The 288,358-nt window shown below is 43.0% G+C and overlaps 6 protein-coding genes across 14 annotated transcripts; 3 read left to right on the plus strand and 3 right to left on the minus strand.

Annotated features, from left to right (window-relative positions):
- Positions 1–11,003: 11,003 nt before the first annotated feature.
- On the minus strand, positions 11,004–48,406 carry QPCT (glutaminyl-peptide cyclotransferase). 2 transcript variants are annotated; one of them, XM_074988540.1, is made up of 7 exons: positions 48,176–48,406; positions 24,872–25,018; positions 20,768–21,049; positions 18,844–19,020; positions 18,229–18,328; positions 16,091–16,207; positions 11,004–13,132 (listed from the first exon to the last, which is right to left on the minus strand). In XM_074988540.1, exons 2-7 carry the CDS (start codon positions 24,944–24,946, stop codon positions 12,987–12,989), a joined length of 897 nt encoding a protein of 298 aa, XP_074844641.1. In that variant the 5' UTR covers positions 24,947–25,018; positions 48,176–48,406; the 3' UTR covers positions 11,004–12,986. The 2 variants fall into 2 exon arrangements, with proteins under 2 accessions (XP_074844641.1, XP_074844642.1); XM_074988541.1 differs by lacking the exon at positions 48,176–48,406 and adding an exon at positions 29,658–29,807.
- Positions 48,407–48,636: 230 nt separating this feature from the next.
- PRKD3 (protein kinase D3) lies at positions 48,637–135,442 on the plus strand. Its single transcript, XM_074989664.1, has 19 exons — positions 48,637–48,761; positions 54,739–55,781; positions 97,943–98,081; positions 99,723–99,854; positions 100,870–101,027; positions 104,921–105,110; positions 107,861–107,938; positions 109,377–109,560; positions 112,597–112,720; positions 114,794–114,871; positions 118,228–118,504; positions 120,076–120,128; positions 121,532–121,604; positions 125,306–125,412; positions 126,058–126,219; positions 128,320–128,418; positions 130,748–131,015; positions 132,944–133,029; positions 135,143–135,442. The coding sequence occupies exons 2-19, from the start codon at positions 55,491–55,493 to the stop codon at positions 135,314–135,316; spliced, it is 2,673 nt and encodes an 890-aa protein (XP_074845765.1). The 5' UTR covers positions 48,637–48,761; positions 54,739–55,490; the 3' UTR covers positions 135,317–135,442.
- Positions 135,443–135,574: 132 nt separating this feature from the next.
- NDUFAF7 (NADH:ubiquinone oxidoreductase complex assembly factor 7) lies at positions 135,575–151,691 on the minus strand. Of its 5 annotated transcripts, none has more exons than XM_074989668.1 (10): positions 151,574–151,691; positions 150,547–150,719; positions 149,048–149,128; positions 147,787–147,897; positions 146,072–146,285; positions 145,449–145,507; positions 144,655–144,768; positions 141,601–141,744; positions 140,842–141,015; positions 135,575–140,556 (listed from the first exon to the last, which is right to left on the minus strand). In XM_074989668.1, the coding sequence occupies exons 1-10, from the start codon at positions 151,653–151,655 to the stop codon at positions 140,341–140,343; spliced, it is 1,368 nt and encodes a 455-aa protein (XP_074845769.1). In that variant the 5' UTR covers positions 151,656–151,691; the 3' UTR covers positions 135,575–140,340. The 5 variants fall into 5 exon arrangements, 4 of the variants coding, with proteins under 4 accessions (XP_074845769.1, XP_074845767.1, XP_074845766.1 ...); XM_074989666.1 differs by having other exon boundaries at positions 146,132–146,285; positions 151,454–151,683; XM_074989665.1 differs by having other exon boundaries at positions 151,454–151,682.
- A 200-nt stretch (positions 151,692–151,891) lies between these two features.
- On the plus strand, positions 151,892–176,979 carry CEBPZ (CCAAT enhancer binding protein zeta). Its single transcript, XM_074989663.1, has 16 exons — positions 151,892–152,047; positions 152,535–154,063; positions 155,510–155,741; positions 157,531–157,705; positions 158,379–158,467; positions 159,434–159,487; positions 162,321–162,423; positions 162,544–162,612; positions 168,172–168,238; positions 170,524–170,624; positions 171,533–171,593; positions 172,610–172,815; positions 173,870–173,953; positions 175,767–175,828; positions 175,922–176,003; positions 176,840–176,979. Exons 1-16 carry the CDS (start codon positions 151,907–151,909, stop codon positions 176,977–176,979), a joined length of 3,195 nt encoding a protein of 1,064 aa, XP_074845764.1. The 5' UTR covers positions 151,892–151,906.
- On the minus strand, positions 176,492–182,248 carry CEBPZOS (CEBPZ opposite strand). 3 transcript variants are annotated; one of them, XM_074989674.1, is made up of 5 exons: positions 182,132–182,221; positions 180,313–180,417; positions 178,011–178,055; positions 177,018–177,102; positions 176,492–176,940 (listed from the first exon to the last, which is right to left on the minus strand). In XM_074989674.1, the coding sequence occupies exons 2-4, from the start codon at positions 180,413–180,415 to the stop codon at positions 177,020–177,022; spliced, it is 231 nt and encodes a 76-aa protein (XP_074845775.1). In that variant the 5' UTR covers positions 180,416–180,417; positions 182,132–182,221; the 3' UTR covers positions 176,492–176,940; positions 177,018–177,019. The 3 variants fall into 3 exon arrangements, with proteins under 3 accessions (XP_074845775.1, XP_074845774.1, XP_074845773.1); XM_074989673.1 differs by lacking the exon at positions 182,132–182,221 and adding an exon at positions 182,226–182,248 and having other exon boundaries at positions 176,492–177,102; XM_074989672.1 differs by having other exon boundaries at positions 176,492–177,102.
- Positions 182,217–202,255, plus strand: SULT6B1 (sulfotransferase family 6B member 1). 2 transcript variants are annotated; one of them, XM_074989671.1, is made up of 8 exons: positions 182,217–182,236; positions 188,188–188,398; positions 196,437–196,549; positions 196,847–196,936; positions 197,956–198,082; positions 199,050–199,144; positions 199,447–199,603; positions 200,483–202,255. In XM_074989671.1, the coding sequence occupies exons 2-8, from the start codon at positions 188,197–188,199 to the stop codon at positions 200,611–200,613; spliced, it is 915 nt and encodes a 304-aa protein (XP_074845772.1). In that variant the 5' UTR covers positions 182,217–182,236; positions 188,188–188,196; the 3' UTR covers positions 200,614–202,255. The 2 variants fall into 2 exon arrangements, with proteins under 2 accessions (XP_074845772.1, XP_074845771.1); XM_074989670.1 differs by having other exon boundaries at positions 182,219–182,314.
- The last annotated feature ends 86,103 nt before the right edge of the window (positions 202,256–288,358 follow it).

A 288,358-nucleotide genomic window follows, 5' to 3' on the forward strand; every position in this document is an offset into this window, starting at 1 on the left:
AGGCGGCAGGTGGCAGCCAGTGGGATGCTGCAGACAAGTGGACAGCTAGTACTGCCCTGGTGATGTATCTGTGGGCTCTGGGTTCGGGACTGCCCCACAAAAGGTACACCCTGTAACTGTGTGTGGGGTAAAGGCCAAGAACCCCAGCAAGAGACTTGGTTCTATAGCATATGGGGATGGTATCTTGTTAAAGGGATTTGTCTCTCCTTTGCTTAGATATAGTGCATCTGTCACAGTAAACTTGGGGTAGGTTATTGTCATTAAATAGGCTGTTTCTATCTTAGACTCTGTGCTTGTGAGGGGTGGGAGAACTGCCTTACAGGCACCCAGCAAGTGAGGTGAGATTGTCCCAGGCCACTGGGTCGAGGCTTGAGCCGGTTGGTTGTATACTTAACAGGAAACCCCCTAGGAGCTGAACCCGGCCCTTCTGGCAGGCACCTGGCATTAATAGAAGAGTTATACTTGTAAATACATATATATAAGCACAGAGCTTTTGGGCCAAGGAAAGCCGTGGAAGACCTTGAATACAAAACAAGTATGTTTGTTATGTGATGGTGTGGGAGGAAGATATAGGGAGCCTACATAGATAGTCCCTGGAAAAATCATGGAGCAGGTCCTCAAGGAAATACATGTTTCAAATGCTTGGAAGAGAGGATGGTGATCAGGAGGAGTCAACATGAATTCACCAGTCAAATCATACCTGAACAACCCAATTGCCTTGTGTGATGATATAACTGGCTTTGCGGATATGGGGGAAAGGATGATGTATAGCTTTACTTTAGCAATGCTTGTAATACAATCTCCTACTGTATTCTTACCAGCAAATTAAAGAAATAAGGTGTAGACCAGCGTTTCCCAAAGTGTGGTCCACAGGTCAGTACTGGTCCTTGGAAAAAATACCTGTCCTTAGAAAATATACAAGCTATTGCTATGTACTGTTATTATTGTGAATAAATAATAGACAGTGAAAATGTATTCATTTTTCATTCTTTTTTACATGCATTTATATTTTTGGGCCACAAAAAAAGGTACTGCAAAAAACCAGATTCCAACTAATAAAGTTTGGGAAACTCAGTCTTAGGTGAAAGGACTATCATGCGGTTAGAAAGGTGACAGGATCATCAGGCTCAAGGGGTAGAAATCAATGTCTCGACGTCCAGTTGGCAGTCTGTATCAAATGAAGTGCCCCAGGGGTTGGTCATGGGTCTGGTTTTGTTCACGTTTTCATAACAATCTAGATGATGGCATGGATTTCACCCTCAGCAAGTTTGTGGATGACACTAAACTAGGGGAGAAGTAGATATGCTGGAGAGTAGGGGTAGGGGTAGGGTCAAGAGTGACCCACACAAAGAGGGCCAAAAAACTCTGCTGTTCAACAAGGATAAGAACTCTGTTGCACCTGGAATGGAAGACTCCTATACACTGCTACAGGCTAGAGATGGACTGGGTACACAGTAGTTCTGTACCAAAAGAACAGAACTACTGTACTGTACTGTACTGTACTGAACTTTTGGTAGTTTTGTACCAAGGGAAATCTGATGAGGTGCAACAAGAAATTGTGCAGTCTTGCACTTAGGACAAAAGAATCCCAAGTTGTGCTACAGGTTGTTGACCCACTGGCTAAGCACTAGATGGGAAGAAAAGGACCTAGGAATTATAGTAGGTAAGAATCTGGATGTGAGTCAACAGTGAGCCCTTGTGGCCAGGAAGGCTAATAGCATATTAGGGTGCATGAGGAGGAGCATTTCCAGCAGCTCTAGAGACATAATTACTCTCCTTTATTCAGCACGAGAGAGGCCATATGTGGAGTACTGCATCTACTTCTGGACCCCACCCCCCACCCACTACAGAATGGATGTGAATGCCTTGGAGACGGTCCAATGGAGGGCAGTGAAAATTATTTGGAGGCTGGAGCACATGACCTATGCGGAGAGGCTGAGGGATTTGGGCTTGTTAAATCTACAGAAGAGAAAACTGAGGAGGGGATTTGATAGCAGGCTTTAACGACATGAAGGAAGGATCCAAAGAGGATGGAGAGAGACTGTTCTTGGTTATGACAGATGGCAGAATGAGAAGCAATGGTCTCAGTTGCAGTCGCGGAGTTTAGGTTGGACATTAAGAAAAACTGTTTCACTAGGAGGGTGGGGAAGCATGTGTACAGGCTACCAAAGCACATGGTAGAATTTCCTTCCCTAGAGGTTTTTAAGCTCTAGCTTGACAAAGTCCTGGCTGAGATTATTTAGTTCGGGTTGGTCCTGCTTTGAGCAGAGGGCTGGACTTGGTGACCTCCTGAGGTCTCTTCGAGCCCCATGATTTTATGTATATCAGAATAAAACACCTTATCCCTTGCTTCAAAAAGACCCCAAACTGCTGGAGATGGAGAGGTGACATTACCCTGAATCATGGAAAGTGATTTCTGTTCATATTCTCCAGCATTCTTCATTTGAGTCTCAAGGTTCCCACATGCAACAAAATCCTAGAATTCCCTCGCTTATGTCAGTGAAAATTACTTAAGGTCACAGGAAGAAGAGCCTGTAGGGTTGATTAAAGTCATAGGCGTTATACAGGTTGAAACTCTCTAGAGTGGCACCCTTGGGACCTGACTAGCACTGAATGAGCGAATTTGCTGGACAACGAGAGATCAATATTGTTGGATAGCTGCAGTGTCCAATATGTTTGCCAGTCGCCACATGTGGCGAACAGGACACCGCGTTGTGACTCTTGAGCCTTTAAATACGGCTCCTCCTGAGGGCCGCTTGTGGAGAGTGCCATCTGCCTGCTCTGCTTATGTGCCCCACCACTTGGTGGGAGAAGCACATGGTTTGGCAGCCCCGGGCGGCGGCCTCAGCCACGACCCCCAGCAGCACCTCTGATAAGTCATGGGTGTTAAATTAGAATGGGGGTGGCTGGGTGAGCATGGCTTTTTGGGATGGGGAGGACATTTATTTAGAGGTCCAGGGAGAGGTGCTGGGGGAGCATGGCTCTGGGGGAAGGGGAGGGCGCTGTAGTGAATATGGGAGGATGACAACCACAAGTGTCTTTTGGAGCATAAGCTTTTGTGGGCAAAGACCTGCTTCATCAGATGCATGAGTGGGGCAGGGGATGGTTTCAGAGGGGTATTTAAAGAGCGGGGTCCCAGAAAAAGGGAGGGCCAGAGTTGACAAGGTCTATTCAGCGAGGTGGAAATGGCCCATTATCAACAGTAGGTATCAAAAGAGTTAAAAACAAGTCAGATCAGACAGTGGGATATGAGCCATTGTCAGAGTCTAATTGTTAGAGTCTGACAACGGCTTATATCCCCCTGTTTGATCTGACTTGTTTTTTCCTCTTTTGCTATCTACTATTGATACTGGGCCATTTCCACCTTGCTGAATGGACCCTGTCATCTCTGGCCCTCCCTTTTTCTGGGGTCCCATTCTTTAAATACCCCTCTGAAACCCCCCACCCTCCACTCATGCATCTGATGAAGTGGGTCTTTGCCCACGAAAGCTTATGCTCCAGAATAGCTGTTAGTCTATAACGTGCCACAAGACTTCTTGTTGTTCTCAAAGCTACAGACTAACATGGCTACCTCTCTGATACTAGCTACAAGTGTGGCAATCTTTGAATGCCTGTTGGATGCTGCTGGTTTAATAGTGTTATTAGCACTTCCACTGCTAACTGGGCTCTTAGAAGACATTTAGGGGGTAAATTAAAGCTAAATCAGAGCACAGAACACTGAGAGCCAGGGCTGGTGGCCATAAACAAGTGTTATGGGACCACAGGAAACTGGGCCACACCATGGTAAGTGGTCGCCCAGCTAACTAAAATCAAGATGGATTAAGAATGTTGCTGGATGAGGGAGTGCCAGATTAGAAAGGTTCAACCTGTAGCAAAGAAAACCTCTCTTCACTGGAGTGAACAGTGCTCGAGTGGGTATTTTCCAAAGCTAGTGGTGAAGTTATGAAACAGGGATGTTTTAATGAAGTAATACCATATCTTTACTCCCATTGAAATTCATCACAGTTCAGAGGTCCATCACAAAATGTATGCATCTGACAAAATGGGTCTTTGCCCAGGAAAGCTTATGCTCCAAAATATCTATTAGTTTATAAGGTGCCACAGGACTTCTTGTTGTTTTTGAAGATACAGACTAACACGGCTACCTCTCTGATACTTATCACAAAATTTATGCACACTTACAGCTCACTTCATCTCACAAACCATGACTTAGGAGGTGCACAGATTTCACGTTGGCGCTCTGCACAGGAGTGAATTTCACGATACGTGAGGCAGAGAATAAGTTTGGAATGAAGATAGTATCTTTAAAAATCAAACAGATACAATATTTGCTTAATAAAATGCTGGGCCTCAAATTGCATAGCAGTCATTCGGCATACTTCATAGGGTTTTTATAAGTGAAGCATTTATTCCTATTTCTTCCAGTCTGTGTAAGTTCCTTAAAATCAACCATGTGTTGAAAAGGAATATCATAGAGTGGGAGCACATAGCTGAGTACTCAGATGTTTTGGATTATGAGGCTTTCTCTGAAGAAAAACATATTTGTTTCCAGAACAACTGTCTAAGGAGCTAGGCTAACATACTCTGTTGTTAGCTATACCTATATAACTTGTATGGCTTGAGTCAGGGTCAGCAACCTGTGGCTCTGGAGCAGCATGAGGTTCTTTGAGGAGTCATTTGCAGCTCTAGATGCTGACTCCTTAGTGGTTCTGGATGCTGGTGGAATGACCCCACCCCTTGCACCCCCTTGGGGGTGGGTGCAAAATTTTGGCAGGGGGGGCGCAGCGCGATCAGCTTCCCCCTGCCTAGCCCCTGCTGCGCGGCACTGTTTAAACCCTTGGTCACTCTGTAGCTTGGGAAGTGCCAGCCTGGCAGTGGTGCTGCAGCCCTGGGAGTGGAGAACACTCCACAGGAGTTTGTGCAGGGGTAGCCTGGGGAAGATGGAGTGAAGACACTCGACGGGGCTCTCGCTGCCAGGCCCAGGTGCTGCGATGCATGGCAGAGTTGACAGGCTGGGACAGGCGGAGGCCAGGATAGTGAGGAGGTAGCTGGTTACCCCTGTTCAGAGCAGGGCTGTCAGAGTAGGGTGATGGTCACAACAGTGCTAGTGACCACGGTTGCCCTGGTGGGGCGGGGGGGGGCAGAGTTTCTGAGCCAGGGTGAGCAACAGCAGAAGAGCTCAGAGGAAGTTTGTTCCTCAGGCAGGTGAGGCCTGTGCCTGTTGTGTGTGCTCTTTTTTCACTTTGTCGCTTTGGCAAGCCCTGGCACAAATTAAGCACTGGTTGTTAGCAACGTTCCCACTAATCTCTTCCAGCTGTGAGCAGATTTTTGTCCACGTGCAGAATACACTTTTTTTTTCTGCACTCAAGCATGTGCAAATGAGCCCCACCAGTAGAAACTCAAATCTAGCTGTGGGCACTCTGCTAGTCAGCTGGGTAGCATTTGAACCTGTCTTGAGTAGTTGCACGAAAACACAGCTAATGGGTGTGCAAAGCGTGTGTTGGGGGGGTGTGCCACCTCAGGGGACATGACATTTCATAACGGGGCACAGTGGAATCAACCTCCTGCTGGTAACCTCTGCTGGCTCCCCTCCTCACCCTCGCCATTGCCAAGAGAGCGTGGGATAGAACTTACAGGAGCCTGCCGCTCACTTCCAGGGCATTGGACAGGCTGCGGGGAAGGGGCTGCTAATTGCAGGGACAAAAAAATGGGGCCTGACATAAAAAGTTTGCTCACCCCTGCTCTACTGTATGTTCCTAAATTGACCTCCTTTGGATACCAGTTAATTTCTGGTACTCATTGCCAATAGATAAGACTGATCTTAGAGCTCACTAGGACTCAGAATAGGGTTAAATATTTACATGGATCTCATTACAAATCATTGTGTGCACTGCTCTTAAAAAAGGGGTTACGGAAAGTACAGTTTGACGTTATTTATTAAGGACTGTCTCATATTTGCACACATTGCAGCTCTGGAAGTATTGATTTTATAACCAATTTTGAAAAAAATGGCTCTTCTCTCTATGTTGGTTGCAGATTCCTGGCCTGCGTGGATCTGAGAGACTGTGAATTCTTTGGACAGGCTTTTTTGTTTGTGGCTAGAGTTCCTAGCAGAATGGGGTTTTGGTGCAGAACTGGAGCTCCTATGCATTACTGCAGTACAAGTGAACTAACACACTTTCATCAGAGAAAGATATTTTGTGCAGTGACAATGTTTTTCCCTCTTTGTTACAACACTTACCATGTACGCTGTTTCAAAGGCTCCTATAGCAGCAGACATGGCATTCCTCCAGGAACCGAAGATTCAAGAATTGTCATAGTTGGATGTCTGACTGATAGCAGCAGCTCCATCCAAAAGAGAGGTTCAAGCATCAGTTTCACTAGTTGCAGATCAGCCTCGAGTTCATCATCCTTGCTATTTCCCACACTATTCACCTCACGATGCAGACTGAGATGGGGAAATACCAGATCTATTTCACAAAGGCCAACTCAGTTTGCAATCTGCTCTCAATTGGCTCCAGTCATTTGTCTTCCGGGACAATGGTAAGTGATGACCCCAGCTTTCTTCTATTAAATGTTATTTCTCCAGGTGTCTAACTGATTGGACCAGTGAGAGAGTGCTTTGCATTCTGGGATGGTGACATTAAGCACCCACATGCAACTGTGGCAGTTTTTCCTCCCCATAATCCAGTGGTACAACCCCTCCAGAATGCAACAGGGCCAAGGCACTTTGGGACAGGTACCCACAATGTATTGCTCATGCAGTCAGACTTGGATAAGGCAATGGAGAAATGGTAAGTCGACTTTCCAGAACATTTGTGGACCATTAACTTCAAGTTTATAAGATCAAGGTTAAAAAGCTGAATTTATTAAAAATTGATTTTATTTTGTAGCGTACATGTAGCCAATGATTTCATGTTCTGTACGACCTCTGTACTGGCATTTATAGTGTCTAGGACAAATGTGGAGTTAGATGTTGATTAAGAAACTGTCTGAAATTAGAAATTTCTACTGGTCTATTCATTGTTTTACACTAACTCACCCATAAAAATTTACCATTACTTGAAGTGTGCCCTATAAAATCAGTATGGAGTGTTTGAACATCCCTACGTCTCCTGAGGAAAGTACTATACTTTTATCCTCAGGTCAGCTAGCTCACACTACCAGCTTTATGAAGTGTCTGAGGTTTCCTCTAGAAGGTAAATTTGTATTTGCTACCAGCAACATGTTTGCCACCAGCAACGTTTGCCACCTAAATTGAAAGGCACTGAGCAAATGCAGATCTCATTGTGGTGAAGCAGTGGTTTTGGACTTGTGAAACCAGCACATTGGTGGGACCATGTGGTTTTGGAGTCCTGCGATGACCAGCAGTGGATGCAGAACTTTTTGCATGTACAAGTCCTCTTTCATGGAACTTTGTGATTTGCTGTCCCCCACCCTGAAGTGCAGCAATACAAGAATGAGACCAGCTGTAACTGTTCACAAGTGAGTGGCACTCACTCTGTGGAAGTTTGCAATGCCCGATGGTTACCATTCAGTGGCAAATCAATTTGGGGATGGCAGATCTACAGTGGAGGCCATGGTGGAGCAGGCAGCCATTGCAGTCTGTTGGCATCTCCTGAGGAGAGATACAGGCCATAGTGGATTGCTTTGCTGCCATTGGGTTTCCTAACTGCAGTGGGGCAATAGGTGGCATGCACATCCCCATCATGGCCCTGGACAACCTGGTCTGTGAGCATATAACCAGAAAGGGATACTTTTCAATGGTGTTGCAGGCATTGGTAGGTCACAAAGGTTGTTTCACTGACATCTACGTGGGATGGTTGGGGGAGGTTCACGATGTGCACATCTTCAGAAATTCTGGGCTATACAGAAAGTTCCTGGATCAGACTTATTTCCCAGACCGGAAAAATCAAGATTGGTGGTGTGGAGATGCCTGTAGTAATACAGGATGACCCTGCTTACCCTCTGCTTCCTTGCCTCATGAAGCCATACACAGGTTCCCTGGACTGCAGCAAGGATTACTTCAATTTCAGACTCAGCAAATGCAGAATGGTGGTAGAATGCACCTTTGACCACTGAAAAGGGAGGTTCAGGTGCCTATTGACCCATTTGGACCTTTCAGAAAGTAACGTCCCCAGTGTCATTGTAGTGTGCTGTATTTTGCATAACCTTTGTGAATCCAGGAGGGAGAATTTCATGAGCACCTGGAATGCAGAGGCTGATGCCATGAGCAGGGCTTATTCACAGCTGCCCACAAGGGCATTCTCCAATGTGAATGCAGAGGCAGCATCAATCAGGGAGGCTTTGAAAAATAGCTTCATGAATGATTGGACAGCCACATTATTCTGCTGTATTTCACTATTGTAATACCACCCCCCAACTCTCCAAAATTATTTTTGCGCCCCACAATGGCCAATAACTTAAGAGTGTGGCTTTCACATAAAGAATACTTTTATTGGGTGGAAGGGTTAAGGTGCAGGAAAAAGAATGGATGTAAAAGGAGGGTTATTTTCAACAAAAAGAATGTTTGTTCCTTAGGGAGTGGAAAGGCTAATGTTATTTTTTAGCTGAGGTGCACACATGTGTGAAATAAGCCAGGTTTGGCACTCTGAGCATTGCCTCTGGGGTCACATCATCCTCATCAGATTTTGCAACCCCCATCCCTGCCCAGCTCCCTCTTCCGTGAGTCCTCTGTGAACCTTGGCGTAGCAGCAGGCAGCTGTGCTGTCAGTCCTCTTCACCCCATGCCTGATTGCCTCTCCTGCGAGTCCCTGCAATGGTTTGTGCACCCCATCACACATGTGAACCAATAAATCAGACCGTGGTTTTCATAAAAAGAATATGGTTATTTGAGGGAGAGAGAGTTAAGTGGCAGGAAAAAGAAGGGGTGTCAAGGGAGGTGGAATAACTTTCTGTAGTGGCTCTTGTGGGTGGAGTGGCAGACTGCCCTTGCCCTCCCTCTCTGCGTTCAGGGCCTGCAATGAGTTGGGGGGTCCAGGCAGCAGGGAGCAGAGCCTGCAAACTGAATGCAGCTTAGGGAGTCCCTCTGTAGCTCCAGCATGGAACACAGGACCTTGGTTTGGTCTGTTACAGCCATGATGAGCTGTGCTGCTTTCTTTCTCAGGTGCACCAACTGCTCTCTCCTGAACTCCAGAACAGTCTGCTGCCACTGTGCTGTGTCCCTCTAGCTGGCAGCAGATGCTGTTTCAGCCTGCTCCAGGTGCTGCAGGATAAGGTTCTGCTTGGGCCTTTTGCCCTTCCTTGCCCTGTCTCCCATGCTAAGGATGCTTACTGGAAAGTGAGGGTTGAAACTGAGATACAATTCACACAAAGTGCGTACCCATAGAATGAATGGGTCTCTGTCTTTACAGTTGGTGAAACTTTCCTTTTGCAAGGCCGCTTTTAGCCTCCTAAGGTGACAAAGACTCAAACTGTGCATTGCACAAGCCATCACTTAACCAGACCATTTAATTGTGGACATGGTAAGTTATTGGCTGCTTAACTAGGAATGGTGGCAGGGGAGGTGCAAAGCAGGGGAAGCTGGTTGGTGTCTGGGAGCAGGGGAAAAATGTTTTTGGCCAGTCCCTGGAGCAATCCTCCACAAGGGAAACCCGCCCATGCTGGTGTCTGGGAGCAGGGTCCACAGAGTCTGACAGCAGCATGGCAAGGGGGAAGGGTTCAATTCCAACCACATGGATGGCTGGGTGGGGAGGGATCCCTGTAAAGTGCAAAGAAATGTGGCGGAGAAAGGGGAGTTTTCCAGCTGCATGGTGAGAGGGGGAACATTTCTCAGTGGCTCCCACTCAAGCCAGCAGCATGGTGGGAGGGGAGAAGGCCAGGAGACCCTGACAGCTGTGCAGAGAAGGGAAGACAGAGCTCCCACCTAGCACGTGGTCCGGCAATGTGGTCTAGGGAAATGTAAAAGGGCAGGGATCATTACAAAGATATCCAATTGAAATTCCCATGCTTCTTTAGGATGCCAAGGAAGACATCATCCTCTTAAGGATAACAAAAAAGAAAAGATGCTCATCCTTTGTGAGCACAAGCTTGGAAAATTTGCCAGAGTGCTATGTGGTGCCATGATAACAGATCACTATCTGGTTTCCTGGCATGGCAAAGTGTGCTATTGTGGAAGCTGCAATAAGTCAGGCCTGCCCAAAAATTTCATGCAAAAAATGACTACCTCATTCCACATGAAATCTTTTCATAAACGTCCGCGTCTTGCTTGGACGCTCGAAGTCTGCCTGCTGCTGACTCCTCTCCCCAAACAGTAAGGAGATCACTAACCTGAGTACTCAGGATAGCAATAGATGGCTACTGATGCGAAGCGATGCTATGGCTACCAATGTGATGGCTACCGATACGATGGCTAAAAGAAATTCAGGCGTCCATGCACCCTTTAAATTTCCTGGGCTTGCTGGTGATGAATTCAAATCAGCAGGCTTCCTGTTACCGAAGTCCTGCATACCTGGAGAGCAGCAGAGATGGAAGCAACCAGAGCGGACAATTGTGGAGCATTGTGGGACAGATATGGGACACCTCTGGAGGCTAATAGGGTCAATTAAAAGATGTGGTGTTTCCACACTAGCCTCAATTCAAACTTGATGCTATGTCTCGTTGCTTCTCATGATGTCATGATACTGACCTTAGCGCTCCCTAAAATCGACCTAATGGTATTAGCAGTGAAGACAGTGACATTGTAAAATCAACCTAATTGCCTTAAATTTGACTTTATCATGTAGTGTAGACATAGCCATAGAAAGCAAACTGCTTTTTAAACATTATTAACATGGAAGCCTCTAAACTCATGGGTTCTATACCATTCTCTTTTGTTAATACTTTGTCTAGTGTCATTGCATAAGTGTCTTATACACCACTTTGCCATTAGGGTAACATCATTACTGGTCACACCTCAAATCATTATAATTTAAAATTGTTCTCTCCAAACCTGGAAAACACACGTATACTAGGAAAGACTCCAAATAATTTTTATTTAGTAAGACAACTTTTACTATATATTTACTTAAATACACGTGTCTATCTAACTATGAAGCTTATTATGCTCTGTTTTAGAGAATGCATCCAGGTTATTGCATCATAACAGGAGGATGTGAAGTTTAAAAATCTCTTGCTAATGTTACAAACAGTGGTTTAAATAAGTGAAATTGAAAAAAAAATTAAAATCCATCCTGTGTTGTTTTTCCCTTTTGCATTTCTCTCAGCAGGGTCATTTCATTTTTGGGTTCTTATAATAGAACAACACTGCAGCCTTGGGTTGCAAACATTATAAAGGAATGTTCACTGCCTTTGACGTTTCTATCAGAATTTGAAGTCCTGGAAATATGGGTCTTAGTGTTAGAAAAGCTTATTTATAGAAAATCTAAAATGCAGGCCAGTGCCATAAGATCCCTTCTGGGTATTATTTGCCTTATCATAAACTGAGCTTGCTAGGAAGTCTCATTAGGGGAAGACCGTGACCTTAACATACCTGCCCTTTCTCTATTCATCTTCCTCCAACCTGATTTTTCACAATATTCTTGGAATTACTCCTCCCTAAAGAAATTGTATGACTGTAGGGGTATCTTGAACTCATTCTTTTTGCATCTCTTGTGAGTTTGTTCCACTTAGAGCTGGATTCTGCCATCCTTAAACTGACTTTTACTCTTTGAATAGTCCCATTGAGAAAGGATGGCAAAACCTAGCCCATTGCTATGACTCCTGGGATGTTTTGTTTGCTCCTCACCGGATGGTAGTAGACTCTTCTTCTTTGGAACCTTGTGCCTACACTGGTGCTTATTTCATTAATACCACTATTCTACAACTTGCATTGTATTTAAAATATTTTTTTAAATGCAGATAATTAAAATGTGATCAGTTCTAATTTTGCTTTTTGCTACGATACCACCTGGTGGGTTCTTCAAGGGCTTATTTATTTTGGGGTAAATTGTGGTTGACTGTTGCATGGATGTGTCATGTGCAGGAACTCTTCCCTTCCTCCCCATATCTACTCGTCCCTCACAAGCCTGCGCAAGGGCAAGGCATCATTATAGTTCCTGTCCCTGCCTTGAACACAAATCTACCGCCTCACAAAGGAGAAGGCAGGGAGAAGATAACGTTTACAGTCCTTTCTCTGCTTCACTGGGATTAAGCATATGCATTGTTGTTTTAAGGTGGGCTTCACTTGGCATGCCAGGAATTCTGGAAGCTCTTCCTTGGTGGACTAGCTTCACATCATTCTCAAAACAGGCATAACCTCAACATTTATGGTAATGAGCTCTGAAAACCACCTTTTGATTAAACTCTAAACTAGGACGTACAGGTTGAATCTCTCTAGTCTGGCACCCTCGGGACTTGACCAGTGCCAAATGAGAGAATTTGCCGAATCACAGGAGGACAATATTGTCCAGCAGCATTACCAACACTTCCACTGCTTTTTGCGACCTTAGAAGATATTAGGAGTAGATGACAGCTAAATAGCAGCACAGAACACAGAGCCAGGACTGGTGGTTATAAACAAACTTTATGGGACCATGGGGAAACCTGGGCACGCTCATGATAAATGGCTGTCCAGTAAGTAAAATCATGCCAGATTCCAGATGTTGCTGGATGAGAGAGTGCTGGACCAGAGACATTCAACCTGTATTTGTATTCAGGATCAGGATTGTGTTTAGTTTTAATGTCTGGACTAAAACCAGAGTGAGTGACATGGGAAAATTCAGGTTTCCCTTCTCTCTTCTCAGGTGAGATATGGAGAACAAGGTTCTTTCCAGGCTGACAGTTCTTGTTTAAAGGCATTTTCACCTGAACTTCACTAGACTACACAGCCAAAGAAAGCTGATTACTGACTAATAACAGTTGGCACCACATCATGCTTTGCCTTTAGCGCTCTTCATCAGCTATCTCCTGGTGCCATGATTAAGACCTTGATGTTCAGGGCTGGTAGCAATGTTAAAACAGAGCAATGCTTCAGAGCCACTGTGTGATCACAGATTAAGATACTCCAGCACGAACACATGTAGGATTTTGTTGAGGTTGTCAATGGTAGGTTTGTTGAGGTTTTCTTCATTGTCCTCCATGGTGTGCCACACTTTAGGGAAAGGGGATGGGATCAAGTGAAGAACTTGAACCCCTGCAAGAGAGGAAGGGATATGAGGATTGCACACGAGTTTTTTGGATGGGCAAATTAGTGTGCATTATAGTACAAGTGGAGGCTCTAAGGCTGGGTTACAATCAGATTATTACTCAGTAGGACTCTGTAATGACTCATAGGTCTAGAACTTCCTTCCACTGTTTCTCTGACTCAGCTTGTGACTACAGAAGATCACCAGATATACTGTGACTGAAACAAAAATTACTGAGACTAAACTTAGTCTCCTTTCCTTCCTAGTTCTCCCTCCTAAAAATTACATTGTGATGCAATTGTGCTTGGATTGTGACAGTGGCTCTCAGCCTTACAATCATGCTCCTACTGTGCTTACTTTAGAGTATGGAGTATTGTAGCCTCTTTAGCCTTCCCCCAGGGCAACTCTGAATGGGCCTGTTCCAACGTAATGTTCTACAAATTGTTACCTTAAAGTAGCCATCTTGTTACAAAAGGATTTTCTCAGGTGCTACAGAGGGAGATATTTTGGAATTAATTTTAAGTTTGACACATTTAACCTGGGGCTTAACAGAGATCTCAATTATCTTACACATTACAAAGACAATTTCCCCACCTTTGATGTTTGCAGGAATGGCACCCATCCCACTTAATTTAATATACTCCTTCTATAGGTCCTGTTGATGATATCTGACTTCCCCTCCTTTCCTTCCCCTTTCCCTCTACCCCCTTCACTATAGATAGACCCTTCATTCTCATTTTTGCTCCAAACACTGAAGTAGTGGGTCTTACCCATGGAAGTTCATTACCTAATGAATACATTTGTTAGTCTTTAAGGTGCTACAGGACTGCTTGAGTGTTTTGGTGAAGCTACAGACTAACACAGCTACTCCTCTGAGACTATTTAAAATGATTATGGTCCACAAAGCAGTAATCCTGGTCCCTGATTGAGACTGGTTTGGAGGACTTTCCTCCCATCTCTGCTTTGTAAAATGGAGACTAGTCTCAGAGAGGTAGCTGCAGCCTTTGCTACATTTGGCTCTCGGCAGTCCCAGCACGATGGCTCTATAGTGTGGGTTACGTCAGGGGTGTGCAAAGTGTGTGTGTGTGCTCCATCAGGGAAGGGATGCAATATCATGAGGGGAGCATAGCACAATTGGCTACTGGGTCTCAGGCTCATCCATCTAATTAAAAATGTTGAAATAGGTCACTGTTTTTATGTCTGTGTATTCACATTTATATACCGATTAATAACATTTTTACATTGTACGTACTTATTTTCTTACACATGCTGAAAGAGTTTTTCATATGAACATCACCAAAATTTCTGCCAATTTGGATTACATTAGGCACGTTGAGGGGCCCCTACTAATTGCAGGGATAAAAATGTTTGCTCACCCAGGGTTAGGTGAAAGCCTCAGACACACAGCCATTGGAGGAGTGGGGGAAGTTGTGGTAAGGAATTATTCGGGAAAGACAGAATTGCATACATTCTCCACCTGCCACTTTTTTCTCCCCTCCATCCTGTTACCCACTGCCCCCTTCACCATGCAGCTCCCCAAAAACAAACAGATAAAATACACCTCTTTTTGGCTCCCACTCATAATGTTAGATGAGCTTGTCACCTGTCATGGCTGGTGACTGTAATGGCTCTTCTACATTTTTTCAGTGGGACCCCGTTTTGGTATGCTCCCCATAGCCTGTCAAACACCTTCCATGTGTGAGCTATCTGTGGCACCTGCCCTGCTTTCCTCAGCTGTGAGCTGTACCCAGGGTGACCATCTGCTCTGTTTTCACTAGGACAATACCATAGTTTAGGCAGGCATCCTGCCTTTTTTATTTTTTAACAATAAAACTAATTGTCCCATGTATTCACTCCCCCTGCTGAGCTGCCCTTTGCCCAAGTCAGCACAGCTGCAGGTAAAATTAATCGGGAACTGGCCAGACTGTACATGCAGCACACACTGACTGGCCAGTACAGGCAGCAGCAGGAGAGGGAGCCAGGGGCCCTGGCATAGAGGTAAGACAGGGTATGTTGAGGGTAGGTAGTGTGTATTGTCCCCCATCTAAGATTTTAAGGGGAACCTGGTACCCTAGCAGTGCTGGGCAGGTAGCCCAATCACTGCTGCAGGACAGCCTCCTGTGTAGCAGCCCTCACCCCGGCCCCCCACCATGAAAGGGCAGCCGTCTCTGCAGCTAGGGATCCCTTGCCACCGGGGAGCTCTCCCATGGGGTGGCAGCCCCACTGCCAGTGCCCTGAGGCACAGGGCAGCCGGGATCTGTAGCAGCCCCCTGCAGCCTGGGAGCAACCCCACCCCCTGCCACAGCACAGAAGCCCCCACAGGGAAGCCCGCACTGGAACCAGTTGCCCCCAACCCCAGCAAAGCTATGCTGGTCAGGCTCAGCTTTAGACGCTGGAGGTAGGGTTCAGGGCCTTGGGCTTCAACCTCATAGGTTAGGGCTTCAGCTTTCTGTTCTGAGCCCCAGTGAATCTAACACTGGCTGTGTTTGACAGAACCCTTTAAACATGCTTGAGAACCACTGCAATGGAGAATCCAGTGAAAAAGTTCCTGGGATTGTATAAGGCTCTCAGTATCATCTCAGTCAGTCTCAGTATCATCTCAATCAGTCTCAAAGCCAAGTTCCCCTTTTATGCATGTGTAATGCCCAGGTGAAGAAGCATAGATTATTTCATTAGTCTCAATTGTGCTGTAACAAATGGCTTGTGTGTATATCAGATTTCTTTGTGCTCAGGTGGTGTGGAGCTGTGCTTTGAAGAAGAGTGGTGTTCAATTCCTATGAAAATTCTTTCAATTCATGGTGCTTAGAACCTCTGAAAATGTATTTAGGAGCCTCAGAATTTTACGAAACTTGCTTTGCTAATTCTGACTTATTCCCCTCTTCTGACATTCTTAAAATAAGCATTTGCCCCTGAAATTATAGTAAACTCATATGCTATTAGGAAATATTTAAAATGGATTCCAGTACCTCTCACTAAAAATGGAACATGGTCATCTTCAGTCAAGTATAGAGCAGTTTTACCTCGGAAATACTGCCTTTCATAAGGGTGATTCTTCAGCAAACCCAAGCGATGTAGCTGTTGTTCTGCAATTCATAATTGACACAAAGTTTATACTTGTCACTAAAATATCCTTCAAAAATACATTCAACTGAACAAATGTTCTTATGCATTGTAGGATATTTTTCATGTCCAAGGTTGGGGGAAAAACAATTGGAAACAATTATTTGTGTTCACCTGGCATTAGTCAATGCAGGATCTGAAGATAGCTGTAGTTTTCCCCATCATTCACTAAAGCACAGAAGAGTAACAGAGAGTAAGCTGTGCTAGTCTATACACTATCAGTACCACACTGTACCGAAAACTTACTGATCACTATACTTATCTACACCCTTCTAGTTTCCATCCTGCACATGTGACTAGATCCATTGTTTACAGTCAAGCTCTTAGGTACAACCGCATTTGCTCTGATCCAACTGACAGAGACCTAAAACTACAAGAACTTTACCAAATATTCATAAACCTGAATTACCCACCAGGAGAAGTAAAAAAACAAATCAACAGGGCCAGACGCATACCCAGAGACCAGCTACTCCAAGATCAGCCCAAAAAAGCCAAGAACAGAACACCACTGGTCATCACCTACAGCCCCCAACTCAGACCACTGCAACAAATTATTAAAGACCTACAACCTATTCTTAATCAGGATGCTACACTCCAGAAGGCCCTGGGTGACATGCCTGTTTTCTCCTACAGACAACCTCCCAACCCCATGAGGATCCTTACTAACAGCCACAGCCTATACCCCAGGAACCTTTCCCTGCAACAAAGCCCGCTGCCAGCTTTGTCCACATATCTTCTCTGGAAATACCATCACTGGACCTAACCAGGTTACTCACAGAATCACGGGCACTTTCTTATGCTCCTCTACTAACATCATATATGCCATCATGTGCCAACAATGCCCAGATGCTTTGTATATTGGACAGACTTCTAACTCCCTTAGACAAAGGGTCAACGGGCACAGACATCAAAACACTCCAGATCCACAAACCAGTTAGTCAACATTTTAATGGAATGGGGCATTCTGTCAATGACCTCAAGGTATGTGTGTTAATGAAGAGATATTATCGCTCCTTTTTAGAAAGAGAAGTGGACGAACTGACATTTATATTCAAATTTGGAACATTAACCCATGGTTTAAATCGTGATGGGAACTTTCCGAGTCACTATAGGGGCTCGTCTGCATACTTGACTCAGTCTAATTCTTGATCTTCCCCCCCACCCCTCCACTCTCTGATTTGCGCACCTGGATTATCTTTTTCTGATTTGTCCTCCTTGCTTACTGTTTTTGGTTCTCTGTGTCTTAAATATTGAGTCTGTTCTGGTCTAGCTATGGTCTGAAGAAGTGGGTCTGTCCCACGAAAGCTCACCTAATAAACTATTTTGCTAGTCTTTAAAGTGCTACTTGACTGCTTTTTGTTTTGATAAAGCACAGAAGGGGTAAGTGACCTGCCCGAGGTCTGACAGTGTCTGTCTTGGAACCCATGTTTCCTGGCTCCCATGCCATTTGGTCATTTCATTAGAGAGCACACACATACTAGAGTTTTCATAGACATTTTCAAATGTTAACATCTAAATGTTAATTTTTAATTTGTTTTTAGTCTCAGGAAAGTGAAAAAAAAATGCCCAGTTTGTAAAACTATGGAATTATGTGAAACCCCCCCAATTGTTAGTAAAACAAATGGAGTTTAGCAAGAACAATTTAATTAAAACCAACCACTTTAAAATGTTAATAAGTTGCTTGGTTGGAAGTTGGTACGACAATTTTAGAGTCTGAATATTTTGCATGAATAACAATGAGTACTGTAGAGCACATTACCCCATGTAAGACCACCTGAAAGCTCATTACCTAGTAAATAAATTTGTTCGTCTTTAAGGTGCTACAGTCATGCTTCTTATTTGTAAAGCTACAGACTAACATGGCTACTGCTCTGCGTCTATTAACCATTTTGCATGAAGAACTCCTATTGAATTCCAGGGGAGGAATGACCCTGGTGAAGAGGGCTTTCATAGTTGAACCTTTAATGGATAATCCCCTCCTTACCAATTGCTTGTAGTCTGTTATACCATCGGGCAGTGCTCGGAAAGAAATTGGGAAAGGTTGGGTTTGAAGCACCAATTAAATCCAGTAACACAAATAGATCCTATGGGAGTAAAACAAACATGAAAACTTTAAGCTTCATTAAAAAAGGCTGTTAAGGAAATCTGTCATATTGAAAACATGAATACAAGTAGGACTTCACTATTTGTCACTTTGCTAATTCAGCACATCTGAGAAAAAAACAATAATCAACTCACCAAGTGTGATGAAAGCTAATGAAAGGCTGGGGTGAGGTTTAACATACAATAGTACGTTTAACCAGGAAAAAAGAAGTGTGATTTGCAAAATGATATAGGCCAGGTTCAGACCTGTTGTGAGCAGCTACAGTTCCAACTTTGTCCTGCAGGAAGAATAAGAGCAAGTTGTCTGCATTTGTCCGTGTTTTTCCTGGGAAGTGGCACAGGAAGGAGAAGCAGTAAGGCCTCTGTATGTTCATTCCCATTAACTAATGGAGTTCTCCCTTGGTGTAATTTTGCTGATTTCACACTAGTTCTTTGCGTCAGTGGTATGGTAGTTAATTATGAATTCATTTGTTAATTTAAAGGAGTTTTCACTTACAATGCCCTGTAGCTGGCTGGTGTCTGTTGCACTAGATGGATGTGGAATAGACGCCATTTTCTGCGCTAAGTGTCGAGATCCATAGAGGGAATCGATTGAAGACCACTGGAGAAAGGCTTCTTCACCATCAAAGAAAATCAATTTAAGTGAAAGGTCTGCCCTGGAAGCTGAGCTGCTCTGTTGAGGAACATCAAAAGTAATGTCACATTTATTTTTGGTGGAGATACATATTGATACAGGGCCTGACCCAACAGCTTCAGGAGTAGTCTCAGGAGTCCTCCCTAAGTAAATACGAAGAGAGAGAAAGCCGTGCTAGTCTATACACTATCAAAACAAAAAGCAGTCAAGTAGCACTTTAAAGACTAGCAAAATAGTTTACTAGGTGAGCTTTCGTGGGACAGACCCACTTCTTCAGACCATAGCCAGACCAGAACAGACTCAATATTTAAGGCACAGAGAACCAAAAACAGTAAGCAAGGAGGACAAATCAGGAAAAGATAATCAAGGTGAGCAAATCAGAGAGTGGAGGGGTAGGGGGCAAAGTCAAGAATTACTTGGCTCAATTTAATTCTTGACCCCAAACTAAATATTCTCTTCTGTATAAACTAAAGAAAGACTGGAATATTGGCAAACAACTAACTCCAAAAATAGAATTACACCCTTCCACTCTTTGATTTCTGGTGCTTTCTTATTTCCAACCTAAAACAAGGGCAACATCTCTACATTCAATAGTTCCCAAAGATCTATGTATCACAAGGTGAAATACAGGTTAAAATGAAACAGGCTCTTGTACCATTTAAATCATTACACCCAAAAACTGCTTCTTGTGGGCAGCCTCCCGAGCCCATGCAGAGCTTCACACAATCAAGCAGGGCTCTGCACGAGTGCAATGATCCACCACTTATTTTCTTAAACATGAACATAACTAAAATTTCTGTCAATTTGGATTACATTAGATTGGTTGGAGTGGCCTGCTAGTTGTAGGGATGAAAAGTGGGACCAAATGAAAAAAGCTTGCTCATCCCTGATGTGTAGAGTATTTGAGTCTGAAAACTGTGGAAGTGAAACATGTCATGAGAAGCAAGGCAGACGTCTGAGCGCTAAGTCCATCAACACTAAGATCCATGGATGACCCTGGAGCCTGCCCACTGTTTACTGTGTAGTCCATACGCATGTCTGAGGATTTACTAAGAACCCCCCAGACCCAAAAATGTCCCTGAATAGCGCCCCCTCAGCAGTAAGAAACAGTACTTTGTCATTGTATAAGAAAGTAAGAACAAGTTTAAGTTGGTATTTTCACTGGCACAGTCTCTTCTTTGTAATGGATATCTCATGAAAGGTGGATCCTAGTTTTCTCGACTGGACAATTCTATAAAAGCCAATTCACTGGGTGAGAAGTACCTTATTAGCTAGGAAAGTAACTTATTAAGAAGTATAAACTATAGCTATTTGTTTTAATAATAAAACACTAATCGAGCAGCAGGGATTTCCAACATATTCTGTGGAAAGGTCCAAATCCACTTGAAATTCAGCCTGTGTTTATTAATATAGCCTACATGCTGGAAGCTGGCTGTACTAGGTTCAAAATCATGGTTCTATATACCTGGTGGTTAGAAATCATTTAAAGTTGCCAGTCCTCAACTAAGTTAAACTGTATCGTTTCCCTTGCATACTGTGGAACTCCTCCAACTTCTCTGATATCAGTGTGCATCTGCCAGTACTTCCTTGTCTTTTTTATGATGTGAAGGTAAGCTGTTATGCAGTAATGGGCGTGGATCCCAGTTCTGCTCAAGTCAATAAGAGTTGTTCTATTAAGGCTAGTAGAAGGAGGTTCAGGTCTGTGATCATTGAGAAAGACATATGGAGAAGCCGTATAGGGCTCAGCTACCACGGAAGCATGCAAAATTAAAAAAGGAATACGTACCTTCATTGACTGAAGCTGGCTGTCCAGGGCACGTGCTAGTTCCAGTAACATAGCGCAGGGCACAGCTGAATCAGTGGCTCCAACAAACACTCTGCCATCCCACTGTGGACTGGTGTATTTTGAATCGTAGTGGCAAGCAAGTACCAGATGGCGTTTGGCAGAGGGATTGAGAGTGCTGATGATATTTGAGAATGTTCGGTATCCAAAGGGCGTGTATGCCTGAAATGTATCTTCTTCAACCACCCAGCCAGCCTGCAACCTTTGGATACGGCGCTTGATGTGCTGGAATTGCGGGGGGCGGGTAGGGGGGAGAGAATCATATTAATATTATTCTGCTTCAATAAGATGTTTGCAACCAAACTGTGTCAGTAACTTGTTTTTACAGTATCAGCTCTTTAATTTTTCTGCAAGGCTGCTGTATTTCTAAGAAGCATTTTCTGTGGCTAGCCAGTTAATCGACTGACTACTGCTTGGGAAAATTACCATCACTGTTTCACTGCTACCTTCTCCCTTGTCACTCCATTTGCTTGGCTTCCCCTGTTACATGCTAGGATTGTAAACTGTTTGAAGCAGAGATAATCTTTTACTATAGGTTTGTAAAGTACCAAGCACATTGATCACTGAGGGCAGCTTTTAGGTGCTCCTTTAGTACCAATAATATTGTTGCTTGCTTTCTACAAATGTGCTTTGCAAACAGCGAGTTACTTGAACAGGACTTGAAAGTTCAACAGGAAACAACTAAATTGGGGTGGAGAAACTTTTTTTGGTCAGAGGCCACTGACCCACAGAAAAATCAGTTGGGGGCCCCAACACAAGTGAGAAGCAAAACCAAACCGAAGCAAAACACACAACAACAAAACCAAACAATCTCACTCTGACTTGGTCCCTGGCTGAGAAACAAAGAAACTAAAACGAATAAAAAGAAACCTCACTCACACAACTTGGGGCACCAGGGTTCCCCTGGTGTTTGGAGACTTGTTGCAGGGCTGGAGTGCAAGTGCTGGCTCACCCCACTATGAGGGGAAGCCCTGAGCCTCACTGTGGGCTGGATCCAGGCAAACTTGGGGCTGGGTCCACCCCACAGGCCATAGGTTCCCCACCCCAAACTAAATATTCTCTTCTGTATAAACTAAAGAAAGACTGGAATATTGGCAAACAACTAACTCCAAAAATAGAATTACACAAAATATAATGCAATGTGAGGGTGAGGACAAAAATGAAGACAGTGGAACCTGTACAAAAACACAAAAACAAAAACAAAAAACACTCATATTAGGCAACTTTCTGCGTTGAGAGATTGCCTCTAACATTTCCCCAAATGGATCCACTACAGAGAGTTCTGCATCATCTTTTTTAGAGAAGACCACCATTGTTGAGCAACTTATTTTTATCGGTCTCTTCAAGTACTCTCTCGAGGTTTATTTAGATAAGTAGTGGGAAAAAGTCTCTGAAAGGGTCAAAACTAGGAGACAGTTAAGAGCCTATGCCAACTCCTGATAAGGTCAATGGAAGGTTTGCCATTGACTTCAATAGCAGCAAGAGCATCCCTTTGAGCTGTCCCCATTTTGTTCTTGGTAATGTTCTGAAAGTTCATGCAGCAACAATATTTTTTACTTTTTAATTCCTGTACTGTTCCCAAACCTGGCATTGGCATCAGTGGTTCTGCATTGGACTGAGGGGACTATGTAGTCCCACGTGTACATTTGGGTCCACAGACTGACTTAAAAGTAGAATTTGGACCTTTTACTGAATGGGTTTGATGGTCACCCCTGCTGCTGTTATGTTTTAATGAAACTCTCCTCTAAGTGCTGACAGTGGAGAGTGTTTCTATGTTGCATAGGGCTCTTTATTTTCATACATTGCTGTTACCCATAGCAACAAAGAACCTTCTCCTCCCTCCTACACACACTTGAGCATGCCATGTGGTTACCATGCCTGGGACTCTGTTATTTTTCCTATTGTTTGGCTGACATCCAGAAAATCACTTACAAACCCTGAGAAGTAGACACTGTGGACACTGACATGGAAACAAGCTTCATTTTTCCACTCCACCAACTACAGATTGGCAAGTTCATTTATTGGACACAAAGGGCTATGGTGCTGTTAGTAAGTCACAGCCTGCATGGCTAGGTGGGAGCACATAGCTGTTCCATGCTGGTGAGGGTCCCAAGAGGTGTTCTGGCTGACTCAGTCATCCCTGAGCAGGAGAGGCAATACATGGTGTCTGGGCCGCATGTGGTTTGTGAGGGTTAGCCCTGGTTGGCTGCTGACACTTTATTTACTTATGCATCCACAGGTATAGCAACTTGCATCTCTTGCTGGCCACAGATAAGCCATTCATGGCGAATGGGAGTTGCAGGAAGCATGGTTCTGCTCCATGCTGCTTCCCACACCTCTCATGAGCTAGGAACAGCAATCCACAGCCAAAAGTGCAGGTAAATAAAGCACTGGTGGTCCTGGTGAACCCCTTCAGCTTATTGCCCACACCTGCCCCAGAACAACGACCATGTAACAGATGCTGTTTGTATACCACTGATGTTCAGACTCACCTCTACTAGCTGGTATGGAAGGGTAATAGGGTCACACCCCACCTTTGAACCCTCTTCTCCCTCTTTAGAGTGTCTAGTAGCTCCAGCAGCCAAAAATTCCTGATCCTTGCAATCAGGTAGCACAAGGATTACAGTTGTGCTGGCCCTTGCAAGGGGTTCAAAGAGGGCTGGGGAAAGACTGTTTGTACATTTTCCCTTGTGTGTGCACCTGTTACACAGACCTAGCTACAAATTGGCACTTAGATTACTCTGTTTCCATAAACATAGGAACAAGAAATAAAGAGTGGGAGTAAGTGGTCGTTTTCAATATGGCAAAATGTTAATAGGATGTGTGGAAGTCAAGGTCCCATACTGGTGCTGTTTAACTTTTTATTGCTAATTTTAAGAAGAGTCTGTATATAAAAGTAATCTCACTCAATAAGGCAAACTATCAGTAAGGCCATTGTAGTAAAAATGTCAGCTAAGACTGAATTTCTCTAATTAATGTATTACAATATCTGGCCAGTCATGACACTGAGTGTGAATATTGAGTCCTTCTCTTTAACCTTCCTGCCACTTTCAGCAATGACCCTGCTCTGACCAGCAGCATGTAACTCAGTCTTTAGAAACTGATTAGACTGATAATGACAGTGCTCCTTTAAAGTCAATAGGGTTTTTTTAGAGTAATTTCTCTATAACTTTACTATAGTTTCATTCCTTTCCTAAAGTTTCCCAGGACTTTTCTAGAACAGCAACCAAGACTAGGCCTGGTTCTAGCACATGCCACGTCCTTGAAGTTATTGGAGTTATACTAAGTCTGGATTTTGCCCACAGTTCTACTTCAAAGTTCTACAGCTCCTTTCATCCAGGTTTCCCAAAATACTCTATGTGCATTCATGAATTAACTTGCATATTACTTCCTTGAGATAGAGAAGAACTGATATCCCCACATTACAGATGTGCTCTTTGAAACCAGAAAAGTAAAGTGACTTGCCCCAGGTGGCACAGTGAATCAGTGGAAAGACAGCAAAGGAAGCTCTGAGTCCTGGTCCCATGTATATTTTAAAAACACTATAGTTTCTTGAACTATAGAAATCCAGAGCTTTCAAGATGTCAAACTGCATCATAGTCCTATCCACCACTAAAACTAGATCTCTGGGGCAACTTGGTAAGTCTTCCCTCCTCGAATCCATCTAGAAGACACTGGCTTGTCCCTCCCTGTGAAGTTCCAAGGACAACTGAGCAAACATGGCATGTTTGTGTGACCACAAAGACATCAATCTAACTTGATTTCAGATCACATGGAATACTTTTTCACTGAAATATGTCTAACTTCTGATTTTCTTTTGTATGTAATACTTGCTGCAGCTGTGCAAAGTTAGGCAATAGAATTTCATGTGGATTAAGTTTTGGGCCTGTCAAGCTTGATATTGTGTCTTTAAGGATGGTATTTCTCAGTTTTCTGAATGCTGCAAAGCCTTGAGCCATGGGTGGCCAGAGCCTTGTCCAATGAGGGCATTACCAAAATATAAACAATGGATGGTATCCATAGCGTGTCTAGAGAATGTAGTCTCACCTGACGCACAGCATAACTTCCTGGTGATCCTGGGTATCTCTCTATCAATATAGGGCGCAGATCATTCTGCCACATTTGAGAAACATCTGTGTGTTCTGCAACTTGCCGGATACCAGTAGAATTTAAAATACTTGGTTGGTGGAAATACTGCAAAAGGAAAAAGAGTTATGATTGCCATAATTAGTAACTATCTGTTAGGGGATTTGTGTTGTTTTCTTCACTATGACAATAAATGTTGTGCTGTAGAATGCAAATAACATACTGTACTATATTATTATGAACATATTGGCTACGTCTACACATGAAGCCAACATCGAAATAGCTTATTTCGATGTAGCAACATCGAAATAGGCTATTTTGATGAATAACGTCTACACGTCCTCCAGGGCTGGCAACGTCGATGTTCAACTTCGACGTTGCGCGGCACCACATCGAAATAGGCGCTGCGAGGGTACGTCTACACGCCAAAGTAGCACACATCGAAATAAGGGTGCCAGGCACAGCTGCAGACAGGGTCACAGGGCGGACTCAACAGCAAGCTGCTCCCTTAAAGGGCCCCTCCCAGACACAGTTGCACTAAACAACACAAGATACACAGAGCTGACAACTGGTTGCAGACCCTGTGCCTGCAGCATGGATCCCCAGCTGCCGCAGAAGCAGCCAGAAGCCCTGGGCTAAGGGCTGCTGCCCACGGTGACCATAGAGCCCCGCAGGGGCTGGAGAGAGAGCATCTCTCAACCCCCCAGCTGATGGCCGCCATGGAGGACCCAGCAATTTCGACGTTGCGGGACGCGGATCGTCTACACGGTCCCTACTTTGACGTTGAACGTCGAAGTAGGGCGCTATTCCTATCCCCTCATGAGGTTAGCGACTTCGACGTCTCGCCGCCTAACGTTGAAGTTAACTTCGAAATAGCGCCCGATGCGTGTAGCCGCGACGGGCGCTATTTCGAAGTTAGTGCCGCTACTTCGAAGTAGCGTGCACGTGTAGACACAGCTATTGAGTGTCAATCTTATTTAATGTGGCATACTCCACTGATATGGACAACGACCCCTTAAGAGTTGGCTCTTCTCTCCAAAGTAACTGAAGACGGCATTTTCATTTTTGCATCTCACTGGTTGCTAGACTGAATGTGCTCGGTTTACACATTTTTTTCGCACCCCAGTGACAAATGCTTTCCCTGCATAAGTACTAGTGTGGACTTGGCTTATGATAAGTTTCTCACCTAAAGTAAACATTCAGTGTCACCCCACTAACCTTCTGGGGAACCATTGTTCAAGGAATGCAAAAAGCATTGGATCTTTGTTCCATGGGTCATGGGTAACAAAGCATTTCTGTATTATCCTTGATGATATGATCTTTTGAAGTGGATCCTCAGACAAAGTTCTTCTATGCCATGCCTTGTGTTCCCATGTGTTGATGCCTCACTGCTTTAACTTCCTAACAACTTGTTTTTCTATTGACTTAGTGTGCCTACATGTACTGTACTACATCCTAGGGAGTCCCTTCCCATTTTGTATGTGTGAAACTGATTGTTCCTCCCTAAGTGGAGTACTTTGCATTTGTCCTTATTGAACTGTTTTCCTCGGACCATTTCTCCAGTTTGCCCAGATCATTTTGAATTCTGGCTCTGTCCTCAGAAGCACTTGCAACCTCTCCCAGTTTGGTATCATCTGCAAATGTGACAAACATACTGTCTGTGTGCTTACCTCAATCACTGATGAAGGTATTGAACAGAACTGGCCCCAAAACTGATCCTGTGGAACCCTACTTGTTCCCTTCCAGCCAGACTCTGAACCATGTGTAACTACTCTCTGTGAACAGTTATCCAACCAGTTATGCACCCAGACACATGTGTATGTGTATTATATACTATATACATACACAAATACTATATATTTCAAATCTGAAATTTTAATATAGTCAAAACTTTCATTTGTAAAGCTAAAGAGTGACCAAATTAAATACATGAATCAAGTTACAGAAATTTCAAATTACCGGGGTGTGTGCTGGTGGGACTGGGTCTGTGTCAGTCCAGCTGGAACATCCCCACCTACAGTGCACTCAGGACCACTGAGAACAGGGACTGCTCTAGCCTGGCTGGAGCACTCTGCTCTGTGGCACACCCAGGCCGCTGTGGATGGGGGCTGCTCCGGCCAGGTGGGGACATTCCAGGCTGGGCTGCTGCATATGGGGCTTGCTCTGGGTGCATCAGAGTGCCCACACTCACAGCACCGTGGCAGGCAAGAAGGCTCCAGCCAGGCAAGAGCAGCCTCAATTTCCAGCAAGCCGTGAGCAGAGACACCCCAGCCTCCCCTCCCCTGCATTTAATCAATTAACCAGTTAAACTTAGCATTAAGCAGGTTAACCAATTAAGTGAGATTTTCCATCCCTAGTCTGGGTGGGAGGTAGGGTGCTGGAGCAGGCTGGGAGTGGGGTGGGTGGAAGGGTGCAGGTGTGAGCAGGGGGCAGGGTATCTGGCCGAGGGGAGGGTTCAGGAGTAGGGAGAGTTCAGGAGCAGACTTGATGTGGGACAGCCAGGTGGGAGGGGAGTGCAGCAGCTGACTGAGGCTGGGAGAGCTGGGTGGGAGAGGGTTGGGGCGAGGGATGGGGGTGCAGAGGCTGGCCATGAGGGCAGTGGGGAGGGGTGCTTATCTGGCTCAACGCTCCCTGCCACTCCCAGGTACTGCCCTCTGCTGCTCCTATTGGCCAAAAGCTGTCCAATAGGAGCAGTGAGGAAACCCTCCATGAGCAGCTTCTAGAGCTTTGTTTTCCAAGCCAGGGGCAGAGTTAGCAGCAGTGCGCAGTGCCACACTTCTTCTCCCCTGCACGTGGGATCCAGCCCATGAGGTTCAGGGCCTGGCCCGTCACCCATGTGTAGATACTGGTTTTGAATGAAAAGTTGTTGAAGAAGCCTTTTAACAGCTACATCGTTAGCAAGGCCATTGTGCTTGTTGACTGGTTATTTTCTAAAAAAAAAAATCATTGCACATATGGCTATGCTTTAGCCAATCAGAATGTTGGCTTGTGCAAATGTCAGTGGTGTGATGAAAGTTGCAAGTAACTAAACGCTCCTGGAAACGGTAGTGGAGTAAAAAGTACACTATTCTCTTTAAAAACGACTTGAAACAAAGTCGAAGTTTTTAAAAAAATACTTGAGTAAAGTACAAATACTGGGGAAACATACTTGAGTAGTGTAACTAAGTAGTTCTGCTTAGTCACTTTCCACCTGTTTCCACTGAAATCAATGGCAACTGGGTTGTCTAAGTAGATAGGGCAGAATGGGTGGGTGAGATATAGGAAGGGAGAATATGTGCAGTGAGAAAAAGAGCTGAAGAGAGGCACTGATGCTGCTCAGCATCTTTTGTAGTGATCATCATAACCATGGACTCAGCCTCTATTAGATTATTTGCTCAGTGTCGTATGGTGCTGCCCCTATGGGTTGTACGTTGTAAAATAAATATGAATACATGCTGATGAGCCAAACCAAATTCTGCTGGACACTGACCTCTTGGAAAAAAAAATTAAAACAAACCTAACTAAACAAGTGGTAAAATGAGGATGTGAGAAGATGATAAGGGAGAAGTTCATTAAAAACAGAACAGAAGGGAGCCTGATTTATCATCTTGTCTTAGGCTTGGTAAATTCTGACTGCAGCCCTGTACATCACTGGATATTGATTCAGATTACTAGAGTCAGTTCAAGATGGGGTTCAGCTTCTTTATGATCACTTCATAATGGGTCTTGAATATTTTTTCTATTTGAAAGTCTTGGCACAGCTGATTAAATTACCCAGGATCCATTATATTTCTTGTGGCTCAAATAACTTCTATGTGAAGAAACCATGTCAATCTTCCATAATCAGACCAGAATAACTCTGTTTTACAATGTTTTGAGTGTCCGTCTGTATTTTTACTGCTGTCTTATTCTATCTCACTCGGCATTAATCCTGAAATCTCATTGTTGTAATTGGTTTACAGAAAACTTTTTAAAAATAAACATAAATAACTCTGGCTGAAATAGAACATGCTAATATTGTCTTCTTTCCAGATAAGTAAGCAGCAGTTCTGTTGTCATCATCTTCTATAAGTCCCTACTTGTATTTTCCATGGTAGACAGGATTTACTGTTTTAACAGAGTCCATCATTTCCTCAGCCTGATATGTGATACTTTCTGAATCATTTTAATTATAGCATCTCATTTCTTTTCTGAAGTCCTGTTTTCTCTTTGTTCCCCCCAAGTTCAGCAACTCTCTGCAGAATGTTGCTCTTGGTGAATTGCTGGTGCTAGATTGGTGTGACGCTCATGTCATCACAACAACGTGTGGAAGGAGAGAATTCTCTGCAGCCATGAAATTATGATGGAAGCCATGTTATTTTTTTACCTGTCTGAGTCTGCATTATGGCCACGCATAGTGCTGTCTAAATAACAACAAGCTAAGATTCAATCTGGTTTCTGTATGTAGGGAACTCAGCCCACCCACGCTGTATTGTCATATCAGCAGCTCTTGCACTGAGACGGCAGTGATCGTAGCCACGGGCTGCACAACAAAGATACAATTCATATCAATGTCTCTCTTATAAGGCAGGAGTACGGATCTGATGAGAACATCTGCCTGAATTCCTCTTCCAGAAGGCCCCTGTCAGACAAGCCTGGGTTAAACAGTTCAGTTACCTACCTCCCTTCCACTCCCGTTCCTCTCACACACACATGGCAAAGCCACACTATGCATTTAAGTGGGATTGAGGAGACAAGAACCCGTTTGAGAAAAAACAGTGTGACCCACCTTCTCCTGTGTCCAGTCTGCTCTGGCTTCCTGCCCATCCACCAGCTGAGAGATGGTGACTGTTGCCAGGTAAAGTGCCCAGATCAGGCAGAAAGATGCTGCTGCCTTGTTGTTACCCCTGTCTCTCCCAGCCATTCCTCTTCTGCTGCTGCTATTGGTTTTCTGTGTGTGAGTGATCAACAGCTGGGGCAGCTCCTTCTGTCGTCTTTCCCTCCCCTTCTTCTGCCTGACTAAAAGGATGTGGAGGTAGGAGGGGGCAGATCCAGGGGCAATGCTGAAGGAGGAGGGAAAGGGGCAGTGCTAGAGGAGGGGTTTGGGTTTCTGAAAGTTCTGCTGCTTGAGCAGATGCCTGGCTGTGGCTGTGATTCATTCAGCTGCCTTTCGCGGTTCATTCCCCTTGTGAAATGAGCCTTCTCCTCCCAAGCACCACGTCAGCAGCATCAGGAGTGCTGCATGTGACTAATTTCCAACCCTCTGGTAGGGCTCTGTCCCTTCTCTTCCACATGTTCCCTCTCTGATTTCTTCCTCCAGCGTTGCAGTGAGGCTCTGAGGGCTTGTGGCACTCACTAAGGAAAGAGAGGAGGGTTGTGACTTGTGAAGTGCTTCTTGGGTGCAGATTAAAAAGCTTGTTGGTTTAGTTTTTACAAAACAAAACATTGGTGACAGTCATACTTGCCAAGCACCCAACAGCTCCTGTTGGCATCAGCCTGGACTGTAATAGCAAAGATCGAGGAGAGATGAGATGGAACTGCGGGAGAGGTGTGGCAGTCAAAGCAGTATCTTAGCTGTCGGTATGCTAATGTGAGAAGTATGGGGAAAAGTCAGAAGAACTTAGATGCTGGTAAATAAACACACTTATGACATAAAAATGATGAGAAGTCCTGTGGCAACTTATAGACCAACAGATTTTTTGGAGCATAAGCTTTTGTGGGCAAAGACCCACTTCATCAGATGTAAATGGGTCTTTGCTCATGAAAGCTGATGCTCCAAAAATTTGTTAATTTATAAGGTGCCACAGGACTTCTCATTTTTGGGGATACAGACTAACATGACTACCCCTCTGATAACTATGATACAGTTGGTCTCACAGGCTACCTCTACACTGCAGCCCTATTTCAAAATAAGCTGTTATGTAATAGGTATTCCAAGATAGCTTATTTTGAAATAATACAGCTACACCCAAAAATGCATTTCGAAGTAGCACTTAGCTATTTCAAAATAGCATGTTGGACTTTCACTGCCCTCTTCATGTCCCCACCCTGCCCTCTTTAAGGTCAAAATTGGCTGTTTGTGTAACAGGCAGGCAGAAGTATTGTTGACTATTGATCTCCAGGGAGGCTCTGGGGAGGCTTCTCATCATGCACAAGTAGGTAGTCACTCTGGGCCGTGCTGCAGACTCTGCTGCCTTTTTCTCAGGTGTCCCAAGACATCACCCCAACAAGCCCTGGGAATTTGAAAAGGTAGCCAACACTGTGAGCTCTGTCCTTTTTTTCCCTCAGGTTGGCCAAAGAGCTCAGATAGTCCATGTTGTGAGCTCTGCTTTTTTTTTTCCTCTGGGAGCAGAAACCACCCTGCCTCCCCCAACTGCTGCAAACCCCAGGAATTTTAGGTAGCCCTCCACTAGCCCCACAGTTTTTAAAAGGCATTTTCTTCCCACTTCCCCGCAAAAGCTGCATGGCTTTGCTGGGTTTCCTATCCCTCACTGAGCATCTGCTGCCTTCCTCAACCTTCATGGCTTCTGCAGACCAGTCTTCCGAGGGTGGCTATAGCTACAAAAGGGCTCCTGGTTGGAGTCATGCAGAACTGCTGGATCTCCTGAGCATGTGGGGTGAGGAGTCAGTTTTTCCCCAGCTGCATGGAAAAAGGAGGAACAGGGACACCTAAGAATAGATTTCACATTCTCTGTGAGAAAAGAGTTATGACTGAGATCCAGATCAGTGTAAGGCTAAAGTAAAGGAGGGTCACCGGTCATACCACAGAGCTCAGGAAGCAAACACACACTCTGGGGCTGCCCTCACGTACATCCCAGTATTATGAACAGTGGCATGCAATACTGGAGGTGTAGCCCACATCAGGACCTAAGAGCCTTGTGGACACTTGTACTATGGAGTCACAGCACAGTCCTAATGAGGAGGGTCAGCAGGCTTCAGATGAGGATCCCTGTAGCCAAGAATGCATTACGGGTTCCCAGCCCCCACTGAGCAGTCAGGAACTCTTCAGCTCCCAGGATGAAAGCAACACACATTCAAGCCTTGAACTGCGGTAGGCCTTGCAGGGGAAGCAGGGTTGCTGGAGGAGGGGGTTGCTGCTGAGAGGTTCTTCTGGTAGCTTACTAAAGACAAGGTTGGGGAGCCAGGCAATATCCCAGAAGCACATCAATACTTTCACGTATTTCCATCTGATCATGCTCTGAGATATTGCCAAAGGATCTTCTGGGGTACTTTTCAATCTTCTCCTTAAGATTCCAGGGGAGTGCCAGGGTCTCCTCATCATCATGGCAAATCACTGTGCCAATCCATTGCTGCAGCTGCCATGGTGGGACCTGGGCTGCACAGAGGGAGGCAGAGTAAGTGGTCATTCTGAACTCTCTGCTGTCTAGGAGAAGCTGTCTTTTTTCTTGTCAATTTTCAAAATAGACATAGATACGGCAGCCTATGGCAAAGGGGAAGAGGGTTCGAATGTTAGTGGCTGCTCCACAGCCTGCAGAATTGCCTGGTGTTAACACCAGTCAAATCCCCCTCATCACCTTTTACTCCATCTGTACCCAACCCTAACCCCTATTTCCTCCTGTTTTCCCCGAACCCTCCCAGAAGCAAGGCTAAATACTCACCATCTTCCGGCTTTGGAGGTCTCTCACAGGCTTATAGCATAGAGTGCTTTGGAAAAAGGAATCTTCCCTGGACAGGACAGATTGGAATGCAGGAATGTTAAAATGTTATGATATCTCAAGGTCTCCCAGAACAATCATTGTTATGAGATATAGCCAGTTAACTTTTTTTTTATTCTCTGCTTCCAACAGCTGTAGCTGTGGTCAACCCAGCTAGCCATGTCAGGAAGCTAAGGTGACATAGGAAGAGGTCCAAAGAAGGGGTGCTCAAGGAAATTATGAAAACCTGTAACCAGGAAATGGCAGTGCTGTGGAAGGAAGATAGGGCTTGCCCTGCAGTCTTCCCTAAGGGCAGCACACATTCAAAAGGAGTGACCTAGCCACTGAAAGGATTGCCCAGTTCTAGAAGAACAGACTGAGCTAATACTCTTCAGTGCTGGAAATACAAGCATCACTGCCAAAGGGTGCCCTGCCTGAACAGCCAACCTAATTCTGGTTCCATAACCCGTCCGTGCACCACAATGTAAAGCCTGCCCAAGCATAAGGTTGGTTTCCCACCCCTATTTCCTTTCCTGAACCACTTAACCCCACACCACAGCTATGAACAGGATGATAGTTGGCCTTTGACACAGCTGTGATCCTTTCCCCTCTTTATCCAATACCCCCAACCCTTATCCCATTGCTGCTGTATTGTGAATTGTAACAGTTTGATTAAAGAAAACATGAAGGTGTGTTCAGTACTTTTATTCTTACAATTAGTCTGGAGAACATGGGTAGCCGGGAGCCCAGGGGATAAAGGATGTCACCCAAACCCACCTACCCACAAAATCCCGCAATAATCTCAGTGTTCATTGTTGTCAAAGTGGTTCCTCAGGGCCTCCCTGATATTAGTGACCACCTTATGAGCTGCCCTGACAGCACAAGTGTCTGGCTACTTAAACGCTTTGGCTAGATGAGCAAATGCTTCCCTCTTACTCTCACACAGGTTGTGAAGGCAACAACATCAGGGCAGGACCAAGGGGGTATGGTCCTGAAGCAGGTCAAGCCTCCCACATAAGCTTCTCCACCTAGCTTTCAAGCATCCAAATGTACATTCAGCAACCATGCAGCATCTGCTGAGTCTCTTGTTGAACTGCTCCTTGCTGCTGCCTAGCTGCCCGGTGTAAAGCTACAAGAGCCAGGGCTCTCAGGGGTAGACAGCGTCCCTCAAGATCACCATGGGCATTTCCACCCTCTCCCAAACTTATTTTGTGATGTGGAAAGAAAGTGCCTTCCTCCCTGAAGCTTTTGGTACACATCGCTGTTTCTGAAAATGTGCCCATAATGCACCTTTGCAGTCCACAGGCATTTATATCTGTAAAACAGCCATGATGATCTATAAGCACTTGTAGCACCATTGAGAAGTGCTCCTTATAGCCGAGGTACCCTGAGGCAAGGTGTATGTGGGGGGGAGTGAGGGTTGGAATATGAGTCCCATCGATTCCCTCTTCACAGCTAGGGAACCCCATTGCTGCCAAGCCAGCCACAATCTCATCCACATTCCCCAGAGTCACAGCCCAGTGCAGCAAAATGTGATTTATCACCCTGCACACGTGCAGCAGCATTGTCCAACAGTGGTCTTCCCCACTACAAACTGATTGGCAACTCAGTGGTCGCCATCAAGAGTAGCCAGCTTTCACAGAGCAATGGCAACACACTTCTCTATGGAGAGAGCGGCTCTCATTTGGGTGTCCTTGTGGTGCTGGTCTGGTGCAGCTGGGTGTGCTTGTGGTGCAGCTCAGCACAGAGCTCAAGAAAGGTGGCTTTACACATCCTAACATTCTGTAACCATGGTTCATCATCCCACACCCGCAGGACAATGTGATCCCACCACTCCCTGCTGGTCTCCCTGGCCCAGAAGTGATGGTCCATAGTGCTCAGGCCTGTGACAGAGCGGAAAGCATCTGCTGCAGTCTGAGAATGTGAGACATGAGCTATGGATCTCCTCAGCCTCCTCTTCTGCCTCCAGCTCCCCCTCCTCTGACTCTGCCCACTCAGACAGAAAGATCAATATTTGGGCTGCTGCAGTCTGTGTGGACCACACCACCTTTTGCACAGCATCCCAGATCTGTGATTGCTCTGACACTAAATCTTGTTGGAATGCAGGATCCATGACTGATGCTTGCAGATGCTGGTGAGCTGGGCTTGCTCTGGTAGTTTCAAATGGTGTGTAAAGGAACTGGGAACTGCGTTGGCAGGTGGGTGAATCCAGGAATAGAAGGGGTTGAAGGGACAATTTCTTCATCCATGTTGAAAAATCCTCACCCTGAGGTGATTAATATGTCCCTGGCCATGGGCTGTGGTGTCTGTGTGGCTCTCCCCACATCTTAACCAAATAGCCGTAGGAACTGAGCATTTAAAACAAAATATACATTGTTCCCAGTAGTGACTTTATTCCCTGTCAAACCCCATAAAAATTACACAGAATTTATAAAAAATTTACTTCAAAAACTTGTTTTAAAACATTGTATAGTAATAGGTAATACAAAGTATATAGGGGTGACCGTTAGAGAGGTCAGTTGCTATGAATATTCATGAACGTTATTAATATTCATGAGCAAGAGTTTAAAATTCTGATAGTTGATAGGTGCATTTAGGATGCCTTATTAATATGTAATAGGGAATGTTACCTGGTTGCCAGGGCAATCAGGATGCGGACCTGGCAGGCACTGGTTTTCAACCAGGTCTGTAGCTGCTCTATAAATTTGGGAGCAGAGCCCAGGCTCAGTCAGTCTCATCGGAGCGGCCGAAGACAGCGGATCACTAAAAGAGCTGAGAAATCACTTGAAGAAAGAAGAAAGAAGGTGATAAGCGTCATGTCAATCATCATACCCCAGCCGTTGTGGGACGTAGAAGACACGAAGAGGATCGACTACAGGAACTCGGACTGAGCGCCCATAGTCATCGAGGGACGCAGAAGAGCTCCTGTTTGCCACCATCCTTGAAGGCTCCGGTGTTTTTTCCGGAGGGTTTGTCCCGGCAGGTGACGCTGCCTGATGAGCGCGTGCCCTGTAACAGGGACAAACTGCAGTAGCGGTCCTGCCCTTCCCCTCACTGACCATCGCCAGTGGCCGGTGACGGGAATTAAAGGCCGTTTTATACAGGGGGGTTTTTTGTTAACCACGCTGGTCTTTTTTCCTCCTGTTCTCTGTTTTTTCCCCTCTTTCCTGTCAGGCCTTGCGCGGCGCTGTAAAAACGCGCCTGTGCTGACCATCACTTCTTAGCATCTATACGAAGTGATTGCAGGCCCAGCGCCTGGAGACAGATCTAGGAAAGAGGTAAACTAAAGTGTATTTATAATGAGTGGTTTAATGTGTTTATTCTACGTTGTTGTTGTCTGTTTGCATGCTGCTGGATGTGCTACTATAGTATAGAACTGTTAGCATTTAAAGAGACAGTAGCATATTAGAAGTAGTGGACTGGGACTGCCCAGATCCTTTTGATGCAGCTCAGATTTTGTAACCCTTAGCACACTAGTTTAATTGTAAAGCACAGGGGGCAGTATTTTAAAACCAGCCAAAGGAGCTGATGCATGCCTCACATTAGAATAGTAAATTGTATTTAATTGATCAACCCTTAAAGGGAACAGAGCTTATATTATTTTTGAAACTAGCCCACAAAGGGTAGACCCATTTCAGAGGATCAACCGTAAGAGGTGGTCCCATATTGGGGTTATTTTAAGGGAGTGCCATAAAAGGTAGCCCTAATAGGGAGTTGTCCAAAAGAGGCAACCCCGAAAATAGGAGTCACCCAAAGAGGGACTCCAGATTGGGATATAGTTGGATCCGCTGTAGGAGGTGAGCTCTCCGCTATACCTGGGAGCTGTCCAAACGAGGCAGCCCCACAAGATCTGCTCCCCCCTTGCTCAAGAGGGGGGTTGAGTGACCAGAGCAACCGTAGGAGGGAACTCTGGAAACAGGGTTGAGAGTTAGAAAGTTCTCCCCAACCTGTCTGTGAGGGATAACACCCCACAGTGGGCTATTTATTATTGAAAAGCTCTGTATATTAACCAGTTTCCCTTTGCAGCACACAAGGAAGATCACAATGAAATCCCTGGGATGTGCAGTAAGTAAAAGGGTTTACTAAGGTTGCTGTGTGTTGCAGCGTTGCTGCTTGTTGCAGTATTACAAGTTCGAAAGGCTCTAGTTTTGAATTAATTAAACCTTGTGCTAAAACTAGTTGTGTGGGGGAAATATTTAGTTTGTTTGTCTAGGTTATTCAGTTGTTTGTCTTCTTTGTTTTGTCTTGTGTTACCCTAAATAAACCTGTCTTTATTTTCATCTTTAAAAGGCCTTGGTCCTTCTTTTCAGGGAAGACCCCTACTACACAGATCACAACCCTGTATAACCCCATTGCGATTGGCCACCGTAGACACCAGCCTGAGTTGTGGGGTAAAACTCAGGGGACACTTCCTTAACACCTTTCTAGGGCTTAACAGAGTGTCCTGAAGCGGTTCCATTAGAAGAATCCTTATTTTAACAAAGTCGACTGTCATGCCTCAGTTTACCTATTTGCACGACATTGCGTCACTTTGACTGATAATTCCCAGGAAATGTGGCAGTTCCTGTTGACTTCCCACAGTGCCTAGAGAGGGAATGAGATACTTGGCACGGTGGGATACATGCCCAAAATACACTGCTCTTTTTACGAAATTGGGCTCTTTCAGTGTGAATACTCCGTTTCGAAATGCTATGGCTGTGTGAATGCAATTTTCTAACATTACTTATTTAGACCCTAGAACATAGATATAAGTAATGGCAAAATAACCACCTGCAGTGTAGACAAACCCATACTGGTTATGATAGGTGTTGTATGACTTGTGTCTGGATGTTAGTTGTAAAGCTGTATATGTATACTGAAAATATGTGTAACTTTGTGTAATCAAACATGGTTGGTAAGTTTTCCCAAGACAATGGAATGTTGATTTACTTGGCTGCCAAAGTATCTGTTGTGAGACAAATACTGGAAAATGATGCTTCCCTGGCATTTTAAGACAACAGAATGGCATCAGTGCACAGGAGCAGGGGATACACTTTAAAAGAACACATTACAAAGGATTACTGGACTGTAAGAAGGAGAAACAACTTTTTTGCAATTCATGACAAAGGGAACAAAGGGTCCAGCACTCTTTGTATTCCATAAATGCTGGATCAACAATCGTAAGTAGAAAGTGTGACACTGATGCAAAAAAAGCAAACATGATTCTGGATGCATTAACAGGAATGTTGTTAGCAAGACATGAGAAGTCATTCTTTTGCTTGACCCTGTGCTGATTAGGGTGCAATTGGAGTATTGTGTCCAGTTTCAGGCTCCACATTTCAAGAAAGATATGGAGAAATTGGAGAAGGTCCAGAGAAGAACAAAAAGAATGATTAACGGTGTAGAGAATATGAGCCATGAGGGAAGACTGAAAAAAATTGGGCTTGTTTAGTTTAGAAAAGAGAAGACTATGAGGGGACAGCATAGAGGTTTACAAGAACATGAAAGGATGTTACAAGGAGGAGGGAGAAAAAATTGTTCTCCTTGTCCTCTGAGGATACAAGAAGAAGCAGTGGGCTTAAACTGCAGCCAGGGAGGTTTAGGTTGGACATTAGGGAAAACCTCCTAACTGTCATGGTGGTTAAACACTGGAATAAATTACCGAGGGAGGTTGTGGAGTCTTCAGGTTAGATATACATCTATCAGGGATGGTTTAGACCAGGGTTTCCCAAACTTTATATAGTTGGGACCTGTTCTTTTTGCGGCCCAAAAATATAAACACATATGAAAAAAAGAATGAAAAATGAATAATTTTTCACTGTTTATTATTTATTCACAATAATAATATACATAGTAATAATATTTATATAGTCTAAGGACCAGTATATTTTTTCCAAGGACTGGTATCGGCCATGGACCACACTTTGGGAGATGCTGGTCTAGATAATGCTTAGTCCAGCCATGAGGGCAGGGGACTGGAATCAATGACCTGAAGGTCTCTTCCAATTCTAGTGTTCTCTGATTCTATGATTCCTAGCTGGTTAGGGTGGATGACATTGAAAGGCTGCTTTCGGTAAAGAACCTTAGTCCAGGACTGTAGCTTGTTGAGTTCAGTGTTAGTCACTAAAAAATGTAGAGACTCCTTTTTTCCCAAAGGGGCACCCTTTACAGAGACACACATGCTGGTCCCAGCAGCCAGCCACTTTGAGCAGTGTGCGGGGGTCAAAGCAGCCAGGGAGCTTGTCTGAGGGTCCCACTGGGCTGCAGCAGGCCAGATCTAGTCTGCAGGCCATATTTTGCGTACCTGTCCCATCACGTCATAGAAAGCCACCTCTCAAAATAAAAAAGTCCTCTGCTACTAGTGCATGAAGCTGGGAAAGTAGGAGAATAGAAGTAGTCCAGGTTCAGGAGTGATGGAGCCGTGCTGGGTGAAGCTTTGGTTTTGCAATACTCAAAGCTATAGATGGAAAGCTAGAAAGAAAGCTGATATTTTGTCATCCTGCTTAGGGAAAATTAAAGATCCTTTGTTTTACTTATCCCCATTCATTCAAATATTCATCCTGGGATTAATTGGAAACATGGGATCAAAGTCTGAGGGCAGGGTTCACTTTTTATCAAACACAAACTTCAAAGTAACTTTTAGCAACATGATATACATCACCTTTTCAATATCTGCATTCTTTGCATGGGGTTGTAAGATAAATTATTTGCAAAAAATAATTCTGCCACGTCTATATAGTTTCTTTTCTTAAATCAAGTAATGCCATAGTGCCATCTGGTGCACACTGGAGGAAATATCATACAGAAAATATATTTGTAAATATCCTCTGTGTGTGACTTGCACTTCTCATTAGACTGCATCATACATGTATCTTAGCCAAAACCAGACTCACTCTGCAGAACTTTCTCTAATCATTTCTTGATTCATCATCATCATCAACCATGGGCTCAGCACTCGTTGGTGCCTGCTGCTGACCTCACTATTTCCTTCCATCTTTCCCTGTCCAGCGTGGAGTGTCTTAGTTTCTGTAGACTAGTTCTGCACCAGTCTACTATATTATCTACCCATTCTCTGTGGGATCTGCCTTTTACACACATACACATCTCCTAGAGCTGGAAAGAACCTCTGGAGGTCATCTAGTCCAGTCCCCCACCCTCTTGGCAGGACAAAGCACCATCCCTGATATCGATATGCCCCAATCCCTAAGTGGTCTTCTCAAGGATTGAACTCACAACCCTGGGTTTAGCAGGCCAACTGTCCATTATGCCAAATATGCATGTTTTTAAGATGCTCAGCTTCATTCCTAAGCTAATAGCTTTGCTTTTCCAGATCTTATCCATTGTCTGCAAGCTCACTCTTCATCGTCATCATCATCAATAACTGTGGGCTCAGCACCCATTGGTGTCTGATGTCTCTCTCACTATTCCTTTCCATCTTTCCCTGTCCAGTGTGGAGTGGCTTAGTTTCTGTAGACTAGCTCCGCACCTATCTACAATATCATCTACCTATTCTCTGTGGGGTCTGCCTCTCCTATTCGAAACATCCATTAGGCCGAATACCAAGGTCTTGAGTTTTCATTTATAGTTCTTTCTGCAAATATGCCCAAATAGTTGTAGCTTCCATTTTATAACCTTCTGCAGCAGGTTCTCTTTCGGCTCTATCTTTCTATATAATTCCTCATTGGTGACCTTCTGCATCCATCCTATTCTCAGAATCTTTCCATAACAGCTCCTTTTGAACACCAATATTCTTCTTTTCGAATCTTTCGTTATCACCCATGTCTCACATCCGTACATCATGCTGCTGAATACGCATTTTCAAGATGCTCAGCTTCGTTCCTAAGTTGCTTTCACTATTCTAGTCACTATTTCCTTCTTACAGTCTAGACCATACATCATATTGCTCCCTAGATATATGAACTTCTCTACGTTCTCTAGTTTGATCCCATCTACACTGACCTTCCTTCCTATTTCCTTATCTCCAAATACAATTTTTTCATTTTATCGATGTTCATAATCAGTCCGTATCATTTCCCTTCCTCATTTAGCACTTGCACTGTTCTTGCTAACTTCTCTTCATCTTCCTTGATGATAACTATATCATCTGCAAATCTCAAGTTGTTAATTCTCATCCTGCGGACTGATATCCCTTCTTCTTTTTCCTTGATCTTGTCCATTGCTCTCTCTAGGTGTGTGATGGAGATACTCTGCGATATCAGCTCTCCTTGTCTCATACCTCTACTTGTTCTAAACCAACTTGCCAACTCTCTGCACATTCTCACCGCTGCCTCTGCACAGTTGTTGACATCCTTCAACAACCTTATCAGTCTGATATCCTCTCTGTATGACTTCAACATTGCCCAAGTCACTTTCTGATCTATACTGCCAAATGCCTTCTGAAAATCAGTGAAGCAATTGTAGATGCTCTTGTTCTTTCATTGAGCTTTCTCCGCCCTCAATCTTAGTGCCAATCTGCTTTGTGGTTCTTTCCTGAGTTCCACTTGCTTATCCACTAGATGTTCTATCCGTGATGTCAGTCTCACTGTCAATATAGTTGTCAGCACCTTGCCTAGATGACTCATTTGGGCAATTGTTCTGCAGCTTTTGCACTCCAACATGCTTCCTTTCTTGTGTATTGTCACTAGCATGGATCTCGTCCATTTCTTAGGTGCCTTCCCTTCTTTCCATGCTATATTACATAGTCAGTGTATTTCCTGAATCATACTTTCTCTGCTGTATTTGATCATCTCTCCCATGATCTTATCATTTCCAGGACTCTTGTTGTTCTTTAGTCATTTCACTGCTCTTTCTACTTCCTCCTTCAAAATATCAATCTTGCTCTCAATGCTTGGCAGGGATATCTCTTTCAGTTCTTCAACTGTTCTCTGAGACACTCGGGTCCAACTGTGCTTTGTACAGATTGGTTCAATATCTCATCCATCACAGCACAACCTTTTCCTTGTTCCTGAATTTCGTGATTACCCTGGTTCCTGTTATGAGGAACAAACATCCACTGCTACTGAGGGCCCAAACACCTATAGCTCCCTTTGAGCTAAATGGTCCCTTCAAATATGTGCAAACTAGCTAGACTAAAATTGTCTGTTTGACCTTGTATTTAGCTGTGACACTCTGAGTACCTTTCCCAGATCTGAGGAAGAGCTCTGTGTAGCTTGGAAATTTGTCTCTCTCACCAATAGAAGTTGATCCAGTAAAACATATTACCTCACCCACCTTGACCCTCTATTTATTTTAGCTGTTATTCTGGATTCTTTCTTCTTCTGTACATAAGGCCCAAGAAAACGGCAGAACGAGAATTTAAATTGTTTTTAAAATCCCCTAATTTACTCATGGTAAATTTATGTCAGAGCCGTTGTACCATATGGAGTCATACAGGAATAGATTTATTTGTTGTGCATTGGACCAGGCTCTTTATGATAATGTGTAATCACTGTGTATAGTGACTGACCCAGGGAGCCTTTGGTCTTAACTGGCCAAAGATAAAGGGGTTACATAGAATGTCAGAGATCTCCCAGGTCAGATACCTGTATGATAGCTCACCAGAGGGTCACTGTAATCACTGTGAAATACCTATCTCACAGAAATGGAAGAGACCTTCAGAGGTCAGCAAGTCTAGTCCCTGGCCCTCACAACAGGACCTATCCATATTCCTGACACATTTGTTTTTAAATCTATTTGCCTTAGATCCCTAAATGGGCCCCCCAAGTACAGAGTTCACAACTCTGGGTTTAACAGGCTAATGCTCAAACCACTGAGCTAGCTACTGAAATTGTCCTCTTAAAATCTCAGTATTAAGTCAAGGCACTAGGAGGTGACATATCTCCTCCCTAAAATGAACTTCTTCAGGGTAACTGACACCTGTCTCCCTTTATGAGCATTTGTGTCTTGGGTATCATATGCTTCACAGTGTATGCCTGTTTTCAAACTGTTTACTGGGCCAATTGCAAACTGAGAGATTCCAAAATCTACAAGAGGGGAACTCTACAGAAAGAAACAAACAGCAGGGAGTATCTTGTTTATGAATAATACCTATGGTATAGCCTGGTATATCTTGGAGTGCTGAGACCCACAGAATCCTTCACTTGGGGGGCAAATAGGCAGTGTGCATGCTTCATAAAAGAAGGATCACAGCCTGTTTAGTTGTGAAGAGCAACATGGATTTTCTGCAAGCAATATTTTATTAGCCATGTGAGTATCTGGTTAACTAAGTCTACACTCTAGAATGAATAGTATGATTTTTACTTACCTTTTAAGTAATCGTTGGTTTGCCTGTGTCTACTTGAACTTATATTTTGATTTCACTATAAACACACCAAAGTGCTGTGTGTTAAATGCGGTGGTCATCTGAGACATTACAGCTCAATCTGAGATAGAACTGTTTCTTTGGAAGGAATGAATCTGTGCATGTGGGGGGTGTTCAGTGGACCAGGGACATGCTTGGATAGTTTTGGGGTTGGAGTGTGCCTATCACTATCTTTTAGACCAGGGTTTCCCAAACTTTCTATAGTTGGGACCCATTTCTTTTCAGTACCTTCTTTTGTGGCCCCAAAATACAAACACATATGGAAAAAAAAAAGAAAAATGAATCAATTTTCACAGTTTATTATTTATTCATGACAATAATAGTGCATAGTGAGAATTTGTATATTTTCTAAGGACTGGTATTTTTTTCCAAGGACCAGTACTGGGCCATGGACCACACTCTGGGAAACACTGTTTTAGACTAATGGTGGGGCCTGCAAGGCCAGATGAGATTGTTAATGTTTTTCATGGCTGGTAGAGTTGGGGAGTTGGCCCACAGCAGACACCGACAAGGCTTCCTCATGCTAAGGATAGATGGTAGCAACATGCATCAAAACCTAGAATAATCCAGGAAGAGGTAACTGAGATTTAAAGGCTTCTGTTTCCTTAGACTGAGGGTACATCTATATTTACCAGAGGATCGACCCAGTCAGGGTCGATCTTCCAGGGTTTGATTTAGCATGCCTAGTGGGGATGTGCTAAACTGAACCATCAGGGCTCAACAGTCAACCCTGGCACTCCTCATTCTCGCAAGGAGTAAGGTAAGTTGATGGGAAAGTTTCTCCTGTCAACCTCCCTGCATGTGGACAGCCTGATAAACTGATCTGAGTTATGTCAATTCCAGCTACACAATTCTCATAACTGGAATTCCATATCTAAGGCTGACTTCAGGACAAGTGTAGACTTGCCCTAATACTGTCCCCAGCTGTAATTGCTGAGAATTGAATGATACTGGAGGATTCAATCTGAAATCCTTTGGTGAGCATAACTTAGTCTCCCATTGGCTTCATAATGGGGACAATAGGATCTGACTATGGTTTAAATGTGACTATTCACTTGAGGAAGGACACTTCATATCAATAAGGGTTTCAGGATAATGCTATTTCTTCTTTGTTAGTGTTGGGTGGGGGAATTCCAAAAGATCAATCGCTTTCAACAGATTTACATCTAGAATGAGCTTTCCCCACAATTTTAAAACCACAATCTTACTTGCCATTCTTCTGTTGGACATGGTTTCTTAATAACAAAGTTTAACTTAGGCTACGTCTACACGTGAAGCCAACATCGAAATGGGCTATTTCGATGAATAACGTCTACACGTCCTCCAGGGCTGGCAACGTCGATGTTCAACTTCGACATTGCGCGGCACCACATCGAAATAGGCGCTGCGAGGGAACGTCTACACGCCAAAGTAGCACACATCGAAATAAGGGTGCCAGGCACAGCTGCAGACAGGGTCACAGGGCGGACTCAACAGCAAGCCGCTCCCTTAAAGGGCCCCTCCCAGACACAGTTGCACTAAACAACACAAGATACACAGAGCCGACAACTGGTTGCAGACCCTGTGCATGCAGCATGGATCCCCAGCTGCCGCAGCAACAGCCAGAAGCCCTGGGCTAAGGGCTGCTGCCCACGGTGACCATAGAGCCCCGCAGGGGCTGGAGAGAGAGCATCTCTCAACCCCCCAGCTGATGGCCGCCATGGAGGACCCGGCAATTTCGAAGTTGCGGGACGCGGATCGTCTACACGGTCCCTACTTCGACGTTGAACGTCGAAGTAGGGCGTTATTCCGATCCCCTCATGAGGTTAGCGACTTCGACGTCTCGCCGCCTAACGTCGAAGTTAACTTCAAAATAGTGCCCGATGCGTGTAGCCGCGACGGGCGCTATTTCGAAGTTAGTGCCGCTACTTCGAAGTAGCGTGCACGTGTAGACACAGCTTTAGTGAGGAAGAAAGTTGACCTTTCCCTATCTCCCCGTGACCCCTCCACAAGCCAAGTGGTTCAGGAAACTCACACTGCCATCCAAATGTCAGGCTTTTATCTAAACCAAACCTGTACTCCAGATCTACTGATGTTCCTTAGCGATTGAAAGAGAATTACATATTGTGTGACATGCAAAGTAGGAGAAAAACATTATCTTATATTTTACCTAAATAGCAGTTACTGTCTCAGGGTCTGAACCAGCTGTTCTTTCAAAACCCAAATTCCCACTGACTCTAAGGAAAGCATTGGCTGTGCAAAGTATGCAGGAGTGGATCCACAATAAACAATAATGAAAACAACGCATTGTTCGAGAGGTTCTTAAACAAATGCAGAAGTCAAATCCCTCAGGATCTTTCCACTTTTGCACACCATTCAGATGCTCGAAAAATATTGTAAACAACAGAGAAGAAGAATGAAAAGGAACAGATTCACTTTCATTCCAGCACTAAGACGTACCATTACGTAAAACCTGGACTGAAAAAACACTATATTTTTACAATTAATAAACAATTACTGTAAAATGCATGGTGGCTACAAAAATGGTACTCCATACAGAATACAGAAAACAAAATGGTGTAACAAAGATCCTGTTAACCCTACTTTCAGCTATTACGCGGAAAATAACAATGGCTTAGCCAGAGAGGGGCAAGTTAGAAAATCCAGATGATTCTCATCATGAAAGCTTTGAGTTGTGATGACAGAGGAGGAATACTAAATATACAGCAAAAGCCTAAAAAAAGATGATTAGGAAGCCACATATAAATTTATGAAATTCACAGGAAATGTCAGTTAAATACAGATTTGTGATAGTCACAGAACTGGTAAATTAGTCTCCTTATACTGTCAGTTAGTCTAGATGATCAGTGTCATAATGCTCATGCTTCAGTAATGCTGTGCAGTATAATCACATAAACTGAGCCATGTGTTTATACAGCCATATGTGCTGCTATATATAGATATCAAAATGCAGAGCTGCATTTAGATTTATTTTACTTAATAGCTTTGAAAGTATGAACAAAATGTTTTAGATGCTTCAGCAAGTCAATACACAGTATGGCCATTTCATGCTTACAGTTCCCTGATTTGCTGTTCCTTGTGGTGGTATTCAATGAACTATAAAAATGATTTTAACTAATCCATCTTCAATTCTAATTTATGAAAAAGCAACTATTGTGGTTTAGGGCAACAAATAAGACAGCATCAACTCTCTTGGATGATACAGAGTTGAGCCTCCTTACAAAGAAGCTTAATTGCTGACCAAAAGATTGTGGTAGTATCTAATATTTAAGTTGTTTATTGTCCATAAACCACTATTTTTAGCATATGAAAAGCTTGCTGAACTAAAATTTTAGAGTGTGAATCCTAGCTCTGCGGGCGATCAGGAATAGTGTTTACAGGGGTGATTTTTAGGTTTATAATGTTTGTGTGGGAGTCCCACTTTAGGGGAGAAAAGAAACAAAGACTGCTCAGAGCTATCTTGAACTGTATTTTGGCAACATCATCATCTATTCATGGAATATGCTTCACTAAAAAGTCCCAGGGTGGTTAGCATTCAAAAGCTGTTAAAAGCAACATTAGCCATTAACTTGTGCAATTTTTGCCTTCTTACATCTGTCTAGATGGGCAGAGATTTCAAAATGGCAACACCAAAGATAACAATTATTATGCTTCTGTTTATAGCTTCCTTCTTCCAAATGATCTCAGTATGATTCAAAAACAGTAAACTTTTTAACAGTACATAAGTAGGTATTATTATTCCTACTTTATAGAAATGTTAAAGGAAAATTTTTTTCAGAAGTGGCCATCAATTTTTGGATACCCATTTGGTTCTCAAAAATAGAGGCATCCAAATCTGGACACCACTTTTAAAAATTTGGGCCTAATACCTTGATTCTATAAAGACTTAGGCTATGTCTACACATGCAGTTGGCTGACAAAACTTTTGTCATTCTTGGGTGCTTAACTACTCCCCTTCCCTGCGAACAACAAAGATTTGCTGTGGAAAGTGCAAATGTGAAAGCTAGTTTGTTGGCAAGAGTACTTTCTTGCTGACAAAAGCTGCTTGTTGGTTGTAGAAATATATTGTTGGCAAAATTGCTGAAAGTGTTCACACAAGCAGACTTGTAGTGACAGGGCTGCATTGACACAGCCTTGTGGCTAAAAGCTGCATACATACTGCTTTTGGGGATATGCTTAACCTTATACAGTGAGTTTGCACTGAGGTCAACAGAACTACTCACGGTGTGTAAAGTTTAGCATGAGGATGGCAACAAGCCAAGTGCCTATCTTAAGTATAGCCTATGAAAGCTGCATTCTATTCACACACAAATGCATCATTTGCCAAGGTACTTCTGTTAGTCACATTATGTATCAAACTGGCCATGGAAAGAGTCTATGACTATCACTTACAGTGGACTCTAGTCCCAACACAACCTACCAAATAAGCATGCTGGCGTAGCTCAGCTCAAACATTCTCATAGTGTGAACTGCATTTTAAGGGGAAGTTTGCTTGATGGATCACCTCCCCTCCTTTTGCAGTTCGGTGGATTATTTCCCCTCCCATTCATCACATAACATCTGAGTAACTACAACAATTTCCTGTATGAAAGGAGATCTTTATTAGCAGTCTTTAATGTGATTTGGCAACTGAAAACAAGGAGGCAAACTAGGGCCATGTGACCACCCAACTCTTACAGAAGTTGTTGAACAAGTTTACAGTGGACAATTTTGGAGCACTCTCCAAGGTGGTATCTTTTTCCACAATTAGTCCATTTGTCCTTGCACCTAGAAGGGTAAGTCAAGGCAGGTATCACAAAATTGTGTCAGGAATATCTGTTCTACAACTTATAAAGGAAAAGTGGATATGGAGAGGATGAGTAAGGATAAAGAGGTTTATTATGGGGTAAACAATTATTTTTCCCAAGGTTGTTTGAAAGAAAATAATACAAAGGTTGAAACTTAATACATAAAGAAGGGGAACAGACACCAATTTTTTGTATTTACATAATTACAGTGAGAAAAGAGGAGAAAAATCTTTTGGAAATTTAGCTTAATATTCCTAGTGGGAACCACCAGCTGGCCATGCAACACAAAGAAAAAGGAGAGCAGCCTGCGAAGGTTTGCAAGTGCGCAGCAGCTACTGCGTAAATACATGCAACACACTGACCAGATGAGCAGTAGGAGAGCGGGTGCAAACATTCAACACAATGAGCAGGTGTGTAGGGGAGCTGGGGTGTGAACATGTAAGTCCACACAGTATGGCAAATGTGCAACACAAGGAGCCCCGTCGTGCAACTGTGCGGCTGCAAAGAGCAACAAGCCCTCGTGCAAATGCCCCAGGATCAAGCAACTGGTAGCCGTGGTGCAAACCTGCAACACGATGACCAGACAAGAGTCACCTCAGACCTGCCCAGCTTCCGCCAGCCCCGAGTGGGCAGGAACCACCCGCCACGCGTGGGTGGGGACCCGAGTTCAGCTCTCCCGCTCCGCCTCCGAGGGCGGCTTTGGCGGTTTCCTGTCGCGTTTCGGGGAGACGGCGCCCAGCCAGCGCCCTGCGTGCACACAGAGGAGCACCCAAGGAAGGGCTTCCTACAGGGCGGGAGGGTAATTGCTCAGCACCCCCAAATACTGCTACGACCTCGGCCTACTACTGCCCGCCACAAGCCCTTCAGAGCATCAACCGCCACAGGCACAAAACTAACGGAAACTTTGCCTGGGCCGCGTGCGCATGCGCCGCCCCCTCGTCTCGCCTAGCTCCCGCAGGGCACGGCGGGGGTTGTCGTTCCTCTGCGGCCGTCGCGGACGGCGGGGAGGGGAGGTGGGACTACAGCTCCCGGCAGCCTCCACGCCCCACCCCGTCCCGGGCGGCTCTGTGGATGCGGGGAGCCGCGGAGATAATGAGATGCGTGTGAAGCGGCTCTGTCTCGCGGGGCTCCGGAGTTGCTCTGTCCCGCAAGTGAGTAGCGGGCTGCGGACGGGCGAGGGCGGGAGCCGCGCGGGGGACAGGAGGCGCGCGCGGGGCAGCCCCGCCCTTCTGGGGAGGCTGGGTGCGGGCGCTCCTAACGCAGGCTCCGGGATCCCGCCGGGCAGGCGGGGGTCGCGGCACTGCGCTGCTGGTGCTGCGGCTTCCTTAGCGCCGACCCGGGCGGCCCCAGGCTCCCGCTGGTATTGGGTGGGGGCGGGATGAGGCCACATCATCTCCGGAGAGGGGCGCGACCGCTCGCCGGGGGATGGAGGGGGGAGACTTTAAAGGTGCCTCCCGGAGGTGTCGGGGGTGTCCGAGAAACTTTCCGTCTGCCCTTTCCGGCCCGTCCGAACATAAATGGTGCGAACGCGCGAGCCGTGGCCACTCCCATTCCCGCTCGCTGCCCGGGGCAGACCGGCTTGGTCGAGGTCGTCCCGTGTGGGGCCATCGCCCGCGCCCTTCCCCGGGGTCACGGTGGGTAACGGGATCAGAGGCTGCTGCAAAGCCGGCTCACGTGTGTGACTTAAGGGGCTCCCTGGCATGAGTAGCTGGACCCCAACTGCTCTGTGACGTGGGCCTTCTCCGTTAGTCGTGCCAGAAACATAACTTCCAGGAGCGTGAGGAGCAGTAGTAAGAATCCAGCCAGCAACTTGCTGATGAGGGAGAGGACTTGTGTTTTATTTGCATCAGATGGGTAGCTGTGTTAGTCTGTAGCTGCAAACACAATAAGAAGTCCCATAGCACCTTATAGTCTAACAGATTTTTGGTGCATAAGGTTTCCTGAGCAAAGACCCATTTATATCTGATGAAGTGGGTGTTTGCCCATGGTAGTTTATGCTCCAAAAAAAGTGTTAATCTGTAAGGTGCCACAGGACTTCTTGGTTTATTTGTATGGCTGTGGCACCTTTGAGTCACAGATCAGGACCCCAAGGTTCTGAAAAGTCTAAGCAGGTGAGAGAGAGAGAGAGAGAGAGAGACAGAGAGAGAGAGACAGACAGACAGAGAGAGAGAGACAGACAGACAGACAGAGAGAGACAGAGACAGACAGAGAGAGACAGAGAGACAGAGACAGACAGACAGACAGACAGACAGACAGGACATTAGGTAAATGCATTTGAAAGACTTAATTTGTGAAACAGTCTATCCCCAACAACTTGGAAGATCACTGGGGTCTTTTAAAACCAGACCCAGCAAAACACTGCAAAAAATAGTGTAGGGAGCAGGGTCACACTGGCATGGGACTAGACTGTAAATACTCTAATAGGCCTTTTCCATCTCTGATTTCTGAGATTCTGTGAAGTATTTTACTTTTACAATTTTTAAAGCATTTCAGCAATAAGTGTTGATTTCAAAATTTGAAGTTATATATATAAATTTAATCACTTTCTGTCCTTGCATGAAAACTCTTTATGGATGTAAGTTATAATTATATGATATAGTCTTGTTTCATGAGCCTTTCTCATTAAAACTGGTGCCTTTTTTGTTTTTTAAAAAAGAGGTGCTTATACTCAACCAGCTGTCCACCCCCTGCCCTCCAGCCGATCCCATGGTTGGAGCTGTCAAGGTGCCTGTACTCAGTACCAGCATGAAAAAAGGACTAAGTAAAATAATCAATAAACTACTTTAAACATCTGTGAGGGGATAATTAAAAAATGGTATAAAAATACTTATGTTGAATGTTTTTAAATGTTTTAGTATAAATATTGACAAATATTGAAATAGTGACATCCTGGCCTACAGCATGCCTCCAGTTTCATCAAGTTTAGCTTAATTTCTAGCCATTCGTTATATCATATTAGTTAATTTTCTTCATCTCTGTCTCTTGCACATATCGCCAAGTCATCTGTACCATTACATATTCTTGGAACCCCTTCCCCAAATTTCTTCACTAAATCACATTCCTTGCTTAATTTAGATCCTTCCTACAATTAAATTCTGGTATCTCATCTACGTGGGATAGCAAAGTTACACATGGAAAAATGGGCAACAGATAGCCCTTAAAGCAGTGGTTCTTAACGTGGGATGCATGCACACCCAGGACATGTGTGATGCCTTTCTGGGGGTGCAAGACGTGCCAGATTTTTTTAGAAGGTGAATCGTCAATAACACAAATTAAGTACATCTGAAGAAATTACACAAATTAAGTGCATCTGAAGAAGTGAGTTAATTCACGAAAGCTCATGCTCTAAACTTTTCTGTTAGTCTATAAGGTGCCACAGGACCCTTCGTTGCTGCTACAGATCCAGACTAACACGGCTACCCCTCTGATACTTGACAAATTAAGTGCGGCACATAAGTACAACCTTTCATCAAATCTATGTATTTATTAACATTATATATTTTTCAATTATTGCTGTAATATACAAACAAATTTATCTTCATGATTTTAAGCTAATTGTAGTGAAATTATCTCACTACAAAATACAGTGTACTGCAATGTTGCAGGGTATTTTTTTGACGCCTGCACTGATGATGATGTGGCAGTGCAGCGGGTTGGATTGAATTCAGTTAGCCAATAACTGTTAGCACGTCAGTTACAGTTTGCAAAACTCTGCAACATCTCTTGTGTATTTTTGTATGCCTACTGTACTATTATTTCTGGCGAGTAATAACATAAAACTATTTTACATATATCTAATAAGCATTTAAAAATGTATAGGCCCCGATCTCCATTTTTCATGTTTGATAAGAGGTGCAAGTACATATTTTGAGAATCAAGGGGGTGGAGGCTACAGTAAAGCTTAAGAACCACCGCCTTAAGGGAACAGTTAAGAAGTTCACACACTTTACTGCAGTAATTCTCAATCAGGAGTGTTGCATGTACCCCTGGAGGATTTCTATGAACTCCTCTTGATATTTAGCTGCATAAAAAGCACTAAGGCTGTGGCCACACTTGGCCAAAATTTCGAAATGGCCACGCTAATGGCCAAATTGGAGGATACTAATGAGGCTCTGAAATGAGTATTCAGTGCCTCATTAGCATGCTGCTAGCCGCAGCACTTCGAAAGTGTCACGTTTCAATCGTGCACGGCTTGGCTACATGGGGGTCCTTTTTGAAAGGACCCCACAGACTTCGAAATCCCCTTATTCCTATCAGCTAATAGGAATGCGAGGATTTCGAAGTCTGCGGGGTCCTTTCGAAATGGACCCCCTGTGTAGCTGACCTGCTCGTGATCGAAACACGGCACTTTTGAAGTGCCGTGGCCAGCAGCAGGCTAATGAGGCTCTGAATTTTCATTTCAGTGCCTCATTAGTATCCTCCGATTTGGCCATTAGTGTGGCCCTTTCGAAATTTTGGCCAAGTGTGGCCACAGCCTAAGAGTCAGTACAAACTAAAATTTCACAGACAACTATTTGTTTATATTGCTCTGTATATTTAATGCTGAAATGCAAATACAGTATACCTGTATTCCAACTGATTTATAATTATATGTTAAAATGAGAAAGCAAGAGATTTTTTAATAGTATTGTGCAGTGACACTTGTATTTTTATGTCTGATTTTTGTAAGTTTTTAAATGAGCTGAAACTTGGGTTTACAAGGTATACCAGATTCTTGAAAGGAGTAAATAGTATGGAAAGGTTGAACATCACTGTTTTACTGAGTAAATACATATCTTCCTCCCTCCTTTGTGCCTAATTTGTATTGTGAAAAATATACTGTCTGAGGCAGGACATGTCTGTTTTTCCTAACTGGCTAATACGTTTTTGATTGCTCAGAAAGTAATAATTTTGTTTTAACATATTACACTGAAAGACTAAATAGGTACATATTTTCTTTGCTTTTTTGGCTGAGGTACTTGTGAGAAGTAAGATATTAATCTTGCAGTCAGCCACTTTGATTTCATGGCAGCAGAGCCCCATACCAGTAATATTGATTGCTGGGGCAAAGTGTAAGTTTTCTTATGTTTACATCTGTTTCGCAATTGTTTTATGTATACTCACACAAACAAGCACACTCAAGTGGATCTTTGGCTATATTGTGTATACTGACCAACAGTTTTAATCTGTTAAATTATACCTGTAATGTTCACCATCTGTATTCCTTCTGAGGATAGTTTTTATTTCCTGTCCTGAAAAAAGCATGGACGAGGTTAACTTTTTTTTAAGATTAATTGCATTGTTAGAGAGAGTAATGTTCTCTGTGAGATTCCATCTCCTACAGAACAAATGGGGAGAAGCAAGTGAGTTTTTTTCTTACATTGATGCATTTTTGAAAAAGTACATTATATGTACTATACTTACAGTTGGTGATATCTGTCACATAGAACTGGAAGGGACCTCGAGAGGTCATAGTCCTCTGCACTCATACCAGGACCCATCACTAACCCAGACAGATTTTTTTTCTCTATTTTATTTGTCCCAGATCACTACATGTCCCCCTGAAGGAGTGAGCTCACAACTCTGGGTTTAGCTGGCTAATGTTCCATCAACTGAGCTTTCTCTCCTTCCAAATAAAATAAAAATCTAACTGGCCCCCTCTCAAGGATTGAGCTCACAGCCCTGGGCTTATAATGTCAGTACTTTAACCACTGGGATATTTTTCCTCTCAGGTCACCTGTTGGAGCATTCACGGTTTTGGTTTTTAATCGTAGCAGAGTGTAATGGGGGAATGCAGAAATGTTTGTGATATTTATTGAGATTGTGAAAGAAACATTGATGAACCAGTAAAGTGTGAATTAGTGACATTTCACTAAAATGCTCTTCACTCTACAAAACGCTGATTATTCTCAACTTCTGTTGTTGTCAATGGGAGTTACAGAACTGAGGACACAATTCTATTTCAGATTGGCATAGGTGTGACATGACATTTCATTCTGCATTAAGCAATCTGTCTTACTGGTTCCTGCTATGTAATACAAAGGTGCCTCACTTTATTCTTTAATGTAGCCAAATAATAAAGCTCAGCACTATTAAAAATTCCGTCTGTGCTGTTCATGTAGACCAGGGGTCAGCAACCTTTCCGAGGTGGAGTGCCGAAATTTGACCTTCTGACCTCCTGTATATAGTCTGAGTGCTGGTGATACTTTTAGAAGTCACTAATAGTTTTACTTACAACAGCTTCATTAATAAATAAATTAAGATGGTGAGCCTTACCATTAATCCACAGGCAGCATGGCTTTGAGCAAGCTCCTGGCTGTGTGCTGGGTGGGGCTAGGGCTGAGCTCCTGCCTCACATGCCAATGAAAATCAGCTCGCATGCTGCTCTTGGCACCCATGCCGGGAGTGGGTGCTGACCCCTGGTGTAGAGAAAATGTGTTCAGTGAATTATTATATTGCATTGGTTCTGAGTACTTGAAATGCTGGTTCAGGCAATAGAATCTTACAACAAATAATCACATCCTTAATCAGCAAATGCAGAGGGAAAAAAAAGAATTAAAATAATCACAAAACAGTAATATATATATATATAAAGTTGTGGCATGTTTTCTGTCAGGCATAAGAACATTAAAATGGTGTACAGTCCCTTGTTTGGAAACAGCATAAATAGCTGTATACAGCTAAACTTTTCTAATTGCTGTATTTCACATTTTATAATGACTTTACTGAGAATTTCCAATATTATCCATTAAAGTGCTAGAGAATTTTCTAGTAATAATAGTGTGGTTTTATGAATATTTGATTGCATTTAATGCATTTTTTTATCCCATCCACCAGTTAGAAACCAATATATCCATAAAATCACTCTTTCCTGTGACATAACTGAGAGAGCAATCATGAAATATCAAATGTAGCAGTTACACTTTGGACATCATGTACATAATGTGGCATACAACAAGGAAGCAGTTAAGCATCTGTTGTTAAAAAAAAATGTAAAATTGATAAATTACACTGTGTAATTTATAGGTGTTTTTGCAAGGTGTAGGTGTATTTGCAAGTTATCAGTAATCCTTTGAAACTAATGTGATTATACTGCTATTATACATTTATAAACTAATTTGAAATAATATCAATTTTCCCCCCCACCAGGTGGACTACAACATTTCAAAATGCTGCAGATTATGTTCTTGTATTTTTAGAAATGCTGTTCCTGCATTTCATGAGATAAAACACTTTATAAAAATGAGAATTTGGAGATCAATGAAGGTAACTTTCTTATCTTGCTTTTGCTTGTTAATGAAATCAGAAAACTTCTGAAGGAAGAATAGATTTGTCAAAAACACTGATATATTCAGCATACTTGGCTCAGCATACTTTCCACTTCTTTTTTGTTTAAGTAGAAAAGGACATGTAAATGAAGATGAGCCTGTGTTTGATATATGGTGTCTGGAATTAAGTGGAGGAGTATTTTTAAAGAGCTACTTGTAGTAATCTCTATCAGAGACCAAGACAATCTCAAAAGAAATTAAATGAAGGACCCGTGTGAAAAGCTATATTGATTTATTCCTCTGAAGAGACAATTTCATGACAATTTAAGCCTCTCCAAACATCTGCACGTGGTGCTAAAAGCAAATCTGTGTCTTTGATCGGCTGATTGAAACTGTGGAAAGAGGACCTTTAAATTAAAGTAGCTTCTGGATGAATTTCTCTTGCTCATCAGCTTGAACAGAATGAAAGGGAACATGAATGTGACTTATCATTCAGAGGCCATCTACTGAACTGAAAAAGAGAAACTTTAGACTGTCCTTTAAACTGTGTAAAATCATAATAAACACTCTCCTCAAAAAATTTTTTTTTGAATTGACTACTTGGCAGAGCTCTACAGATTTAAAGAAAGTCAGATGTCAGCAAACGATTCCTCTCCTCCATCCTTACAGAAGTTTTCTCCTCCTCCATCTCATGCTGCCACCCCACCAACCGCTTCTCTATCTTCAAGTCCCCAATCAGGACTCTCCAGCCGGCTGTCCAATGGCAGCCTCAGTACACAGAGTCTCACCAACTCGAGGGGCTCTATGCATGGGGTCTCATTCCTGCTGCAGATCGGTCTCACTCGGGAGACTGTCACCATTGAAGCTCAGGACCTGTCCCTCTCATCTGTCAAAGACTTAGTCTGTTCTATAGTTTATCAGAAGGTATAGTATAACAACATACAATGCTGTGGGTGGTAATAATTTTATGAAATTTACTATCATTGCTATCATTATTATTTGGATATATCAAATGATTATGTACAGAGATTAGACCAGTGTTGAAACTGTGTTAAAGCTGATTCCATAAAGTCCTAAAAGATATACCTCCCAAGATAGTAGTTGAAAATAAAAGGAAGTGGGCTTTCATTATGTCTTGCTTCCGAAATCCTACAACAATAGAAATAGAATAATAAATTACTGTATGAAGAGCCGAAATTAGTATTGATAATATGGAAAGAATGTTGTTTTTTCCCCTTGTGGTTTTAGTCAGTGTTGCTGCTCCCCAGTAGCGTTCTTCTGTGGTCATTGCTGCTTTGTATTTGTGTTGAACAAAATAATGTTAAGCAGCATTCATGGGATAAGTTAGCAATTCTCCAACTGTAGTTTTTGGACCAGTGATGTCTCACAGAACAATTGCAGATGGTCTGCAGGGGTTTGTTGGGTCACATGGTATTGGCTCTTTTCCTTGTTTACAGCTGCAAAATTTCATTTAAAGGCAACTAATACTTTCCTAACATTTCTTTACAATGCAGTTACTATTGTTATAAGGATGCAGTACATTCTTCGGGGGGGAGAGAAGGTATCACTGAGACAAATTTTTTATTAATATAGGGTCTGCAGTGTGAAAAAATTGAGAACTCCCCCATATAATGCTAAAATGTGTTAAATTGGTAGAAAGGAAATGTGCATTTTGTAGTTTCTGTTCATGTGTTGTATTTTATGCATAGATCACATGCTGTTAACCAAATTCAAAGCTCATGTTAAGTCTCAAGCAAATGAGAAAAACAACCTAATGTTATCTATTCCTTCATAAGAGTTGTTTTATTAAACAGTTTTATAGAAGAGGAATGGGGAAACATCAGGAGAGGAAGTAAACACAATGGTAGTGGACTAGGTTGCTTTTCCTTACCTGTAATTCTTTTTATTTCTCTGAACTATGTTCATGGATAGATAGGCTTATTAGACTTGGAACGTAGAGTTCTTTTCTCTTACTTAGGATTTTGATAGGGTGGAGGTAAGCTTGATAATGAGCATCGGTGTGTAGATAATCTAATAACATTTCCTTTTCTCCATGAGATTTCTTTTTGTATTCTCTCCTTATGTTTCATGTTTTTTTGGTTTGTTTTTTAGAAACATAGTAAACATTAATTTCACAGAAGCTTCATGAGCTACTACAAGTAGTTCAGCAACGACCCATTTAGTGTTTGATTGGGAATAAATATAGGTAGGAGGAGGACACAAAATTTAGCATCACTGTTGTTCCTAACCTTTTATGACCTTTCTTTTCCTTTCACCTCCCTCTCTCTGCATCTGTATATTTCTTTGTGTCTTCCTGTCTTCATACTTGTCACACCTTTCCCTTTGTTCTTTTATCTTACTTGGCATTTCCTGTATATTGTTGGTGGCCTCATCTATAGTCATTTCATTGCTCAAGACCTAGTCCCATGTAAAATTGATTAGGATGTCAAGATCTTGGTCTTTCTGTCTCCAACTGGCTTTAATTCATCCGTATACTGTTATGACTGAGAGCTGCTTAGTGACAGCATACCACACACAGAGAGCAGACAAGTGGCGAGGAAACTAGGAGAAGATGCGTGTTGAGCTTATCTTTCCGAAGTACTTTTTCAGCTGGTGCACTAATGGCAATATTACCACAAAGTTCACAGTGATATATCATACCTGGAACTGGGCCTTAGGAGGCAAACCACTGATTATATCCTTGTATATGTACTCCTGTTAACATAAAATTATCAAAATTACAATTTTCTCTGAAAATTATGCTGCACACGGCTACTTACTGTCTAATTAGGGATGCCTTGTAATTTGGTAATGTTCAGGCATTTCATGGCATTTCATAGCTGACTCCTAGTCTCTGGACTGGTTAACTTCTCCCAGCCTTAGGACAGTACACAACTTGTTCTCATCCAGGTTCAGGAGATACTTTTTTTTTTAAACAACTGCTCCAGTAGATTTGTAAAAGTTTAGGTTTTGTAATTTTTTGGAACTGTTTCTAACTTTTTGTCTGAAATTTTTTCAACTCTACTCATACCTTCCATTGATACTTTTGGTATTCTTTGTACACTGGAGTAGTGCTTCTAAGTCATATTTCAATTGCATGTTATTTCTTTGGCTAGAGGGGATTAGGGAAACCATTCTTGATCAGTCTCTCTAGCCTTAGACACCTCTGCCTCAGAGGTTGAATTGCCTGCCTGCTTACCTTCAGTAGCTCCCTAGCCCAGGACAAGCAGTAGAAACACTAAAGAATGTTAGTTACAGGGCTGGATGGAGCAGAGGATGAGGGGTGGCGGGGCGGTGTTCCTGGCAGTTGTCCCCTCACGATGCTGAATAGTAGTCCTTTCCTCTGTCGTAACCTGGAGGACCAAATATGTCTGCTTTTGCTCTTGAACTTGACTAAAAATTTTCTTTTAGACATCAGAAGGAGAGCAGAGGAAAACCTTTCCAAATTGAAATTCAGAGAATTCTGTGTATCTTATATCAGAACATTTTAAATTTAGTTTAAACATGTTGGACTTGTCTACACTAGCTCCCTACTTTGAAGGGAGCATGGTAACTAAGGTGTTGGGAGATTAATGAAGTGCTGCACTGCATATGCAGTACTTCATTAGGCTAATTATCCCCCGCGGCAACTTAAAAGTGTTAAACTTTGAAGTGCTGGCTCGCGTGTAGCCATGGCTAACCCGCTGGTACTTAGAAGTGCCTGGGCAACTTCAAAGTCCCTTTACTCCTCAAAAGTGGTCTTGGAGAAATTGCAATGTGGGAGCAGGGCAGAAGGGAGGCGCAGGCATGAGGAGCATCAGGTAGCTCTGCCGTCTGTTGAAGAGAAGCAGTGCTTTTAAGGAGAAAGCCCTGTTTCTCTTCAGCTGCCTGCTGCTTGGCTGCTCCTGCTCCACGTGTCCACCAGCCCTGTAAACTCCTCTCCGTGAATGGAGCTGGGTGTTTAGCCCTGAGGGGGTGGCTGAAGCTGGGTCTGCCAGAGCCCCTACGGTTGGTGGCTGGGAGTTGCTGGAATCCTGACCCTGAGACTGTGGAGGTGCGGGGAAAGGGGTTGGGGCTGTTGGAGCACACAGGTAACATGTAGCTGCATAGGACATTAGGAAATTTGGGGCAGTTTGGTGCCCGAAATTTTGTTGTGCCCTAAGTGGCTGCATGTTTTGCATATGCATAGGTACAGCCCTGCTTCCCATGCATGTCCTCTTGATTTCAAGAATGAAATGAAAAGTAGAACTTTTTAGCAGTGTTCACTAGAAAACTAGTGCTATAATGCATTTTGTGAAATGTTATGTTGACAGCTTGCTCTAAATTGCACTTACTATTTTCTTTGCTCTAGGTAAAGTAGAGATGTTCTTAAAAACTCATTATAAATGAGAAAAAGATGTTTTATTGCTTTGAGGGTTTTATTTTGTTTTTCTTTAGAGCAGTAGTATCTAGCAAAGTCTCCCATTCTCATTCTGAAGACTCGCTTCTGTTTTCTGCCTCTACCCTTGTAACCTCTCCCCCATCTCTGAACTGTCATCTTTGGCTCCTTCTGTTTTATCTCTTTCTTGTCTTACCTGCAGTCTCCTCTGTGACTCATTTCCTTTAGCCTTGAAGAATTATGGGTTTTTGTCTTTGGAGTTCTAATTTTTCTAACTACTCTTCTCCCTTTGTCTCCAAAATTGTAGTGTGTGCTGTTTGTTCACACTTGTAAGATTTCTTCCCTTCTCACTTTCTTTATGGTCCTTTCAAGTTGGCTTCTTCTCCTCCATTTCCTGAAACTGTCCTGATTAATGCTCACCACATGGTAAAGTCAAAGGGACACTTCTTATTTATACTGATCACCCCATAGAATTATATCATGTTTGAATTGTTTTTCATTCTGTGCTCTCCTTTTTCTTTTATCATAGTATATGTTAGGCTCCAGGAGGGTTCTAGTCTCTGTCCCCCACTACTTCCTCTGACCTCACCTATTTCCTCTGCTTCATTTTAACACCTCCACACTTTCCCCCAGATCTAGCACTTCACATTCATTTTCCTGTTGCTTGTTCTATCAAACATCTCTTGGGCCGTGTGTGCACTAGCCAAAAACTTTGAAATGGCCATGTAAATGGCCATTTTGAAGTTTACTAATGAAGTGCTGAAATACATATTCAGCTCCTCATTAGCATGCGGGTGGCCACGGCACTTCAAAATTGATGCGTCTCACCGCTGCATGGCTCATCCCGACGGGGCTCCTTTTCGAAGGGACCCCGCTTACTTCAAAGTCCCCTTATTCCTATTTTGGATACACTAATGTCATTTTCCTCTCCTCAGTCTAAGTCAGTTCTGTTTCTGAATTCCACTATTACCTTCCCACGTCTCTCAGTGTCACATTCAAGGGTATTACCTTGTCTCTACCTGTGTCTCTGGGTCTTTGCTTACCTCTTCCTTCCTTCAGCTGGTTGTTACATTAATCTCCTCTTTGCAGGCTTGGCCTTTGTTTCTGATCATTCTGGCCTTTCTTCTCAGAGTAATCTTGTTCTTTCAGGCTAGATTCATTCTGCTTATTTCACATTTCTTTACAGCCCACCTCCTCTCCCAGCAGTCCATCCTATCATCTCGTAATAACCTCATCCATCCTTCCCGGAATTATGTTTTGTCTTATCATAATTGATGTCTCAATCTGTTTAAAAATTTTTATATCTGATGACTATCTTGCATGTTAGCAGGATCAAGGTCTCGGAGTATTTGTAGGATTTTTAGGTGGGCAATGTAGTTGAAGGAGCACAGTCAACTTGAAATCTAGTTATTTTCAAAAACAAAAAGTAGCTTCAGATACTGCTGTGACAGATATGGAAATTTCCTTCAATATCCTCAGGAAGACCTTATTGCAGTAGGTTTATTTATGACTGTGGATCAGGATTATGTGTAATCTCTTCGAGAGAGACATGGAGGTCATAGTTCAAAAGACTATATTGAAAATGTTACAGACAGTTACTGACTTTTGGGACAAGAAGTGTTAAGTAGATTTTCTTGGGATTTCATAGTGAGAGATTAATGCAAATTCTCCTTCTCTTGGTATGCAAGAACACAGCCTTTTGAAGTTATGCCCTTAGAGGGGCACTGTCTGCTGATCATCTGTTACAGAAGGCCAAGACCAAAGCTCTGTAAATAAACTGCTGATGTGCTCAGGCCTTACTTTTGGTTTTGGATCTAAGATGGATGAACTCATATGGGAGAGAGAATCCACGTGGGGTTTTTGAAAGATTAAAACTTTCCTCAGCCTTAGGCTGGAATTTGTGTGTGGGGGGAACCCTCCGGGAAGCTGTTTTCTCTGTAATATTTTTATCTTAAGAATAAATTCTTGCTTAACACCAGGGCTGCCCACTCCACCCAGCCTCAAGCCCTGCCCTGCCCCTTTGCCAAAGCACGTCCTGCAGGCCTCATCAGTTGGGGGACTGCTGGAGTGGGGGGCTGGTGTGGGCAGAATCAGAAGTTGTTACCCCTTTTCCCACTCTTACCTTGGTGGTGGGAGCCTGCTCTCCTCCAGCCCACAGCTCTCTCTGTGGTGTCAGGAAGCTTGGTGCCCTGGGGCTTGAAAATTTTGCTTCCTGTTGCCACAGTGAAGTGTAGTGCAGTGGGCTGAGAGAGGGTGGTGGGGCAGAGCAGACCAGGCTGGCAGTGGCTCTGTCTCCTGCTGCTGTTCCATGCCAGGTGCTTTCTCTCAGGTAATCCCTTGAGTTGCACTGCGACCTGTCCATAGGATGGTTGAGGAAACCACCACAGGGCCCCTCAAAGCAGCTGTCTGGTAACTTACAGTAGTGTGTTATGTATTGCTTTCCTGTCTCCTGAAAGCCTATGTACACTGGCAGAGGCCAGGCAGTTTGGCTTGCTGTGGCTATCACAGTGTTAGGCAAGGTGGAGTGCAGCCTTAAAATCTCTGGTCAAAAGTTAGGTGCAGGTTGCCACACAGGAGAGGTGACTGCTGAAAGTGTAAAAAAGATGTCCTAGGTGGACCTTGGAGGGGGCATGCAGCTGCAACTACCTTGAAAATGTGACAGTTACAATCTAAGTATCGGAGGGGTAGCCGTGTTAGTCTGGATCTGTAAAAGCAATGAAGGGTCCTGTGGCACCTTATAGACTAACAGAAAAGTTTTGAGCATGAGCTTTAGTGAGCACAGACTCACTTCATCAGATGCTGGTCATGGAAATCTGCAGGGCCAGGTATAAATAAGCCAGAGCGAGGCTGGTGGATAACAAGGTTAGCTCAGTCAGCAAGGGTGAGGCTTGCTACCAGCAGTTGATCTGGAGGTGTGAACACCAAGGGAGGGGAAGCTGCTTTTGTATTTAGCCAGCCATTCGCAGTCTTTGTTTAATCCTGAGCTGAGGGTGTCGAATTTGCAGATGAATTGTAGCTCAGCAATTTCTCTCTGGAGTCTGGTCTTGAAATTTTTTTGCTGTAGGATAGCTACTTTTAAGTCTGCTACTGTGTGGCCCGGGAGATTGAAGTGCTCTCCTACGGGTGTTTGTATATTGCCATTTCTGATATTTGATTTGTGTGCGTTTATTCTTTTATGTAGAGACTGTCCAGTTTGGCTGATGTATATAGCAGAGGGGCATTGCTGGCACATGATGGTGTAAATTATATTGGTAGATGTGCAGCTGAATGAACCCACGATGGTGTGGCTGATCTGGTTAGGTCCTGTAATGGTGTGGTTCCCAGCCAGTTTTTGTGATTTGACATTATTTCTATTTTATAAAAATGTTTTCTTCTTTGTCTGTGAAAGGCCAACTCAAGCATTGGAAGAAATAGACTAATTCAGGGGAAGCTGTGTACTTGACAGCACTTTTTAAAATAAATGTAAACACTCTGTTATAATTCTGGCTGCTGCTTGAAGCAGTGACACATAGAAATGAGATAGAGGCATGATTTTATTTTTGACCTGACAGTGCTGCTGTGTTCTAGTATAAATTTTCGTTTTTTCCTTGTGTAATCTAACAAAATTGGTTTTGCCTTAAAATCATGCAGTTCACTTTGAAGACAAAAGTGAAATTTTCTGCAAAGTTTGAAAAGACTTGATCAGTTTTTTTATTTGGTCATTTGAAAAAAAAATCCTCATTTTAAAAAATTCTGCTTGGCTAACATTTAGTGTTTGTGTAGGACACAAATGTCTTAATGACCCCTTCAGTTTTTCTATGTAGTCAAATCCAGGGCTGGATAGAGATGACTTCCAGTAGCTAACTAGCTGCTGCTTTTTTGTGGTGGCGATCATTGGTCCAGAATCTAAACTTTCATTTAAAAAAAATGCCTCTAGTTCTTATGTCTAAAGATAACTTTCAAAATGTTAACTGATGAAAAGGTGTCTTCCCAAGTCTACAGACAGCATGAAACTATTTGAATAATAGGCATTTATTGCTCTTATTTATATAGACACAGGAGATAATGTAAGGAATGTGCTGGCAGGAACTCAGTGCTGCTGAAGGTTGGGAGGAATGTGTCTCCCTGAGATCATTTGCATGAGACTGCAAAGGTGTGCATATGTGATACCTTGCAAACAAAGCCTGATGGGTAGCAAGGAAGCAACGAGGTTTTTGTCTATTATAAACACATTGTTGTAAAATCACAATTTATACAAACACTCAGTATAAGAATTGTGAAATCTCACCAATGCTCCAGTTCATTGTGGGAGACAGGGCTGTCATCATAATTGTGTAAGACTGATTACGCAGGGCTCCCCTGGTTTAAAGCATTGTAAAGCAGAAGGGGAGGGATATGGATTGAACCAGCTGGCTGAGTGCCTTGGCCCTACTTAAGCCTTGGCCATATAGCTATAAGCCTGGTTTGACTAGCCCTTCCCATGTGTTGAAAGGTAGAGATGTATATCAGTATTTGTATCTTGTATGAGATTCTCCTTTGGTAGATGCTGTGAGCTGAAATCACAGTGTGGCAGCTAAGGTCACTGAGAGCTGAAGTCACAGGATTTTGCCTCAGGCCAAACCCACAGCAGACAGCGTGACTGGCAGATGGATGGTGGGAGGAGCAATGGACAGATGGATGGTGCGGCTGGCTGGTAGGAGCAGCGGGCGGATGGACAGCATGACTGGCGTCCGGCCGGTAGGAACAGTGGACGGGTGGATGGCGCGACTGGCGTCTGGCCCGTAGGAGCAGCTCTGTCTCTGCTCACCCTCCTCTGCGTCAACCCCGAGGCCCTGCAGATCTCTGCTTTCACCTGTCCCTGCCCCATCTCCTCCTCCAGGGCTGCCTTCTGCTCCCCTGAGGCAGGAAATAGTGGCAGGTCACGCCGTCCGTTCGTCCGCTGCTCCTACCAGCCATCCACTGTATTTGACACTAACAGGAGCAGTGTTACAGGAGCTAGCAAACAGAGCTGGAAGAGGAAGTTTGAGAGAGGTACTTTGTAGTGTTTTGGTTTGTTTTTTTTTTCCTTTACAGGAGCATAGGCAGAATGGCTGGCTACAAAAGATTCAGAGGCAGCAGTGCAAGGTGCAGCATATACTTTATCCTGGAGTGGGTACTGTAAAATAGCTTTTTGTGTGATGTACCACTTGATAGGGCTGATGGAAAGGGGTTGGAGATGCAGGTGGAAACTGCAATTGAGTTTTGAAGGGCTTTCAAGCTGATGATGGAGGGAAGGCAAAAGGAGACTGAATGGAAAAGTCAAGACTCACAACTGCAAGCTAGACTGGAGAATTGTGAGGGTAGATTTCTGGGAAAGGGAAGCAACCACTGGGTGCATAAGAGTATGAGAGTCATGCAAAAGGCTGATTGGGGAAGGAGAACTAGAACTCAAAACAGATTTGCTGAGTTGGAAAATGAAAAAGAGGTACAGCAGGGAGTGGAAGGTGGGAAGACAAAGAAGGAAAGAAAAGCAGCTAGTCCTACCAAAAGAGAGAATGAGTCGGTGGAGCCCTGGGAGGATAGTGGGAAAGTCACAAAAGATTGCTAGAGAAAACAAAGGAGGGTTTGCAAATGGAAGGAAAGGAGAAAGGGCAGAGAATTTCATCATCACCAGGAAAAGTCAGGTCTGTGTGATAGCGAAACTCCCAACTAAGTTGAGACAGGTTTATCAACCAAGCTAATCCAGAAAACAGACAGGTGAGTGTTTGCCCAGAAGAAAGATACAGGATGTGAACCTGAGTTAGAAGAGAATACTAAGAGAAACAGAAAAAAAATGTTTTTCATGTTGGCACAAATGATACTACTAGACTAAAGGAGACTGTGTCAGGCTAGTGAATATGCTTAGAGAAATGGAGGCTCAAGTGATTTTCAGTGGGGTTTTACCTCTCCCTGAAGAAGGAGGAAGGCAGAACATGACCGTGATCAACAGATGATTCATACAGTGATACAAAGAGGGTATTGGGACAATCAACCACTGGGAGACATTCATGGACAAGAGGACTCCTTTCATGGCGTGAACTCCATTTGAATAGGGAGCAAAATAGATTTTGGGGAGCCTGGTTCAACACATTAAAAGTACTTTAAGTTAGGAACTCAGGGGAGATAGCTGGGATATATTCATGTAATCTCTAAGCCTGTTCCTAGCATTGCCCAGGATGAAAATCAAGAGAGGGAATTCAGTAATGGAGCGTGAAACAGCAGAGGGTGGGAGAATGGGCGCTAAAAGGAAAGATAGCGTCATTGACATTGGACAGGAGTGTCCAACCTCCTTCCTGTGGAGCCCTTTCTTCTGGCCTGTGTGGCTGGCAGCACCGCCATTTTTAAAAGGCAGCCAGTGTGCTTGTGCGGGCCCCAGCTCCAGCCAGTGTGGCTCCGGCTGATGTGGCTCATGCGGGCCCTGCCTCCGGCTAGCTGGCGCAGCTCATGTGGGCCTCGGCTCTGGCCAATGGGAGCAATGGGGGTCAGTGCCTTCAAGCTCAGGGCCACATGCAGTTCGCGGGGGGGCGGGGGTTGAAGGAAACTCCATCAGTTAAGCTTCCAGTCTCCTGTTCCCACCTGCACTCCATCTTCCATCCAGACACCACGCTCCCATTCTTAGCCCCCTTCTGCCCAGAACCCCATTCTAGCACCCTGTACCATGCTCAGCCTGCGCCCTGACAGTCCCTTCTCACACACTGAACCCCTCATTTTGGCTCCATCCCAGAGCCTGGGGGGGCCCCACAAAATCTACTAGCCCTGGAGGGAAGAGTTAATCTGGCCCTGGGGAGGGAAGACCTGAGCCTTGGCATGCCCCCCCTGTCACTGGGCTGAAGTGTGAGGGGAACCTGGTGCTCCAAGTTGCATGAGTGAAGTGACTGTCTTGTTTTCTCTCCCTCACCCACACACATTTGAGGTGGGGGGCAGGTTCAGGAGGTGTGTTTTGCTTCTGGCTTGCATGTGGCTCACATGGGCCCTGGGACTTGGACCCTGATGTGGACAGAACTTAGGCCCTGACTTGTGTGGCTTCTGCTGCGCCTGAGGTGACAGCGTTGCTGATAAGCTGCCACATTGGTTGTGCTGTTGGTGCCTGGGTCTGGGAGATGGGAGAGGTGATTAGTTTACAGTGGGGATTGTGGGTGCCTGGTTCGTGGGGATGGGACGGGGGATTGAGGATTTTGCATGTCTGAAAATTGTGGGTACTGGGGTACTTAATTTTTTTTTTGAAAAAGGGGTACTTTATTTAAAAAAAAAAGGTTGAGAAACACTAGAGTAGAACTCAATTTAATTGGTTTAATGGCCAGCGTACGTTTTGTTTTTTAATATCTAATCTTGTTTTTCTTTAGTATTGTGCATTGCTAGATATACCTCTCTATTATCCAGAATGTATGACTATCTGGCAACCTTCTGGTCCCAGGGCTGCCAGATATGAAAGCGTTTTACTGTAGCATTGTACACTATAAATTTATACAGTATTTGCTGTATGTATTTGTATGTACTTTCACTATGATGATACTGTCCGCTCCATTAAAGTACCTGATGCCTCTCTTGATAACATAAAGCCCACACCTGTGTGTGATGCACCTTCTTCTTCATGTAGGGTTTCATCTGTTGCCAGATGTAGCTGCCCAGATTGTGTCCATCTTGTCTCTCACAAGCCCAAAAGTGCAAGCTTATACTGTTTCATCCCCGCTGTAGTCTGTGCTGTCTTCCCCGTTTGATACATGGTCTGAACATTCCATGTACCAAACTGGGTGGTTGTCCTGGGTGAGAGAAGAGTCATCTGCGGGGCAGCTTCTTTTCTTCTTTCACTGCCACGCTTCATACTCAATCCATTGTCAACTCCTCCCAAGACTTGTGTAGTTGTAGGCTACTTTGTAGATGTTTCTGTAACTTTTGTTTTTTATGGATAGGGTTCTTAACCCAAATCCAACCCCTTTCACCTCAGGGAGAGGTGATCCAAATTTGTCTGGTCTCTACCCTTTGCCATGTCCGGTTTGGGTGACCCTTCCAAGAGCTGCAGCTCCCGCTGGCCTAGCTCTCCAGCGCCTTGAGACACTGTGTGCCACACACAGAAGATGTGGGCTTTATGTTATCAAGAGAGGCGTCAGGTGTGTTAATGGAGTGGATAGAGGGGTTGGGAAGGTGCTCATGACGAGGCAGCAGCTGGGGCCAGGTGGCTGGCCGGGGCCTGGGTCAGGGCGTCCAGGTTGGCTGCCACCTGCTCCGAGTCCTGACGCTCCATGGCAAGCCACTCCTGCAGCACACCTGTCAGGTCCTGGAGGGTGTGCTGTGTCCCACGCCCCCTCCCCCTCCTCCTGCTCCTCCTCCTCCTCCTCCCTGCCCTGGTGGTGCTGGCGGATGGCCCTGTGGCAGCCCCGAGCTGTCCCTGGTTGGGGTCTGGGCTGCTCCCCCTCACTTTTGGTGGTTGTGGTCTGGCTGCCGGCTGCCGGAGCTGTGGAGACAGAAGAGGGGAGAGTCGTGGGCCATTAGGCCTGAGCGATAGCCCCTGCGAACCCCCCAGCCCCCACATCCTGGGGGGCCATGTGAGGACTGCATTCCGGGATTCCCTGTCTGGGTGCTGTGTGCGCGAGCTCCCCTCTGCCCTCCTGGTCCACCCATGGCTGGGCAGCCTGTGGTGCTGTCCTGGCTTCATGGTGCTGAGTGCCGCATGTCGGCCCTCTGAGGCCGGGGGAGCAGGGCCGTACAGCTTGCATTTGCCCTGGGGTCAACGGCTATGTGGGTGGGCTGTGGCCTCCTCTGGTGGGACCGAGCGCACCCTCCTAGAGCCCCACGGCCTCTGGCATGCATGGCACATACCTATGTGTCTCTCCAGGAACTTGGGTGAGGCATGGTCAGAGGGGCCCCGGCTGGATGGGCCAGATGGGATGTTGGTGACAGGGGCACTTTCACTTGAGCCTTCATCATCACTAATGGTCTGGAGCCTCCGCGGGCGCCTGGTGCCCGCGGCTGATCCCGGGCGTTCAGGGTCTGCTGCCTCAAGGACCACGGTTTGGGGTCCTGCCTCCTTGGGCCCAAGGAGGCGTTCCAGTTCTTTAAAGAAGGGGCAACAGGTTGCCGCTGCCCACGACTGCTTGGCCATGTCCTGGGCCCTGCAATAGCCCTGCCAGAGCTCCTTGGCCTTGGACCTCACCTGATCCAAGGTGAGAGTTGAGTGACCCTGGCTGGTGAGGTCCTTGGACAGGCACTTGAACACCATGGTGTTGTGGCGTTGGACCCCTGTCTGATGCAGGACCTCCTCATCTTCCCAGAGGGCGAGGAGGTCCTGCAGCTCAGCCTTGGTCCACAAGGGGGCCTGGTGTTTCAGGCCTGGCTCCCCTCCTGGGAGGATTCCTTGGTGTCCTTGGGGGCCCCTGCTGTGGGTGGGGGTCTAGGGTGCTGGCCATGGTGCTGGAGAGCAGGGCAGGCTGTCTGGGGCCTTGCAGCTGGGAGCAGGCTCTGCAGCAGCATGGCCTCCCTGCTGCCTGCACAGTCTCAGCTTCCTGCCTGGCATTTTGTGGGAGCCTGCTTCCTTAAATGTGGCTGCATGCTGGAGCCATAGTGCATCACTTTTGCTTGAGCGGTGCCACCGCCTGCCAGTTGATTGCTGCCATGGAGGACTCCTTCTTTTGAAATAGTGGGCTGCGGAGTGACTATACTTGCTCTCTTCTGAAATAATCTTTCAAAAGAGGGCACTCTTCCCACCATGGGAACGGAGGACCAACTCGGCGGAATGGTGTCGTTCTTTTGAAGTTACTTTCGAAAGGTCGTGGAGTGTGTGTAGCTGCTCTGTGGGTTATTTTGAAAGAAGGCTGTCTTTTGACCTCACTTTTGTATATACTTGCTAGTGTAGGTGGACCCTTTATCTGTAGCATGAGGCTTGGATCACTTGCAGGTTTAAACTAGTACAAATGGATTTTTCTGTATCTTGAAGTCTTCAGATTACAATTTTGAGGACCTCAGTAACTTAGCCAGATGTTGGCAGACTGGGTTCTGTGACCTGAAATATGCAGGTGATCAGACTAGATGATGAGGGTGCTTTCTGGCCTTTAAGTGTGAGGAGAGGATTTTCCTTAGCTGAGTTGATTAACACCTGTATTTTGAGAGCTAATGAGCTTGGTTTTCATTTTAATTCTTTTGTCACTCAAACATTTATTGGTACCAATGGTTTCATGGCAGAATGATATTCATCTTTCTTGTGAAAAAAATTGATCTTGTCATTAAAAATTACTCTGAACAGGAAAACCAATTAACTGCATCTCTGTATTTTTCAGGCTTCTTGTATATTCCGTGTGTGTGTTTATGTTATAATTTTGTACCGGGAATATGTTATTTTAATTATGTTCAGATTAATCTAATTTTTTTAAATTACAAAGCAGTTGATCAAACTATTTTCAGAATACAGTTACTTATAAATTACTCTTTTGTCTCCCTGAAAACAATTCATACCTTGATTGTAAAATTTTGAAGCTAATTTAAACATTAAAATCTAGGTCATATGTTGATTAAAATGCCTTAGAAAAATCAGCTGGTGATTTTGATACATTGAAGCACGATTTACAAAGTCCTCAGTTTTATTACAGTAACTCTTTGTGTGATTTTTTTTAAGTTAATACTGCAATTGGCATAAGAAACACTTTTAAATATCTCCTTTCTGGAAATTTGTCCTGGTTTGCGCTTACTTCTTTGCATTCCTGAGAACTAAACAACCAGGGTTTGTTCTTTGTCCTTCAGTGCATTCCTCCAAATTTCATGTACATATGTTTTTTTCCTGACAACTCTGATATATGCTACTTTTGGCAATATAGAAGTGGAGCACATAGTTATTCTAATTTAGGATAACATTTTTGAATTACACAAGGATTAACAAGTAGATCTGGTCAGCAACATGAAACGTACATCTGCTTTCTCTTGTGGCTAGTCAGGATGGATTGATTTAAATTGGGTAATTGAAATCAGCATTTTAAATCATGAAATGAAAAGGCTTGAATTTAAATCATCAACGTTAATCTTCTTTTCCGTTTGTACTTCAGTTATTTTACAGTTGGAACAACTAATAAAATATCGATTTACAAGTAAATAGAGCCTTTATTTTAGAACTATCAATCACAGTTAAAGCATGCAATTAACTCAAAGCAAGTTAACCCTTCTTTAACCAGTGTTAATGCACACCTCTGGAGATGGGACGTAGCGGTGGCTAGGCAGGGAGGGAGGCACTCTGCTACTTTCACTATCCTGTCTCTGTTGGACAGGACTGACTTTGTGGGTGGAGTACCACTGCATGCCTCTAGGGTAGAGGTGCTTTTCCTCCCTCTGCCATGTGGCACTGTTTCTCCCACACACCCACTAATGAGGCTGCTCCAGTCAAGTTGCTTCTAGACAGGGAGAATGCCTCCTGTCTGCTGTGCAGAGCACAGATTGGGTACTGATGTTAGTGTATCCTTTTGCCTGAATGTCTGGTTGCTGCTGAGCTGAAGTCATAGAACAGAAGCATCTGCTTCTGGTTGAAAAAGCATTCTGGGTTTGAATGTACCTCTAAAAAAGACAGCTCCCTCTTCCAAACCAGAATCTGACAGGCAGGAGTGGCCAGAGTTCTGGGGGATGACCAGCAAGATGCAGCCTCCATGAGAAAGGAAGAAGCTCACTCTAAGCTCTATGACAGGTGCCAGGCACCATGAGCCACAGCAGTGCAAAAGTAAGGATATGTTGGTATTGAAATCAATATAATTGAAAATGTAGAAAACACCCAAAGCTATTGAAATTATATTCTGTTGTTGTTTAACAGTCTGATTAAAACTACAATAAGTCAATTGTCTGGTCATTAATTTAAAAATCGTGATTAATTTTAATAGTTTAACAGCCCTTCTTTATATTAGATGTGGTACATCTTTTTGCTACCTAGCAGGATATACTTTAAATACATTATTTAAGCAATTATTTAACTTAATATTTTCAAATTCTTATTGAGTATTTTAGTATGTTAAGTTGATGAATAATATATTGCTTATTTCCTTGTTAACTTTTTTTTGTGATTTGTGTCAAACCTTGTTAGGATGTTAATTGGAATGGAATACAACACATAAATCTGTATATATATTACATATTAATCTAAACAAACTTAAATGTTTTGGATATGTAATCTCATCAAAACACGTTTCACATTTCGTACTAAATGATTTGTTGTAGGGATAATTGTAGTCAGTGAATTAATCTGATTATTTCAGGTCAACATGGGAAAATTTTCAAATATGCCTAAGTGAAAGTGGTTGGAGCTTAAGTTTCTCCTTGCCTAAGTTTGTTGAAAATTATTATAAGTTCCTAAATTACTTAAACTGTACTTCAGATGTTCAAAACTGGTAGATATCATTTCCTTCTTCCTTGTTTTCTTTTATAGACTGGAAGAGAGACATGTTTTTTCCTGCTTTCTCAACTCAGTTTCTCAGCTTTGAATGAATTAGTCCAAATGAAGAAAATATTCTCTGTCTGCAGGAAAGGCTACTGCTCTTCTAGTTGGTTGTACTCTGACCAACTCTAGTTTCAGGTGCTTAGCTAGTGACTTCCACCAAATCAGTGGTATGATTTTTGTTTCAAATATTATCAACAGTTACTGCTTAGATAGTTCACATCCCACCCTGATGTTTATTATGGATGCCATGATATCTATGTGTTTATTAAAAGATGCATACTTCATAGTGGCAATATCTTCTTCAGCAAGTAGATATCTGCTGTAGTACTTTGTTTTGAGAATATTGGCATGAAAATGCAGAAAAGTACTTAATCTGTTTCTTTACTACCTGCAGTTAAACTTTGTTATTGGGCATTTCTTTCTTCAGTGTTCATGAAGCTCATTTCTAATTTCCATAGCATCAGCAATGTATTTTTTCAGTGTGTCCAAAGCTATGGAAGTAAGTTTTAGTATATGCAACATATCTTCTACATTTTTCTTCAGTCTGTTGGTGACTATTGTGGTTGCAATTTTATCGCAGTTTTCTTCACAAATTGTCATCAAAATTGCCCAGTTCTTAATAAATAGCTTAAAACAGTCAGCCACTGAATTCCATCATACATTTTGTGGGAGAATTAGTGTGGCTCTTCCTTCTATCGTCAGTGAAGATGAAGCAGAGTGGTTGTTCTGCAATGTTTTCCTGTATTCCTGAAGCTATCCATAAGTTTTTGGCTAAAAGGAGCATCAAATGAGCACTCCACTTACATGTTGTAAGTTTCAGATTTCCTTCATTATTGTTATTTGCAGTGTTGATTGTGACCAAGCTGCACACTTGGCACTTGAATTTTTGTTCACGGTTTGTCATAACTCTTTCTGGTAATACCTATATGTTTTATGCAGGTATGTTTTATACCTATATGTTTTATTTCCTGAATAATCATCTGTTTGTGTGAGACAGACAACCCCATCTTTTGTTGTCACAAAGGCAGTTTTTGTGAACCATTGTGTACATTACTCCACCTAGCAAAATTGGATTAATGAATTTCTTGTCAGTGGGGCTAAGGGTTGCAGTGGGTGTGCTCTGGGCTCCTGCGCAAGAGAAGTGTTGGGATTGGATGGGAAGGAGGAGGACTAGCGGAGGGATTTTAGGCACCAGGGAGAGGCAGGGCGGGAGGGAGGGTGGGCGCTAGTCTCTCCCAATGGTTGGTTACATAACTCCCTCTCCCTACCCTTAGAAAAATAAAAATAACAGCAAAGACTTACCTTTGTGTAATATACATGTCTTTGGAACTGCAGTGTTTTTTTAAATTTAATGACACAGTGAGGCAGCTGAGAAATTAATCGATGTCTGTCTGTATCTGTCTACACATGCAAGGTGATGGTTCAAGGCTATTTACCAGAAGTGCCAAAACTATCCAGAGGCAAGGTCTGGTAGTTACTGGGCAAATCAATATTTTTCCATGATGTAAGTAAGATGGTTCTTAATTTATAAATATGTATGGCACCCACCATGGAAAGTTTACTGAGTCAGTCAGAGCTCAGGTAGGAAGAAGCTAGACATATGAGACCTCCCAGGTGAATGCAGTGGGCGATACTGATGAAATACAGAGTCAGAGTCTGGGTCTCAATGCCTATGTTGACTTTTTCTTGCCTTGTTTGCCCAGTAGTACAGTTACTGGGTATCCCCACAGAATTAAGTCCTGAATACAGTAATGTGAATTATTACACCATGTTTACAAAGCTTGACAACATTTAATGTTTGCCCCTGATTTTTCTTCATGTGAAAAAGCAGTGTTTAGCACAGAGTTTTTAATAGTGGCAAAATATGGGCATTTTTAATTTAAATTTGACAGATTATTTGCAGATTATAGGCCTTAACATATTTTTTAATTAATTTCAGATTTAATTTTAAAAGTGTATCTTTTAAAAAGAAAAACTTACTATAATTTAATTAACAGCATAAAGATATTTTTGAAATTTTTTAAAAATCATCATTGCAGCCTTGACTCCCATTATGCTTTCCTCATGCCTCTGGTACTCCAGGGAGGCAGACCGTAGTGGGAACAGAGAGTGAGGTATTGGCAGCCAAAGGAGCAATAGATTAGATGAGTGGAAGCTAGTGGAGTGGGTCACATTTGGGATACAAGGAAGTGATCGGAGCTGTGGGCAGAGAGGTTAACAGGGATGTGCAGGTTGGGGTGGAACTGGGGTTGATGAGCGGTAGAGGTGAGTGAGTTTGTGCCAACTCATTGACACACAGGGATTCTAGTGTTCTCAGGTAGTGGCTCTGTTGAAGTATCTATGTGGCAAGGCAGGGGACAGAGAAGATATCAGTACTGTGTTTTGAAGTCTCTTTTTCCAGCTGTGGTGTGAATTTTGATGTGGGAGGTAAGCTGGCTGAGAAAACAAGATGGGAATCAGAACTAGGTGAGTTCAGTGAATTATCAGAATTTGCAAGACTACTGATATTTTGTGTCATTAAAAAGAGGCTGGGATTAACTTTCGAATAATGTAAGCATTTGTTTTGAGTTATGGTGGGTCATGAGATTTTGGACCTTAAAACAGTATCCGCCTAAGATGGTCCCTTGTGTGAGAGTACTTGGCGATTGATGCAAAGCTGTGTAAAGTAAATCATGGACCTTGACCCACAATAATTTTTAGTTCTTCTTCGAGTGGTCCCCGTGGGTGCTCCACAATAGGCGTCGGGCTCGCCCAGTGCCGCAGATCGGAAATCTTCCAGCAGTTTCTCCTGGATCGTGCATGCGCCAGCGCGCGCCGCTCTCTGCGCGCCCCCGGCCACGTGTGCGATCCGGTCCCCGCCAGTTCCTTCTCAACCGCCATCGGCTGCAGACGGAATCCGCTCAGGCTAAGGCCAGAGTCAGATTAGATAGTGTTTCTACGTGTAAATTGTTTTTTTTCCTTCAGTTCCAAAAAAAAAAAAAAAAAAAAGGAAAAGGACAAAGAATATCAAAAAAATATGTATAATAAAAAGAGAGAGAGGAGCGGAGAAGAAGAGTGGACGTGAAGGCCAGTTAGGCTGCCCGCTGCCCTGCAGGCCGGTGACCGCGATTCGGGTAAAAAGGCACGGATTAAGTGCTAAGTACCCTATTAACAGCAAAGGACTCACTGCGATGGCCTCTTCAGGTTTTAAAAAGCGTGAGTCCTGCCGTGAAGCTATGCCAGCCTCTGGTGGGCATAGTGAATGCATCCACTGCCTGGGGGAATCGCACGTTACCCAGAAGTGTTCTCACTGTGCTAAGCTCATAGCCAGGGCCAGGAAAGACAGAGAAATGCGTCTTAAAATGCTCTTATTTGACAAGGCTCTCCAGCCGGACTTGCCAGAGAAGCCTCATCCAGAAGGGCCCTCTGGATTGCATAAGAGGAAGGCAGCTTCCCTGACCCCCTCGGTGCAGAAACGGAGGAAACTCTCCCCAGCTCGATCCTTGCCGACGGTTTCAGCAAGTGGGACGAGTGGAGCACGCAGCCCACAGCCGCATACTCAGGCAAGTGGCAGCGCAGCAGCGCACGTGGCAGAGGCTGAGCCTCCGGTTACACAACAGCCAGCACGCGCGGTGCCTAGAGCATCAGCGAAGCAAGCGCCGGAACTGGCGGCACTGCCACAGGCGGCACCGGCCCCCGCAGCACCAACGGTGCAGGGCCGCCAGGCACAGAGCCTGCAGGCACCGGAGGAAGGTACCCACGCGGCACCGCAGCTGAGTGTGCCGAGCGCGGCGCCGATAGCGGGGCCGTGATCCCTGGCACGGGAGGGGGCGGTGCCAGCCCCGCAGGGGAGAGGCAAGGCAAAATCAAAAGTCTGGCACCGCAGCCCATCTCCGGACAGGGCTGCGCTGCTACTAGCAACAAACCCTCCCCCTGTGCTACACATGCCACCCAGAAGGCCTGGGTCTTCACCGGCCTATCCAGAACCTCCTTCTCCGTTCCTCCAACCAATGTCACCATGGCTTGGGCCACCTTCACCTTTTCTGGGATTGGATCCCCTGGAGTACTATCACAAACCAGTTTCACCTCTATCTGTGTCGTCGCGGAGGTCTCGTTCTCCCAGACATCGAGGGTACACACCCCGCGAGTGGTTTAGGTCTCCATCCCCGGACCCTTGCCCTTGCTGCCATGGTTGTCCTTATCATGCGGGACACAGACACCCCAGGCCTACGCCCAGGGGCAGGTCCCCCCCGGCCGTTCAATACCCCCGTGGACACTCCCGATTGGGGACGGAAACACAGTTATCTCAAGGGGAGTTATTTTTAGAACCCCGAGACTTTCCTTCACAATCCTCCAGCGAGCAAGTGTATCATTGACCGCAGGAGCCCGAGGGTTCGAGGGAGGTTTACCCTAGTGGTTCCTCCTCATCCTCCCCAGATGAGGCCATGGCCCCCGGGGATGTCTCTCCCCCGGATGACCTCAAACAGTTTCAGGAGCTGTTTAAAAGGGTGGCTTTCACACAAGACATTCAAATGGCAGAAGTGCAGGAGAAACATCACAAACTCCTGAAAAATTTGAGACCCCCGGCTTCATCCAAAATTGCTATTCCGCTGGACGAAGCCATTATGGAGTCAGCCACTACCATATGGCAGACTCCGGCCTCTGTTCCGCCTACAAACAAGAGAGCGCATAAGAAGTACTTCGTCCCGGCAAAGGGCATGGAGTTCCTCTTCAGTCACCCACAACCAAATTTGTTGGTGGTCGAATCGTCCCAGCAGAGGTCAAAGGCTTCTCAGTACAAATCGGGGGGATCGGACAAAGATGCTAAGAAGCTAGAGCTGTTTGGCAGGAAAGTATATTCCTCTTCTACCCTGCTATTGAGAGTGGCAAATTATGCGGCACACCTAGCGAACCATAATTTTGATAATTACTCCGGGCTTACTCCTCTCATGGATTCACTTCTGGAAGATAAAAAGCTGGTGTTAAAGGCAATTGTCCAGGAGGGCTACACAGCATCCCGGATGGGAGTCCAGATTGCCCTGGATGTGGCGGATACGGCGGCATGTTCAACGGCTACAGCAGCGGTCATGCGTAGAGAATCCTGGCTCCAGACATCGGGTATCCCGAGGGACCTACAGGCGAAGATTGTGGACCTTCCCTTTGACACAGAAAAGCAGTTTGCAGACTCAGCTGACTCGGTCCTCCACTCCAGTAAGGACTCGAGAGCTACACTTAGAACCTTGGGTTTTTATACTCCTCCATACAGGAAGAAAAATATTATCCTCAGCAAAGACGCTACCTGTACCAACCACAGCGTGCTCAGTATCAATGGGGCTACGACCAAGGGCGCCATCAACAGCAGCAACAGTACAGAACTGCCAGGTGACGTTCTTAACAAAGCCGTACACCCTCAGGACAGGCCCAAAGGCAACAAGTTTGATGGGTATGTCGGGGGCTGCACTATCACTACCATCGCTCAATGCCACTCTCATCTTGTGTTCCATCATCACCTCAGACCGTTCCACCCCCAATGGCAAAAGATCACCACAGACAAATGGGTGCTGGAGATCATAGCCACGGGTTACGCGATCCCCTTCCAGTCGCTCCCACCAACAAAGCCTCCCTCCAGGCCTCACCTCCGGGACCCTGCCCACGAGGCGAGGCTCAAGCAGGAGGTGGACCACCTTATGTTCATGGGGCGGTGGAAAGAGTGCTGGAACAATTCCAGGGGAAAGGTTTTTATTCACGCTACTTCCTAACAGAGAAGAAAACAGGAGGCTGGAGGCCCATCTTAGATCTTCGGGGCCTCAACCGCTACTTGTGCAAGCAACGTTTTCGGATGATCACAGTCGCCTCCATACTCATGGCACTGGACGATGGAGATTGGTTTGCAGCCCTCGACGTACAAGATGCTTACTTTCATATAACGATCCACCCGGCACACAGACGCTTCCTCCGCTTCACGGTCGGCAAGGAACACTTCCAGTACAGGGTTCATCCATTCGGCCTCTCCTTGGCCCCCAGAGTCTTTACCAAAACCCTGGCAGTGGTGTCAGCCTACCTGCACAGACAAGGGGTGTTTATTTTCCCATACCTGGATGACTGCCTGCTGAAAGGGGCCTCAAAGGCAGAGGTCTTACGCATGATACGCGTCACAGCGGACACGTTTTCTTCGCTGGGCCTAGTCATCAACCTCGCGAAGTCAAAGACCGAACCCACACAAGATATAGAGTTCATAGGGGCACGCATAAACTCTATCACGGCAAGGGTGTACCTACCCGACGCTCGCTTCCGCACCATCAGTTCGCTGGTGCAAGTCATCACATACAGCCCCACGGTGCTGGTCTTAACGTGCTTACAGTTGCTGGGTCACATGGCGGCAGCGACGTTTGTGGTACAGAATGCCAGATTGCACATGCGAAGCCTGCAGCATTGGCTGGTGAGCGTTTACAAACCAGCATCCCACACTGTCCACAGGGTGGTGTCGCCCACGACAGAGGTGCGCAGATCCCTGGCGTGGTGGGAAGACCCCAAGAATCTGCTAGTAGGGGTGCCCTTTCACCAGCCACAAACTTCTGTTTTTCTTACTACCGACGCCTCCCACATAGGATGGGGAGCACACATCGGCGACAAGGTGACGCAAGGGCTATGGTACTCTGCGGAACAGACTCTGCACGTAAACATACTGGAGCTCAGAGCAGTGTTCAATGCCTGCAAGCATTTTCAAGATTACCTACATGGCAAAGTAGTCGGGATCAATACTGACAACACCTCCACTATGTTTTACATCAATCGACAAGGAGGAGTGCGATCCCATGCCCTATGTGCGGAAGCAGTCCGATTGTGGAACTGGTGCATCGCCAACAACATAACGTTGAAAGCCTCGTACTTGCCGGGCGCTTGCAACATGAAAGCAGATCAGCTGAGCAGGCACTTTGCACTCACGCATGAATGGCAGATCCGCTCCGATCTGCTACGGCGCATTTTTCATACATGGGGGTTTCCCCAGATCGATCTGTTTGCCACCCAGCACAACAAGAAGTGTCCCCAGTACTGCTCCAGGGCAGGAGTGGGGCGGGGGTCCCTGGGGGACGCATTCATGATTTCGTGGAGAGGCCCCCTACTTTACGCATTCCCCCCCACAGCACTTATCCACAAGGTCTTGCAGAAAGCCAGAAGGGACAGAGCCCGCATGATACTCATAGTCCCAACTTGGGATCGGCAGCAATGGTTTCCCTTGCTTCTGTGCATCTCGGACCGCCCACCGCTCCCTTTACCGGTGGCGCCGGACTTAATCACGCAGGCTCAGGGGTCCATAGTGCATCCGCACCCTCAGGGTCTGCGCCTACAAGCATGGCTAATCCATGGCTCAGCCCCTTAGAGAGCACATGTATGGAGGGAGTACAACAAGTTCTGGAATGTAGCTGAAGGACCTCCACCAGGAAGACTTAAAAGCAGAAATGGACTCGATTCACAGCCTGGTGTTCCGCCAAGCAGTTAGCTCTCCTTGACGTTCCTATCCCCGTATTACTAGAATACTTATTGGACCTCAAGAGAGGCGGGCTTTCTCTATCCTCCTTAAAAGTCCACCTTGCCGCTATATGAACTTTTCGGCATACAGAGGAAGGGCCCACGGTATTTGCCTATCTTATCATTACCAGGTTCTTGAAGGGGCTGGTAAACCTGTACCCCCCTCGGAAACCGCTTCCACCATCGTGGAATTTGGACTTAGTGCTCAGCACGCTAACGGGTCCACCTTTTGAACCATTAGCCACAGTTCCCCTACGTCTCCTTACGATAAAAACAACCTTCCTCCTTGCAATTACGTCAGCCCACAGGGTGAGTGAGCTTGCAGCAGTGATGGCAACGCCGCCCTGCACAGTATTCTCAAAGGAGGTGGTAACCTTAAGGCTGCACCCAGCCTTTGTTCCAAAAGTTTCTTCCGAGTTCTATCTTAATGAACCAATAGTTTTACCCTCGTTTTACCCAAAGCCTCACAGCTCCAGCAAGGAGGCACATCTGCATCTCCTGGATGTGAGGAGGGCGTTGGCCTTCTACATAGACAGAACTAAGTCCTTCCGGAAAACGGACAGGCTCCTACTGTCTCTCGCTCCCAGGTCAAAAGGGGAAGGCCTCTCTTCACAGAGAATTTCAAAGCACATTGTGTCCTGTATAAAAATGTGCTACGAGCTTCGAAAGACCCCTTTGTGGGCCCCGCCCAGGGCTCACTCCACCAGGGTGGTGGCGGTGTCAACAGCCTTCTTCAAGGGCATCGTGTTGAAAGACATCTGTAGAGCGACGCCCTCGTCATCCTACGACACCTTCGCCAAGCATTATGCTCTGCACCGGGTATTCGAAGAGGATACCTGTCTGTCGACAGCAGTCCTCTCGGGGGCAGGCTGCACATAAACTGATTACCCACCTCCTTACTTGGGTTACTGCTGGCTAGTCACCTATTGTGGAGCACCCACGGGGACCACTTGAAGAAGAAAGAGAAGTTACTCACCACAGTAATGATGGTTCTTCGAGATGTGTCCCCGTGGGTGCTCCACCACCCGCCCATCCTCCTCGCTTCGGATCTCTGTCTAGTGTTTTTCAGGAGCATTCGAGGTGGTTGGTCAAGGAACTGGCGGGGACCGGATTGCGCATGTGGCCGGGGGCGTGCAGGGGAGCGGTGTGCGCCGGCGCGTGCGCGATCCAGGAGAAACTGCTGGAAGATTTCCGATCTGTGGCGCCGGGCGAGCCCGACACCTATTGTGGAGCACCCACGGGGACACATCTCGAAGAACCATCGTTACTACGGTGAGTAACTTCTCTTTATTGCCAAGACAGAGGAGAAACCCCAGTTGTGTTTTTTCACTTAAGCAATACTAGTTACTAAATACTGCTTTAAAGTCCTTGTCTAAAGTATTGCGTATGAGGGAGAAATAGTGTGTGTGTGTGTGTGTGTGTGTGTGTAAAATTACACACGCACGCTCACCCACACAAAACCACTCTAACAATTTACACACATGCACACGCACACACGCGCACACAAAAACTGTAATATGTACATCATTACTTTACTGTTTCTCAATTTAATTCCAGTAGGCTGCGTCTACACGACAAATTATCTTTGAAGTTGACTTCAGGTAGCCTGCAGAGTGTCTACATACACTTTTCCTTATGTCAAAGGTAACTTCAAAGTAAGTGAGGCTAACTTCGAAGTCACTACTCCATTCCCGGAAATGGAATAGTGGCTCACTTCAAAGTTTAACTTCGCAGTAAAGTGTGGGTAGACGTTCTTCACCCCTTACTTTGAAGTAAGGGGTTCTCCAAGGAGGCAGCCTCTCCTGGAGGATGGAGACAGTCTGGCCAGCCCAGGCAGGACCCTAAGTCCCCAGCTGGCTTCCTTAAAGGAAGCGGCTCCCCAGCAACCCCAGACAGGAAGCTGACACTGTCCCACAAGGAGGGGCAGCAGAACTCGTCCTTGGATTGCCTCTGCTTGAAGCAACAGCCATCCTCTGCGGCCCATGGCCGCCATGGCAGTAGTCTGGACCCCACTACCCCCTCTAGGGGCCCCGGACGGGGAGTCTGAGGGCTCACAGAGCCTGGGTAAGGGCTGTGCCAGGAGGGGACCCTCCTGGTTCGAGGATGAGCCAAAGAACCTCCTTGCTCTGGGGAGGTGGAGCAGGAGGGGAGGAGGTCCTTCGTCAAACTGGTGCCTGCCACAAATGCCAAGGTCTTCAACCAGCTGGCCAGCAGGCTCACTGCCCAAGGCCACCCTGACTGCACTGGCAGCAGCATCAGAATCAAGGTGAAAGAACTGAGGCAGGTGGCAGGCATATGTCAAAGCCTGTGTTGCTGCCAGTGGGTCAGGGGCCTGGCCCATGCACTGCCCCCACTATAGAGACCTTCACGGGCTTCTGGGGCTGAGGGAGATGGCCACCCTGGAGCACTTTGTGGACACTGCCGGTCCCTCCTCTTCCCCATGAACAGTGAAGACAAGGCAAGCCCCTCCGACAGCATGAGCCCCCTATGTGGGGAGCGGCCAACTGAGACTGATGACAAGGGCTCCAGTGATGGGACCCTCATCATTGCCCTCCCCTCCAGGACAGCCAGCAGAGCCTCATCCACCCGAGCCTCACCTGAACTCTGGGAGGTTGCAGCTGTTACATATGGGGTGAGAGAGATGTCACAAGGACCAGGGATGGGGCCCCGCGGAACAGCCCTACAGCCCATATGCCTAGGGACGGGGGAGGGAGCATGGGCCAACCCTTTCCAAGCGGGAACCTCTTGGGCATCTGGGATCCCAGCAGTCACGGGCTGTCTCCTTGTATCTCCATGGATCCATTGTCGGGAAGCTGCCACAGCCCACTGGAGTGGGCCGCAGCTGCAGGGGGCCGGGAGGCTGCCCCATCGCCTTAGCCTGCCTCTGCCTGTGGCTGCTGCCGGGCTTCCCAGAAGCGATGTTGAAAGAATGAGGAGGCGGCTGCCAACCGGGTGGTTGTGTGGGAGATGACTGGGGTGCTCTGGGGCTGGCTGACGGAGTGGGACGTGTGGTTACGGCTGGCTGGCAGCCTATACTCAATGGCCCACTGCTTGGCCTCCCGCCTTGCCCAACCTCCTGCCCCAGTACCAGCCCAGCTTGCAGCCACCCCTCTGGCAGTTGCCCAGTGCATGGCAGATCTGTCACTGTCTGCCTGCCTGGAGCTGGTTCGGTGGCTGCTGGCAGAAGTGGGCACATGTGGCCCAGCCCCAGTGGCTCCCCTGCACACCCTGCAGAGGCTGAGCACGTGGCACCTGCACCCCAGCCCTACCTCCCCTTGGTCCTGGCCCTGACCCCCTGGTGGCAGGGGCAGCCACAGCCGCCATGGCTCCTGGCCCCGACCTACCACACCCATGGGTGACTGAACCTTCTCTCATCCCAGCCCTCCTCCCAGTTCAGTCTCCCCACCTAGCTCCCCACCTCCCCCATGTGGACCATTCCCCCCATGAAATGTAAGTAGTTTCACACATTGTTCTCTTTTGTTGTACAATGACATTTATTCCCCAAAGTAAAGTTTATTGTTCCCACTCTAACCTTGTGTCCCTGGTGCTTGGTGGGAGAGTGTTGAGGGGGAGATTGGGAGGGTATGCATTTAGTTGGGGATTGTGAGGGGTAAGGGGGTCTGTGGTGCGGAGTGTGGTTGGGAGGGTCAGGGCAGGCCATGCGTAAAGGCCTGGCACAAGGCTTCCTGGACCCTGACTCCATCCCTTTGGGCCACATGGCACGGGACAGCAGGCAGCTGTTTGTACCTGGCCCCTGGGTCCATGGCCCAGCCCTAGATAAAGGGCTCCTGCCGGCCCTCCACAAGGTTGTGGAGGGCACAGCAGGTGGCAATGACCGAGAGGATGTTTGGGAGGCTGACATCCAGCCTGGTGAGGAGTCTGCGAAACCTCCCCTTCAGCCTCCCAAACGCACACTCCTCTGTGCCCCGGTGTGGTTGAGGCAACTGTTCAAAGGTGTCCTGGGCTGGTGTGGTGTGAGCCACGGGTGCAGCGAGTATGCGACATTGGCTGTGCGGTAGGGGGGCATTGTGATCTTCCCGAGTGGAAGCTCCCTTGGGGGAACCTACATGCCCTCTTGCATCCGGCGACCTAGCCACAAATTCCGGAACATCCAGGCATCCTGGGCCCTGCCCAGCTACCCCATGCAAACGTCCAGGAAATGGCCCCTCATGTCCACCAGGGCCTGGAGTACCACTGAGTGGTACCCCTTCCTGTTAATGTAGCCTCCCCTTCTGTGGTCTGGAGCCCAGATTGCCATGTGTGTCCTGTCCAGGGCTCTGAAACAATTGGGGAAGCCCAGGTCCGTGAACCCAACAAGGGCAGTGTCCAGGTTCCCCAGGGTCATGACACATCTTAGGAGCACCGTGTTGATGGTTCGTACGACCTGCAGGGGGGTATGTGTGGCGGGGAGGAAGACATGTCGATGAATGCCTGACTGGGAGGTCCCCTTCTTCCCTTCCCCTGCCCCTTGCCTGCTAGGGGCCTCCTTCTCCCTGCTCTCTTCCGAGTGTGGGTCTGTGGTGGGGGCTGGACTTACCTCGATCAGCACTGCTCCAACGGCGGCCTTGCCAATGCCGAATTGGTGGCCAACGGACCAGAGCCTGTCGGGGGTGGCCAGCCTTTTCCACACCAGGGGTGCTGGCCGCATCTGTGCGCCCCGTTGCTGGAGGACTGGGATGAGCCAGTGGCAGAGGTCTCAAATGTCTGGTGGGTCATCCTGAGGTTCCTCAGCCACTGCTCGTTGTCCCAGTCCACCAGCACCAGCCGGTTCTACCACTTGGTGCTGGTGGCGAAGGCCTACTGGTGCCAGATCGGGGTGGTCCGGGAGAGGGGCAGCAGGGCCGTGACCAGGTCCTGCAGGCTGGATCCCATGTGGGCGACCCAGCCGCACCGCTGAAAGAGCAGGGCGACCAGCATGGCCAGCAGGCTGGCCAGGGAAGAGAGGATATTGTCCTCGGGGTGGGTGGGAGTGGGTATGGTATGCAGCTCTTTTCCCAAGCACATTCTCTGCAGCTGTGCGCAGCCTGGCAGCCTTGAACATGTGCAGGGTGCGGGTGTTGGGAAGGGTCCTTTAAGGGGTTGTCTGGCTGCGAGCCTGGAAGGTCTTGTCAGCCATGCGACCCCATGCCTGCATTATTTCCTTGCCCCTTACTTTGAACTAGAGGCTAATTTTGTGTAGACATTTTACTTCAAGGTAGAGGGGAAGTAAGCCATGGTGCTTGCTTCAAAGTAAGCCAGGATGCTTTTTATGTGTAGACACCGTACTTCCAAGTTGCTTACTTCAAAGTAAGCAACTTTGAAGTTGTTCTGTAGTTTAGACACAACTGTAATGTTTTCATATAGAGTGGAAAGTAAAGTATTGCTTCCTGAATTGATAGTACCACCAGAACAAAGGCAAAGTTAGTTCTTGATAGAACTACACGAATGTTACTGTCGTACGTTTGACACAATGAACAGATTTTCCCCATATGATAACCCTTTAGATGCTCTTATGGAACTGTTACACAGTACTTAAGAACAGGCTCCATTTTGCTTTTTGAAAATATAGTAATACTGGAATTAGGTTCTGTAAATTGAATCACTGCGGATTGCTTGGAACTTGAAACAGGAACATAACAGCTGTGTAGTCCTACAAAATCAAACTGATCTTAAAAATAAAGCATTATGGCTCATGTTTTACTTTGTTTGTCTTGTGAATCTTTCTAAAAAAATAATCTTTCTAAAAAAAACTGGAAGAATGATCTAATGGTTCCCTTTCACCTATTCATGAAAGGAAAGCCTGGAAGGTAAGCTGGAAAATATTTATTACTTACTGCACTACCAATGGGAGAACTTCTGGTATTTTTTGTTATATTACTTGAAAATAAGAGTTTACGTGAAGTTTAGCTTTATGCTGCTTTTCAGAAAGATAGTCTGTGGAATGTAAAACCTCATCTTGATTGCCAGTGAGACTGATGGCCATCCATCACCATGCTGCTCAGCAGACGAGATGGCAGCACGAGAGTGGAGATGATAGTTGAGCTCCTCACTGTCCCTACAAATGTAACAAGGAATGGCCGAGTTGTGGGAGGATATCTGAAGGGCTGTCAGGAATGAAGTTGCCAGCTCCACTCCTCCTGCTGAAGCCCAGCCAGCTACAGATATGCTCACAAAACACCTGTGGCTCATCAGAGCAGGGCCTGTACTTGGCAAAAACCCAGTAGTTCTCTAGTTGAGGAATTCCAAAGCTGGAGGAGGATGCTGTGACGAATCATGGAGAGTTAAGAGTATGCATCCTCGGTTGGATTTCCAGGCTTGCTAGATAAGGACCTGCGAGCTGCAGTGTATGATGAAAAAGGAGTGTGGAGGCTGGTTACTGTGGAGGGGTATGGCAGGAGGCCATCCCTGGTATTGGGGAGATAATATACATGTTGAAGGTATGATGTGGGGCACAGAGGGGATTCTCAACTGATGATCTAAAGAAGAGAGCCAGCTGAGGTAATGGTTTCATTTCAACAGTTCTCAAAAGTAACAGCTCTTTGTGAAGCAACTCAAATGTAGGTAGGATTGCAAACAATACACCAGCTGATGTTGGCAAATGTAGATTTATTCAAAACATATATATATATATATTTTTGCTTAAACAGAAGTACAAATGATTGAGCATTCTAATAGAGACAAGGCCTTGGTTTCTCGAATGACTGGTTCACAACTGCTTATAGAAAATGAAGATTAGACCTGTGCCCTGTGTCTGCACGTGCCCCTTCCTTTCGAAAGGGGCATGTTAATGAGTGGGTTCGAAAGATGCTAATGAGGCACTGCAATGAATATGCAGCACCTCATTAGCATAAGGGCAGCTGCGGCGATTTGAAAGTGCGGCATTTTGAATTGTTCGCCGCCCGTGGAAACGGGACCTTCTGAAAGGACCCCCTCCCAGTTTTCGAAAGCCCTTCTTCTTATCTGGTGATAGGAAGAAGGGCTTTCGAAAACTGGGGGGGTCCTTTTGGAAGGTCCCATCTGCATGGGTGGTGCACGATTCAAAAAGCTGCACTTTCGAATTACTGCGGCTGCCATTATGCTAACGAGGCATATTCATTGCAGTGCTTCATTAGCATCTTTCGAACCCGCTCATTAACATGCCCCTTTCGAAAGGAAGGGGCTCGTGTAGACCCAGCCGTAATAAATTGAGCTCAGCTGAAGAGGGCTTGCCCTATGCATGTATATAGATACTGCATGGATTTTGGGGTGGGATTTTTACACATCTTGCCTGAGCTATGTGTCTCAGGAGACAGATTACCAAAAGGTTGAAAATATATTTCTCTAAAATAATGATTGCCATTCTTAAAATCAGAAGTGAGGTTTCTAAAAGAGAGGGGCAATGATATAACTTATACACTTGCAGATACTTATAAATAAACTCACCTTTTATTTTCAGCTACATATATATATATAATATATATACAGCCATATGCTGATGTTAATGAGAATCTGCATAAAGACTTTGAAGTAGCTGGGGTCCTTTTGAAAAGGAGCCCCGTCTGGGCGAGCCGCACGGTGGCGAGCCGCATCAATTTCGAAGTGCTGCAGCCTCCCACATGTTAATGACGCGCTGAATATGTATTTCAGCGCTTCATTAGTAAACTTCAAAATGGCCATTTGCATGGCCATTTTGAAGTTTTTGGCTAGGGTAGACACAGCCTTAGTTTCATAAAAATGAATTAATGGTTCTAGTCTGTCTAGCCTAACCACTAGCTCTTGCTTGTTCAATGTTCTGGGCTTTCAATTTCTGTTTCTCAGCATACTAAAATGTAACCTGCAAAGATACAGAAGCAAGCTGGATAAGATTATTTTTTGTTCCGTGCTTACGTGGTGGTGGACCTTGTCCAAGCATGGCAGAGGGGTTAGTTAAGACACTGTGTTAAAGACAGAGACAGTATGTAGGAAATGGCGAAGACATTGTAGAAAGGAAGAGTGGAATGGACTGGAAAGAAAAAGAGAAGACCTTCAGCGCATATACAGCTGCTTGTGTTCCCTACGCTTTTCCATACACAGAAAAATGTCATGGCTTCTGTGCATAAGAGAGACCCTAACTGGGAATATTTTGAAGAAATTCATTTTGTGGGTTGGAAAAAAAATTCAGAAGGAAAATGTTTCAGGTGCAAGATGATGATGCAGGGCTTATCTGCAAGAATGAAACATTGTTGAGAGAATATGATGTGGATAAAGACGTGAATATGGCAGACTGGATCAGCTTGTTAGTAACTTAGATAATTGACTTTGCAATACATCATTCTTCAAGCCTCTTTCTGTGCCTTTTAGTATAGATGCAATTTGACAAGTAAATTCACAAGCTATTTGCCATGTTGGATGTTACTAGAAGAAAATAGCTTAGCTAATTCTTGTGGCTTGTTTAATTAGTTAACTAGGTTTAGAATCTATCACTTAAGTATACAATATAGAAAGCTGAAGCAGGAAAATTTACAGTTGTCATTTGTCACTGTGTGTCCTAGTCTTAGTTTAGATTACATTATACATACCTCTTATTTTGGAACATCATGGTTGCAGATCATAATGGTGATGCCATAAATCTATTCTCTACTTTACTTCAGTATAACTCAGCTTTTCCATTGTAACCCCATTCTATAATTGTTTTCTCAAAAAACAGAACTGCCATTGAGTTCGGTGTGGCTCACTCCAAAATTAAGTTTAGCTGGTCTTAGGTTTTTAGGTAACTTGACTTAAATTACAGTAAATTTCCTTTAATCTGGCACGTCTGGGACCGAACAGGTGCTGGATTACCAAATTTTCCAGACTATTGGATGTCACCATAACCTCCATGCCCTAGTTCAAACCCCCCCCGTCATGGTTCACCACCCACCGCTCCCAGCTGCGGCTCACCACTCCTGTGGGTCTCCAGGTTCTTCACCACCCCTGCAGCTTCTGCACCCCCGTGCATCTCCAGATTCACCTCCGCCGCACTCCCTGGCTCCAACCTCCATACATCCTGGCTCAGCTCCAACCCCCGGTCCCCTGCATCCCTAACCCACCCCAGGCTTTACCCTCCTGGCCCTGTCAAATGGCCCCAACCCACCACCCAAGCCCCTGACTTAGATGAATTTTGAGGTACGTGTATCCTGGGGGATACCGGATCATCAGAGACTGAATTAAAGTAATGTTACTGGAGTGATGATGATGATGATTTGGTGATTTAAATCAATCCACCCAATGACAGTGATTTTACTTGCTTACACCAATCTGACATAGACATCTTCCATCAATCCTTTGCTTTTCAGAAACTAGTTTGTCTTGTCATGTAGAGTGTGTGGTACATATACCACTGGTCGTCCACGAAAGCATTTCAAGGGGTATGCAGCAGAAAATAAATTACTGAAAATCAGGAGATAAGCACTGGGACAGCACTGGGAGAGAGAGTACACAGATAAGACTGAAGTCCCAAAAGGGGTGTGCAAACATTTTAAATTTGGGAAACACTGATGTAGAGCATGTCATTTGTTTGAAAGTCAAATCTCACAAAGTTCTTAGGAACTCTAACTCTCCTGCCTTTTTTCACATACTTTGAAATTAGAGTCAGATGGCGAGCGGCATTGAAGCTGCTTTCTAACGATGAAAGAGTACTTTCCTGAATATGGATTGAGAGTCTGGTTATGTTTTATGATTGTGCATGCCGTGTGGAAATCCCCTTTGTAGCTTCAGATCTCTTAGCTATAGTTTTCCCCGTGAGCTAGTCATTTTGAGTGTAGATCTTGTAGTAATCCTAATGGTTTTGAAAGTAGTAATGTAGGACTTATACATGAGTACAGTTAAATAGGTTTAGTTACAGCTTAAATATTATAACCAAATGTAACCTTGGTGCATGATTTCTAGTTAACTGGAGAAAAATGTCTGGCACATACGCCCTAAAAGCACAGAACAAGAGAGAAATTAACTGAATAATCTTCACAAGAGGCTAAGCTAGCCCTATAGTTATGGAAACTGCTTGTTGGAGAATTCTTGGAAATCCAGGGTGCATAGTTTATTCTGTGTGATCTGGCCTGAGCAGTGATGGTCAGTCCTTGCTCTGTCAATGGTAGTCCCCTTGATAAGTGGAACTGCCATTGCATTAGTAAACATTCTTTCTTCCCATAGTAGGTAGATATAGTAACAGAGAGGAAGCCGTGCTAGTTATACACTATCAAAACAAAAAGCAGTCAAGTAGCACTTTAAAGACTAGCAAAATAGTTTATTAGGTGAACTTTCATGCAACAGACCCACTTTTTCAGACCGTAGCCAGACCATGGTCTGAAGAAGTGGGACTGTCCCAGGAAACCTCACTATTTTGCTAGTCTTTAAAGTGCTACTTGACTGCTTTTTGTTTCGATAGGTAGATATAGGTGACCTTGATTGCTCTGAGTTGCTGAAATAAATTTATTCAATTTTGTGTTGTGTATCTGGTGTTTTCTGACTTGGGGGTGAGAGAAGTCATGCATAGCATTGGTATAGGTATTAACATACCAACTTTTATTATTACTAATACTAAAGTACCTGCAGTTTAAAGTCCCCAAAGCACTTTATAAACACTTATGAACACAGCTTCACATCCCTACAATGTAGGAAAACTTAATTCTCATTTTACAAACTGAGACACAGTAGTTGTATGATAAGTCAGATGTTGGTTGGGGGGCACTGGGGTAGTAGTAGTAGTAGTAGCAGTAGCTCGATGGCCAGCAGGTTGAATCTGTTACGGGGATGTGGGAAAATAAACAGTGGCCATCTGATCTCCCTTAGGTGGTGCCTTATGATCTAGCTTGATGTCTTTGACAGCGTAAGGAAGAAATATGATTTCTAGCAATTTGGGGGTGTATCTATCTTCTTTATTTTCTCTTACTGGCCTTAGCCTTCTAGTCTCTTACCTATAGATGTGCTTCAGCTCCTGAATCCCACTGGGCTTTATTGCTGTAGCTGAATTCGTAAGCACTTATAGTGGGGAGGAAGTACTTCTTTCAAAAACCAGGAAGAAAAAAGATTTAATACAGACCAGTATCTTTTAATAAAGACTACATATTGGTCTTTTATAGTTATATAAATATGGTAGTAGCATTCAGAAAAGTTTATCAGCAACTCTTTCATTTTAGCAAATGAATATGTTGAACTTAAATAGTTCCTCTAACTGCAAAATTTTTGGAAGGGGCAGAGTTGGGCTGGGAAGAGGTGGAACAAAGGTGGGGCCTTGAGGCCAGGGTAGAATGGGGGCAAGGCCTCAAGGCAGAGCAGGGGTGGAGCATCCCTTGGGAAAAATAAGTCAGTACCTATAATTAACTGTACACCTACCCCTCCCCACCCCAAAAAAGCCTTAGTGTTTGTTATATGACAGCCCTGCATACTTGATGCTGTGTTCCTAGTGCTGGGTAGCCTGTTCCTCAGCTGGGGTCACTGGGGCTGTGATGTTGCAGGGTAGAGGAGTGTTGAGGACCCGGACCTCCTGCTGTTGGGCCCAGTCCTGCTGGGAGGCGGTGGTTGATGTTGTTTGGCCTGATCCTGCTGGAGGGGAGGAGTTGATTCATTTTTGCACCTGTATGTGTCCTTCCCATCCTATGTTGAAGCTTGATCAGGCTTAAGAAATTTAGTAACTATCCAGACCACAAGAAAATCTAGATGTATAGATACTTAAGTAGAAAGGACATGATTAATCAGATTGATTAGGCTAGTTTTTTTTTTTGGTGCAGGACTTTTCAGGCTGGCTGATGTACCCCTTGTACACTGTAACTTTTAAACTGGATCCCAGGAAAGTAATTATCTGTGCTTTAACCTACGTATTTTTAATTACTTTGCTTTAGTTGCAAACACCTAGCAACCAAGTAACCTAACTTTAACACGTAAAACTTTTGTTAATAAATCACCCTTTTTTTAAAGAAAAAAAAAGGCAATGATTTGATTTCTGTGTTGTAGAGAAGGATCTGTGTATATGTTTGCCTTAGACTGAAAAGTCACCTGTCAGATTTCAGCTTAATTTCTTCCTCTTTTTTTAAGCTCGCTCCTAAAGAAGGGTTAAGAGCTTGAGGTTACCCCAGACAGAGAAATCCCAAGTATGTCATCCTAGGTTTTAAAGAGAGGTTTTCTTACTTGGGTGGTGGCAGTTACCTCCCAGGGTCAGAGAATCTGTGACATTGGGAAGCTTTTAAGCAGAAGCCTAAAGAGGCCAGGTAGTTTTAAGGTATTTTGCAGGCCCTCACGTTCTGCACTTGGAGTGTCAGAATGGAGATCAGCCTTGACAATACTATATGTGGTTTTCTCTGAAAGGGATATAATTTTCCATGTGATTTGTTGGATAAGTAATGGTAGATAAGACCATGTTCTGCTGATCACAATAAGCACAAATAGGCATCTCTTCTCAAGGAATCAGCAGAATGCCTACTGGCTGTGGATTATAAGGAAACAAGTAATAGTTTAAGGGTGTTAGAACACTACATCTATGAGACACTACTTTTGGGTAGTTGAACTTTCAGATGTCTACCTGTCATGGTGTAGCATTGCTTCATTGACAAGGAGGAATTTACCACTGATGTGGTTGATACCAGCTTTTTGGGAGGGTGACAAAGAGACAGTCCTGAGATACACATGCTGAAGTCAAAATTTTTAGATACAGATGTTAAAATTAGAGGTAGAGTGTATTGTTCTTATTTACAGCATCTAAGACCATGTTACATAAGTTGTGCTTAATGCAGTTCTGCTTATTCTTCATACCATGTTTTCTCCTTACTTCACCACTTCATATCCTATTTTCCTCCACAGGCAGCTGTAGTGAGCTGGAGCAGTACCAAAGTACACTGGAAGCCAAAATACGCTTACATACTGAGGCCAAAGAAAGTGCAGATAAGGTCATCCAGTAGAGGCCGCCTTTGCCAAAAAAACCCACCCGGATATGAACAGCAACCAAGACACTGAGAACCAAGTCTAGAAGGCCAATGATAAGTTTCTAACGTTTTGAGTAAAAGTGTCTTAAAACAGACAGCCATGCTATTACTGATCCCTAGTACGTAGTCTTGAGATAGTGAAGGAGAGGCGGGATTTTGGTTAGCCAAATATGAGAAATCAGTTACAACGTCTCGGGCACAGGCCATCGTCAGACATATATTCCCACCCTCTTTGTCTCCTCCCATAACACAGACCTTTGGGAACTTGCTGGAAAAATATTATTTTCTGATAATTCATGGATAGATGCCAGTTACCAAGATTCATCTATGGATTATTCTGTTCAGTTAGGGAATGAAGCTGGCAATAAGTGTTGGAGATCGTTTACTTAGTAAACAAGTTGGGAGACATTGAATGACTGGTTGAATTTTGTTCTCTGTCAGTTCGTGTTTGATGGTTTACAGTGCTTTGCTTTTGAGCTGTGGTTATGCTGTCAACATCTTTGCAGAATACAACTTAAGAGTAACAAGCTTGAATATGGAACCTATGAGAGAGGACCAGGCTGTTAAAAAAACCAACCTGCTCTTTTCTCATAAGCACAGTGAGTCAGCTTCACAATGACTAGGAACAGGAGGTGGATAATCTTAACCAGATTTTGTAGAAAAACTGTGCCCCAGTGTCTGCCAAACTGTCTTGTCTTTTCTTCTTGATATGCGTGTGATACCAACTGACATTAAATAGGAGCTGCCTCTTTTCATGACTGCCCAAGGAACATTCTGAGAGCGATGCACTGTTAACTGCTGGAAGTCTGGTGATTCCTGAGTATTGTACGCAGTGGTCATCTAAATCAAACATGGATGGCATGGATAAGATGGTTACACTAGTCAAAGGGGATGAAAATCAATTCTATAAAAAATTTTTTTTGGATTTAATTCCAACGTTTTGATTTAAAAATCAAAATACAAAATTTCTTATTTAAAAATAAGTTACAATTACATCGCAAACATGTTACACGTACACTTAGTCTCCTAAAAATGAATAGATGGCTCTAGTCGTGGGGTCTGTAACCAAAATAGTGAGAAGTACCATTTTTTCAAATTCAATTACAAAATCAATACTTGAAGAGCCTCAATGCATGTGAATATGAGACAGTCCTTAATAAATAATGTAAAACCCTACTTTTTGTAACCTCTGTTTTAAGAACAGTGCACACACTATGGTCTGTGTTGGAATAAAGTCTGGATACGGTATGTGAAGCAACAAAGGTTTATTACAACCAGCTGGCAGAGTGATTCTGAACTTTGTTGAGTTTCAGAATGCACTGACAGGTACCAAGTTATGATTGGTTATATAGAGAGCTGATAGCAAAAAGAACAGAAGCAGACAATAAGGAAATGAGCATAATCAATGAGAAATCCAGATGAATTAATGAACAATCTGGGAGTTACAAAGAGTATCCGTGTGTAGTTTACAGAACATTTTATTTATAAACAAGTCCTTTGAAGAGTGCAGTCCTCAACACCGATGTACAAAGTGATATCTCCTCTGTAATACACTGATTGTGTAAAGCAGTGTTGTCTCGTCTGGCATCCTGATGTAATCTTCGCATGGACACGATCATTCGTGTTATCTCTACAGAATCAAAGCAAGTGGGCAGTGCAGAATCAAAGCAGAAGTCAGTGAAAGAATCGTGTCAGTCGTCCTTTAACTATAGTCCAGTTACCCTCCCCGCAGGGTCCTTTCCTAGTATGTCGCTGCCTAGGGAGTTACTTATATGAGCTGGGGTGCCCTCCCCAGGTGGCTGGGATGGGGGGTGCTTACCAGACTCCATTTTGAAACAGTGGTTCTTAGCAAATATCATGGCCTACTTCAAAATTTTATCCTATAGCCTGTACCAGTTAGGAAGTTTATTACTTTAGCGCTCCCCCCCCCCCCACCCAGGCTTATTCCCTCTCTGCCCCAAACCTGCCCGCCCATCCCCAGGATTAACTCCTCTGAGCCCCAAATTTAGGACTAATCTCCCTCAGCTAGACACCATGCCTGTTGCTGCTGCTTCTCCACCTCTGTCTCCTTCTCAGCAGGGCTGCGTGGCTCCAGCAGGGGCAGATGCAGACGCTACCACCCCGTGCCTCTGCTCCTCTCTCCCATTTCCTTCTCAGCAGGCCTGCATGGGTCTGGCAGGGGCAGACTTGGCTGCTCCTCCCCCTAGCTCTCCTGCTCACTTCCCCCACCTGCAGCGCAGACAGCTCCCTGGCCTGCTGAGCTGAAATAATGGAACTAAATTTAATTGGTTTAATGGCCAGATCCCGCCCATCTCCCTGCTGTCCGTTAAACCAATTGAGTTTAGTTCCATTATTTCAGCACGGCAGGGCAGGGAGCAGCAAGAGGAGTCAGCAACAGCAGTGTCCAGAGCTGCAAGTGACTCCTTAGAGAACTTCATGTGGCTCCGGAGCCACAGGTTGCTGACCTCTGCTCTAGTCTGTCCAACCTAACTACTAGCTCTTGCTTCTTAAAAGTTCTGGGCTTTCAAGTTCTCTGTCTTAGAAAACTAAAAAGTAACATGTGCAAAGAAAGACTCAAGCTGTATAGGACTGGTTTTGTTCTGGGCTTATGTGGTGGTAGACTTTGGTCAAGCATGGCAGAGGAGTTTAAGACATTGTGTTAAAGACATAAATCAATATATTGGAAAGAATGGATGCAGCATAGAAAGGAACAGTGGAAGGGAAGACATTTTTCAGCATGTGCACACGCACAGAGCTTTCTGTATTCCAATATGCTTTTGTCATTAAAAAGACAAACAAACAAACACTCCAAAAATAAAATCAACCTATCGTGGCTTCTGGGCATAAGGAAAGACCCTATCTGGGAATACTTTGAAGAAATACATTCTGTGGGTAAAACTAGGAAAATGTCAGGTGTAAGCAGTGCTAGATGTTGATGCAGGGCTTAGTTGCAAGAATGAAATATCATAAGGAAAATTGCCTCTTGAGAGCTTATGATGTGAATAAAGATGTGGATATGACTGAGTGGATCAATTGGTTAGTAACATAATTCAGTTTGCAGTGCATCATTCTTCAAGACACTCTCTGTGCCTTTTAGTGTAAATATGATTTGACAAGTAAACTCCCAAGCTGTTTGCTGTGTTGGATATTACTAGAAAAAAAGGTTTAGCTTAGCTTGTCCCTATGGCTTGTTTAACTAGTTAACTAGGTTTAGAATCTGTCAATCAAGTTTACAGTACTGCAAGTTGAAGCAGGAAAAATTTAAAGTTGCCTTTTGTCACTGTGGCTACGTCTACACGTGAAGCCTACATCGAAATAGCTTATTTCGAAATAGGCTATTTCGATGAGTAACGTCTACATGTCCTCCAGGGCTGGCAACGTCGATGTTCAACTTCGACGTTGCGCGGCACCACATCGAAATAGGCGCTGCAAGGGAACGTCTACACGCCAAAGTAGCACACAGCTGCAGACAGGGTCACAGGGCGGACTCAACAGCAAGCCGCTCCCTTAAAGGGCCCCTCCCAGACACAGTTGCACTAAACAACACAAGATACACAGAGCTGACAACTGGTTGCAGACCCTGTGCCTGCAGCATGGATCCCCAGCTGCCGCAGCAGCAGCCAGAAGCCCTGGGCTAAGGGCTGCTGCCCACGGTGACCATAGAGCCCCGCAGGGGCTGGAGAGAGAGCATCTCTCAACCCCCCAGCTGATGGCCGCCATGGAGGACCCGGCAATTTCGAAGTTGCGGGACGCGGATCGTCTACACGGTCCCTACTTCGACGTTGAACGTCGAAGTAGGGCGCTATTCCGATCCCCTCATGAGGTTAGTGACTTCGACGTCTCGCCGCCTAACGTCGAAGTTAACTTCGAAATAGCGCCCGACGCGTGTAGCCGCGACGGGCTCTATTTCAAAGTTAGTGCCGCTACTTCGAAGTAGCGTGCACGTGTAGACACAGCTTGTGTGTCATGTTCTTATCTTACATTACATTATGCACACTCCCTGTTTTGAAACATCATGGTCACAAACCATAAGGGTAATGCCATAAGTCTATTCCCTATTATATTTCATCATAACTCTAAATTTCCAATGGGGGAATCCCATTCTGTACACATTTTTTCAAAAACAGAAGTGCCATTGGGTTCAGCGTGGCATACTCCAAAAACACTCTTAAGTGTAGTCCATCTTAGCTTTTTTTGGGAACTTGATTTAAATCAGTGATTTCTATTCTGGTAATTTAAGTTGCCTTGAATTAAATCAGTCCACTCTGACACCAGTATTGTTGAGGAAGTGCTGGCATACAAAAGGAAAGGAGTCCACTGGACCATCTCCCTCATAGTAATTGTTGTAAACCTTCAAAGGTTACAGCTGATACCATAGCAGCTGGTCCCCAAAGAGCAGGCCAGGTTCAGCTGCAGCTACTGTGACAAGGTGTTGGTCTTAACCAGCTACATAGAATGTGACTTCCAATGAAAAATAAAAATAGCAACAATATTTATGGACAACCTTTTGCATATAAAATCTCCTGCTGAAGTTATTAACTTTCCAGTGCTAATCAATCATCAGATACATCACTGAGATGACGAATAACAGAAAATCACTGCATTCCTTGGTGAATCTGCTAGCACCTCATGGAGAATGAACAATGGTCTCCCAGAAGGATCCATTTTAGAGCCTGCACTATTTTGTGTCTAGACCAGTGATGTTTGGTCACATCTGCCCATAAATTCAGGTATGCAGGTTATGCTTCGCTAGCAGTGCAAGTACCCTCTCTAAAGGCTTCAGAAAAGGTCATCATTTACAACCTGTATTTCAGAGCTTGGCATCTGAAACCCAACAGTTCAAAGACACCTGTCTCTGCATTCCACTTGAGTAACCATGAAGCCAGAGTGCCTTGGAAAGTGGACTTCTGTCTCTACCGCATGACCACAATCCTTGGTACTTTGCAGTTGCCCTCAATCAGATGACAAGCTGTCACAAGCACATTGATAAAACTAAAAAGAAAAGGGTTAATACTATTCAGGAACTCACAGGCATATCCTGGGGATTTGATGCAAGCATGCTTTGAATATCATTAAAACCCTTGTCTGGCCAATGGTAGAGTGTTATGCGCCAGCTTGGTAAAACAGCTCCTGCTCCAGTCTCTTTGACATTGAAATCAATGCTGTGCTTATTTGTTAATGATGCTCTAAAATCAATGCCAATACTGTGGCGCTCAGCCAAGTTCAGGTGAGATGCTTCTGGGGTCCATGAGTAAAAGAAGATCCTGGCCTCTCTGGATGTGCTGATAACACTGAGACCTTGTTTCATTGCCATTGTCCCCATTTAAATCAAGGAAGCCATTCTGGATCTGTGTGTCAGTGCTCCAGGTCAGTGGAATAGATGCAAGCCCTCACTGGGTTGAATCTTCGGCCGCTTGTGTGGCATTCTGAAACAGTGGCAGAAAATCCTAAGATTTTACTTTCCACATAGATTGTGGACTGCACTTAACCAGTAACAGAAAGGAAGCTGTGTTAGTCTGTACTCCGACAAAACAAAGGAGCAGAAATTTAACACTTTAAAGACTAACAATATGATTAGGCAGCACACCATAAGAGTCACCATACTGTGATTGTGGTTAGGTACAAACAACGTGATGCATCAGACAACTGATCCATTCATGTTTGCAGTGATGGTACAAGTGGGATCTTTGTTGTGACCCCAGAAGCATTAGAATGGCTTTTGAATCTAAAAATTCAGTTATAATCCGAGCTTTCTTCTGTCTTTTTAAGCCTGTTCTGGATTTCACGTGGGATAATTTTTTTTTTCAGGAGATGAGGAGCTCTGGTGGATCTCTTATGGCACACAAATTCTGTAATCGTATAGAAAGTATTCAGTTTACAGGATTAGCAAACTATGGCATGTACTAATTTAGAAAATTTTTTGTTGCAGTTCCCAGAGTGTGGTTTCTTTGGCATGTATGACAAAATTCTCCTCTTTCGCCATGACCTGAACTCGGAAAATATTTTGCAGAGGATTACATCATCAGAAGAGATACACGAAGGAGATCTTGTTGAGGTTGTGCTCTCGGGTAGGTCCTTTATATTTGCAAAGAAACCATTTTTATTACTGGATAAAACAGTCACAGTATTACAGTACCTGGTCTACAACAATATAACTTTGGACTGCTGTCTTGAAGCTAGTTGGTTGTTCAGGCTTTGGTCTGGTCAGTATTTGGGACAGATTTCCAAAGAAATTGAGTGCTCTTTGAAATGGTATTTCTGATCTTCCCTGAGGCTGCATCTGCACTGCTTTGTAGTCTTAATCCTCCAACAGCAGTATAACCATGAAAGCTATAGTATAGATAGAACTGGGGTGTGCTTCTCCTCCCCTCTCTCCCAACCATGTTGTTTATACATTCTTCTGCACCCTTTCTGTTTTACAGCTTCCATCATTGGTGGATTACAGTTAAAAATATTGCTTATGTGGATAAGTCTTCTGACTCACCTGTCAGGATGTGATATTTTGAGGCATTGTGCTGCTTGCATGAGCCATCTTGTTTGTAAATGATGTATAAAACAAAGATGGTGGTTATTAAAGAACCCACAGTATTTTTCAAAATTTTCAAAATGTTGGGCTCCATGGCTCTGATTCAAAGCTTTTTGAAATAGATGGAGAGACATCCACAGCCTGTTTGTTGATGTGGGCAAAGCTGAAATTGGAAGTTTAACCGAGTACATCTAACTTGCATTTTAAAATCTGCATAGTGAGTCCTGGAGCCTGGGTTTACAGATCATGACCTTCAGAGGTCTCTGTATAGCACTGAAAACAGCAGTGTAGGCATTATCGCACAGGGCTTTGACATATATCAGTAATCAAGAGGGAATAGAATGCAGGGTTATGATAACTGAGGCCCAGAATGCCACCCTGTGCACAGATAGGAATTTCATGCCTGCTTTCTGAAACAGGAGTTAGATCCAGTCAGGGAAATAAGAATTGCCTTGGTCTGTCTTCTCTTTGACTTCTCTCAAGCAAAACTGGGAAGGCAATTTCCTTGGACTGCGTGTTACAACACAATGAAGCATTCTCTCCTGTCTGAAACTGCAACACAACCCAGTTTTCTTCCTTGTCTCTTTTTGACAGAATGCTTCACAAGACTGCAAAATTTGAGGTGCCATCTTGGTAGCCTAGTTTAGCATCACCCTTTGATTACAGTCCTACCAGTTCTCTATTCACCTTTAATCCTTCCAAGTTATTATGAACTGTCTTTTAAGTAATGTTTTGGGAGGCACCATATCAAATGTTAGTGAAACTAGTTCATACTTAATAAGCTGGATTTTCATCATTTGTTAATTTTATAAATCCATAACACAACATAATTTTGTTTAATAAATTTGTTAATTTTGTAGCTCCATCACATCCCCATCAGCCAGGTTTGTCAGCATCAAATATTCTTAAGTAATATGTACTGTTGAGTACTCATGACTATTATTTTACAGATATTAGCAGATAAAGAAAAGTTGGACTAAAAACCACGTGTGCATGAGAAATCCTCCAAATGTATGGAATGTAGAGACATCATTTATATTTTTTAATTTTTTTTAATTTGGGTTTTTTAACTTTGTTTTGTTTTGTTCATGGTGTTTGCAACTATTGTTTTAAAACAATGAACTATTTTTATAAATACTTACTCTTACAGTCACAAATATATAAATTATTGCATTTTTTAAAGCTTTGGCTACAGTTGAAGATTTCCAGATTCGTCCTCATGCACTTTATGTGCATTCTTACAAGGCCCCTACATTTTGTGACTATTGTGGGGAGATGCTTTGGGGTTTGGTACGACAAGGATTAAAATGTGAAGGTAAGTCATGTATTCCTAACAGGTGAATCATGATGTTATACCTATCTCATAGAGCTGGAAGGGACCTCAAGAGATCATTGAGTCTAGTCCTCTGCCCTCCTATCGCCATCCCTCACAGATATATATATATGTATATAAAAACTTGTTTGCCCCAGATCCCTAAATGGCCTCCTCAAGGATTGAATGCCCAACCCTGGATTTAGCAGGCCAATGGGCTAACCACTGAGTTATCCCTGACTTTTGAGAGGGTCACAAGGGAAACATAACGGCAGGATCTTAATTATGTTACATAATTTATTGGTTAGTGATTAATTCAGCATTTGGAAAGGAGCATAATTCAGTTCTGGGTTCTGTTCCTGCTCAGACACAACATTTGTATGACCTTGGGTGAGACACTTAATTTCCCTGTTCCAATTTCCCACCTGTAAAAAAAAAAGGAATAATGCTTAGCTTGTGCAGGTTTTGAGAGTCTCGCTGAGTACAGTATTTGAGTTCCTTGCATCAGCTTTTTAATAGTTAATGGAGAGGCTCCTAAAGGAAACCCCTTTCAGTATGGCCTATGTCCAGTTGGATTATAGAAAGTGTTGCAGTAGTAGAAACACACCACTTCCTGTCTGTTGGCTTCCTCTTTGCTCCAGTGTCCTCAGTTTAGACCTGAAAGCATGCCTGTGGAGAAGAGAATTGAGGAAGATCTGACATACCCAGTTTCCATCTTTTAGCAAGTATCAGACAAGGGTAATTGAAAACCATAATTTAAGTAAATGGCAAACTCCAAAACTTTTAGTGAACAGTAAGCTGTTATGGTAAATTACACTAACAAATACTGAGTTCTTATCCTCTTACCTTAGATGAATCTAAACAAATTGCTACATTTGTCTCCTTTATTTACCAATTTGTTTCCTTTCTGCTTTATAAAAAACATCAACTTTATATCTGTCATTTTAAAATATTTCAATTATTTGTTCTAAATAAGGCGTTCTCTTTACATAATTTTTTCCAAATTGACATTTTTTAGGCTGTGGATTAAATTACCACAAGCGGTGTGCCTTCAAGATTCCAAATAACTGTAGTGGAGTGAGAAAGAGGCGTTTGTCTAATGTGTCTTTACCAAGTTCTGGGCTTTCAGTTCCCAGACCAGTGCAAACTGAATACACAGCCACTGCTAGTGAAGAGGTATGTATCAGAAAATAAAAACAAAATACACTTTATATAGAATAGTAATGAGTTGAAACCATCATGGTTCTAGTTCCCAGAAACAGCCTTATATCGTAATTATTTTAAATTGAGTAAAAGCTATTTTATATTAACCATTTCAGATCATACATGTTTATATTTAGATTGCTGGGGAATCTTTGACACAGTGACATTTGATGATAATTCTGTGTTATTACAGGGAGTGTGAGAAGTGAAATTGGAGGAGGATTGTAACTTTCATGAACAATTTTGCCATTAATGTGTCATTCACAGTAATGTATATTCCTCAGAAATCTTGGGTAGGGAGATGATAAAATATATTGCTTCCTTCTGGAATATAGATTTAGTGTGCAATTACTATATCAGTCTGTAATAGTTAATTGGGTAAAACACAGTATAAATTGTACATTTGTAGTCTGAAAAAAGAGAATGTTCCACAGAATTCAGCAAAACACCTATATGTGGAGTAAAGAGCTTACAGGAACCATTCTTCATATAGCTATTATCCACTATAACTGACCACTACTAAGGGGTCTGAGAAATTAATACAATTTGGGTATCCGAAACATGGTAATAAAACATTCAAGGGCCAATGAGATCATTAGTTAGTTAGTTAAAGCCTATTACGCCCACTGGTGTGTAGGGCAGCAACGAAGGTCCTCCACTTCTGTCTGTCTTTGGCCATTTTCTCTAGTGTGTCCCAGATGTAGTTCATTCTCTTCATGTCTGCCTCAACAGTACGCTGCCATGTTGTCTTGGGCCTCTCACATTTCTGTCATCCATCAGATGTCCAATGAAGTGCTATCTTTACAATGGCGTCTGCCTCTCGTTTCATCACTTGACTTATTCATCTCCAGCGTCTTCTCATAATGTTAGTGGTCTTATCCTCCTGGTGGCATCTCAGGAGCAGGTTGTGGTTGGAGATTATGTTTGGCCAAAAGATGTGAAGTATCTTGTGAAAGGATGAGAGTATGGCAATGAGATCGTTAGATCAGTTCTTTTTGTTACTAACTGTGACCAGTGGGTGGGAGTAATGTACCTGATATGAAGAATGTTCTTACCAGCTAACTGTTTTTTTTAAAAAGCAAAAAGTTATTTGCAGTTGTTAGAAATAGCATTTTTGGCCAGATTTCTGGCAAGTGACATGGTTCAGTTACAAAGTTTCTGCTTTGTTGTCTTTGGCTGGGATTCTGCATCCTATTTTTTTGTCAAAGTTCTTTGCTGTCATTTGTGTTGGACTGAGGTTCGTCTGCTCCATAGATGAGTATAATAAATATTAGTTATGGCCTCCTCCAGTTGTGATCGGTTATTCCAGGGGTGAGCAAACATTTTATGTTGGACCCCACTGTTTGTCCCTGCAATTAGCAGCCCCCCACCCACCTGTCTAATGTAATCCAAACAATGGAAATTTTGGTTATGTTCACGTGAAAAAACCCTTTCAGCACATGTAAGAAAATAAATACGTAGAATGTGAAAACTTTATTAATTGGTATATAAATGTGAATACACATACATAAAAACAGTAACATATTTCAACATTTTTAATGAGATAGATAAGCCTCAGACCCAGCAGCCAATCGTGCTGTGCCCCCCTTATGAATTTCATGTTCCCCAAAGGGGGCCTAACCCCTGCACTTTGTGCACCCTTGAGTTACTCACAGATGGCAAGCTCCTTAGGACAGTCTCCTCATAGTCGCCTCCAACATCAGACAAACAGCTTCAGTGCTTCTTTGTTACACAAACTTTATAATGATTTGTTGTTGTTTCATGTACATCTATATTAGTCGCATATTCCTATATTAACTCTTCTCCCTTGACTGTACAAGTTTAGTGTTAGTTCAACCTGGTCTTTTCGAGGTTTACATTTATGTTATTTTTTCTTGTTCTCCTAAATATGAGCTGCAGCTTCGTACACATACACACTTCTACATATACTTACATGGTTAAACGTTCTCGAACAGACTCTTAAAATGAACAGAAAGTTTCTGTCAGGCCTAAATATGTCTTTGCTCCCAATAATATGATCCTAGAAGATATAGTAATTGCCAGCATAAGCAACTTTAAACTTGACTAGAAAACACAGTGAGGCTTCTGCACCTTTCAGAGCTATTTGGTAAAACTGTATTTCAGGCATCAGCAACCTTTCTGAGGTGGGGGTGCCGAAATTTGACCTTTTGACCTCTGCCTATGGTCTGAGTGCTGGTGATACTTTTAAAAGTCACTAATAGTCCTACGTACAACAGATTCATTAATAAATTAAGACACTGAGATTTTCTGTTTAGCTGTGGATGGTGACAGGAGAGAGAGCCCTGGCATGTAGAAGTGGAGTGGGCATATACTGGGGGCAAGTGAGCTGAGGGGGAAGGTCTGGACAGCCCAGGGGACCTCCAAACTCCTTTCTGTAATTAACCGGTGGCCTGAAGGATGGTGGTAGCGATTGGCGAAGTAGCAAGACGGGGCAGAAATGAAAAGCAAGAGGGCTTGGCCCCCATCCCAGACAGTAGACAGAGGAGGGGGCAGATGGACTGAAAAATCCCTGCCCTGGGGCAGATGGTAAAGGGTAGTGGTAGAGGGACTCAGTCCCTGTCCCTGGTGGACACAGGGATAGATGGCAGAGCAGGGGGTGGCTGTCAGAGGGACTCAGTCCCTGTCCCCAGGGAAGGGGGTAAAGATGGCAGAGGGATCCGTCTCCTTCTCCAGAGGAGAAGAGGACAGATGGAAAGGAGTGGAGTTGGCAGTTGAAACAAGGGAAGCAGGTCCACTCTCGACCAACCTTGTGCCTGAAGGGCTCAGCCCTGCAATCCCTGCACTCTGTGCTGCAGTGCACCTGCAACTGAAGGGCCCAGACCCATGCTCCTGGCAGCTCCGCACTGCCCCACTTCTTCAACCTGGCTCACCTGCCCCTCTGCTGGCCAGCTCATGGCCAGAACTTGCACATTTTTGCCTTCCCACAGCAGCTCTGCTCACCATGCTGTGTGCCCACACGGACAGTATAGCACCTGCAGATCTCTGAGTCCCCGCTGCATGGGCGGAGGGGGAGCAGGACCATGAAAATCTTCACAAAAATTCATTTGAATGAAGAAGATAGAATAATCACTTTCTCCACCTAAAGGTGGTGTTACCAATTTTTTTTTGCATATAAATTCTGCATATGTGCTGAGTGCATTTTAGATTTAATCTTTGTTTTTGTTTTCAGGGTAAGGGAATTAAATTGACAATATATGGTACTTTATTTGCACCTGTCAGTTGGTCCTGCATTTCTATAGTTTGTTTCATAGTGTGACATTCCTTCACCTTCTCTGATGTTCAGTATTTTCCATATGGTTGTCCCTGAAACTAAGTTACTGTTACTTTATTTTCATAATCATTGCACCTAGATCAAAATAGTAAGGCTTGAATATTTCATTTCAGTGTGTTTTGAAATAACACATTACTTTGGATTTTGAATGCTTTAATCAAATTTAGTAAATTGTGCTGGCATGCAAGGCTTTCTGAAATAGTGTGAGGTGGGTGCATGTATTTTTGGAACACCTCCCATTTTGGAGGATTCTGTGAGTGAGACTGATGTTTATCAGAAACCTGTACTATCTTTGAATCTGTATTATACTAACTGAAGAAATCATCAGTAGGTATTTTTGGTTTTTTTTCTCATTTTTGTCTTTGTGGAAATGGAGAACCATAAACTTTTTCCTATTCTGTAAAGCTGTACAGTGTGGTGCTTCCTACAGATGTCCAGAATTACTTCTTAAAACTGCCTGACCAAGATGCTGTGCAAAAATGTTTCTTAGTCTCTGTGCCAAGCATCCCTTGAAATAAATTGTTTCTAAGTCTGACATGTTTTTATTCCATCTCATGTGCATCTTTTATCCCAGCGTTGCCACCCAGAACCCAGTAAAAGAATTCCCTCCTGGAGTGGGCGTCCAATCTGGATGGAAAAGATGGTGCTTTGCAGGGTGAAGGTTCCACACACCTTTGCTGTCCATTCCTATACTCGTCCCACCATATGCCAGTACTGCAAACGTTTGCTCAAAGGCCTTTTTCGCCAAGGAATGCAGTGTAAAGGTAGGAGTTCATCGAAATTAATCTTACTGCTGTAGAGCACTGAATGTTAGTTCAAATGTAGATCACCAAAGAAGATAATTCCCCAAGAGTAATTCTGAGTAGTTTAAAATATTGTGGAAGACATTCCCCTTCCCCCTAAAATCAAGTGGAAGCTTTTAGAAAACAAAAATTTCTTAGACACTGTCAGATACAGAAAGACCTCTCAGTTGTTCATATTAGAATGCAGAGATCGCATTTTCCCTGTACAGTTTGTACCACCCTGGTCTGGCACCCTCGAGGCCTGAATGGTCCCAAATGAGGGAATTTGCTGGACCAGGGGAGGTCAGGCTTCTGGGCTTGCACGGGGGCTGCCCAGCTCCCTGACCTGGTGGGCTCCCTGCTGCTGCTGGGTGGCCTGTGGAGATTCCTCTCCAGGCTCACTGCTGGACTCCCTAGCCCTTGGTGGGCTCCCCATCCCTGGCTGGCTTCCTGCCATAGTGCGTCTGAGAGCAGGGATCCCTGGCACTTCCACTGGACTCTGCAGCCTCCATCTGGCTCCCCCTGTAGGGCTGCTGGCAGGGCTCTTTCAGCCTCTACCTGATTCCCTGCTACCACAGGGCTGACAATAGGCATCCTTGGCCCTGGCTGAACTCACTGCCAGACTCCCTAGCCCCCCACAGAACTCCCCCCAAGGGGCTTCTGGCAGGCCTGACAGTGGGGATTCTGAGCCTGGCCCAGTCCAGTTCCCCACTGCTGCAGGACTGCTGGCAGACATCCATGCCTGGCCTCCCCAGCTGAACTCCCAGCAGTGGGGCTCCCTGATCCAGCTGCCTGACTGTCCACCATGGGGCTGCCAGTGAGGCTTCCTGCCCCAGTGGGGCTGCAGTCCAGGGCCTGGGCAGCTATGGCTCTTTGGTCCAGAGGCACTCTGGTCTAGCAACATCTGTGGTCCTGCCAGATGTTTCTCCTCCATTTCTGTGCCTATGGAATCTCCTACCCTATGACTTCTCTGTCCACCGGCTGCAGCTTCCTCAGCCAACCAGGGACAGCATTTTTCCTCCTCTGGTTCCTGCCAGAAACCTGAGCTGTCCAGGCCTTGCAACTCCTTTATATGAGCCTTCTAGGACTTGGTTGTCTGCCTCCCCTTGAGTCTCTTGAGGCCATTTGGCCACACTCTCTGCTCTTATGCCCTTTTTATGAGGTGGAGTGTGGAGTGCAGGGCCTTCAAGAGGGCCTCAGAGAGCCTGGTACACTTTGTCACAGACAAAGATAAAAAAGTGGTGAATTTTTAAAAGTAACAGAAAAAGAATAATTTTACAATCTGATAGATTTTTCTGCCTTGAGTATACCAGAAGGTTAGATTTGGAGATTAAATTACTTGGTTATGTTTCATTATATTTGAAAAACGTCCAATAAATCTTCAGTATTCCTGTGGGTAAATAGTTGTTCAATTTTTTTTTCTTTTTTGTTTTCTTTCATCTGTTATCTAAAAACAACTGTAAAATCAGTAGGTTCCTTTGCAATGGGCAAAGTTATAGCCTCAAATCTTTCATCTTGGTTGGTATTACAGCTTGGAAATTCTAGGCTGCGTCCAGAATTATTTAGGAGTTTGAATCACTGCGTCTTGTAGTAGATACACTGTTGATATGTAATGAAACAACAGAAGTTCAAAAGACACTTGAAACTTTTTAACCCTTTGGAAGTTAGAAATGTGCAAAAGCAGCCGTTTCAAAGAGATCCAGTCTAAAATCCATTCAGAGACCTCTGAGCCATCTATCCCCAGTTTCAGAGAGGTGAATTTCAGTAGATACAGTTAGTTTGGGGAAGGGAGGAAAGTGTGGAGAAGAAAGAAACTAGAATGAAGGAAGAGAAATAAAAGTAGAGATGACCAGCATTTCACATATTATGGCTCTCTTCACAGCTCCTTACTGGCATTCTGAGCATCTTCCATCTTTCCATCCCCAGCTACTCAAAAGTAAACCAGAAAAGTGACCTTATTCTGTAAATCTTACTAGAAACAGCCCTGGAGAAAAGGGACAATTACTATATTGGATCATTCTAAGTGTTCAGAAGACTAAATAGGGAAGTAGTTAGTTCCAGTGCTTAGCTATCTAATTCATTCTCCTACTCTTTAAACTGTTTGTGTTAATCCAGAGGAAGTGAGAATCCCCTGGTGACTCTTGCTTTGTGTGGGTAGCAGCAGGGAGGGCCAATTTCGTGGTTCAAAAGTAATCCCGAAGACCTAGAGAATCTTTACTCGGTGGTAACTGTACTGAAAAGAGAAATATCAGAGAAGTCTTATAATCTTGACAGGGGCAGTGAGAGACTTCATATTGGCCATGGTGGCTGCAATGAAGATCAGAGCAAAACTTTAGTCCCACAACAGCAATTAGCAGAAAGCATGGGGAGGAGTCAGTCTTTGAACCCAAAACAAAGAATAAAGGGAACTGGAGATGGATAAGATAGAGAACCAGAGTATTTAATCCTGATTAAATGACCAAAATGAACATGTGAGAGAGAGAGAGTGAGTCAGAACAATATATTTTTTGGGGAGGGAAGAGATGAAAGCATAGTCATAGATGCCAGTGTGAGTTAGTGAATTGAACTGGAGACATGTCAGCAATTGACTGTGACGCAATTGTTGACATGGTTTTTGGCCTGAAGTTGAATACAATGTTGAAAATAATGCGATTAGTCATTTGAGGCTCTTTCTCAGTATGAGTAAAACTAAATTATATGTAATGACATATGTGGTTTTGTTTCTATTTTAGATTGCAGATTTAACTGTCACAAGCGTTGTGCATCTAAAGTACCTAGAGACTGTCTTGGAGAGGTGGTGTTCAATGGAGGTAGGAAAATTATGTTTTCAAATAGCAAAATACCTCCAGATATTTCATTACTTACTCAAAACCTTATTTTCATTACTTTCTGATCCTTTTAGCTCTGAATATTTTAAGGCTAACGTTTGTTAAATGCCTTTTTCACTGTCCCTTTTTTCTTCATGGAGACGAATATGTCCCTGTGAGGTAGCAGAATTAAAGGTTGTTTCTGGTGGTTTATAACATTTAAAAAAATCTTGGTAAGCTCAATATACTTCATTTGAGATTTCTCTCAAAGTCAAGAATTAGGATTACTTGTCATGTCCAAAAATGAACTTAAATTGTACTCAATCTACTTCTTGTTTTTCATGAAGGACAGCTTCCTCTTTTTGTTGAAAGAAAGGTCACTTTTAATGGAGTAAAATGGAAAATGGCACAGAGAAACATTACCTCTCTTAATGACACATTTAATGGCCAGTAAGCCAAACAATTCTTTGTAAATGCATCGGTATGCATCTGAAGAAAGAGAATTTGCACTACTTAACTGTTTGGAGCTTTGCTTTGTTTAATAAGACTCTGAGCCAAAATGGTTGAGGGGAAGTGTCATCTTTCCCTACATTTTTGAGGTTTTATTCTTTCCAGTATCATTTGTCCCTTGTCCGTTTTGATCCATTCAAAAGGGAATCCGTAGGCTTGATTCTCCATTCTTTCTGAACTTTGAGGATAGGATGGAGAGGGAGAGTCACAACTGACTGATTGTATCTCTCTGGCCCTTGGCTGCCTGGCAATGTAAGTTAAAGCTTCTGGGGAGCAGTTCCAGTTTGTGCCAGTGAAGAGCAGAGTGTAGTCAGACTCTCTTCTGCCAGACCCCGCCTTTGGATTGTCCCTAATACGACTGTCCTCTATATGCTGGAGTGGGAGATCACCAGGCACAGGAGGAAGCTTGTCATTGAGGGAGTGTTGGAACAAAGTCTGGGCACAGTATATGAAGCAAGCAGGAGGGTTTATTACACATAGTGCTGGTGGGGTGCCACTTCGCCCATCAGGACTCAGGACCATAACCTGTCTCAGAAATTCCCATCCTACATGGAGCATTGCCTTGAACAGGAAATTCACCATTGGCCATCGCTGTCCACTGTAAGGCCATTTTGTATTGCAGCATATGTAGTACAAAATAAGTAGAAAACCAGTGATCCAGTTAAAAGACTGCTTGTAATTTTTTTCATGAGGACTGTTTTGGCTGCCCTTCCCTAACTTTGCCTAATATATGAGGCCTTCAGTGTATTCTTTATACTCTCTGCATCAGTGATGGAAAAAATGCTGTTTTTAAAATTGTTTTGCAAGTGTACTCGATAGTCTTTTTGTTTGTGATGTGACTTTTTTCCTTTGTTTTAGTAAGACTACATTGGGAAATAGGGGAGAATTTTGTGACTTGTCATATGTTTAAGTCAAGTCTATCTGTTTTTAGAACCTTCAAGTCCAGGCCAAGATTTGGACATGCCAATGGAAGTTGATAGCAATGAAATAAACAGCGACTGTAGTCGGGGTTTGGATGATGCAGAAGAACCCTCTCCTCCAGAGGACAAAATGTTTTTTATGGACCCTTCTGATCTTGATGTGGACAAAGACGAAGAAGCTGTTAAAACAATTAGGTAAGCAGTGACACAGATTTTTGTGCCATGGGCATTCTGTTCCCCGGCACTGTATACTAAAACGCACACTATGTTGTTCGTTCCAAATTTGTTGTTGGTAGTCACAGTTTTACAAAACATTCAGTCCCAAGTAAAGGTGAAAACCAAGTAAATTAAAAGTATAGATCAGGAATATCTGAACTTAGTGATCCTCCGAGCTGCATACAGCAATCTTCAGAAGTTTGAGAGGTCTGCAGCAAGGTGATGTGGCTTGGAGCTTCGTCCCCACAGACTCCACGGGGTTTTGGTGTTTCAGCCATGCCCTGCTGAAGCCTTGCATTCTTGCAGGCGCCTCGCATGGAAGTGAAACCCCAAGACTCCCCCGATGCTGGAACTGTGGGTCAAGAGATGCTGCCATATCCCCCTGACTTGATATGGTTGCCATTATACACAGGGTTTACAGTTTGGTTGAATGACGCCCCCTCTATAAAACAGTTTCAGTATCCCTTCCAACTGGGCAAAAACTCAAGATCCCTCAATCTCATGGTTGAAAAATAGATGTTTAAAGGAATGGGTCTTTGAAAGAGCTACACCAGCACAGATATACACTGGGATTTTTTTCTTGAAAAAGTTGCTGTCTTGTCACTGCCAACCTGAAAATAAATCATCTTATTGAAACAAAAAAGCAGTCAAGTAGCACTTTACAGACTAACAAAATAATTTATTAGGTGGTGAGCTTTCGTGGGACAGACCCACTTCTTCAGACCATAGCCATACCAGAACAGACTCAATATTTAAGGCACTGAGAACCAGAAAAGTAATCAAGGTTGGCAAATCCAGAAAAAAAATAATCAAGGTGAGCAAATCAGAGAGTAGAGGGGCAGAAATGGGGGGGAAGTCAAGAATTAGATTAAGCCAAGTATGCAAAAGAGCCCCTATAATGACCCAGAAAATTCACATCTTGGTTCAAACCATGTGTTAATGTGTCGAATTTGAATGTAAAAGAGAGTTCAGAAGCCTCTCTTTGCAGACTTTTGTGATAGGTTGTAGGTCTTAATCAGGATGCCACACTCCAGAAGGCCCTAGGTGACAGGCCTGTTCTCTCCTACAGACAACCTCCCAACCTTATGAGGATTCTCACCCACAACCGCAGTCTATACTGCAGGAGCACCAGTCCTGGAACTTTTCCTTGCAACAAAGTCCGTTGTCAGCTTTGTCCACATATCTATTCTGGAGATATCATCACTGGGCCTTACCAGGTTATTCACAGAATCATGGGAACATTCTCATGTTCCTCAACTAACATCATATATGCCATCGTGTGCCAACAGTGCCCATGTGCTTTGTATATTGGACAGGCCTCAAACTCTCTCAGGTAAAGAATTAATGAGCACAAAGCAGACATAAAAACACTCCTGATTCACAAACTGGTCAGTCAACATTTTCATGAAGTGGGCCATTCTGTTAATGACTTAAAAGTTTGTGTTTTAATGAAGAGGAATTTTCACAACAGTCTGCAAAGAGAGGCTTCTGAACTCTTTTATATTCAAATTCGACACATTAACACAAGGTTTGAACCAAGATGTGAATTTTCTGGGTCATTATTGGGGCTCTTTTGCATACTTGGCTTAATCTAATTCTTGACTTCCCCCCCATTTCTGCCCCTCTACTCTCTGATTTGCTCACCTTGATCTTTTTTTTTCTGATTTGTCAACCTTGATTACTGTTTTTGGTTCTCTGTGCCTTAAATATTGAGTCTGTTCTGGTATGGCTATGGTCTGAAGAAGTGAGTCTGTCCTATGAAAGCTCACCACCTAATAAATTATTTTGTTAGTCTTTAAAGTGCTGCTTGACTGCTTTTTGGTTTCGATAGTATGTAGACTAGCACAGCTTTCTCTCTGTTACTATGTATCTTATTGAAAAATGTCTAGAACTATGGATGAGTCAATCGAAAACGGCTTGCTGACCAAAATCTTCTTGTCTGTTTTATGCTATGGACCTTGGACCAAATTAATTCCTATTGCAAATAGATCTAAATGGATTTAGCTTTGGTATTGTAATTCCTTGTGAGTTAGGCCAGAGGAAGTGATATTTTAGGTTTTGTAGTTTGTATTTGTATGTGTTTTGTTTTTTTTTATCAATGTGCAGCTTGACTTGTCTTTATTTACATAAAATGGTGGGTATTGACAATTTGAGGGGAAGAGTTTGGTACCTGATTTTACTGAAATCTTTTTGGGCTTGTATCAGACAATCATTATCAGTTTGGGTTAAGTTACTTTGTCATTTAAAAAAAAATTCCATAATACTTTGAAAAATGTCAGCTTGATTGTCTGAAGCCACTTTTGCAAATATTCTTACCACTTTGCTTTGTAAACATTGCTACTGCTACTTTTTGGACAGAGCACTGGTGGTTTTTATTCACAAAGTTGGATTAAACCTTCAGGTTTAACTAATTTATAGATACAAATTTAGAAACCACCAAAATTTTGTCTGTTCTAAAGCTAACAACACTAGTTGGATTTTTTGTTGAAATTGTTAGTGAATGCGTGACTCAGAGGAAGAAAGTCTGTTTCTACCTAGATGTCAGCTTATTTTTACATGTGTACAGGCACAGATGACTAGTGGAATGGCAGTATTACGAAATAGCATAATAAGTGGAAAAGAATAAGAGTATATAGGCATTTATGATTTTATTTTCTGTTGGAGAAAAAAGTTAACACTTCAGTTAATTTTTTTATGAGATGGAGTAGTGATATAAGGTTTTCTTATTCTAGCCAGGCACATCTGATCTTTAATTTTGTAAGCATACCTCTCTGTAGTAAGTTCTTTTGATGTACTAGGGAAGTTAGTAGGAGCCATATGATAGTGTTGCGGACAAAAAAATCTTGTTATTCAGTTGGATACTCATTATGGTTGTGACATTCAGTTTCTTTAGAGTCAAAGAAATAATATTTTTAGGTAAGAACTATACTGTTCTTGAAAACATATAGTACTAGTATAATTGTTGTTAAATCTTAATGGTTTCTAATTAAGTTATAACCTTTTTTTAAAACTTAGTCCATCAACAAGCAATAATATTCCGCTAATGAGAGTTGTACAGTCAATCAAGCACACAAAGAGGAAGAGCAGTACAATGGTGAAGGAAGGTTGGATGGTTCACTATACCAGCAGAGACAATCTGGTTAGTAAATGAAGTTTCATCATATATCTATTTTAAGAGGTACTTGTTTAAATCAAATTAATTTCCCTCTGTTTAAAAATGTGGTTTAGTAATGCATTGAAGTTCTTCTTTAGAATTTAATTTGATATATTTACATATGTACAGTAACAGTAGGGCCAAGCAAATCTAGGAAGGAATTGACTCCCAATTTGCTGTTCCTGAAATTAATTAGTCAGTGGTTCTCAAACTGTGGCCTGGGACCCAGTGTGGGTGACAGCCCTGTTTTAATGGGTTCACCAAGGCTGGCTTAGATTTACTGCATCTTGGGGCTGAAGCCTGAGTACAATGGCTTCAGCCTGGGGCAATGGGACTCAGGTTTCAGGTCCCCTGCCTGGGACATTGGGACCTGGGGTTTGGCTTTGGGGCCGTCTACTCCATCTGGGACAGGGTACTCAGGCAGGCTCAGATTTTGCTCTCCACCCCCACCCTGCCTGTGCCCTTGTAATAATTTTTGCTGTCAAAAGTGGCTCATGGTGCAATGAAGTTTGAGAGCCCTTGATCTAGGCTCTCCACTAGCTCCATAACGGTGCATTTAGCAGCAACAACGGTATGTATTACTCTTATCTGGAACCAGATTGTATTTTCCCATCCTACTGTGGCAAGATTTCTTAAGGACTTCATTCATGCTTTTTCCCCAATTTCCTCCATTTTGAATCTGGGTATAGCAAGTTATGGGTCCTCTCTTTTGAGCTCCTAGTAATGTGTTCCCTATGCCACTTGTTGCTGAAATTTGCCTTTGTAGTAATTGCACCAGCTTAAAGGGTAGGGAGAGTCAGGTCTTCACGACATGCTCTTCTAGTTTCAAGCTGATGGGATTTGTGTCTCAGTTTCTCTCCAAGGTTGGTTTATATGGAACTCTCTGACAATCTAGTCAACTTCCATTCCCCTGCCCCCCCAAACACCACTCAGCTCTTGGGGAAGCTAACTTTAACCTAGATGCTGCAGTAAAGGCACTATCCTCCTCTGGGATTTTGTATTAGCCAAGGAACTGAGGGATGGTTGAGCTGTCTCAACAATCTATACGCTTGGGTGAGAAGTATGCAAGAACTTGTAGGGTGCAGGTGTGGACCAAACAGACACAGTTAACCACAAGAATCTGATCTTGCCTGCGTGTGGCTCGTGAAGTGCAAGTGGAATCCATTTAGGCAATACAGTTACCATAGAGTAGTGTTTTCCAGCTGGTGGTCCATGGAACCCTGGCGTTCTGTGAAGTGAAAAGGGTTCATTGAGAAAATTTCTCTGTGGCTCCCTGCCCTGCTGCCACTGAAACAGTAGAGCTAAATTTAATTGGTTTAACGTCCGGCAGGGCAGCAGGAGGGATCTGGCTGTTAAACCAACTCAATTTAGTTCCATTATTTCAGTGGCAGCAGGGCAGGGAGTGGCATTTTGTCCCTCACTCACCCTGTTACATGAGCAGCCACACCCCTTTGGTGGGCATGGCTTGGTTCACCCTCACCAGTGGAATATCTCCATGCCATCCTTTCTTCTGCTGGGCGCTTGTGGCCACCTGGTATAGGCTCCCCAGCCAGTACCATGGATGGGTTAGTCCCAGGCGCTGGTTTGGGGCTGAGAGGGGTTAATCCTGGAGTTGGGGGTGGGTGGGTTTGCAGGATGGGGGTAAAACCTGGGGATAGGTGGGCAGATTTGGGGACTGAGGCAGGTAAAGCCTGGATGGGGGGCAGATTTTGCAGGTGGAGGGGAAGTCGAACCTGGGAATGGAGTTCTGCAAAATTCTTCCGATTTTTAAGTGTTCTGTGGCCAAATTAAATTGGGATACACTGCCAATAGGGTGCGTAACCATTCTTTCCAGTTTGTGGAATGCATCTATTCTTGAGTTTTTAAACATTGGTGTGTGTATCCTAAAGTACACATTCCTTTGTGCATGCAGTGTAAACTGAGAACTCCAGCAGTGGTAGCCTGACATTCTGTGTGTCATATAATGTGTGCTGTAAAGCATATCTAGACTTGATGTGTCTGGAAACTGAAGTTTTAGTTTTGTTTGTGCCTTATGATGCTCTGTGGTGTGTCTTGTAGAGAAAGAGGCATTACTGGAGACTGGATAGTAAGTGTCTTACGTTATTTCAAAATGAATCCGGAACAAAATATTACAAGGTAAGCAGTAATATTTAACAGATATTTCACTTTACTTGTTACTTTACAGACATTCAGTTTACCCTCACAACAAGCCTGTGAAGTAGAATGATAAACATTGTCTCTGTTTCATAAATCAAAGATGAGGCAGAAAGTCGATGATTTGCCAGAGGCACCAGATAGGAAGAGCTAGGACTAAAACCTTGGGAGCTCATGTTTTCCGTTCCTCTGTTTAATTATCTGGACTAAATGCCTCATTTTCAAATATTTAAGTTGTTACTTAACACACCCCCCTCCCCATTTAACTTGTACATAAAGTTTCTTAGCAGTTTTTGGATAGTGGGATAGTGTGGCCAGCTGGTGATTAGAGGTTTTAAATGTTATATTTACCATACTAGAAAAAGTAATCTCTGTGTTTTAAAGATGAGGCTGTAGCTTAGAATCACAGAAATGTAGGGCTAGAAGGGATCTTGAGAGGTCATCTAGTCTAGGCCTTACTGCTGAGGTAGATATACTTAGATCATCCCTGTCAGGTGTAGATGTAGCTTCTTAAAAACCTCTGGTTATTCCACAACCTCTCTAGGAAGATTATTCCAGTGCTTAGCCACGTTTATAGTTAAAAGTTCTCCCTAATATATAACCCAGATACCCCAAGCTTGAGAGTAAACTGATAGGACTTGTTATATTCTAAAAAAGAGAATGCAGTGGAAAATAAATTTTCTTTTATAAAAGGTATTGTTAAATAAATAACTTCACAAGAAGTTTAACATGAGTGGTGCTCAACTTTACTAAGGGTTTTCTCTCTCTTCTTTTACTTCTGTCATCTGCTCTATTATTTCTGTAACTTGTCTGTTCACTCACTTCTGACTGATGGCCTTGTTAAAAGCTGGAGCCCTCTCTTACGATGTATGCATGCTGACTGTAAATATTCACATGGATGCCTGTATTTACTTTTAAATTCCTAGGATAAAACTTGAATTTTTTTAAGAGGAGGAATTTAACCAAAATGCATTTCTGTGTTCTTGTCTTACTTTGCACCCTATCAGGAAATTGTCCTGGCTTGTCAATAATTCCAGCAGTTATTAATATAGTGATATACGGTGTTTTATAATCTAAGCAGAGATTTTTTTCCCTCTTTTGCTGAATGCCTTCAGGCTGTGTCCAAACCTTGCAGTTCCTTTCTCCATGACATCTCTTAAGAGCCAGCTCCTTCTCTGTACATGCAACTAAAATTCTTGTTCAGTTCCTCCTCTTTCCTATCTTGACCAATTCAATCTTCTGCTTTTCGACATCTGTGAAGTTCGCATTGCCCCAGTCCAGTCTAATCAAACCACTGCTGTTAAGACAAAAAAGCAGTAAAGTAGCACTTTAAAGACTAACAGGTGAGCTTTTGTGGGACAGACCCACTTCTTCAGGCCATAGGCATACCAGAACAGACTCAATATTTAAGGCCTAGAGAACCAAAAATAGTAATCAAGGTTGACAAATCAGGAAAAAAAATTATCACGGTGAGCAAGATTTTCTTTGATTATTGCTCTTTAAATCCCTCCACTTTTTCATTACTTGAAGGCTTTTTGTCTTTACCTTAGAAACCTTTCACAATTTTGTGCTCCCTGCTTATTTGCTCTTGCTTCTTATTGAGTGATCTTCTTACTAAAATGCCATCTTAGTTCAACTTGTGGTCCACTTTTTACATGTCTTTGCACATGCACGTGTAGTCTCCTCCAACTACTGGTCTGTAAACTTATTAACCCTCACTTTTTTCATATCCTTCTTCAAGTCTACCATGATTCTATGGTAATTTGCCAGCTGATAATGGCAGTGTAGAGTGCCACTGGGAATAGCTAATATTTATATAGAAAAGAGTTTTTTAGTTTTTTGTAATTGTGCACATAACTAGCCTATGTAACCACACATTCTTACCGTTGTCCAAGTCCTTTGTCCCCTGTTCCTTATAGTTTTTTTGGTCACACTCACTACTTGTTTCTTCTTTTAGTTGTAAACTTGTCGTAAAAAGGGTGTCATTGTATGAGTATGTTTTGCACCTAATACAATGAGGACTTAGCCCAAGTATAAATCATACTACTATAAAAAAAACAAAATATAGTCTTATTACTCAAAGGCTGTGAACCCATGAAGTTTATTTAAACTGCACTCATATTTAAGTTAATGGTAGGTCTTTTTGACTTGAGAGTACAGTAGCGTCTCAAAGTAGGCGACCCCGCTCTTACATGTTTGACCCGGGACCCCCGCCCAGTTTAACCACCTGCAAGCGGTTCTGGTTCAAGCTGCCTCCGTGCAGCTCCGGCACAACCCCCCTGCTGGCTCACAAGCTGCCTGCTTGCCTGCGCCCCTGCTCTCTGCGGGTCTGGTGCGATACCCCTGCCAGCTCGCAAGTTGCCTGCCCACCCACGACCCGCAGCGCGGCTCCGGTGCGACCCCTGCCGCTAGCTCGCGCACAAACTCCCTGCCCGCTCGCATCCCTGCCCTGCGCAACTCTGGTGCAACCCCCGCCCCCACACTGGCTCACAAGCTCACCCCCCCCGCATGGCTCTGGTGCAGCCCCCTTGCCGGCTGACGAGCTGCCTGCCCGCCTGCCCCCTACGCCCCCCCCCCCCCCCCCGCATGGCTCTGGTGCAACGCCCCGCCGGCTCACGAGCTGCTCTCCCCTGACCCCCAGCGTGGCTCCGGTGTAACCCCCCTGCTGGCTCGTGAGCTGCCCGCCTCCTCCCCCCCCCAGTGGCTCTGGTGCAACCCCCCGCTGGTTCATGAGCTGCTCTCCTCCCCCGCCCCCCCTGCGTGGCTCCGGTGCAACCCCCACTGCTGGCTCACCACCCAGGCACGGGTCTGGTTCCAGCTCAACTCCCTGTTCCCCACAGCCCAGCTCAGCACCTGTGCTCAACTCCACCACTCTCCCCCTTGCAGCCCTAACCCACCCCAGGCTTAGCCCCTCCCTTCCCGCCTCCCACAACCCCAACCCACCACCAGGCTTAACATTCCCCAACTACCACCCCCAGCCCAGGACTTACCTTTCTGCTGCTTCCCCGGCTGCAGAACCTGTGTTCTGCCGGGGAAAAAGCCAGACCCCAACTTGCGCGAAATCCGGGTTTATGTGGGTGTGCTTGGAATTGAACCCTCGCGTACTCTGAGACGTTACCGTACTGGATTGGGCTCTAACTATGTTCAGAGATAAGCAGCAAAATGGGAAAAAATTAGCAATTTGGGAAGATTGGGGAGTAAGTAACAATATGAAGTTTGATTTTAGCAAAACTTTCAGTTCAGTAACTGTAATGACTCCTAATTTCTTTCTTGAAGTTCCAAGATGTTATACCAACATGTACTTACTCAGATTTTTAACACTTAATGTTTTTCTTCAGGAAATTCCACTTTCAGAAATTCTCCAGGTGAATCAGCCTCGAGATTTCTCAAACGTGGTTCAGGGCAGCAACCCACACTGTTTTGAGATCATCACTGACACCATGGTGTACTTTGTTGGCGAAAACAATGGCAACAGCCATCACAGTCCTGTTCTTGCTGCCACTGGAGTTGGACTTGATGTAGCTCAGAGCTGGGAAAAGGCCATCCGTCAGGCTTTGATGCCAGTCACTCCTCAAGCTAGCGTGTGCACTGCAGCAGGACAAGGAAAAGATCACAGTAAGCAGGCAGACAAGGCAATGTTGTTCATGTGCTGAAGCTGTTATTTATTTAGGCTCCAATTAAGGAAATCATTTAAGCATGTATTTAAAGTGAAGTCTTTATAGAAATGCTTTGTTAAGTTGGGGCTTTACTTAGTTGTTTAGATACATGGAATTTTATCATTATAACTGTGAAGAAATCTTTTCACCTGCTGTGGCACCAAACAGTAGTTAAGACTCTGTTATTTCCATCATAAATGCGTATTACAAAATCTTTATTATATGACTGTAAAATTCACATGTGGTTGATGCAGTTAATGCTGATCATGACTTAAGTAATTCTTTTAGTACAAATTTTCAAAAAAAATGACCTGCTACCTTAATTTTGAAACTTCCTTAAGTTTGAGATTTTAGTACTTTATGGTCCTGTTCCCCTCATTCCCTTCACGTTTTTGTAGTTTCACCCTAAGTGTAAGGACACAGAATGGAGCCAGTAATGGGATGTAAGTACTGACAGTGGTGGGGTGGATGCCTGCTGCACTAAAAGGCAGAAGAAAGGCTCCATTCTTCCTTCCTCATGCTTCTTGTTCACACAGAACATAAGATTCACTATTCCTGGTGCACTGAACACCAGACATTCCAAATCAGTCGCTCCAAGTTGCCCCTGTGCAGCATCTTGGCAACAGCATTTCTTGACGTAAACTGAATACTTTGCCCCAGCTGACGCCAGTCTCAAGTAGAAGAGGACAATTGTTACATATGCATGAACCTATAGAGGTTGTGGTTTTTGTGCAATACTCTGAGGAACCCAATCCCAGTGAGTTGGTATTTGTTACCATGCCACTTCTGCAGAGCCTTGCTTTGAGAGTGGAGCATTGAAGAGAACAAGCAACATGCTTTCTCTTTGTTCTCTGGAATAGTGTTCCTACATCTCAAAGCTCTTTCTGGGTTGACGTATGTCTAACATTATTGTTTTCCATGGATTTGTTCAGCATACTCTGAAAGTTCACTTGGCAGCTCAGTCTTTGTCATTTTGCCTGAGAAGATTGACTCCAGTCTGAAGGCAAAGGAAAAGCCAATTGTCCCTATGTTTTTGTCTTGTACATCTTGAGATTATACTCTTAAACTTTATGTCTAAGTTGGTTGTCTGGTGAAAACTTAAAGTAGAAATTCTGTGTGCTCTCAACTGTCCATGTCTGCGTCTTTTATTTGAAGATCAACCTTCCAGACTTTCTCCCAAATTCAGGAAATTTATGTCCTCCTTACAGCAGACCTACAAAAGGAACTCTCACAGATATTTTCCAAATCATCATGTCGTATTTTGCTTGACTTGATATTTTCTTTCTCTTATTTGCTTATATTTTCCCATCAGTTTTGGCATTTTACTAATCCAGAACTATTGCTTCACAAAACAAAACCAAGACCAGATTGTCAAAATCAAATGCGACATCTGAATATTCTTGCAGAACACTAGTGCCCAGTCTTTCACCCTGGCTGTAGTACTAGAAGTCTGTTAAATTATTTTTTTAGCCAATAGCAAAATTAAGCTTTTTATTCTCTTATATTATTATATTTTCCTTCTTGTTACAGAAGAATTATCTCTCAGCATCTCTGTTTCGAATTGCCAGATCCAGGAGAATGTGGTGAGTTCTTGGCAAAAATAATACTATGTGCCCAAACTCTTCCAAAGCAGTTGATAGTGACAAAGACTGTCTCATAAAATTGTCAGGATAAAACACCTATAAGTTTTACAGCCATGGAACTCTTTATTCTCCTTAGGCACATAAAAGTTGTCTCCCTTATGACATCATTGATTTTTTTTTTTGAGTGTAGTTCATTCCCTGTTTTTTCTTTTTCAAACTAATGACTCCTACAGAATAGGAAAAATGCATTTGTAGGTAATGCAATAAAACTCCAAATTCTTTGGGTTAATTTTTTTTTGTATTTTCCTTTACTTGAGATCAGGAGATTTGAATTAAAAATAATGAATAATAATAAAAAGTTTTTAACCTTTTGTTTGACTCATTATTAGAACCCAGAACAGACTCAACTAACAATGTATTTCAGAATTTTTAAGAACAACATAGCAGATATTCACCAATATTCAGAATAATAGGTAAATGTTGTGTATATATAATCAGTACAATTTATTTTTTTTACTGTCACTGTACAGTTTGTTAAATACAATGAGGCAGATCTTCTGTTTACATAGAGATACCTGTTTAGATACCCGAGCAGTACCAAATGAGGTGATTTCCTGAATGAGGGGACTTCAGGCTGGCTGCCCGCAGCAGTGAGCCCACTCCTGCAGGGCTCCCCCTGGTCTGGCAGGGGTCTGTGCAGTTGCGGGGGCTGCCAATGGGGCTCAGTGCTCAGCCAGTTCCCTGCTATGGGGTTGCAGGTCTCCTCTGGCCCTCCGAGTCCCCATGGCTGTGGGGCTGCTGGGGGCTCTGCACCTCAGCTGACTGCCTGCTATGGGCCTGCTGGTGGGGCTCCCCACCATGAGGCTGCAGGGCTCCCTGGCTCAATCAGGGTCCCTGTGGCTGAGGGGCTGCTGGTGAGGCTGGGTGCCCCAGCCAGGCTACATCCCCTGCAACCAGCAATACTCCTGGTGGGGCTCCTGACTGGGACTAGGCTACCCACAGTGGGGCTCCCCAACCCCAGCCGGGCTCTTGGTAGTGGGGCTCCCTGACTTTGCTCACTGCCTGCTGCCCCTGGGGCTTCCCAGAGCAGGCTGCCAGTGAGGCTCCCTGCCACAAGCAGGGCTCTGCTGTTGCAAGCACAGCTGGAGTTCTCTGGTCCAGCAACATCCGTTGTCTTGCCAGAAAAGAGAGTGCCACACAAGGGAGTTTCAACCTATACAGTTTGAAGCAGCTTTGGATCTGTCCCATACCTTTAAAAAAAAAAAACCCAAACCTTTAATTTCAAGCTGTTGGTTAAAAGCATGATTAATAACGTAGCCAAATTGACAATTACAATTGAATCTCCATATGGGCATTAGTTGTATGATTGTTCCTAATGTTTGACTTATTTCTTCATAAAATAGGATATCAGCTCTGTGTATCAGATTTTTGCTGATGAGGTGCTAGGTTCTGGTCAGTTTGGCATTGTATATGGCGGTAAGTTACTGTGAATATTAGTTATGCCTGTGCTTATGCTGGAGATATAGTTAACTAATGTCTGTGTATTTGCTACAGTCAGATGTCATGTATCTACTCATATCTGAGTAGTCCCAGTGATCTTAAGCTCTGCTGCCATAATCTTTCATGTTAAAATGCTTTTTACTATGTATTATTTGTTTGTAGTGTGAAATCATGAGCAAATGAAATCCTGGAAATGAGACAATCTTGTACCATCAGGTTCTCTCAGAGGTCCAGAGAGGCCTGGAGAGATTCTACCTTTTGGCCATGTCTACTCATCCCTTTAGCACAGCTCTGCTGCCAGCAGTGTTATGCTAATGATGGGTCTAGAAAATTGCAAATGGAGGTCCATTTGCAAACACTCATGGCTAATTAGCATAACTGCATGAGATATCCCCCTTGGAAGAGGGTGTTGCCTGCAGTACAAATGCCATGTGGATGTGCCTCTGCAGGCTAAACCCTGCTCCCCCGATCGCCATCTTCGTATGCTAATTAGCTGCATGAGTTTGCAAATGGACCTCCATTTGCAATTTCTTGAACCATCATTAGCATAGCACTGCTGGCAGTGCTTTGAGGAAGAAGGGGCTTCTGGAAGGAAGGTTTCCTTCTGGAGGATCCCCGCCGGCGTTGTGTCTGCACATGTACTTCGGAGTCCTGAAGAGCTTCTTCCAGACTCTGAACCACATGTCGATATGCTAGTGAGGCACGGAAAATTTGCATCTGCGTTTCATTATCATTTACCGGATAGCTCATTAGCATGCTGCTTCTGGAAGAAGTGACGTGTAGACACAGCCATAGTGAATAAAACACTTTTCATTTTTGTGTTCCTATATTTTTAGGAAAATTCACATAGAGCAGTCCTATTGGTTTAATTATTTCTAGTCATCAGAGAAATTTTTGCTATTTTTCATAATGTGGAACAAAATTTTGAACTTTTAGGTGCAAGTTGAACCTCTCTAATCCAGCACCGTCAGGATCTGACCTATGGTAGATGAGAGAATTTGATGGACCATGGGAGGGCATATTGTCTAGCAGCATTACCAACATTTCCACTGCTCTTAGAAGACATTTAGGGGTAAATTACAGCTAAATAACAACACAGAACACTGAGAGACTGAACTGGTGGGATCATGGGAAACTTGGCTGCACCCATGATAAGTGGTCATCCAGTTTACTAAAATTATGCCAGATGAGAGAGTTCTGGATTAGAGAGGTTCAACCTGTAGTGAAAATTGATTATATTTTGCTTGAGTTCTTACTGGAGTAAAATTTAACAATCTAGTCTGGTCTCCCTACTTAACCAAATACTATCTCTTGGTTTGATGTTTCCTTAATTAAGTCCAGTATCCTGAGGGAATATGTTTAGTCCACTATTGAATTTATTTTGGTGGCGTTTAGGTATAATTTTACAGTTAGTGGAGTTAGGACCCCTTTTTAGAATGTCTCTGTCTCCATCTTTCCGTAGTATATTAGCCCTTATAGGAGGCTATAATTTAGGTTATTTTTAGAATTGCTGTATGTGTGATCCAAGGTTTTTAGTTGGTTTTAATACTGAATGTCTCAAAACAGATCTCCTAAAGCCTTTGTGAGGATTTCAACCTTTATGTCATTTCTTCGATCAGTCCAGGATACGTTAAAAGCTTTTCATAGTACTTAGTCACTTCTTCTATTTTGATTTAATTATTTTTACTTTTCAATCATTAAGGGTATGTCTGTACCTACCGGAAGATTGACTCATTCATAATTGATCTTCCGGGGTTTGATTTAGCAAACCTAGTGTGGACGCGCTAAATCAAACCATCAGAGCTCAACAGTTGGGCCTAGTACTTGTAGTTCTCACAAGGAGTAAAGGAGGTCGATGGGGGAGTTTCTGTGTGGATGACCTGATAGATCAGTCTTCGATATGTTGATTGCAGCTACACAATTGTCATAGTTAGAATTGCGTATCTAATATCAACTCTCAGGTGTAGTGTAGATCTGGCCTAAATGTATTTGACTACTTTGTTGCCATTTGGAACTTCAGACGGGCCTCCCTTAAGCTTACTTTGTTTTTTGTCCAGTGAAAATAAGCCTTTTTTCTTCCTAGCCTTTATTCATCATGTAAATCTTTAAGGCAGGTACGTTGTTGTGTTGATTGCTCCATGCAACAAACTTCAGGAGCAATAACTATACCCTGACTCTAAGCCATGACCACCAGTACTGAATACAGAACTCCAGGTGAGGTCCAGCTAGGTTGTTTATATAGCAGTAGTTTGACCTCCTTTTAGTATTTGTCTAGAAGTGCACTGTAGCATTCTCTGTGCCTCTTACACTATGGCTGTGAACTTTTCTGTGTATTTTATACAGTTTTCTAAAAACAGTTTTATCATTTTCACTGAGCAGACATTCCCTTTTGTTTCTGTAACAGTCTCATTCTGGATTTTAATATTAGTGTGTGTGTTAGAGCACCAAGGTCCTTCTGTGCCTGATCTCATTAACCTGCCCCCTTCACTGATGGCTTAATTTGAACATTACAGGAGACAACTGAGCATGGGGTGAGGATTCTGGGTTGGGAATTACACAAACAGTATTTAAGACATCCTGTCTTTTCAAAGCAGGAGTGGGCAATAATTTTTCATGGGTGAGCACTCCAAAAATGTGGTAAATGATCATGGGCTGAACACTTCCATGATTTTAATAGAGTACTATGGAGCCTTGGAATAGAGGTTGGGTGCTGAAGGGAGCTTGGGATAAGGGGTCGGGAGTTCAGGGTCTGTGAGGTGGGGTATGGGTACAGGAGTAGGGGCACAGGGAGTTTGGGTTGTACCTTGGGGCAAAGGTGCAGGATGGGGAGCAGAGGGTTGGGGAGGGATGGGGTGTTGGTGCCAGGGTCTGGTTGGTGGCTCCCTGCCTGTCCTTTCCTGCCCCCACTCCACTGCTCAGAGTGCCCAGCTGTGGGAGCCATCTGCTTCTCTGAGTGCCTCCATGACCCTCAGGGGAAGAGACTTTGCATGCAATCCCCACCCCCAGCACAATCTCATAGCTCCCATTGTTTGGAAACTGGCTGCAGCCTGGCTCCAGTGGGTTGGATTCATCCCCTGGGCCATATTTTGCCAATTCTTGTTTTAGAGAATGATGTTTTCCATTGAGGTGAAACCTCTCTCTTTCTCACATGCGCGCACACACACGACCAGCCTGTTTATTCCTAACCATATTAGTTTACAGCTTTCTGATGTGCTAGCCAGTCAAATAGCACCTTTTAGCACATACCTCCACACTATGGAAGTATCATTTGGCTGCTGGAGCAACTGGAGAGAAGAATCATTACACCTTCTCCTACTCCACTCTGATCATTAACATCGAAGAGGCCAAGATTTTAGGGGCTTATGTGGGACTTACAGGTGAAATTCACCCCATTCAGATAACCTACAGAAGACTTAATATATATACTGTCAGTCAACAGATTGAACAACAAAACAGTTTAAATTTATGCTGCGAAAATATCCTGACTATCTGGACTGAGAGTACTTTCTGTTATACTTAAATTAATATCCCAGATACAATTTTCAACTCCAGTGTTTATTAACATTTATGATTGTGCAGAATACACCCATTTCCACAAAAAAAGGGTGGTTTTCCACTGTAACTTTGTTATTTAATGAGTTTCTGCTGTTTGATTGATGCTGCTGCTTTTCTTTTAGGAAAACATAGGAAGACTGGAAGGGATGTGGCTATTAAAGTCATTGATAAGATGAGATTTCCCACAAAACAGGAAAGTCAGCTTCGCAATGAAGTTGCCATTCTGCAGGTAAAAAATACATTTCAAATAAAGTCCATTCTTGAGCTTTGTGTCCCATCAAAGGAAAAGATTATTTCTGTGATTCTGCACAGTGCAGGCGCTTAAGTGCTTTACTGGGTTGGACATAAGACAGAAGCCTTGAAATCTGAGCCTGTCTGTTGGAGGGAGCTTTGAAAGACAGGGAGTCTGTGAGCAGCTGGTAGGAGAGTTGTTAGTTTTTTGCTGGTAGCTGTCTACCTTCTGCCAGCACAGACCCGTGGAGATGATGTACTAAAGCTTCTTCATCCCTCCTGAAGCAGCAGGCAGTATGTGACTTCTGTTTGTTCAGGTGGCTGCACGACTTCCCCATCAATCCATACAAACATTTACTCTTTTCCTTTACATTACTGTTTGATTTTATCATATACAAAATCAGCCACATCAAATATAATTTCCTTTCCAAGAAAAAAGTAATCTGGATATTGGGGACTGGCACATTTCCTTTGTTAAATCTTCTCACTTGGAAGTGCCATTTGCCTCCTATCTTTTGTTTCTGATTCCTAACTCTCCATTTAAACAAGCTTCCTGATTTTGTATTTCAGTATAAGTGCCATTTTCTGACTGTTAAATCAGTGCTGTGTCTTTGTTTTTCATGTGGATGCTGTAATTCTCTAGAATTTGCACCACCCTGGGATTGTAAACCTGGAATGTATGTTTGAAACCCCAGAACGGGTGTTTGTTGTGATGGAGAAGTTGCACGGAGATATGCTGGAGATGATTCTCTCTAGTGAGAAAAGTCGGCTGCCAGAACGAATCACTAAGTTCATGGTCACCCAGGTTAGTGGTATTCCATCTCTGCTTCTACAAAGACAAGGGGACCAGATTTTGGTTTCTTACAGGGGTGTGAGTAGAATTTGGCCCAAGATATTGCCTAGATCCAGTTACCGCAGAAGCCTGGAAAAGAACAAATACATTGCCCCTCTATAAAACTGGAAACAGGGACAACCCACGAAACTACAGATCAGTCAGCTTAACTTCTGTGTCAGGAAAGATAATGTCAGGCAATCTCTCTGCAAACATCTGGAAGATAAGATGTTAAATAACAGTCAGCATGGATTTGTAAAGAACAAATCATGTCAAACCAACCTGATAGCAAGCTTTGCAGTTAAGGGTGAAGTGCTAGAGGTGGTATACTCGACTTTAGTAGAGCATTTGATAGACACATGTAGCCTACTCATTCATGAAGTAGGGAAGTACAACCTAGATGGGCCTGCTATAAGGTAGGTGTGTAACTGATTGGATAACCATTCTTAGAGGCTGTGTCTACACTGGCACAAATCTTTGAAATAGCCATGCTAATTCAGCTGAAGGGAATAAGGGGATTTCGAAATGTGCAGGGTCCTTTCGAAAAGGACCCCTGTGTAGCCACATAGCAGGCATTCAAAAGCGGCGCCGCAGCTGGAAGCGTACTAATGCTAATGATGCAGTGAATATTCTGTTCAGCGCCTCATTAGTAATCTTTGAAGTGGCCATTAGCACGGCTATTTCGAAGATTTGTGCCAGTGTAGACATGGCCAGAGTATGCTGAAGGGGCATAACAAGTAGGGTTCTGTGGGGATCAGTTTTGGGGCTGGTTCTGTTCAATATCTTCATAAATTATTTAGATAATGGCATAGTGAGTATGCTTATGAAGTATATGAATAATAGGGTTTTCAAGTGCTTTGGAGGATAGAGGATTATAATTCAGAATGATCTAGGCAAACTGGAGAAATGGTCTGAGGTAAATAGGATGAAATTCAATAAGAAAAATGCAAAGAACTCCACTTAGGAAGGGATAATCAGTTTCACACATACTATGTTGGAAGTGACTGCCTAGGAAGGAGTGTTACAGAAAGGGATCTAGAGGTCATAGCGGATCACAAGTTAAATGAGTCACAAGTTAAATGACACTGTTGCACAAAAAGCAAACAGATTCTGGGATGCATTAAACAGGAGTGTTGAAAGTAAGACACAAGAAGTAATTCTTCCGGTCTATTGCATATTAGGTGGCAACTGGAATATTGTGTCTAATTCTGGGTGCCACATTTCAGGAAGGATGTGGAAAAACTGGAGAAGGTCCAGAGAAGAGCAGCAAAAATGAGTAACGGTCTAGAAAACATGATGTATGAGGGAAGATTGAAAGAATTCGGTTTGTGTAGTTTTGCAAAGAAAAGACTGAGAAGGGATATAACAGTTTTCAAGTACTTAAAGGGGTGTTACAAAGAGGAGGGAGGAAAAAATATTTTGCTTAACCTCTGATGATAGGACAAGAAGCAATGGGGGTAAATTACAGCAAGGGAGGTGTCAGTTGGACATTAGGAAAAACTCTCTGTCAGGGTGGTTAAATACTAGAATAAACTGCTTAGGAAGGTTGTGGAATCTCCACCATTGGAGAGATATGGAGCATGTTAGGCAAATATCTGTCAGGGAAGAGGGTGCTTGGTCTTGCCATGAATGCAGGCAATTGGGCTTAATGTCCTCTTGAGGTCCCTTCCTGTTCTGGTATTCCATGATTATTTAAAGAAGACAAAACTAACAGCAGACTTTGAATTTAATGGAAGCTGAACTGGTGAGAATTCAGACTCTTCTCCTGAGTGAAGGTTTTCACTTTACTTCACCTTAGAGATGTAATTGGTTGTTTTAAAGGATACGCTGCAAATTAAGCTCTCGTAAAGGTGCACATATAGTATAAAATATTCAAAAACTGCCCTCCCCAAACACATTTAACAATAATTATTTTGATCAGCGAAGCAAAATAAAACGTTCACAATATGTATGCATAGCAAAATTGCAGAAGTCTGTACAGGTCTAAATTATTGTACAATTTTGTGTCTGATCTTTGTTGCTCAAACATTTGCAGTCCTAATCATTTAAAAAACATATTTCCTTCTTTTGTAGATACTTGTTGCTTTGAGGAATTTACACTTCAAGAATATTGTGCACTGTGATTTAAAACCAGAAAATGTACTACTAGCATCAGCAGAACCATTTCCTCAGGTGAGTGAAAGTTTATTAAATATTTCCTCCTAAATCACTGTTCCACTAAAAAAAATAGAGAATTTAGAAATAAAAAATGAGTGGTCATTGGACATGTTACTGATATTTTCACCCAAAATATAGCTAGAATTATGTGCACTGCCTGTTACTTAACTGCAGTTTTTCCAAGTATGACACACTCAGGATAATTACTCTGTCATTACACTACTGTCTCTCTCAGTAAGTAGGAGCATCTGCTCACATCTCCAAAGAAAATACTAGAGAGTTTTTTTGCCAAAAGGGGCCTTCTGTTGACATAACTCAGGGAGTGTGTACACATACCAAGTGTTCTGTCAGCAGGGTCTCGACAGAAGTCTGCATTAGTCTCAACAGTGTTATCCCTTGAAAATTTGAGGAATGACGCTTCCGTCGACAGAAGTGTAGTGTAGACACTTCTGTTGATAGAGAAGGCGTCTGGTTCACGAGGCGGCCCTGTTTGCAGAGCTTCCAGTCAGCTGTTCTTTCAACAGAGGGCAGGGCCGTCTGGCTGCTCTCTGTCAACAGAGCAAACTGCTCTGTCGATCTACTTGTGTGTGTAGATGCATTTTGTTGACACAACTCTGTCGACAGATGCTTCTAGTGCGGATGTAGCCTAAGTCTACTCCAAATTTCCTCTGTGACTGCTGGAAGAGAATGCAGTTTCACAGCACAAGTAGATAGGGGTGAGTAGGGCACTCCCAAATTCATGGTCATGAAAAATTTGTCACAGAGTGTGAAATCTGGTATTTTGTGTGTACTTTTACCCCATACTGTACAGATTTCCTGGGGGAGACAAGCATTTTTCAAATTGAATGCCCTGACCCAAAAGGGCAAGTGGGTCAGAAGGTTATTTTAGGAGGGTCAAATTATTGCTACCCTTGCTTTTGCACTGCCTTCAGAGCTGGATGGCAGGAGAGTATTGTCTGTTGTCTGGGTATCCAGCTCTGGAGGCAGAGCAGTTGCCAGCAGTAGCACAAAAGTAAGGATGGTATGGTATGATATTGCTACCCTTTCGTCTACGCTGCTGCCTTCAGAGCTGGTCAACAGGTGAATGACAAGTATCGGAGGGGTAGCCGTGTTAGTCTGGATCTGTAACAGCAGCAAAGGGTCCTGTGGCACCTTATAGACTAACAAAAAAGTTTTGAGCATGAGCTTTCGTGAGCACAGACTCATTTCATCAGATGCTGGTCTTGGAAATCTGTTACCTGGCCCTGCAAATTTCCAAGACCAGCATCTGATGAAGTGAGTCTGTGCTCATGAAAGCTCATGCTCAGAACTTTTCTGTTAGTCTATAAGGTGCCACAGGACCCTTCGTTGCTGTTAGGAGAATGACAGTTATTGACAGAAGGCCCAGATCTCCCGGCAGTGGCTCAGAAGTAAGGATGGCAACACTGTACCATGCCATCCTTAATTCTGCAATGCTATTGGTGATGACTTGCTTTCTGACCTGGCATCCTGGTCAGCAGTGGCTGCTCTCCAACTGCCCAGCTCTGAAGGCAGCTCTGCTGCCAGCAGCAGTACAGAAGTAAGGGTATCAGTAACTGCAATCCTGCTACAGTAACCTTGGGGTCACCCCCCAACTCCTTTTTGTGCCAGTAGTTGAAATCAAAAAAATTCCCCTGACTGTGAAATTAACAAAAATGGATTGTGATTTTGGTCAGATCCTAGCTGTTGTAATGGCCAATCTGGATCAGATAAGTGAATCTTTCAGACAGACATTCATAGGTCTGCAATGTGGCTTTTGGCACACACCTTTTACAACCTTTTATGCTGCATCTCAGCATTCCAGAGATTAAGCCTAGTTTGGACAAGTAGTCCTTCATTGTTTTTCAATGGACTCCAAAATGCACATCCAGGTTGAACTGCCTGTTAATCACCTGAAGGTGAAATGGACATGTGCAGTCACTCAAAGAAACAAAATTGTTGGTCTTTGAGATGTGTCCATCCCATGACCTCTTCCCTTTTCTCCTCCATTACACAGTCTCTGGTAAGGAGGAACCGAAGGGGATTGGATTGGCTCCACCCTTTCTGCCATCACAAGGCAGCAGAGACTGCATTTGCTGCCTCCACAGTACCCACTATGTTTTTTTTTCAAGTTTGCTAGTAGTTTCCAAAGTCAGGTATGCAAAGGGACACATCCCTGAAGGAATAGGACCAATTGAGTAATTGTACTGTTTTGTTTCAGTTTCTAGTACAAACAGTAATTAAGTGATGGCAAATATACTGCCAGATACCATATGTTTGTGTGGACAGTTGCTCATGTGTGAGGTCTACCATATTTGTCAGTTAATGGTATCTTATTATTTTACAGGTGAAGCTGTGTGACTTTGGTTTTGCACGCATCATAGGCGAAAAGTCTTTCAGGAGGTCTGTGGTTGGAACCCCTGCTTATCTTGCTCCTGAAGTGCTCAGGAGTAAAGGTTACAATCGCTCGCTGGATATGTGGTCAGTGGGAGTTATTGTCTATGTGAGCCTTAGTGGTACATTCCCATTTAATGAGGATGAAGATATAAATGACCAAATCCAAAATGCAGCATTTATGTATCCACCGAACCCCTGGAAGGAAATTTCTAGTGAAGGTAAAGAAATTCTAGACAGCATTTGCTTTTTGAGATCTTGGTTTTATTACAGCATTTTATATACATTTAACTCTTGGGTATTCAGGTATTTTTGAATTCTATTATGAATTTATTATTCGGACAGATATGAAAATTTATAGCTGAATGACTTGGTAAAGGCTAACATAATAGGTGTGAGCTAGCATGAATTTACAAAGGATTACATTTAACATTGGTCTAGAGAAAAGCAAGAACCAGTAAATTTATCTGCATTTCAGAAAGGTGCTGATAAAACTTGACATAATGGCCTATTGTATGAACTTACCAAATGTAGGTTTAAGACAATTTTTCTTCAGAATGTAGAAAATGGTGACCTGGAAATAAGGATGTGTACTTGATGTGAAAACTAATGCTAAGTTAAATCGAGGATAGCTATATATTGGGAGTGATAGTTGAAAATGTAGACATACATATATGTAGAATTCCAGATCCAAACATTCTAATCATTGCAATAACGAAATGGGATGAATGAAAATATTCAGCTCTGGTCCAAATGTTATCAGCTTTCGGAGTTGTTCAGACCTAGGGTTTTGGCGTGGGCCCATTTCTAACTGTGAAATTTTGCAATGATAATAAATAAGTGGTGTATAGTTAAATCCTGGAAGGATGGCTGGCAGTAGTGTGTAATAGTGGGAACTTACTGTTAAGAGACAACACTTCAAACAGAAATAAGATAAAATTTTCAAAAGAGCCTATGTGGCTGAGGGGCCTAAATCTCATGGACTTCTGAGGAGCCATCGGTTCTTAAATACCTAGTCATTTTGAAAACTTTACCCTTTATTAATTTAGGACCAAATTTCACAAAGCTTCCATTGACCTCTGTTAGACTAGTCCAGGGGTCTGCAACCGAAATTGCGAGAAGAGCCATTTTTTCAAATTCAGTTACAAAATCAATCCTCCAAGAGCCACAATGCATGTGAATATAAGACAGTCCTTAGTGAATAACATCAAACAGTACTTTGTGTCACCCCTATTTTAAGAATAGCGCAAACACAATGATTTGTACCCGTTAGAAAGTTGTTTACCCCAATCTCCAAGCTTTACCCCCCATCCCCAGACTTAACCCCTCTGTGCCCCAAACCCCTCCCCCCACCTCCAGGTTTAACCCTTGTCAGCCCCAACCTCCCCCCACCATCCCCAGGATTAACTCGCCTCAGCATGTGCAGTGCCTCCATGGCTGCTGCTGCCTCCCCCCGCTACTTGCCCCCACCACCACCTCCTCCTTCTCCTCCACACGGCTGCACAGCTCCATCAGGGGCCAGCTCGGACAGCTCTCCTGCCAGCTTAGACTTCCCCCGCGTGGGGTGGCTCCCTGTCCTGCTGGCTTCTCCCCCACCGCAGGTGACTGCTCAGCAGCTCTGGAGGCTGCTGCACTTAAACCAAAAAATTAAATTCAATTGGTGTAATGGCAGGCAACTGAATTTAGATTTTTAGTTTAAGTGGCGGCGGCAGCCTCTGGAATGGCAAGAGGAGTCAGCCGCAGCAGCACTCAGGAGCTGCAAGTGGCTCTTCAAAGAGTCACATGTGGCTCCAGAGCCGCAGGTTGCTGACCCCGGACGAGGATTTTACCCTTACATTAGTAAATTATTTTTAATGGTAAATTTGAAATCGGTAAGCTCAGTTTGGAGTAAATCCAATAAATTCAGTTTTGAGTAGTGTATTTCTAAAAAGTAAGCAAATCACTATATTTCTGGCTTTCTCCTAAAATGAGTTAAAACTTATGGTAAAGATCACTAGCGTCACTAAGCTTTACATAATGCGCCTTGTGTATATATTTTATGTAGCACAGTTGTTACATTTCACAGTCATAAATTACATTGGAGATTACACATTTTGTATTTATGCTCTAGAAACTTTGATAATGTGTTTGTTCTCTGGCTTCCCCCCAGCCATTGATTTAATAAACAATTTGCTTCAAGTGAAAATGAGAAAACGTTACAGCGTTGACAAATCTCTTAGTCATCCATGGCTACAGGTAAGAGTAATTGCCACTTATTTACTATAAAAGCAATGTGTAAATATGTCCTCTAAGTGAATCACATTTTAAATTAAGTAGCTCAAGTGCTTTATAAAGATTGTTTTCACTGCGACATTATGAAAATACCTCACAGTGGATATTCATGAAGATGGCAGCTAGAGTTAGTCTGTTGTGAAAGAGAACTGAGCCTCATAGACCATTGTCACCTGGTGCATCCTTCCATTCTCCCCTTCCCACCTGTGGGATTCTGCCAATCTCCTTCCTTCCCCCAGCCATTCAGATTCCCTTCTTGCCCTTTTATTTTCTAGGATACTATTCGTTTTTCTGTTCCACTTTTGCTTTGTACTTTCTACCTGGCAATGGTGTGAAGAGTTTATTCCCTTAATATTGCCTGTTATCAGCACTCACCTCTATCTGAAATACAAAGCAGAGTGAGAAGCTATATGTTTTCAAGGAGATAATGAAAGCAGAATGTATACCAGTGATGGGAAACCTGTGGGCTTGTGGACCCCCAGCTGCCTCTTCCCCCATGTGCCTCTTGTGCACTAGGACCGCCCCCCCAACTTCCTTTGCTTCCCTTCCAACAATTTAGGAGCCACAAATTGCCTGATTCACACTCTGTCCCTCCTTGTCCACTCCCCTCCCAAGGATCAGCTGTTCACAGTGCTTCAGCTCTGTGAGGCAGGGGGAGGAGCATGGGTGGGGCATGAGCCAGGCAATTTGCAGCTCCTAAAGTGCTGGAAGGAATAGGAAGTATGGGGCTGTGGTGTGTGAGAGGCTCATGGGGGAGGGGGAGAGACAGTGCTGCGGCATCATGGGGAACACCAGTGCCCCACAGGTGGCTGCAATCCACTGAGGTGAAGGAGCTCCTGGTTGCCTGATTTGTACTGTGACTTATTTTAGAAGAGATAGATGGGGTGAAGTGTGTTTATAGAAGAAAAGTGTGGATTCAGTTTTCACTTGGGCTCTTTTACTTTCTGATCTGACAATATATAAATCTCACAATTTTGCAAGCAGACGAGAGCACTGAGGGAAAACCCCATCAATTATTTGAGGGAATTAGTAAGTCAGTTGAAAGGACAGCATTTTTAGCTATAGCTGGGAAGCATCTGTCTTGGAATCATTACATTCCCATAAATTGTACCGGGAGGAAGTCCTTAGACTCATAACACAAAGGGTGCGTCTATAATAGGAACTAACTTCAAAGTTAGGCACTACATCAAAGTAGCGAACAGAGAGTCTATGCACATCTTCCCTTGCTTCGAAGTAGGGCACTACTCCATTCCCAGGAATGGAGTAAGAACTTTGAAGTTGGGAAACGTCAAAGTAGGGGAACCCAACTTCGAAGTCCTTGCTCCATTCCTGGGAATGGAGTAGTGCCCTAGTTTGAAGTTTAACTTCCAAGTAGACTGTGTGTAGATGCTCTACTTCAAAGTTATTTTTGTAGTGTAGACACAGTCAAATTGTTCCTCAGAATTGCATTGTAAGTTTAAACTGCTTTTTCCATAGGAATCAATTGTACAAAGGGGGATTGATGCCTGAACCAAAGCTTGATACATTATTTTTTCTACAGTAACACAAATTACAGATGCCCAATGTAGAAACATCAATATATTTGGTAAAGAGCATTCAAATAAACATAAAATCACATATGCTGGACTTTCAGTGGAGCTGGAAGGGGATCCCTTGCCGTTGCTTGTCTGTCTTCCATGGCCAGGGTAGCTTGTTGCTGGCTAGCTTTGCTGCTTATTGCTTCTGGGCTCAGCCAACTGGAAAGTTTGAACAGTGATACCAGTGATTAACAGTCTCAGCATGTGATGTGTGCAGTTCTCCCTGCCTGCTTTCATCATTGGAGCAAAATGGGCAGTCAGTTGAAAGGTGTCATAAGTCCAAGGACTCCCTGCAGTACTTTAACTGAAATCAGAGGGATTTAATTAATTTCAGTTTAAGCCTGTTCATGAACTTAATCCTGTTTGGTTTAGAACTATATTTTGTTGACTGTAGTCACCTAGTTATACTGCAGTAAAAGTACTGAATTACTAACTTGATTTGTACAACTATCGTCCTGCTATTGGGTTTCATACACCATTAATCTTAATTTTTTTAAAAGGACTATCAGACTTGGCTCGATCTTAGAGAGTTTGAAACGCGCATTGGAGAGCGATACATTACCCATGAGAGTGATGATGCTCGCTGGGAAGAACATGCTTATGAACACAACCTTGTATACCCCAAACATTTCATTATGGCCCCCAATCCAGATGATATGGAAGAAGATCCTTAGTGTTCATCATACTGACTTCATTAAAGCATTCCAGACAGAAGCTGACATTGATACGTTCCTGGACAGATGTTGCTCTTTGAATGTTGTTGATTCAATCTACAAAACCATGAAAGGAGTATCCTGCACTGGCAAGTGGATGGGCAAAATGACTTAAGTTTTTCTTCATCTCTAGTTTCTTGAACTATGAAACATGATCTGACAATTGGATAAGCAATCTGGGTAACATTCACTAGCTGTATAATTACAGATGTTACCGAGGTGCAGTGCATACAGACTGAATGCATGGTGTGAGGTTTTTTTCTGTTTTTTGTAGCCTACGCAATAATGAAACTATTTTTATGGTTTCCTAGTCCCTTATTTACTAAGCCATAGAGTACTGTTTTCCAGTATTTAGATACAGCTCCACTTTTCTAGTTTGTACATTGTGTAAGGAGGCTGTAAAAGAAATCAAACCTGTATACCTTGAGCAAATCACAACAAAAAGTGCTGGATGAGGGCTATTTTAAAAGACTGAATGTTATTTGATAGGTGTGCTAAAACACCACAAAGGACCATGCTAATTTGCGGCTGTTTAAGCAATTGAATGCTCATCATTTTTGTCCTGGTAGAATTGAAGGCTTTTTCTCCAGAGGTATGAAGATAAGATAGTAACACCTGATTTATATTCCTGTTGAATGCCAACTGACAATCAAAAAGCCCTCAATACTGTCTGTTACAATAGAGCAGTAAACCACAATGGGGTGAATATGCAAGATTGGGATGTGCATTGGATGTGTACCAAAGATGCTTTGCTTTAAAACTGCCAAGTAGTGCACAAATAGCATCTGTAGCATATCTTCCATTGTGGAAAAGTAGTTTCTAGCAGGCTATGCAAAATAGTAAAGAAAAGTGTAAACACCTTTTCTTCACTTTTTAAAAGTTATTCAAAACACAGTTTTATGTTCATTTTAGGTTTCCTGGAATCAGCCTGCCTGCAGTAGTTTGTGGCCAGATAGCAACTCTCAATCCCTGTTTTCTACTGAACAAACTAAATTAGGAGTCCTGTTGAAAAAATCAAAATTGAACATGACTTAAAGGTGTTGCCAACAGAGCAGCTGGGCTCATGAATTAACAGGAGGAAGCCTGCCACTTTTTGCCTTTGTCCTTAACCTGCAATTCTAGACTTTTCCCTTTTTTCTTTTCCTACTTCCTAAACTTTACAGATTTTGAAACTGAATTAGGATTCCTAAACCAACATCTTATCAGAAACTTCCATTTAAACATACCCAGCCACATCTTGAAAACTGTGGCCAAATGCAAAGGGAAGTAGAAATGTCCTTCTGAAATGGTGGTGGAGGAAGATAGTTTGGCAGCCAAAATCTGCCTGGTTTCAAGAAGAAAGTCTCAGGCCCACTGTATTAGGCCCCCTCTAGGTTTCTCATGCCTTATTGGGAATTGATGCAAGGCGATACATGTACCAGATAGGTGCTAGTAGCTAATAAGATCTTGGCTTTGGATAATGTTCTTTTCTATGATATTTTTAAATCACAGCTTTCACCTCCCAAGGTAACTGGAGCTTTTGGGGTCTCCTCATGCTTTAGGTAACTTGTTTATAGGCTGACTAAAATATTTTTCATTGGAATTATCAACATCAGGGTGTAGGTATAGATTTTTGTGCCTGGACTGATGCATTTTCATGATGACTTTGTATGGCTGCTTCAGAATTGTCAGCTGCTCTTAGATACATAAGTAACCTGACAGTGAAGTTGGTGGACGCTACCGAAGTATAACTGAGGGAAGGACAGAAGTCCTATGTGATTATTTTCCTGTTTTCCTTCCTTTAGCTAAGGTGCTGCATTTTGTAGGGATTTGGGCTACAGCTACAGTTGCAGCTAAAAACATAGGGAAAGATTCTGTACTGTAGCTTTGCACAGCTCTGCTCCTGGGCCTAGGCTGTTGCAGATTCCTTCCAACCACCAGTATTGAAGCATTCGGGCCACTCCACCCTGACAACTCTTGCCTTGGTCTGCCCTTATTCTGAGATTTGTGCAGGGGGTAGCTGTAGAGCTGCCTACACCACTCCTGCATTTGGAGAATCCTCCAAGGGATTGTACTGTCCCTTTTGTGGTGCTGGAAGAATAATTGTAATAGGAGACAAAATCTGCTCCCTTAATCTTGCAGCCTCTTGAAGGACAGACTTCTGGAATGGTTCCTCCTCAGAGAATACCGAAACTGAATTACCATATGAGCTGTTGTAGTTTTAATTTTTGAAATAGCTTGATCATGTCTGACAGCACTGGATTAGCACTGGCCTGATTTCCTGTAAAGCTTCTCATAGCGAGGCTTGGAAGGGGAAAACAATGCTTTCTCGTCTAACTGCCACCATTTCTGTAGTATCTGTAAAATTTGGCACTATGCCTCTTTAATCCTGAAGAGATGGTTGGGCTTTTCAACTTTGATTTTTCATTGCTGAGTTGAAGCATTTCAGGACTTTCCGTTAGTTCAATAAACAAATTTAAAGCAGCTCACTTGCTTGGAAAGCACAGTTGCAGGGTTGGAGGACGGGTTATGTTCCATGGAGGACATATGGGCCTAACTGCCCCCTCTTTACTTTTTTCTATTTTAAAAAAACAAAATGACAGACGTGCAGTATTCCCAATTTAAAAATGAGAATTAAAATTGGCTTTTGGAGCACAAACTATTGAAGTCTTTTGGACTCCTTGTGGTGGAGGCAGATATGGGAGATACTCAACTTCAACTGTGTCCCAGTACAATGGTAATAAACTTACTCATATTAGGGTAAAAGCACACTCCCACTATGTGTTGCTCTTTTCTCTACTTGTTCTATAGTTAACTTCCCTAGTAGTAGGACATGTTTAAAATCCTCACTCCTGCTTTAAAAACCAATACATTTTACAATTAGCTGTATTTTAAAAGCAATAAATTGTGTACATTTCTGGATCATTGGTACACTGTTAACATGCTACTATAGGTTTAACTTATCTAATCTGGCACTCTGTTGTCCAGTAACATCCATAATCCAGCATGATTTTAATTGGCCAGACAGTCATTTATCATGGGTGTGGCCAAGTTTCCCATGGTCCCATAAAGTTTGTTTCCAACCATCAGTCCTGGCTCTGTGTTCCGTGCTGTTCCTGACCTATAGTTTACTCCAAATGTCTTTTAAGAGCCCAGTATGCACAGGAAGGGTTGGTAATAGGCTAGATAATAGACATCATGTGGTCTGGCAAATTCTCTCATCCAGCACCAGTCAGGTCCTGAGGGTGCCAGGTTAGAGAGGTCAAGCTATACTTCAAGCCTTGGACCACCACCGATGGTGGGGGGCAGTGCTGCAGCAATACACACCCTGTTGTGGCTTGATGCTTAAGAAAAATAACTGGAACATTTGTATTATTTTGATAGTTATCACACACATTTTATAAACCATGAAATAAATTGCACAGCTTGCACTCTTAATGGAAGCCTAAAACTTTTTTTTGTTAAAATTTAAGCTTTAAATCACTAGAACTTGGAATTATAATCAGTTGCGCCAGATGAATTTGTACCCAATGCTACATAATCATTTGCCTATTTTGAATTAAGAAGTTGCATTCATGCAAGAAATGCTATGTTGATGCTAGAAAAAGCTCAAGTAAAATTTAGCCTCAAAAGGACACTGTCAAGTACTTTTTTATATTTTTATACATCCCATTGTTTGTAAATATCCTCTAAGCTTGAAAATAAAATTTATTTCCCTACCAGATTTGTTATTCTCCATTTACATGGATTCCCTTCTTTTAAAATATCCTTGAAAACAACTTGTCTGAACTTACTTATTTGTGTGCAGGGATCATGTGGGAATAACCTTTCAATCAACTGCTGTTGAGGGTATACGTTTGTTTTGCTCACGTCTTTCAATGTTTAAGAGAGTTACTGCCAAGGACTGCTGGATTTTACACAAATATTCATATTTAGAATCCACAGGACATTTCCCACCTCTCTTATTACATCAAACAATTTTAAGGTACATGAAATCTGAGATGTTATATTCTTGCCAGTATCTTTTAATAGCCAAAGTTATTGTGGAATTTTACCTCCACCTTCTAGCATGGTCATAGTTTGACTACCTCTTATTCATAGTTGTTCTCTCATTTGTTTAAACCTACACGGAACCTCAGGTGAGCAAAACATTACATTTTATTAAAATATGTAGAAAGTCAGCTGTATGATTTAAGTTTTTCTTGTTTTATATTGTTTTGCCAATACTGTACACAAAAATAACCTATTTAAAAACAAAATCATTAGTGGTTTGTGTTTACATCATTTTAGTTTACACCGGAATTAATTATTAGTAGTGTATCTAAGCAGGCCTTATGAAATGCTCTTGTGGCACCCCTGCAGTAAGTGATCATGGCTGCTATAGGCCAAGAAAGTACAACAAAACCAGGATTTCACAGATAGCACTCACAATCAAGGTGTCAAGTGAAAATCCACTGTAAGAGTTTGCTTTCATTTACTTGTGTATACCTTGCATAGAAAGTGCTGAAATTTGTTCAGTTTGAGGATGTTAACTCATACATAGAATCGATTAACTAGAATGACCTAACAGTAGGCCAGTTACCCACAACACATAAGCATCATGTAGATTTGTCACTGCAGTCTCTTTGTAGGATAATGGAGGGCAGCAGTGGAGATAGGTGGAACAGGGAAACTGCTGAGACCCCAGGCAGAAATCCTTGAGCCTTCAATGTTGCCTCAGGTTCCAGAGAAACCACATACGTACCTGAGATAAAGGCACAAAGAAGGTGTCTGAGGAAGCAGCAGGCCAGAATGGTGGTATACTTCTCATACTTGTACATCAGCACAAAGGCACATAACCTAGTTTAATAAATCCTGGTTGCATACAGAGAATGGTCCAATACAAGACAAGCTTATTTTTTTCAGTAAGTAGCATTATAAAATGCACATAGACTTCATTTTCTTTACTGTGATTTTAATGGTTACTGACAGGCTCCTTTTGATTATACAGTGTCTAATCTTTGGCTTTACTTCCACACGAGTTCATGAAATCCAGCGACAGCTGCTGAAAGAGATTTTGAATGGTGCAAGTTCTCTTTCTGATCAGAATGTGTAAATCTTTGATGAGGAAGCAGGGCAAAAAAATTAAAGCGGTCCCCCATTTTCTTAGGATTCATCAACATATCATAGCCTTGTAACAAGTGCTTGCGCATTGCTGTGTCACTTGAATTCTGTAACAGCACCTGAAAGAAATAATGTTCATTATACCTTTAGAGCTGTACCACCTGCTCTTCCATAAATAACCATTATAAACAGATTCTGTTCTGCTCTCTTTCATTTCTATGCTAATGTAGTACTGGTGAGATGAAAAGGAACCTTGCACAAAAGTTTAATTTTAATAAAACTTGCAACCACATTATGGGATATAGAAACAAGGGTTTTACAAAAAAACAACTTGCAATGAGTACGTGTAACAAAAGCTTTGTGTTCATGACTAATAGTGTAGACCTGCAATCACTGGACCATACCTGCAGCCGGACATCAATACCCATATTCTTTAAGAATTCTTGTTGCTTGATAGGTCCCAATGTGGCTACTCTTCCCTGTGTCATGGTTCGAAGGTAACTGAAGTCAACATCTGCTGTCAGGTCTGCTGTACCTGGAGCTATTAATACATCATGAAGTTTATGACTGCGGAAACTCTGAAAAAATGAAGTTACAAGATAATCTAAGCTAGTGCTCCCCTAGCTGGCAGTCTAGCTTTAGACCCAAAATATGCCAAAAAGGAATAAGACATGACCGACAAGCTGAATATCAGCTTGGAATAGACACTTCAGATCTGGAGAAATGTGCCTGTCCCACGAAAGCTTGTCACCTAATAAATAATATTGCTAGTCTTTTAAGGTGCTATAGGACTGCTTTTCTGTTTTTGTTTTGTGTTGGTACAGACTACCACGGCTACCTCTGTGAGTATTTAAAGTTTGTTCTCTAGTTATAAGAGCAAAAAAATCATTGGTAAAATCAAGAACCCACCTACCCATCTCTTCCTTTTTACAGAGCCCTCCCCACCCCCGTAATTTATTTACAGCCCAATTCTGCAACTTCTATCTACTCAGAAGCAAATCTTCACCCAAAAGTAATTTCACTGACTGCTGTGTGGAGAGGGGGCAAGTTGCTTTTAGCCAGCAGTCTTCCTCTTTCAGAACTTTGATTACTTTTTACAGCTGTTGATCCTGTTCTGCGGTAAGAAGTGAAAGATAAAACAATCAGTTAATTATCAAACTTACCCTGAAAGTGTCAGACTTATTTCCATTATGACCATAATCAGCAATCAGTGCCGCTCCCCCATCTTCTTGAATACGACAAGCAAGTCTCTGAATGAGGACACCGGCATCGGGACATACTTCTACGTGATCTCTTGTTTCTTTACCCTAATGCAGGATGTAAGGATTAAATGCGTAAGTCAGCACACACAGAATACTCCGATTTAGAGCAACTTTTTTTTTTGAAGTCTCTCTCCCTTATGCCCATTTATATATTGTTTTGTTATACCTGGGTCAGACCCCCCTGCACTAAGCTGTTCAGCATTACTTTAGCAGCTTCTTGAGTTGGTTTTGGACAGTGTTTAATAACTTATAGAAGTACAGTAAAGTCTTGACATTTGTGAGTGTGCCATTCGCGAATGCCACTTCCCTGGGGCCGCAGTGCCGGCAGCTGTTGTGTCTCTAGAGTCCCATATTCACAAAAATCAACGTTCATGAGGGTTCTGAACACAGAACCCTTGCGAATTTTGAGACCACACTGTATATTATGGTGATAGGAGAAGTTGTGAAAAAGCCCACTGTACAATTCAACTTCCTCACCTACCCACCCCAGAACAGCGTGATGAAAATTCTCTAATGAAAATGAATACTAGCCTGAAGTTGTCATTATTATGGCATTATAATTGGAGGTTAAAAACACGACTTCAGCCACCTACTCTCTCACAAAAGGCCCTGCTCAGTGGAAATTGCTCACATTATAGCCTTAACCCCAAAATATTTTCTTAAACAGTTATGAGATCAAAATTTTGCTTCACTGAGAAAATGTAGCGTTTTCAAAGATCACACGGGTTTAGAAAAATGTAGTTATAGCCTCTTAAATACTGTGATGGGCATACCCAACTTCATTTCAGCAGAACACAGTCATACTGATGGGTGTCTGAATTTAATGATTCACAATTGTCAAACAATAGGATCACATAGAATTATTTAATCAAAGTTTAAGCAGATTACTGCAGCACTATATAGCTGCGTCTACACGTGCACGCTACTTCGAAGTAGCGGCACCAACTTCGAAATAGCGCCCATCGCGTCTACACGCGTCGGGCGCTATTTCGAAGTTAACTTCGACGTTAGGCGGCGAGACGTCGAAGTCGCTAACCTCATGAGGGGATCGGAATAGCGCCCTACTTCGACGTTCAACGTCGAAGTAGGGACCGTGTAGACGATCCGCGTCCCGCAACGTTGAAATTGCTGGGTCCTCCATGGCGGCCATCAGCTGGGGGGTTGAGAGATGCTCTCTCTCCAGCCCCTGCGGGGCTCTATGGTCACCGTGGGCAGCAGCCCTTAGCCCAGGGCTTCTGGCTGCTTCTGCGGCAGCTGGGGATCTATGCTGCAGGCACAGGGTCTGCAACCAGTTGTCAGCTCTGTGTATCTTGTGTTGTTTAGTGCAACTGTGTCTGGGAGGGGCCCTTTAAGGGAGCGGCTGGCTTTGGAGTCCGCCCTGTGACCCTGTCTGCAGCTGTGCCTGGCATCCCTATTTCGATGTGTGCTACTTTGACGTGTAGACGTTCCCTCGCTGCGCCTATTTCGATGTTGGGCTGAGCAACGTCGAAGTTGAACATCGACGTTGCCGGCCCTGGAGGACGTGTAGACGTTATTCATCGAAATAGACTATTTCGATGTCGCAACATCGAAATAAGCTATTTCGATGTTGGCTGCACGTGTAGACGTAGCCCATAGGACACAACACAGAAAGAATACATGCATTACCTTCCTTACTGTAAAGAGCTGACCTCTAATTCTCTCCCTTCTGTAACACTATTTTACTTTTCCGTACACAAAACAGGTTTGTCTCACATCCTGCGTAATTTCCCATGATTGATTTGCCATATGTTTTAAGGCTCTCTTATGTCATTATTTACAGAATTTCCTTTACTGTACCTTTATATGACTAATAAGCAAGAAGTCACTTATCTGGTGGTTAATCTAGTAGCTAGGACAATCAGCATTTCCCCAAAACCTCTTTTAACAAACCCTCATTTCCTCATTGCAGAGGGCACCTGCAGCAACAGTTGCTCCTGATCATTCCAGCAATCCTGTTTATATTCTACAGACACTTTTGGTAATCTGAGGGAGGCTTATTCCTTGACATTTATTCTCCCCGCAGACTTGGAGATTCCAGCTAAACTGGATTATAGATCAATGCTCAATCATGAGAAATTCCTGAATAAACGTAATTCCTGGGTTATGGGCCAAGCACTAGATTTTACTATTCCAACAAACACACTATTGTTACCACAAAGATTCTGAGGAAACAGTTAAACATATTGTTGGTCCGTTACTAACTATTAACCCTGTAAATCCTCGTCTTTGAATTTAATTTTCATTTATATGTTAAGAGGTTTGCTAACTGAAGCCAGTGAGGGACAGTTTCAGTGGGTAACATGCTAGCTTGGCCTCAGGAAGTCTGGGTTCAGTGGCCAGCTCTGCCAAAGATCTCCCGTTTAGTTTGTTGTAACCCTCTACCTCGGATTCACGTTAACCTTATGCACTCTGAGTGAGTTTGAATGGGACTATGCACAGCGCATAAAGTTAAGCACCTGAAAGATTTTTCAGAACTGGGACCTTATAGTATAAAATCTATAGGGCAGAAACGGTCTTTTAGTAGGTTTACATACAGCACTTAACACACGAGATCAAAGAGCTTTTATAAAGCAAACACAACAAAATGCATTAGTTATGGCTATTAACGTCACAAAGATGTACCAGCTTGAACATTCATGACAGCAAACAGTGTTGTACAAGCACTGTTACACCCATCACTGCCTTTGGAAAAGGAGAGGCAGGGTGATAGTAAGGTTTTGAAAATATGAAATACTCTTACTACTCAGGAGGAGCAAAGTTCAAGGTTTTCCCCAAAACAGTAAAACTATGCAATGATTTAGACGAAGCTAATAAACTCAGCCAAAGATGTTATGCGAATCACAAAAATTGTAACCAAAGTACAAAAATATAACCGGATGCTTGAAAAAGTAGGGCAGTACTGATCTAATATAATTCAGGTAGATGTAATCTCACCTGTATGAAGTAAGCTGTGGCAGGGGTGGCAGATGGTGCCAGAACAAACCGCAGCTGGTTAGGAACATTTGGATCTATATCAATCAACACTTCACGCCATCCGTGTTCTGTTCTCTATTTAATAAACCAAAAATTTTTATTTGATGTTACAAACTGTAGCCCAGCAGAATGTAGGTATCTATTAGATTTAAGTTCAAAAGACGTAGGTGCTTATGCATTTTTATAACTATCAAACTGGACCAATATCCACCCAGAATCCCAACCCACCAGCCTTGAGGGAAAGCCTGTGAATTGGTCTGGTAGAATGCTTTGAAGGTCAGTAAATGCAGGCTTAACTACATCCGTGGAGGAGTAAGTTTAAGAGTTGGTACTTCATTGAAAATCCTCCACCTTCAGCTCTCTCCCATGTAAACAGACAAGGAGGTAACAACTGTATCAGCTGATTGCAACCTCTCATTTTATCATTTAGCACTACTTACCAAATTCTGATGAACAACCATCTCCAGTATTTTATTTCCATATTTCCATAAGAATCTGGATTTAAATTTCTCCTAAAACCTTAGCAGCCTTTTTCTCAATAATACACATATCACAGTATCTTTTTCAATCCTATTTTTTCTTACATTAAAGAACAATAGTAAGGCTTCAAAATGCAGCTACAGAAATTTGTACCAAATTGTAACTGGTAGGGTTAGGGAACAACTCCCACTCTGGCTTGATAATGAGTTTTGTATTTCCAAATTCCCCGCATCCCTTAAACAGAAAGTCACATGCAAAATGGCTTCTGGAGGTACCTGAAATTTATGTATTGGCAAGGCATCAAAAAATTCATGTGCCAAATAAAAGCTGGCTCCTGTTAAAAAAAAAAAAAAAAAAAAAAATGTATAAGAAGGTGAGTGCTTCAACATAAAGTCATTAACAGTAGTACTTTCTACTTGATCACACCTTCCATTTGGGGATCAAAATATACTTTGTAAATAGTAAGGAGTTAAGCTAGTCAACATCACTATGAGAAATGCAATTATTATTCCTGTTTTATATCTGCTGAGGCATAGCCACATTAAGGCCCAGATTTAAAAAAGTGGCTATCATCTTTGGAGCCTCTGTTTTTGATTTTCAGAAATGCTATGCACTCAAAGTGCAGATGAAGTCTATGGTACCTTCATGCATTCACCATCTGTGAAGAACAGGCACAAAGTGCAATAAGAAGGGTACCCACAAATGTAGGTTGTCAAAAACTGTAGCCACTTATGAAAATCTGGGCCCAAATCTTGTCCAGGTTCACAAAAGTAGTATAGGCTACTTCATGCAGAATGATTTTTCTATCCATAACCATGTTGCAGAGAAGTTCTCAATTATAAAAAGGTCACAACAGAGCAAAGAAAGCCATCATTACAACAAAAATAACCACAACTACCTTGTGGTACATCTTGCAGCTGTCGGTACCAGAAGATTGGAATTCCAGCTTTGCTAATACCTTTCATGTAGAAAGGGGAACCAACATCAATCTCTGATAGTGTTTTCCCTCCTGTCAGTGTCAAAGCTTGGATCTCACTGAGTTTGGGGCTCACCTCTACCAGGTGAATAGAAATGTCACATTTATTGAACAAAGAGCCAAGCTGGTTAAAGACCTGTAAACAGAAGAGGAATTCTGTTAGAGGCAGTTCTGTGCTGCAGTACTGTAGACTTTTATTAATAATTGATTTTAAGCAATGCTTGCACTGATAGAGACTTAAAAATGTGACAGGAGCATATCAGGGGTAAAATCCTGGGTCTGCTGACTTCAGAGGGACCAGAATTTCATCTGAGAATCCTGGGGAGGAAGGCAACCAGATAGATCATCTAAGGCCTGATCCCAGTACTCTTTACATACCATTACAGGTAAAGACTGGATAGGTTCAGTTCATTTTTCAGCAGCAACAATAGAAGCCTACATGTCTTTATCCCCATAATTCATTACAATGTCTTTATCACCGCAGGTAAATTATGATGTCCCTCTGGCCATGGGGGTGGGGAAGGGGGAATCAAAGAAAGCACAGTTCAAAGTGAAAAGTTAACTCTCATTGCCCCTCCAAAAAGAAAAAAATCAATTCAGGTTTGAGAGATCATTAAATGTAACTCCCTTTCTCCCCTGCCCACAACTGCAGGGTTCTTTTACAAGAAAAAGAGCTTTCAATTTTGCTCATATGGAAGTCATGGGAACTTTGCCATTGACTTCAACAGGAGCTGAACCAAGCCCTATGATTCCACAGAACAACTCAAACTAGAGGATGGAAATTTGCAGACCTACATCCTTAAAAAAGAGGCAATGAAGGGAAGCTTATTGAGTTTGACATAAAGAAGCAACTCCCCTGAAACTTACACCAAGGTTTGGTTTTGGAGTGCACTGGTTCACCAGCAATCTCTGATTTTTCCCAAGCAGGGCACATGAGAATAATGTACATTATCCACTCAATGATCATTATTACATTTGACTTTTGTTGGTGAGTGGAGGAGTGAGAGCACCTTGTATTTCCCCTGGAGTTCTGAATTCCAATAACAACTTCCCTTTTGAATGGTAATGTGATTCGTACTTATTAGTGCATAGTTGAGAAACAGCCATTGCATCAGAAAAGGTCAGACACCCTAAAGTGTTAGGAGCCTCTGCCATTGTCACTGGAGTAAACTGGAATTCAGGATGCTCAGCACCTCTTCTATTTGAGCCTCTAACACTGTAATCCTATTTCTGGCTCCTGATTACAATCAACAACATTCACATAAACAGCTAACTACTATGGGTAACTCTTTTCTCCATGAATTTTCTAAAGGTGTACTCTCACCCTCTTCCTCAGTGAAGTTGTCTATAACAGCAGATTAGTGATGGATCTGCACAATTTGCTTCTAGTATCCAGTGTTTTCATCTCACTTCTGAGCCCCCCAGTTTTCTCACTAAAATATCAAGATTGCAGATAGATATGTTTAGGTAAAATCCAATGTTGTAATCTAGTAACCAAAATGCATTCAGTAGATAAGGAAGTGTCAACACATATGGAATTTCATTTCTAATTTCAGGTTTCAATATGTTAGCTGTGTGAGCCAAAGAGAATCTAGTAAACTCAAACATACAGAGAATATTAAATTATTTTTACATACCCGCAAAATATCTTCTGTAAGAGTGCCTCTACCTGGGCCTAATTCCACCAACTGGAGAGTTTTAGGTTTGCCAGTGGCCATCCATTCACTAACATACCATATTCCTACTAACTGCAGAGAAGAAATATACAAAAAAATTAGTAGAATTTACAGCATTAGTGATACATATCCCTTCATTTCACTTATAGAAACCAGGACACTCATATTATCTTACCAGTCTTACATCATGTCTGCCCTGAAAAGCGGCTATGTAAAAATCTCATGCTTTTACTAAGCAGCTAACATGACCCCTAAACTTATAGGCTTTGGCTACACTAGCACCCCACCTTTTGAAAGGGGGATGCTAATGAGCCACTTCAGCAGATGCTAATGAGGCGCTGACATGCATATGCGGTGCCTTATTAGCCTAATGGCAGCTGCACGTGTTTCAAAAGTGCTGCTTTAGAAATGCATGCCGCCAATGCAGATGGGAGCCTTTTGAAAGGACCCCCTGACTTTGAAAGCCCCTTCTTCCCATTTATAAGGGGCTTTTGAAATCCAGGGGGTCCTTTTGAAAGGCCCCATCTACACCGGTGGCGTGCATTTTGAAAGCGGCACTTTTGAAACATGCGTGGCTGCCATTATGTTAATGAGGCACTGCATATGCACGGCAGTGTCTCATTAGCACCTGCCAAAGTGGTTCATTAGCATCCCCCTTTTGAAAGGGGGGTGGCTCGTACAGCCACAGCCATGAAGGGGGCAGATCTGATTACTGTCAGTGCTGAAGAACTAAAACAGCTCCAGGAGACTGACTGAATTCTTTTCCAGATTGTGCTTCAAAAGAATTGTTAATTAAATATCAAATTCAAGTCACTTGTGGATACCAGCTGAATTACATATAGGCAACTATCACACTTATGTTTTCATAAGGGCACCCGAGAGCAGAATTTCACCTGCACCCTTTTTGTTACTAATAATGATGCATCAGTGAAAAAGAACATAGCTTGGCTTTTAGATCCCATGATGAGTTTTCAAATCTAGAAATTATAATAATTTTTTGCTTACCAAACAAATTTGGTATGAAAATAATTTACACAGAAGACATGTGACATCCCCAAATGTTTTTTTCTTTACAGTTGCTTTTCAAATGTCTGCTTATTTTTGTCTCTCAGCAAGTGTTATCAACATTGGTAACTACAGTATATGAAAATGTGGTCATATGTGTTGTAACAGTATGTTTTAAGGATGAAAGGAACATTTAAAAATTCATTTTATATATTACCTCCCCAAAGATTTGACTTATTTCAGGTGAAGTAACAAAATCCCCTCTTTCTCCTAACATATCATGGTGCATATAGTAACCCTAAAACAAAGCACAGAGAGAAACAAAAATCACATTTGTTTTCCATTTAGTGATAGGTAAGCCATCATATTCCAATGAACTTTAAAAAATAAATGACCTTCCAGTCTACTATAGGACTGTGGTCATTGGAATGCTGAAAAAAATTGAAACCATTCCAAAATATCCCACCAAATTCCACCTAGGGAAAATGGTGGGGGTTTGATTGATGCAACAGGAAATTTTATGTCCAGGGAAAATAACAGAAATGCTTGGGTTTGTAAAAGAAAATAAGTAAATATTAAAACAATCAAAACTTTGATTTTTTGAGAGCCTATTATTTCCCTTTTTATGAGTCCTTAGAAATTTGAAACTAAGCCTTCCGCATGGCAGCTCAGTTTTCTATGGTCATTTGATCAGCCCAGGTTAAGACTGCAAAATTGTGAATTCCATTTGAGGGAGGACAATATGATTTGTACAGCATTCAAAATTAATTCTTTTGCAGACTCTACAGCCAGCTAAAGTAGTAATTCTTCACATCACAACAAAATTCAGCATTGCCATAATAATTTAAACTAACCAAGTGGCGAAGGAGATGGTGCCAAGTTAACTAGAACAAAGACACACAAAATAAGATATTAAACAGCTAAGGGGTAGACAGGAGGAACCTGATGGCAGGTGCTTCCAGAGATAATGCTGCTACTGTGGCAAGTGCGATGCAAGTCTGAGGTGCAGATCTTCAATTATACATGAAAATGTAGCCAGAATGAGGAAAATCTCAGCAACAAACTCTCCTCCCATCTCTTGCCTGCCTCCCAACTGAATGAGCATTTTCCCAGGAGTGAGTTTTTGTGCCGTTTTCCTAACATGTGGCACTTGTGAATATTTCTGTAGGAGACCAAAATGAGTGAAACTTCAGGTTTGTAGTGCAGTTGCCCCAAGGGCAGTGGGAATATTCCATCATATATATCCTATTATTCCAGGCACACAGACAAGATAACACTGGCACCAACATTTAAGATGTTGACCCTATCCTACCCTATCGGAAGTTGTAACGCAGACAATCCAATTACATGGTCACAGGGGTCTGCATTGCAAACCACTCTTCTGCTTCCCATCTCAATCATAAATAATTCTGCAAATGAAAGCATGCCAAAACAGCTTTAGGAAGGGAACTGTGTGTCATTATTAGCTGTGGTGGTTATTAATTAACCATGTGATATGTGGGCCCAAACTGTGAAAAGCCCAAACAATTAACAAAGTGGCTATCCTGGTTATAAACTGTATTTTGAACTGAGTCTGCCCTGTCCATTAAAAGAAATTAAAAACATTCTTTGAGAGAGAGGGGCATTTACCAGATGTTAAGGATTATCCCATCTGTGGGGCAGGATCTTCCCTATTTTACAATAGCTGTATTTAGAAGTCACGTGCTACACACTTACCTTCCCAGGATTAGTTAGGACTTCCCGCATATACTCAGCAACTGTAATAGGGCCAGTTGACTTGATTTTGAAAATTAGATGCTTTAGCATGGGAGTAACTTCAGTGCCATCTTCTGCTTTGCTCCCTGAAGCTACACAACGGCGTCCCCATGTAGACTGGAGTGCTGGAGACACTGGAAGGGGAGAAAACACAGATACCCTTGCTAAAGAATGTGTCATTATGTGGTCTGTTGAAGCAAGGAGGATACCTGTAGCACTTTAAACACAAATGGATTTATTAGGGCATAAGCTTTCGTGGGTAAAGCCCCTTTCATCAGATGGACTAGAATGGAAATTCAAAGGCAGGTATATATGTAAGATAATTACTGCAGAAGAATGAAGTTACTCTTCATTGAGAGGGCGATCAGTCAGGGTGATTAGTAACAGAGGGGTGGCCAAGAAGGACCAAGAAGTCCTGTAACACCTTACAGACTAACAGACAAAGTGGGTCTTTACCCACAAAAGCTTATGCTCCAAAACTTCTGCTCGTCAGGGTGATTGTGGCCGTTGGATGTAGCTGAGGGGGAGCTGTGGCTGTCTTTGGAGGAGAAGCTGTCAGTCCAGGTGATGAAGTGGGGTTTCCCCACGACAGCTTAGGCGCTAATAAATCCATCGTACCTGGGGTGCCATAGGACTCTCCTGGTTTTATAAGTGCAGACTAACACCATTGCCCCTCAGAAACTTTCCCCGATCAGGTGGCAATCCGTGGGGCGTGGCCCGAAGACAAGGCGGGCGCGGCTCCTGCTCGAGCGGACTGTGCTCAGAGACTGTCGCAGGAGAAGGGCGGCGGAGAGGGAGGTGCCGCCGCCGTCCCCCCACCCCCGGCCGGCCGCCCGCACCACCACCAGCCCCAGCGCGGGCCACGCACCGGGGATACACCAGGCTGCTGAAGTCGAGGAGAAGCAGCGGGGACTGGCGGCCTCCTGCGGGGATGGAAGCGGGTGGGGGGTGTCAGAGACCCGGCTGCAGAGGTGGGGCCGGCCGTTACCATGGCGACGGAGAAGTCGCTGCTGCTTATAGACACCTAGTACAGCAGCGAGTACATGCCGCCGCGCGGACAGGCTGGTCATGTCTGCAGCCCCGTGCCCTTTGACTTTCCACCTTTGACCTGACGCTGCCAGTTCCTGGCTGAGGTGTATCCGTCACTTCCCGCCAGGACAGGCAGTGGGAGTGAGTCTTCAGTTGGGCTAGGCACAAGCGACGATGAAAAGTATGAGGGGTTCTCTGGCTGTGGGGCGGGCGTCCCTCTCCCCTTTCCCGGGCGGGAACCTCTTTGGTTCTCCACCTCCCTTGCCGGACCTGCCACTTCCGTCGGAAGTGGATGACGCGCAGGCGCCAGGTGGCGGCTGGCGGGGTGGTGATGGCGGCGGCGGCTGGTCTGAGGGAGCTGGACGAGGAGGATGGAGCCGAAGCTGAAGATGGCTTCACGCTGCAGGATGTGCTGCGCCTTGGCGGCACCAAGGTGGGAGGTCGCTGGGATGAGACGGCAGGGCGCGGGCTTTGGCTGTAGGTAGCAGAGGCAGCCCCGGGGGCAGGGCACAGGGGTGGTAAACTCGGGGAGCTGGCGGATCCTTCTCCATGGGCGGCCGAGCCCTGCGGAAAATTGGGCCTTCCTCTCCCTGCGCCGCCCGGGCCGAGTCCGCGTGGTACCGTACGGCGTGGGAAGTGCCGCTCCCCAGCGCTCCGATCCTCGCTGGGCGGGCGGGAGAAGAAAAGCAGCTTGCGTGTAAATGTGCGGCGGCAGCAGAGCCAGGATAGAGCCATTCCAAAGTGTAACGGTCTTACCCGTCTTCCCCCGGTGTGCGTGGTCATGGTTATGCTCCCCCGACCGGCCCACGAAGGGACACCACCGCTTTCCGTGGTGGTTTTCCTTCTGTATGTCATTTGTATAGCACCTGTCAGTGTCTCTACACTTGCTTTTATAAATGTTTCTTTTTGTTTTAATGTAGCAAGATTATATTATGCTTGCTTCTCTGGACGAGACAGAAGAAATAGTGGATGGTGGTAAACAAGGAGCAATTGATGATCTGGGGCAAGGTGAACTGGAAGCATTTGTAAAGTCACTAGGCGTGTGTAAATATTCAAAAACATTCATGGTGGTAGAGGAAAAGGAAAAAAAGGACAAGTCAACAAACAAAGAGAAAATCAATAAAAAGGACATCAATGCCTCTTTGTCAGAGGAAAAGAAAGAGAATCAGGGCAGAGAAATCAAAGGAAAAGCACAGATAAATAATGGTAAAGTTGGGAAGAAGCCACCTCAGCATAGGGAAGAGCACATTTCTGCAGTAACAGTGGTAAAGAAACAGAAACAGAAACAAGAAGAGGTATTTGAATTTCATACTAGGCAAGTTCAGCTGATCAAACCAGGGGGCAAATGGTATGATCTAGAGTACACTAATGAGTTTTCATCTGAGCAACAAAATCAGGTGTCTGTGTCAAAGTATAAAGCCTTGGCACAAAGACTGTATCAGCAGGAGGCAGACCTGTATAAAAGTAAGACAAATCTTCAGAAGGGGGCCTCCTCTGCTTGGATGAACACTGTTGTGTCAACAGGTACATTAGCTGACAGAATGGCAGCCATGACTCTTCTTATCCAAGATGGGGCTGTCCACACTCTCCAGTTTGTTGAGACCTTGGTGAATCTCATTAAAAAGAAGGGCAGCAGGCGTCAGAGCCTAATGGCTTTGGATACTTTCAAGGATCTTCTGCTTTCAGATCTCTTACCAGACAGTCGCAAACTCCACACTTTCTCTCAACGTCCTTTCAACAAACTGGAGAAGCTTTCTAGTGGCAACAGAGATTCAAGGGACAGGCGATTGATATTATGGTACTTTGAGCATCAACTGAAACACTTGGTGGCTGAGTTTGTGCAGGTATTAGAAACACTGACCCATGATTGTTTGGTGGCAACTAAGACTCGAGCCCTTTCAGTGGTTTATGAGATCCTCTGTAACAAGCCAGAGGGGGAGAAAGCTCTTCTTGTGCAGCTGGTAAATAAACTGGGAGATCCTCAGAACAAAATAGCCACCAAAGCATCTTATCTTCTGGAGACCTTACTTCATAAACATCCAAACATGAAAGGAGTAGTGTGTAATGAAGTGGAGAGGCTTCTCTACCGATCAAACATTAGCCAGAAAGCTCAGTATTATGCAGTTTGTTTTTTAAATCAGATAGTCCTCAGCCATGAGGAAAGCGATCTGGCTAACAAACTGATAACTCTATATTTTTGCTTTTTTCGGAGTTGCATCAAGAAAAAAGAAGTAGACTCCAAAATGCTTAGTGCTCTTCTTACTGGAGTGAACAGAGCTTACCCTTATGCTCAGATTGGGGATGAGAAAGTGAAAGAGCAGATGAACACTTTGTTTAAGGTAATACATCTTGTAAACTTCAGCACCAGTGTCCAGGCCCTGATGTTGCTTTTTCAAGTAATGGACTCTCATCAGACAGTATCAGATAGATACTATGCAGCATTATACAAGTAAGTGATCTGAATTTCATTGTCACTGGTAACTTGCCTGGACTTAAGTTTCCAATTTTCTTACGCTAAAATTTCTGATGTTATTAAAGGCTCACTTGTGTGTCCATCCTCCTACAATATACGTTATAGAGAATGAAGAAAGGGTAATGACATGACTGTCACACAGGTCATCAAAACAGAGCATTTAACTTGAACCGATTGTTCATGCATCATTTTCCATTTGAATGTTTTAACTCCATACTTAACTTTGAAACTTACTGATCATCACATGCTTCTCTAACCTTTATTTTAGTTGTCTAATTTTTGTTTTAATAGCAGTTTTCATAAACTCTTGTGATCTTCTTTTGGGGAAAGATGTTGAGAATCCATGGGAGTGGTTCTTAACCGGGGGTGGGGCAGGGTGGGGCGGAGTGGTACATAGAGGTCTTCCAGTGGGACATAAATTCATCTAGACATTTGTTCAGTTTTACAACAAGCTACCTAAAAAGCACTAGCAAAGTCAATACACACTGAAATTTAATACAGACAATGACTTGTTTATACTGTTTTCTGTGCTATACACTGAAATGTAAGTATATATTCCAGTTCAGAGATTTTGTGATTATATGGTAAAAAGGAGAACGTAGGCAAATTTTTAGTATCAGTGGGCTGTGACACTTTTATATTTGTCTGATTTTTGTAAGCAAGTAATTTTTAAGTGAGATGAAACTTGTGTTATGCAAGACAAATCAGATGCCTGAAACAGGTACCCTAGTCTGGAAAGGCTGAGAGCCACTGGAATAGACCCACCCCTAGACGCTCTGCATTTTAAAATTTTTCCTCTTTCGTCTGTTTGGAAGGCCCTTCGAAACCTTTTTATCCCAGTTCTTAACTGGCCAAGGAAAGCCACTGACTAATCCAAGGCACTCATCTTTCCTTTTGTTCCTCTCTATGTGGAACATACTTTGTGCAGTGGCTTCCAGCCCTTGCAAACCTGAAGAATGAGATAGTGGAACTCTGATTGATGCCAGATAAAGTGCTGTAAGGGGACCTATCCATATCTTTCCACTATTTGAAACAGTTTTTCCTATGCTTTGAAAGTGTGAAGAAATTGCGTAGATCCTTTTACAACTATTCTTTTTTTTAACATTTTAAACCTTTATCATGATGTTTTGCTTTCTGTTGAGACATGCCCAATCTTTTCTTAAACACAGGCTGTTTTGCCATTACCTGACTATTCAGAAATGTGTTTTTCATGTTAAATATCATAACGTACTATTCCAACAGTTGACATATTTAAAAAATCATTATTTATTGTACTATTCTGTACTGTGGAATAAATAGTAACTACATTTTTAGATACCAGTGTGCAACATGAAAAGGTAAATGTTACAATTAATGGTAATAACACAATAATATATAGATTAATAGAAGCAAATATTGCTGATAATCCTGTATTTTCCACAGGAAGCTGCTGGATCCAGGGCTAGCAGCATGTTCAAAGCAGTCCATGTTTCTAAATCTTGTTTACAAGTCTGTGAAAGCAGATGTCGTGTTGCGACGGGTGAAGGCCTTTGTGAAAAGATTACTTCAAGTCACGTCCGGACAAATGCCACCTTTCATTTGTGGAGCCCTGTATCTTGTGTCTGAGATTCTGAAAATAAAACCAGGATTACGGGTTCAGCTGCAGGATCATGTGGTATAGTGTGACTTTTAACAATTTCTGTAATACTGTGTGGGGACACCACTTACCAGCTTTGATAATGCTAAAACCAGATCTGTTTCTTTTGACAAGTGATTCTTGTCCCTTTGGCTTTATTAAATATATTCTTGAACTTCTGACTAGGGGTAACTAGTTGATTTCTCATCTATCTTTTCCTTAATAGCCTCAAATAATTTTTAGACATGGTACAAATCTGATTTGTATTCTAACCTTGGCCATAGACTCCAGTCAGGAACAGGGGACCTCCCTGCGCTAGGTGCTCTGTAATCATTCTGCCCCAAAGAGAGTTAACAAAATAAAATTACTTTTTCCTTCTCAACCTGTGTTTTCTCACAGTCCTCTCAACTTTGTCTTTGTTGCTTGACTCAGCTTTTCCACTTCAGTTGTGTCTAGTATAGCCTTCCATGTGCCTTCTCACCATCTTGAAATGTATTTTTTTCCAATAATATATCCTTCCCAGTAATATTTACATTTCTTGAATAATTTTTCCTTGATGTGTGTTTGTCTTGTCTAATTTAGGGCCCAATTCTGCTTTCTTTGAAGTCAGTAGGAATCTTGCTATTGACTAATGGGTAAAAGATCATGCCTTTTACTTGTAAGCTGTTGAAGGCAGGTTTTTGGATCATTATTTTGTAAAACACTGTCAATTATATTTAATAGCATTCCAGCATTGATATTTTGATTAGAAATAGCTGTGATTGTGGTTTGATCAGCATGTCAACCATTTAACTTTCAGAGTTATTTTATCCACATTTTAGAATAGATTATGGAAGCATATTTCATACAATTTGGGTAATAATTGAAGGCTACCAGAGGATTACAGTGTGCTGTGGAATTACTGTAAAGGTGATCTACACATATTTTGACAAAATAATGTAGAACAAGTGTATACGTTGAATATAATCCCTGAACATTGCTGGACTGGTGATTTGCAACCACCATGAAAGCCACTGGCTCATGGAACTGTTCTCTTCTGCAGCAGAGATTGGAGGAATTCTGCCACTGAGTCCTGTTGGTTTTTATTATGTGATGTTATTTGGCCTTTTTTCCTGGTTGTGCCACCAACATTAACCTGGCTCCATTCTCCTGTGGGGATTCTCTGATGGTTATGCCCAGCTTGGAGGTGTATACTGAGAGGTTTCCCATGCATCTGCCTGCACTAGGAAAGTGTGACCTCCTGGTCATAAATGACCATCAACAGATTTCCCTGATTCAGCCTCTGACTCCTAGTGTTGGAAGGGGCCAATCCATTTTAAATACCATTACAGAAAGTGCCCTAGTTACTAGCGGGATGTAGTGTGCAGCATGTTTAGTATAATGGCATTTTTTTGTCTTCAGCAACCAGACTTTCAAGACCAGCAAAGAAGTGGTCAAGGAGAGGACATTTAAGAGTAGGGTGTTTTCCTAGGCTCATGGTGTTGAGGGTCAGCTGTACTATGCTTGAAATAATGTAGTAAGAATGTTATACATGCACTGATATGCCAAGTGCCCCTCTTACCCCTCTTTGAAATATTAATACATTTTGAAGGCTGGAGAAGACCATTCAGACTGTCAATCTGACCTGATGCATAGTACAGATTATAGAATTTTACCCAGTAATTCCTGCATAATGCCTAATAACAAAAATATCTTTAACACTGAGCTCACTTTGTTTACATAATCCTATTAAAAAGTGACCAACAAAAATATAATATTGTGAGACAGACTTCTTTACTTCTACTATGACATAAAAAGGAAAGAATTCATGCAAAAATGTTTTACGTAGGAGTCTGAAGAAGAAGAACACTTCCATGACCTAGAAGAAGCTGAAGAGGATGAGGAAAATTTCATAGATGGAGACACAAAAATGGAGGCAGAAAGAAAGAGTGTGACGGAAAATACTGTCAAAGCAGATGGTGCAAACTCATCAGCCTCCTGGGTGCATCATCAGAACATGAGAGGTAAACTCAGCTAGAAATCAAAGTCATATTCAGTAACACTGTTATCTTCTGGTACATTGATCAGGACACTTGAGCTGGGGCTACACCAGAGAGTTTTTGTGGACGGTCTGTCGACATAACTCAGGGAGTGTCTACACACTTAGCACATTCTGTCGATAGATTCTCAACAGAACTCTGCACTTGCCTCGACAGTGTTATCTCCAGAAATTGGAGGCATAATAATCTGTCGACGGGAGGGCGGGGGGTGGGTGGGTAGGCAGGCAGGCAGGCACTTCTGTGGACAGAGAGTGCTTCTGGTTGCCAGGCAGCCCTCTTTGCAGAGCTGTCATTCTGCTTTCTGGCACCAGAGGTCAGTGCAGTCTGGCAGTTCTCTGTCGACAGAGCAAGTTGTGTGTAGATGTAATCTGTTGACAGGGGTTCTGTTGAGATTTCCCTCTTGACAGTAACTTCTGTCAACAGATACCTCTAGTGTAGACATAGCTTTAATGAAAAAGTGAAAGGATAAATTAAAACCTGACTTTAAAAAAATCTGTAAGTGCGAGTCTGGTCCAGAGGGGTCAGCATTTAAATAGAGGTCGTCTTCTCCCTTAATTTTGAATACAGATTTTGTTCCAGTATATAAATATGCACATATATGTTTGGAGAAGCTTAAAAGATTTTGTGCTTGCTTCAGGTGGAAAGAATTCAAGTTGCTATGATCCATTTCACCGAAATCCATTATTCTGTGGTGCTGAGAGCACAAGTCTTTGGGAATTAAAAAAGGTAAAGTGTTTTTATGACTTTGTTTAGTATGATTTTTATTCCTAGTTCACCAATAAAACAGTTTGGTTTTGATGTGCTGAAATAGAGACTCACCTTTGTGCAAACATGTTCTTATCTGTTCCTGAATTTTGCAAAATTTTAATTAAGTGGTATAATATTGGATTAAAGGATATAATGTATTCATCTTTAACTTGCATAGATTACATGTCAATTATGGGGTGTTATGTTTGCAATTGCAACTTTTAGCCTGGGATTAGAATCATAGCAACAGATCTTTCACATACTCTTACGTTTGCATCGATTTTTGTACTAAGGTTGTAAGTGCATATAACAAGCTTTAATTTTTATTCTGTAATAAAGTCTAGGTCCGTTTCCAGGAAGCACAAATCAGACTTTCTTGAATTCAAAGGGGCTATAGTGTATGTACCTGAGCAAATATCTACATTCTCACAATGGGGGTATTCCATGAATCTGCTAAGACACCGTGGCTATGTCTACATTAGAAGCGTCTGTCGACAGAAGTTACTGTTGACAGTGAAATCTCATCAGTATTCTGTCTACGGATTGCATCTGCACAAAACTTGCTCTGTCTCCGGAGAACTGCCATACTACACTGCCCTCTAATGCCAGAAAGCGGAATGGCAGCTCTGCAAAGGGCGGCCTGGCAACCAGAAGCCCTCTGTGTCGACAGTATTCTGGCCAGAGATGGTTATGCCTCAAATTTTTGAGGGATAATACTGTCGAGGAGAGTGCAGAGTTCTGTTGAGAGAATGCTTCAAGTGTGTGGACGGTCCCTGAGTTATGTCGACAGAAACCCCCCCGCCACACCACTTCTGTCGACAAAACTCTGTAGTGTAGACCCAGCCCATGTGTAATGCTGTAGCAGTAGTCAAATGAAAGAGGCTTTTGTTTTCTGACTGCACACATATTTGAATTAGAAATACATGAATGGTTTTTATTTTTTAGCTGTCTGAACACTTTCATCCATCAGTGGCTCTTTTTGCAAAAACTATCTTAGAGGTAAGTCTTTTACTGTTCTGTAGTGTGAAATTGCATTTTGTGTTGGCATCAGAAAGACTGGTGAATCACAAGTATAAAACTTAATGGAATAACTAGGGCCTAGACAGTCTGCGGTTTACTAGATCTAAACTTGGCAACAGCGCTTATCTGATTTCTGGGATGTGACAGAACTTGAACTCTGCAGATATGGCTAGAATTTCTTTGACATCATGAATTATATGGTTAAAATAAAAGTTCAGAGAGTGGATTTCAATATTTTAATCTGAATGAGATAATGCTTAGGAGGAGCCAATATGGATGGCTTCCCCCCACCCCCCACCAAATCACATACTTACAGAGAGTGGGCATGGCTAGCTGAGGTTTCACAGATCTAGCACCGTATCATCCTCTGTTTACACTAACATTTGTCTGAAGTGGTTCCATGAACTTTGGGGAAATTGGTAGGTGTCTCATCCCACTGACTTTTCTTTGGTGTGTTCTGGGATTTGAGTACAGATGGAAGATTAATTTACTTTTTTGAGTGTCATGGTGCCTTTTTCTGCTGTTCTGTTTTTTGCTGTTCTTTAGTTGCCTTAATTTATATATGTTGTGGCAAACTGCTGCCTGTGGGCTACAGGATCCTGCAAGAAGGCGGGTATACCGGCAGGTGGGGGGATACTTTCCTGTTCCTGGAGTAAACCCAGTTAAGGCAGGCAGCTGGGGGCCTCATTAAGAATTAGCCACAGCAGAGTCAAATCAGCACTTGTGGTCAGCTGAGGCCCTGCACTCCCTATAAAAGGCTCCCTGCCTGGTAGCAGGGGGGAAGGTTTTGGAAGTTGCACAGCACAGCAGAAGCAGGAGTGGAGCAAAAAGGTACCACAGGGAAGTGGTGGGTGAAGTGGCTTGCCTATGATGAAGATGGCTCGCTAAGTGGAGACACCTGCCTCTGGAAAGGCCTGGGCAGATAAGGAGTTTCTGTAAGTCTCTGAGGCACAACAGAGTACCGCCAGGAAGCTCAGGGATCCAGAGGGGTTGATGGGAAATTGTCACAATGTATATAGATATATCTCTTAATGCAATTTATTTCCTCCCAGAATAAGAGGGCTATGTAAATTTGCAAGATATTTAACCTGCTTGGTGCTGGCATATAGACTTAAAGCAGTAGGGGTCTTTTCCTACAGCTGCATCTACACTAGCAAGTTTTTCCAGAAAACCTGGGCCTTTTTTGAAAAAACCCACAGAGCATCTACACACAAAATGCACTCTTTTGATCTGAAATCTAAAGAATGCGGTGTTTTTTCCGGCAGGCCTCTTCTCCCAGATGAGGAAGAATGCCTTTTTCCGAAAGATCCTTTTGGAGAAAAGCATGTTTAGATCCTCCCTGGACCCCCTCTGTTGAAAAAGCAGGCCTCATGGTGCCGGATTTTTCGATCCCTGTCCTGTTCTTTCAAAAGAGATGGGGTTGTGTGTGGGTGAGATGGGCTCTATCGAAAGAGCAGATAGATCTTTCAATCTGGTTTTTTTTGTGTGTGAATGCAGTCTTTTGAAAGAAGATTTTTCGAAACATCTCTTGTAGCAGAACTTCTTCCAAAGGATCGCTGTAGTGTAGACGTAGCCTACCGGTTCTTGGATAGCATTTTGATTGCAAAATGATCCGTTTGTATTGGTAAACTGAGTAATCGTATTTTTATTTCTTGGAGAGCCAGCATACACTGTTTAAAAAAAGATGCCTCCATGTGCTCCTAGTTTAAGAATCGCACTTCTCTGAACTTCAGCTTCAAATTCTTTCATTTGATTAAGGAAAGTTGTGTTAGTTAAAAGTACAGAGCTGTTTACAAAGATCTGTAACTGCTCTCACATCTTATTTTTTGAGGTGTGTTTTGTCAAAGGGCCTTTAGGCATGTTTGTTTAATTGCCAGAATTTTCCGAGTCTCTCTCCTTTTAAAATTGTGGTAATAAAGAGGCTATAGAGGATTGATCTAAGGCATGCAGTGGGATGAGGGAAGCCACATAAATGCAGGTCATAAATGCTAATGATAGAATAAGTAGGAAGTATCCATATAAATCAGTACTTTGAATAATATTGTGCTTTTTGAGTGCTTTTCACAAAGTGACTATGTAGACAGGACAAATGCTTTTCATAACGTTTCATACTGTGCCAAAGAGAACACCTAAAAAGTGTGTGTGTGTGTGTGTGTGTTTTTTAAAATTGCAACTGTGGGTATGTCTGTGCTTACTGGGAGCTTAAGGGGAGATGTGCTAAATCAAACCATCATTCTTGCAAGGAGTAAGGGAGGTCACTGGGAAGAGTCTTTCTCTCAGAGCTCCCTCCGTGAGGATGGGTTGATAAATTGATTTTAGCTATGTCAGTTTCAGCTATGCAATTGTCGTAGCTGGAATTGCATATCTCAGATCTACTTTCAGGTCTAGTGTAGACTTGCCCTGAGATTTTGCTTCGACTGTGTGATAGCTAACTAGTGCTCGGCGTAGATTTCATTAACTGTGATGTATGCACCTTTTTATCTAAAGGATTTTAAAGTTTGTAATCAAGAACTTCAGAGTATATCCAATGAGCCCATAATGAGGCTAATGGAAGATATCATCGAATTGTTGCAGTGGCTGAGAGCTGGTGAATGTGTCTTCATGCTAAGAATAAAAATAAAGCATAGAATTTGGGACTCTGAAAAGAAATGTGCTAACTTAAAGTTCACGTAATTTAGACATCCTTTAACTCGGATTAATATTGTACGCTACACAAAAAGAATACAAGTTTGAATGCAAAATCATTATGTGAGTTCATTTCTTGTGTAGTTTGAAATTAAGACCTTGATGATTTTTTGGCTTTTTCTTCCAGGGTGATTACATTCAGTATGCAGGTGATCCTTTACAGGATTTCACACTAATGAGATTTTTGGATCGCTTTGTGTACCGAAACCCCAAACTTCATAAAGGCAAAGGTGGGAACTGCTCTGTACATTATAGGACTTAATCTTTATTACTAATACAAGTAATGGCAATTTGAAAATGTGAAAAAACACATTTCTATTACATTTGATTGATGTTATGTTCTATCACAGAGAACACGAGCAGTGTGGTAATGCAGCCAAAGAAGAAACAGTTAATGAACAATGTGCGTAGTCTTGCTGGTGAGTGGAAATATTTCCAGTTGAAAGATTGCAATGGCTAAGGAAGAATAATGTTCATTGTGGTGTATGTAAGGCAGTAAATCGTTTTTTGTGCATTTTTATTTCCTTCACTGTGTGTATCTGTGCCCCATGCTATAAATGTTATTCCTATTTCATCAAGAACACTGTAACGAAGAGGAAATTGTTCTCCAGAGACAAGTATGTGATCCATGCTCTTTGGTCCAGACTTCTTACACATAAATATGTATGGAATGTTCACAGCTCAAAATTTGTGGCCATTAGACCATTTATCAGCAGGGATGCTATCTGATAGAGGCATAAGGGTTGCAATTGCTTTAGCTCTCATTTTCTTCATCTGTTAATGATTAAGAAAAACCTGTAGACTTTGCTTCTGCATATTTGGTTCAGCAGGTTTCCTGATAACCTTCTTAGGCTGCAGCTACACAATCCCTACCTTTTGGAAGGGGCATGTAAATGTGACCATTCAAAAATGCTAATGAGGTGCAGATTTAAATATCTGGGGCTTCATTTGCATACCTCCATGGGATCTCAGCTTTGAAAGGGCTTCTTGCAAATCACAAACAGCTGTGTAGCCAGGGTTCCTTCGAAAGCAAACCCTGCTTTCGAAAGCACCCCTGGGTGGAAGGAATCCCAGCTAAATGGCTGTTTGTGATTCAAAAACAACCCCTTTCTAAATAGAGATCCCACAGGGGTATACAAATGGAGGCATGAGAGAGTTAAATCCATGCCTCATTTGCATTTTCGAATGGCTGCATTTACATGCCCCTTCTGAAAGGGAAGGGTAATGTAGCCGCAGCCTTACTGTGTAGTTCCAACAGTAATTTTCATTTGATAACTCCCTGTGAGCCATTTTCTGAGAGTAAATCACTCTTACAGGAGAGAACTTTTGCATCCTGAAAATACCCAATGCAAGTATACTACTTATACATATACTCTGCTATCACTTTCAATGGCTCCTCTGAAACATTAGAAGAGGATACAAAGACTAATGAATGATCAGGGGAGGTTTTTTTAAAGTTATTCAGATTTTCTGTGCTCTCCAATATGGCTGTGTCCTACACTTTGGAGAAGGGCTTCGAAATGGCCATGCTGGTGGCTGGATCGGAGAATGCTGATGAGGTGCTGAGGTGGGTGTTCGGTGCCTCATTGGCGTGCCTCCGGCTGCGGCACTTCGAACGTGCCATGTTTCGTTCGCGCGTGACTTGTCCGCATGGGGGTCCTTTTTGAAACGACCCTGTGGACATTGAAATCCCCTTGTTCTTATCAGCTGATTTCAGGGGATTTCGATGTTTGCAGAGTCCTTTTGAGGAGGACTCCCGTGTGGAGGAGCTGCCCGTGAGCAAGGTGTGGTGCTTTCGAGGTGTCATAGCTGGTGGCGTGCTGGCAAACTTCTGGCTGCCCTGGGACTTTCCCAGGACCTGTTCTGGCAGAGCTATGGCTACTTACAGTTGACCCTTAAACTTAGTGTATGCAGTTCTTGCTGTTCGATACCCTACTGAACTGAAGTAGATTTGAGGCACTGGGTTTCTGTTGCCACCAACTAAGTGTAGTGGGTTTTGTTTTTTTTTTTCCTTTAACAGAATTCTCTTTTCTGCAAAGACATGTCTAGGTGTCCAAGCAGGAGCTTTTCCAGCAAATTGGTCTCAAGTTCTTGTCTGATAAGAGTTTGATCTGATTTAAAATCTGATTCCATATTTTGCACTTTCCAGAGAGGATTTCCTCTTCAAAACTCCAGGCCCAAACAGTATTGACAATGTGTTGCTACCTTTATATTATGATTTATATTATGGTTAGGCCTCAGCTGGAGTATTGTGTCCAGTTCTGGGCACCGCACTTCAAAAAAGATGTGGAGAAACTAGAGAGGGTCCAGAAAAGAGCGACAAGAATGATTAAAGGTCTAGAGAATGTGACCTGTTGAAAAAATTGGGCTTGTTTAGTTTGGAAAAGAGAAGATTGAGGGGAGACATGATAGCGGTTTTCAGGTATCTAAAAGGGAGTCATAAGGAGGAAGGAGAAAACTTGTTCTTCTTGGTCTCTGAGGATAGAACAAGAGGCAACGGGCTTACACTGCAGCGAGGGAGGTTTAGGTTGGACGTTAGGAGAAAGTTCCTAACTGTCAGGGTGGTCAAACAGAAGAATAAATTGTCAAGGGAGGTTGTGGAATCTCCATCACTGGAGATATTTAAGAACAGGTTAGATAGATGTCTATTACGGATGGTTTAGATAGTACTTGGTCTTGCCATTGGGGCAGGGGGCTGGACTCGCTGGCCTCTCGAGGTCCCTTCCAGTCCTAGTGTTCTAGTATTCATTGTCAATTTCTTTATAGAGAAGTAGGTTATTGCTTCTGGGAATTAGTAAGCTGTTGCCATACAGAAAAATACACATTTGCAAGAAAAAGGGGTAGAACTACTGAAACAGCAGACCTTGCTGCTCTGATGCCCTGATAGGCCTTATTAGAATATGGTAAATGGAGCTATTTTTGCAATTTTCATGTGCAGAACAAAGTTCTGATTTGTTTTACAAGCTGTTGTTCCAGTAAGAAGGACTGGGGAGAGTCACAAGGATATAAAAAAATAAAATTTCCATGAAAAAAGATGTAAAATAGCAGAATAATTAACTTTGACAGAGAAGCAAAGGGAAGCTGTAAGAGCAGACATAAGTCCCTCTCTAGTAGAGGGGGGTGCATTTTTTTCGACTTCTGGAGAGGTAAATCACTGCAGCAAAGTGGCGCTGGGGATTCCCAGTGCATCTGGACCCCTCCCCCACACTCAGACCCCCCTGCAGAGTTCTTGCATCTGGCCCTCCCCAGCCCGACCCAGGGCTGAAATATCCTGGCCAGTGGCTCTCATCCTGCTAGTGTTGGTCGGTCTTCAAGTGGGGAGGAGTGTACTTCCAATGTCTGCCCACGCTTGATGTGTCAGGCACAGAGGGGCAAGGCTCTAGGGTGTTTCTTGGGCCTGGCCTTTGCACTATGTCAGGGTCAGTTGCAGTCTCACTTCTGAATCTGTGTCCCTTGGGGTGGTCAGTGCTGCCCACTGCCAAGCTGGAGCATCTAAATTTATTGACAAATAAAATTCTGCAAATTTTCAAAATCTTGTGCACAGATGGTTTTCTTTTTTTTTTGGGAACAGAATTGCCTCGGGAGTAACCATAGCTATGTTTCCACTGCTGACAGAATTTCTCTGTGTACTGTTCGAAGAAGTGTCTTCCAGTTCATTTTGCCATTCAGAACAAAATACACAAGTGTCATGTCTCTTACGTATGTATGGTTCAAAAGCATTTGCAGTAATACACCATTCCAGAGACTGTATCTGCCTCATCCACGCTGCCCACTTGGCTCTAATACCCTTCTCTTCAGAAGCTTGCTCTGTGATGCTTTCAATCCAGTTTATGAAAGATGGCCACAGTCCCTGAGATGTGTTTAGAATGTTGTGGCACATTCACTTGTAGAAAGCAATGTTAATTATTAAAATAACTCCAGAACTGCTAATATCGCACCAGCATACTCTTATCCCTAGCAGGAAGATGAGGTGGGATATAAGGTCACTATTAAGGCTGTTTGCAGAAACTTAAGTACATTTCTTCCTTTACAAAAGTTTTTTTTAGTTACATGATAAATGGAGTGAAAAGAGGTGGTAAACAGTTAAGTGTTTGCATGTGTGTGTAAAAAAAAAAACCCACACATTTGTACTGAATCTCTGGTTTCAGTTTATATTCTTGCTCCCAAGTTGTCATACAACCACATTTGTCTGCCTAAGTGACTCAAGCAGGAAAGATGAGTTAAACCTTCTGGAATGGATTATACAATGATTTTAATTGCATTAAGATGGGTCTATAAGTGTATTGATTACTATGTACAATTCCTAATCTGGGACTGTTGTGAGGATTAGTAAGCACCTTTGTCAGTGTTATGTTGGTACAGTTCTTTTAGAAATAGGCCAGCTTTTGTGTGGCCCTTCTCCTTCCAGTGCTTAGGGGCAGGGTTTGGCCACAAGAATGGATAATAATGAAATGAGGAGGGAAAGGGATTACAGTAGGTAATCTTAACATCCTTTTGTTAATGGGTGACAAAGAAAAAAATCCTTGGGCTAGGGTTAAGACTCTTGCTCCACAAAGAAACAACTCATCTATACCTTCGCTGATGAAGATAAGTTGCCGTGTCTTCTGCTGAAGGCTTTTGGTCACTTGTTTGGCCTCTACACCTCCTAGTTCTGTTCTCTTTGAAGTGCTGTAGGCAATAAATACTATGGAGTGTTAGTATATAGAGCAGTCCATGCATCTTTAACAGCACAAGGCTTCTATGGCAGTATGACTAGATGGTCAGGAATTTTTACCTAGAATTCATTCACATGGATCATTCATTTATTGTAGTAATTAAGGAGCAGACTGACCATTTTAAAAACATGGAATTAGTCAGATTATGCCCTTTAGAAATCTTTATTTTGCATAGTAACAAAGAGATAACTGTGTTAGTCTATCTTCTATCAAAACAAAAAAGCAGTCCAGTAGCACTTTAAAGACTAACAAAGTAATTTATTAGGTGATGAGCTTTCATGGGACAGACCCACTTCTTCAGACCATTGCTATCTGTTCTGGTATGGTTATGGTCTGAATAAGTAGGTCCGTCCCATGAAAGCTCATCACCTAATAAATTACTTTGTTAGTCTTTAAAGTGCTGTTGGACTGCTTTTTTGTTTTTATTTTGCATAGTATATTTTTATGAAATATGTCAGGGCATCACATTGGGGATAGCTGTTTTTTAACACGCTAGCTTGAGGTGTACATTTAGAGTAAAAAGCAGTTGTGATTTGGTCCTGTGGAAACCAATGCCCCCATGCAGGAATACTGCTAAAAAAAATTGCAGTCATGCTTCCAGACCAAGTTGAAAACTATGAGTTAGAGCAATTAATTAACTAGAGTTTCACTGTACTGATTTTCTCTTGTAACTTTGATTGAAAACCATTCCCATCACCTGAAAGTCATCTCTCCTCATTTCACTACAGTAAAAGATCTATTATCCAGCACCCTCGGAGAACTAGGGTTCATCCTGTTCTAGTCATTCCTTTCTGACCTGTGCTGCAGTTTCCTCTGTCCCACAGCTGTTGAAGAGCTTTTAGTCAGACCACGAGGGTGAGAAGAGCTCAGTCTTGTGGTAGAAGAAGTGGAGAGGAAACAGGGCCCCAAAATCTATCCCACCGCCAAGCTATTTTTTCTCCTTCTATCCATATTCTGTTGTTCCTGACCCTTATAGATAAATGAGGATCCAGGGGATAGTTCAAGCTAATGGCTTTGAGCTCTGGTGGGATGGAACGTTAGCCCACATTCTACCACTTTAACTAGTATATATACTCATGTTCTTATTTTAAGAAATTGAGAATATAAAATATTTTACAAATTTAGTTTGGTAACAATTTTATTATAGTGTTTTTGTAACAAAACATAAATGTTATATACTGTTCAGCTTGCTATAAAGTCTTGCCCCTTTAGTGAAGCAAAGCATAGTCAGGTCTGATTTTTTTGTTTTTTGTTTTTTTTCAGTCAACAGTAAGGAATTCCTTGCCCAAGATGAAAGTAAAATCCCAGTGGATGAAGTGTTTTTCCACAGGTAATTAGATATTTGTGAATACTCATAACGAGCTTTGTTTCTAAGATGTAATTCTTTAGAAAAACAGTGTAGCATTTTTTCAGTTTGTCCGAATATGTTTACTTTGAAAAGTCTGTGGGAACTTGGATTAGCTTGAGTGATTTATTTACTGAAATTCCTTGCTGTATGTGAAAAGCTGAAAGTTGTGAAAAATATTTTAGAAGTGGGGTGATACCATAATCTTAAAATTTTAAGGAACGCTGTTCAAAATCAGTCTACTTCTCACATCACTTGGTTAACTTATTAGCCTGGAGTCATAAGCACTGGTTGTTGCACAACAAGTTGATTAATCCTATTTTAAAATATATAGTAACAGACAACCATGTTAGTTTGTATTCTAACAAAACAAAACTGATGATAACTTGGTTTGTTAAAATGGACCACGTTGAAAAAAGCAAACTGGTAGCTGTTTTGGGGGTTTTGTTTATTTTTTATGATCCTCCCCATATTTTTGTTTTTATAGTCAGTTTTGTTTGCAAGTTGTTATGCTCACAATGATAGTGTTTGAATTGCAAGCATTGCATAAGAAATGTCATTGAAAAACTGCAAATAATTTTTTTTTTTAATTCATAGAATCTTTGCTTGTGCTCTTAGGTTTTGCAAACATTTGGTTCTTTTCCTAACCTGAGATTTGAGCTAAACTTGGTAGTATCTTTAAAGTTTCTTTGTTAGTTGATGTTCATTCTGAATTTGGATTATTTGGTTTAATTCTTTAGTATTTATTTTCATTTTTAAATAGTAGGAAATGGAAGAAGATGTTCCTGTTAACACAATTGAGTCTCTGCTGCATACACTCCTGATAAATCTCTATTCCAAACCATTTTCACATCAGTGTGAAAACGTGCAGTTTTCAGTGGCAAGAGGCTTTCCATAGACGAGATACAGATAATGAAAAGACACCAGCTTAAAAAAGTATTTCCATTTGACAAATACTTATTGTTATCAGTAACACCTATGATGATTATTAGTGTTTGTTCAGTTTATGCACTTTTCTCCATCCTTTGTGTAGTAAAATTCACATTTTCTCCCCATACATAGTCACTTTTCCTTCTTGTTTGTGTGGGTTTTTCATGCTGCAATGAAGAGGAATCTTTAAAAATAAATAAATAAATGAGACTAAATCCACAAAAACTGGCAGAAGAATCTGACGGGAGAGCATAGTAATGAAACTACTTCTAAATTTTTTTTTCCCCAGCCAACTGGACTTCATGTTGACAATTGTTCTTTCAATCACACACATTTATACAGGTTGAACCTCTCTCATCTGGCACCCTTGGAACCTGATCAGTGCTGGACGAGAGAATTTACGGGACCACTAGAGGTCACTATCGTCTAACAGCATTACCAACACTTCCACTGCTTACTGGGCTGTTAGGAGTAAATAACAGCACAGAACACTAAAGCTACATCGATACTAGAGAGTTTTGTCGACAAAACTCGTGGAGCATCCACACTAAAAATGCGTTCTGTCAACAGTAAATTGACAGAACATGGCACTTTTGTGAATAGCCTTCAGCACCCCCTCTCCCCGCACCCAATGAGGCAGAACGCCTTTGCCAGGTGGATGCTCTGGGGGGCCCTCAGTCAACAGACAGGGCTTTGGGATCACTGGCAGTCCTGTCTGAGCTTCTGCCAGGCTGTTCTGTTGAGATAGCAGCCAGGCAATCAACAGAACAACCAGGCAGTCTGGTTGATCTCTGTCAATTTCAATCTGCTTTGCTGTCTGGCCACAATCTATTAACAGAAGTTTTGTCGGAAGACATCTTCAAACTGTAACTTCTGTCGACAGATTGCTGTAGTGTAGGACTAGTGGTTGTAAACAAACATTATGGGGTCATGAGAAACTTGGCTACACCCATAATAAGTGGTCATATAGCTAACTAAAATCAGGCTGGATTATGGATGTTGCTGGACAAGAGAGTTCCAGATTAGAGGTTCAACCTGTATATGGATTGTTCCTGTAATATTTTTAAATTCATAGTCATGAAAAAAGCTTCTGAAACCACTAACTAGGCATTTTCATTACTTTAAATCTTGCATTACTTCACCATTACCTTTTTTTTAATGGACAAATAAATGAAATATAATTCTTTGAATTGCAATCCATACTGGAAACCATCCCAGCTAATACTTAGGTGATACCTAGCAGAATAATATACAATGCAGGTAATCCATGTTGTGGCTCTGTTAAAATAGATGTCTTAAGAACATACCACCAGTAACGTGACAATTTTTTAATATTTCAGATTTTATAAAAAATTTAATAAAGAGAGAGAGAAAAGAAAATGTCCAGCAGATGAAGAAAGTGTGGAAGATGTAGATGATGATGAATTTGAAAGAATACTAGGTAAGGCAATATTTTTCATAGCTGGCTTTCTCAGTCCTTAATCCATCAAGGAACAGCCTATGTAGGCTAATTTTTAGTTATTGTCTTTAATGAGGGCTCTGTAATGTGATTATGCATTTCTGCCCATGGCTGCACATTAGATTGCGTGTACCTTTAAGTGTCAGCAAGATTAGAGTTTGACTCCTAGGCTGTGTCTACACTTGCATTACTCTTTTGAAAGAGGTATGCAAATGAGACAGAAATTTGCATATCTGGTACTTCATTTGCATGTTCCTATTTCAAAATAGCTTCTTTTGAAGAATTCTTTCGAATATTGGGTTTACTTTTGAGAGCCGTGTCTACACTGTTTTCTTCTTTTGAAAAAAGCTGTTTTGAAATAAGAATATGCAAATGAGGTGCCAGGTATGCAAATCTGCACCTTATTTGCATTTTGTTTCCCTCATTTGCATACCTCCTTCACAAGGAATGCAAGTGTAGACACAGCCATAGAGGACTAGTTTCTCATGTGCGGCTGAGGTGGAGGAAGGATTTATGCATTTTCTATGCACACTAGCCAGAAAACACAGAAAATGAACTTTAACCTTTTTTTAAAAAATAATCTGTTTTTCCAGGGCAAAAGAATTATCTTTCAACACATCCTATACTATTATTTTTGCATTTTGAATTACCTTGTTACTTGCTGTCAAATGATTTGTAAACTAATTTACCAGTTTTCCACAAAAGTGAACTCTGTACTGGGATTTTTCCTTATTGAGTCAAAAATGTAAACAGTGAATGCTTGAGAAGATGAATGACTTCAAAATAATGACTATAAGTTTACACCATGAGCATTCAGTCTAAGTAACTTCAAAATGTTTTGTGTGGCTTTGTTACAGTAACACAGAAAATTCCACTTTTTTTTCTTTCAGACTCATTTGAAGGTGGTGATTACTTTGATGCTGTTAGCACGGATGACCTTGATTTTGCTGTGTAAGTGTTTTTATTATTCTGCTCTTTCTGTACTTTTTGGTGCAGATTTTCACTCTGTCTGGTTAGACAGAATTGTTGAACACTGCACTGCTGTTTCTTCCACTTTCCTCTGGGTCGCGGATGCTGATGCTGTGGCCCTCACAATTTGACTCATAAAGTGTGAGAATGACACTTTATTTGGGTGACAGAATGATCCAGCAAGCAAGTCAGTACCTTCTTGTTTTGTCTCTCCCTGGTTTCATGGACAGGAAATGCTACTGACTGTAAACGTAAATTGGAATGACACATGATGATATAACCTGTATGGAAAGTGAAAACTGGGATTCTTATCCCATGATAGAAGTCCGGAGTTCTATAACTTAATTCTCAATAACTCACTGGCTCCATTAATGACTGAAAAAGTGTAGTTCTAAAATTTACTGGAGAAACATGTTTTGCAAGGAGAGGGAAAAATATAGCTTATACTAAATCTCAAAAGAACTTTGATACAGATCTTGTTCCCTCTAAGTCGTCATCTTTCTGACCACTTCCGTAACTCATCATTCCCCTCACTAAAAGAAATAACCTTGTAGAGTTTCAGAATAGGTCAGTTCCCCTCCTTTATTCCATTAAAATACTGTACAATGTCAAATCTTCACTATTCCTTTTAATAGGTTTGCTAAGGATTCTTGGGGTGTCTTTGAAAGCAGCTCAACCATTTCCTGGGGAAAAAGTTTTTAAAAACAAACAGGGCCCATTAGGACATGTAACACTTAAGATGACAAACACAGCTGATGCATTTTAAAAGTATTTAATCACAGGACTCCTTTTTTTTTCCCCTAAACGTTTTAAAGCATGTGAATTTTCAGAGGCATTCCTTGTGTTAAATTCAATCTAATATTTCAGTTAAACATTGGATTACTTTTAAAATTTTGTATGATACTTTGCTTTCTAGTACAGCATTTGAAATAGATGGATGTTATCTGTAGCAATCTGAGGAGGCTGGAAGTGCTGAATAGTGGTATTATGTATTTTAGTAATATCAAAAACAAGTCCAAAGGTGGTAAGAAAAGTCAAGGAGGTCAGGAATCAAGTGATGACTTGGAAGATTCTGATGATGAATTCAATGAGATGGACGATGAAGAAGTCTCCCTGGGAAGTATGGATGAAGAGTTTGGTGGTGATATTGATGAAGAGGGAGGTGCATTTATGGATTTATCAGATGATGATAACAACAGTTCTGGTAAGATAACATTCGTTACCAGGATGGAGGCATAAAATGACAGTAAGATCAATTAAATCCACGTATAGGGACCTAAATCAGAGGCCTGACTTTCAGAGGTGCTGAGCTACCAGCAGCTCCCATTGAAAGCAGAGAGCTGCAGATACTCATTGCCTCTGAAAATCAGGCCATTTTTATTAGAGACTAAATATGGAATTAGATACCTTATTTTAAGCACACATCTTTGAAAACTTACTCTCAAATACTTTGCAAACCATACATTCTGTTCTGCACTCTAAAGGTCTGTTTTGTCATTCCTGAAATTTTATTTAGAACTACAACAAAAACTTGCGCCTAATTATTTTACTTTTCTATAATAAGTATTTGAAACTGTGACTTTACCTGATCACACGTTATTAATGTTGTTAGAAATTGTTTACATGGAAACCACTATTTTAAAAAAAAATGAGATTAAGGGAACATTTATAATATTGGCTTGTTGAGGTCTGGGAATATGATCAGGGACTGAAGTAATCTAATCGGATTTTAATGGCTGTCTTTCATATGGGCACTCCTAGATATAACAGCTTGCTAGAATTGCATTTTGTTTATCATTTCAACAGGTAAATAAGAAATGATCAACATAATCTAAATAGTCCTAGTTGCTAGAAATGATGGTGTGGGCAGGATGGGACTATTTAACAATAGGTGTTATCAAAAGAAATCTCTTTAGTTTGTGTATAGTGTAATGACATTTACGTGTAGTAACATTAATGGATAAAAATCGAATCCTTCCAAGCCTAATAACATACCACACTCTTCTTCAAATATATATGTTTGACATAGTACAATGATAGTAGGCAAAAGAGCCATATAAAGGTGGCATGAAAAACTTAACTTGGCATTTAGCAAGATCTGGATTCAAATTAAAAATGTGAGTATTTCTATTGTGGCTTTAATGTTTTTAAGGGCAAACTCAAAGAATAACAGGGCAAATGTCTTAGACATGTTAGTCCTTTTTAGTAGTTTATATTGTGCATATTAAAGTGACCAATTTGATTTTCTTTCATAATAGATGTAAAGAATAAAGATCAGGTTAAGTCCATCGGTAAAAAAGGCAAGAGAAAAAGAGATACTGATTTTGCTGGATCATTTGAAGGTAAGGAAAAATAATTGAAGTTTGAGAGAGGGTTAGAGGGTGTTGAGGGTTAATAAAATGATATTTTGCCTATGGAAATGAGTTCAAATTCCATTTTAGTGAGTTTCTTACCTAGGCACATGCTGCAAACCCAGTCATTCTGGTACAATTGAGTATTATTGGCGCCTCATTGAGAGGTTGTTAGGATTGCTGAATTAGCATAGATGGAGCGAAATATGGCTTACGGGCCGCATCTGGCCTGCCAAGCCTTTGGATCTGACCCACAGCCTTTTGAGACCCTCAAGAAGGCTACCTGCCTGCCACACACCCAGGCTACTCAAAGAGGCTGGCTGCTGGGGCTGTTTCCATGCCCCCGGAATGTGGAAGTGGCTGGAGGACACCACACAGTGCCCTTGCCACTCTGACTGGCTGGAACCAACCAGTGAGAGTGGTGAGGATTGTGCAGAGGTTGGGGCAGAGCGCGCACACTCCTGAGGGGAACATGGCCCTAGTAGCCAGCAACTGTGAGCAGCGTGTGGCTGCAGCAGGCAAGGAGCCTTTCTGAGGGTCCTGCTCGCTGGGAGCTTCCTAGGTAAAGTGCCTCCAGGTTGGAGCCTGAACCTAGCTCCCCACTCCCTTTCATATTTCCCCCGGTCACAACTGCCTTTTAGATACTGCAACCTGTCCTACACCCCCTCCCCCAAGCCAGAATCCTTTCCTACTCCCATATCCTCTCACTAGCCTTGCAGCCCTTGATGCACTCCAATCCCTGGCCCCATGTCACAACCCAAACCTTCTATACTTCCTCCTATACTCTTTTCTGAGATCAGAATCCTCTCCTGTACCCATACCTGCTTTTAGACCCTGCACCCTAATCCCCAGCCCTGGGTCACAAGCCCCTCCTTTGCTCAAGCTCCCCCTCAGACCCCACACTCTCCTGCACCCCAGTTCACTGCTCCAAGCTCCCATCTGCACCCAACCTCCGTCCCAAGACCATGCGCCTCCTCCATAGAAAAGCACCACCCTTGACCACTTGCCAAAATCTTGGCATGCCCCCCATCAAAAATTGCCTACCCTGAATTATGATATATGCTATGCACAGAACAAGTTTGTGCTACTGACCGTCTTATAGTGTCGTCTAGATTTCTTTTAAAAAGCAGTCTGGACTCCTCATGTTTTCCTAGAGCTGGGGCCTGCTGCTTGTATTGAAAACAAAACTAAAATGCAAGCTTTAAACTCAGAATGAGTATATGGAGTGTTTTAGGCTTGGAAATTGAGTGGGTGAATTAAACAGGTATGGTGTTTTCTTTTCCCACTCACTTAAACAAAGTTCCTTACAGCCATTGCTGTAGCTCAGTAATACTCAGACTAATGCTTAAGAGCCACAAGTGGCTCTTTAATGTCTCTTGTGGCTCTTTGCAGCATGTGACATTAAAATGCTGATTTAATAACCAACCAGGTTGCTTTTATTATGTTAATAACCAACTGTAGTTGATAAAACGATATTTGGTCAGTCATTTTGCTCTGAGAATAATATATAATGGTCAGTGTCTATACTGGCGACAAGGGAGGGAGAAGTCTCTCATAAGATGCGAAATCTTCTGTTGCCAAATCTGGATGTTTTTCCTGGCTAGTTACTTTGAAGTGTGTGTTCCCTCACTCTTTAGTTGACAAAAAGCACTTTTTGGCAACAAAACATGGTAGTGAAGACAAGCCCTTAAATCAGATACTTTGGACTAGGTGATTAAAGGATGCCCTTTTTTTGGTTTGGTGATAGTGCCTGGGATGATGTATAATTATCTTTTGATTACACTATCTTTTTTTCTGTTTGAAGGAGCAAAGCACCAAAAAAAAAGAAAATTCAAAGATGCTGGCATGGTTGCTGCTGCAGAAGAGGTAAGTGATCAGTATTGCTTATGGAAAGATACACCTATGCAAAATACATCATCAGGTGTTTTCTTAACTATATATGAACTAATCTCTTTACAGTTTGGCTATCTTCTGGATGAAAATGTTGGATCCAAGTTTGACAACATTGGTCTGAATGCAATGGCTAACCAAGATAATGCAAGTAAGTGCAGTCCCATATTCTAGAAACAAAAGCTATATCTTGACTGTATTTAAGTAACTATGCACAGTTTTTTGATGATTATCAATTTTTAAAAATAACTTCCTTTAAAATGGGGTACCCTTTAACTTAAATCCACAAAAAGATAAGATTTTGCTCCAGCATAACATTTTTTTTTAATGTAAGTGCACATAGAATATCCGCTTATTTAAGGGCTCTAGGTCTAGTCTAGATGTGGCCGTACTTTTTACTTGTATCATTAAATTCTAAATTACCTAACTTTAGTTCTAGAGGCATTTACCTTTCTCCCCTGGAAATTCTGCTGGTATAAAAGCTGAAGCACTTGGTGGGAAATTATGTAATCTGTGTTTAACCAAACACACCACTCCCCAGTTTTGGTAGACACAGAACAAAAAGTCTTTCACAGTCACAAATAAAATATCTGTTTTTCAAAGGAGCGTACAGATTTAATCACATCAAACAGACAAAACCCGAGTACAATTAAAGCTTTATTAATTGTATGCATTTCATCTAAAAACTGATGGCTTCCCTCTTAAATGTTGAATATTTTCACTCAACAAGTATTAATGCAAACTATTTGAGAGAATTGCTTTCTTGTGTCCTAAAATGTATGCCTTTGCAACAGATCCAGAAGGTTGATGTATAATAGTTTATGCATAACGAAAATTTATCGGTCTAAAAATCCAATAGTTAGTACTTCAGTATTTTATGAATATAGGGGGCTAGCCATTAGTCTTATTTATTCAAATTAAAACTATGTCCAAAGGATACATTAATTATCCACCACATCTTGTCATCTTCTTCCTCTTCCCTTGTAGGCATCAAACAACTCAAGTGGGAAGCAGAGCGTGACAACTGGCTCCACGACAGAGATGTAAAAAATATTATCAGGAAGAAAAAACGGTTCAAATACAAAGGCCTGAAAAACAAACACAAAGTCAAAAAGTCAAGGAAATGAATGACATTTTGTTTTACATTGCTTCTGTTTTTACTTACTTCTAATTTTTGTTGTTTAGCCATTTCCGTCGGTCTTTCTCCCTTGCTTCAGAAACTCCAGCCCATTCATTGCTTTTGTAATAAACTGAGAGAATACGTAAGAAAAGGCATCAAGTCATTTGTTCTTATTTGAATCTAATTTTATTAGATTTACATTCATCCAGTTCTGAGCAGGAAAATCACTACAGTTGTCTCTGGCTAAAAGGTATTTTAATACCTCTGCTTTTCTGGAGGGAAAAACAAATTAGCAGCAATGCAAAACTAGAGGTTGTACCTCCCAAGAGAGGGACTCTGTAGTTCAGTGCTGGAGCAGAGAGCAGGGGGGCAGGGCACAACCCTGTGTAGCCAGAGCCTGGCAGGAGTTTGTCCAGCAGCCTGCCCTTGCTCAGGACCATTCAGGTCCAGAGGGTATCAGACAAGGGAGGTCTAACCTATACAGTTTGTACCTCCCTCACCCAGTACCCTCAGGACTTCAGTGATCCCAAAAGAGGGAATTTGCCTAACCAAGGAAGGTCAGCCTCCTGGCTGCTAGGTGGGGTAGGTGCCAGCAGGGCTCCCCTCGTAGCTGCCACCAGTTCCCTGCCCCTGGGGTGCTCCCTGTAGGGCTGCCAGCTGGGCTCCATACCCCAGCCAGGATCCCCAACCCAGCTCCCTGCTGTTGGGCTTCCCTGGCCTGTATGGGCTCATGACCCAGCTCCCTGCTGTGGGGCTCCACTGGCCTGGCTGGACTCATGTTCCAGCTGGGGTCCCCGACCCAGCTCCCTGCCATGGGGCTGCCAGTGGGGCTCCCTGATCCTGGCTGTGCTCCCTAGAGGAGCTGCCAGTGAGACTCCACTGCAGCTATGTGGCTGGAGCTCTTTGGTCCAGCAAGTGAAGTCCTGCTGGATTACGGATGTTGTTGAATGAAAGCTTCAACCTGTAGAAGATAAATCACTGTCAAAAAGAAATGAGCTTTATCAAGTGTCCTCTTTAAGGCTGTAACAAGTAACTTACGTTCCAGAATTGATGGCAATCTCATGTTCATTGTATGCCTGAAATCTGATAAGAGAAAAAGAAAAATTACAACTTCCCCTTCCCCTCCCAAAAAACAAATATTTGCAACAACACGGTGTTTAGTCCAGTAGTCAGCAACCTTTCCAAGGTGGATGCCAAAAATTGACCTTTTGACCTTGATGTATGGTCTAAGTGCTGGTGATACTTCTTAAAATCACTAATATTCCTACTTACAACAGCTTCATTAATAAATTAAGATGCAGAGCTTTACCATTTAGCTGTGGCTGGTAGCATGAAGACAGCCCTGGCATGTAGAAGTGGAGCTGATGTGCTGGGGGACAACCGAGCTGAGGGACAGAAACTTAGGTGGCCCTGGGGAAGCAAGACCTCTGAAAACCTCACTGTAGGGTGACCACATTGCCCTATGGCAAATATGGGACACTGGGCTCCAGGGATGGGGGGTTGCTGTTGCATGTCAAGGCATCTTGCTAATAGAGGCAGCTGCCCCATAGTGAGGCATCAGGGATGAGGGCTCCACAGGTGCCCTCTAAGGGGGAGTGGAGGATGGGAGCTCTGCAACCTTCAGGGTTTCACAGCCATCCACCCAGCAGGGGCAGGCAGGGGATGCGGCAGTTGCTGTGCAGCAGGGATCCTTGGCAGTAGCCACCACACTGGCAAATGGGGCAGCCACCCCATAGACGAGCTTCACTGCAGTGGGTGCTGCCCCCCCTCAGCATGGGGTGCCAGGAACGGAAGCAGCTGCCCCATGGTGGGGCTCACTGGCAGTGGGAGCTGCTATTGTGCATTGCTGGGAATGGAGCAACTGCCCCAAGCAGGAGCACCCCTGCAGCAGGAGCTGCAGCCCCAAGACACCAGATGCTGGGGAACAGAAGACCCCAAAAAATGGGACAATTTGCCCATTTTCTTTAAGAAATCAGGATGCTTGTGAGACAGCTTAAATAAGCAAATGTCCTCAAAAAGAAAAGGGGTGGGGATTGATGGTCACTCTACTTGACTGGAATTAACGGCCTGCCTGGAAGATGGTGGCAGCAACTGGTGGGGTAGCAAGACAGGACAGAAATGGAAAGCAAGAGAACTCAGCCCCCCCCATCCCAGATGGGGCAGATGGCAAGTGGGGTACAGAGGGTCTCTCATCTTGGAGGTAGAGTCAGATGACAGAGGCAGGAAGAGGGCAGTGAGGCTCAGTCCCTGTCCCCAGGGAACAGGGAGCAAATGGCAGAGGGAGCAGTATGTGCAACAGAGGGAAACAGTCCCACCCCACCTTTGGCATAAAGAGCCCAGCCCCCCACACCTGCAGCCTGAAGGGCCTAGCCCCATGCTCCCTGCACTCTTGGCAGCTCTGCACCACCCCTCCACTGGTCAGCTCACAGGTGTGGCTCACACATCCCTACCTTCTCCTGGTGGCCCTGCTGGCAGTGGTGTGTGCCTCTGGAAACGGGGGTACCTGATGATCTCTGTGCCTCTGCTGCACAGAGGGAGGAGGGGCAGGGCTGCGCTCCTGCCTCAAATACCAATGAAAACTGGCTCACATGAGGGGGGTTTGTGAGCCTGGTTCAGCCTTTAACTATAGATACCACTAATTTAATTTCTTTCAATATTTTGTGGTGTTTGTCAAGCCACATATTTGGGCTATTTTTATTTACAATTTGATATGCTTTGAGCATAACCCCATCAGTGAAATACACCAGAAAAGCCTGATAGGCCCCTCTGAACATCTGGCATTGAGCTCTTAATATCTTTCCTTTTGAAAAAGATGTAAGAAATTCTCCCTTTGAAAACTGAGGTTGTGGAATCCAGAGGTTTTTACAAAAAGATTGAACCAAGGAACTCACCAAGGTTCATTACAAGTTTCCAGACAACCTTCATTATTTGACTATAGCTTAATCTTAACATTTGCATTCTGGGAGGTGAAAATAATTGCTCCAACATCTGTGCAAATTTAAATTTGAGCCCAAGTTACCCCTCAAAACTGTTCACCTATCTATGTCAGTATACAACCAACTTCCTTAGTCTTTGTCATTTACTATTAGACTAAATTCTTGGAATATAGCCCAGTAAATTGTCTCCCCCCTTTCTTAATATTACATGCAGAGTTGGTTTTTATAACTACTTCGTTTACACAGGCAAAAGCAAAGAGTAGAAAAACCACTATGGACTAGTGTGAACAGAAGTTTCAACTTTTTAATTTGGAGAATGTAACACTCACTTTTTTATTTTTAGTTTTATTATAAGAAACGTTGGTACCCACTATCAGCTGTAATTTCTAGAACTACTTTATTACCTTGACTTGTATCCATTTTGTAATATAGTAAATATGCTCCAGCAACTCCAGCCATTTCCAAAAGTAAAACTCCTTTGAAGATCTTTCTTGCAACAGGTTCCATGCCTAACTTTAAAAAATATATCTGGATAAATGTTTTACTTTCAAGATACTGTTTTCAGTTTTGAACTAAAGCAAGTTAACAATGAAGATACCAAGAATTTCTGCCTACTCCTTCATGACTGTCTTCACCTTGAGTCCAGAGTCCTGCAAGTGTGGAATGCCTCAAATATACAGACCAAGGATGAATTTAACAGCCACTGCACTCCTTGGGAATTCCTGCTGACTTCAGTGGGTGCTGGATCAGGCCCTTGAAGGGACATATAGGCTGTGTCTACACTAGCCAAAAACTTCAAAATGGCCATACAAATGGCCATTTCGAAGTTTACTAATGAAGCGCTGAGATACATCTGTTCATAGCAATAAGTGGACTTTGAAGTAGGCGGAGTCCTTTCGAAAAGGAGCCCCGACGGGATGAGCTGCAGGGCGGTGAGCCACATCAATTTCAAAGTGCTGTGGCTGCCCGCATGCTAATGAGGCACTGAGTATGTATCTCAGCGCTCCATTAGTAGACTTCGAAATGGCCATTTGCATGGTTATTTCCAAGTTTTTGGCTAGTGTAGACATAGCCATAGTGTATTGCCCAGGAGTGCAAGTGGTTTTTATTTACCCCATGGACCTTTCTATATACTTAAAACCAAGTTTCAGACAAGTAGTGCTCTGGATGGGTCAACATTTAGCTGAGCCATTCCGCAGGGCATGGGCCTCCTTGCCTGATGTCACGTGATATCAGTATTTCATGCCTTGTGGAGGCACCTCAGGACCCAAAGACTTAGCATGACCTGTGCCTGCAGCCTGACCACAGCGGCCTCCAGAGCAGCCTGCGGCAGCTGGCGACTCCCCACCGAGGGGTCGCCTAGCGCCCCTCACAACTGGCACATAGGCTACGTCTACACGTGCCCCAAACTTCGAAATGGCCATGCAAATGGCCATTTCGAAGTTTACTAATGAAGCGCTGAAATGCATATTCAGCACTTCATTAGCATGCGGGCAGCAGCGGCGCTTCGATATTGACGCGCCTCCTTTTCGAAAGGACGCCACCTTCTTCGAAGTCCCGTTATTCCAATGAGCTCATGGGAATAAGGGGACTTCGAAGTAGGCGGGGCCCTTTCGAAAAGGAGCCCCGTCTGGACGCGCGATGCGGCAGCGAGGCGCGTCAATTTCGAAGCGCCGCTGCCGCCCGCATGCTAATGAAGCGCTGAATATGCATTTCAGCGCTTCAGTTTGGGGCACGTGTAGACACGGCCGTAGAGCCCCTAACACGACCTCCGCTTCAGGGGCTGGCTACGGCGAAGGGCCTTTTCTCCTCGGGCGGCTCTCACCGATCCATGCCACCGGCCCCAGCTGCCGGAAATGAGTCTGGGGCTGTAAGCGGCGCCAGGCCACACAGGCTCGCACGCCGCCCGGCTCAAAGCCCAGCGCGCTGCACGCACGCGGCGAGTAAAGGCGCGAAGCTCTGAAGCGCGAGCGCACAGCGGAGCACGGGGCCGCTCACGGCCAAGTGACGCAACGCCTGCGCCACGTAAAAGACGGGGATCACGTGACCCTCGCGCCCTCCCCCCCCCCGGCAGAGGCACGTGACTGGCGTGCGCACGTGATCCGCGACACTGAAAACCCCGCAGGGCTCTCCGGCTCGCTCCAGCAGCGGCCAGCAGAGTGACCCGGAACCTGAAGGCAGCCAGTGCTTCCGCATTATAACCCGAGGGCCCATTACGGTCACCTGTTGCAGCCGCGAGACACGACACCGCGAATCAGTAGCGCGCGCCGTTGGGGTCGCACCCGCCGGAGGCCCGACTTGAGGAACACCCACTTACCGCGGGGAGACGTAGGCCTTGGCGCAGGCGCAGTCTGGTTTTGTGCCTATCACGCAGCCGCGCATGGGCAGAGCTTAGTAAGGCTTGCGGTGAGCGCATGCGCCCTCCAGTTCCCCGGTCTTTGCACCCATGGCGGAGTTGGAGCCAGGCGTCCACCTGCAGCACAGTGTGTCCTGCCGGTCTGCGGTCCCTCGCTGCTCCCAGACCCCGCCCCTGCTGCAGTACCCACCTTACCAACTCTGCCCCTGCCCGTGCCTGAGGGCCTTTGCCTTAACACAGTCACAGCATGTACCAAATACTCCCGCTTCGCTCGCAGAGCCCGTCCTCAACACAAGCATTCCAGCCCCTCCCCAGGACCTCACGCCCCCAACACATCCAGGACGCTACTCCCCCCAACCTGCCTTAAGCACCCTACCTGCACCCTACCCCAATATGTGCTAAATACCAGGGCTACTGTGCTGGCATCCCAGCCCCAAGGTGGACCAAATGCTCTACCCTGGCACTGGCATCCTGCCCCCAACAGTACCCAAACAAGCGAGCCCTGTTCTGTGACCCTACCCAAATACCCCAGCCTGGCCCCTGGCCCCTGTGCTGGAATTATGACCTGTGTTCCCTGTAACCTGAGCTCTTGGGCGGCTGCCCAGGTGAGATTCAGGTGCTGCCCAGGTGATCAACAGAGCATCTGTGTTTCTATGGTGCTGCATATACCTTGGTGTACACATAACATTTATTTCTTACATGGGTAGAAAAAATAGTGGGAACAGTGACTGTGACCACAGGGGACCATATGCACTCCCCCCCCATGTTGCTCATATCACACACACACACACACACGCACTCATGAGCACCACGCTGCTTCTGCTGACTACAGGGCCAGTTTTGACCCTCCCCTAGAGCAGTGTGTCCCAAAAGCACTACTCCTAGGCTGTGCTGTCCCTGCATCCACTGGAAGATGGCAAGTGGGGGCAGAGCAGGGATGGGTCAGGAGCAGGAGGACTATGGGCTGGGAAAGAGTGGGAGAGGCATAGGTGGGGAAGGGGTCAAGGGGAGGAGAAGAGGGGTAGGGACATTTGGGTGGGGGAGGGGCATTTAGCCAGTGCGCTGTCTAGAATCCTGGCACCATTCGGGTCCGATGACCACCACCATTCACTATCTCCCTGAACTGTCACACAGGCTGGACATAGTGGCATTGGCATATTTTTGTAAAGAAAGTTTTTGCCTGAATAAAATTGTACCCACTCATTCTATACTCATGATACAGGACCATTCCCCCAAACAATATGGTGTGCAGGCCCTGGAGAGCAATGAGCTCAGTGGAAGTGGGGAGACACTCCCCCTTGCAAACTATGTAGGATGTAAAGTATTTGTTACAATGAGGGCAGGTGACTGTCATTCCAATGTAGACCTCCTATGATAATGTCTGATTAGATTTCACTGTGGTATTTCAGTGTATAAACATTCCCTATGACCTGTCTCTTGCCCAAGTGAGCCATAACTCTCAGTTAAGTTTCAGATTCACAAAGAACTAAAAGCTAAAAATGATTCTGACAACTTTCAATATGCCAGCATTTCACAGCTCTAATTCGAGACCTGAGCCAGAGGAGGGTTGAACTCTTTAACTCCTTCCTGTTGTTTTCCATGAGAGCTCAGTGCTTCTCAGGATCAGACCATTGATGTTTTTAGAGCTTTTCTGCATTTTCCAAGCAGCGAAGTATTCTTTTCCTTTAGAGGTCATCATCCACTAATGTCATCTTCTGTTTTTAAAATATAGTAGAAAATGTGGTCTTTCCCAGCAAAGGGAGCACATGGAAGACAACACCTTTGACTTTCAGGTGATGTTGCCCAAAACTGTAAAGGGAGTGGGAATAGCATTTGTGGGTTTGTCTGGACCAGAAAGCAAAACTCATTTTCTGTGAGGGCTGGTGCTGATGGCAGCTGTGAACTCCCATTTTAATAGGCAACTGCTTTCATCGCAGGAAAATGGAACTGGTGGCCCAGAGGCTTCGAGTGTACTGTGCAGACAATCTTAATATTTCACAAATGATATGTCCTGCAGTTAACACCCAAATGAGTGCAACAGTTCAAAAAACAGTCAGAGTACCATAAAGAAATCAGCTATTCCCATCTCAGTAAAATATAGCTCAATAGTCTACAACCTTCTCCTTGATTTCAACATCTAACCCTTCCACAACATAGCCATGGATGCTTGGAAATGCTGCTGACCTGTCTGGACGCTTGAGCAGGAGCAGATGAAATTACTCTTGAGGGCGCCATTCCTTTCATTGTCAGGGTGCCCACAATGTAGCATTGAGCAAATTAAGCAATCATCTGGACCCATGGGAAGGAGGTTCTTGAAGAGGTCCACCACGATTTCAACAGTTTCCACCCCACCATCAACCTTAGCCTGGACCAGTCCACACAAGAAATTCACTTCCTGGACACTACTGTGCAGATAAGCGATGGTTGCATAAATACCACCCTATACCGAAACCTGCGGACTGCTGTGCTTATCAACACACCTCCAGCTTCCATCCAGGGCATACTGCATGATCCATTGTTTACAGCTAGGCACTAAGGTACAACCATATTTGCTCTGATCCATCAGACAGAGACAAACATCTACAAGACCTTTAGCAAGCTTTCCTCAAACTACAATACCCACCTAAGGAAGTGAGGGAACAGATTGACAGAGCCAGATGGGTACCCAGAAGCCACCTGCTACAAGACAGGCCTCATAAGGAAAACAAGCACATCATCAGTGATCTGCAACCCATCCTGAACAATGATCTTTCACTCTCACAGACCTTGGGAGGCAGGCCTGTCCTCGCCTACACACAGCCTGCCAACCTTAAACAAATCCTCACCAGCCACTACAAATCACAAACCAGTGACTCTAGGCCTGGAACCAGCCCCTACAACAGTCCTTGCTGCCAACTCTGCTCACATATCTACACCAGTGACATCATCACAGGACCTAACATCAACCATACCATCCGGGGCTCCTTCACCTGCACATCTACTAATATCATATATGCCATCATGTGCCAGCAATGCCCCACTGCAATTTACATTGGCCAAACTGGACAGTCTCTCTGTAAAAGAATAAATGGACATAAATCAGACAACAGGAACAGTAATGTACAGAAGCCTGTGGGAGAAAACTTCAATCTCCCTGGACACTCAGTGGCAGATTTAAGGGTGACAGTCCTGAAACAAAGAAATTTCATACATCAAATGGAGAGAGAAATCTCTGAGCTGCAATGTATTTGCAAATTTGACTCCATTAACCAAGGATTAAAACAGAGACTGGGAGTGGCTCACAGCTTACGAAAACAGGTTCTCTGCCCTGGGTGTTAATATCTCAGTGTTAGACTCTAACAAAGGCTCACATCCCCCTGTCTGATCTAACTTGTTTTTTCCTCTGTTGATAAGTACTGTTGATACTGGGCCATTTCCACCTTGCTGAATAGACCTTGTCAGTGCTGGCTCTCCCTTTTACTGGGACCCCACTCTTTAAATACCCCTCTGAAACCTGCCCAGCCCCCCGACTCATCCATCTGATGAAGCTGGTCTTTGCCCACAAAAGCTTTTGCTCCAAAATATCTGTTAGTCTATAAGGTGCCACAAGACTTCTTGTTGTTCTCAAAGCTACAGACTAACACGGATACCTCTCTGATACATTGAGCAATTGTTCATCCGTTCAGAGGTAGGGTGACCATCCATCCCGTTTTCAGCAGGACAGCCCCATATTTTGGGTGCCATTCTGGCATCCTGATTTATTTTGCAAAAGGGGCTAATTGCCCTGTATTTCACAGGGGTCACTGGCTTCCCCTAGCTGCGGGAGCTGGGAGCTGGGCCCGCAGCACTGCTGCCCAGCTTCCCACATCTGGGGGAGCTGGGAGCCAGAGCGTGTGGTGGCTCAACTGCCACCTGGCTTCCCCCAACTGCGGCTGGAGCTGAGCCAGGGCTGCGAGGGATGAAGCGGGAGCCTGGTGGGTTTAGTGGGGCTGCAGGGGTTGGGGCTGGAGCTGCGAGGGGTGTGAACCGGGGCTTCAAAGAGATTGGATCCGGGGCCTGGGCAGTGAGGGTTGGAGCAGGGGCCAGGGTCGTGGAGGTTGAAGCAGGAGTTAGCGGAGGAGGTTGAACTGGGGGGAGAACCGTGGCCACAGTGGGGTTGGAGCCAGAGTCACCCAGCTTCCCGCAGCTGGGAGCCTGACCTGTGCAGCGGTGCGGGCTGCCAGCCGCAGCTCAGGGAAGCCAGGAGCTTCTCTGTCAGGGTGGCAGCCCTGTTCCTGGCACCCCAGATAGGGTGACCATCTGTCCCGTTATGGCTGGGTTGGGGGTCATTCCCCATGTCCCATATTTGGCTAGGGGAGATATGGTCACTCTACTCAGAGGGCTCTCTTGGGACCCACTAGGAGAGTTTGTAACTAAGAGTGTATTACGGTATCTTGCATGATCTAATGTTTCACAGCTCTGTATTTCAATCATTTCTGATGTTGCTGATGTGACTCTAATAATGATCTGGGCATAGCAGAGTGGTCCTATATCAGACTAGTAACATACTTACAGTGCAGGAAAACAACCAGAAGAAACAAAACAATTTTGTCTTTATAGTGCAGAACACATGATAATTATTTCCTGCTTGCTCAATTATGTCTGCCATTTTCTGCTTCCACACGTTAACTCAGTGATGGCTACCTGTCAGTGCGCCCAGTCTGCCAGCAGAGTGGAAGAGAATGGCTACCATCTTTTCGCTCATCAGAAGGGGAAGGAGAAAGCTGCCATTGTGTGCTGTTCTGTGGTGGGCTTGGCTGCATCTATACTGAGCCTGTCATTTGTGATATCCACCTGGCCTTTCTTCCCTCTCATCTTTGAGTGCAAGGCTCACAAGATCCTTGTTTTCCACAAAATTTGGCAGTAGATCAGTCCAGTTGTGACTGCAGCTCCAGGTGCCGAAGACAGACAATTATAATGCAAATCACACGCTGCTGCTTGAAATCTTATCCTTCAGCAAAGTTTGCAAGTAACAAGAGATTAACTTTCAGCATCTGAGTAGTTGCAGTGGAGTGAGTGAGGCATAAAATTAAGAATATGCTTGAACTAATGGAAAAATCCCTTAGGTATTACTAGAAAGTCCTATATACTATGTCTGAGTCAACTGCTGAAGGGAAACTTGATTATATACATAAATCTAGTATGTTACAAAGGGATCTAAATCTTATTATGAACACAAGAGGGAATAAAAGCCCTGTCGAATATCAGCTTTCAGCTTTTTATTTTCACTTTAGCATAAAACAGGGAAAATAACATGCAGTATTGCCCAGTGTAAGCATTGGGATTTTAAACTATGATGATATTTTAAACACTGCTTTAAAGCTATGATGATAGTTTTGCTTTTCTGGAATTAATTTGATTGTAATTCTTTTTCCCTTGTGCTTTTTATTGTACTGTCACCTATTATTTGCTATTTATAGTCTTTCTGGTTCTTCTAAAGCAATGATACAGGGCTGAAAAGCTGTTTTTAATTACAGAAATAAGTTGCCATCCAAATAAAAACAACTTTACTTTGGTGTGAAAGACTTACTTCCTGTTAATGTTATATAAGGTTACATTTACTATTTTGCCACTCATTCATATCAAGTGATTTGTCTCCTCCTATCTACGTTTGGCTCAGTGGACCCAATACTGCCACTTTTATTGGTCTTTAGTGGTACTACTTATAGGAATAAGCCTTACTTTTAGGACTAAGTGTTGCTGAATTGGACCCTTGTCCATTCCCAAGAGGATAGAAAAGGAGGTTAAATATAGCTGATTGGGTGGGGTTTGCATCTGGAGAACAAGTAGAGGTATTTTGTTCTCGAGAAAAAGAAAATGGGAGTAGTGCCAGAATTTTTAGCTCCACCCTTCAGCTGTCTATTTAAAAGCACTAGTTGCTCTAACACTGCTCTTTCACTCACAGACAACAAACATGGCAAAGCAACAGATGAAATTAGCTGATGAAATAGAGAAAGTGCTGGCGAAGTCTAAAGGGCTTTCCCTTAAGGAGCTGCGGTTCTTCTATCAGGGAACCCCATACCCTGTCACTATATGCAGTGCAGAGACATTCAAGGCCCTGGAAAACTTAGAAGCCAGAAGAGATGATATCGTGCTTGTGTCTTACCCCAAATGCGGTGAATATTGTAGATATTATTACTTGTTACTATGTAAAATATAAAATGACATAAATAACCACATGGTATAATAAGAAGGAAAATAACACCAATTGTAGTTTTTAATTCACCATAAATTTTGCAGGGATTTTAATCTGAGCATTGCTGATAAAAACAGACAATATCAGGTTTTATCTTGTGTCATAATTGTGCATTCTATTGGATTGTTTCTTTTCAGTACCGCTTGTCTTTCTGCAATGGTACCTTTATTTACTTATTCTCTACTGCAGGTGGCTGCGTACTCAAGAAGATACATGAAAGTCAATTCTGCTAATCTGTAATTTTGTTTGAAAAGATGGGTGTTGCCTACAGTGCAATAAAGTTACATGTAAGAAAACAAGAATAAGTGTTACTAATTATGATGGAAAAGTGACAGGGCATATCAGCTGCTTTTGTAGAAGTTTAAGCTTTTCTTAAAATTTTAAAATTTCAAGTTGTTTTTGCCAGCTTGATATGGCTTTTCTAGTGACTAGAACACTGTCCAGACCAAAATACAATATACTAAGTAGTCCATGTTCCTTTTTTCTGGTGGTCTGTGGTGAGAAACATTCTGAAAAAGAAGTGATGGGGGTTTATTATTTTAGGAGATAATATGGATCTAAGAGAGGATCTCTACCTTACAAAGTGGTCTGCAGAGGAAAACCTATATAATTTTTATTTAACCTTTTCTTGAAAAAATCCTATTATGTTTGAATTCATAAATGGCTCCAATTGGATTACATCATAGAATCATAGAATACTAGGACTGGAAGGGACCTTGAAAGGTCATCGAGTCCAGCCCTCTGCCCTCATGGCAGGACTGAGTACTGTCTAGACCATGGGTGTCCAGCCTTTTGGCTTGCCTGGGCCGCACTGAGTAAAGATAGTCTTGGGCCGCGTACAAAATATATAATATAGTTAATGTATATAAATCACATAATAATGTTAAAAGTTTACGATCTTGTGGGGCCGCATTACTAGCTGTCCAGGGCTGCATGCAGCCCGCGGGCCGCAGGTTGGACACGCCTGGTCTAGACCATCCCTGATAAACATTTATCTAACCTGTTCTTAAATATCTCCAGAGATGGAGATTCCACAACCTCACTAGGCAATTTATTCCAGTACTTGACCACCCTGAGAGTTAGGAACTTTTTCCTGTTGTCCAACCTAAACCTCCTTTGCTGCAGTTTAAACCCATTGCTTCTTGTTCTGGCCTCAGAGGCCAACAACTTTTCTCCTTCCTCCTTATGACACCCTTTTAGATACCTGAAAACTGCTACCATGTCCTCCTTCAATCTTCTTTTTTCCAAACTAAACATGCCCAGCTCTCTCAGCCTTTCTTCATAGGTCATGTTCTCTAGACCTTTGATCATTCTTGTTGCTCTTTTCTGGACCCTTTCCAATTTCTCCACATCTTTCTTGAAATGTGGTGCCCAGAACTGGATGCAATACTCCAGCTGAGGCCTAACCAGTGCAGAGTAGAACAGAAGAATGACTTTTCATGTCTTGTTCACAACATACCTGTTAATGCATCCCAGAGTCACGTTTGCTTTTTTTGCAACAGCATCACACTGTTGACTCATATTTAGCTTGTGGTCCACTATAACCCCTAGATCCTTTTCTGCCGCACTCCTTCCTAGACTGTCGCTTCCCATTCTGAATGTGTGAAACTGATTGTTCCTTCCTAAGCGGAGCACTTTGCATTTGCCTTTACTAAACTGCATCCTATTTGCCTCAGACCATTTCTTCCATTTGTCTAGATCATCTTGAATTTTGACCCTATCCTCCAAAGCAGTTGCAACTCCTTCTAGCTTGGTATCATCTGCAAACTTAATAAGTGTACTTTCTATGCCAATATCTAAATTGTTGATGAAGATATTGAAGAGAACCCGTCCCAAAACAGACCCCTGCGGAACCTCACTTGTTATACCTTTCCAGCAGGATTGAGAACCATTAATAACTACTCTCTGAGGAAGGTTATCTAGCCAGTTTTGCACCCACCTTATAGTAGCCCCATCTAAGTTGTATTTGCCTAGTTTATTGATAAGAATATCATGCAAGACTCTATCAAATGCCTTACTAAAGTCTAGGTATATCAAATCCACCACTTCTCCCTTATCCACAAGCCTCGTTGGTTTATCAAAGAAAGCTATCAGATTGGTTTGACATGATTTGTTCTTTACAAATCTATGCTGGCTGTTCCCTGTCACCTTGCCACCTTCCAAGTGTTTGCAGAGGATTTCCTTAATTACTTGTTCCATTATCTTTCTGGGCACAGAAGTTAAACTGACCGGTCTGTAGTTTCCTGCATTGTTCTTATTCCCCTTTTTATAGATGGGCACTATATTTGCCTTTTTCCAGTCTTCTGGAATCTCTACTGTCTCCCATGATATTCCAAAGATGATAGCTCAAGGCTCAGATACCTCCTCTATCTGCTCCTTGAGTACTTTAGGATGCATTTCATCAGGTCCTGGTGACTTGCAGACATCTAACTTTTCTAAGTGATTTTTAACTGTTCTTTTTTATTTTATCTTCTAAACCTACCCCTTTCCCACTAGCATTCACTATGTTAGGCATTCCTTCTTCAGACTTCTCAGTGAAGACTGAAACAAAGAAGTCATTAAGCATCTCTGCCATTTACAAGTTTCCTGTAACTGTTTTTCCCTCCTCACTGAGCAATGGGCCAACCCTATCCTTGGTTTTCCTCTTGCTTCTAATGTATTTTTAAAAGTCTTCTTGTTTTTCTTTACGCCTGTAGTTAGTTTGAGCTCATGTTGTGCCTTTGCCTTTCTAAATTTGCCCCTGCATTCCTGTGTTGTTTGCCTATATTCATCCTTTGTAATTTGTCCTAGTTTCCATTTTTTATATGATTCCTTTTTTATTTTGCAGTCATGCAAGATCTCCTGGTTAAGCCAAGATGGTCTTTTGCCATATTTTCTATCTTTCCTATGCAGCGGAATAGCTTGCTTTTGCTCCCTTAATAATGTCGCTTTGAAAAACTGCCAACTCTCCTCAGTTGTTTTTCCCCTCAGTCTTGCTTCCCATGGGACCTGACCTACCAGCTCTCTGAGTTTACCAAAATCGACCTTCCTGAAATCCATTGTTTCTATTTTGCTGTTCTCCCTTTTACCCTTCCTTAAAATTGTAAACTCTATGATTTCATGATCACTTTCACCCAAGCTGCCTTCCACTTTCAAATTCTCAATCAGTTCCTCCCTATTTGTTAAAATCAAATCTAGGACAGCTTCTACCCTGGAAGCTTTTTCAACCTTCTGAAATAAAAAGTTGTCTCCAGTGCAGTCCAATAACTTATTGGATAGTCTGTGTGTTGCTGTGTTAGTTTCCCAACGTATATCTGGATAGTTGAAGTCCCCCATCACCACCAAATCCTGGGCCCTGCATGATTTGGTTAGTTGTTTTAAAAAAAGCCTCATCCACCTCTTCTGCCTGGGTAGGTGGCCTGTAGTAGAGTCCTAGCGGGACATCACCCTAGTTTTTCACCCCTTTTAGCCTGCCCCAGAGACCCTCAACACATCTGTTTCCTATGTCCATCTCCACCTCAGTCCAAGTGTGTACATTTTTAATATATAATGCAACACCTCCTCCCTTTTCCCCCTGTCTATCCTTCCTGAGCAAGCTGTACCCTTCCATAACAACATTCTAATCATGTGTATTATCCTTCCAAGTTTCTGTGATGCCATTGATGTCATAGTTGTATTTATTTATTAGCACTTCCAGTTCTTCCTGCCTATTACCCATAGTTCTTGCATTTGTATATAGGCATCTAAGATATTGATTTGATCTTGCCTCCCAGTTTTCCCCTGATCCTTCTTTTTCTCTTCGACTATAGCCTGTGCTCCCTTCCATTTCTGACTTATCTCCCAGGTCTCCATGTTCTCTACTTACCCGTGGGCTTTGCCCCCCTGTCCCTGTCAAACCTAGTTTAAAGCCCTCAATCATAAAGACTTTACTGAGGGCCTAATTGTGAGAAATGCTGATTGCCCACAGTTGTCATTGATTTCAGTAGGAGTTTTGGGTACTCATAACTGAATCCTAAGTCAGGCTCAAACTTTCAATGACTCAAGCAGGAGCTTTTCCATAGAAAGGACTTAAGAACTAGGCTTGCAGAGACAGGAAGCCAAAGCAGTAAAAATGGGACACATATAAAACAAGAGGTGGTCTGAAACTGTGAATCTGTATTTTGAATATCCCATAATTTAGGGATTTGGGGAATCCTAGGTTTTTTGCCTAGCCTAATCTGAAGGTAAAGGCTGTTTACATAATTTGGTTTAATTTAGATTTCAAACACTGCTACAGTCTGGAGATACTCAGAAATTCAGTTAGTTTAATGAGACATACCTGGCTTTGTAGCTCTGTGCTTTTTTTTTTTTTTTAAATTCCCCACTATTGTAATACTGATGCATCTTATGATGAATTAATAATGAGAAATTTTAACTATGATCAGGACATTACTAATGAGTTCAGAGGAATGAATCTGTAGCGCCCTGCAGGTTTCCAGCTCCTGCAACAGAGCAATGCAGATGGAGAATTCTGAAATTCTCCAACAGGTATACAAAATTAAAAGGCCTTTGTTAAGGGTTATGATGAACACAGAAGAAAGGAACAGAAAATACTACATATGTCAAATGTGCAGTAACTCATTACCAACAACACCTTAGAAAAAAAATCCTGACATTTGAGTGCTCAATCTCACAACCTTCACTAGTATTAAATGGAATGGAAATGGAATTTTTGCATTTAAATTTCCCTTCATAAAGAAAAAAGTGCGGCAGAGAGCAAAGAGCTACAAGGAAATTGTTGCAATTTAAAACTCTGATGTTGAAGTACTGAGCTGTGTTGATAAAATAATCAGAACGAGCGCTTAGCCTCTTGCAGGATTGAGCCTAACAAGATCCATAAGTTAGCCCTGCAGCTTTGAACAGCTATTTATTTGTTTATGAAGTAAAAACACCTGTGGAATCTAGCTATTTGGTAACACTATAAAAAGGTGTCTGATTCCCTAGCCAGTTTCTCAAATGTCTCTGCTATTGAGCCCAGTCTTGGAAGGAGCTGCGTGTCCTTTGCCTAGTGCTGAATACCCACAGCTCCCATTGACTTCACTGGGGATTTTGGTTGTTCAGCACTTTAGAGGATTAGGCTTGATGAAAATTCTCAGATTTGAATCCAAACTTCCTTCCACCTTCAAAAGTCCTATTTCTTGTTATTCATTCTGCATCCGGAAAGTTAAACTACAGAAAATCTTATGATGTGAAATGCTATCCAAGAGGCCCACAAAAGAAGTGAAAATGTTAACTGATGTGGAAAATCTTTGATGTATGGTGTGATGGAAAATATAAAGTAGAATATTCTCTGCTCTTAATCCAGACATTTGAGAGGTGGTGGGGAAACTAGAGACTTGGTATCAGGCCAGTAGACAACAGGCATGGGAGGGAGCAGTTGCCTTGGGCCCTTCGAAGTACCTCGGCAGTTAAGGGCTGATGCCCTAGGCCTCAGCCCCTTCTGGGACATAGAGCCAGTGGTTGTCAGCCCTGCTGGTTGCTATTTTAGGCCTGTCAAATAACATCCGTAAGAACTTATTTTTATTAGCACATTGATGGTATACAAATGAGCAATACGAGCAATACGAGCAAATGAGGGCACAGAATTTAGAGAGGGTGGTTGCAATAAGGACATGAACGAAGAAATAATAATAATTGGCACTTTTACAGCATCTGCTGCTTGGGGATTTTAAGGCACTTTACAAAGAGTAGGGTGAATTCACCTCTGCACAAAGGGCCAGAGAAAGTCCAGTAGATCATTTGAGATCGAGCACCAGGTCCTCATTTGGCTTTTGATGCTTAAGTAGGATTTAAGTGGTTTATAAGCCTTGTACAAGGGTGAATTTCACCAGTTCAGGAATTGAGCCTCACAATAACATTAAATAGGAAGGTACAATTAACCCTTTTTTACAGAGAACCCCACTGAGGATGAGATTATTATTTATAAAGCAGCACAGGCACACACAAGCTACGTCTACACGTGAAGCCTACATCAAAGTAGCTTATTTCGATGTAGCGACATCGAAATAGGCTATTTCGATGAATAACGGCTACACGTCCTCCAGGGCTGGCAACGTCAACGTTCAACATCGACGTTGGGCAGCACCACATCGAAATAGGCGCTGCGAGGGAACGTCTACATGCCGCAGTAGCACACATCGAAATAAGGGTGCCAGGCACAGCTGCAGACAGGGTCACAGGGCGGACTCAACAGCAAGCCGCTCCCTTAAAGGGCCCCTCCCAGACACAGTTGCACTAAACAACACAAGATCCACAGAGCCGACAACTGGTTGCAGACCCTGTGCATGCAGCACGGATCCCCAGCTGCAGCAGCAGCAGCCAGAAGCCCTGGGCTAAGGGCTGCTGCACACGGTGACCATAGAGCCCCGCAGGGGCTGGAGAGAGAGCGTCTCTCAACCCCTCAGCTGATGGCCACCATGGCGGACCCTGCTATTTCGATGGTGCAGGACGCGGATCGTCTCCATGTGCCCTACTTCGACGTTCAACTTCGAAGTAGGGTGCTATTCCCATCCCCTCATGGGGTTAGCGGCTTCAACGTCTCGCCGCCTAACGTCGATGTTAACATCGAAATAGTGCCCAACACGTGTAGCCGTGACGGGCGCTATTTCGAAGTTAGTGCCGCTATTTCGAAGTAGCATGCACGTGTAGACACGGCTGTAGTGCTTTAGGTGAATATAAAGACATTATCTCTACCCCAATGGGTTAAAACAATCAATAGCCAACATGAAAACACAAGACGACAAGAGACTGAAAAGTGAGGAAGTTAGGGAGAAAAATGGAGGATGGATAACGTCCTTTTAGGCAACAGTTTTCCAAACAAATGTGAGGATAAAGCTGATTGCATCGTGGATTTCTGTTGTTTCTGGCACTCGGGATTTCTCAGTGCTCATGAGGTTATGGCTCAGTCAACTCATCAGCATCATCTCTGTGGATCCCAAGAAAAACCTTTCCAGGGGATCTCCACAGGGACCAGGAGATGATACCACAGACCTAGGATATACGTTGTCATCCACCCTCGCCCCCTCTCTGTGGCAACCAGCAGTGAATTGTGCTGCTATCTTTAGAGCAGAGTACTCATGGAAAACTCGGAAAAGGTGATTCCAAGGAGTAGAAACAGGTGGGGTGGAAATGGACCGAACAATACAGTTCAATGGGAGCAACCATTTCAGGTAGTCAGAGAGGTGATGGGGCAGCGGATTCCAGACCCAGTGCAGAGAAGTGTAGGATCCAGGAGTGTAGAGCTGCTGGTTTGTTTCTCACTGACAGAATGATCTGAACCTTTTGGTGAGTGTCCTACATGCAAACCCTTCCCCTGGTTATTGCAGGGGAAGGAGCCATGTCCTCCTTATTGTTAGTCTCTGTTTTAGAAATATTTTAAAATATATTCAAATACATAAAAGACTAAATTTTATTCATATTCCACCCACCATTAGGTTTCAGGCTATGTTTCAGACTCAGGGTCGATCTTCTGGGGTTCGATTTCACGTGTCTGATATGGATGCGTGAAATCAACCTCTTGGGGTCACAGTCAACCCTGTACTCCTCGTGAGATGCAAGGAGTAAGGGAGGTTGACGGGAGAAACTCTCCTGTCAACCTTGTTCAGTAGGGATGGCCAAGTAAGCTGAGAGCAGATAGGTTAATTCTATCTATGCAGTTGCCACGGCTAGAATTGCATATCTGCAGTCAACTTACTTTACCTAGTGTAGACAGAGCCTCAGTAAAGTGGACCCTTATGGGGGCTAGGCAGAATAAAGCCCAAAGTGCAGACTGTCAAGCAGCCATTTAGGATTTTGTTTTTAAAACTGTTAGTCATTTGAGAGTTTCAGTAGTAGTATTTTTCACATTGGCAAATGGATATTATACTGCATTAAGCAATTTAATGAGAAGGTTCAGATATCTTCAATAAGCTTCTTATCCATTGTATTTTTTGTTTGTCCAGGTGCTAATTGGCTTATCCAGCTATTAAGAGATTTGCTATTTACAACTTCCCAGACTAAACAAGAAAACATGGAACTGCCATTTATTGAATGTGGAGATCCAGAAAAATATGAGGTTAGTAGGGAATAACTACTAAAACAATTAAAATCTGGTATTTCTTTCTCTCGTGCCTATATATAAGAATTCAAATTAAATAATCTAGCGTGTGTAGGTTTTTCTTCTGAAGAAAAACCCGAGATAAGTACTGCATTTTGATTAGCACAAGAATGTGCTATTCCACAAGTGCCAACATTTCAGATGGAGGATGTACCCAGGTAACAAAATTATACTCCCTTAGTCTATTTGTTCAAAATTTTTGAGAATGAAACTGTATTTTTATTTATGTATTTCGTTTTCTATTTATGTTTAAAGAGGATGAAAAAGTTACCATCTCCAAGGATTTTGGCAACACACCTTCATTATGATAATCTCCCCAAATCTATCTTCAAGAATAAAGCCAAGGTGAACTTCCTGTTGTCTGTCAATATCCATTTCTATAATATTTCAACAGCATCCTACAGTTCATATCGATCACTAGGGTCAGGATACAAGGTAGTGATATTGATGGGAAGGTGATTCTAAGTTACTTTTACACTTCCCCTCCTTAGCCCAGTTAATATGTGATGTAACTTAGAGCAGCTTTGGGGTTGCTTTAACTGACATCAGCAAGAACAGCTCTCTAGAAGCTGTTCCGCTGGCCAAGAATCATTGGAGTGCAGAACTTTACAGCTGCCCTCAGTCTTTTGTGCCAGAGGGAAGGATGGGAAGGGATAGTGTAGTGATGGGTGTGTTGATTTAGCAACCTCTATGGATTCTCATATGCAAAAGGACAAACAGCTGAAGCCTTAACAGCTTATTACAAACCAACAACATTGTCTATCTGGGCCATAATAGATATTTTCAGTTAAGGAAGGGATGGAGAAACAAGAAGCAGAAGGTGAGGAAGGTGACCAAAGGGAGATATTGATTATAACTATGTTGTAGCTGATCTTTTGTTAAGTTTTTAAAATTCCTATACATCCCATGTGATCAAAAATGTTTACAGTAACTATCCAAAAGAGTTGAAATAATTGTTGACATAACATAGAAAAATGGGAATAAAAGGGGATAGCACAGCTACAGTTTCCTAAAGGACACAGCAATAGCACTTTGCACAATAACAAGCTGTAACTTGCAGTGGAAATTCACCAAGTCTAAGGTAACAATAGAGAGCCATGCACCGATAGACAGGGAAGGATTTTAATGACAGGAGTACAGGCTTTTTCAGTCTCTCATTTTTATGATTCTGTGAGCACAAGCTCAAGCTTTAAAAGTGGCCAGGGACTTTATTGTGAACATCATTTTGAGTTTGCTTTTCATGTCTTACAATATTCAATAGTTACTGCTCGTTACTGGTGACATAATATTTAGCTGTACTATCACTGTTGTTATCTAGGAAAAGAAAAGATTTAAAAACTCCTAACCTCTTGCTTCCACTCCAGATACTGGTGTTGTTTCGAAACCCTAAAGATACAGCTGCCTCATTTTTCCATTTCCATAACAATGCTCCAAATGTCCCCAGTTATAGCTCCTGGGATGAGTTCTTCTCAGAGTTCATGAGTGGAAAAGGTACAAGTACTATTTTTGAATGTATCTGAAAGATTAAGCAGTAGGAAAAAATATTTCAGACAATCTAAACAGGGCCAATATGAAAACAACTATGTAATGCTAAAAATAATTGGTAGTTATTCTTCAAGATTGGATGCAACTAAAATCCAGATTATGAGGAAAGCTCTAAGATAATGCCCCAAAGTAGCACTAGGTTGTCCCTTGAGTAGTAGTTGAATGTCTTCTGCAAAACTTCTGCAAAACTTCTGCCAATTAGGGCCAGCTTCAAGCAAGATGTGTTCAGACTCAAAAATGCTAGTGAAGACATTGAAGTTTCTGCATCTGGGGCCAAACCAAAAATCACACGCTATGTCTAGACTAGCCCCGAACTTCAAAGGGGGCATGGTAATTAAGGTGTCGGGAGGTTACTAATAAAGTGCTGCGGTGCATATGCAGCACTTCATTAGTCAAAATCTCCCCCGCAGCAACTTTGAAGTTTGACACGGGGGAGATTTTGACTAATGGAGTGCTGCATATGCACCGCAGCACTTTATTAGTAACCTCCCGACACCTTAATTACCAAGCTCCCTTCGAAGTTCGGGGCTAGTCTCGACACAGCCAGAGTTTGAACCACTTCCAAAATGTAGGGAAGTGCAGATCTAGATTTGGCAGCTCAGAAACATCCTTAATAAAAGCCTATGTTCTTATGGAAGCTAAAACAACTGTATAGAGAAGGCCATGCTTCAGGTCATAAAACTCTAGCCTACAGGCATCCAAGAGAAATCTTGCCTTCTCCGTTATACAACACTGCATAACTGAAGAGATGTCCTGTTATGTTTTTTTGCTGGGTATAACTGAAGAGATGTGCTGTTATGTTTCTCTGCTGGGTATAACCTGAAGGCAAGAGAAAGTGATTCTTAGCTAGAGAGAAATAAAAGCATGATTATTAAACATACAGGCTGAAGTTTGTTTTCTACTTCATTTTCAGTCAGCTGGGGATCCTATTTTGACCATGCGGTTGCCTGGAACAAACACATTGAAGATGAAAATGTTATGATTATAACATATGAAGACCTGAAAGAGGTAAAGCTGTTGATATCTGTAGGGCAAGGCTTATCTAATCTTGATCCTACTCATGTCAGTGGTAAAGCTTCTAGTGACTTCAGTGAGATATAATTATGCCTGAAGCATCTTAAAGCAGTAAGTTGAGCATAGATGCAAACTTGTAGCGCTTAGCATCAAGGTGCTATAAAATGCGCTGCTTCTGAAATTATTGTTAATGGGTGAAAGTCACATACCTGTCAAACAGGGAACTCCTTTTTTTCTTTTTTTTTTCCCTCCTGAGCAAGCATAGCAGGTTATCCTTTTCATTACTTTACTTTCAGAACCTGACTACTGGAGTGCAGAAAATAGCTGAATTCTTTGGATTCTCTCCAACAGCAGAACGGATTCAATCTATTGCAGACAGAGGTAGCTTCCAAGCAATGAGAGAGAAATCCCAGGAGCTCTATGGTTCAATTGGCCCAATTCTCTTCCGTAAAGGTAAATTGTGTTTTTTAAAACATCCAAAGAATGTCAATGGCTACATTTTATTTAATTCTGACAGGAATCTGGAACAGGAGGCAATCACTCTTTCTTCCCTCCTGGTTATCTAGCTTAGAAATGGCTAGAGAAACATAGATGGCACTTTTACAGAATTGCTTGATCTTTCCACGTGGGTCAAAATCATTTAATAGACTACTTTGGATTGCCCTGTTTCCTAGAAGCATAGCACAAATGGTATGCTATTCAGTCATGGTTTTCACCAGTTCCCATGAAAGCAATGGAGAGGTTCCTACTGATTTCTGTGAGAGAAGGAATGAGTTCTGAATCCTGATTTAGGTTATTAAATCTCTGTAGACTTTCCTTCTTGAGTTTTTAAGGCACTAATGGAATTATGGACCTGAATTAAAATCTTGGATCTAAGCAAACTGTAGGTTGATAACTGTCTTTGGAATGGGTCAGACGAAAACCCCAGCTCCAGACATCCTCAGATTTGGGGATGTTCAAAATCTGCATCCAAATTTTGCAGGTGGAGACAATCTGTCTTTGCAGTCTTGAGTCACACTTACACACACTTTGGGCCTTTGCTTTGAAACTTGTACAGTCTTTCACACCAACATGAAAACAACCAAATGAGAACCAAAGTGTTATATCTACTCTTTATTCTCACCTTGTAGAGGTGTAAATGACTACACAAGGTGCAGTCAATGCTGGTTTGGGCCTTGTATACAGTTTACCTCCTCTGATCAAATGTTCATGTGTAGCACATAAACATGCATTGTCCCCAAATATCATAATAAAGGAATCATTCTTCTTTTAAATTAGTCCTTATATTCATTGTAGTCAAGGCTATCTTTTTCTTTCTTTTGTTTTTTCCAGGTGTTGTTGGAGATTGGAAGAATCTTTTTACTGAAGCTCAAAGCCAGGAAATGGATGCTAAATTTAAAGAGTGTTTAGGCGGAACCAAGCTGGAAGCACATCTGAAGTACAATGTGTACTGCAAGGCCTGAGAATCACTTTGATATATGCTTTTACGTTTTTATGTACTCTACAAGGGATAGTTTAAATTAGGACAAGTATCTCAGTTGTAATTTGTAACTTGTCAGTGTAATATTGTAGGATCACATTTCTATGACATTTCTGTCTTACCATCAGCATGCAGGCTTCAGCTTGGGAAAGCACTTAGCACCTGCTTCATTTAAGCATCTGTTTCAATCCTAGTATAGTCAATGGGATGACTCATAAAATAAGCGGGAGTGTAAATGTATTGTTGATTGGAGATAGGATAATTTAATTTCATGCAAGTTATGCTTATATGGTTTGCAGAATTGAAGCCTGAATGAGTATATCCATGTGAAATTTTGATGTAAGCAAGTTGAGAGACACATAAATGACACTGTCCAAAAGTTCACTGTTTTTGCTAAATTGGGAAGTATAATATAAAGACTACTGAAGGCAGAGACATAATGAAAAGGAAACTAGAGTGGTGAGTGCAAACTGGAATGAGGGAACTTAATGGGAGCAGGGTACTTGCAAAGAGACTGAAAGTTGCTTGTGGGCTTCTAGTGAATTAATGTATTTGTAATTTGACAGTGGCAACCAAAACCCCAATTCAGTTTTAGACTGTAAATCCAAAGATTTTCTATCATGGACCAGGGACATGACATGCCTTCTGTGTGTGACTGTGGGGAGACCATACCAGGATTACTCATGTAATTTAGGACACCCAGACACCAGAAGACCTTAGCTAAACAGGGGAAAATTCACAAAAAAGCAATAAAAGCGATCAGGGATGTCTAAGGAACGAAATAATGTAACTATGCACTATGGATTGATATGTCTCCATTATTGTATTAGAGCAGAAAGAGTGGAACTGATTAGTGCTGAAATATCTAGGAATAATGGAATGAAACTGAGGAAAGACATGTTTAGAGCGCATGTCAGAAAACATTTCCTGAACCGTCAGTCTATGTCTAGATTGCCGAGCATTGCTGGCAAAAGATACGCAAATTGTGCAACCAATTTGCATATCTCCGGCCAGCAGTTCTGTGGGAGAGGCTTTCCTGACATTTGGCCTGTCCACATGGAGCCAAATGTCAGGAAAACCCCTCTGCCGACACCACCCTTCTTCCTTGTAGAACAAGGAAGACCAGGATGTTAGGAGAATGCTCCTGATGCAGCAGACTTCTGTTGAGAGACCTCCAGTCTCCCAACAGAAGCCTCCAGTTTAGACATACCCTAACGGTGAAAGTGTTCCAACAGGTTTCTACACCTTCGTATCACGTGCATTATTTAAAACTAGTCTGGCAAAAGCGCTTGAGCATGTATTATAAAGAAAAATTGTACGGAGGCAGGGGGATAGACTAGACATGCTAGGATTTTTCCCTCTCCAGTTCCTATAACTCAAGGAGCCCAGGCTCATTGCTGGAAAATGAGCTATGTTTCTAATATTATTAATATTATCTCAAGAGACATCCAGCTAAAGCACAATTCCTTCCTTTCTCCCCTTCTGCTCTAGGTAATGAACAAGTTACACCAGCCCTTGAAAGGGTGTCATTTACTTCTCCCATTTGCACTGAGCCAGTTACTCTGGCAGGGGAAGAGCTAAGGCTCCATCCCCTTGCTGCCCCCTTGTTTGAAGCAAGAAGTGTCAGAGCGGGGGAAAGGGGGGGGCAGGGCAATCTTCACAAAATCCCAGGCCCAGGATCTAGCTAGGAGGGGGATGGGGATGGAGGGACTTTAACTAAGACAAGGGTACATTTTAACCTTTTGTATATTCTTTAATGTTGATGAACTGCACAGTTCACTGTAGGCCTATAGATTTAAATATATATTAAAGGTAACATCTGCACAGTCAGTTTGTGAACTGACAGTCGCGTGTGATTAGTATCATTGAGTTCAATGGGAGTAATTGGATGAGGAAGGATTTCAGGGCCTATCCCTGTTTTTAAAACTGATTTGAGTTGCAAAGTTGTGTTATTTCATAGAACTCTGTGTAGAATACATTAAAGTACGACCATTACTCAAAGCTGATGAAGTCATTGGAAATCTATTCACTATGTTAAATTGATTTTCCAGGAGATTTATTTAACGGAGTCTATATAAATGAACCCTTTGTAGCAGCCTTCCATTGTTTCTTGAGAAAGATGGATGTTGCAGACCTGAGGAGTTAACTAGAGTTGCTAGCCCATCCCTAGCCCCTTGATAGATACCTGGAGAATGAAGATGACAGATTGACGGTTTGAGCTTGGCTTGTGTTTTTGCTTTCTTGGTCTTGTCTTTTGTTTCCTTTCTCACTTTCCTTTTCAATGATGACTGCCAGCTTCTGTCCCAGAAACAATCGTTGCAAGTGAGATAAATGGACTGGCAGAAGGAGTATTTGCTTCAAATAAATGCAGGAAAGGAATGGTGTGATTGCACTTTTAACCTCCCTACCCATGTAAAAGAACTGAGGCTTTATCGCAGCTGACGGGTTCAGACAACATCAACACACACTGGCAGCCAAATAGTGTCAATCAGTACAACAGAGTCCTAAAGATCAGGAGCATCATTACGAATTTTTTTTTTTGGGGTGGCAGGGTGCAGTGCATGTGATGATAGTGGTGGTGCAGGGGGAAGTAGAGTGAGGACAACTTCAGCAGTGCTGGCAGCAAACCATTGTACAGGCTCTCAAATGCTTTTAGAGACATGTATCCAGGTATTACAGGAAAAGCGTAGCATTTGAAAAGAATGTACAACACTTGCAGTTGGTGGATTTTTATGTGACATTTGTAATGGGCTCTGCTGACAAAGGATTGGTTTAGTCACTCACTAGTGGTGTCCTAGAAGATGAGATCCATCGATCAATGGCTCAGTCCACACACTTGCTTGTAGATGTCAAATCTGAGATGGCTTCTGCCCTTCAGGAGGGAGGAGAAAGCAAAAGCCTCTTTATTAGACCTGTTGACATTGCATAGTCATCTGCCAAACCTGGCAGCTGCAGCTATGACATCAGGCATTTCAGACAAGCAAGCCAATGGCTCTTCCTTTTCTAGCTTTTGAGGCTGGAGGTCTCTTTGGTTCCTCCCCCTTGGAACTCCCCTTTGGGACTCAACCGGCAAAGCAGAATAGAACATTCTCCTTCTGAGGCCATTGGCATTACCGAATGGGATCAGACTAGATCAAGGTTCTGCAACTGAAAGAGCAGGAAGAGCTATTTTTTCAAATTCAGTTACAAAATCAGTAGTTTAACACCTGTAATGCATGTGACTATGAGACAGTCCTTAATAAATAACTTCAAACTGTACTTTTGTCACCCCTATTTTAAGAACCGTGCACACACAATGATTTGTACCAGCTAGAAAGTTGTTACCCCCATCTCCAGGCTTTACCTGCCTCAGCCCCCAAAATCTGCCCCCTTTCCAAAAGATTTATTCCCCTTTCCACAAACCCACTTCCCATCCCCAGGTTTAACTCCTCTCAGCCCCAAACCCCCCCCATCCCCAACATTAATCGGCTTCAGACAACACTGCTCAGCCCCAATCCTCTCCCCTGCACCCTCTTTCTCAGCGCAGCTGCACAGCTCCAGCAGGGGCAAACTCAGCCACCCTTCCCTACAGCTCTCCTGCCAACTTAGCGCTTCCCCTATGTGCAGTGCGAGTGGCTCCCTGCCCTGCCAGCTTTTCTTTTCCAGGGTTCCCTGCCACAGACGATCACTCAGTGGCTCTGGAGGCTGCTGTCACTTAAACCAAAACACTAAATTCAGTTGGTTTAATAGCAGGCAACTTAATTTAGCTTTTTGTTTAAACAGCAGCAAGAGGAGTCAGCAGCAGTAGCACTCGGAGCCACAAATGGCTCCTTAAAGAGCCCCATGCAGCCCTGGAGCCACAGGTTGCCGACCCCTGGACTAGATCATCTTTATGTAAGCAAAGGAAATTCCTGTGTAACAGCGGGGTCAGAAAGTCCACCAATCCAAAATTACATCCAGTCGTTCAGCGTGTTGTTCCACAGGTTGTGTGTCAGTTGACACACATTATGTCAAGCCTTGTACAAAAGACCTGACTCAAAATTAAATTAAAAAATGCAAAGTTGGCAAATAATTAGAACTGAAATCACAGGAAAACACCAGTCCTACATTCTCTCAGCCATGCACAGGGAAGGACAGTCCCAATTCCATTGGCAGTTTCCCCTTTATATTTTGGTGTTCAGCAGCTCTGATAGATAACATCTGGGGAAAAAGTTAGACTTTTCAACTCTGGAAGAATAAAATTTTTTTTCCTCTGAACACAGTTTTGGAGCTCAGTTTTTATACCTAAGGTTATTTAGAATCTGCCTCACATATCTCTTCCATCAGTAGTCTGCTGTTGTGGCTATTTAGTATGTCTCCATCTCTAACGAGCAGCAGATAGCGCTCTATTAGTCTGTTTCCTTCCATCTTTTATGAGCTCAGTAACAAACATAAAGCAGTAAAATATTTTAAAATGCTAGTGGAAATGACAGAAATCCCGGAAAGGGGAAACAATAGTGTACATCTTCTATAAGAAATATAGTTCCCTCTGTGTATTCAGGATGTCAATAACCTGACTGAAAAGGAAGAGAATTATAGTACCAAAGTATAATAAAAGGTAAAATGTGATCAAAGCAGACTGAAATGAACTCAATTTTCTCATTTAAAAATCCAAGTATTTCATATAGCAGCATTTTGCAGTGCACTAATGGGAAATATAATTAATGTTGGCTTACAATAGAAGCGCCATAAAAGCACGAGGCACATATGACATCCACAGAAACATCAAATAAATTCTTCGCAAGGGTAGCACGGTGATTAGAATGGATGCCAAATGGATTTGTAATGAAGGTGGGATTGAAGCACAATTGTACCTATTACATTACCATACCAATTATCTACAATTGTATTCACTTTAATGATGGTGCTTTGGGAAGAATACTAACACCTTATTCCGAATGTCTGAATAAGAAGCTTTTGGCAGGATAAAGCACCTTTCTTTCTAATACGGTGCTGGGCAACATATATTTGGGAGGGTGAAATGAAATTGGTTTATGTTTATTGTAGACGTTACTAGCCCAGGGTCTATGTAGAGAAGAAGTAAGAAAAGGAAACAGTATGTGGCAGTACATTATGTCAATTAAATGTTTGAGTGCGTTATTGAAATTTTCAGATAAAAAGGCTATTTATCTACAGTCATATTTATGGTGATAAACTTACTATTAATTGCTACAACACTTTTTTAACATTAATACGTCTAGTAATTTCAGCTAACAGGACTTAAAACAGAGTCTGTAGCTTATAGCTAAGATTTCCAAAGAGGTCTTCACTTCCGATTGAAATGTGTTAAGGATCCACAAATGAAAATGCATTGAAACCCCCCCCCCCCGCCCAATATATTATAGAACAATAAACATCACATCACTGTTTGCTTTGAGTAAAAGTTCCTTGTACAGTGTGTATCACGTGTAGAAAGATCCAAACAGTGTGCTGTGCTTAAACATGCAAATATTCAGTGTGCCCTTGAATAGAAACTTTCCAAATTTCACAACTCATTTTGTTTCAGCAAGATTGGCTGGAAGAACTTTATAGAGACTTAATGCTGAAAGATAGATGCTTGCTTATAGACTTTACAGAACATATGGTGCAGCAGGGGAATGACAGGATGCTTTCAAGTTAGTGTCTTGGGAGTTTTATGTTCTTGTGAAAATGAGAGTTTATTGAAATGTTCTCTTTGTGTTTCTAGTGAGTTCTAACGTTTTACTTTTTATAAGCCAGTAAAACTGTCTTCCCTGCCTCTTACTCATTAGTGCTGTGTAACCCTTTTCCCAATTATAAAATGCATTACTTTCCTGCATGAGGTCAGGACTGCTGACAGAGCTACTGGGGTCTGGGCAAAGTGGGAGGGTAGTTCTGGGCCTCTGGAAGGGACAAGGCCTTAGGCAAAAGGAGTTGCATTGGTTAGGCCAGCCTCCCTCAGCACTGCCTGACCTGCCCTGTCTGGGACTCCAGCTGTGATTTAAAGAACCTGGGCCTCTGGCCACTGCTGCTCCTATTATAGTGGCAGTGGCAACCAGGAGCCCCAGGCCCTTTTAAATTGCCAGATCCTGGGGCAGCTGCCTCTTTTGTTGCCACCATCACTGGCCTAGCTTGAGGCACAGTTTAATACAAACCAGAGGAACAAGTCAATAAGCCGTGCTCTCCCTACTGAGTATTTTCAGTATAACTAAAAGCACAGGGTTCTTTTTTAAAGGGAAAATGACATGAAAAAATCACTGTGGACATTGCATACATCATATGAATCATAGGGGTTATTTTCTTTCTCTTTCTTCATTTTCTTTTTCCAAAACAGAGATTTCTTTGACTTGTTTCTACAGATTACCACACCATGCTCGTGTCATTCTTCTGCCAGATGTTTGTGCTCTGTACAGCTTTCATTCCATTCTAATCTTCTAACACACTACCAGTCCCAGCCCCAGGACTCTATGGCTACGTCTACACGTGCAGCCAACATCGAAATAGTTTATTTCAATGTTGCGACATCGAAATAGTCTATTTCGATGAATAACGTCTACACGTCCTCCAGGGCCGGCAACGTCGATGTTCAACTTCGACGTTGCTCAGCCCAACATCGAAATAGGCGCAGCGAGGGAACGTCTACAGGTCAAAGTAGCACACATCAAAATAGGGATGCCAGGCACAGCTGCAGACAGGATCACAGGGCGGACTCAACAGCAAGCCGCTCCCTTAAAGGGCCCCTCCCAGACACAGTTGCACTAAACAACACAAGATACACAGAGCTGACAACTGGTTGCAGACCCTGTGCCTGCAGCATAGATCCCCAGCTGCCGCAGAAGCAGCCAGAAGCCCTGGGCTAAGGGCTGCTGCCCACGGTGACCATAGAGCCCTGCAGGGGCTGGAGAGAGAGCATCTCTCAACCCCCCAGCTGATGGCCGCCATGGAGGACCCAGCAATTTCGACGTTGCGGGACGCGGATCGTCTACACGGTCCCTACTTCGACGTTGAACGTCGAAGTAGGGCGCTATTCCTATCTCCTCATGAGGTTAGCGACTTCGACGTCTCGCCGCCTAACGTCGAAGTTGGTGCCGCTACTTCGAAGTAGCGTGCACGTGTAGATGCAGCTTTAGAGTCCTGTGGCACAAACAGTGTCTCTAAACAAACAAGCTAAAACACAGCAAACAGAGCATGCATTGTATACATGGGTGATTTCATTGGTTTAGTGCCGTGAATGACAGAGGCTGCAGAGCTCTTTGTTGCATTTTTCACTGGGAATGTTTTGTATACGCTGCAGAATAAGGCTTTACAGGGGCTTTCCCTGCCTCCCACCCACCTGCAAAAAAAAAAAAAGTGGACTGCAGACTATAAGCCTAAAAGGCAATTAAAGAGATGGAAAAAGGCATTAGTGGAGAAAGACATCTATGTAATGCAGAATAGTACCTGTAACAACTGCTGTCAATACAAAGCCAGTCACCACCATGACTAACCCTAGAGAACAAAACAAACCAGCAGTCATGTAGCACTTTAAAGACTGACAAAGTTATTTATTAGGTGAGGAGCTTTCATGGGGCAGACTCACTTATGTTTTTTTTTGTTTTGTGAAGACACAGACCACCATGGCTGTCTGTGCCTACAGAACAAGAACCAACTAGAATTTGCTTCAAAGGAAAACACTTCAAAATTCAGAATTACCTAAAAATCAGTGGCAGTAAAAAAAAGAAAAGAACTAGTGTAACCTAGAGCCCTGTGATAGTGCTGCTTTTTGGATAGGGACGGGGTGCAAGGAAGACAAATGCTAATATACCAGTGAAGCATGCACAGCAAAAGAATCAGAGCATAGAGTCTTACAGGGTAGCCGTGTTAGACTGTAGCTGCACAAAAACAAGCAGTCCTGTAGCACCTTAAAGACTAACAATTTTATTTGTTAGATAATATTTGTTAGCCTTTATGGTGCTACAGGACTGCTTGTTTTTACGGAGTACAGAGAAGCTCAATTGTGTGTGTGGCGGGAGGAACGCCACCACAAAGTGCTAGCAGTTAGTTTCATAGGAACGAGCACAAACAGCAGAACAAATTAAAACAAAAGGAAGCAAAGGATAGGCATGGATCCCTGGGGCTCAACTGAGCTATATTTGCATACCTTTCCACAGCTTACATTTACATACTTGTACAAAGTCTTCTGTCTCCTTTTTCATATGACTTAATACTATTGTCCATTTCCCCAGCACATACATTAATTCTGCTCCCCCAGCACACCTGTTTGAAGGGCCAATTCTTAGCTGCCAGTTGCCCCACTCTCTATATCAGGGCCTGGAAGTGTTGCCCCTAGAAAGAGGGGGGGCTGTCTTGGAAAAAGTCCTAATTCAGCAATTTAATTGTGACCCCCATCCAAGTAAAGAAAATGTGAAAAGAAGCACCTCAAATATTTACCTTTCTTGTCCTGGAAAACAAGGTATTAATTCTTCATATTTAACAATTATGGCTATGTAAAAGTCAGTGCTTCTTTTTCAACATATCTACTTTCTGTGAGAATTCAATGTCTGACGTGACAAAAACATGACTATTGTGGTACCTGATAGGAGCCAGTCATGGACCAAGGTCCACTGTGCCAGGTGCTACATACACACAAACACCCACCAAAAATGATGGCTCATTATGTAGGAAGATACAGCTGAAAGAGAACTTACTGCAGAAAGTTATACAATGCAAGTTATAGTGATCTGGTCATATTTGCAGAATGAATGATGAACAAAAAATCAAGACCCTGGTATTTGGCATAATGGACAAGTAGGAGAGGCAGACCCCACAGAGAATGGCTAGAAGAGATAGTAGATTGGTATGGAACTGGTCTGCAGAAACTAAGCCACTCTGCACTGGACAGGGAAAGATGGAAAGAAATAGTGAGAGAGGCATCAGACACCAACTAGCGCTGAGCCCACGGTTGTTGATTATGACGATGACTTATGACTTCAGTGCAAAACATGAGTCAACAGACATATAGCAACAGTGGGGGAACACAAGGAAACAATGAGACAATATTAGTTAGCATGGTGGAGAGTGGTTTTGACACCCCATTTCCCCTCCTCTCCCATCATGGCAAAGGAAAGCTTTAAAGGAAGGATCTGAAGAATAAGGAGGTAGCTTTGTGGCCTTTTACAGAGAGCTCCTCTCAGCTGTGTGGGGCAGATTGGAAGAAAGCAGGACGGTGCTTGTTTCAAAATTTAACAGGTAGAGGATCAAGGCTGGCCTCACTGGCAGAAATAGGAAATGACATCTCTTGATAGCTTATGAGTGGAGCTAGACGGTGTAGAAACTGGCCATGAAGGGTCTTGAAAGTGGACACATATACCTTATGTTTGGTGCAACAAAGAAGGGAGCGCTAACGGAGGGTTGCAAAGAGAGGAGTGCCCTGGTCAAAGTGACAAGCTAGGTAAATGATCTTTGCAACAATATTCTGAATGGATATGAGTGGGCCAAGCCTGCATTTGTCAAGGCCAAAGAAGAGGATGTTGAAGTAGCGGCGATGACGCTGAATGGGAGGGTGATTTTTGTGTTTTAATTTTTAACCTACTTTTTTATTCCGGCCAGTCTGGGATAGTGTGCTGGATTCTATTCTGTTCTATTACATTCTGTTAACAATGATTTTTTATGGTTCAGTTATAGAATAGTTATCACTGTGCTGATGTATAAAATGGAAAGAGTCTACTTTGTCTTTCAGATTCAAGGTAGTTTCAATATTGCCAACCCCAGGGGCTTAAAAAAATCTAGCCCTCCCTAGAGAAGGCAGGCTTCAAAATAATATTTTAAAAATATGAATGTTAAGGTTCCTTTATTGTGCTCTCTGTTTTTTTAGCTTTAGGCATCATGTTTCAGTTAGGAAAGAAACATCTCTTTGCTTAGAGTAAATTTGATCATTGGCTGTACACATGGATGTTCCAAAATATCAAAGCAATTACTCATGGGCTTAAAACTGAGCACATTTATAAAAGTTTGCATGATCAAGGCTTTAAAAAAGCAAAAAGAAAATTAATGTAAATTACAATGATGAAGAAGAAAACAAATATTATATCGTAATGCCACTACATAAACCCTATATCTTGACCATTGAGTCCAGTTCTGGACCCTGCATTGTAAAAAAGATATTGTGGAATCACAACAGGTTCAGAGAAGGGTAGTAGACAAGGGTAAGGAATGTCTTCCACTGGAGCTGAGACTGAAAAGATTGTCTGTTCTGCTTAGAAAAGAGATGAGTAAGGGTGGCCGGGGGCGGGCGGGGCAGAATACGATAGTGGTTTATAAACACTTTAATGATATAGAAAAGGTGAACAGAAAAGTGTTGTTTACCTTTCCTACAACACAAAACCCAATTAAATTAATAGGCAGCAAGTAAACAAAATTATTTCTTGCACAAGGTGTAATTAGCCTGTGGAACTCATTGCCATAGGATGTGGTGAAGGCCAAAAGTATAACCAGGTTAAAGTAAAAAGAACTAGATAAAGTCATGAAGGATGGGTTTATTGACATTGACATTCACAGTAATATTTTTAATGGTCAACCTAAATGCACATGTGATTTAATCTTGGAGCAACTACTTAAACTTTGCTTCCTTGTAGAGACAGCGTGTTTAGAATTAATCCAAGTATTAGAATACTGAGTTTTTGTAAACTTTTATTTACTTATCTGAACATAATGGTTGGTTGGGCTTCCATTATGCATATTAGTAATCCGAAGCGATGTGATTATTTTGCTTAGATGGTTGTTAAGTTGTCACGCAGGGAGTTTCTGTAAATGGCTTCTTGGCATTTTAAGCGACAAAAGAAACTGTTTAATTATTCACAGCATCAGAGATGGAATTCTTCAGACAACTATAGTTGCGTTATTTACATAAAGTAATATCTAAAATTAGCAAGTGGCCATGTTGCCCCTTTTATAATCATTTGTGTAAGTACGGCATGGTAGCTTTCTGAAGGATTCCATTAAATTTTAAATTAGGTTCCTTCTAATACTGTGAGTAATTTGGGCAAAATTCAGTATAATGAATTGTTTCTTTTGGCCCCTTAAATATAAAAGATCCTTCCTGCGGGGATATGTGCTTGACATCTTTCTGGTAATCTTTTTTCTGTTTCCTTCTCTAGTGCTGTTTGCATGACACTGGCATTTAATTAATACTCTAATTTGGAGCTAATCTAGTTTTTTTTTTTTTAAAAAAACTGATATTTTCCTTTGGAGAGCACAACAGAATTGTGGAATTTTTATAATGATAAAAGATACTTTTTCTGTCATCAAATGCAAAGCTCTTCCGAATCTGAATGTCTAAGTGCTGTGTTACACTCTGCTCCTACATAAATGTTTTTCTCAGTAGCAGTGGGACAAAAATCATTCCTGCTGTATTGGCAGCTGCATCAGTAGACTTATTCTGTGGCATAAACTAGGTTAACTAATTTTACAGATGTATTGCACTGGAACCCAGTCCAGCTCCTTTTGAAGTCAAAGGCAGTCTTGCCAATGACACTAAAAGGAATGGAATTCCAGCTTGTATGTTGGGGGGCATGGCCCCACTATTGCGGGGAAGTTTTCCTGGCTTCTACACTACCCCCCCATGAAATGGGACCGAGGTCCTGCTTCTGCTTCCTTTACCCAGAGCCCTACCTTGAGAGCTCTCCTGCCATTCTGCCAGGTGGCAGAGTTCATGTAATCCCAACAAGGCTGGGCACAGGATTCCTGATGGGCTTGACCTCCTACCTTGTTGTGGTCACTTGGGATAGGGGATAGGACAGTGGTGAGCAACCTGTGGCCCACATGCATCCCCTTGGGCTTCTATGTGTGCCCCACCACCAACATTTTGTTTACTGTTGCCCATGCACAGGTTTGCCAGATTCCCTTGGTTTCCATGTGCGTAGCTTTCTTCCCTGGTGGTATTACTAAAGCATCATGCATGGAAAGCAAAGGCAAGTGAAGTAAGGGGTGTGTTAATTGCACACAATATTGGCTGAGAAACCTGTGTGCTCCCTCTGCAGCTGACCAAAGCACCGCTATGGTTCAGCGCACACACCCAGCACATTCTAGGCATGCAAGAGCAGTTAGCTAAATGACCCTCTCCCAGGAGCCCATCTTGGTTATGACAATCCTGCGGCCCACTGTGATGAATTAGAGCCACTCATGCAGCCCGCTCACTAGGTTGGGTTGCCCATTGTTGGGCTAAGGTGTCCCCATTGTAAGGTGTTCTCTCCACCCTAGCTGCTTCCCTGACTTACTGATCACTACCTACAGGTCAAAGCAAATACACGTTATTGAACAACATTTTTAAAAAAACATTAGGAAAAATGGGAAGGGCGAGAGGAAAACAAAGCAGTGCAGCAGAGCTGTGGTGGGAGACATTGCAAACAGCAGCCTCTGGAACATAAGGGCAGTTCGCATTCGGTTTCTCACATGTCAGAGGCTTCTTGCTCAGGCCCTGTCTCTACCGCAGGGATGCTGAGGGTTGGACACTTGTTCTGGCAGCAGCCACACACTTTCCGGCTATAGGTAGCAGGACCCTTCTTCCCAGCATCAGCATCCCCTTGGGGTTGGGATCCCCTTCCCTGTCTGTTCTGCAAGGACCATTAGCTCGGGGTATCTGTGTTGGGTCCTCTGTCCAGGGTCCCTCCCCCACCCCACTGAGCCTAGGTGCTCACCCCACCTGGCGCCAGACTGCTCCAGTCCCAGCCCCACTCTCCTCAGCATGGATGCTACTCTGCCTGCAGCTCCCTGAGCTGCTTCTCTGGCCCCTCTGGCTTGGGTTGCCAAAGTTCTCCCAGAATAGCTCTGCTCTCTGGCCTGCTCCTGCAGCTCTGCCCCAGCATTGACCTGCTTCCTGGGCTATTTCTCTGGCTTTTGTTGCTCCCAGCATGAATCTGCTCCCTGGACTGCTTCTGAGGTTCTCTTGATGTCACTGGTCCACTCCCCAGCTCGGAATATGCCCCTGCTTTCTCCTTAGCTCAGCCCCACTCTGTCTGACCCAGGCAAATCCAGCTCCCAAGGAGGACAGGACTTCCCCTGGCCTCCTGACTCCCTCATTAGCCTGCTCTCCCTCTCAGTTGTCAGGCTGACTTGGAGTGTTGGCCTCTTGATGTTGTTCCTTGATGTTGGAGTGTTGTTCCTGATGACTGTCAGTCTGAGTCCTGCTTTCTCAACAACCCTTCCCCTTCTTCTGGAGCCAGGCAGACAACCCCCGTTCCCGCCCCCCCACGTGTGTTTAGCAAGGGCTCCCCATTATCAGTGCTGGATTTAAATTCTTGGAGCCAGAAAGGGAGTGCAGCATGATGACCATTAACCTGGGCTTTGCTGCGGTGGGTCCTGTCCTCTTCTTGGCTGAGGCCAGTACTTCAGGAGTTGCCTACTCTTGGGGCACCAACGGCCCATGAGCGTCCCAGGAAGGCAGTAGGGAAGAGGTCTGAGCACAAGCCCCTCTCAAATTCTGCAGGTTTCTTTCCTTCTTCCCCTGCTGCCTTGGTCTGAGTTACCCTGGGTCCTTGATGCTGGGACAGGGTCTTGCCTCCTCCCATTCTCTAGTCTCTCGAATATCAAAAACCAAATTCCAGTCTCTTCTGCTTTGTCACTCCACCCTGTCTGCCTAACGCAGGGAGATTTTATTAGGTTCCTGACTGGGCCTTAATTGGCTACAGGTGCTTCAATTAGCCTGTGCAGTAGGTGCCTTCCCTACTCTCCCTACATATCTCCCTTTTAGTACTCTCATTGTTCCCTGGCTCTGCTGTAACACATACTATAATCTAGACCTACACAAGTTATACTACATTTGTTTCCCAACAGTTTCTAGTTGGCTTTCTTTAAGTGAAGCATATATGGTTCTACTGCCAAATTTGCATGCTTGTTTTCTGGAATGTTCCCAGCGTGCGCACGCACACCCACCCACCCACTCTCTCTCCGTCACACACACACAGAGACACACACACACACAGAGGCCATGTCTACATGGGAGCTTCTGTGAACAAAACTGGGTTTTTGTTGACAAAACTCACCAAATGGCTCCATGGTTAAAGCACTCTGTCCGGAGTTTGTCGACAAGACTCAGCTGTTCAGCTGGCAGCGTTATACCCCTCCCCGATCAGGTATAGCGCTGCTGTCAACAGTGTGTTATCAACAGAGTGCCTGTGCAGACCAGTGCTTTTTTCTAGAGAAAAAGGTGGAGGAACTCAAGCCCCAAAGTGCTCCTCCCACCAGTCCTGAGGCCCAACCTCCCCTATGCCTAAACGTCCTCTGTGCAGGGCCCAAGCTGTCTCCTGGAGGCTTAACCGTCCCCCAGGGGCCACAAACTGCCCTGTGTGGGGCCCAAGCTGCCCCCTCTGATGGCTTAACTGCCCTGTGCGGGGCCTGAACTGCCCCCTGGCAGGGCCCAACATACTCTCCTGTGGGAGCTGAGTTGCCCCCTGCAGCTTAACCAGTCTTGGGGGGGGGAGCAAACTGCCCCCAGTGACTTTGCCACTCCCCCCAGCATGGGGCCAACCAGCCCCCAGCTGGGCCCAAGCTGTCGCATGTGGGTCCCTTCTAGCCCCCAGAGGGGCCTTTCCAGCCCCCAGTGTGGCCTGAGCTGCCCCTCGTGGAACCCAAGCTGCTGCCCAGCGGGACCCTTAAAGCCCACAGTGGGGCCCAAGCTGCTCCACATGGGGCCCTACCAGCCTCTCGTGTGTGGGCCCAAGCTGCCCCCTCCTCCGTGCCCAGGCTTAACCTCCCTCCACGCAGCCCCCCAGGCTTAACCTCCCACACCCCTTGCAGCCCCAAAAATCACCTCCCCAATCTCAGGATTCACTTACTAGCTTGCACAAGAACTCCACTGCTGCTCCCTCTCAGCCAAGCCCTCCAGCAGCACAGCAGGGACAGCTCCCAGTGCCTTGCTGGGCTGAAAAACTAGAATGCAATGTAATTGGTTTAACAGTCAGATCTCTCGCTGGCCAATTAAATCGAGTGCTAGTCTTTCAGTGCTGCAGGGAGTTGGAACAACGAGGGGTGAGAGCTGCTAATGGCTCCACATGTGACTCGGAGCTGGCCCACCCAACTGGCTTCTAGAATGGCTACACTCGGAAAAAAGGTGGCGGAACACAGCTCCACTGCACTCTGCTGGAAAAAAAGCCCTGGTATAGACACTTCTGTCAACAGAGAGGGCTTCTGGTTCCCCAGGCAGCCCTGTTTGCAAATCTTCCGGTCAGCTATTCTGTCGAGAGAGGGCCGGGCAGTCTGGCTGCTCTCTGTCAACAGAGTGGATTGCTCTTTCGACACGCTTTGTGCATAGAAGCAATCTGTCAACAGAAGTTTTGCCGGGCTTTCTCTGTCGACAGTGACCTCTGTTGACAGAAGCTGCCTGTGTAGATGTGGCCATAGAGAAATTAAATAGCACTCTTGCTGAAAGATTGCAATGTTACATTAATTTCTCAGAATTCACAATGATAACACAGCCCCCCACCCCAAAACATGCCCAGAGAAAGCATGTTACGTCCAAAGACAGTGAGGCACAACTCACCCAACTCTCTGTCCGCTGCCTGCCTCACATGCTTTCCCACACAGCCCCTAGCCTGCAAGCAGGATCAGGATCCCCCAGAGCGTTTAAAGAGTCACCTCTACAAGTTTAATTGAGTTTGGCGTAATCACACAGGCAAAGCAAATATATGAAAGAATTCGGGCCCAGAACCTCACCAATATTTAGGCTTCTAACTTCCATGGAAAGCAGAGCCTAATAACTTTGAGGATCTAAGGTTCTCTTGTTTAATTTGAGGGATCAAATGTTGTTTTTACATATGCTTCTCATGGACTGCCAAAGGCTTCTGTCAAGAATTACATAAATCCATTCCTGACAACATATACAGAATTTATGGATGTTGAAGATTCTATTTCATAAGTTAAGATGAGAGTCTCGGATCATTTCAGGTGCTGGCGTTGCATATGAGCACTTGTCACCTTTCAGCGATAACAAAACCGAGCATAGTTGAACACTGGTGTTTATCAAACTGTTTGTGGGGAACTTGCAGATACAGCTTGCTTTTTTTTTTGTGACTATCAGCACCTTCCAATGTATATTAGCCACATGAAATAGTCTTAGCAAGTAATAGAAAGTATTCTAAATATGTTAAAATTTTGGAAAAAGCCAAAAATGAATGCTAAGTACTCTTTTTTAAAAAAAACAAACATATATATGTTTTTTTTTTTTAAAACACACACACACACACATCAAATTTATGGACCACAGTGGAGTAACCAGAGAAGAACTTGGAACTCAGTCTTCAAACAAAACATCAGTTGATTGAGACAAAGAAAGTTTGTGGATTCCAAGTTCAGATTCTTGTATCTTAGCAAAGTACTGCACATGTTGCCATCACACATTTTTACGAAAGCAAAACATAGGGTTCAACATTGTAAGCCTTTCCTCATGCCGTTTGTTTTTACTCTGTGAGCATTCCATGTTTACCTCAGTAGTCCCATTGTCTTCAATGGGACAACTTTTGTGTTTGCAGAATCGAGTCACAAGTTGTACCAGTTTGACTTCAAGAATTAAAGAGAGATGTGAATGTCTTTCCTTCCTTTTTTTAGCTGAAGTAAGCACTTGTTGCTAAAGTCCAAAGCTATGTTTTACAGTCTGGATTCTATTCTTGGCTTTGCCAGGGACTCACTGTTTGATCTTTGCCAATTCACTGAGGCCTAAATATTTTTTGGGGAAGACTTTCAAAGGCACTGAGGGCAGTTAGGCACTTCTCTTCCATTGACATTCAATGGGACTTGAATGGCTATTTGCTTTTCATGCCTTTTAAAGTCTCCCCCAGAGCACCTAAACTTAGGTAAATTGCCTGAATTTCAGAGGTACTTAGCACCTACTTCTTCAGTGCTGGCATCTTTCAAAATATTAAGTCAGGCCAAGAATTTCCAAACAGATTTTCTAAAGTTAAGTTCCTTAGTCCATATTGAGGGTTCCTAAATAAGGAGCGTCATATTTAAGAGTGCTAAATACCCACCTGCACCCATGGAAGTCAATGGGAACTAGCTCTGTAAGTAAAGTTACTCACACTTGCAAGTGTTTGTAGGGTCAGCCCCCCCGGAAGAAGCCCTTTACATAGCATATTTTTAAAATTTGTATATATTACTATTTAACTAGATCAACTTAAATCTGAATAAAGGCAGAGATACATTCTTGAGCTAGCTGATCTGTTTATGATTTGTACATATTTACCTATTCCTTTGATGTCTTTGGCTGGTCACCATGATATTTTCAATTAAATGGTCTTTTCCCTGACAACTGGTTTTTTTAGCTCTAGTGCTTCTTTTTACAACTGGCCCAAGATTTCTTTAGCCAGATTTACTATGTTCCTAGGGCCTTGGAAATTCATAGGCTTTTATTTAAATCCTCAGTTCATTTCTGTTGCTGCCTTGCTTCATAAACAGGAGGAGTTTGAAACTGGTATGACATGGCAACAGAAAGCAGTAAAAATGTCATTTTAAACAATTGTCCCTCAGTGCCAGCATATTGAGAAATTAACAACACAGGCAGCTAAAATTAGCTCATATTTCATGGAAGGCTCCTTCTTTTTTATTGGTAGACTTGAAAGTCACAGTTCTACCTTGCAACTTTTACAGATATTGTTGAAAGTTATTTTCCCCATTAGGTTTTGCTGCTGTATTGTCTTGTCTTTTTAAGTTTGCTCCTGCGATGGTATAAGCAAAGCTCAGAATATGCTGTGATTCTACAACTGTGCTAACTACACGAATGGTGGGACTATGATATCACTATGTGGATGTTTAATTAAAGTTAAACTTTAATATTAAAGTTGGCTTCAGTAGGATTACTCACCTGCTTGAAGTTAAGCATGTGCATAAGAATTTAAAAGATCAGGGTCCTAACTTATTATTGAGAAAGAGAAAATACTGCCTCTTGGATGAGAATACCGCCTCTTGTTTTGTCTTGAAATGATGCAAAGCTTATTATATTAGCTGTGCTTGATTATGGCTACATCTTTGTAGATATTTCACCTGTATTTTAGGCTTTGATATTGATGGTGTCTGTGCATTACACACAAGAGAGCAGTAATTCTTCCCTCATCGCACAGCTGCTCTACAGTTCCCATACATTTGTAGCCAACATTTTTGGGCAGGTTTTTAGTCTGTCTATCTTTTCATACCAGTGGCATATTATTATCTTCACAATGACCTTAGCCATATGATGTCACCTTTGGACAAACAGGCCAGCCTTAAATGCACCAGTGAGCGCCCCCTACTGAGCTTGATTAATGACCTTATTCTAGTGGACACTGGAAGACTCTTACATTTAAAGGCATATTGTAACTCTCTCTTCTCTTCCTAGTTATTCATTTTTTAATGATAGACATTTTTATTTCACAAACTTTAGTTGTTAAGTGGTTGATGCTGGCATTAGAGAACTTTATTTCAGATCATGCCATAGTTTCAGTGACTTCGGCTGAGCATCCAGCTCAGCATGGCCTATTTGGCTCAGTCACTGTAAGGAGTTTAAGGAGATGTAGGTTCTAGTCTTTGGCTCTGCTGTGATCTTGAGTATGAAATACAGCAGGGCAAAGATCCTCACTTCCTAGCTTATTTAAAGTATAAATCAGAGTCATGATTACCCTAGAGGAGGTCCCACATCGGCATTGGAGGTTCCAACTACCAGAGCCTTCCCATATGAGAAATAGGAATTTAAATGTCCTCTTTCATAGAAAGTCTCAAAATTCATTATTTTCAGCTAAGCAAGAGGTTTTTATTTCACAAAATAATAAATGGGAGGGATTGGCTGCATCTTCATTAATCCCTACAATCAGCACTTTTTTTTTCTAGAAAAAAAAGTGTCGAACTCGCATCTGATGATTCCTCATAGGGATTGAGGTGTTCAGTTTTAATGCCCCAGTCTCTGCACTGCTGCAGGATGGGTGGGGGGTCCTGATCTGGTCCCTGCACTGCTGTGGGGGAGCAGGGGCTCCTGTCCTGGTCCCTGAGCTGTTGCGGGACTGGCAGTGAACATTTTTCTGGTTTTCTAATGGGAAAATGTGCTAGAACTCCATTCCAGTACATTCCGCCAGAGAAAAAGCCCTGCCTACAGTTAATGCAAAGGGAGATAAATATGTAGATAAAAAATTATCACTGCTTTCTTCGTGTTTGATTTAAAAAGTAAACTATATAAATTAATAAACTGTTGTCTAAGCTCAGATAATTGCTCTACCCTAATGGAGGAATTTGTGAATTGTATGATTGTTACAATATTGAATCCAGAGCTAAGGAAACAGCTTAATAAATGCATCCATCTAGAGAAAGTTATATATGCAATGGTCCAACTCAAGTTGCCCAGGGCCCTGTTGGATTTGGAGATGCTATATTAAACACCTGAAGCTGTCTTTGGTTCTGGTATACAATCAATTTTTAATTGGGAGACCCCTCTCACTAGTCATTTAAGTTAGTCCTTTTTTCTTTAATGCTGAAATCTGGAAGGGACCCTGAAAACTGCATTTCTTGTGGCCTCATTTCACTCCTGAATGTAGATCTTTAATGCATGTCTAGAATGTTGGCTTCTTCTACTTATCCCTTTGCTCAAACTGCATCCTGTCAGCTTTATTCTAGACTGCCACTCTGCATGGGACCCATGAAGGAACTTAGCCATTGAATCCTTGAGCATCACTGCTTTATTTTTTGGGACCCAGAAATGTGCAGGTACAAACAACACCGTGATCTGCAAAGCAGAGTTAGGTGCCTCTAAGCTCCCTCCCTAAGAAATAGGGAAGGACAGCTGCCTAAGAATGCAAGCCACAAAAAACTAGTCAATGGCGATGCTGATAGGAAGGTAGGGTGGTAAGATAGGCCCCTGTCTCAGAGATAGGTGCCTCTGAGAAGCTCAGCCTTTGGCACCTGTGTCACCTTAGTGTCCATGAACAAGTTGCTGCTGCATGGAGTCAAGCGTCAGACACATCTAAGTTGATTTTTGAGTGGACAAGTTAGGCACTTGTCCCTTTACATATAAAGCAGTGGTGGGTGGGGGAGGGCGGAAGGGAAAGAAGGTGGATGAGATGGTGCTGAGTGTTTCCCACATTATAACTTTTAGTTTAGTGGTTAGAGCCTTTTCCTGGGCTATGGGAGCCCCAGGTTCAGTTTTGTCCCCACTCGCGACCGGAGCAGTGCAAAAGGTCTCCCAGACTGCAGGAGAGTTATGGAACAGTCTGATATGGGGCTCCCTCAATCTCTCCTGCTGAAGCTGGTCCACTGTGAATAAAAAATGAAAAACTGATTGAAGCAGGAGTGAACCCAGGGTATGCCTCTTCCTAGCTGGGTGCCTGAGTCATTGGATTACCCTGTCATTCCCTCTCTGGCCCAGTGACTGTTCTGCTGTGAATAAATGCTTAAAAGTGTATTGGACCACAGAGACTGAGTGTGAAAATGACTCAGCAGTGTAATAGTTAGAGGTCAGTGGTGGGAGACTGAATTCATTTCCACCATTCCAATCACTCTTCTTTTATTTATTCAGCATGCAACAGGTGAGATCTAGGGAGCCCCATGTCAGAACATCCCATAGCTTAGAGATTAGAGTTCTCTCTCTGACATGGGACCCTGTTAAAATCCTTTCTCCCCTCTGAGGGAGAGTTGGAACTTGGGTCCCCCACATCTCAGGGAAGTATTTCCTGTGTGGTAAAAGTTAGTCATCACCTCCTCCTCCTTCTCCTCTCTTCTCCTCCTTTCTTCTTTCATCTCTCTACGGAAATTGGTGTTCAGTCTTTTGTATTGGATTAAATACTCTTTTCAAAACATAATGCAAAACCCAAATCCAGGATGGAGGGATTTTATGTCACATGGAGGGCAGACATGAACTGTCTTCCAGATACGAATTATATTAATTTAGTATTTGCATATAACAAAGAATGATGTTCCCAAAAATATTTGTCTTAGGAACATTTCCGCCACGTATGAAACGTGCGGAACACAATGGCCAGTTTTGTCATAGCTGATACAGAAAATAGCCCTATGCAGGAATAAAAAGGGAAATGCAGGTTAGGACTGAAGTACACTTGGGTAAACTATTCAGAAACTCTACAAGCCTGATCCAAAGCCCACTTATGTTAATGGGAATCTTTCCACTGCTTACAACGGGGTTTGGATCAGGCTCTGATCTAATGGCTTTTGGCAGTGTCAGTGCTCTCACCTTCACACAGTAAAATAAATCAAATCTCCTTAAAATTACTGACAAATATATGCCTAAGAACAAACAAACAACAGCCAAGAAAGCCAAAGTACTCCCTCCCTCCCTCCCAAAGAAGAAGAGTACGTATAAAATCAGCTATAAAGAGATCTTCCTCTACAGATCAGCAGAGCTGGCTGTAGCATTTCACTAACTGATAGTCTGTTTCCTGTTAAAGTCTTTTCCTAAGAATTAATTATAACTATAATCTAGTGGCAGAGTAAAATGAGTGTGTTTAGCCTCTTCTGTGCTATCTTCTCTGGAATAATTGGCTTTTACAAGCAATGGTCTTCTTCTCAGGTGCTAAATGTAAATCTTTTCAATGCGTCTCTGACTGAAAAGCAGACCGACTATAATTTTTCCACAGGTGATCGAGAGCTACATTGCTTTTCTGAAGTATAATTTATTTCTGACAAATGGTGTGCTCCCATTCCAAGCAGCAACTCAAATTATGGGCAAGGAGGACAGCAAATTGGAACAAAGATGTCTATAGAAAAAGCAAACTACACATGCAAACAAAATCCCATAGATGGATTTTCTGCTGAGAGTTTACAAAAGCTGAGGATTAGTTATTCTTGACATTTCGCCTGGTAAGAGTTTCCTCAAGAGGATGAAGAATTACACTTTGTCTCTAGGATTACATAGGAGAGAACTCAAAAGTCACTCAGCCAAATGCTGATGTTAAGTGCTTTGTCAGGTATTCAAGAATTACAAGATGCCAGGTAAACAACTATTTCATTGTTTCATTCACAGCGCCATATAGCTGAGGTCAATGTTACCCATCTTTCCCCCACCACCCAAATAGCTCCAAAATAGGTGAACTGCTTTTTCCATAAACTTGTTTAAATTCCTTTCTCTCAGTACTTTGATCTTCACTTTCATTTCAAAACCATTTCTTAAGATCAGAAATAAAAACTTGCTGCTGGACTCTGATCCTTTTAGTGAAGGACTGACTGGGTGATGTGTAGAGGTGACAATTTTGGCACCTTCCTGGGTCAAGTTCCTCCGGTAAGTCTTACTCAACATAGAGGTTAGAAGCCTTTATTTTTAGAGGGATTTTCAAAAGCATTCTGCTGGACTAACTTTGTTCTCACTGAGGTCAACAATACGCTCAAGGGAGCAGAGCTAGGCCATTAATGAATATTTTTGAAAATTCCACTCTTGATAACCCTTAATGTGACCAAAGAGGTTCTCAAGAAACATAGTATGAACAGTTGAAGAAAGAAGTACAAAGAGATAAAATATGTTCAAACATTACAAGGGGAAATAGGAGAGACCCCTATATTAAGGTAGTCTGACGCTTTCCATTATAACCCCTTGTTTTCAAGTCCTTATAACTTTGCCAGACATTTTCTGTTTGAGCTGAAATGTTTTATACTTGGTCTTTGTCAAGGCTGACTTTTCTTTTGGCATGTGTGAAAGTTTCAACAAAAGAAGTGCAACGATTTTTGGAAAGAAAGCCCATGACAATAGTAATTTTGTCAATGTTAATTTTCAGATGGTTTTTTGTAGACTCTGGCTAGGGTTACACTAGAGAGTTTTGTATTGGAGAGGTAGCCGTGTTAGTCTAGATCTGTAACAGCAACGAAGGGTCCTGTGGCACCTTATAGACTAACAGAAAAGTTTTGAGCATGAGCTTTCGTGAGCACAGACTCACTTCATCAGATGCATCTGATGAAGTGAGTCTGCTCACGAAAGCTCATGCTCAAAACTTTTCTGTTAGTCTATAAGGTGCCACAGGACCCTTAGTTGCTGTTACTAGAGAGTTTTGGTGACAAAACACGCTGCACAGTACACACAAAATGGGTTTTGTCGACAGTGTGTTGACAAAACTCAGCACTTTGGCCCACAGCGTTCTGCCTCAACACTTTGCAGCATAACCCCTTTGTTCACAGATTTCTGTCAACAAAACAGCTGTGCGAACGCTCCCAGTGGGCCTCTCTTGACAGACAGGGCATTCATAACAATGGACATCCCTGTCTGCTGTGCCTGTTTTGTCGAGAGATCGTCTAGGCAGTCTGGCTACTCTGTCGACAGTGCAGAGCGCTCTTCCGATTGGTTTTTGTGTGTGGCTGCACTCTGTCAACAGAAGTTTTGCTAGGAAATCTCTTCCGACAGTGACTTCTGTTGACAGAGTGCTGTAGTGTAACCGTAGCCTCTGTGTTTTTGAATAGGCAAGTGGAATTTGGCTGGGGGAAGTTACTGAGGTCAGGAAGGTTCCTTTTGTTTTCACCATGAAAATCTAGGTATATCTGGCTAAGTTAGAAGTCATAGAAAATTGCTATTTGTGTGAGCACTGTAGAATTGTATTAGATTACCCCTGAATTTTCTGAGCCTGCTATCTGCACTTTGTATGCTCTTTAGTCCCACTGAGCCTCAGGAATCAATTTAAAGCATCCACACAGATCAAAATGTCTGGACAAAATACAGGATGATGACAATCATTATCCACCCTCTACCTATCAAAATACTCTATTGTCTAGGGGCACATGTATTGGCTGGGGTCCAGGAAACCATTTTAGTCTCCTTTGTACAAAGCAGCATTAACAATATCATGTCCTTCATGAACCTTAATATTGACCAAAGCTATAGATGCCTACATGAGGACAGAGTCAAGCAGAAACAGAGAGCTTGTACAAACCACTTGTACCAGAACTAGGAATAGACTCTATTAGGGTTCAAGTAGGAGAAACTCCCCTCAGCCACGTACACATATTGTCTTTCCAAAACAGCCTGCTGGTAACAGAGTACTCCCCATCCCCATCCTCTGATAACCCGGAAATGTCTCAGACTCTTCTATTAGAGAGCAACTTCATGCAAATGTATTTATATTCCCATCACCATTTCAGCATTGTGCAGCAAAGTATTTATAATATCTTTGGTCTTTCTTTCTGGGCCTGAGAGATGCAGAGACCTCCCCAACCTTGAGAGCTCAGCATACACTAGGTTCAGCTTGCCCAGCTGCTCCCTCCTTTCTTTCTGATGGTATTTTTTATATCCCTAAGTTGATGGCTAATTTGGTCATCAGCCCTCCCAGCCCGATCAGCTAGTTAGCTGCATTTCCCCAGTCAGCTTTCTCCAGGGGAACTGACTGGTACCTAAGTGATCAGAGGGCTCAGCTACTAAGTACCTGCAAAACAAAGTAATACAATACAATACAATACAATACAATACAAAACACAATAGCGGTCATGTAGCACCTTAAAGACTTGTCATTACCTATAGCCCCCAGCTCAAATCCCTGCAATGCATCATTAGAAACCTACAGCCTATTCTAGATCATGATGCTACACTCTGGAAGACCCTACGTGACAGGCCTGTTCTCTCCTGTAGACAACCTCCTAACCTAAGAAAGATTCTCAATAGCAATCACAGGCTACACCACAATAATACTAATTCTGGAACTTTTCCTTGTGTAACCAACCAGGCTCGGGTTCCCCAGAAATGAGGCTGCACCCAGAAGGCGAGTGCTATATTTGGTTTATTGAAAGTGCGTGACACCCGCGATGGGAGCCCCGGAGACGCTGCAGTCACCTGTGGGGGAAAACCCGACGCTTTGGAGCTTCACTTGGGGAGAGGCTCTGTAACAGGCCTCCTAACACGAACTGATAAAGCTCACCTCATTAACATAAGATTGCCTAAAATTGCCTATGCATTACTTATCACTATCTCTTGTGGCCTAGTGCCAGCATAGACTTGAAGTTTTGGCAAGCATGTTTTGTTTTGCAGGTGTTGCCATGGCAGGGTCAGTTGTGTTGCAGCTTTTCACCTTGCACAGACTGGCCTGTCTGGAATTCTCCTGAGGATTCACAGAGGGGTCGGACTGCACTCTTGACCGTTACAATGTCTTCTCGCACCCCACACCTTGCAACAAACCCGTTTGCCAACTTTGTCCACATATTTATGCTGGGGATAACACCACTGGACCTAACCACATTAATTACAAGATGAGGGGCTCATTCTCACGTACCTCGACTAATATTATATATGCCATTATGTGGCAGCAGTGCCCCTCTACAATATACATTGGACAAACTGGGCAAACACTTCACCAAAGAATGAATGGACACAGAGCAGACATTAAGAATCTCAATAAACATAAGCTTGTCAGTGAACATTTAGATAGAGTGGGCCATTGTGTTAAAGAATATGCATCCTACAACAAGGAGACTTTAAAAACAGATGATATAGGGCGATTTGTGAACTGGGATTCATACTTAAATTTGACACATTAACACTTGGTATGAACAAAGACGGCAATTATCTTACGCATTACAAGGACTGCTTCCCTTCCTTTGATGCTTGTAATTATCTCAGGCAAGACTCTGACCACCCCCACCCCTCATCTCCTTTAGTTCATGTATTTGATCTGTCAGTTTTTATTGCAATTTTTTGGACCCCTCTGCTATATAACTGGGTCTGGATTGGAAATTTTATAGATCTGAAGAAGTGGGTTTGTCCCACGAGAGCTGCTCACCTAATAAATTATTTTGTTAGTTTTTAAAGTGCGACATGACTGCTGGTTTGTTTTGTTAGAATACAGACTATCACGGCTACCTCTGTTACTAAGTTCCTGCAGTCTGTCATGATGTCAAAGCTATGAACTTGGCCATGCTGCTTGCAAAATGTGGCTATCCCTCCACGTATAAAATGTGGTTTCATGGTGAACATAAGAATGGCCCTATTGTCTTAGACAAAAGTCCTCTGTGTCCAGTACCCTATCGTCTGACAGTGCCTCATGGCAGATACTTCAGAAGGAAGGAACAGGAACAGGGCAATTTTGGGTCATCCCTTCTCTGCCCTCCAGTCGCAGTTTGTGAGTGCTAAGGTATTATCCCTCTTGTGGCTGGTCCAGAAAGGATAACAGCCTTCTGTTGCTGTGAACCCCTGTAGCTCGCATCAAGGAGTGGTGGCCTGTGCTCTAGGATCCAGCTTCACATTTGCTTATGAGCCAATTACAGGTCATTATAATTGTACCTGATGTATTTTATTTTCATTTTTTAGAAAAAACTAGAAAATGCCAGACCAAAAATCCTCCTATGCTAAAAAAAATCTCATAAGGTTCCTGATGTTAGGAAATGACAGGTTGACAGTTATCTGGGCAGCCATAATTCTTTCCCCTTCTCTGTATACATTTTGCTCCTGTGGCAGATCTGCCAGTTTCCTGCAGTACCTTTAAAACCTTTAGTAAACTAAGTGTAAATATCTTTGGAATCCAATGTATTAAATGCAAAGGTTATGTATTATTGTGTACTGAGATTGTATGCAACCTCAGCAGTGGGAGATGGGATTTTGAAACTTGGGAGGTAATATGGACTTTAGAACAATGTGCCAGACAGAATGTATTTTTTTGTGACTAATGTTGTCAAGGGGTTTGCTGGGGAACTTCTTGAAGGAGGAAAATGCAAATTCCTTACCTCCAATTTCTCTAGTTTTGAATCTATACCCTGAGGAGGGGACCACTGTTTGCTGATCACCTATTTTTGGAGTCACAAGATCAAAGATCCAGGATGGGTAAAGAAAGAATAACCTATTTTTGGCTGTGATAGTTGTGAGCTAAGATTGCCATGAACTTGTGAGCACAGAAAACCTTCATGAGGTTTGAAGGGCTGACTCCTACTAGAGCCCTTGATGGAAATGGAGTAATCTCTGGTAAGCTTATTAGCATGCATGTGGGTTCTAGTATTCTAGTATGTTTTTTCTGTAACGCTTTTACCTTAAGAACTAATGTGCTTGCTCATAACAGCTGTATGTTAACTTGCATTTGTGGGACAGTACAGCTGTTCATAGCATCTTGAACTGTGCAGCCTGGAAGGCACCCTGGTGGAAGGGTGAGTGACATGAGAGGTGATGGCTGAGGAGCAGGGAACCTGAAAGGAGGTGATTTTGGTGGACCATGTAGTGGGTAGTTGAAGAGGCACAGGTGCAGTTGGCCTGAACTGTGGCAGATAAGTTTTTTAATTCAGGGGTGGGCAAAATATAGCCCATAGGCCGAATCCAGTCCTTCTCACATTTCTGACTTGCCTGCCATGGCTTCTGGCAATTAAGGCAGCTGCCCCAGGCCTGGCAATTTAAAAGGGCTGCAGGCTCATTGCCAATACTACTGATACCACACCAGCAGCTGGAGTCCTGGGCCCTTTAAAACCCTGGGCAGTGTGGGTCAACCAGTGCTAAAAGGCTGGCTGAGAGAGGCTAGCCCCTGGCCCTGACTCTTTCACCTGAGGCCCTGCCCGTTCTGGGGCCTAGAGCTGCCCTTCTCCCTTCACCCAGGGGCCCAGCATTTCTTATTTGCACTGGTATCTATCCAGCAATATATGTAGGATTTAAAATTACTTGTTATAGAATTCTGGAAATATGATAATTTTGAGGAGGAAAAGGACTTCGAAGCTTCCGAGGCACTTGAAGTACCAGTGGGTTAGCTATAGCTACACGCGAGCTGGCACTTCGAAGATGCCGCGGGGGAGAATTAGCTTAATGAATTGCTGCATATGCAGCGCAGCACTTCATTAATAATCTCCTGACACTCTACTTACTGTGCTCCCTTCAAAGTAGGGAGCTAGTGTAGACACACCCATGATGTTTTATGTTTTATGAAAATCATGTAGTCAGTTAATTGCTATTAAGTGTAATTAAATAGTTGTGTAAAGAGCATAATGGAGTCTTTTTACGATAGATGGTGAGGTAATTTCATTAATAAGAAATGTGCAGACCATGACAACTTACCAAAATTCATGGTTTGGCTGCCTCTGCAAAAACTATTGCCCATCTCTGCTTCAGTTACTCACTGAATTACCACCTGTAGAATAGTGTCATTGGTAGGCAAGGTGTAGGAAAAATGAACTGCAAGGTCACCTTCTTCTCACACTCTGGGCTGACCATGGTTTTGCTGAAGAACAACAAAGAATTAGAGTCCTTAAAAAATCTGGTGGAGAGACAAAATCTATACTGACTCCAACAACAGTCATGAGTTCTTTATCACTGTTAAGGAAATTTATGGACTGTCAAAACAGGTGCCTTGCCCTCTCCAATCAGCGGACAGGACATCACTTATCAAGACCAAAGATGGCATCAGTAACAGGGGGCAGGAACATTTCAGCCATCTGTTAACTGTGACACAACTGTTGATGGCAGCATTTTCAGTGTGATCACCAGTCTATCCATGTCAGCATGGAGTGTGAACCCTTCATCTGTGATATCCAAGCAGCCATTAAAAAGATGAAAGAGGACAAGGTCACAGGCACTGATGGAATCCCTGCTGAGATATTCAAACAGGGACATTCTTTCCAGTTGTTGTGCCTAAATTCCCTCATTCTAATGATCTGGAGAAAGGAATCACACAGAGTCACAGAATGGATCACAGGCTGTTTACGGTTGGGGGGGGGGTGCTATTTCATGATAAAAAGGTATCCTGAAATAGCAATGCTGCAGCTTTTCAAAGTGCCCAAAATAGCACTGCTATTCCAGTTCCAGTATCCCTTGTCACATGAGGGCTACGTCTACACGTGCAGCCAACATCGAAATAGGCTATTTCGATGCATAACGTCTACACGTCCTCCAGGTCTGGCAACGTCGATGTTCAACTTCGACGTTGCTGAGCCCAACATCGAAATAGGCGCAGCGAGGGAACGTCTACACGTCAAAGTAGCACACATCGAAATAGGGATGCCAGGCACAGCTGCAGACAGGGTCACAGGGCGGACTCAACAGCCAGCCGCTCCCTTAAAGGGCCCCTCCCAGACACACTTGCACTAAACAACTCAAGATCCACAGAGCTGACAACTGGTTGCAGACCCTGTGCCTGCAGCATAGATCCCCAGCTGCCGCAGCAGCAGCCAGAAGCCCTGGGCTAAGGGCTGCTGCCCACGGTGACCATAGAGCCCCGCAGGGGCTGGAGAGAGAGCATCTCTCAACCCCCCAGCTGATGGCCGCCATGGAGGACCCAGCAATTTCGACGTTGCAGGACGCGGATCGTCTACATGGTCCCTACTTCGACGTTGAACATCGAAGTAGGGCGCTATTCCTATCTCCTCATGAGGTTAGCGACTTCGACGTCTCGCCGCCTAACGTCGAAGTTAACTTCGAAATAGCGCCAGACGCGTGTAGATGCGATGGGCGCTATTTCGAAGTTGGTGCCGCTACTTCGAAGTAGCGTGCACGTGTAGATGCAGCTGAGGAGTAACAGAACATTCAAAATAGCCCCTTATTCCAAAATTTGGTGCCATTTGGATGACACCTAGTTTGGAATAATGTATTTTGAAATAATTTACACAATTTGCATAGCGCATATTGAATGAAGTGTTTTGAAAAAAATCTCACCATATAGACATAGCCATCATGACCATCTTTAAGAAGTGTGACAGGACAGATGGTGGATACTACTGACAGATCTCTTTGCTTTCAACCACAGGTGAAATTCTTGCCTGAGCCCTTCGCAACTGAACTGTCTCTTTCCACTGGCAGAAGAAGTTCTTCCAGAGTCACAGTGTGGCTTCTGACTAGGGTAAGAAATGACTGACGTGATCTTTTCTGTCTGCCTAATACAAGAGAAGTATCGGGAGCATTGTCAATCTCTGTAGATGGCATTCTTCAATTTGACTAACGCATTTGACTCTCTCAACCACAAGGCACGCTGGAAGATCCTGTGACTAAAATTTGTCAGCATCATATACTTCTTACATGGATGTGATACTCAACAACTGAAAAATAACTGAACCAATTGATGTGCAAAGACTGGAGTCAAACATGGCTGTGAGAGCACCTATGCTATTTAATAACTTCCTGGCAGCCATGATCTAGGTTATTGATGATGACTCCCAAGTGGAATAAATAATGAACAGGATAGATGATAGTCTCTTCACTTTGGGCTGGTTCAGAGCCAAGATTAAGACCACAACAACATCAGTGATAGAACTGCTGTATTCCAACAATGCCAACGTCAATGCTACTTGGAAGATGGTCTCCAAGCAATTGTCAGCACTTTTGCTGTTGACTTTGACAGGTTGGGACTAACTCTCAATACATTAAAAAACCAAAGTTATCTTTCAGCCAACACCCGCAAACTGGAAAAATGTCAAGTTTCCCCTCTTTGATGCTACCTGTCCAGCAAAACTGACATCAATGATGAAATCCACCACCAAATTTCCAGTGCCAGTGCAGCTTATGGACATTTATGAAGTGAGTCTTTGACTGTGATGTAAAGACCAAAACCCAGACCGAGATCAATGTCCACAATGCTGTAGTCATCCCAACATTGCTATATGGACTGAAGCTTGGATTCTGTATAGATGCCATATAAAAGATCTGGAGAAATTCCACTAAAGGTACCTGAGAAGAATATGGGGCATCATATAACAGGAAGATGGACCATTGTTAATGTCCTTGTGGAGGCTGATTCCTGCAGCATTGAGGCAACAATTGCCCACAGGCAGGTGTGGTTGTCTGGTCACATGGTCAGGATGCCTGACACATATCTCCCTAAACAGATTCTCTATGCTTAGCTGAGAACTGTGGCGAGGTCTCTTGGTGGGCAGAGGAAGAGCTACAGAGACATCCTCAGCAACACCTTGGTAAAGTGTAACATTGATGCTGACACATGGGAGAGGCAGGTGGAGGATTGGGTATCCTGGAGGACCATCATCAAGAACAGTGGCCAACACTTTAAGATCAAGCATCATCTCTATGGAGAACGCCAGAGAACCCAACATAAACAGCATACCTAGGCCTACATCAGCACCACTGGTGTTGGTGCTGTTGGAGACAGAGACCTCACATGTAGCTACTTCCAGATAGCATTCCTTGCCAAAATTGGCCTAATTTCTCACATTCACACTCATCCCTGATAGGCACAAAAGGAGAAATCTTACTCGATGCGAGGGATCCCAGGGAGAGAGCGAAACTTGCTGAAATAACGTATATTCCCCATGACACTTGCTCCAAATAATGTTTGATAAATGTAAAGAAATGAATTTTTGAAAACATAATCCCAACTAGACATATAAAATGATGGGATCTAAATCTGCTCTGACCATTTCAAGAGGCAAATCTTGGAGCCATTGTGGTTAGTTTTCTGAAAACACCCACTTAACGTGCAGCAGCAGTCAAAAAAGCACACAGAGTGGTGGGAATCATTAGGAAAGGGATACGTAATAAAACAGAAAATATCTTATTGCCTTTTTATAAATACATAGCACACCCACATCTTGCATACTGTGTGCAGATGTGGTTGCCTGATCTCAAAAAAGATATATTGGAATTGGAAAACATTCGGAAAATGGGAAAAGAAAATGACTCGGGGTCTGAAACGGCTGCCAATATGAAGGCAGATTAATAATACTGGGACTTTTCAGCTTGGAAAATAGATGACTGAGGGGGATATGAGATAGGTCTATAAAATCATGACTGGTGTGGAGAAAGTGAATAAAGAATTGAATAGTTTACACATTCCCATAACACAATTATTAGGATAATTTTGCCAAATGAAACTAATAAGCAGCAAGTGTAAAATAAAATGAAGTATTTCTTCACACAATACATGTCAACCCATGGAATTCCTTGCTGAAGCATGTTGTGAGGTCCAAGACTTTAATAGTGTTCACCAAAGAGCAAAATATACTCATGGAGGATAGGTCCATCAATGGGTATCAGCCAGGATGAGCAGGGATGGTGCTCCTGGTCCATTTGTCAGGGCTGGGAATGGGCAACAGTGGATGGATCACTTGGTGATTACCTGTTCTTTTCATTCCCTCTGGGGCACGTGGCATTGGCCCCTGTCAGGAGACAGAATATGGGACTAGATGGACCTTTGGTCTGATCCAGTATGGCTGGTCTTGTGTTGGACATATGGACAGTGATCAGTGAATAAGGTAGTTGATTAATATTTCCTGTGTCTGTGCATCAATAGGCTCATTTTGTTCTTATGCTGAATCTCATGAAATGGAGGAAGTAACAACTTGGCCGGATGGTAATAATTATGTAATAGATGGCCTGCTGTGGATCACCCCAGTAAGGTATGAAACAATTTTCCTTCTAATAGCAAATAGGAAGAAGGGGAAGGGACTACTTAGACAATTTCTGGATACAACTTCTCGAATCCACTGGATCTTTTCTACTCTGTGTTGGACTCTGGACAGGAACAGAAGCTTTTGACTTTAATTTACCTGGATAATTTTTTGTCAGAGCTATTACATTTTTAATGGCAGAACTGATCTGATCTCTCCTTGTGCCCAGAATCCTTCTGCTCATACACCACTTGGTCCCACTGGGCCCCGATGCCTTCTCCCTCTAATTCCCATTCCTGTGACATGATTCTCTACTATGTTTGGCTGAAAGAGTACTTTGAGCTGGGCGTACTGGAAGAGAAATATTCATAAAAACAAAAGCAACTCCTGACACCAGCAAAAGACGTCTCATTTTTACAGCAAAAGACATCTCATCTTTTTTAAAGTTGATACATTCCATCTCCTTGTCCTTAACCTCCCCGCCCATTTAGTTTTATTACAAACATATGGAAGAAACATGCTCCTCCACCCTTCCATTCATATAAGAACAATTTGGGCTTCTTGGCTCTATTAAAAATTAGTACTTGAATATTTTAGATTTTTGAAATTCTACAGGTTGTTACTCTCTCTTATGCAGCCATCTGTTACAGACAATTACTGTGTATATTCCGTTTTGTTTCCAGAATTAGTGGACATTATAGTTTACTTGAATCTTTCTGGATCACATTCCTTTATTGGTGATACTTCCTCACTCCCACACCTAACAGTCTTCCTTCTCCCTTGAAAGTTAATGAAGCATTATAGGGAGAAATAAAAAATGCAGAGCTGTTCATTTTAGCACTAGTTTATTACGGTACAAGAACAGCTGAGCTTATCTTGCTACCTTTATAGAGACAGAAATAATCTCTGTGAATTAATCATTGTTGAATTCTCAAATCTGTAAGCACAGAATAAATTAAATATAGTGGAAATAGTCCCAGTTCACCTGTAGTTTGACTCATTATTGACTTGCAGACTAACTTTTTATTATGCTGTTCCTTGTGGATCATCATTAGCTAAGGGCTCCAGATAAAATAAGTCAATTTTAACTTAGTTGATGGCTTCTGAAACCAAGTTTTGGCTCAGTACAGTTGATTTGATTAGTATATGAGCAAAAAAATCTCCAGTGGTGTTTGTTACAAATTGGATCAGATACTATTGTCATTAACAAAATGCAAATTTCCCTATGAACCCATGTGTGGATTGAAACTAGAGCTGGCCATTGAAAAAAGAATAAATGTTAGGCATTTTTAATCAACTCTTAAAATATCTTCATAGTACGGGGCAACAGTAGGTTGTGTCAGAATGTATAATATTTGCAAATAACCACTAGATGGCAATATCCCACAGCCAAACATATATTCCTCCTCCATATTTATTTATTTATTTACTAAAATCAACATTTTGTTAACGAAACATAGTGTTTCTTACCAAAGAATCATCCATCCTGAAGAAATAATCTATCCACTTCTAAATGAAGTACTTCATCACTACTGTGATCTGCACAATCTTTTCAGGTTGAACCTCTCTAGTCCGGCACCCACAGGACCTGACTGATGCTGAATGAGAGAATTTGCCAGACCACGGGGGGGTCAATATTGTCTACCAGCATTACCAGCACTTCCATTGCTTACTGGGCTCTTATATATTTAGGGGTAAATTACAGCTAAGTAACAGCACAGAACATGGAGGGCCAGGACTGGTAGTTGTAATGAAACTTTATGGGCCAACATGTAACTTGGCCACACCCATGATAAGTGGTCATCCAGCTAACTAAAAGCATGCTGGATTACCAATGCTTCCAGAAGAGATTGTGCCAGACCAGAGAGCTGCAACCTGCATCTCAGAAATGAAATAACCATTTAGAGAACCCTTGTTAGTCATTCTCATTGCCTTCGAAATCACGATCTGCATTTTTGGGGTAACGATTACTTATAGTTTTCTATGTAACCAGATCACTAATAATGTGTCTTGATTGAAATATTCTCTAAGCATGCAGTATTTTTACAACACCAAACAGTACCTCTTAGGAATGGAAGAGAGTGATCTGGTGCTTTGGTGGAATATGTTGGCTTCACTGACCCTAAGAGCTCAGAACAAAGCGTGATTTTTAACATTTCAGAGCTAAGTTACCTCAACACGCTCTACATATTAGCAATAGGCAGATAGGCAAGCTTGGCAATTATTTTGTAATGTCTTACAAACAGCTTTAAGAGTAAGGGAGCCTACTTTGTTTTTACTGAAAAGTTTGGCTTCCAATCCCAATCAAGTTCAGGTTTGGTCTGATTGAGGGCTTAGATCCAGCCCATTACACAGAGAGGGTTAGACACCAACTGCGTTCCCAGCTTTCCTGCTACTAACTTGGGGGTTGTTTCGATGAGGGGGTCTGGTTCAAGCCAATTGTACTAAGAAGGATTTCTGGCCAGAGCTGAATCTATATCTCTGAGCTAAATCTTTCAGAAAATGTGTAAATTAGTCTTCTACCTTCATGTCACTAGAGAGGAGGAGAGGGAATCTCACTTTTATAGCTTGTCATGAAAGGGCTGCAGTGAGGCCTAAAGAAGTGATCCAGAAACTAGTAACATCTATGCATAAAGAGATTAAACAGAGCAGTAGCCAAAGCCAGGGCTGCACCTTTGATCTGATTTTGATCAGTTAATTGAGGAGAAAGTATCCTGTGGGCAAAATATGTACCGTATAGACCTTTCAAAGCCTGACATAAAGGTTGAAAGCTAAGCGGAATAATGATGTACTCACCTGTATAAGGAGACAAATCATTTCCCTGTGGTACTGTAAAAAATGAGCACGCTATAGGAGCAGTGATTAAAATAACTATTTCCTAGAGGTAGTGACTTAAATAATTAAATACATTAATTCCGGTCTTGTCAAATATTACTGAAATTCTCTAAGGCTCCATCAGCTAACCACACAGCTTTATGGGCTGGATCGTGAGTCTAAAACGCTGTCTGCATTGGAGAGGGTGAAGAAAGGCAGAATGCTAGGGGGCACCTCCCAACAGCATTGTGCCTGAAGCAGGCACATATGGCATCTGAACTGCTGGGGGGGTGCACACTGCAGTGGCCTCTGTTGCACTCATTGACAGCTTGAGTCATCCTCATGCAAGCCTGGCCTTCCCCACTCCCCACCCACCCCTCTCCTCTCCCCTCACCTCACCTCCTGCACCCACGTAGCCCGGCCCGCCCTCCTTCCCGCCCTCATCCACAGAGTCCAGCCTACCCTCCGGCCTGCCCGTACCCATGGAGCCCAGCTTTCCCCTCTCCCAGCCCGCCCCTCTCCCCTCCCCTCCACTCTTCTCCTGCACTCGCGGAGCCTGGCCCGCTCTTCTCTTGCTCCCTCTGCAGCCCATACTACTCCCCTTTAAAGCTCAGCCCACCTTCCTCCCTGTCCCCTTCCCTGCCACTGCCCCAAGAGCACAGCTCACCCCCTTCGTGCTCCTTGCCAGCTCGCACCCCAGGGACCCAGCCCACGCCCCTTCTCCTTTGATCCTGCTTTAGGCAGGGGGCTGGACTCGATGAGCTCCTGAGGTCCCTTCCAGCCCTAGGATTCTATGGTTCTTTGCAGACAGTAACCCAGCTATGGACTCTGTCCTCTTCCCACCCTTCTTATCCTTGTTAGGGGCTAGCACTGCTGTCAGTGCCAGGCTCCCTCTATGCTTTGCAGATCAAGAGCTCGAAGACTGAGAATCTTGAATCCCCAGTTTTTTACATGAGTTTAAATGTTGGTCCATTGGCTTCCACAATCTCCCTATAACCACTGCAGGGGAGAGGAGACTCAGGCCCTGAGATTTTGCCAGGCCCTTAAAAGTGGGAGGTTCCCCAAGCCCTCTGCCCCTCAACACTGGAACTCTCCCAAAGGGCCAGGCACAAGCTTGCTCTGTCTGTATCACCTGCATGACACATGATGAGGATCGGAAATGGGGACTATGTCACATTTCTAAGGGCCTCATCCTGAACTCCTCGTGAAGGAAAATTCCCATGGAAATCAGGCAGCTGTTTGCCGTCAGGCTCTCAGCCTTAATATGTACATCTCTGACGGTGTTTTCCGAAATAATTGAAACGCAAACCCTGTTGGCACTGGGTTTCCTCTTCCTTTTCTACATTAGTGTGTAGGGAGATCCAAAGTCTGCCACATCAGCCACAGGGAGGAGCCCTCCACTTGCCTAAAGGTTTACTGCTGAAGTTGGCTTCAGTGCTTCATCCACTGAGAATAACCTTATCTGGCAGCATCATTAGTTCTGAGGATGGATTTTATCAGCCTAGGCTTTGGGGAGTGGTAGCATGTAAATACTTATCAAAATGTGATTTGAGGGTCATCATTCTGTCATGAGTCAAACTACACAAATGCAAAGAGGAGTGGAGGTTTTCCATCCCCAGGGACAATTTGTATTTCACTTGAAGGTTTATGTCGAATGTTGGATTTGCTGCCAAACTATGAATCAACAGGAAGAATAAAGGACTTCCTTTATATTTTAGCTACAGTTTGCAAAGAAACACTTGGATTAAGACTAATGGAAATTCAGACAATGCAGGTTTCAGGAGTGAGTATTTCCCTCATGGCAGCTTAGGAAAAATAGTGTCTGCATGAGAAGTGATTCAGATGAGTCCGGTGGTCCATTTACTGAAACAAACAGTTGATCAGCAAAGTAGTTTTCTGATTAAAGCACTAGACTGGACTCTAAAAGACAGGAGTTTAAATCATCTGCGGTCTTTAATGTGGTTGACTCTCCCTATTAGACTGTCTTCTCAGTTTAGACTGTGCACCCTTTAGGTTATGCACTGTCTTTCCCTGTGGCTACATCTACACTACAGTCCTCTTTCAAAAGAGGAATGCAAATGAGGGAACCTGAAAATTCAAATGAAGTACTGATTTACAAAGCTTGTGCGTCATTTGCATAATCTCTTCTGATTGCTTTTTTCAGAAGAGATTTTTTCAAAAAATAAAGAAAAAGCAGTGTAGATGGGGTTCTTTTGGGAAAAAAAAACTTTCAGAAGAACCCTATATACTTCATTTTTTTCAGGAATGAGGGTTCTTTTGAAAGAGAGTTTTTTTTTTGAAAGAACCCATTTGTACTACCTTTTATTTTCAAAAATATCTTTTCCAAAAAAGTGATCAGACAAGATTATGCAAATGAAACATGAGATTTGTAAATTAGCACTTCATTTGCATTTTCAATTTCTCTCAGCTGCAAGCCTCTTTCAAAATAGGAAGGTAGTGTAGACGTAGCCTATGTGTTTGCATGATGGGCCTCTTAAACTATGCCTACACAAGAATGGTAAGTAAGGTGTCGGGAGATTACTAATGAAGTGCTGTGGTGCATATGCAGCACTTCATTAAGTTAATTCTCCCCCCTGCCTCAACTTCGAAGTGTTAAACTTTGAAGTGTTGGTTTGCATGTAGCCATGGCTAACCCATGGGTACTTTGAAGTGCCTGGGCTACTTCGAAGTCCCTTTGAGGACTAGAGGGACTTCAAAGTAGCCTGGGCACTGTGAAGTACCTGCGGGTTAGCTATGCCTACACGCAAGCTGGCACTTTGAAGTTGCCGCAGGGGAGAACTAGCTTAATGAAGTGCTGCATATGCACCTCAACACTTCATTAGTAATCTCCCGACACCCTATTTACCATGCTCCCTTCGAAGCAGGGAGTTAGTGTAGACACAGCCTTAGTGCTTTTGAGGCAATTAGGAGCTACTGTAATAGAAATAATGCATGAAAGGTTCCATAGCTTGAGATGTTCTGTGTTAATGTAGTTCCCCTTAAAATCTTAATCAGCCCAAATTGAGAACACTGACAAAACAACCCACTGATGTGAATGTGAGGCAGGAGAGAACTCTGACCTTTAGATTGGGTTGTATTTAAAAAGAGAGCAGAAATTAAAATTTATCCTTCTCCCGAAATAGCCTCCTTTAATCATCACCACCTGAATGTACACATATACTTCAAAAGCAGGAATTGCAGTAAATACATACAGAGCCCTGCTTTTAGCCTTCTGTTTCACTTCAGTCGTGGATGCTGCAGATAAACAAATTTCCATTTGTGGCTGGATTTGCCTCTTACAGAAGTTTTATAGTGATGCACTTTCACTGAGCCTTGTACTGATCTTGCTTATGCAGGTTTTACACCAGTGTGATTGCACTGATTTCAGTGGAGTTATAGACACACAGTGGACATCAGAACTGGCATTTAGCTGTTCAAGCGTCCACTGAACTCTCATCTCTCATGGCAGTGGGGCAGGGAGCCTCTCTATGTGTAGAGGATACGTATACTTCTCTTCATTACAAAGTAACTATATGTTTAGTGCAATGTTATGTTTTATACTCATTTAAAACCATGGAGATATGTCCTCCACTACTCAGATGTGAAATTGATTATACCAGTCCATTTCATGCTGGGACAATTGGCTGTTGTGATCGATTGAATGCGGAGGCAAATGTAAGATATGCAACTAGGAGCTAATACAGTTTCATACGAGCAACAATGGAGATTACTACTGTACAGTGAACTAGGTAAGCAGTATTGTTCTATGTCTTGATGAAAGTTGAAATATGCCATAGTCCTTCATTTCTTATATTATTCTGTAAATGCCAAAGAATGCTTTTTTGAGTAAGACAGAAAATTCAGTGCCAAAAGATCTAGTTCCGTTCCTCCCACTGACTCACTGTGCTTACTTAGGCAAGTGATTTCACCAGTCTGTACCTTGGTCTTCTCACCTGTGAAATGGGAAGAGTTTATATTTCTATCACAGAAGAATATCTTGAGGCTTGGGTCATTTTTTATAATGTTGGAAGATGCTAATGGCTGGTTGCGGATGAGTCTTGAGCCAATGATTTGTACCAAGCACACTCTTCAAGATCAACAGAAAGAGCAATCAAGCCACTTTCTGTAATCAAATCATGACAGAGCAAGGCAGCTACTTCCCACGGCACTTGGTCTCATGGTAGGTCAGAACTAAGCTATACAGACTGGGCAGTTTCCTCAGTTGTAAATGCAGGAGCTAGCATTGCTCTACAGCCTGCGTGCTCTGAAGAAGCAGAGAAGACCAGAAAGAAGGGGTTCTGGCCATGACCTTGAGAGGAAGCGGGGAACAGAGATTCTTGGGCACACAGTTCACTGTGTTCAGGAAGTGAGGACTCTACGTGTACATCAGTGGTGGGCAACACATGTGGCCCACTGGGGCTCCACCTGTGGCCCCCCCATTCACCCCTCCACTCATGCGCCTCTCATGCACAGGGACACTGGACCCTTGCACTTCCTACTCCTTGCTCTCTCACCCAAGACTTTCGGAGCACCACAGATCTGCAGATTCATGCTCTGTCCCTGCTCCCCGCTCCCCTTGCAGAGCTAGAATGCCTTGAATCAGCTGTTTGCTGCTGTTCTGGGAGAGCAGGGGAGGGACAGGCATGGAGCATGAATCAGATGATTCATGGTGCTATGAAAGTGCTGGGAGGGAGAGGCGCAGGACATGAGGGGCACCAGTGCCTCAGCGTGTGAGAAGCACTTCAGGGGGCAGGCAGAAGGTCCACGGGCCACCAGTGGAGTCCCAGTGGGCCTCTGGTTGCTGCAGCTCACTGAAATAAAGGAGGGCTGCTCATGCGGCCCACTCACTATTCTCGGCTGCCCATCGCTGGTGTTCATCCTTTGTAAGTAAATGGGATTACACTAAGAAGAATAGATCTGACTCATATCGCTGATTTCTTATATTAAAGCACCAATCTTGCCAAGCCCTCAATACTGGCTAGCCAGTTGGTCTGAAGGGGCAACATCGATGTCTGTAAAGTGCTCTGAGAGCCTTACATGGCAAACACCTAAAAACATAGGGTATAATTATTTGCATATTGGCCGTTGAGAAGGCAGAGCAAAATTGCCATGTAACGGAAGTATTTTGAATATGGAATAACTGATTAAAGGCACTTTAGAATGACTGACGTGTGAAAGAGGAATGACACAGAGCGTGGAGAGCTCTTTTATTCATAGACGTGCAGATTCTAAGGCTAAAAGTCTCCATTACGATTGCCCCAGAAATAATTCCTAGAGCATGGCTTTTAAGGGTAAATAACAAAATGCAGTTTCCAGCGCTTTTTAATCTGGTGCATTTTACATAGAGTGATGTTCATGGAGACACTGGGAGAACAGTGCTAACTTGTTTTTTCTGGGCTGAGATGTACGTGAACTTTCAATGATATAATCAACTGATTATTTAGGGCTGTGCTTTTAATATAGGAGATTCTGTGGCAGGGATGAAGTTTACTTTTTGCATAGCTTTGAATGTCATTAAGTTTAACTTTAGGGACCGATCTTGTATTCTTTATGCATTCACTTTCCCCATCTCTGTGCTTTCTTAGCATTGTTATATGAAGTGAAACACATTTGTTCTTTGCAAGCGTTTATACTACCTATTCTAGGACAAAGTCATGTGGTGAAGGTAGTGTCTTCCAGTGCTCCATTCATATTCTCTTAGTGACGTCCTTGCCATCTTGCTCAGATGAATAACAAAAACAGGATTGCTGTTCTGTCTTGAAAGGCAATAAAAATGAACTCAAGCTGCCTTTGTTCTGCTGTATAATTTATTAGCTGTGGTATACAATCCAGACTCAGACGTTCTCTGTTTTCTAGCTGTGGGTGGTGCTGATGTATGGGGAAACACTGTAGCCTACATTTAACAAGCAAAGTTGATAGTGTGGAACAGAGACTAATACAAATATGGCTATTCAAGTATATAATAAATTAAGCATTTCTGACATGGATGCGATAAAGTACAAATAGGTAGTTGTTGCGCTTACTGGGACAGCTTTTTCCAGAAGCATAATCAAGTAACTGATTCTTATGCTTTTTACTCCTCCCTCTCCCGCTCCCCCAATTTCCAGTGTTGTCTCAGTGCAAAATGTTGCCTCTTTCTCTCACAAGCACATGCGTACACACTCATCCAGCACTAGCACAGTTTAGTGCAAAAGGCCAGGCCGAGGAGGTCATGTGAGGGGACATTATTCAGAAAAATGAAATGCCATTATTGCCATCTATGATCAAGGTTAGAGGCCCAAGGGAGCGCACTGATTGGTACCAGCATAGGATGTTGCTCTGAGCAATTAGCATTCAGGCTGTGTGCGTGAGGTGGCTAAGTGTTTAGGGCTGGACTGCTGGTTTTCGGTGGCTGTCTGCATTGGGGAACGTCCCTGGAGTGGTTGCTCCTGGAAGTCCTGTGGAGCTGCTGCAGTGCAGGAGGTGCGTGATTGCAGGGAAACAGTACACACTCCACCTTGCGTAGGGCTGGCTCTGCTGGCTGAGCGGGGTGGAAGGATGAGGCTTTCCTCGCCTACTGACTTTGAGCAACTTAGTGCTCAGGGGAATGTGAAGGCTGCAGTGACGCTTCACCTCTTCACAGGGCTACAATGGGGAAGACTTTCTGAGCACTGAGGAAGCTCAGGTCACCAGACTCTTGAGCACTTGACAGTCTCAGTCCACTGGCAGATACGAAATACAAATACAACAGGTGCCTTGTGCCTCTGAATCACAGATGATACAACCCGGTATTAATAAGGAAGCGGCTTTATCCCCTGCAGCAGTGAGAAGAGTTACGTTCTGCCTTTCATCATTCCTCTAAGTGCCTAATTACTTCTTTCTGAGTTTATAAGGCTTTTATTATTTATTTCCTGACATGAAGGCTAGGGTTTTAGTACAGCAGAGGTCACTCACCACTGCTCTGGCTTTACAGTCTGTCTAATCTGTCTAATCGTAAATGCCTACCAAACCCCTGCTTGCTTTAAAAAAAGCTTTAGCCTGGGTAGATCTTTTAAAGAAGAGTCTTGTCTCTCTTGGCAGGAAACACCTGGGAAATTAACATTTTATGATATGCCAAATTAGGTTCTTTGAAACAGCAACAGGGGGACAGGCAGTAGGAGCTGCACTGAGGATATCTTTAGTGCAGTGAAATACCTGGATATTCAGTGACAACTTATTCTTTTCACAGGTGTATCCTAAAACTAGATTAGTGTTTTCCTTTCACATTGAACATTTTCCTTTTTCCCTGATGTTTTGAAGGTTTATTCTGGGTTGATTTGCAATCCTAAAAGGCAACTATAAAATAGACTAGAAAGGTTTGAATGGACTAATGACACAAGACTGAACCAGTTTTAATGTGTAGAGACCTTGGTGTCTCTTCATTAGAATTCTGTCTACTCCTACCAGGTTAGACTGTGGCTCTCTGTTTTGGCATGTAATGTTTTTCATGAATGAAGCTATAAGTAGGAGATGCCAAGCCTCATAAAATGTATTTGCACAGCTACTGATTCAGAGGTGAGTGTATGAAGCAAGATGACTCAAGACTGACAAGACTGACAACTGATTTAAAACCCAGGTCTTTCAAGCTGGTAGATTTTATCTACGAGCTCAACAACCCATCTCTGCAGTGATTTGTTCCTCTTGTTATAGGGACTGTAGGCAAGAAATAAATAGCCAAAGAAGGTGCCTCCATTCTACGGAGAATTACACAAATGGCTGGGCACTCACAGCATTCTTGTAACTAATTATAGTCAGGATAAATCTGAAGATGGAGATACCAACAGCTCACGTGTTGCAGGTCATAAGTATGAATGGAAGCAGGAGCAAAAGGCCAAAGTCTTATTGAGTAAGCCACCCTGTCTCAGTTCATTCTTCTTTCTCTTTGTGATTAAGAACACAAACAAACAAAGTGTAATGCTCTTGACAAGGAGCATCACTTACATTAAACACATCATTAAGCAAGCCAGTTGCTGGGCACTGAAGTCAGAGTAATAGTTTTGTATAAGGATTTCCTTTTCATTTGAGGATACGATCATCTTGCCTGCTTTAAAAATCAAAATGTTGCCCAGATTTTTTGTTCCACTTCTCCTCTGAACTGTTATTAATAGCAACCCTCGTCCTGACAAACAGAATGCATTACTGAATAAGCATAGCGTCTCCCAAAGCCCCTTAGATACCACGACATTGCACTGGAGGTGGTAAAAGCTTGTCTGTCTCATGCTCATCAGCTTTAATTTTACTTGGGTTATGTCTACACTACAGAGATCTTTTGAAAGAGGCCCTTCTGGAAGATCTCTTTCAAAAGAGTGCATCCACACAGGCTGTGTCTACACATGCGCTCCTCTTTCGAAAGAGGAATACAAATGAGGGAAATCAAAAATGCAGATGAGGCACCGATTTACTTATCTCGTGCTTCATTAGCTTAATCTCTTTTCAGAAGAGGTTCTTTCAAAAGACAAAAGGCAGACTAGATGTTGCGCTTTCCAAAATAAACCCTATCTTCGAAAGAAGGGTTTTGTTTCAGGAAGAAGGGTTGTTTTGATGATGGGGTTTATTTTCAAAAGAGCCACATCTCCGCTGCTTTACTTCTTTCGAAAGAATCTCTTTGGAAAAGAGATTATGCAAATGAAGCATGAGATATGTAAATCAGTGCTCCATTTGTGTTTTCAATTTCCCTCATTTGCTTTCCTCTTTTGAAAGAGGAATGCAAGTGTTGACACAGCCACAGCCACACAAAAAAGCAGATCAGAAGAGTGATCTGCTCTTTCGAAAGAGAGCGTCCACACAGACGCTGCTATTTCAAAAGAACAGGCCAGGGATCGAAAAATCAGGCCACATGAGGACTGATATTTTGAAAAAAAGGGCCTGTGGAGTGTCTACACACGTTTTCTTTCGAAAGAAGCTTTCAAAGGCTGTTTCTACACATGCCACTTTGGGAGAAAGTGGCATGCTAATAAACTGCCCCAAATATGCTAATGAGGTGCACATGTAAACTCTCAGTGCCTCATTAGCATAAAGTCACATGATTTGGAGTCTGGAAGATGCTCTTCCAGAGTCCAAAATGGCATGTAGAAGCATGGCCCCTGGGGGGGTGTTGCAGAAGGAAGTCCTCCTTCCAAAAGCCCCTTCTTCCCAATTTTCGGGAAGAAGGATCCTCTGGAAGAAGGACTTCCATCTGGAAGACCGCCCCCCCGCCTCCGGGGGCTGTGCTTCTACATGCCATTTTGGAGTCCAGAAGAGTTTCTTCCAGACTCCAAATCATGTGACTTTATGCTAATGAGGCACTGGGAATTTATATATGTGCCTCATTAGCATATTTCGGGCCATTTATTAGCAAAGTGGCATGTGTAGAAACAGCCAAAAGGGGATGCTCTTCCTGAAATGGGAAAGGAAGAGCAATTTTGAAAGAAGCGCTGAATTCTTTCAATCCTTTTTGTGTGTAGACGCTCCATGGGATCATTTGAAAGAGCCCCCTTCTTTTGAAAAATCTTTTGACAGATTTTGCTAGTATAGACGCAGCCTTGATGTGAGAGACTTAGGCTCAGAACTGTTTTAAATTCCACAGAGATGAGACTTAATATACAAGTTGTCAGTTGAAATGCACGATCCTGAATGCAAAATTATTTTGATCTGTTAAGCCTGTGTTTGAGTTATAAAGTGACAGAGAATTGCCAACTTTTTGAAACTGCAGATTCTTTAGGTGCTGAGCTTAGGCCAGAAAAGAGCTGAGTTGTACAAAATGAACATGCACAGTGAATTATTTTTGCTTTTAAAGACTAGGTTATTAGATCTATAGACTAAAATATTAAAAAAATGGGATCCTAAAGTTAGGGTTCATAATTAAACATCCAAACGAACATCCTAATTTCCAAAACAGTGCGTCACCCACTGGCTGCATCTATACTCGTAAGTTCTTTCAAAAGATGTTTTGAAAAAAGGGGGCTCTTTCAAAAGATCCCATGGCGCATTTACACACAAAAAGTGGTCTTTCAAGACTAAATTGAAAGAATGCAGCACTCCTTTCAAAATCGCTCTTCCTTTCCCACATGCGTTCAAAACTCCCCTCGCCTTCCCCATCCCTGTGCTTTCTTAGCTTTGTTATCTGAAATGAAACACAGTTGTTCTTTGCAAGCGTGTATACTACCTATAGTAGGAAAAAGTCACGTGGTTAAGAGCTGTTTTTGATACAGCATTTGAGCATCTCCATGTGAATGGGAACTAATACTGCATTTTTTAAAAAAAGTTAGTGTTAAAATAATGTTAAGGCTGCAATATAAAGAACAAAAGCAAAGCAAGTCTCTTCTGGGTTCAAGTTTATATCCTCTGCAATCTCTTCCCTATTCCTCATGTCTTTTCAACACCCACTCAGGGGAAATCATGTAGAAGACTAAAAGATAAGATGAAATATTCACAGCCTTGAAGTTGTGGCCATGCCACCATGTGATCCTCTCTGAAAATGCAGGCATCCAGGAGAGGGGCAGTGGGATTATCCTCTGTCTGGGTGGATATCATGAGAACTCTGGGTGGATCTCAGGCCATTGGCTTTATGGCTCATTTAGTGAGTTGTTCTGTCTTTGGATGACTACCCACATGTACACCTTGAAGCCCCTAGCAATATAAGCCTCATTCCTTACACAGCAGTCCTTGTGCAGATCTTCCGTGTGACGTCCCACAGGCAATGGTGTGTGAGATCAGGCCTTACTCTGCTGGAAATGTGGTGTGTTTGCTGTGTGATGATGGCCAGTAGATTAGCTGGCAAGCCTCTTAGAAGGTGTTCTGTCCTGGGTTCATACAACATGGAATAGGGGGTTTGGGGAAGATACTACTTCAGCTTTCAGTCTGCATCTTGCTTGCCTTCTCTATTTTCTCCATATTGAAGAGTGGAGGATGATACTTCCAACTGCCTGATTGTGTCTAGGAATTGCTACACATAGCCTGTGTCTACACGTTCCCCTTCCTTTTGAAAGGGGCATGTTAATGAGTGGGCTTGAAAGATGCTAATGAGGCGCTGCAATGAATATGCAACACCTCATTAGCATAATGGCGGCCGCAGTGATTTGAAAGTGCGGCTTTTCGAATCGTGTGCCGCCCGTGGAGACGGGACCTTCCAAAAGGACGCCCCCCAGTTTTTGAAAGCCCTTCTTCCAATCACCAGGTAGGAGGAAGGGCTTTCAAAAACTGGGAGGGTCCTTTCGGAAGGTCCCGTCTCCACGGGCAGCGCGCGATTCGAAGTGCCACACTTTCGAATCACCATGGCTGCCATTATGCTAATGAGGCATTGCATATTCGAAAGAAAGGGGCACGTGTAGACCCAGCCATGGTCTTTACTGGCTAGCTGTTCAAAGAGATGAACTGGCATGGTAGGCAGACAAAAAGGCAGTGCATTAAAAGCAACCTTAACCTAGAATTTTCTGTCTCAAATTTGGACACTGTTGATTTGTTCTGCTAACGAAATGCAATCAAATTTGCCTGTGAAAATTACCAACCAACAAATCATGTGAATTTTATGGTGTTTCTGGTTTAAAGAAGAAAGCCCAGTAGTCTTATAGACATGTCACATGAATATCTGAGTCTTCTAATGAGAAGTCCTACTAGATGATTTTTTTTTGCTTTTGACACCATAGCGGAAATAAGCCTCAGGAAAATGAGTCATGTCTTGTCACCCTCTTCCATTTTCTTACAGCCACCCAGCGAGAAAGACTAGAAACTCTCCCTTGATCATGGAAGATGGACAGGCCCCTCACAAGTGCTCAGCTATCAGATCTCACATATGGTATCATTTTTGCCTCTGGGTACAGTTTCAGAGCTCCTTTTCATCTGGCTCTTAGCTAGAAGTGTAAAATAAGTATTATAGGAAAATATGGAATTTTCCCATTTAAAAAAACCTGTATATGAGGAGTTGTGATGAACTACTTATTCCTTTTCAGTCACCCAAACATTTTGCTTGCAAACAGAGGTGCATTGGAAAATGGAGCTGCTTCTGTGTATTTGGGAAACAGTGCATTTAGCACAGCTTGAATGCTGAAATATGTTCCAGAAACATTTGTACTCTGTGGTGTTCTAATTTTACCTGAACCTTAGAGGCATACAGCAAGTCTTGCTAACATGAATATTTTTGTTCAAATCCATGAAGCCAACATATTTTAGACACCAGCTGAGCCTGTTGTACAAGCCGTTTATATTTGTAATTTCAAGATGATAGGAAACACTTTAAACAGAAACAACAACTGAATTCTTCCATTAATTTTACCTACTTAAATATTATAGGATTTTTGAAAGCACCTAATTGCCATCAAAAGACATGTGACCTTAGGTTCCTGAGTCCTTCTGGTATCTTTGAAAATTTTACTAATTTCCAAAAGTGTGTGAGGTGCTTCTTGGCCATATAGGATGGAGAGGTGTTAGCCCTGAAGAGCTTACGCTGTGAAAACCCAATCCTGAAAGCAGCTCTGTCCCCATGAGCCTGAATTGTTTTTGGAGCTCCACAGAAATCTGTGTGAGCCTCCAGTCTCAGCTTCCAAATATCGTCCATAAAGGTCAACACAGTTATTAAGTGTGGTTCACAATCCTCTTCTTTTAATATGCGGAAGAAATCAACACAGGGAAGGGCACAATGAAAACAAGGCCCCACCCTCCAGCCCTTTTACTCCTGTGAGTTAATCTTAATGGATTAAAGCCATATCTGGTTTAACATATGAACTTACATCAAGGAAGAAATATGGCCCCTCGGACCTACTCATATGTTGTAAACAAATGACCAGGGGGTATGAAGCAGATTCCTGTGAGCATAAGAGTCATCATGCCTGACTTGGTCAATGGCTCAGTTTGTCAAGTGTCTTATCTTTGGCAGCGCCCATGTGAAAGGTGCAGATGGAATTGATTGCCTGTAGGGCAGTGTTCTTATACAGTCTGCGTAATTATTTGTTAGCCAATGCATGAAGATTTATATTCCTTGTATATTTAAATCCTGTCTACCCCTTATACTTTTAAATACTGTTATGTAAATATGAGTGTTTGAAAAAAGTGAAATCCCTTTCTGAATACACCCCCCTCATAACTGAATACTTCTAGGCAGTGCTTTTTTGTGAAAAAAAAAAAAAAGGAGGAGCCACTACTCAGCCAGGTGCAGCTGCCGAGGTCCTGGCACTCAGTACCAGCAAGTGCCGGCATGAAAAAGATCCCTGCCCCTAGGAATTAGTAATCTATAGGAATGAACATGAAGGGTAAAGGGAATATTTCATGAGAAGAAGGAAAATTTCAATGTAAATATCTGTAGTTTCTGTGAAGGCAAAGTTTAAAGAAAAGTTATATTTGCATCACCATACTTTTCCTCTCAGGTACTTACTATCTTCTCAGTTTAATAGGTCATATCCCACTTGCATGCAGTGGTCCTTGAATGCTCATGTTTTGTATCAGTGGCTAAGAAGCATATTCTGTTTCTCTGGAATACATTCTCTGTGTGATGTTTGGGAATTTAGGTGCAATTAGAAACAACCCATTAACTATAATGATTCCTAGTACATCCCACTGACTACAGACCCCTCTAGGGGTCAAGACATTGGCATTTAGCCTATATCTGTCCATGAACAAGGTTCTTTTGTTCCTTAAAGTTAATCTAATATTATTTAGAAGTAAAGATAGAGAAAAGACCCAAGAGTTTGCGCTTCTAAAGCCGTGTCTACACGTGCACGCTACTTCGAAGTAGTGGCACTAACTTCGAAATAGCGCCCATCACGGCTACACGTGTTGGGCGCTATTTCGATGTTAACATCGACGTTAGGCGGTGAGACGTCGAAGCCACTAACCCCATGAGGGGATGGGAATAGCGCCCTACTTCGACGTTCAACGTTGAAGTAGTGACCGTGTAGTCGTTGCGCGTCCCGCAACATCGAAATTGTGGGGTCCGCCATGGCGGCCATCAGCTGAGGGGTTGAGAGACGCTCTCTCTCCAGCCCCTGCGGGGCTCTATGGTCACTGTGTGCAGCAGCCCTTAGCCCAGGGCTTCTGGCTGCTTCTGCGGCAGCTGGGGATCCATGCTGCGTGCACAGGGTCTGCAACCAGTTGTCAGCTCTGTGTATCTTGTGTTGTTTAGTGCAACCGTGTCTGGGAGGGGCCCTTTAAGGGAGTGGCTTGCTGTTGAGTCCGCCCTGTGACCCTGTCTGCAGCTGTGCCTGGCACCCTTATTTCGATGTGTGCTACTTTGGCGTGTAGACGTTCCCTCGCAGTGCCTATTTCGATGTGGTGCTGCGCAACGTCAATGTTGAACATCGACGTTGCCAGCCCTGGAGGACGTGTAGACGTTATTCATCGAAATAGCCTATTTCGATGTCTCCACATCGAAATAGGCTACTTCGATGTAGGCTTCACGTGTAGACGTAGCCTAAATGAGATAAGGGAAAGTATTAGAAAATGCCCTGTTACATACAGTTTGGTATTGTAATTGTTGCAGTGGGGTATAGCTTTTGTTTGTATTACATTCTGTAATAAAATGACTTTTTATATTTAAGCCTTGTGGGCTGACTGGCATAACTTGAAAGCTCTTGGTTGTTAACAATTCTTTCAAGTAATAAAAGAAACATGTTCTGAAAGAGTATATGTGAGAAGACTAGAGGCCGGGCATTTGCATGGTAAAAGTCTTTTTATTCATGGTTGGTTTAGTAGGGTTGTTAGTGGAATAAAATGATCCGTTAGTCCTATCAGTTGAATCCAGCAGTTTGGTGTTGACTAATATGAATAATTTCACTAAAGATAGTAACAGAGCCCAGCTTGCTTTATTCCTAAACAATTAGCAGTTGTATAGGCATTTTAATATATGTGTTAGCTAGTTCTCCAGAGTCTGCATGTCAATAGAAGCATTCAAGAATGCTTCTAATTGTTTTTAATTCTCACTGGTCCATCCCCCTTTTGTTTTTTTTTTCACATGGAATTGGACAATCTGACCCTAGGGTAGAATGGCTACCGGGGAAGTAAGATGGGCTACATGGGTAAGTGGGTGGGCTACATTAAATGATTCTAGAAGCCGGACAATATTTTTTTGACACTACTGGTGACTCACATAAAAGCAAATAGGTTTTCATTCATGCCTTGAATTGTTTGTGAACAGGAAATCACAGCCTGGTGAGCCCCCCTATTTGCAAATTGCTCAAAAAAGATAATTAATAATACAATAAAAAGACTTTGGAAGAGTGAGATGAAAGAGCATAAGCAGCATGGTTTGCGCACTAATCTACAGGCGTTCCTCACACATGTCAGTAAGGTACTTTCAGAAGGAGAACTGGTTGATACATTTCATTCTGACTGTCAAAAGGCCTCTGACAGGGTTCTTTGTAACAGGCTGCTACAAAAACTTAAGCAGGCATGGGTAGAAAGGCAAAATATTGTCCTGGATCAAAAACTGCCCATGATTAAAAACAAAGAGAGGAATAAATGGTGTTTTCATCATGGCTAGCAGTGCGGTCTCATGCACACTAATATGCTTGGGTGCACAACTGGTTGGAGAACCATTCCAAGAGAGTACTTATCAATGGTTCACGGCCATGCTCGAGGGAGATAATGAGTGGGGTTCTGGAGACATCAGTTTTGGAGCTGGTTCCATTCAGCATCTTAATCAACAATTTAGATGATGGCACCGACGACGTACAGAGTCTCTATTAATAGACCCTCCGCTAAGGGATGTGTCTGTCTGACCCAAGTGCTCCTCTGCACCTGTCAGCTTTCCCCCAGCCCTTAGTTTAAAAACTGCTCCACAAATTTTATAATTTTAAGTGCCTGCAAGCTGGTTCTATTTTGGTTTAAGTGGAGCCCATCCTTCATGTATGGGCTCCCCCTTCCTCAAAAGTTTCCCGAGTTCTTAATAAATCTAAACTTCTTTCTAAACCATTGGTCTCATCCGTGCATTGAGACCCTGCAGTTCTGCATCTAACTGGCCCTGTGCATGGAACTGGAAGCATTTTAGAGAATGCTACAAAAAGAGCCTTGGTTTCAGTTTCTTACCTAGAAGGCTAAATTTGACCTTTAGGACCTCTTTCCTATCTTTCCCTATGTCATTGCATATACCATGACCACTTTCTCCTCCCCAGTACTACACATAAGTCTAGACTCTATCTAGATGTCTTGAGACATCTGCAACCCTTGCACCAGACAGGCAAGTCACCATGTGGTTCTCCTGGTCATTCTAGTTTCACTTTCTGTTTGTAATGAGGGACCTGCTTACTAACACCTTTCACTTCCTAATAACTGGACTTCAACAGAGTGGTATCCTCAGTGTGAGAGGATACCATGACATCATCTGGAATGTAGTCCCAATTATGGGATCATGTCCCTCTGCTCCAGTTGGATGTTCTCTTTCCCTGAAACGTTCAGCCTCCTCAACAGCACAGAAACTGTCTGAGTGGAGGTGGGACTACTCTGCTGTGTCATGGGAGGTCTCACCTATGTACCTCTCTGTCTCTCTTAGTTCTTCCAGTTCAGCCACCGTGCTCTCCTTAACCTGTAAATGGTCACTAAGAGCCCCTAGGAGCTCTTTGCACTGAATGAACATGTATTCCATCTACCCATAGGGAAGGTAGTCATACATTGGGTGCTATAAACTCTGTTGACAGGCTTCTGCTTGCATTTTCTTTTCTCCTAGAGCCCATTCTTTCCTGATTTCTTTTTTATAAGGTGATTTTCGTTTTAGTTTAAAGAACTGTAAGGAGTGTTAAGTATAGCCAGCCCCTCTCAAACACTGCCTAAACTCCCTCGCAAAACTCCTTTGCTAGCCCACCTTTTGTTTCTTATCGTTTGACTGGAGTACCTGATAATGCTTTTGGGATCATGTAATGATCCTTAGGTCACTTTAAGGACAAACCCATTGTTACCTTACTGCAGTTTCCCAAACTAATTTGGCCACGGAACATTTTTGGGCTTGGAATATATTGACGGAACACATACATGCTGGTCCTGGGCAGAGGTTTCATACAGAAAAATTGCAGCATGTAATGCTCACAATTGATTTAAAAGAGCTAGGTTTTTAGATGTCTTTTATTTTACAAAGAACAAAAAATAAGAGAAAATCATCTGAATGAACAACCAAATGTCCTACTGACAGGAGGATGGTTAGCAACCCTATAAATACGTATGAAAATTAAGTACAAACCCAAAACAAAACATCAATATAACAGCAGAAACAAGGATGATTAATGCCATTCTTCTGTACAAAATTAGAAAGGACAATGTTATTCAAAAATTACTGTCCTTAAACCTTAAAAGAAATGTTGTTATGAAAAAGAAACTAAAAGCAAATTAAATATGGAACAATATTTTTAAATTTTGTGGTTTTATAAATTTATCTTTACAGAAAACTACTGAAAAATAAAAATAAATAAAATTTGACAACTTTTTAATAGGAAGAGTATTTTTGTGTCTCTGTTTTGGCACAAGTTGCATAGTAACATCTATACTATTATGAATGTGCTATAAATACCTACAATCTATGTACCTAAATACCTACAATACCTAAATAAATAACTACTATCTAAAGACTATTGAAATATCTTGGTATATCTGACGCACACATAGTTTCTTATTTAATATTTTAGAAGGAAAATATTGCTAGCATTGAACTTTTTCATGGAACATCTATTCACAATGCATAGAATGCCAGTGTTCTCTGGAACACTGTTTGGGAAACATTGCTTTACTGACCTTGCCTCTGTTTATAAAAAAACTCCTTGCAGCAGAGGTTGTGCTGCTCCCATCATCCAAATTCATCGCAGTCACCCTCAGGCTGTGCTGCATTTGACATTTCTAGAGCTGAGCCCCAAGTCCTGAGCACCTTGAGCCCATATAACTCATTGCCTATGCTGGTTGGTTAGCCAATTCCTATTCTTTGGTTCTGTTATTCCTACTTAGGGAATGGTTACCTGACATGCTTATGCATTTCTGCAGACACAGCCCATTTTGCTGAAGGCTCAGGGATTTAAAAATGTCCAAACATGACCTAGACATGGATACCTTCCAAGTCCCTTTAACAGAGGACTTTAGAGCATTTTCCTTTCACTTCAAGGTGATTTGCTCTAGGATCTGTCTGTTTGATTACATTCCTGCTTATTCTCCAAGAGTGATTGTGAGATCGACTATGCTACCTTAAGGATCAAAGCCCTGAGGCTGATCAGATGGTGGTCTATTTAGCAGGTCTAGTGAAGACCTGCCAAATCGACTGCAAATGACTCTCCAGTTGATCTTGTTACTTTACTCCAGATGAGAAGAGTAAGGTCTAGACCTGCAGTAACTTGACTTAAAGTCAGTGAACTGCACCTACATTATTCCCGTAGTTGGAATTTTGTACCTAACATCAACTTTCTGCTGCAGTTTAAATGTAGCCTTACTTTGCCAAGAGCAGGTGGGAAGGAGGAGCAGAGAATGGGTAGAACTTTGCCTTTCCTAGCCAATATCACACAATGGAACTGTATTGAAGTGTCAAAACAAAAAGCAGTAAAGTAGTACTTTAAAGAATAACAAAATAATTTATTAGGAGATGAGCTTTCATGGGACAGACCCACTTCTTCAGACCATAACCATACCAGAACAGACTCAATATTAAAGGCCCAGAGAACCAAAAACAGTAATCAAGGAGGACAAATCAGAAAAAAGTGATCAAGGTGAGCAAATCAGAGAGTAGAGGGGTGGGGGTGGGTGTCAAGAATTATATTAAGCCAAGTATGCAAACGAGCCCCTGTAGTGACTCAGAAAATTCCCATTCTGGTTAAAATCACATGTTAATGTGCCGAATTTGAATATAAAAGACAGCTTGGCTGTTTCCCTTTGAAGAGCGGTGCGAAAATTTTTCTTCAGTAACACGCAAACGCTTACGTCATTAACAGAATGGCCCACACCATTAAAATGTTGACTAACTGGTTTGTGGATCTGGAGTGTTTTGATGTCTGTTTTGTGCCCATTAACCCTTTGTCTAAGGGAGTTAGAAGTCTGTCCAATGTACAAAGCATTTGGGCATTGTTGACAAAGCTTTGTCCGCATATCTTCTCTGGAAATATCATCACTGGACCTAACCAGGTTATTCACAGAATCACGGGCACATTCTCATGTTCCTCAGCTGACGTCATATATGCCATTGTGTGCCAACGAATTATTTTGCTAGTCTTTAAAGTGCTACTTGACTGCTTTTTGTTTTGATATTATATAGACTAGCACGGCTCCCTCTCTGTTACTATTCAACATGTATTGAAGTGGTGATAATCCAAGGATGATCATTTATTGCTGAAGAACATCTATACCAGCAGGCAATTATCTTCCTGGGTCACATCTCCCTTCCTGTACTGATCCTGAAGCAGCTGAATAATGTGTGACTCCTTGCTAAGGGCCATGTTCTGGGTCTGCGTTGTGTCCCTAAAAACAAGTATTTCTAACTGATCTTTTGTTGAACTATTCTGTGACCTAAAGCAGCAGACAGAGGAGGGTGTGCTGTGTCTGGTGCTTGTGGAGTCATATAAAGAAGGGGTTTTGAAAAAAAAAACAAAAACAAAAACCAGATTTATAAATACCAACAAACTAAATAATGGCAGATTATAGCTGAGAGCTAACCATTCATTGCGCCTTCTTTTCTGCATCTGAGAAATATGCTGGGGAAATACATTGAACTATTTATTAAACTTCCCAATGATAGACTAAAAAGAAATAAAGCTTTCCTTAATAAAAACAAATTGATCTTTCATTGCTAGGCATTTTCTTTTTGGTAGAAACTGATGAATTCAACATCATGTTAGCTTTTACAAATGTCACATAAAATAGATGAGGACAGCATATTGGGAGAAAAGGTGTAATCAATCACTAGATGCCACGGTTCTCCTTTCTCTGTTAATCATCTTCCCAGATAGCAATATGGGGAAGCGGGAAGGGTGTAAAATTACAAGTGCAGAGAGGGATTCGAAGAAAATAGAAACAGACCTCCCCATTTGTGTTAAGGCACATTAAATGAGATAAAAAATTGTCTTTTTCTTTGAAAATAAATAAAAATGCAGGTATGGGGTGGCCCTTTTGGTTTTAAATGTTTTTTTTTTAAATAGTATAACAGTGAACTGTAAAGATGTATGAACTAATCATACTCAAACCTGGTAGTCAAGTTTCAAATTCAAATGATTCTCACATGACAATATGACTTTAAGAGCACAGACAGTCTTCTCATTCAGGGGTTTGTGTTACTACAGGAGCCCTAATGAAATTTGCTCTATTTTTCATGAAGGTGAATGCATAACTTTATTAGTGGGAAAGGTAGGCTTGGAAAAGATCAAGTTTTATTTTTTTAAAAAATCCTTTCCTAAGACAAGTGTTGCGTTTGACCTTGGTTCTTACGTATGATTGGAAAAAAAAAATTCTAGCCAGGGGCATCAATGATATGTATGTTCCCCTGCCATCTATTGATGGTGCTGGAGTAAAACCACAGTGTCAATATTTCAGTCAGAACTGAGTGACTGAATTATGTGCTGAACTGTACATTTACGTGACATCTACAGCTGGGGGTGTGCTTTCAAACATGGATAGATAGATATGTGCTAGCTGTATAAGCTTTGTCTGCCTGGCTTGGGAGGTAGTTACCTGTTTCATTTGCACACATCTGCAAAAGGGCATTTGTCTCCCACCCCCACGTTGCTACTCTGCAGCCTAGCGGTGACTATATTTTACAAATACCATTGATTGCCTGGGCCACTTCCTCAGCTGGCTGTGCTGTTCCAAACTACAGGAGTGCAGAACTAGCACCCCTTTGATTAGTACTCTGGACTTGGCTCAGCAGCTCATTCTTATTCAGCAAAGCACTTAACTTCATTGATAGTTAAACATGAGCTTAAATGTATTGCTGCATCCAGGCCTCTGTTCACTGTTCCAACAGGAATTGTCAGTCTGGGACTAATTATTCAGCTGTGAGGATGGCTTGACAGATAAGAGCTGGGAGGACTGATGTGAGCAAACAAGCACTTAACAACAATCCAAGGATGTAGATCAACAAGATGGGAAAACCAGGATGCATTATTGCACAACAGTGGAAATGGGAGAGTGGAAAGAAGGGGACTACAGAAGGAAGCAGGTTATTGAGGTGCCCAGGACTGGGACTTTGTTATCCTGCAGTAAGAGGAAGATTTGTTTGTGCTTAACTGGGTGTCAGTTTCCTGGCACTGGACTGTTAACCAAACACTCTTCCAGGCTTTGCCAGCTCTTCCGTTGACTTGCAGGTTAACAAGAGATGCACCCCAGTGTCTGAGCACCTTTGAAGTATTCCCCTGTAGTATGCAGCCCCTTCTCCACCAAACACTCATGGAAATACCAAGTTTGCCGTTTACCAGCTTACATGGATGAACTTGGGATCAGTACCTTGTTAAATACCACGGCACCGAGATCTATTTATAGGGAAAGCCACAGTACGTTGATTATCAAAGGTAGTTACTGAGTAAGGATAATGGAAACAGGAGGTTACATATAAAACAAAATTGTAATGTGCCTTCAGGCCTGCCAATGGTAAGGCCATAGAGAATAATTGCCCAGGTGCCAAGTGATTTAAAGGGACCCAGGGCTCCAGCTCCTGCTGTTGCAGAAGTGGTGCTTGGAGCCCTGAGTCCTGTAAATGCCACTGCAGTGCCACTGTGGTGCTCTGCACAACATGCTCCAGGCAAGGCTGGGAGGGAGCACTGTGGTCTGCAAGGCACTGAGGACTGGCTGCCCTCAGCCCCGCCCCTTCCGCCATCAGCTCCAGGCCTTCCAGGGGTGTGGAGCCACCTCCTCGCACATCTCTTGTCCACGGGCCTGGTATGGCCGTTGGCTCCCCTGTATGTTTTCTAGAGCCTACACATAACAGGTTAATTTCCTAGGTAAAAAGTTGCTTTGTTCAAATGCCCTCCACAGCATTTCAGCTGAAGCTAATTGTTTGTGCAGGTGCTTGGATAGATATTTCGAAATAATGGCTATTATTTCAAAATAACTTGGCTGTGTAGACCTAGCCTGTGAGGCCAACTATGTTATAGTTATGATAATTAATTAATTTATTGTTTCACCTTCTTCCTGAGTATTTCCCCATATTTCTTGCATTAGTATACAGGCATCTAAGATACTGATTTGATTTCCCCTCTGCAGTCTCTCTTGTCTAGGGGCAAAAGTTACTTAAATTTCTTACAGGTACTGTCCTATCACTCCATCATTCCTCAGCTGGGGGTGGATTCAGGGCAGAAGGTTCCTATGTGTGGGGGGTGGGTGGGCAGGAGATGGGTGGGAGGGAGTTGAGGGGAGTCAGGACTGGGAGGCATGTGGATGGCAGGGCACTCTGGGAAGCAGGTTGCGGGGACCCTGGGGCTGGTTTACTTGCCACTGCTGAAGGGCTGTGTCTTCAGGAGAGTTACTGAAGTGGCTGAGATCATCAGAGCCTGCTCAGTGTACTCTAGGTAGCAAATTCCTCATGCGAGCAAGTTCAACACTACATAATCTCTCAGCAGCATGCCCACGCCAGCTCTTGCCAGACTGCAGCCAACTCTTGCCAGAGTGGTGCACTGGGTGCATCCCTTCTTTCATCTCTGCTCTTGTCTCTTCCCTATCTCTGCTCTTTCCAGATTCTGAACCTTCTCCCAGGTCTCCATTTTTGACTTACCTATGGGCTTATTCACGTGTCCCCATTGAAACCGGTTTAAAACCTTCCTCACTAGGTTAGCCAGCCTGACTCCAAGAATGCTCTTCCCCTTTCTCTGTAAGTGGATCACATCTCTGCTTTGTAGTCCTCCTTGCAGAAAGAGCATTCTGTGGTCAAGGAAGCCAAAGTCCTTCTGATGACCCCATACTTGCAGCCATGCATCTACTTCCAGTATGCAGATGTTTCTGCCTCAGCCCCTATCCTTGACCAGCAGGATTGAAAAGAACACCATGTGCACCCTCAGCTCCTTCATACTTACTCCCAGAGCCCTGGGATAATAGAACTGGCTCCTCTTATACCAGTGTAAATTGAAAGTGTCTTCACTGAAGCCAATGAAACTACACAAGTGTAAATCAGAGATGAATCCACCCCATCGTTTCTTTGGATTATTAAAGTGTGGTACTAATTTAATGTGAACTGATGGCTATTTTCCCAGGGGAGGAAAAGTTGGGAAGGAGCCGTGGAGTGTATAAAACTCTAAAACTTTCCTCCTGAAGACTTTCCCAGACAGTTCTGTAGGAAATGAATTCGCAGAATTACCACCTCCCAAGAATCATGAGTCAGCTCCCCCAAATTTGAGAGTCTTAAAAAATGCCTTTGAGCTTCCTTTTATAGTTCTGCTGCTGCCAAAGCCTTTCTGTGGCATTTGTGGGTGTGTCATTTGCAAGCTTTTCTTTGCAACCTGGAGGGCTGGATACTTAAATTGAGATTGTTAAATAATCACATGAATCCTGAAGCCTGGGCTTTTAATTAGAGGCACCAAAACACCACTAGGCTTGCTGTACAATAGTAGACGTGACAGCACTGCATTTGTCCTTCATGAAATTAGTAGGCAAGTTAGCTGCAGATCCTCTGAAATCCAGGTGTCAGTGTGGAGGCCTGAAGCACACCTGCAGAGCACTGTGCCTTTGAGGTGGCTCCACAGTTCCTATGTTCTCATTCCAGCATCACTGGAGGTGTGAAGCCAGGGACTCTGCTGCCTCCTGCAGTCCCTAGAGCTCCTCTCAAAGCATCAGCTGTAGCAGATTCACTGATGATTGCTGGGATGCGGGGAATGATGGATACGGTCTCTAAGACTTATGAACAAAGTACTTCATTTCTGTTTCTGTTCTTTCCCTAACTATAATTCCCAAGTACACAAAAGACGCTCTGTGGGTCCAGTAACAGGAAGGATGATATGGACAACACAGCTGGCCTCTACCTCCATATGTGCTTTGAACCATCTGGGGTTGAATCTTTAGGGATGATCCCACCTCTGTATTTATATCATGGACCTGGCACTGATGTAATAGGTGCTTGAATGTTCTAAACATACCAGAACACTAGGTTAATATAGAAGTCAGAAAACTTCTTTTAAGTAGGAAAAATTCCAGCATATGTTGTTTTCTTAACTTTGGTTTCTGACTGTATTGTTGAGGCTTATTCTGTGCACCGCTGTCACTCACAATATACTCACTTCTGTAAGTATCTTCATATTCTGTAATGATCAGAGACCCTCCTGTATCACTCTCCACTGATCTGAAAAATAAGCAATTTGAGAGGAGTTGTCATCAAAGCCAGAAAAAGCTTCTGAAGAGGGGAGTTTTTTTTTTAAAAAAAATCCTATATAGCCCCCATGTCTTGAGCCTTAGTACAGTGCAAGTCCAAGTAGCCAACTTCAAATGATGTTGCACAGGAACCTTGAGTTTCTGCACCGTGCGCTCTCTTGAAAAAGTTTCCTTTTTATTTTCATTTTATTCAGATCTAAAACTGGGTAAACAGAAGTCTAAATTTTAAATATATTGGAAAGATACATTTGATGTGAAGGATGTGAGCTTAACCTGGAGCATCCAAAATGAGAGAAAGGTAAGAAGCTAAGACAACGTCATTAACAGATGTTAGAAAATCTGCTTCAGTGCAAGAGATTTGTTTAAGTTATGTCATGTGCAAAATAAGCACTTAAGTTCTTTGCAGTAAGTTCTGCAAATCCATATTCATGTGTGGTATTTAATTAAGCTTCCTCACAGTCTCATAGACTATGAGCACACATCCTGCCCTCCTCTCTCCTCTCCGCTCCCGGGAATCAGATTTTCAATTAGAAAAAACAGGCACCTACCAATATTGAGTGTTTAAGACAGCACAGTGAGGCAGGCAATTGAATGTTCAGTTTTGGTGGAGACTTTTTTAGTGCATGACATTGATCTTTGGAGCTGTAAAATTCTGAAAGAAAAGAAAGATCCATACAAATCCTGCTAGACAAATTTATCCAACTGAACTTTGTTTAAGACTTCACAGAAGGTCAAATCTCTCAAAGATCTTTTTTGAATTCTCTGATGCATTACATGGGGATTTAGAGAGCAGCTGAAGCAGAGAAGTGACTGAACCTAACTATTGTGAATTGTAGCTATCAGTACCTTTCTTTCTGTCAGCTGATCTTTTCACATTACATTGAAATTCACACAAGCTCACGGCAGTAGATATGTACCATATTCACTGCATTTCCCATGCTGCCAGTCCATCACATACTGAACCTGAAAGTCTCAAAGTATAGCTTTTAATATGATGAACTCACATTTCTCACGCTGTGAGACAAATCTACTTGCCTCTTGCAGTTAGACTACAACTGTGCCTTGGTTTCCCTCTGTAAATTTATCCTTTGGCTCTTGGTGATCGTTCAAGTCATTGGCCAAATTGAAGTTTTTTCCCTTCTGGGTAAACAAACCAGTTCTTCTCATCTTGGCTGCACAGATAGCTTCTTGCCCTCCCAGTGCCACCTCCCTCCAAAATAATCATCCCTTGGCCACAGGGATCTACAACAGGGGAGGGGATCTCCATTGTCTTGTTCTGCATTTGAATAGTGCCAAGCCCAATGTGGTCCTGGTCTATGACTAGGCATGTAGGTTCTATGGTAGTAACAACAATAATTACTTTTCACCTGCTGGTTTCCAACATGTCATCTTAAGGTTGCTAATTGAGGGAAAGGGGAATTGTCTTCCTTCTCCAGGATTCAGATTCACGGTCCTAAGAGTGAACTAGCAATCTGCTCCAGCCTCAAATTATTCCACTTCACCCTTCTCCCACCTCTCAGCAGGCTGCTCCTTTTTCTGGCTTTGTGCTTGCCTGACTGTCTGCCTTTACCAGGGTTTGTTTCCTGGTGTGGAATCCACCACAGGCACAATATGTACTTCCATGATCTCCTCAGTAGAGTTCCAACAGCAGGCTACTGTTCTGTGCAGGTTTGTCCCATGCTGAGACAGTACACTGCAGTAGAACCTCAAAGACTCAGACTCCAGAGTTATGGACTGACTGTTCAACCAGAAACCATATGGAACCAGGAGTAAGCAATCAGGCAGCCGTAGAGACAGAAACAACCAACTCTCCCTCCTCTTCTCCCCAGAAATACTGTACTGTGTTCCTATTGCATCTTAAGGGTAGGCACATCTGGGCTGCCAGTGTCCACTCCCACTTCCTATTCACCACAGCAGGACAGCCAACAGGTGTAGTGTTGTTTCCCTGTAAGCCATGAAAACAAAAAAGCAGTCCACTGGCACTTTAAAGACTAACTAAATAATTTATTAGGTGATGAGCTTTTGTGGGACAGACCCACTTCTTCAGACCATAGCCAGACCAGAACAGACTCAATATTTAAGGCACAGAGAATCCAAAATAGTAATCAAGGTTGACAAATCAGAAAAATATTATCAAGGTGAGCAAATCAGAGAGTAGAGGGGCAGAAGGTGGGGCGGGGGAAGTCAAGAATTGGATTAAGCCAAGTAAGGAGAAGAGCCCCTATAATGACCTAAAAAATTCCCATCCAGGTTCAAACCATGTGTTAATGTGTCGAATTTGAATATAAAAGAGAGTTCAGCAGCCTCTCTTTCCAGACTGTTGTGAAAATTCCTCTTCAGTAATACGTGAACCTGCAGGTCTTTAATGTTAATGTTAAAGTGCTACTGGACTGCTTTTTTGTTTTCATCATATATAGACTAGCACAGTGTACTCTCTGTTACTATCCTGTAAGCCACGTGTGCAGTTCCCTTCCATTCCCCCGGCTGGGAGGCGAACAAGCTTGCATACTCTGCCTGAGCCCAGGAAAGTAACTTTCTGAGCTCTTGTTGGAACCTAGGCTGGAGTGTTTGCTGCTGGAGTTGGAGCCCAACCTTCTGTCTGCATGCTGCACTCTGAAGAAGCTGCTCAGTTTTAAAGGGTTACAGACTGCACTGCATGTCCGCTCATGCCGTGGTGCCCTAGGATACCTCACTTACCATGCTAGCAGCCAGGGGGCTAGAAACAGCTGCCTGTCCCCATCCCCATGCAAGGATAGCCCCTTACAGGCAGGAGGTGAAGAAGCTCTGATGTAAGCCCCGACTCCAAGAAACCTGCCCTGAGGAGCATCTCATAACATCTTGTTCAGCATTATAAACACTTCAGAATTATGAACAACTTCTGTTCCCAGGTGTCCGTGACTCTGTGATTCTGATGTATCTCTATTCCACTTCCTCTCCCAGCAGGCCATTTTCTGAGAGCTCTATCGAATGCCCCCTAGATTATAAATCACAGAAACCTCATGAAATGGGTGGAAATCAGGTTTAGTTCAGAGTTGGAATGTGAATTCCTCTTTAAGAGCCATGTCTTTCATTTTGGGATAAGCTGGAAAATATCCATTTGCACACTCCACCCACACAGCCAAAAGTTTTAGTTCCAGTAGTGTCAGTTCAGCAAGTGTGTACTGAAAGTTGGATAGAGGTCTACTAGAGTGGGACGCCCCCTGCAACAGATAGGAGATGACCCGCCCCCGCAACTAATCAAATCACAGTACCACCACTCCCAATGGGAATTTTACTGAAGTCTAAGGACGAATTCTAATCCTACTTCAGCCTGTGCAAACCTCATCATCCTAGCAGCCAGGGGGCTAGAACAAGAGTAACATCACTTAAATTAATGGAGTTGTTCTGGATTTACATAAGTATAATGAAGATCCAAATTTGACCCTTAAAATATAACTAGAATGAGCTGTTCATTTGTGGTCCTTACTGTTAAGCAGAGATGCTCAAATACTAAGAACTCCACAGATCTGATTCCAGTGGCCTGGCAGATTAACTACTTCTATGGACAGTGTCTGTGAGAAGATATCTCTGACAGAAGATATCTCTCTACAGACCAACAGCAGTGAACTACTGTCTAAAGTCCTCGGGTTATGGCTAGAAATCAATATAGTATTTAAGAAGGAGCAGAGGATAAATGGACATAAGATTTCACTCTGTTGTATAAGAAATTTGAAGCTATTGACACAAACCCATGTAAAGAATACACTGCTCGACTAGCTACGAGTGCTGCTGCAGTAAGACTGTGGCTACACTGTACGCTGCCCGTTCCTTTGAGAAGGGGCATGTAAATACAGCCATTTGAAAATGCTAATGAGGTCCAGATTTAAATAGCTCACACCTTTTTAGCACACTCCCTCATTAGCATACTCCTGTGGGATCTTGCTTTTGAAAGGGGCTGCTTTTGAAATGCAAGCAGTGTGTAGCTGGGGTTCCCTCGAAAGGAAACCCGGATTTTGAAAGCACCCTTCTTCTTCTACACAGCTGTTTGCATTTCGAAAGCAGCCCCTTTTGAAAGTAAGATCCCAGGGGAGTATGCTAATGAGGTGCAAGATATTTAAATCCATGCCTCATTAGCATTTTTGAATGGCTGCATTTATGTACCCCTTCTGAAAGGGAGGGGCAGTGTAGCCAGGGCCTAAATGTATAAATATCCACAAATGAAGATGAGCGATTTTGTTAGTGGTTTTTGCCAGGAGGTCCAATACTGAAATGGCTTAAATATTGAATTGTTCTTTCCCTTCAAAAGGTCAATTGTGATGGAGTTGACATGGCAGCATGGGGAAGGCTGCATTGAGCTGCTCTCTTGTGCTTCTATGGCTAGACGACTGAAGTACCAAGTGGTCATCACTCTACCATTTGTGATATTTACTAAATATTTATTAAAAAACAGGAGGGGAAGGGGAGACACATGCACAGTAAATAATAAACTATTGTCATTTATTACGAGGGCTGTTAATTTCCTCTTTGCAGAATTATTTACTGCAAAAATTTTAACTTTTCTTCACTGGGAAGGAACTGGAATGCTTAATATTGGTTCAGTTGTGCCAAAGGATAAGGTGTGAATATGCCAGCTGTTGATTCTCACAAAGTCAGTTTCCCTACCTTTGGATAAAAGGCTTCCCATCAGTAACAATGCTCCAATTAACCATGTGGCCAGCAAAACAAATGACGATTGATTATTCTAGAGAAAAAGCTAATTGTAGAAGAGATGCTTATCAGAAGATTATCTTGCTTTTGGACAAAAATTGTATTACTTTTAATAGGAAACTTTCTGGGCTTATGGAGAAAGTGCCAATAACGGAAATCTCCCAAGAAAAATACTAATTTCTTCAAATGGATGTTGTTAAAGAAGAGATGAAAATGTAGCTTGTTTAATAGTACTGATGTAGTAAAATAGTCTAGAGGTTATGGATTTCACAAAGTTTCGCTCATGAATATTTTGGAGGAAGTTTACTGATGTGATGAATTTTGATTATCTAAGAATAATATACATTAATAAAATGTAAATGGAAACTCCTAATACAACAGTTCTGGTTTGCATGTGTCAGTGGGGGAAACAGTCCCACTATTGCAGGGAACTTTCCTGGCTTATACACTACCCCAGTGGAATTAGCTAGTGATTCCTTGCTGTGGCTCTTTACTCAAAAGTCTGCCTGACCTTGGGAGCTCCCCTTTCACTCCTTTGGGGCAGAGTCCTCCTAATCCCAATAAGAGTGGATCCGGATTCCATGCAGCTTGATCCCCAAATCTTGTTATGGTTACATGGGACAGGGGTTGGAGTGTTCTGGATGATTCCATGATCTACTACATACAGTTCAAAGCAAATGCAATTTATTAAACAGCAATTAATTAAAAAAAAGAAAAATGGGAACAGTTAAAGAAAAACACATCACCCTGCTCTGTGGCACAGGGACATCACACACAGCAGCCTCTTCAATGTAAGGGCAGGCCACAGTCAGTTCCTCACATGTCCCAGGCTTCTTGCTCAGGCCCTGGCTGTGCTGCTGCTGTGGGTCAAACACTTGTTCTGACAGTGGCCACATACCCTGATGGTCTGGGTGACAGGGACCTTCTTCCCAGTGTCAGCCCCTGCCCACCATCAGGGTTATGACCCCCTTCAAGTCCTGCCTGTGAGCCCTCTTTTATTCAGGTTCCCCCTAGGCTCTTCTCAGTGTTCACTACACTTGGCTTTGGACTGCTTCAGCTTCAGCATGGCTGCAGCTCTGCCTCCAGTACCGCTCCTTGTGCTGCTCCTCTGGTCCTTCCGGCTGCTGCAGCTCTGCTCACCTCCATCTTCTTCTCTGGTTCACTCTGGCTGTGGCCAGCAAGGTCACTCAGCTCCCCAGCTCGGTCTTCTGGGCTGCCCCACCAGCCAGCGTGGCCCTGCTTCCCAGCCCAGACTCCTACTCTCCCCTTAACTCAGCCCTAGTGAGGCCAACAGCCACCACTGTTGGGAGGAAGAACTATATTTGTGCATGACAGGGGTGGGGCCAAGGGCAGAAGGGGCGGGGCCAAGGGCAGTCCAGCACTTACTGCCACTTAGACTGCAGCTTTGGGGTCCCACAGAGGAGTGGTGGAACCGTGCTCTCATGGCATTTCAAAGGGGCTCCTTTGAAATGCTGGACCCCTGTACAACTGCCCCCTTCAGACCCTTCCCCCTCCCTGGTGGTGAGCCTGCTCAGCCCCACTCTCTGGCCCCGGCAGCTCCAGCTCACAAAGAGGATGGGACCTCTGGCCACCTGACTCCCTCATTGGCCTGCCTGCCCTGTCAATCAGACTGATGTGGAACTTTGGTATCTCCTCATTGCCCTGGAAACTATCAGCCTCAGGGTCCTGGCTTCCCATCAGCCCTTCTTCTTTCGTGTGGTGTTGAGAGAGGGACAGCCAAAAACCCATTAAGTTTTAGTAAGGAGCCAACAGTGCCCTTACACGTCAAATTTTCAGAGTAAGCCCCCTGAGGCTTGGCTAGGGAGCTGACAAATGGCTCATATCAGTGGCTGTAGATTTGATTTTCTCTGGATTATGTTTCAACAGTGTCAGAGAAATGGAAGGAATGTGATTGTTGACTTGTATAGGTTTGGAACAGGCCTGATGCATCACGAAAAAGGTGGTCAATAAACACAGAAATGTGGTGAAGGGAAAATATCAAGAAGCTCAAAGGCAAACAGCACGGTTTGGTTTGAAGGCAGTGATTTAGAGGTGGGGAGGAAGAAAAAAGCAGATAAAGTGGAATTAAGGGGGTTGATGTTCCACTGGATGGGAAGGGCGAACAAAGAAATGGTGGTGGAATAATGCAGTACAGAGACAGCTAGTAATGACATGCCCTGGAGGAAGTGGGGATTGTTTAGGGCTACTCTGGCAGGGAGGGCACCAGATATGTCCCCCTCTGCTCCAAGCTTCTCCCCTCCCCACCCTTGCTGTTCACCTGCCCTGCTCCTGTCCTGCTCCTGCTCCTTCTCCTCCTGCCTCTCCCTCTGGAAGCAATGTGCCAATTCTGGGGAGCATGGGGACAGTCCTGTCCCTCGTCCAGAGCAGCATGGCCTGAAAGCAGCCCAGCTGTTCTAGCTTTCACTGCTCTCAGTTGTGCCACTCCAGAGAAGGGGCAGGACCACACCCACGTTCACTGGAAACAGAGCGGTGCTGATGGTGAGAGTGTGTGGGGGATGGGCACTGGGGTGCATGTAACTGCTCATGCACCCCTATGGTTCACCCCGCCTGTAGGACTGGAAAGTATGACAAAAATGTTGCGACTGTGAGACACATCCCTTAACTCCTCACATCAATCTCTTATTGGTATGTAACAGAGAGGGAGCCGTGCTAGTCTATATGCAATCAAAACAAAAAAGCAGTCAAGTAGAACTTTGAAGACTAGCAAAATAATTTATTAGGTGAGCTTTCGTAGGACAGACTCACCTCTTCAGACCATAGCCAGACCAGAACAGACTCAATATTTAAGGCACAGAGAACCAAAAACAGTAATCAAGGTGGACAAACCAGAAAAAAAAATGATCAAGGTGAGCAAATCAGAGTGTAGAGTGGTAGAAGTGGCGGGGAAGGTCAAGAATTAGATTAAGCCATATATGCCATCATGTGCCAACAATGCCCAGATGCTTTGTACATTGGACAGACTTCAAACTCCCTTAGACAAAGGGTTAATTGGTACAAAACAGACATAAAAACACTCCAGATCCACAAACTGGTTAGTCAACATTTTAATGGCATGGGCCATTCTGTTAATGACTTAACAGTTTGCGTGTTACTGAAGAAAATTTTTTGCCCCATTATTCAAAAGGAGACAGCTGAGCTGTCTTTTATATTCAAATTCGGCACATTAACACGTGGTTTGAACCAGGATGGGAATTTTCTGAATCACTATAGGGGCTCGTTTGCATACTTGGCTTAGTCTAATTCTTGACCTTCCCCCCACCAATCCCTCTGCTCCGATTTGCTCACCTTGATCATTTTTTTTCTGATTTGTCCTCCTTGATTACTGTTTTTGGTTCTCTGTGCCTTAAATATGGAGTCTGTTCTGGTCTGGCTATGGTCTGAAGAAGCGGGTCTGTCCCATGAGAGCTCACCTAATAAATTATTTTGCTAGTCTTTAAAGTGCTACTTGACTGCTTTTTTGTTTTCTTATTGGTATGATTTTCATGCTTATTTTGGAGACAGGCTGAAATCACACTCTCCCTTAGACATGTTTTTTCATCGTTTTCCCTGGTAGAGGTAAATAAAAGCCTGTCTAAGTAAGAGGTTCTGGCTTTTCCCTTCCAAAAAATTAGCATGTAAATTACTTATGTGAAGTAAGACTCAAGACATTTTGGTGTGGAAAAGCTGTCGTCATGTCTGTGCGCTATTTTACCTGCACTAACTTTCTCTCAGTGTTACAGGAAATGATAGCAATCATACTGTAATAACTCATTAAAGTCCAGCTGAAATGACATATAACAGAGTAGTGTAAAATGACTGTGCTCATTTAAGCAGTCCTGTGGAGTAAGAACATAAAACATCTCAGAGAGCTTTATGAAAACAAAATCCACAAACTTCCATTACTATAAATAAGACTAATGAAAACACACAAGCGGCAAATGCATTTTCAAAACAGAGCCTAGACAGGATACAGGAAAAGAAAAGATTGCATAGGAGCAACACAGACCAGCTCTTGAAGAAGTCAAAGCGTTGGCAAGGTTACATAGGGAGCTACCCAATGAGTGAACAAAAAGTCTGTCTGGATAAATAGAAGAATAAATCAGTTTTATGAGGCTGAACCTTAAAAAATCCTGTTAAAACTCAGGCCCTGACTGATAGAACAGCTTCTGATAAAAACAGATGGATGGCTTTCTTCTTTCAAGCATGGAGGCAATTAACAAACATTATTAACTCTTCTTGGACCTTCTGTGGTAGCTGGCAGAGCTTAATCATTAATAATATTCATTGTTGGAATGACTTGTTCAATTAGCGCTGTGTGCTTCTTTCAACACTTTTAAATCTCTTCATTCCTGTAACAGAATATTTTGGGTGTATAGACATCAGTACTGATTTATGTTTTGAGAGGCATTTATATAAACAAACAGAAAAAGTACCAAAACAAAACAAATCAGTGCCCCCCATCCCATCTTAGAAGCAGTAATTCTGCATAAGTCAGCGAGAACATGGGATTATTAGGGTGTTAAAGGTGTACGTAAGGACAAAGAGGCTATTAAGAAGAAGCTAAATGAATTCTTGGCATCGGCTTTCGCTGCAGAGGATGGGAGAGAGATTACCATGCCCAAGCCATGCTTTTTAGGTGAGAAATCAGAAGAATTGTTCCAAGCTGATATATCAGTAAACGAGATTTTTTGGAATAAATTGATAAATGAAATGCTAATAAATTAACAGGACTAGCTGGTATTTACCTAAGAGTTCTGAAACAATAAATGTGAAATTGCAGGGCTACTGGCTGAAAGGAATAGGGGATCACTAGAAATTTCACCATTTTATTTCCTCTGAAGCATCTGATAGTGGTCTTTGTCACAGAGAAGATACTGGGCTAGATGGATCGTTGCTGTAACCAGTGTGGCAGGTCTTATGTTTCTATAAATTGCCAGTAAATTTAGGGGTTCTGTTAGTATTAGATGTAATCTCTGCCTACTGTTGTCTCTTTTTAAAGCAGTAGCTAGCCGAATTATGGGACACTGTGAATATTCCATTTGAAAATAGACTTTGATGGAGTTTGGTATCTTTGGCTGTACAGTAAAAGTTCCATTATTCAGAACCCCAGGGAACTGGAGGTGTTGGACAATGAAAAGTGCTACATATCGGAGTGGGGCTGGTGGCCCCACTCCATTGGCTCCACTTCCACTGGCTGATCAGCTGGTTCCATGGCAGCTGGCCCCAGCTAGTCAGTTAGTCCTGTGGCAGTCAGCCATGGCCAGGTAACTGGCCCCATGGCAGCTGGCTCTGGCTGGGTAACTGACAGCCAGCCCTAGATGGTCAGCCAGCTAATGGCATGCTGGTTAACTCAATGTGCTGGTTATCTGGGTGCCGGCTAACTGAGATTTTGTTGTAGTTTTGTTTATTTACAAAACGTGTACAAAGTCCTCTGTGTATGCAGAAATAATACATTTTCACGAAAGAGCTTCTTTTTCTCACAGCACCAACCCCGAACACTCTTTTGATTGTTCACCCTTGATCCAAAATACTCTTTTCAGATTTCTGCCAGAGTCAACCACTGTGCTTTAAGCTGTTCTTTCAGGCTGTCTTTCCCTCTCGTCTTTTTCAGGTTTCTGTGTGTCCCCTCCCCACCCAGCTGGTCACAATGCCCATTTGAACCTTCTGCCCACCTGGCACAAGTTTGCGAGCAGACTCAATTAACATTCGTTTTTGCTATGTTACTTACAGCTGTCTTTAATTGGGAATCATTTGCATAGCCATCTGAATGAGGTTTTAACTCAATCCATAATATGGGCTCACCCACCTCGTTACACTATTAATTTACCTTTCTCTTCAGTACTGTCCTCTCCCGTGTGCTCTGCACTCATTTATCTTTATCTGAAGTTTCAGATGTGAAAACAGCACCTTTACTGAATCTCTTCACTCCCTCTTCATACAAAAATGTTGTGTTCCATTTGCAAAGAGCAAACATAGTCTGAGTGACTCTTTTAGCATAAGGAAGAAACAACAACAAAGTGAACTCTGTATGAGAGAACATGAAGTCTTGTGGCACCGTATAGACTAACAGATATTTTGGAGCATAAGCTTTCATGGGCAAAGATCCACTTCATCAGATGCATGAGTGGGGGGTGGTGGTGGTTTCAGAGGGGTATTTAAAGAGTGGGGGCCCAGTAAGAGGGAGGGCCAGAGCTGATAAGGTCTATTCAGCAAGGTGGAAATGGCCCAGTATCAACAGCACTTATCAAAAGAGGAAAAAACAAGTCAGATCAGACAGGAGGATGTGAGCCTTTGTCAGAGTTTAATGGGGAGATATTAGCACCCAGAGCAGAGAAACTGCCTTTGTAAACTGCGAGCCTCTCTCAGTCTCTGTTTAATCCATGGCTAATGGAGTCAAATTTGCAAACAAATTGCATCTCAGAGATTTCTCTCTCTATTTGATTTTTGAAATTTTTTTGTTTCAGGACTGTCACCCTTAAATCTGCCACTGAGTATCCAGGGAGACACAAGACTTGTTGTTCTCGAAGCTACAAACTAACACGGCTACCTCTCTGATACTCTGTATGAGAGATGTTTTTCCCCATTTAACATGTCATACCAACTGCGCCCCACAAAATGGCTCCTGATCTGGAGACAGAAATACGTCATTAAAATTTTAAATGTGTAGTACACAGAAAACAGAACTTCAATTACCGTGCAGATCACATAGAACCACTGAGGTGACTCAAGTCTGTCCTTCCTTCCTCTATCAATCAACCCTTCATTATCCTATGCTCTGACAGCTTCCCATCTTCCAGCTCCTCCTTTGTACCGTTGCACCATGTTTTAACTACCCTATTCAGTGATAACTTCCATCAATCTCTGACTTCTTAGATTTTGCTTTGCTCTTTAATTTCCCTGACTTTGTTTATTTTTATGACCCCCTTCCATTCAACTCCACTTCTTTTCTCTTCGGTCCTCTATGTCCTCATCCTACTTCTACCAACTTCTCTTTGAAACCCACATTTCCCTACAGTTAACTTTACTGGCCCTAAAATAATGCTTGATATTATGATATTTTCTAGGCAAACCCCACTAGATTATTCCAATGAATTATTCTGTAGCCCCATTTGTCTCTACTGGGAAAGTCTCCCAGACTGATCCTTTGCATTACTGTGATCAGTCTGTCTGATACCTCCTCTTTATACCAATCTGCTGTTGTTCCAAGAAAGTAGTGTCAGTCTTAGCCAAGGCTGACTACAAATGATTTATCTTAATGGCTGGATTCTTGAGATCATTTGTATTCGGCCTTTGGATTTCTTTGGTGGTTTTTCAGAGCCAGCCCCTCTTACTTTTTGATGTTTTCTTATCTGTGGTCTGTGACGCTTTCCTTCTCAACAGGGACTTCATTGTGCACTTTGACCCTCTTGCCATTTCCTTCTAATTCCCTTTCCCTCTTAATTCCCACATTCTTGTCCATTGTTGTTAAATTCAGTCTGCCTTGTCACCTCTTCTGTCCCAGCTCATGGCTATATCTGTGGTCTTATTACCCTGTATATCTTTTTTCTTCTCTTTGATTCTACTAATGATCTCAAGTGCAAAGAACATTCAGTGGGTATGTTTGATGCTTTCCACTAACACAACCATTAGAAGTAAAATGATCGCATCTCACTGATCTTGCTGGCAACTTGAATCTATTATTTCCCAAGAAAGTCATGACTCTTTCTGTAACCACTTTCTTGTCAACCTGCGTAGCGCTGCAATTCATCAACTTCCCATCTGCTTATACATTTTGTCTGGAAATATCCTAGTAATCTTTCTTTGCTTGGATCTTACCTTTATAACCATATTACATAATCCAGCAAGGCTTTTGAGATTTAAAAAAGTTAGACAGTATTACACTTTAAGATATAACAGTCATAATGCATTTGACAAGACTTTACACTGCCATAATATGTTTATTCCTGAAGAATGGAAAACTCTTCAAGACTGCACATGTGAGAATAGCTTTCACTGTAATTTAAATGCAGGCACCTATGGAGATAAGTATTATAGTGATTTCACTGAGTATAACCACATTGCACAAAATAATGATGCAAACAAATACAAAATATGATACTCCCCCTTGAAACTGGAGGGGGAATTTGGGTAGTGAGGGTGCATTTACACACATTGGAGTTAGTTAAATCTTCTAGTTATGCTAAAAGTGTCCCGAGAAACTAAATTCACCCTTTGTCCATTATCTTCTTTTGAAGATGCTAAAAGTGTCCTGAGAAACAAAGTTTACCCCTTTTGCATGATCTGCTTTTGAAGATGAAACTTTTCATGTGATAGAAAACTTTTAAAATGGGGAAACAGTGAAAAGTTAAATGCAGGCTTATAAGACACTTCATGAATTAAATTGGATGCAGACCATGAAACGAAACTTCAACAATTCTTCATGTGCTAATCAGTCCCAGCTTGGTGCCTCAGTGATACTGAAGAGACTTGAAAAACAGAAAGGATCAAACAATAGTTTGTAAGAACAAAAGCCATGTTGAAGCCTTTGGCCACAATCCTGCAAAGACGTATGTACGTGCTTAGCTTTCTGAATCATGAGAAGGCCCAATAAAATACGTGTGCAATTCTTTACAGGATCAGAACCTTTATAGGCTCATGATCATTTTTAAAAAAATTAACTTTTACTAGGCCTTCCCACACCAGGGCCTAAATGGGAGTTATGCTCCTAAATATGTTTTAAGGATCTGGGTCTTACTTTCCAAGTAGACAGGACTGATAAAAGGCAGAAGGTGAAACAACGCCCCCGTAAAAATCAATTTTAGGAGTAAAATCATGCAAATAAATTAATACATTTGAAAACCAACCCCCTGCACCAATCAGAATTTTTACTCCAAAGTGGGAGAAGTGAGGTGCCTTCATGAAGCCTCCTCAGGACTCTGCCACTGCTCTGATTTTATGTGGCTGCCACTCAGATACTAAAGCAATGGGCCATGGTATACAACTGTAAGGTAGGAAAAAAGAAAAATGGCTTACACAGTATAACATAGCAGAGCCAGGAGCAGATCCTCTTCCCAGTGCTGATGTTCTAGCTGCAGAAGAATACTATACTGCAATACTATCCTCAGTGTGCATAGAGAAATAACTATACACAGAAGCAACAGTCCCATCCATCTCCACAGTAACAGCTTCCCCTAAATATATTCAAAACAGAAAAGCAGTAATGACCAGTGGTGTTACTATCTTTAACAATCTGCACCCCACCATCAACTTATGCCTCCACTACTCTATGCAAAAGATACATTTCCTGGACACTATAGTACAAATCAAAGATGGCCTGATTGGTACCACACGGTACTGGAAACCCACTGATCTCTATACTTACCTACATACTTCTAGCTTTCATCCTGCACACATAACTAGATCCATTGTTTACTGTCAAGCCCTTAGGTACAATCGCATTTGTTCTGATCCTACTGACAGAGACCGAAAACTACAAGATCTTTACCAAATATTCATAAACCTGAATTGCCCACCAGGAGAAATAAAAAAACAAATCGACAGGGCCGGATGAATACCCAGAGACCAGCTACTCCAAGACAAGCCCAAAAAAGCCAAGAACAGAACATTACTGGTCATTACCTACAGCCCCCAACAGAAATCACTGCAACACATTACTGAAGACCTAAAACCTATCCTTAATCAGGATACCACACTCGAGAAGGCCCTAGGGGTGACAGGCCTGTTCTCTCCTGCAGACAACCTCCCAACCTTATGAGGATTCTCACTCACAACCACAGTCTATACTGCCAGAACACCAGTCCTGGAACTTTTCCTTGCAACAAGGCCCGTTGGCAAATTTGTCCACATATCTCTTCTGGAGATACCATCACTGGACTTAACCAGGTTATTCACAGAATCACAGGCACATTCTCATGTTCCTCAATGGACATCATATATGCCATCATGTGCCAACAATGCTCAGATGCTTTGTATATTGGACAGACTTCAAACTCTCTTACACAAAGAGTTAATGGGCACAAAACAGACATAAAAACATTCGTGATTCACAAATCTGTTAGTCAGCACTTTAATGGAGTGGGCCATTCTGTTAAAGACCTGAAAGTTTGCGTCTTACTGAAGACAAATTTTCACAACAGTTTGGAAAGAGAGACTGCTGGACTCTCTTTTATAGTCAAATTCAACACATTAACATATGGTTTGAACCGGGATGGGAATTTTCTAGCTCATTATAGGGGCTCTTATGCATACTTGGCTTTATCTAATTCTTGACTCCCCCCACCCTTCTGCCCCTCTACTCTCTGATTTGCTCATCTTGATAATATTTTTCTGATTTGTCAACCTTGATTACTATTTTTGGTTCTGTGTCTTAAATATTGAGTCTGTTCTGGTACGGCTATGGTCTGAAGAAGTGGGTCTGTCCCACGAAAGCTCATCACCTAATAAATTATTCTGTTAGTCTTTAAAGTACTACTGGACTACTTTTTTGTTTTGATAGTATATAGACTAGCACAGCTATCTCTCTTTTACTAAAAATGTTCATCACAACTTTCTCCTTTCAGAGAGCTGACCCTCCTAACTATCCATATTTGCAGAGAATAGCCCTCTCCCTGCATAACCCAGTAACACCTTCTACTTATCCTTAGTGGCTGCTGGTGGGTCACACTTGAGATAAAAGAAGTGGGTCTGTCCCACGAAAGTTCACCTAATAAATTATTTTGTTAATCTTTAAAGTGCTACTTTACTGCTTTTTTGTTTTGAGATTCAAATATTAAAGTAAAATTCTTTTGTAGGTCTTCTGCTGTTAATTTGCAGCAGTATATCTGCAAGTGGTAACTCAAGAGGTTACACGTGGGCAGGGCAGTTCAGTATTTCATCAAAGTGTTTCTTCCATCTACTGAGCTGCTCACTTGGGTTTGTTAGCAGTTGCCCCTCCTTGTACTATATTGGCTGATCCACTGTACACAGTGACCCAGCTAGCTTCTGTGTGGTGTCATAGAGCTCTTTCAAGTTTTTCTGTCCTGCAGCTTGTTTGGCTTGTGTGAAGAGTGTGCTTCACAGATGCAGGACCTGGTGCACTAAAAAGTCTTCAGATCACAAGCTACACACATTCATAAACAGATGCCTGAGGTACATTCTTCACATCAAATGGCAAGACTTCATTACAAATGAGAAGCTTTGGAACAAAGCGGGACAAGAACCAATTAACACTGAAATCTAGAGAAGAAAGTGAAGATGGCTAGGTCACCCTCTCAGAAAAAAACATCATTCAGCATAGTCAGTCAAGATCTTACTTGGAACCCACAAAGAAAATGCAAAAGAGGAAGACCTCAGACAACATGGAGAAGGTCTACTGAAATTGAAGGACAGCGACTGAGGTACTCCTGGAGCCAGCTAGAAGTTTTGTCCCAAGACTGAGTGAAGTGGAGGAGACTTGTAGATGACCTATGGTTCACACGGAGCGCAAGGTTTAAGTAGTAATAGTAGTATTAAAGTGAATGTTTTCTTTAGCAGACAACAATAATGGTGTGTTTGTGGGGGCAGGAAGGGAGTGTTTCCTTAAGTATACTTCCCATATTTGAAAGGGTTGTGAATGAGGAAAATCTCTTCAGCTCATTTTCAAGGCAAGAATTGTTTTGATTGATGATACACTGTACATTGCTAAAACACACAGATCCACATAAGTCCCATAAGAATTGTTAAAATAGACCCTATGTGGCAGAGGAAAAAAAAATCACCCCAAAGGGGATTGAACCTTGAGTACCTGTTAGACAATGAATGAAATGAGTCACAGTAAGTAGAAAGAGAATCTGAAGAAGTACGTGTTAAAGGAATTGCAAAAGGAAACAGGAGCAGGTGATGAATTCTAACAGATTTCTCAAACTAACAGCCTCTCTCCTTCTGATGGCATCTCAATACTTAATATATATTTGAGTTGGTGTATAACATGTCTTAAAAGCAGAAGGATCTTATTTTGCAAAAGTGCTGTGTATATTTGAATCCTTTATTAAGAAAATTAATTACAAACAATAACAATCTAAATCTTGATATGTGGAGAGCTAGCACACATGCAGTTGGCATGGAAGTTAAGTATCAAAAATACTACGGGAGATAAAGGAATGATAGGTTTTGCAGGTTGATGACAATTTCACAACATTGAAAAAAATGTATTAGGCTGAACAGCCCATTTTTAACAGTTTTTGAATTAAAATTAAAGATAATTCTGAAAGGAAGTCCATTCAAACCAAAACCCAAACATTTTAAAAATGATGAAACAATATATTTGGAGTGTTTTTTTTGGTTTTAAATTTATTTATAATAAAGAATTTGGCAAAACCAACATGAATTCACATACTACCTGTGTTGCTGAATCTGCATTTTTGCCACCTGAAAAAATTCCGCCTGCTGTATCCACATCTCTCCATGGAACAAACCCTGAAATTGTGTTTTCCAACTCAGGAAAATCCCTGCTGAAGTCACATCACTGGGCATACATGATAAAATAAGTTGTGACACAGAAACAGTTTTGTTTTTGGCTGGAATGAATGAGTTTTAAAGAGGCAATGGACTGAGGAGGCAACTTATGGAGAGGAAGTAGAACCATCCCAAGATGAGATAAAGCATGGGTCCAAGTTATGGAAAAAGATAAAGGATGTAGTCAGGGCCATCTCTTGGGGAACGCAGGGCCTGTGTCCTAGGCGGGGAGCCCAGGGCAACCCCCTATCACAGGCCCCATCCTTCCTCTGCTCTTCCCCAACCCCATTCCACTCTATGCTCACGTCTTCTTCTCTTCTCCCTTGCCCAAACCTCCTTCCCCTGAGCAATGCAATTTGGGGGATTATTGGGGCACCTGGCATGGGGCAGCAGCAGGGTTCTCATTGGCCCCATACCTCGGTGGCAGAAGCTGGAGTGAGCCAGCAGCCTGGTTCACTCTGTCGTGTTGCCACTGCCAGCCCACTGTGCTTTGCTTCAAGTGGCAGTGGGAGGCTTTCTGCTGCTGTGGTGAAGTGGAGCACGGCAGGCAGGAGGAGGGCAGCAGGGTGGGGTGGAGCAAAGCAGGCTGCTGGGTCTCTCTAGGTCCCACAAATATGATGAGTGGGGGAGAGAGGATGATACCCTGCTGCCACCCTGTGTTAGGCTCACCAGGTAATCCCATAGGTCCCTCCCTTCGATAGGACAGTTGAGGCAGCTGTTGCAGCCCCCCACCCCAAAAGCGTGGGGTCTAGGGCAGCCACTCCAAACTTTTCCATGGGTGGGATGACTCTGGGCATAGTAAATCCAGAGGATTGCAAAGGGTTTAGGGAGCAAATTGGAAAGAAGGAGCCAATGAGTCTGGAGTGGAATGTGGAAATACAGAGCAAGTGGCTGAGGAAAAGTATCTGTCCTTAGAATTTATCATATCAGGAAATTGGATATTATAGAAGAGAAGGGTTGGTCTGCCACTAAGTGATTTGTTTAGATAAATAATACATGAAAAATAGTCTGCCAAATATGTTAATGAAACAAATTGTATCATGAGTTGCAGGAATGCTACAATTGAGCAGGTGGAGAAATTGTCTGCATTGTCTGAAACACAGTAAATATATATCACTAGAACCTTTCATCGTGTGACAAAATTCCATTCAAGAACAGACCCCACATAAGTCAATTATCTTGTGCAGTGACTGCTGGCTTACTCTTTCTGGAGGATCCTATTTCTTTCTCAGATACACTCCTTTACCTCTCGTCACTCTCCCTGCCTGTGCTACCAAGTCATGTACAACCTTGAATGTTTTAGAGGACATAATGTAACCCCACTGCCAGGCCTGCCCATATCTGGTCTCTGTAGTACTGCTAGCTGTTAGAACCTCATTTGCTGTGCAGACCAGATCATGCGTGAGTAACCTGAAGAGGTTATCTCAGCATTTTACTGATCAGTCTTCACAGAGAGCCTTTGCCTATCTGACAGTGGTAGACAGCAATGCTCTGTGAATTAAACTCATCATCTAATCACCAAAGCTGTGTCTACACTTGCATTCCTCTTTCAAAAAGAGGCATGCAAATGAAGGTAATAAAATGCAAATGAGGCAAAGGTTTACATATCTGGCACATCATTTGCATATTCTCCTTTCAAAAGATCTTCTTTTGAAAGAGCAAAAGCAGTGTAGACAGGGCTCTTTCGAAAATAAACCCCATATTTGAAAGAACCCTTCTTTCAGAAAAAAATTGGAACAAGGGTTCCTTGAAGATGGGGGTTATTTTCAAGAGTGCCATCTACACTGCTTTTCTTCTTTTGAAAGAAGAATATGCAAATGAGGTACCATATATGTAAACCATTGCCTCATTTGCATTTTTGGTTTCCTTCATTTGCATACCTCTTTCAAAAAAGGAATGCAAATGTAGACACAGCTTAAGAGTTAATGCAACAACTAAATAGAAGACCATAGGATTTATGATGGAAAATTTTGGTTCTTGAAAGGAATTGATATTTTGGACATTTGTGAATTTTATTTTCTTGATATCAGGGAAGTTAAGCCTAGGTTGAGTTTGGTCCTAACAATGCTAAAAGTAGCCAACAGCTACCAGCCTAGGAAGGAAAAAGCTCACTGCTAGTATCAGCTGCTTTAAAATGATCTCTGTGCATAGTGCAAAGTGGAGGAGAAGGACAAGTCCCAGTTAGTCAATAGCGTTGAATAGAGTTACTCATTAACCAAAGATGTGTGCAAATAAGCGTGGTGGGGAATGCTGGGAGTTCCACAACACTTTCATTGCTCCAGGGATGTCTCTGGATGCTTCTTCACTCCCCTGTTGCTGTTTGGGTTGTTGATGGCTAAGAGGAGGATGGAAATCTCTGTCAATGGGTTTGTGTTCTCCCTGGTTGAGCTGTCAGATGGAGGGGATGTTTTCAGGCTGAGCACTCACAGGGTGATTAAGTGTTAGTGAGTCAGGATATAACCATCTATGTATTGAGCACATGGGAATTTGGTTGGGTTAGTGAAAACTTTCCATTTAAAAAAACCCTAAATTTATTTTATTCTTTTTATTTTACTTTCCAGACAAAATATTTTGATTTCTGTTTGCTGAAAGAAATCTGAAATCACAGATTTTCAATATAAACGTTAAAACAAACAATTTTTGATGCCTTCTGCAAGGTATCTGATTGATCTTATCTACCATTTTGCCATAAAACAGGCATGGCATTGGGACTGGGCATGGGTTGGTTATCTCCCAATGTCTCATCACCATTATCCAGTGGGCAATATTAAAAAGCCAGTATATTGGATACAAAAGCTATGTCTCCTGTTTGTGATGCCTTTTGTATGTCTTTATAATATGCACAATAAGTCTGTTGATCATCTTTTTCTCCTGAAGGCCAACCAGAAATGGAATGAGATCACACTACAATGGTAACAGAAAAGGGTATTGGATATTGGGTGTTGGGATGATCCCCTGGTGTTGAAGGTAGTGGATTGGGACTTGTACGGGCAAATGGGCCTGCTGTAGTTCAGCTGAAGCAAGCTCACTTAAAATAGCAGTGTGGATATTGTGGCACTGAGGACAGCTCAGGCTAATTGCTCAAGCTCAGACCTTAGCACAGCAGTGTCCAATAGGAATTTAAAGATCGCCACACTTGTGGTTGTCATCTTTCCGTATTTGCCACATTATGTTATACAAAACTTATACAGCCAGGCACTCCCAGCCCCCATGGCTAAATAAATGACCCTGCCCCAGAGCCAGGCACCCCCAACCTCTCCTGCTGCCATTCTAATTCAATGCCAGTGACCCAACAGACCGGCTGCTGGGGCTGCCGCCACATGCTGCTCCCATCAAGTGGTGGGGCGTGTGTGTGGAGCATGCGGACGGCAATCCCTGACACATTTAAAGGCTCCAAGAGCTGCTTGTGGCTGGAAAGCTGCGAGTTGGCCACCCCTGTACAGGGTCCTATTTGCCACATATGGTGAGTGGCAAACATATTGGACACCCGTACCTTAGCAGATCCTCAAACTAATTAAGATAACACTACCCAATTCATATTCCCTATGTGATGATGGGAGAGGGAGGAAAAGACCATAGAAAAATCCAAGGAAGACCAGCAGCCATCAAATATAAGAGGAAAAACTGAAATGAAGCCCCCAGAAAGAAGCACATTACCCTGAAAAGTGACCTTTTACGTTTTGATGAAGAGAGAGAAAACAAAGTAGTATTACCTTCCAAGTGTTTTAGCCTCTCTTTAGCAGTTTTCTCTCCTCAGCTCTATTATTCCCTACCTACAGTGTCTAGAAAAAGGACCAAAGATCACTTTTTGTCTGAGCTTTGGACAGCAAGTCACTTCTACACCCCTGTTGCAGCATTATTTTGTCCTCTGTAACGGGGTGTGAGCTGATGCCCAGGTGCCAGCTAAGAGTCTGGTGGGGCAAAAGGGGGTGATGTCACACCAGCAGCTACGCTAAGCAGCCAGGGCAGGCTGGGTTCTTTGGTTTGTGTTTAGTTCGGGTACAGCAGCAAGAGGAAAATTTCACTTAGAGAGGCTTTAACAGTTACTTTTTATTTATACAAAGATAGAAACAATTTAACTAAGACAAATGATTAAAGTACAAGTTAGTACTCGTGGTTTTTTAAAGGGGAAACAACACAATTTAACTTAAGAAAAGTTTTAGACAAACTAGCTAGCTTAAACTAATACAAGTAATGCGTACACAAGAAAGGCAAGTTGCAGGTGTGATTTTCACCCCTGCCTCTTAGACCTGGTGGAACCAGAGTCTTTCCCTCAATTCCTATAGGAAAGAAGTGTAATACAGGTGTAATTCTTACCCCTGCCTCCTAGATCCGGTGTGACCCAGAATCTTTCTCTCAATCCCTCAGGAAGAAGTAGATATGAACCAGGCGTCCCCAGTCTCGGGAGTTAATTCCAGACCTGACCAGCAGGTGTAGGTGATTGAAACTCAAAGTGGGGGGTGGGCTGCCAAACCCCTTTATACCACTTTTGTCACGTTGGCTTCTTCCTGGTCTCAAGTGGCCAATCGGGAGGAATGTTTTTGATCCCCAGGTTTCCCAGGGAAGGTGCAAGGCTCAATTTGCACCTGTGAATTGTGGACAATTGGGCACCTTTGGAGGTGATGGGCAGAGATTCCCTGTTCTTCCTGGGGAAGTGATCAGGCGTGTCAGTCACCGAGATCAGCCAGAAGGGTGGCCGTTAGCTAGCCCATTCACTGTCTGGTTTTTGTGTATAGTAGAGAGGCTGGGCGAGACAGCACACCTGCGCTCCCAGGACATCAAAGGCTACCTGTCTCGCCTGCTTATTTCTCTCTCTGTCTCTCCCAGTGGTGGGGGGGAGAAGAAGAAAAGGCCAAATGGGGGGTCCATGTCTGGCTACACGGGGGGAAGATGTAACTTCCTTTCTCCTTTTGATCAGCTAGTAGTCAGCTGCTGCACATAATGCTGCATAGATAGTTGAGCAGTTCTGCTGGAACTGGAAGAAAACACCCCTGGACATTCAGATATCTTGTATGGAGTCTGGGGTGTAGTGGGGGGCTTTCACCACCAGTTTTTGGCATTGAATATGCTCCTTATAGGACAGCAGAAGAAAGTACAGGTGTTAGCAACCCACCCACAGCCACTGAGTATTCATAAAAGCAAGAAATAGAAAACTGGATTTGCGGGGAGGAAAATGCTTTCGTCAACGGCTCTTTTCTTCATGGTGCTAACCTTGGCTTCTCAGTCTGAAGGAATACGAATTCCATAACTGGCTGATAAGATTTTTTCCCAGGGGTCTTTGTTGTACTGCATCTCTCTATATTATATAGACGCCTTAGGAAATGTATCTTGTAAACATAACGTTGCCTCTCACAAAGAGGGGAAAATTAGCAGTGTCCAGCTATAGTTCCATGCAGCTTGTGATACTGAAGCTGGAAAAAGTTAGCCATGTCACAAACTGTTAGTGCAACATTGATGGAGCTTTAGTACCAATCTCAGTACAGTTATTGGATTAGTAGAATAAGTTACTTTTTGGTAACAGAAAGACCAACAGAATGTGTTGAAAGAGGCCCAAAGTGATTTATCATAGTAGCCATTGTTTACCTAGAAGGCTTGGCGTGGCGGATGCAGATTTGGAGTGCGTGTTGTATGTTGTAGATTATGTACTTAAATTCCGGAGCTACTATTATCTAGAAATGTCACTTTTGATAAATAGTGCCTATTGCATATTGGAAAGAATAGTCATACTTGGGGAAAAATCGAAGACAGCACTGGTGAGGAAAAATATTGAAAAAAACCTTTAATTATGTTCGACACAGATGTTTGGAGGGAAAATACTGGTATTATCCATCAGACACTCGACCATCCATCATTCCTGTTCATCCACCCTCACCACTGGAACACTTGAAATGTATGGTCAAAATGCCAGAAAGACACACTTACAAATAGCCTTTGGTACATTTAGGAAATTAAGAAAATGAGCTATATAAATTTAACCCACTATTGAAAGCGCCTTGTACTAATGGTTTCTTATTAGATCCAGTTATATTGTGCCACTATTTTTGACTTTCTGGAACTTTGCATCAAGAAAGTACAGCTTGATTTTCAGAGATATACTATCTACAAAAAAGCTGAGATAATATTACAACTGTCAATGCCTACCCTCACATCCCAGGTGTGAGTTCATACATAACACCATCAAGTGATTTACTGTTACTAATTTTCAAATATCCATGATTTAATTTGAGGTTGGTAGGAATGATAGCTGCTTCCAGATGGAGAACACGTTTACAACTCTTTGGTATTGAATTATAGCTGTTCAAAACAGGATGATTCAGAATCATAAGTATACCTGAATTAGGTACTTTTTTGTGAGGAATCTGAGCCATTTCTGGATTCCCCTCGGACAGATTCTAATAGACATTAATACTCAAATTTCAGGCACCTCTCAATGATGAACACAAGAAACATCTGTACATAGTTATCAGTATTATAAGTACAGAATGCTGTACTTCAGTAATATCTGGGTCTTCCTGACTAATGGGCTCATGGGTGGGGAGAAACCCTTCTCTTAGGATTCTACTTCCACATGACTGAAAGTTTTTGTCAGTCTACGGAAGGGATATAGGTCTGGTGAACATTTAACATTCTCCCATGCTGTAGAGTTTTTACTAGTTATAATGTCACCTCTTTGGTATGCTGCTAATTACCACTCTGTCAAATGGTCAGCCAGAAACTGGAGTTCAAAAAACCAGCAACATTGGGGTGGGGCGATGAGTGGCACAAATAGCCCACGGACAAGCTATCTGATTAACATTGACCTTGAAAGAGTTGTATATGGTTTAATTATATTTCAAAAAGGAAGAATAACTATAATAAACACTCAGCCTCCTCTGACCATAGGATAAGGAATGACCTGCTGGCTATAAAATAATTGACACAATCTAGGATTTGGATGCTCAGTATTCATACGACAACTCAGTGCATGTAAATTAACCAGTACAGCATGCTACAGCCATGCTTAGGACTCAGATACCATGGTGAACAGTGAAGTCACATAAACACTTGGCTGTTAGTCCGGAAATTACAACAAAGCATTGGATTTCCAGCATTCAAGAAGGACTGCGGTAAGTGGTGACCTTTCGAGGAGTGATGCAAAAAGACAAGTTTTGTTTGTTATATATCTGAGAGCTGACGATATTTTGTGTGCTAAAGAACACAAAGGAAGGCATAGCCATTACCCTAAGGAAATTTTAAGCCTAAATTAGATTATGTTACATAAATACAGAGCTCCTCATCTGATGATCCAGTCTTGTAGTAAAGCCTTGATGTCTCTGGGGATTATCCTTGAAAGGAGTCAGAATGCTTGACCCTCTTAGCCTATTGCATCCCTGTAGGATTGTTGCAACTGCATGCATACTGCATCAGATATGAAACTGATACTGAGCTTAATCTCAGTAGGGAAAAGGAAGTGACAAGCTAATAACCCTTTTTCATCTTTGCTTCTATTAGTGTATGATCCATAAAATGTAGGAACTGTCAAATACAGAAGCATAGCTCATAAATGAATGAACATCCCATCACACACAATGTCCTGCACATAAATATTGAAACTTCTCTTCCCAAAGTTTCTTTCCTTTGGTAAAGATACAAGTATATGTGATGCTTTGTAGATTTTTAATTAAACTCTATTATCATCTGAATAAATTTCTGGTATCTGAACCAGCCAACGTGTGCTAAGCTACAGCTCTGAAAGGAGCCATGCCCATTGGGCTTGTTTTTTCCTTTTTTACAGATGGTCAGATATTCACTCCTATGAACAATTCTTCTAACACATCATGCAATGTTCAGTTGTTTGAAAGTTATAAAAAACTTAGTTATAGCATGACAAAAGTCCCCCCCAATAAGTTGATTGTACATTGAAGATCTGCACTGAAGAACTAAAAGAGCTTTCTTGAATGACTTAGATTCTACTCCATTATGTAGGAAAACAACAATTGTTTATGAGCGTGTAATTAAGGTTTATAGGACCAAGACTGAAATTTCATTGTGCTAAGCAGTGAGCAAACACATTGGTAAACTCTTAAAGAAGAACCTTTGAAATTGGCAACACAGAGTGGGAGAAGAAGTAGGAGCTCAGTGAGATGAAATGATGTGACCAAAATCATTCAGGAGGTGAGTAAGAGAGCCATGCTTTTAACTAAAGTCTTCTGACTCTATCCATTATCAGAGGGGTAGTCAAGTTAGTCTAGATCTTCAAAATCAACAAGAAGTCCTGTGGCATCTTATAGATTGACAGATATTTTGAAGCATAAGCTTTTTTGTCCCACAGGACTTCTTGTTGACTGTGCAGCATCTCAACTGTTAGACCAAATTATCTCCACTTCTTTAAGATCTGTACCATATTTTTGTGGGCCAACACAACTCTGCTAGCATTAAGAGACGTGTAGCTCTACCAGGTGCTCATTTTCATCTTACAGCATTGTTATTTTGATGTGCCTGCTCTAAAATACAGCCTTACGCTTGCGTTACTACTTTCTGCTAAGTAACCGTCTTTCGTGTTTCCAGATGCCAGAAAGCAAATGTGCTCTATTGCTCAGTCCCATTTCAGTTAAATCACCTCTGCAAGTCACTGTCACTTTTTGCTGAGAGATCAGTAGGGAAGACTACTTTGTTGCCAGCAGTAAGCTGTTGTAGTTGAAGGATAAGGAGAAACAAATGGGTTCATTGACAGCATTAGTACTTCCACTTCAAGTTCAAATTGCTTATAATCCATCTGTGTCTTGTGTCAGGGAGTTATTTGTTCTAGTAGCAATAGTTTAAGGCCCTGATATTGCAAAGTACCTAAGTGGAGAAAATCAGACAATGGAATTCTCTGGGAACATGGTTAGTCTTTCTTTGCCTTCATTTTTTCAATTTTCTTCCACTGGCAGTTAGGCAAATGGGAGAGAGTCATAGACCAGAAGGCCAAAAGGGACCAATTTGTGAATCTAATTTGACCTCTGACATAATTGAGGTCCCAAAACTTCCCCAAATTAATTCCTATTGGAACTAGAGTATACCTTTGAGCCAATTTCCAATTTCAAAATTCACCACAATCTTTCGTATATTGTTCCAAAGGTCAGTCACCCTCACTATTAAAATTTGCACTCTATTTCTATTTTATCTACTTCTAGCTATTGGGTCTTGCTAGACTTGCATCTGATTGGCTGAAGAGCTCTGTGAAATGTCTGTGTCCTGTGCAGGTACTCATGGTCAATATTAGCAAGTCACGCCTTAACTTTTTCTTTGTTAAGCTAAACGGGTTGAGCTCCATGAATCTGCTATTATAAGCATGTTTTCTGAGTCTTAATCATTCTTGTGGCTCTTCTCAGAACTCTCTGCACTTTATCAACATCTTTCTTGAATTGTGGATACTAGAACAAGGCACAGTCTTCCAGCAAGGGTAACGCCTGCACCAAATACAGAAGTAAAATAACCTCTCTACTCCTATTCAGGTGTTTGTACAGCCAAGTCGCAAATTAATCTTTCTGGCCTTAGTAGTGCACTAGAAGCTCAAGCTTAACTTACCATATCCCATGACTCCCAGATGTTTTTCAGAGTCATTGCTTCCCAGGATGGAGTCCTGCATTCCATAAGTGGCCTGCATTCTTTGGTCTTAAATGTATGACCTGGCATTTGGCCACATTAAATGTTATATTGTTCGCTTCTGTCCAGCTTATCAAGCAATACAGATCACTCTGTATCAGTGACCTAACCTTTTAATTATTTAGCACTCTCCCCAGTCTTTGCTTCCTCTGCACATTTTATCCATGATTTATGTTTTCTTACAGGTCATTGATGATGATGATGATGATGATGATGAACAGTGCAAGGCTAAGAACCTGTGGGACGCCACTAGAAACACCACCTCAGTGATGGTTCTCTGTGAGCTACACTGAGACCTTTGGATAGTTTAAATCTATTTAATGTGTGCCATGTTAATTTTGCATTGTTTTAGGTTTTTTCAAATCAAAATGTAATGTGGCAGAAACTCAAATGCCATGCCAAAGTCAAAGTATGTTGCATCAGTACTGTCGTCTTTATCAACCAAATTTATAATCTCACCAAAAATAATAGTCTGATAAGATCTGTTTTGCATAAACCAGGGTTGATTGACATTTCTCTCTGTTAATTCTTATCAGCAATACCAAAATTTTGCTTGGGATTAAAACCAGGCTGACAAGTCTATGGGTATCCTAGTTGCTCCATTTAGCCTTTTAAAATATTAGACCATTAGCTTTTTTCCAGTCCACTGGAAGTTCCCTCATGTTTCAAGATTTATTGAAAATCAACATTAATGGTCCAGATGCCACCTTGGCAGCTCTTTTAAAATGCTCAAAAGCAAGTTATCTGGACTTGCTGATTTGAAACAGTCTAACTTCAGTAGCTGCTGTTTAATGTCCTCTGGTGATGTTAATGGAACAGAAAGAACTTCATTATCATTCCTATACAATTCCTAGCTTCTAATTGGTATTCTTTATTATCACTTTCCCCTTTTATCTGATTTTATGTATAAAATAAGTATTATATCTGTGCATAGTGACTTTCACCCCTCTCCTATGCCAGTATATTTTAATCAATGGCCTTCTGTGTGTTTTTGAGCATAATAAAATGTTCTTAAACATTTCCAAATTATCATTCATTTCTGAGATTGGTGCAATACAAGCTATATAGTTTCCCACCCCCATAGCAGTTGGACCAATGTTCCACAAACGAAACACCTCTGCCTTAGAATATTTACCTAGGCAGTTGTTCTCTTCAGGAATCTTCTGCCTTCTCTCTTTCCTCACTCGCTTGATGATGTAGTTTCAACATTATTTGAAAAATTTGTGCCAATGTGGTTCATCAGGGAGGGTGAAAAAAAAAAGTCAGTTATAGTCCATGGTATCAATAGATGGTGGCCCAATTCTGATGTCTGATGCCCACATGTAAATTAGGAGTAAGGCCCTCTAATCTCTTTATTGGTTTTGGAACTTTTTTCCCTGGTCTTTGTGGTAGTATATGCATCTCCTGTGCCTTAAGTGGGTGGGTAGAACGTGTGTAGGGACATTGCTGTTAAATCTATGGGCTGATCTTAGACCTCACAAACTCCTTAGTCCATGGCCTAGTATAAAGGCACTTGCCCCAGTTTCCAAGGCAGCATGGCCTAACAGCCAAAATCAAGGTAGCTTCACTACTGGGCAGTGTAGTCTGATAACCAGAGACAATGAACATCCTTCCCGTACAGGGCAGCATGGCCAGTACCAAAAGGGCTGCCAACAGGAGCCTTGTGGACCACTTAGGGGGCCCAGGCCCATCCAGCTCTACCAGGTCCTGAGCAA

This window comes from Carettochelys insculpta, chromosome 3 (genome assembly GCF_033958435.1).
Source record: "Carettochelys insculpta isolate YL-2023 chromosome 3, ASM3395843v1, whole genome shotgun sequence".
Lineage (NCBI taxonomy): Eukaryota > Metazoa > Chordata > Testudines > Carettochelyidae > Carettochelys > Carettochelys insculpta.

What these genes read in the sequence shown, in the direction of transcription:
- CEBPZOS (XM_074989673.1), bottom strand. Translation starts at nt 180,415, where the DNA reads ATGGAACCTGTTGCAAGAAAGATCTTCAAAGGAGTTTTACTTTTGGAA. An exon ending in CAAAATGGATACAAGTCAAG is followed by an intron (nt 178,056 to 180,312) that starts GTAATAAAGTAG and finishes TTCTCTTATCAG; the next exon opens with ATTTCAGGCATACAATGAAC. An exon ending in ATTGCCATCAATTCTGGAAC is followed by an intron (nt 177,103 to 178,010) that starts GTAAGTTACTTG and finishes GTATTCTCTCAG; the next exon opens with TTTATTACAAAAGCAATGAA.
- PRKD3 (XM_074989664.1), top strand. Translation starts at nt 55,491, where the DNA reads ATGTCAGCAAACGATTCCTCTCCTCCATCCTTACAGAAGTTTTCTCCT. An exon ending in CAGCCACTGCTAGTGAAGAG is followed by an intron (nt 101,028 to 104,920) that starts GTATGTATCAGA and finishes CTTTTATCCCAG; the next exon opens with CGTTGCCACCCAGAACCCAG. An exon ending in CCAAGGAATGCAGTGTAAAG is followed by an intron (nt 105,111 to 107,860) that starts GTAGGAGTTCAT and finishes TTTCTATTTTAG; the next exon opens with ATTGCAGATTTAACTGTCAC.
- CEBPZ (XM_074989663.1), top strand. Translation starts at nt 151,907, where the DNA reads ATGACGCGCAGGCGCCAGGTGGCGGCTGGCGGGGTGGTGATGGCGGCG. An exon ending in GATGAAGTGTTTTTCCACAG is followed by an intron (nt 168,239 to 170,523) that starts GTAATTAGATAT and finishes TTAATATTTCAG; the next exon opens with ATTTTATAAAAAATTTAATA. An exon ending in TGATGATAACAACAGTTCTG is followed by an intron (nt 172,816 to 173,869) that starts GTAAGATAACAT and finishes CTTTCATAATAG; the next exon opens with ATGTAAAGAATAAAGATCAG.
- QPCT (XM_074988541.1), bottom strand. Translation starts at nt 29,792, where the DNA reads ATGGCTGGGAGAGACAGGGGTAACAACAAGGCAGCAGCATCTTTCTGC. An exon ending in CCAGCCAGCTACAGGGCATT is followed by an intron (nt 18,329 to 18,843) that starts GTAAGTGAAAAC and finishes TTACTCCCATAG; the next exon opens with GATCTATTTGTGTTACTGGA. An exon ending in TGTTCCATTTTTAGTGAGAG is followed by an intron (nt 13,133 to 16,090) that starts GTACTGGAATCC and finishes CCTCTCTTGCAG; the next exon opens with GGGTTCAAGTTCTTCACTTG.
- NDUFAF7 (XM_074989665.1), bottom strand. Translation starts at nt 151,655, where the DNA reads ATGACCAGCCTGTCCGCGCGGCGGCATGTACTCGCTGCTGTACTAGGT. An exon ending in AGCAGCCTGGTGTATCCCCG is followed by an intron (nt 150,720 to 151,453) that starts GTGCGTGGCCCG and finishes CTCCCCTTCCAG; the next exon opens with TGTCTCCAGCACTCCAGTCT. An exon ending in TGCCAATACATAAATTTCAG is followed by an intron (nt 144,769 to 145,448) that starts GTACCTCCAGAA and finishes TTTATTAAATAG; the next exon opens with AGAACAGAACACGGATGGCG.
- SULT6B1 (XM_074989671.1), top strand. Translation starts at nt 188,197, where the DNA reads ATGGCAAAGCAACAGATGAAATTAGCTGATGAAATAGAGAAAGTGCTG. An exon ending in TCTTCAAGAATAAAGCCAAG is followed by an intron (nt 196,937 to 197,955) that starts GTGAACTTCCTG and finishes CTTCCACTCCAG; the next exon opens with ATACTGGTGTTGTTTCGAAA. An exon ending in AGAGTTCATGAGTGGAAAAG is followed by an intron (nt 198,083 to 199,049) that starts GTACAAGTACTA and finishes CTTCATTTTCAG; the next exon opens with TCAGCTGGGGATCCTATTTT.